The sequence below is a fragment of the Athene noctua genome, chromosome Z (genome assembly GCF_965140245.1).
Source record: "Athene noctua chromosome Z, bAthNoc1.hap1.1, whole genome shotgun sequence".
Classification (NCBI taxonomy): domain Eukaryota; kingdom Metazoa; phylum Chordata; class Aves; order Strigiformes; family Strigidae; genus Athene; species Athene noctua.
Window position 1 is genome coordinate 17,267,735 of NC_134077.1, and position 288,358 is coordinate 17,556,092.

General features: G+C 37.8%; 2 protein-coding genes and 1 pseudogene across 5 annotated transcripts; 2 read left to right on the forward strand and 1 right to left on the reverse strand.

Moving 5' to 3' along the window:
* Positions 1-22,638: 22,638 nt before the first annotated feature.
* LOC141973483 (mothers against decapentaplegic homolog 1-like) lies at positions 22,639-24,033 on the forward strand (annotated as a pseudogene).
* Positions 24,034-41,561: 17,528 nt separating this feature from the next.
* On the reverse strand, positions 41,562-132,530 carry FGF10 (fibroblast growth factor 10). 3 transcript variants are annotated; one of them, XM_074931778.1, is made up of 5 exons: positions 132,319-132,530; positions 105,479-105,553; positions 104,822-105,385; positions 48,306-48,409; positions 41,562-44,660 (listed from the first exon to the last, which is right to left on the reverse strand). In XM_074931778.1, the coding sequence occupies exons 3-5, from the start codon at positions 105,156-105,158 to the stop codon at positions 44,463-44,465; spliced, it is 639 nt and encodes a 212-aa protein (XP_074787879.1). In that variant the 5' UTR covers positions 105,159-105,385; positions 105,479-105,553; positions 132,319-132,530; the 3' UTR covers positions 41,562-44,462. The 3 variants fall into 3 exon arrangements, with proteins under 3 accessions (XP_074787879.1, XP_074787880.1, XP_074787881.1); XM_074931779.1 differs by lacking the exon at positions 132,319-132,530 and adding an exon at positions 105,985-106,005; XM_074931780.1 differs by lacking the exon at positions 132,319-132,530 and adding an exon at positions 105,643-105,760.
* A 101,126-nt stretch (positions 132,531-233,656) lies between these two features.
* MRPS30 (mitochondrial ribosomal protein S30) lies at positions 233,657-238,440 on the forward strand. Of its 2 annotated transcripts, XM_074931735.1 has the most exons (6): positions 233,657-234,024; positions 234,178-234,418; positions 234,670-234,815; positions 235,874-235,976; positions 236,461-236,637; positions 237,971-238,440. In XM_074931735.1, exons 1-6 carry the CDS (start codon positions 233,695-233,697, stop codon positions 238,237-238,239), a joined length of 1,266 nt encoding a protein of 421 aa, XP_074787836.1. In that variant the 5' UTR covers positions 233,657-233,694; the 3' UTR covers positions 238,240-238,440. The 2 variants fall into 2 exon arrangements, with proteins under 2 accessions (XP_074787836.1, XP_074787835.1); XM_074931734.1 differs by having other exon boundaries at positions 233,657-234,418.
* The last annotated feature ends 49,918 nt before the right edge of the window (positions 238,441-288,358 follow it).

The following is a 288,358-nucleotide window of genomic DNA, read 5'->3' on the forward strand; positions in this document are numbered from 1 at the left end:
CCTGCTTTCATATGCTGCCTGTTCTGCCTTCAGTAAACTGAAGAAATTCCTAATGGTAAAATTATTATTCTCCTCTGTGAAAGTAAGCAAAAGTAAGCAGTTATGTTGACTCACAGTTTCAGCAGTTGCCCATATAGATGGAATTATTGCCCAGAAATAGCTGTTGCATTAAGAAAAAAAAGTGAGATGCACATCTTTCTTTCTATGAACAAACATAGCCACTTAGTGCTACGACGTCAAGCAAAAAGTACATTAAATAACTCAAGCATTTCCTTCACTGACAATAGCTGAGATTCCTGTCTGAGTACTTTACATAGAAGGATGTGTCCTCTGTGTCCTCTACACCACGTCCCCCTCGCCCCCCCTCTCTGCACCACTCCCCCCATCTCCCCCCAAAAAAGGAATAATCAGGTCTTTCATAATCCATCCAACTCAGCAGTAGCAAGACAGCTGGCAAACAGCGAATAGTGGGAGTTTGCTTGCATGAGGCAACCTAAATCTACTTAGTTTGCAGAGCTGAACAGTAGATAGTCCTCTAATGTCTTCAGTTCATCCTCAAAGCACAAACAAGATTTCAGCTGATTTGTAAACATGAATGCAGAAGATCCAGCTGTGGGAGGAAATGACTAATAAGGAATGCATGACAACTTGACTTACTGTTGACTTCTCAAGTGACCAGTTCAAATAGCCAGAGGATGTGTTAACTAAACCAACAACCAGATTTCAGTGGGTGGAGGTTATGACAACATTTGTCTTTCCAATCCCATGCCTGCTGACACAGACACAGGGCAGATTTCTGCTGTTTCTGAAGACTCTCTGACACATGGAACAGCCTTGAAGTTTGCATAGTTCGTTTCATTTTTGGCTTGTAAGAAGATACAGAGTAAGAGCAAGGGAGAGAAAGTAACCTAAACCAGTAAATAGTGAATAGCTCTAAAACCATGGTGGTTTTACCTATTTGATTTTGAGTTAGAATAGGTTTTACAGTTTGGCACTCGTCTAGCATGCTAGAAAGATAAGGCTTTATTTGTACTAAGTCATTAAGTCAAGATATTCCAGACAAGTTGATGCAAAACATCAAAAGGAAATATTATGAACCTTCTCTGAGCTTTCCCAACAAGACCAGCTCCTTCTTATTGAAGTACTGTAAAGGGACCTAATTTGTAGGCCCAGAGAGGATTCTGGCTCTGAGAGACTTGTGCTGTTCTCTAACAAGATTATGCTGGTTATAGATTTATATTTTTTTACAGCAAGAGACACAGGAATCACTTTAGAGGCTCTTATTTTAGTCACTTCTCTCTTGTTTCAGAAGACTAAAAAGGCCTGCCATCATGACATGTCAGTGTGTTACTGATACATAGCCACTGTTTCAGCCCCTTGCAAAAAAATAACCTTTGCACCCTTTCACTGCAATGGCAAACAAGGTACTTAGTCCTCAGTTTTGTAATGTCAGAATATTTCATGTGAATGAATTGTATCCTCAGAAAGATTTCATGAAATTTAATACATAATACAAAAAAAATTCATATTTTTTGTGAAAATGCAGACAGAGTGTTGTGGGATAATTGCTTTTGGGTATGTAGAAAGTCTAAATTAGAAAGTGTGTCCAGGTCACCCAAGTGTCAGAACACAAGGGAATCATCCTTCCTATTGTGTTATTCTTTATCAGATTTGTCATTTCCACACATTATGCTCTGATTGTATGTGATCACAAAAATTAAGGACAAGTGCTTTTAAATTCCTTCTGAAACATGTTAATTTCTTTCTGTCTTCAATCACAAAACTTTGAAACCTAGCATTTCCCCTTTAAAATTATAAGGAAATTGCTTTTGGCTGGGAAATAGATCTTCATTTCCCTGCTTATTCTGTTTATAACTTTTCCTTTAAAAAAAGCATTTGGAATACAGAACATTTATATGGATGCCTGGAATTCTAGCTGATCCCTGACTCTGAAGGTTCATTTCAATATGGCACCTTGAGCTGTATTAACAAGCATTCAGGACACTTCAGAGAAGCAAAAATACAGCTGCTATTCCACTTGTATTTCTGTTTCATCACCCCAAACACAGTTCATGCAGCAATCAGATACAGACACTCAAAACTGTAATTCTGCCTCACCAAAATATAAGATTGTCTTGAAAATCGTAAGATGTAATAAAATGCTTTCTGGGATTATATGTCTTCTGCTGCTTGAGGCTTTTGACTTTGGGTGTTTACAATTTTTCTGTGAAGGTAAAAATGCTTAAATAGACCTGATTCTTAAAGAAAAACCAAGGTTTTCACCTATTCATTTTAATCACCTATCTGGCTCCATGCCTGAGGAAGTGACAAATTATACTGCAAACCCAACAATAAACTTGTAAATTGAACATAATCTGACAATTTCATAGTAAAAACATTTTTTATTGCAACTTTGAAGCTGTATTTGCATATGTAAATAAAAACTACACAGAACAGGTAGTGATGATCAAATCCTTGTTTGTTCTTTATTCCTTAGTTATAATAATATGGACTAAAAAGTTCCAGTGAATTTAATGCCAAGGTATCAGTACTTTTAAAAATGAATATTATCCTAGTGTTTTCCAGCACAAATCAACACAGCAGCATTTACTGTTTCTGTTATCCATGGATAAAAGTTACAGGTTTTTCTTTTGGTAGGTTTCACATAAACTTTACACATTGCCATAAAATTTGTGTGTCTTTTCCTGAAAAACTGTTTGTGTATCAGAGCTGCCCCTGTCTGCAAAGTTCATTGCTGTTAGTTGGTTAATGAGCTAATGATAGTCCATATTTTTTAGAAATCTAGAATGTGTACACTTAAATTTAATGCCTCTCTTTTAAATGCTTTTCCTCTTTAGTGTCATATCTTGCTTCTGAACTACAGTAGATGGAAAAACCGTGGAAATTTGTTCAACAATTATTTCTTTTTGCTACTTCATTGTCTAGTTTAAAATTAACATTTTTTATAAGCTTTTACATATAAAGTTATGTGTGTTTCTCTTAGCTTATTACATGCCCAGCAGTAGATACCCAGGCTGGTGTTTTTAACTGTCTCAGCAAAATGGACTTTTCCATACAAACTTGAGTATAGCACAGTTTCCTTCATAAAATGTCAAAATTTGACACAGTTATAGTTCATAATCAGTTCAGTGGTTTTCTGCTATTGGAAGTTCAGACAGTGGATGTATACCTGATCTGCTCTGGAGCAGTCCAAAGGGAAGCAGCTTCATCTTCCACTGTCTTTACACACAGTCACAGGGAGAAAATGTTAAGTAGTACTCCAAGGTGGCTATTGCCTCACTTCCAAAGGGGAAAAAGACAAAGGCTTGAGAATGTCCCGTAAATTGTCACTGTCACCGTTCTTTTCATCTTTTCTTTCTGTTACGTTGGCTTTTCTTAAGTGGATTAATACTGGTTCCTACTTGGGCCTCATAGGAAAACTCCCTTTTCAACTTCCGAGCTAAGAAAACTATCCTTCAATAGAGAGAACACAAGAAAGAAGTAATTAAAGCTAGAATATGACCTTTTATGTGAGTTACATGAGGCATGAATCTCTTAGACAGTATAAGGAGAGGTTTGCAAGCAGAGCAAAGCATCTAACTATAGGACTCTGATATATTTATTAAGAATCCACATGGTTTTATTAATGACTGTAATTGTGCTTAGGAGAATAGAAATTGCTTTAATTGAGGGAATATAACACTGATATAAAACAGGCTCTTTTGCATATACAGTGTCTTTTACGAGTAGACTTTGACCAGTGTAAATCAGTGAAATTCTGACTTAGAGATATACTGATTTATCCTAGTTGAGGACTATGGTCGTTAAAGTGCAAATCCCATAATTTGTTTCTGAACCGTTACATTTTTAGTATCTAATAAGTGAGCTACAAGTGGCATATCATTGGCTTTTGAGATGGATGTGTACGTTATATAACAGAGAGACATCACATATATACATACATACTCTGAGAGCAAGTTTTTACAAACATGATTATAGCACTGGGCTGGGTGTAAGTCAGGACATTCCAGAATATTGGCCACACTTATGACAGAATGACACCAAATTTAGAATACTGCAGGTAGTTATTGCAGGACTCTCTTGACAGAGAACGCAAGCACCATGTTCATGTGCATTATATCTTACCTGTTATGAAGTGTATTCACTTCTGTGAATCTCATGTTTAGAATACCTAGAGGGACATATTTAGTGTTAAAAGACCTGGGATACCATAGTGATTAGCAGAGAATTAATATCTAAAATAACAAAAGGGCTTGTGCGTTCTGAAATCTTTGTGTCTTCTGATTTAAGTTAGAGCCAAACTGGAAAATATTAAAATCAGATGTGCTAATAGATCACAAGAAAAGAAGTTATTTTTGTCTGTTTGTCTAGAATCAAAGACATGCAAAACCTTTGGAGAATGCCTGTCTTCATGTGATTTTTAGAATGAGACCTAAGAAGGAAATGAATTTTAGAAATATACAGCAATAAAAAACAGATTATCAAGCCTGTCATCCAAGCCTCTTAAGGTTTGAAAAAGTTCATATTTTAGGTGGCGGTTTGGATTTGCTGCTGCTTTATCTGATCTGAGTTGCTATTTCCAGAGGATTGACTGCATCTTTATGTATATATATATATATATATATATATATATATTTATACGTTTTTTGTTTCTGTAATATTTTGCAGAACTATGCAACAAGAATTAGAAAAGACAAGGTTTTTAGATGTTTAAAAAGGGCAACCCCCCCCCTCTGTTTTTTTGGATGGAAGTCCAAAGTCACATATCATCCATAGCAATGACTTTGTATCCTTTTCTTTCTATTTTATCTCTGCTCTCTGTTTTTCATATTTGATGACTTCTGCTTTAGTTTGCCTTGTGACCATCAAATAAAGGTGAACAGTCATCATCAATTCACATCTAATTCTGATGGAGTGCATATACCCAACTTTACACATAAGACACAAGAAAGTCTGCAAAAGTCAGTCAGTATTTTCTAATGTGTGGAATCAGGCATAGTAATAAATGACTGTAGAACTGATCTGGTTTTGGCAGAGGTATTGAGAAAAGGTGGAGTTCAAAGGACATTTGACCCTTCTGGATTTCCAAAGTCAGCTGCTGTATGTGGCAAGTTAAACACATCTCTATTTTTCAGTAGCAGAACTTCCTTTGCTTCATATACAGTTGAAAAAACGTGGTTTTTATGAGGAAAAAAAAAGGTATTTTCTTCTCAGATGATGAGTACACCAATGAGTGCTGTAATTCTTGAATTTGATATAGTAAGTTCTCTCAAATATCTTTTTTCCATTCACTGGTGAACTTAGAGTATTTTGCAGACTGGCATGACAGCCAAATGTCTGTGATACCACTTTATGATTGCCAGGTCGTGATATGTCTCCCCTCCATCCTCTGTCATTTAGTGAAATTGGGTTTAGGCACTAAGACTGTTCCCAACCAGTATGATGTGACCCCTTTCTATACTAGCAAACTGTCTTAACTCTAAAAACAGGAAGGTGATGTGCAACATGCCTTTGGGAAGTGGTCTTTGTGCTTCTCTAGATGTCAGATTATGTTTGTCTGGGCTAGTGTAGTTGATGACCTGTAAAAGCTCCAGGATGAGGATCCTGATTGTCATATGAAATTCCCTGTGCTAGTTCTCTTTTGCGCAGGTATTCACAACAGACCAAAAGCGTGGTGTGATCTAACAACCATCACAAAACTTACTGACTTCTAATTTAAATTCAAGACATCTTTCTTTGACCTTGGCTTTTATGGCAGTGATCAAGATGTATATGCATGTGCAAAATAGGATAACTCACAAACAATTCCAAACCCAAACAGTCCACTGTGTCTGCAGGTCAGCAAGGAGAAGACAGAACAGACATGAGACCATCAATCATGTTTCTTAATGCGTGGCTAAAAGATGCTCACACACAGCACTGATAGGTTTGAGCAGACCATCTTCTGGTATTTATCAGGTGTATTATACCTTAGGTTATGCTTGTTTTCTGCTTGTGAGATATGCAGTGTAGGTTTTCAGCAACAATTATTACTTTAAGACCATGGCAGTAAGACAGCTCATTTAAAATTGAATGATTTGATTTGGGAGTTTTGTGTATTATCATATGATTCATACCAGCACAAGCAATGTTGAATCATAATTTGTGACATATTTTGGAACCTCGTGTAGTTCTGCACTGTGACTCTGAAATCACACTTTCTCTTTTTATAAAACTCCAAACAGTATGAAGCAGATGGTTTACGCACAGTCTTACATCAGTCTCTGTAGCTTCAGCTTCATGATCACAGGCTAAAATAAAAAAAAGTTTTCCAAATCAACCTGCAAAGTCATTACAGTTGAACAGATCCACTCTTAAACGTACAAAGCTTTGGCAAATGAAGGGAAGAGCTACAGTTGTATTCTTTGTGTCTTAGAGCAGTTGAAATGGTAAGCACTGGAAACTTAGGCATTTTAGAAAGTGTATAATAATCTTATTGCTAAAAATATCAGAGGGATTTTAGTTAAAATAAAAAGAATTTTGGGCTTCTGAGGTGTGAGGGACATCCCAGGAATAGCAACAGCAGACACTTCCTCCTAGTTCTTCTACCTGTTTGTTTTCCATTTGAATTTTCTTTGCTCTGTCTTTTTATAGTTGTTTTCTTGTTCTGCCTTTTTTTCTGTGAGTAATTTTTAATTCACTTTTATAGCAGGATTGTCTCCCTCTCTCATTCTCCTAGAAAGAAAACAAACATGATAGCCACAATACTGGAGTGTGTTCACAATTAAATAAAGAGTCCTTACATCCTTTCACAAAACACAAAGTACTGGACTTGCTGATCTTGGTTATGCTGTCTGTAACATCAAGACTTGAGGGCGAGTGCTGAACTCTGACTGTCTGCAGATACAATAATGGTTACCAGTTTAAATTGTTTGCTTCTTAACCTTTTCCATTCCCATCCAGGCTCCATTATTTTGAGGTTTAAATCTCCCACAAGTTTTTTTTTTTTTTTTTTTTTTTTTTTTTTTTTTTTTTCCATTCTTAGTCTGTGTTTTTCTCCTTCTACAGTGGAGGTAGGATATAGAGTAATAGAAGTACTTAGTAAGAGATTAAAGCTAATGATGTTTTCTGTGCAAGAAAAAGACACATGAAAATAATGGGATCATCATTTCATATATTATTAAGTTAGTAGTTTCTTCTCAGCTAAAACCTTAAATATTGTGTGTTGATTCTTAGGAAACTGAAATAAATTTTTTGCTTTAATATTAAATTTCTGTGCAAGTAGGAGACCCATTAAAGACACTTTATGGTATGTAGCTTTTAACGTACACAAACCTGAGTGATTAAATTATTTCACATGGTGTAAACCCAGCAGTGAGTCATCCAGCAATTTAACTTAGGCAAAAATCTGCCTTGTCATTCCAAGATTCCAAGAACTTGCTTCAACAGTTTGTCTCAGGTAGACATTTTGCAGACCATTTGCTGTGCAGTTTTGGTGGACCTGCATCATACCATCCTGAAAGATTTTTCTCCATGCAATTTAGTATATAACCTCCCCCCTCCCTCCCCTTATGTTTCTAATAAAGGAAATAATTGTTATCAATATGAGATTTTAATCAGATTATTTTCAGGGACCTGTATGGAGTGTCTGTTGTACTTTAGCTGGAAAGTATAAGTTTGTCCAGTGTATAATTTTACTGTTTAACAATGATACAAGCAACTGAATTTGCAAAAGCAATTTTAAGAGACAAGGGAAAAGATCAAGATGGAAATAAGCAATAGATTTTAATGTAATGGGTTATAGTCCATATCACTATACATTCTGTTAAACGTGTTTTCACAGTGTCCTGTATTTTGAAAAATAAAAGTTATACAGATTTTATACTTTTATTCAAAATAATATGCTTTGGTTTTTAATTATCCTGTATAGAGTACCTCGGAAGCGTTTTAAATTTCCACAGGACTCCATGGAAGCTGTGTTAAGAACTGGAGAACTCAGTATGAAATTAATTTCTATTTGACACCATTCAGTTAGTTCTATGGTATGGTGTGTTAGCATTAGGTAATGGATCAAATTATTTCTGCTCACGCAAGCCTGAGAATACTCTATAAGAAAAGACTGAGTAGCTGTGATAAGATTTACCTAGAAGAGAAGGCAGAAATACATCATTATGTTCTTTAAAAATGTGAAATGTTATTAAAAGTAAAGAAATGAACTCTGTTCATAAGCTGATATATTTGTGCATATCAGCATACGAAATTTAAGGTGAGCAGGAAAAATAAATCCTGCAGTTTCTAAAATTAGCTAAATCCTAAAGCAGGTTTTTTTTGGGAATAATTCTGGGATCTCCATTACTGAATGCTTTGAAACTAAGGTCCAAAAGACATCATTCAGGACTGATAAAGAGAAGAACTGATTCTCATTTAGGCAGGGACGCAGACTAGAAGTCCACAACAGAGTTTTTGGACTGTACCTGTAAGTTTCTACAAGGGTAACAATTTTACTTTAAGGTGTGTATCTCAAATTATAAATACTGTATGTAAATACATTTGCATGTACAGATATGAACACTGTTCATGCCTTTCCATTCTCTGAATATTTTTCTTCTTGAAGCTGCTCAGTTTCAGAAAATAAATTGGGGTGTTCTGCAGTGTATGTGGAAAACTGATTTTGGGTTGCATTGTTTTTTGCTTGCACAATGTTCACAGAATGTTGTCTGCCTTTTAGCATTTACCCATTTTTTTAAGACAACAAGCATATTTTGTAGTTCTAATAGATCAGAATAAAGTGGAAGTATAATAGTGCTTTGTTTCAATTATTAAATAAAGAGTTTTTAATTCTACAAGTAAGAGTCTTTTCTATTCTATACTTCTTTGCTTATATTTTCAGACTACTTTAAATAAATTCTTTAGAAATTTAGTGTTGCACTGCTTGTTTATTGCACAAAAATCAACTATGTTGTATGAATTTCTTTTTCCATTCTTGTGTGGACTGGTCAAATCCTGCAGAAGTGTGAATCATCCAACATACACTGAACTGAGTGGTAGTCTTTTTAGTTTTTATGGACTCAGGAATGGACATAAATATATGGATTCCAATCTTCTTTCATCTATGTTTCTTGTGGGTCAGCTGCCACTTCTACATGGACATAGTATGAAGACCATACTTAGGTAAGTAGGAGGAAAAAGGATATTCCATATTTAAAGCAAAGAATAGCCTGTTTATGAGTTGTCTTTTGGTGAATGTGTTGATGGCAAACAATAGCTATGATCTGGCATAGTCTTGATCCACAACAGTTCAGCAGTGTTCTCATCAACTGGTAATACTGCAACTTCACTGCAGTGAGGTGTTTGGCTCACCTGGCTGTGAGGTATTTCGCATCTGACAGCATAGCTTCTGCTTTGCAAGCAACTCCATAAAGCAAAGTGGGTGAGGAAGTAAGAAGTCCTAACTTAATTTGGATGCAATAGGGACTAAAAAGTAAAATCAAAGGGGAGGAAAAGGGGGTCTTTGCATACAAATAAAAGAAGTTGAAAAGTGAGAATAAGAGTTGGATGTAATTAAATTGCCTGAGATAAAGTGGCAGTAAGGGAGAAGAAGGATAAGTATAGAAGTGAGAAATACACACAGAGATATTTTATAAGGATTATTATTGACTATCAATCAGTAATTCTTGATTTCTGACAGAAAGAGAGCCTTTAAATAAGAATGGCTTAATAGATGAAAAAAAAATAGTTGGAAAAGATAAGAAAAGAAGAAAAATATGAAGACAAACAAAATAATTGAATGTTCCATTCTAAAAGCCCTGAAGAATACTGCCTTAAAACATCACAGGAGTATAAAAGTAAATTGTCCCCAAATCAAAGACTTTTCCACTCAGATCACAGGAGTTCCATATGCTAATTTATTTGCCCTTTTGCACGCTCAGACAAGCTGAAGCTCTAGATGTGGATGCAACAGTGCAAAGAATACAACAGCTCTAAAACCTGAGTTATTTCCCACTCAGTAATAAGACATTTGATATCTTTCAGGGAATTATAATATGGTTGTAAAAATGTTTTCCCAGTCTGACACTTAGGTATTCAATCCAACAGCACACTTGTTTTCATAATATTTGAGAAACCATTTGGTTCTTTTTCAAATTACAGTAGTGCAAATGAAAAAAAACACAAATAAAACTAAAACAAAAAGTAGGAAGTTACTGCTTTCATATGTTCTTCCACACTTCTCTAACTCAAACAGTGCATTGTTTTTTGAAATGTAATTTTGCAAGCCCTCCAAATCCACCCTGTAGTCGTTGTGAACTGGTACTTTTGGCTACTCAGGAAATAAACACTTTAAAATAACTAAATGCATCATTTTGGAAAAACTGTTCCTGCACATGTTTAGACACAACACACTCAACCAAAAATGCCAGACAGTTTTAAAACTGGAACATGTGGAAGCTGCACTGAGACATATAATAAACCACAACAAGGGTGCACATTAGCAGTTTGCTGGTATAATTCTTGGATGTGATGTGAGTCTGGAGACCAAAGACTGAGAGACTTCAGTATCTTCAGAAATGGGTTAACAGCACACTGCTGTACATCTTGACATGATTAATTGGTCTTAAAACCAACTTGTTTTGCTAACATATTTCTTTGAGCTCTTTAGTGCTTCATATACTGTATCTTTTCACTATGAACAATAAAGACCAGTAGAAGAATAAGAGAAAAAATAACTGATTTTCAACATATTCTCTCATTTTTAAGTTTTTCTTCTCAGCCTTCTTGGTTCATTCCATGTCTTTTTGATTAGTTCTTTTTGCCTCATGAAGCTGGCCTGTTGTCTCAGTAGTAATTTAGGATTCAACAGCTATTATAAAAAAAATATCAACAGCCAATATGGAATATTGAAGAGATCTGCTTCAGCTTATGCTTGTGTAAATTTAACTGTCTATTAATGCTCACTCATATTATGAGCTTGATGTTTTATTGCAGTGTAATTTCCACAAAAGAGAGATTTAAAACTGTCTTACACTTAAGTCTCTGAAAATGCTTTAGGTAGATTTAACTTGCTGAAAATGTACAGTCTATTCAAATGCTGTGTGCCTTTTCATGAGTGGAACAGAACTCCTCTTGGCTCTCCAGTTCTTGAGACTGTATGTGAGAAGCAGCAGGAGCAAGATTTTATTTTTCAGAGTATATATATGCTTAGAATTGACTTCAACAGGTTCATTCAAATTGTAGTCTTACCAGAGGTATTTTGTAATCTCCCTTACTCGTTCTGTTTATGCTCTGTTAATGAACTGTAAATTTTGTGAAGTTGTGTATATTTCTGCAAAATACTTCACTCAAAAAAATGGAGTAGTGAAATTATGTATCACTTGATTTTAATTTTTTTTTATTATTATTTTTATTTTGTTAATGGCTACAGAAGTGACCTATGTCTAAAAAATGCCCACCAATATATCTGAAAGTACACATTTCGTTTTGTTGGAACACTAAAGGTGAGATTTTTCTCACTTATTCTCTGAGTGACTCCCTCTGATGGTCAATGGGAGGAGATTGTCACCTCTGGAGAGAGACTCACTCATACTACCCTAAAATGTAACTTTGTCACTGCATAAAGAGGGGTTCCAGTTGCCATTTAGATGGCTAAAGATAAATCAGATAAACCTGTATCTATAAACATATTTATATCATCTGAACTAGCAGGTTTGAAAATGTACTTCAGGGAAAAGTTTCCCATTTAACACAATTTTTATTTAATTAAAATGTAGGAAACCCAAAGATATGGTCTTTGAAAATGAAGTGGAAACTGCAAATGTATCTGTTTAATGAGATCGAAACACGTTAAAGGATCAAAATAAAGTTTAACTACTTACATCTTTGCGGTTTGACAGACTGTCCATTGTAATTAAAGTAAGATAAAACCACAGCATTCAGATATTATTCCAACAAAGGAGGACACCATTCTTCCAGATGTCGTAAGCAAATGCTAGACTGGCTAATATCAGTTTATAATTTATGGTAAGGATCAATATTTGCATCCTGTTTTTCCAGTAGTGTGAAATTACATTAACTGGTTATATTACCATGGTTCTCAAAAATGGCTGAAGAACAGTATGTCTGTGTTCTCAAATTGCAATTCATTTTTAGCAGAGTATAAACAAAATGAAGAAACAATTTAAATGTGCCATAATCCCCTAAATTAATACCTGGAAAATTCTGTACTGCCAGCCTAATTGCAAATTATTTGTAAAATACATGGCTCTGCATGTACTATTTACTTTGTGAAGCAGGGAATGCCCAGTGGCATTTTTTTTCCCTTATAATATGAAGGGGAATAAGAATGTAAGATTTGAAAGTGAGTTTTCCTTGAGCCATATACTTCTGTTAGTGCAGGTACATACCAGGAGGTTCCTAGCAGGCTGATACAGGGCAGTACTACTTTATTTTCCTCCAATTTTTTAGTCCAAGCTTGTCTCAAAGAACTTTCCATTACTTCCTTTTAGATGAAGAATCTAAATCTTTTAAAAGTTGTTTGGTTTATGTAACCTTAAATCTATGCTGTCTTTATTTTCTCTGAATTGCATTTTGACCTTTGAAAGCACCTTCTAGTGTGCAAAGACAACAGCCGTTTTTCTTTGAATGAGTCTAGAAGACAAAACACATACCAGTTTCTCACAGGGTGATGTCTTTTTTGTTAAGCTCATTTTGCAGCTTTCATTGTGCAGGAGAGCTTAACACAGATGCAGATTCTGCCTTGGAGTTAACCCAGACACACTGATCCTGAGCAGGTATAAATCACCACAGATGCCAGTAAAGCGAGTGGAACAGTATCTCATGTCAGAGAAGGGTCCGGTCAAAGGTTTCTCTGTTATTTCTTTTAGAACTGAAATCAAATGTAAATTTACTAAAAACCATCCAAGCACAAAACAAATCCCAACACTTTTTACTCTGCTAGTCAAGATGGATTCAGCAGGAGGGGTAACAGAAGTGTAGACCTATGAACATGGCCTTGTGTCATGCACACTGCACATCTCCAGATGGCAGGAGAAGATGTGTTTCTGAATTGCCAACAGCAATTTTGTGGCTATGTGCAGTCCCAACAGTAATAAGAAAATTAAAAAGAGAATGGCAGGAATGGAAGTTTTTGCAATGAGACACATGTCAGTACTTTTAAATCAAGCTGGCAAAGTTAAATGTTGTCAATAAAGTCAAAATATGGGGCTGGTAAAAAAAAATGTTGGCCTCTTCCTCCACGTGTGACTGAAAAGTTAGCAGTATTGTGTCAAATAATAACTCCATAACACACTTCTCCCAGCGTAGCAACAAAAATAGTTGTTTATTAAATGCAGTGTTTCAGCTGTAATGCTCTCTGTAGCACTCAGTGAAAGTAAAGGCACTGTTAAGGTGCATTCATACTATTGAAAGCACAGCATTATCAAGTTTTGTGGAATCCATGTGGGATTATCATATTACAGATTTACTTTCCTAATACAATTTAATCATAAAACTAAGAAAATTGTCACCCTACAGTCTACAGAAAAGTCAATTCCTCTTGATTTTTGTAGGTAGCAAACAGTTTTAATCAGTGAGAATAAGTTATTTTACAGCTATTTGGTTTTACCATTTTCACCTCCAGCTGAAGATTTCTGATCAAGTATTTTCCAGAGTTTCCTTTAGTATCTCCAGAGACCTTTGAATCAGATCCTGAACGAGTCCTTTTCAGACAGTGAGTGAGTACACTGTACACTGGCATGCTACAGTGTAGGTAGTAAAAATTTTTAGAAGGTGTTTACTGTCCCAAATATTTTTCTTTATGTTCATATATAAAATTATTCTTGCACAAGCTACTAAAGCAGCAGATTACTGTCAGCTGCTACGTTTTTGCTTTCATTGCATTAAGCTAGCTTCATTTCATGTTAGAACATTTTATCAGGATATGAAATAAATGGGATGTGATTTCTGCATGCAAATTTGGTCAATATTAGCGAGGTGGAGATAAATCATTGGAAACTGAGTGCATTGCTAAGTAGAAAATAGGAAAGTTTGACCATCAGATCATTTGGCCATTTATTTTTCTGAAGAACTTTCAGCCCAGCATTTCCAGCAGTTCTGTGTTAGGATGTTGTCTCAATGGGCCAGAAACTTAAATGTCCTACTGTTGGTTTCTCTGTACTGCGCCTTTCATTTTTCAGGGTTCTTTCCATCACTGATCCCATTTCCAGATCTAGACATTTTGCAGTAGAGCAGAAAATGCCTTTGGTGTTTGAAACTTACAGACCAAAAGTTTGGAATTAGATCTGTCTGGGGTTATTTCTCAGAGGTCTCAAATGAAACCACTTTCAATAAAATTATTAGCTGGAAATTATTTAAACAAAGAATGCAAACAAAAAAGAATCATTGTATTAGGGAAATTAGAACATCTTGAAATTGCATTCTAATATGCAAAGCCTGTACCTCTGAAAAGTTGTTCCTGAAAGTAAGCAAATAAGTGCCTTGTGCCTTTGTGTTCTTTGTGATACGTTGTAAGAATCCATAATTAAGTGCCACTTGCCAATATTTTCCAGCACTGTGTAAAGTTAACTGCACATATAAAACATATTGTGTCCTGCTGCTGACTTTTTATTGTCCTGTGTCTGTATTAAATGCTGGACTGGTATGCTTAAGGATATAATTTTGTGCAGGAAACCACAATAAGGTCTGGGAATAATTGCAACACAAAAATCAAGATTAAAAGATAGAATCTTGCAAAAGTAATTTGACATTTTTGTCAAAAGTTTTTCTCTAAAATAATTCTAATGATCAGTTCATGTGTAAAGATAAATGTTAGCAAAAGTAACTGACATTTAGTGTTGCCACACACCAGGACACTTATATAAGACTTGATCAAGCCGTGACATTACCTTGTCATCTGGTTCAACACTCAGCTTGAAAACGATTTTGTTATAATATTTTACAATCTTTCTAGCCACGAACAGTTTGGATTTAAAGAGTATGTGTTAGATGTGGAGTTTGGCTCAGTCTTCCACTGATGTTGGTAAAGCTGTTCTTGAGGACAATTGCCAGCCCTGGAGATCTGTATAAGACATGGTTGAATATAGTCTGCCTTTCATTATAGTTTGTTCCAACAGAGATTTTCTTTCTGATGTACAAAGTTAGGAGAAAAAAAAATGTTTTATTCAGGTGGCTTTCTCTTTGTTTTATTTCCTTGATACAAAGTAGAAGGTTACCTTATCCTCCTTGACCCTTGTCATTTTGCACAAAATTCCCTTTGAAAATTTTTCTTTTTTTTAAGAAGGAGAATTGATTTATGGTTCCAGTGTTTCACAGAGAATTCAAACCAAGACCACGGCAACAGAACAAGCAACACTGTAATCCATACAGCATGTGCCATCTGTAGAGGATGTAATTGCAATAGTGTTATAACCTCTTCTCTGTGGGCCAAACATGTGGAACACTCTCTAGACGTTATGTTTGGCTGAAAACGTTTAATGTCTTAATGTCGTGGTATTTTGAATTGGGATGAACATCCAGTAACAATGTACTGTTCCTAAGCATTGAACAACAGTATCAAACACAGTATTTGAAGAAGGGCTTGTAAAACACAAGAGCTTATAAACCTCATACAGACCTCCTTGGGGTCAGAATGGAGGACCTGAATTTTAGAGCTTTGGTATGGGATTCATAAATCATGCTTTAAATGTGTTTAGTTATGCTAATTTCATCTTGATCTGAGGCCGTAATTCATACCAGTGGGTACAGCTGGACAAAAAATACAAAAAATGAGCAGTTACTTTCCTTCAGTAGTAAGCAAAGAGTAGAAAATGTCCATTAGTGCTTTTTGACTTTAAAATGTATTACATAATGCATAAATTTAAGTAATAATTTTTAATTACACCTTAATTGCTATTTGCAGTCATAGAAGCTCCTGTCAAGATTACAGTCATTTTGTGAAAAGAAGTGGCATATAATAAAACCAGTAGTTTCCATGAAGATATTAAAGTCTTAAGGCAGTCTGGTCTGCCTTTAGTTTTATGAAAGTTAGTATCTAGTCCAATCTGGATATTTAGGCTTCTTTTGTAGCTAATAGGGAGACAACTGTCTTCTCAGAACACACATTTCAGGATGAGAAAATTTTCTGCAGTTTAGTGCTAATCTGTGTAGATTTTATTCTTGGGAGCCCTGAAAACATCCCTGCCACTCATGATTCTGCCTGTGGCAGGAGGAAAAGGCTGCAATATGGGAAGAAGGAGTTCAAAGGAAATACTTAAACTTAGACAGGCCTGTGCCCAAGGATGCATTTTCAATAAAAATCTTCACAATTCAGCATTTGATGCTATAAGAACTATCTTCTTTGTACGGAAATTTATAAAGAAAAATGGTCATGCAGTATTGCTAGAGAAGTTGGACAATCCTGACTGGCTTGCTGAACTGCAGCTGTCCTTGGAATCACCTTTGGAGCCATATAATGCAAAGCCCTGGAGTAAACAACAGGGTTAGGGACATGTAGAACGGGATGCTGCAGCCACAGAGGGGTGTGCCCTCAGGCAGGATTGGCTCGTGGGCCGCTTATGCTGCACCAGTGAAGAGTCAGCTGTGGTGCGTGAACTGACCTCAGGGACCAATCACGAGTTGTCATTGCACGCATGTGGTTGTCGCATACATTTAAGTTATATATACTGGCCAGTTGCCTAATAAAGTTGGAACAAGTTGGTAAATCATATTGGTGTGTATGTTCGTTACCCAGCTCTACCAGTAAGGCTCTACCCTTACCGCGACAAATGGCGCCCGAACAGGGACCCCCCCCTTTTTAACCCTGCACTGACCAGGGGATTGGCGGTGCCAGAAGGTGGACAGGGTAGAAGCAGCGCAGAGTAACCCAGAAGTGGGATGCAAAGACCTGCTTCTGGAGTAGGAGACAACAGTGGCCAGGTTGTCCTCTGTGAAGGTAAGCCGCGATGGCCTTAGAAACTGATGCGGCAATTCAACTCCTTGCTGTTATTCTCTCTAAGAGAGGGAGCAGTGTGAGTCACGTTAGTTTAACGGACTTGGTTCATGGGGCTCAGAAGTGGGGAATTTTGCCTCAGCCCCGACTTGCTGTTCAGACCTCAAGAATGGAGACAAGTGGGAGATGCGTTGTGGCGGGATGCCATAGAAGGTGGAAAAGCAGGCAAAAAGGCAAAAGAACTGGGACCCATGTGGCAGGAGGTGGTTAATGCATTAAACAAACGAAAGCGGGACACAACTTTGCCACAGCCGCCGTGGAGGCATTGCAACCAGAAACGCAGACTAACAATTTATCCAAAATGAAACCGGGGCGTGCTGTGAGGGTCTGTGGGATTACTTCATCAGCGTTTTCTGTTCTTGGGATGTCGGGTTCAGTGGCAGCGTCCGCGGCTGACATTGCTGCATGAGTAGAGGGTGGGTGTGAGCGCTGCGAGGTCCAGGAGCTGACTGAAGCGAGACTGGAAATATGGACAGTAGAAGCGGCTAGGAAGAGGCTTGTTTCTGACGGAAAGGAGGCGGTAGCTGGAGCTTCGAGTCGCCGCCCCAAGTTGTTATTGCCCCTTCCTGCCTCGGGTCAGCCTACTTCCTCTATGTCATCTAATCCCACGTCAGCGAGTAATATGTCCATGAAGGCGCCACCGAACAGTAATACCGAGACTGATAAAGCCATGCATCAGTTAATAAGAAGACTTGAAGAGTTGCTCAGACTGTCACATGCGGATACAAACCCTCTTGTTTCTACCACATGGTGGGGCCCTAGGGACACATGTGAAAATTCTTTGTCACACCCCTCCGTGCCTTCTCAGCCCCCACCAGCTGCAGCAGAACAGTGCCCCCTTCTGTGCGGTACACCAACCTCCTCTCAAGCCTCTGGAGCTGATCCTTTACAACACCGATGGTCTGGAGTGATGAAAGACGTGCCGTTAGAAGGGGACTGGCACATGGCTGGAACACTTGCCTGCCCGGTGATCATCCAGAATGGCATTGGAAAATGGGAGCTGCATGACTGGAAAATCTTGCAGCAAGCTAAACAAGTGGTTGTCACCTGTGGTTTAAGATCTGAAGCAGCTAGAAACATCATAAAATATATCTTTACTGTCGATTTAATGGCACCTGCTGACTGTCAAAATGTAGCTACTCTTTTGCTGAACACCATTGCAGTATTTACTATGGGAAAGAATGTGGAAGCAGCTCACCATTGCAGAACTGAATAAACATCAGCAGGATCCCAACCATCCCTTTTATGCAATTACTGTGGATATGTTAACAGGACAGGGTGCCTATGCAACCAAAACTGTACAAGTTACCTTTCCCTCGAGTTTTCATCAATTGTCACAGTAACTGGCCCATCAAGACTTCCAACACGTCCCAGAAGGAAAACGGCCATCACAGTTTGCGGCCATTAGACAAAGAGTTACTGAGCCATATAGCTCCTTTATTGGCCGGTTTTGCCAGGCAATTAAGGAGCAACCGGAGTTACCAGAGGAGATGAGGGACTATATGTTTCGCTTATTAGCTTTCAAGAATGCAAATGCTCGTACAAAAACGATCCTAGCTGGCCTACCAAATGGGGCTCTAGTTGATGAGATGCTTTTGCAAGTGTCTAGAACTGAACAAAGAGCGCATGCGGCGATGATCGTCTCTGCCATGAAAGGCGCTTTGCAAAAAGATAAACAAGTTGTTGCTGCTGCTGCCAAGGTAGCCACAAGGAGCAACAGCAATAAACCACAACCCAAGGATTTTGGCCCTTGCTACCGCTGTGGAGAGGACGGTAATCTCAAGCAAAACTGCCAGAAGGCAGTGTGGTGTCATAAATGCCATAGAGACTCGCTTGCCACAGCTGCACGTTTCAAGTCAGGAAATGGGAGGCAGAGCTCGAAGGGGCAGTGCATGCAGACACAAATGTCTGCCTCCGTTCTTCCACACTGGGACATGGGTACCTATCACAACACTCACCTGCCACCCATGGAAGCCTCAGAGTGGATGTGGCAACAGCAATAGACGTGACCCTACAAGATACAAAGGTCACTCTAATCCCAACCACCGCTAATGGACCATTATTTATGCCTGAATATGTAATGGGCTGGTTAGGTGGCCTTTTGACTGGACGGTCTTCTGCTGGAATAAAGGGACTGATAGTTATACCAGGAGTAATCAGTGCAGATTTTACTGGGACAATCCAAGTCACAGCATATACATTGCATCCACCCCTTTTCATTCCTGCTGGCAGCAAGATTGCCCAGATTGTCGCCCTATGGAATTCACAACACAATGCTGACAAATTGCTCTTTCAGCATGAGTTCCAAAAGCGTCGCGACAAAAGTTTCGGACCCACTGGACCAGCAATTTTGTTTACTCAGGAATTGTCCCATCACCCACTTTAGACGATAACAATAAAAAGGGGAGCAACCAGTATTCAAGTTCAGGTAATATTAGATATTGGAGCAGACGTCACCTTTATTAATAACCAACAATGACCTAAAGAATGGCCTGTTCACACATCTGTTACACGAGTATTGGGAGTAGGGGGTGTTGAGGCCTCAAAGTTAAGCGTTTATCCAGTATCCATAATATTTGCAGATCATCAGATGGTTACCTTGTGTCCTTATGTCTTTACCAAGGGGAATACAGGGACTCATTGGGAGAGATGTGCTTTCGCAGATTGGTGCTGTGTTAACAACAGATAAGCAGCCTTTTTAATTGTGGCCACTGATCAACAGCCACCAACGTTGCCATTAACCTGGCTAACAGATTCACCAGTCTGCATTGATCAATGGCCAATGACAAAAGATAGGCTGCAGACCGTACAACAACTAGTACATAAACAGTTGAAAGCAGGTCATATAAAGCCTTCTGTCAGTCCATGGAATACACCGATTTTTGTGATTCAGAAGAAGTCCAGAAAATGGCGGCTTCTTCATGACTTAGGAGTGGTGAACGAGCAAATGCAGGCAATGGGGGCCTTACAACCTGGACTACCAACACCTACTATGGTACCAATTGGCTGGTCTATTCTGATTATAGATTTGAAGGACTTTTTTTTACTATCCCACTGCATGTCACAGATACGCAATGTTTTGCCTTCACACTACCTGCAGTCAACCATGCCACACCAAGTCAGGGGTTTGAATGGATAGTTTTACCACAAGGGATGAAGAATTCTTCTACCCTGTGTCAGTTATATGTAGCATGGGCCTTAGAACCTGTACGTGTTCAATATCCAGATACGATCATTTATCATTATATGGACGATATCCTTTTCGCACAGCAAAAAGAAATTACTGATAAGCAATTACAGCAAATTACTCACCTGCTTCGCAGCAAAAATCTTGTTATAGCTCCTGAAAAAATACAGCTTTCAGTGCCATGGAAATACCTGGGCTGGATTATCACTAAAAGTCAAGTACGACCACAGAAGGTGCAACTTCATACCAACATTCGGACACTCAGCGATGCACAGAAACTCTTGGGAGATTTACAATGGGTTGGCAATATTGTTGGCATCACTAATTGCTCCACTTATTCCCTGGCTGTCAGGTGCTGATGCAAACGAATGCCGTACATGTACACCACAACAACGAGAAACCTTAACACGTATCTCAGAAAAAATTTCTTCTCAAAGGAGTTTGCGCTGCATACCGGACACCCCTCTTTCTATCCTAGTTGTCAATTTTTCCACCAGTCCTTTTGCCCTCCTCTGTCAGTGGGTAAGAAAGAAAAAAGGGGGAGAAAGGGCAGGACAATGTACAGAATAACAGCGGGCAGATTATGATTATAGAGTGGGTGTTTTTGCTTACACAGTCAAAAATTTCTGTGTTGATGCGCTCTGAAGTGGTTGGACTTATACTTCGTAAAAATAGAGATTGCATCAAAGAAATTTCAGGTAGTGAGCCCGAGGATATTAGCATTCTGGCTCGTTCAGAAGACTTGGAATGGCTGCTTAGCCATTCTGCCCCAATGCAGGAAGCCTTGTTTGGTTACCCAGGAATCGTTCATAACAAACAACTGAAAGGGCAGCTGTGGCAGGTATTACGTAACCAACAGTGGATTGATTGAGCTCTCACTTTTGTCAATGTCACTTGTCTCTGGTTGGACAGTGTTCACAGATGCCAGGAAGCGGATGCGGCGAGCTGTGTGCGTCTGGAAGGAAAAAACAAAATGGCAAAAACATGTGCTGCATGTGGATGGACAAGACAGCTTACAGACACTGGAGTTACAGGCAGTATATCGGGCTTTTCAGCACTGGCCAGGTGAACCTTTGAATGTAGTATCAGATTCGCTTTATGTCATAGGGATTGCACAACACATTGAAGACGCACTACTTAAAAGGACCAGGAATCCGAGATTGAACCAGTTGTTTCAACTCTTATGGTGCATGCTTGGTCAGTGAAAGCATCCCTACTGTATTCTTCATATCCAGAGTCATCTATGGGATAAAGGATTAGGGGAAGGAAACAATGAAGCCGACAAAGCAATTAGCCTAGTAACTTATATTCCACCCTTGAACTCATTTGAACAAGCCAGCAATAGCCATGAAACATTTCCTCAGAACGAGCATTCCTTGCAAAGGCAGTTTAAACTAACACATGTGGAGGCACAAGGAATAGTGCGAGCTTGCCCTCAATGTAGCCATTATGGCCCTGGTCTTGGTCTTGGAGTCAGTCCTAAGGGACTAAAGGCCTTGGAGCTATGGCAAATGGATGTGACCCATGTGTCTGAGTTTGGGAGACTAAAATATGTCCATGTGTCCGTAGATACCTTTTCTAAGTATTTTTGGGCCACCGCCCAACCTGGGGAAAAAGCATTGCATGTGAAGAAACATTCAACAGCATGTTTTGTGGTTATGGGCGTTCCAGAAAAAATAAAAACTGACAATGGCCTGGCATACACTAGCCAAAGTGTTAGAGCCTTCATGCGGACATGGAATATCAAACATAGCACAGGAATACCCGATTCCCCAAACGGGACAAGCCGTGGTGGAACAGGCTAACAGAATTGTCAAGGAATACCTAGAGAAACAAAAGAGTAATGCCAAGCATGACCCAACACAAAGACTAAACAAAGTGTTGTTTACCTTGAACTACCTCTGTATTACAGAAGGAAGAGAAGAGCCTCCTGTCGTTATTCACCATGTGACAGTAAAAGCTGGCCGACCCCACTCTTTACACAGTTTCTTTGTGCATTATAAGCACCCGTGCACCGGGAGATGGGAGGGACCAGCTCCAGTTCTGTTTAATGGTCGAAGGTACATGTGTGTCTCAACAGGTGAGGGGCCACTGTGAGTACCGAGTCGTTTTACCCGTGCTGCATGTCCACCAGAGAGGAGCGTATCCTCTGGAGATGACGAAGACACCTCAGAGACCTCATTCATTGAACTCAACTAGGACTCCAGCCTCGGCAGATGTCCTCAGAAGAGGTTCTCAGCTGGAAGAGTTTAAAGTGATGAGAGGGTCGTGTCTGTCAAGAGGGGATGTCAGTGCTGCCTTCCTGGGACAGGAGGACTGAAAAGGAGGAGCCTGAATCATTTGATACAGGTTGCTTTTAACTACTGACACAGTCTGCTGTACCTTGGTTGTAGCGGGAGAATGGAAGGGTCTCTCCTGCTTGGTTCTGGGATATCACCGCAATGGGGTCACCATGAGTGTGACCAGTTTATTCTCCTTTACCAGCCCAGCAGCGAAGAGACTGTTGGGATGGAGACAGTGCGACGAAGAAGAAAAATGGGCAGAGAAAGCTATTGAGGCGCTACTGAAACAACTGATGAAGAAAAAGGGTGCTATGGAGGAGCTGGAGAAAGCCTTAAGCTGCCCTGGTCAGCCCAGTAGCTGTGTCACAATCCCTCGTCCCTCAGATGGCAGGCTTCAGGTGTGCCACTGGAAAGGGCTCCCGCATGTCATCTACTGTAGAGTGTGGCGTTGGCCGGACCTGCAAAGCCATCATGAACTGAAATCACTGGAGTGCTGTGAATTCCCTGTTGGTTCGAATCAGAAGTTTGCATCAATCCCTGCCACTACAAGCGGGTTGAGAGTCCTGTCCTTCCTCCAGTACTGGTCCCGAGACACAGCAAGTACAACCCCCAGCACAGCCTCTTGACCCGATTCTGTAATCTGGGACAAAACGAGCCCCACGTGCTGCACAACGCTGCTTCCCCAGACTCCTCCCAGCAACCCAATAGTCACCCGTTCCCTCACTTGCCCAACGGCAGCTGTCCAAATTCGCCTGGAAGAAGCAGCAGCACCTACCCACGTTATCCAACCAGCTCAAACCCAGGAAATCCTTTCCAGATGCCAGCTGATGCTCCCCCTCCTTCTTACCTGCCTCCAGAACGTCAGACGGCACATGATACCTCCCAACTCATGGATATCAACATGATGGCACCCGCAATTCCCCCGATATACACAGAAAGGTTGTTCAGGCAGTTGCATATGAAGAACCAAAGCATTGGTGTGTTCCATTGTCTACTATGAGCTGAATAATCGCGTCAGGGAGGCATTTCATGCCTCTTCCACCAGCATTGTGGTGGACGGCTTCACTGACCCGTCAAACGGTAAGAACAGATTTTGCTTGGGACTGCTCTCAAACATTAACCGCAATGCCACCATTGAGAACACCAGATGGCATATTGGCAAAGGTGCTCATCTCTGTTACGTTGGTGGGGAAGTGTATGCTGAGTGCCTGAGCGACAGCAGTATTTTTGTACAAAGCCAGAACTGCAACTACCACCATGGGTTCCATCCCACCACAGTCTGCAAAATCCCCAGTGGCTGCAGTTTGAAGTTTTTCAATAATCAGGAGTTTGCCCAGCTGTTGGCTCAATCAGTTAATCATGGTTTTGAGACAGTGTATGAGCTTACTAAGATGTGTACTCTCCGTATAGGTTTTGTAAAGGGTTGGGGAGCTGAGTACCGTTGCCAAAGCGTAACAAGCACTCCATGCTGGATAGAGATACATCTGCATAGTCCCCTTCAATGGCTGGATAAAGCATTTACTCGGATGGGCTCTCCTCATAATACCATTTCCTCGATGTCTTAAAGGGTCTTGAGTTCCTGCACTTCGAGAGGGGTTGTTTGTACATTAAGCGGTGCATTCTTAAAATAACCAAGCAAGTCTGAATTGTCAAAAAAAAAAAGAAAAAGGGGGATATGTAGGGAAATTTATAAAGAGAAGTGGTCATACAGTATTGCTAGACAAGTTGGACAATCCTGACTGGCTTGCTGAACTGCAGCTGTCCTTGGAGTCATCTTTGGAGCCATATAATGCAAAGCCCTGGAGTAAACAACAGGGTTAGGGACATGTAGAATGGGATGCTGCAGCCACAGAGGGGAGTGCCCTCAGGCAGGTTTGGCTTGTGGACCACTTATGCTGCACCACTGAGGAGTCAGCTGTGGCGCGTGAACTGAGCTCAGGGACCAGTCACGAGTTATTATTGCATGCATGTTGTCTCATGCACTACGTTTAAGTTATATATACTGGCCAGTTGCCTAATAAAGTTGGAACAAGTTGGTAAATCATATTGGTGTGCACGCTTGTTACCCGGGTGATACTGCTACCGTGACATTCTTTTTTTTTTTTTTTTTTTTTTCACGTGCAGGAAAATAGAACAGATCTGAACATGGTTTTTCTACTTGTTTGGCAGATATCTAGCCTGTAGTTTAGTCTAAGTAGCAAGTTAATTGCCAAATGGACCATAGGTGGGTCAGGGGCACTGTAGAATTTTTGTACTAGCCAGGGGCAACTTGCTACTATGAAGTACTAGAAGCAAAAATTTAGAACTAGTTGCTACTCTGTTAATTTAACCAGTTAAATTAAAAGTATTTAGTTATTTCCTTACTACTTGAAGCTGTGATGTGATGAACAGAGAGAAGGGATTTGTCCCACAAGTGTGGATGAATCCCTGAAAAGGTCATGCTTACCAAAGCTGAGAGAACACTTCTGAGGGATAGATAAGAAAAACAACTCTGTCAGTCCCTGTGCTGTGGAAGACAGCAGCCATTTTTTTTATTGTTTTGGTTTTGCTGATGTAAGTTCAGTTGCCCAAATCCTCAGCTCCCATGAGGATCTCACACAGAAGAAAAATATTCTTAGGAGGGAGCTTAAAACTGAGATGATGGCTCACAATAGGAGTTACAACACATACAATGTAAGGTATCTTGACCAAAAAGAGAATAAGTGCCTAAGGCATTTAAGCAGCAACCAAATAAAGGTTGTCACGTTACAGATTTTGATGCGGTCACCTGTCACGTGCCACAGATAAACTTTTAAGCCTTTAGTTTAGGCATTTTTATTTCTATCTGGCTTTGCGTGTCTTGTCAAGGTCATATATAGCCACTCTGGTAGCTGACATTTGAGGTTAGAATTTCAGTCCAGTGCCTTACCCACAAGATTATCTTTATGCTTAGACACTAGAGACATCTTTTGAGAAGTTTGGTCTGTGGTTCAGATTGCAAACAGATTTCCTGTCTTCTACAGTAAACATTTCAAAGAGGGATAGCTTTTGGTTTGAGGTGACACGAGGATCTAGCACTCAACGGTTGCCCTTCAAAAGTGGAACGTAATGCTGTAATAATACATTTAATACGGGTCTTCTCCTGTTCTCCCCAGTTTAGGCTGGAAAGAGAATTTCATTCTGTCAAGGCCAAATAAAATTTTATATTTAATCTGCCTTCGTCATTTGAGGTTCCTTAACACTTCAGTGCTCATATGACTCTAAGAACATGCTGAAAACCAGTTGAAAAACATGCTTGTTTGAGGCCCTAAATTCAGCATTAAACAATTGCAAAACTAACTAGTCATTTTTCAGTTAAAGACACACATTTGAATTGTATCAGAGCACCAGCCTTGGCATCTTAGTTTCAACATCAAGTAGGTTTCAGTAAGGCAGTTTATATTCAACAACCTGCTATTAGCATGCACCATAATATCAAAGCCTCTGTAGATTTCTAGTCTCAAAGTTAATCTTCATACTGCTTTTTTATCACCCAAACACAGTCCAATGTGTTTTAAAGATCTGTCTCACTTCCAGTCACTCCTGACCCTATATATCATGAGTATCTTTTATTTTTCTGGAACAGTGGCATAAAAAACATCCCAGACTGTGTGTAGTGGAAATGTTAGCAGATATATTTACAATGTTTTCTAAAACATGTCTTGAAAAATTGGAGGCTGCCTTCTTTTTGTCTATAAATTTTACAAAAGATAAAGAGCTTTCAGTTGATGACTTGCCGCTTTTATTAATTATTTGAATCTCCCAAGTATCTTTTGAGAATAAAAAAGAATAGTCTCTCATTAAACAACAGAAAATGAAGAAAAAAAATTGTCAGAAATAGTATTTCTTTTGTTTGTTTCCATGAATAATGTGAACGGATAATGATGCTCAGACTCTGTGTATGGTGGACTGACACTTCAGGGTCTGAGCTTAAAGAAAAGAAAGCCAAGTAATACATGACTTTATCTACTAACTACATAGTGACCTGTTGTGGAGAATAGGTAAGCAAGGCAGTTTCTTGGTATTTGACCTTGCAGGTAGAGTTCAAAACCTGAATGAATGGTATGAATTGTCTAAAAATTAAGTGGAAGAATTTGGGGTGTACTGGGATTCTTGAAGTCCTGCATATCAGTATGGTGGATGCTAAACTGACTCAAGGAAGAGGTGTCCTGGATCTCTTGGTCTCCTGGCCATACAGACATCTTCTCTGCTTGCAATGTGTGTGAGTATAGGGTTCACAGGGTAGAACCAGTCCCTTATTGATAACGAATTTGGCTCAGGGCTTTATATCTCAAATGTCATTTACTTTGCATATACTTTTTCATTTAAAACACAACTAGAGAAGAAAATAACCCCACCAGTCACTTTCTGCGTAATAATCTGAGTGCATTTACAATTCTTTGTTTCCTGAGAAAATGATATAACCGTTAGTTTAGAAGGTGTGCAGGATGTGGCCATCTTCCCACTTCTCACCATGAGGATTGTTACTGTAGAGACAAGGGGCCAGATTAGTGTGGCTGAAGAGGAAGAGAGAGAGGGGAAACTTGCATCCATTTCAATGATAAGGATATACTCAGGAACAGAAAGAGTCCTAGGTTCTGCTTCTTGGTTCCAGGACGTTCTTTACAATGAAAACCAGCTTGATGTAGTCATAGTAGTCACTGTAAATTGGTTCAACATATCATCACAAAGAGAATGGCAGAACGATTTCAAACTTCTTGCCAAACTTCAAATCCCTTCTTCAAAGCATAGTGATGCTAGTGTTGCTCAGAGTAAGCTGCTGTAATGTCTTTTGAAAACAGGATGTTTTTAATGAAGAATGTTGTTTGAACAATGTTCTTTTTCACTTCTGACATTTGGCTTCTTATTTACTAAGTCTAATGAAAGGTAATTTGCATTTTGATTTAAAAAAAATAGCAGAGAAAGATGTTCTCAAACAAAACTTTTGGGTGGCATGTAATGATGAAAACTCTGTATTTGCCTCCTCTGTTGAGCTCAAGATAAGTATCCTGAAATGTGACATTAATTTTCTATAAAAAGTTTCCAGAATCATAGAACAATTTAGGAATTTAGGTTTTTGGAAAAGAACTTCAAGATTATTGAGTCCAACCATTAACCTAACACTCCCAAGTCCACCACTAAACCATATCCCTAAGTGCCACATCTACACATCTTTTAAATACCTTCAGGGATGGTGAAACAACCACTCCTCAGGGCAGCCTGTTTCAATGCTTGACAACCCTTTAGGTAAAGAAATTTTCCTACTATCCAGTCTAAACCTCCCCTGGTGCAATGTAAGGCCTTTTCTTCCTGTCCCATGTCTTGTTACTCGGGAGAAGAGACTGACACTCATCTCCATTACAACCTCCTTTCAGGTAGTTGTAGAGAGTAATAAGGTCTCCCCTCAGCCTCCTTCTCTGCAGGCTAAATAACCCCAGTTCCCTCAGCCAGTTCTCATAAGACTTGTCCTCTAGATGCTTCACCAGCTTTGCTGCTCTTTGGCTGCAGTCCAGCACCTCAATATCTTTCTTGTACTGAGGGACCCAAAACCAAACACAGTATTTGACATGCAGCATCACCAGTGCTGAGCACAAGGAGACAATCACTTCCCTGGTACTGCTGGCCACATTATTTCAGATATAAGCCAGGGTGCTGTTGATCTTGGTCACCTGGGCACACTGCCAGCTGATATTCAGTCAGCTGTCAACCAACACCTCCAGGTCCTTTTCCACCAGGAATCTTTCCACTCACTCTTCCCCAAGCCTGTAGCATTGCAGGGGGTTGTTGTGACCCAAATGCAGGATCCGACACTGAGCCTTGTTGAATCTCATGCAGTTGGCTTTGGCTCATTGATCCAGCCTGTCCAGATGCCTCTGTGGAGCCTTCCTACCCTCAAGCAGATCAACACTTCCCCCTAGACTAGGTGTCATCTGCAAACTTACTGAGGGTGCACTGGATCCCCTCATCTAGATCATTGATAAAGGTATTAAACAGAACTGGCCACAATACTGATCCCTGAGGAACACCACTTGTGACTGGCTGCCAACTGGATTTAACTCCATGGTCCCAGTCACCGAGCCAGTTTTTTATCCAAATTACACCTGTCCAAGCCATGAACACCCAGCTGCTTCATGGTGTCAAAGGCTTTACTACTTCCACAGTCTTTCCCTCAACCCCTGAGTGGGTCATCTTGTCACAGAAAGAAATGAGGTTAGTCAAGCAGGACCTGCTTTTCATAAACCTATACTGACCAGGCCTGATCACCCGGTTATCCTGTACATGACATGTGAAAGAAGAACCATACAAGGGAAATTTGGTACAACTACACCGGGAAGTAGGATTGGTAGCTACGATGAAAATACAGTAAAAGTGGAGACGAACAACATGGATACTGTAATGGAAAATCTGTGCCTTTATGGAAAACCTATGAATAATGTGTTTTATTTATGTTTAATTGATTCACAGTATCTGTGTGGTATGATGCACCTGTGTTTTCAAAAAGAAGGATGGTTTTGGTCTGATCATGTACAACTATTTCTTTGCTCTTGAGTTATTTTATTTCATCTTGAAATTTCTGTTTCTTTCATGAGATCAATATGGAATTATTACTGGAGTTTTGAGTCCTGTCATTTGTGTTTTCTTATTAAACATAAGAATAACCATGGGCAAGCTCACGACTTGTTTAGGGTTGATTTGCGGAAAAAAGACTCTACAACTCGAATAGAGTTATAAAGCAGATATGTTTACTTTGGCCGGGGTGCAAGGGGATTTCTCCATAAAACCTGCACACCCGCCACACATTTTACCAAAAACTTATAGAGTGTGGATATCTATATTCATTGGATTATGTAGCACAAACATACATATGCATGAGTAAGGCTGGGTTAGTTTGAAAGGCTGATGTCAGCAGTTTATGTCATCTTTGCATCTGCGCATTGCCTCCTGGTGGGCATCTTCGGGGGTCTTTGGGAAGAAGGCTCATAGTTTTTCTCACTTTGTTTTTTCCCTGGAGCATGTGCAGATTCTCTTGGCCAATTTCCTGAACAACAAGAGTATTTTTCAGACAGTTTACTTTCTATCTTATCTAAGAGAACCAATAGAACTTCTACCATTCGTATATGGCTATCTTTACTCATTAGCAAAATTCCAACTAGTTAGAGACACCTGCTACTCAAGTCCAAAAGTATAATATTTTGCTGAACATTGCAATCCTTGGTAGATTTTCACAGTGAAATGCTTTGTTTTGATGAACACAGTAGTCTTTGGTAAAATTCCACAGAACAGTCTGGGCAAGCAGGATTCTTAGCAATATTAGAAAAAGTACTATAACTTGCTGTAAATAAGTAAATAAGTTACTAAGCAGTTTTCTATAAGTAAATAAGTAAATAAATCTCAAAACAAGTAATAATTTCTCTGTATCAGGGTACATTTCATGGATGTACAGCATCCTGATCACTCCTGTCCTAAGGCAGAGGAAGCAGAAATGTAAGAGGCTTTCTAGTGCTGACCTCAACTAATTAGCTGCTCATAACCATGACAGATGTTCCTTTTTTTTCTGTATTATATAATATTGGTGGTAATGTTCAGAAAATGGCCTGTTGCAACAGAGAGGCTAACTACTTATTTCCAGATATTTAGAACATTATATCTGGGATGTGTAGGATTTCTTTAGATTATTATAGATGCAGTTAGCTGTCTATTAGACACTCAGGCTTGGTGAGTGTTAGAGTAAAGTAAATGTTACACATGTTACATCTTAGAGTAAACTAACTAAACTGGACACATTCTTATATGAGGTTTGTATGAAAACCCAGCCAATTTAGCTTGACTCTTACTTTCTGGATCTCAAACAGCAAACTTGTTAACTAAATTGTTAGAGCAGGAGTAGACAGGAGGTAGATTGGAGTCTGTAGAGGGTAAGGTTGGAGGGCAGAGAGAGGAGATTCTTAGTTTAAATTAATTTTGGCTCTGGATGGGTATTAGCAGAGTCTGGGTTAATATTTATCTGCACTGGTTGGATGATTTCCACACAGTCCTCGGTTCCATGAACAAGCAAGCTAGGGACATATGGTCTCTGTGAAACTAACATAAAGTGAGGTCACAGATGGTTGAAAACCATCTTACATATTGTTCACTGACTACATGGACAGGAAATTGGCAAGGACTGGCTTGGCAAATGCAGGAAACAAGTTGGGGACACAGATGCAAGTGAATGTTCATTTATAAAAGAGGCAAATGTCATTAGCGAAAGTTATTAAAAACATGTCTCTCGTTAGATTTAGGATGAGGTTTTTCATGCTACCAGGTACCGCTGAGCACTTTTTGGGGAGGGGACACTTTTCTGGAAGGAATGGAAATTGGAGATAACTTGTCAGAAATAATACAGATGATAAGCAGTTTAGAAAACATGACCTCCAAAACAAGTGTGAAATAATTCCATTTGTTTATTCTGGAAAAGAGAAGAATGAAGAAGGGATATGATAACAGGCTTCATATGCACAAAAGGTTATTGTAAAGAAGATGGTGATCGAGTATTTTCATCCCTGCAAAAGATAGAACATGAATTAGTTAGATTATTTTTTACAAACACAATTTCTATTAGATGTTAAGAAAAACTTTCACACCAAAAGGCCAGTTCAAGACCCAAGCAGTCTACCTGAAGAATCAGAATTTCCATAAATAGGTATGTTGAAACTGTTGGATGAACTTCTGACAGGGATGGTCTAGGTAATGGATTATACCCTAAACAAAAGGTTTGGAATAGAAAAATGATCCATTTTATATCTCCAGTTCACCGTAAAAGTAATAAGTACTAGGCAAATGTAAAATTATCTGGAAATTTTCAGACAGATTCAGTAATTAATTGTTTGGTTGTTTTACTGGATAAACTGCCTAATTTCATATGTGACATTATTAATGATTCATAATCAACAAAACCAGCATAGATTTTCTTATTTGTTATGTTCTAAAACAAGCCATAGTCTTAATGGTTAGATGAATAATTTTCAGCCCATTTGCAGATTCAATGGAAATGGAGATGTGAACCTATATTCAGCAAATTAGGTATAATTGATGATAGGTTTGTTTTTCATAAACCTTTGGATTCTTTTTGGAACTATCTGCACAGAATACATTCAGAATTATTGATTTAAATCAGATTCCTTATACATAGCATACAAAAATTTAATTATAATCAGAAAAGCATGTGGGATAGCCCAGGGTTATATAAGTCAGCTAGCACTATATAATTTCTGGTACAGGATTTGTGAACCAGAGAATGAAAGCATAGTAATAGCTAGTAGGCCTCAAAGGAAATTTTGACCTTATGAAGTAAATTAGATTTTCTTTAATATGATAACAAGTGTGATAGATAGAAGTATCTGTGTAGATATACTACATTTCAGAAATTTTCTATTTAGCATCATATCATATTGCAGTTACAAACTTTATGAAATAGCATAAAACATATGTTAAATGATATACCAATTGGAAAAAATAGCAATCACTCAGAGAAAAACAACAGAATAGAGGGTTTAGACAGGAGTTCCACAAGTGAGCATATGAGGCCTGATGCTCTTCAGGATTTTAATCAATGACCTGGACATAAACATAATCTTCTTACATACCTGTAAGTTAATAAAAAAACATTCCATGGCAAAAGGTGAACTAGTCTCATTCTGAGATTTATAAGTAGGGGTGATAAAACTAGAAAATTTTGCTTTGCTTCTGTGTGGTAGGATACTGTAGTCACTATAGACACTGACACACAAAACCCAGTCTTAAACTTTATCAGAGGTGGAGCAGCAATGTGCCTTATGCTGAGCAACTGAAAGAATTCTATCCAGAAATGTTGAGAGTGATTTGATTCTGGTCCTTCACAGAAAGTAAAACACTGGCTGTCACCGCCTTTTAGCTCCAGTGGGAAAAGGTAGCACTGAAACTAAGATTCGCATTAAAGACAGACAAACCCAAATTTTAAATAAAGTATGTAACGGAGACAAAATTGGGCTCACTCTCTCTTCAGATACTTCTGTCCAGATAAAATTATTTTCAAAAGAATATGCTTTAGTCAAACACAAATTAGACTGTACGCAGTTGCCTACTGATTGAGCTAAATGTAGCTACAATAGAGAAATTTGTGAATATGAAGTGATATTCTCTTCTGACTTAATGCTTTTTTGGTACATGAGAGAAAGACGACCAAGATAATTGTCTTTTTGCAAGAGCAGTTAGCGAAAAATGATATATCTGAGTATGTGTTTAAAAATATTGGTCAAATAATTACTCATGATCAAAGGCACGACAGTCATGGGACTATGGAAGCAGTAGTTCATTAATAAGTGTCAAGTGTTTGCAGTGAATGATTAGATCATTTCTTGTGCTGATGGAATTCTCTTGGTCACTGCAGACAATTAATTGCACCAAATGAGGTCCACCAGCCCACTGTGCAGCCAGCTCACAGCATTTTCTACTTCAGTCTTTTTCCTCTTGTGTCTTGACTTTAATTTTTTCTGGTCTTTTCTCTCCTCTTGCTTATATGGTCTTTATAAGAAGCAATCTTTAGAGCAGAGTGGAGTCCTTACTTGAACATGTCATATAAAACACTGACTACATCAGCTTTATTTGTCCTTTTTTCACCATGTAAACTATTTCCATTCTTCTTTTACATTGCTGTTCTTCCAAAGAGTGAAGTCTGTGGCAACTGAGAAGAGCTGCCAAACTGTTCTGAACTTCTTCCTTAATGGGTTTTCCAAAGCATGTTCAGGGATAGAGATCTGGTTTACCATGCATGCTAAACTGTCTCAATGTTCCTGTAGAAGCGCCTGGGTTGGTACGGGCCTCATAACACGCGCCTGGGTAAACACAGACTGTTGCACAGTCAGTACTGTGAGTCCATACAGTACCAGCTATATGCCTTTGCAGAGAAGAATAAGAGCAAGAGTGTGTCTTATTCAGTTCTACCTAGGTGGCAAGAAATTTGTGGTGGATTTCATGCTCAATGAAAGAAGGCAGGAAACAGCACGAGATTTCTATGTATTGCAATAGTATTGCCAGCTGTCCTTTGTTTAATGAGGGTCGTTCTTGTTTACATGGTGCTTGCTTTAAATGTGATCTGGCTGAAGTTAAGATAATTCTCCCTATTTACATAAAAACCAATAATGTTACCAGTAAATGTTTACAACACAGACAATCTGAGAGGGACTGAAGCAAACTAAAATCACATTTAATTTAATAATTAGAACCAAATAGCAACTTGTTTCTAGGACTGGATTTGAAGAAAATTTTAACATCTCCCTAATCAGGCACTGTCCAAATCTTAAATGGAATCTTTTCTGTGAGGTTTTGCAAAGCAAATATAACTAATTCTTCCCAATACACTTTATTTCCATGGTTGTGTTTCTTGGTCTAGCCAGGATTCTTCCTCTACTTTTGTGATGATGCCTGGTCCTTGCCCAGCAGTTTCTTGCAGAGATCCCCTGTGCATAAAACTCTACAAATCACCTTGCTACACTTAGGGCGTATCTTTTAAGTAAAGATTGAGGCTTTAATTTTGCTCTACAGTTCTGATATGATCCTTTTTATTCTTATGTAATATAGCTCTGAGCTAACCATTTGTTTAAAGAAGAAGTAATTACAGGGAAAACATTTTCAACAGAAATGTCATGTGTGGATTTAGATCTATCCAGTCTCTACTTCCTGCTGCTCTTGATCAACACTGCCTATGAAAAAAATCTTTCAGCAGTCCTGCCTATGCTGAAAAACACTGCCTATGAAACAACCTTTCAGCAATCCTGCCTATGCTGAAAAACACTGAGCCTTTATGTTGGTCATTACAGTGCATTGGCAAGGTTCATGTTGTGCTCCTCTGAAATACATGAAATATTTTCTTCCAAAGCACAACTGTATTTGCATGATGACTGTTTTTCTCAGTCACTTTGTTTCCTAAAATAATGAAGTCCTCTTTAGATACTATATTTTAAACTGGTAAATACTAATTTACTTTTAATTCCTTCCCGAACCTATTGAGACAGATGTTCCTCATTCTGAGAAGACCATCGTGATCACATAGTTTAAGGATTATGTCCTATTGCTGTTTGGTTTGGATGCCAGTCCTGAGTCTCCTCATTACAACTATTAAGGACACAGCTGCTAAAATAATTCTTCTGTAAGGGCTGGACACCCTTTCATTGTTCTTCTCTCTCTGCCACACTTAAAGAGTGCTCCATTCAGACTTTCCCTGACGTGTCTTAGATGCATTACTCATCTCATGGTTTGATTGTTGCCTCTGCCTTCAGTATGTCTGCAGGGGTTCTGTTCATGTTCCTTCTTTTAGACTGAGGAATAATAAATCCTCTAAATAAAAATCCATACGGTTTTTACTTTATCTGTCTCATGAATCACTCCTTGAATTCTACCTCTTCAGTAAGGACAATAACCCCATCCTCCCCAATATGGATTAGAGGTATGTGTACTGATACTTTAAACATTCTAAACTATTTATTGTTGTCTGTCATGTTTCATCATATCAGACAAGAGAGTTGTAATCATACTGGAGCATTAATATTTCCCCTCTTACCTTTTATTGTTTGTCACCTAAAGCAATGGAGTTTTGATGACAGAAGTAGCTGTGGCTAAAATTTGTACTTTTGCTATGAATAGTAAACTGATAGCTGCTAAATATACAGAGAAATTAGAACACCTGCCTTAGTGACTTTGAGGTACAAGGCTTTGTCATATGGATTTGTAAGAGCTGTGAACTTTAGAGATGGGCATTATCTTTAAAGGATGCTGATTAAGGTAAATTTCTACCTAAGTTATAGAAGCAAGAGTAGGGGATAATACTGGCACTCCTATGGAGTGAAAAAAATCAAAACATAATGAATTTGGCAAGAAACTACCAGTGGCATAAGTCTGTGTGCATGTGTGTGGTATTTATGACTATTGGGTATAAATATTGTTACTCTTTTATATACATTAACATAGAATTAATTTAAGAAAATGGAGTTTAGGATGTGTAGCATACTATATATTTTATAATAGATCCATATCTTGTTAGTGTTACAATTAACTAGAAGAATAATTTTACCCTCTTCCTGTATTTTAGTTATGTTGAATCCTTGCCATGCTTGCAGGATATGAGCAGTAACAGAATAGTCATGAATATTGTATTTTTTCCCGCTTCTTTATTCAGTGCTTACATAAAATGGTGATACAAAGTGTGAGAAGAAACTGTGAGTGGCTGAGCTGTCTTCAGTATAAATAGATGAAGTATAATATAATGTAGGGTCAGTCTGTCATTTGATCAACTACCGCACTTAAAAAAATTAACCAAAGAAAATAAACATAGAACAAGTACTACAAATTATTAAGCTGTCATCAGATCAAAAACTTGCATTAAACAGATCAAATTGATTTACTGATTAATTTATAGTGCTGTTAGTGACAGCTGAAATAAGTAAAGGTTCTTGGACAGTATCTATAAATCAACTGATACTAGGACACATCACATTTTGAGGAGGAGTAGGTTTATTCACTGTGGCATTATTCTTTCAAGAACCACTGAAAAAATATAGCAATTATCTATGAAAATTACCTGTTGCTTTTTGTGCAAATTACTAAATGTCGAGATGGATACTGACCTTTGTATATTGTAACTGACCGGGTCAGTCGTTTCCTGCAGTCAGTGTACAATGGAAGCTTGAGTCAGACCCAGATTGCATCTCTCTGTAATGCTTAGTAAAAAGGGACCAAATACCATCTTGTTGACATTTCCTGGAAGAGTTTACGCTCTGCTGAAAAAACTTACACTTGGACTGTTTTTGTCACTCTGATTTCTTTTAGTTAGAAAGATTTTAGCTACTTACGTTTCTTTCCCGTTCAGCACTACAACACACTTGTGTAAAGTAATTGGGGTGGCGGAAGAAACTGGATGGCTCTGGGTATTTTTTAATAGGATCTCTACATGTTACTGGCTTGAGTTTGAGCCTGTTGGTAATAATTGATTATTATTATTGTTACTGCCTAGTGTTTTAGTTGATGGTTCATAGAATAATGTAAAATATTGCTATAAGGGACCTTGGAAGAGAGCTAGTCCATCCTCCTGTCTGTGGCAGAATCAACAAAGTAAACCATTCCTGATAGCCCTTACATGCTTAAAACTCAGTAAATTGTACAAATATCCCAGTCAATTTACTGCTGAGCTCTTGGTGTTCAGCTGATTCTTCCAGATATTTAAACTTAAATTTCCCTTACTTCAGTTTGATAATTTTGTTCTTAAACTATTTGTGGTGAAAACAGGAATATTTTATTTACCACATAACAAAATAGCCCAACTGGACATGTGTTAAGAATCAACACAACCAGTTTTGACTGGTCTCAACATATTTGAAGAACTAATCTAATCTAATGGTTCTGGAAATAAAACAGTTTCCTGATTAGTAACAGTTCTATCTCAAAGGCAGATGAGGCTAGATGTAGAGGATGATATGCAAATGTTGTCGTATGATGGTCACAAGTATTGCAGCTTTTGAGAAGAGCTCAGTCTCTAGGATTATCAATACAGGATTATTCTGCAGAAGTTGTTACTAGATACCTCTTTCATTGCAGTTTGACTTTGTAATATAAATATTTTGGGCAGAAATGTTTAAGTATTTCTTATGTAGTGTCATAGTATCTTGATTTTCTTGGACACAGATATTACATGTAGAGTAGAAGCTAAGGTTCTGGCTTTCTCGGATATGTTGTATGTACCGTGACTTAGGGGCATGTGGTCAGACTGAGTGGACCTGGGCATGCCCAGTTACTGAGTACTGCTTTTGCGTTAATCTGCATAAGAGCAGTGGCTGGGTCAGTATTTTTTTTAAGTTTAGAAGCTAAAATGGAGTTACTGACATGCCAAATAAAGTATGAGAACAGCTATATTGTGCCAGACTAAAAACTATACTCTAAAATGTTGTGCCTCTAACAGTGAGCATAGAAGTGTGGCAAGAGGGATAAGCATAAGAATGAAGTAATTTTCTCTAAAGTACACTTCCAAAGTCCAGCACTGAGAGTCTAAAGTACTTCCTGGGCCAAAACCTGGTGTCTTGTCTTAATAGTCCTCAGTGGACAAGCTGAGACAACTGTCCAAAGTCCACTGAAGTCCTTTATGGCAAAATAAATGTCAAGTTTGGGGAAAATGTAATATATGTAAGGCTTCACCCCAAGCTGAATACCAGTCACATAAGCGCTGAGAAGTAGTCTGCTCTTCCATCCAGTCCTGTGTGTCACAGGCAGTTTTCAATAATGATTGTGCTTGCAAGGTGCCACCTGAGAGTTTTCACCTGATTTTTTTTTCACAAGTGAATTTTCAACCTTAGTACTTAGTGTATATAGGGCACGGTGTTAGAAGCATCATACTGTATGTCATTTACATGCAATGACGAAAAACTGTATTTGGTCAGGACTCAGACAAGAATTCCAGGGAAAATGTTACAAGAATAAAAGGGAAAAACCACAATTGTCTCAGGTGACATAAACTTGGTCATTGTCAATTTCTGACTGAATAGAATTTGCTTCACGTTTGACATCTGTACATGTAATCAGAATCAACTTTGCCGCGAGTTTCATGTGGAGAATGGTTAAGACACTAGAGAAATCAGGGGAGCAAAGGGTCTATCATTGCTTCTGGATAACTGACTGCCTCAAACTGGAGGCCCAGGCATTCATTTACAATTCAGTGGTGGCTTTCAGTATAAATATAGGTTGAACCTTGCTGCAGGATTTTGTGTTGAAGTACTTTAACTGTCCTGACACTGTACTTTCCCACTGAATCTCCCAATTACCACAGAAATGTAATAACATGGCTATCAACAAGACTTTTCTCTCACACTATATTGTTCACCTCAGAGCATTTAGGAAACAATCAGTTAAATAAATGAATGAATAAAATCTTATCAGTCTCTGTCAGGCAAAGGATACAATACTCACTTAATAGGATAAGCAGAGCCATATCTCTTCTTCTAAAGCTGGAATCTTTTAGCTTAATCTATATTTAAGTGGGCATAAACTCTTTGTGATATCAGTAGCACTCAGTAAGTCAAACTGGCTGACTGACCATAAGGAAGAGAGGAAGAGAAAGAGGGTGACCGTTCTTTTACGAGATTGCCAATATCTTTATTCCATTTCATCACTGAAATAAGATCCAGTCAAAGAACAGCATAGGTCATGTATTGGCTACCAATTAAGAAAAGCAGTGAAGACTGTAAATAACAACCATAATATCCTTTCTTTCCATTTCTCTTCCCTTGAGTGAACCAAGGAGAAAAATACATTTTCATTTGCAATGTATCTTGGGCATAGTGGTTGTTATAATAACCAAACTCTCCTTACAGCGCATATTTAACTTTTGAACCTAAGTTGCATGTTTACTAGTAAGTATGTGCGTAGTTTCAGGAAATCCAAGGGTTATCAAAACACTGCACTATCACTGAATTTCTGTGTCATCTTCTACATGGAACCAGAAGTCAGAATCTTATGTTTGTGGCATTAATGACAGTGTACTGCGGACATCAGTCATGCAGGTTTCCTCAGTGAATCATTTATAAATCTTGTTGTTTGGGGGCATCACCACATATATAAAAACCGGAAAAAATTACAGGAAATTGCAATAACTTGACAAGAAATATGCTGCACATAGTGAGTAGTATGAGAGTAAACTGAAAATTATATTTTTCAAAAAGATTGTAAAGAATGTGATTTTTGAGCTCACAATTTTAGTGCAAGTTTTAAAATTTAGAATAATACACATTATGGTTTGATTTTTATTTACACCCAGTACCCTCATTTTTTATTGTAATTTGTTAGAAATGTTACCTGAAAAGTCCCAGCCTATTGATCCTAACATATAGAGTTTATTGAGTTTTTTCCAAGATTCTGCTGTTCCTGACCTAGTCTTTCTACAACTGAGTGTAAATAAAATAGTTTTTTCAAGTAGTAATTGTATTTAAATCCTACTGATATGGATACTAGAAGACCAAGCTCAAATTTTGATTGTCCTGAATGGATTATTTCAGTTTGGAATAATGTTAAAGTGTATGTACAGGGTCCTGCCTTTTCTGAGTGTTGTCTCAAGTTGTTAAAAAAAAAAAGAAAAAAAGAAAAGGAGAAAGTTAAAAGTTCTCACACAGTTTTGTGATGTACATTTTGGAAGCGGGACAAGAGTGATTCTCATGCAAGAAAATATACAAATTAGCTGGGCATCATGAAATTATTGGGGCAGAGTGATTAATTTTTCATCCTGCTCAGACATATCTCACTGAATAAGGCAAGTTACTGCATGCACAATATTGAATGTAATCTGTTTTTTCAGCGATTTATAGCTAGGAAAATAGAGCAGGTTCAGGTGTAGACCAATGCTTGGCCTTTTCCCAGACTTCTGTGGAGACTATTAACAAATCAAAGGGTTAAAGGTTCATTAAAGCCATTAGTAAAAGTTTCAGAATCAAAAAATCATATAATGTAATTTAAACTAAGCCACAGAATAGTTTGTTGAAATAATACATCTGGAGCTTGAATGAATAGCTGCACCAAAGGTATGCACAGTCTACATCTCAGCAGTAATAAAGAACCTGTAATATCTTGATTTTTCATTTACTATTATCACAAGATAAATATAGTGTGAGCTTTCATGTAAATATAGACTCTGTTTTTTTCCACTGTGGTACATTATCTATATGCTATCAATGCCCTAAATGTTTTGCACAGAATTATCCAGTGGAGTACTTTGTGTGGGTTTTTTTTCAGATACTGTGATTTGGACACGGACAATGGTCTTATATAGGACATGTGTTTCTGATGTCACCACCACCATATATATCCATTTATTCAATTGCATGAATTAGTATTTTTGTGTTAATTTTGTATTTTGCATTAATTAACCAGTATATGATGGCATTGCTAAGGATCCTGGTGAGGAATTTCAGGATTGCAAATTCTCCTTGTTTATACTTTAGAGAGTAATTTAAGAGATCAGTGCTCCCATATCAATTACTTGAGGCTTAGTCATGGTTCCTTTATTTTGCCTTTCACATGAACATATTTTCTTTACATTGTTGACAAGGGGAAAGACCATACTATTTTTTTTTTTCTGGGTTTAGTGAGTGAAAAGACATCAGTCAGGAATCTGAGATTCACCAAACTTCATTAGAAAATCCCAAAACTTATTCCAAGAAAGCATCCATATAGTTAAATATGAGGTTCAAATTTCTGAGCAGGTATGCATAACTATAAATCATAGTCTGATAGGCTCAAAGCCAATTAGTTTCTCATATTCTATTTCTTGCTTATAATATGATGGGAAACAACATTTTTTTCCTGTGTCTGTTACTTGCAGTTGCACTGAAGTTGTTTCAGTCAATGATCTTTTTCTGAAAGATACTGTCAGTGACCACGCACTGACTAGCTGCAGCAGAAAATGTGTTTGTTATGTATTGTACTTTCTCCAATTTAATAGGAATTTAGGAGGGTAGATTCCGCCCCACAATTTAACTTAATAGAGTAAATAATGTTTCTTGATACTTCAAAAGAAGGGCTGCCTTCATGCACTAGTTTCAAGATCACTCTTTGAAGCAGTTACAACTGATTGTGTGAATAGACATTAGCTGGGGCGTGACTTATGATGTTGTGCTCATACACTGGTATTCTCATATTACTAAAGAGCTTACTAACCTTTAGTAAACTTTATAACCTGAAATGTCTTGCATGAAGTCTTATATAAGATGTAATTATTTTTCAATATCTAAAGGTTACTTAAAAAATGTGAGTGCATGTTCTTCTTCCTAAACCTGTTCATTCTGTCATCAAATGTGCTTGCTTTAAATTAATTGTTTTTTTCACTGTATAAACTAGGTGGATTTGAATACTTGCAGGAAGAATCTAAAGTATTTGGTTGCTATTAGTGTGCAGATTGTTGACTCACACATACCAAAAATTAAAGAAACTTACAAATGTTCAAGTGATTTTTTGTTTTGGGACTATACAGCATCAAATCACATCTCATAGTACAACAGATATTTCTTTTTATTTTTATTGTGCAATACAATTACAGGTTAATAAAACAAACACGGACAATACTCTTATTCTATTATCCCCACATTTTGTTATTTTTATTTAAATATAACATACTATACATTGTTGCTCAGTAATTTCTTTCCCCTTTTTTAAATCCCCTCCTCTGTTTCCCATTTGCTCAGGAGTCTGTATGCTGAGGATGACAGAAAACAGAGCTTATGGTTGAGTATCTGTGATACTCTAGATAGAGTTTCTGCAGTTTGCTCCCACTACAGTGGGTATTACAGTATACCAAACACACAGGAATCATTGATTCCTTCAAGGTCTACTTTGGTTAATTTTCTGAAACCACTATTCATGTCACAAGTGGCTCCTGAGTCACTTTGGAAAAGTGATATTTCCCGATTTTGGCCTCTGAGCAGCATGGTGTTTTGAGTACTATGATAATATTTATGCATAATCCCTCCTTTGACCAAGTCATACAGGTAATTCTGTTAAAGGAGAATTTCATTTGTACACTAAAGTAGTCATTCAATACTGTATTCTTCCAGGCTCACATTTAATGTTCACTGCGGGTGGCCCATTACGTTGTGTCAGTTTTAAGTATTGATTACAAATTTAAATAACAGAAACTTGCTTTTATCATTGTAGTTAAGATTTGCTGTGACCTGCAATTACATTTAAAATCTGAAATTCATATTTCCCTTTCTGGAAAAATTTCATTTCTGAAGAAGAAAGCTGGAGATAAAGTTCCATGAAATACAATGTCAGCTATCACCTAAAATGTTGTCTCTCAATGAACTGTTTTAAAACAGTTGATTTTATTTACGGACAGGAAATATAATCTGACCATTTTGTATTTTATGGGAAAGCTATTATTTTTTTGCTTTTTTAAAAAACAGCTAATATTTAAATAACAGATTAAGATTGAAGTGCTGGTTAAACATTGATTTAAATAAGTTATAGAAGATTCCAACACCACGAGCCTTTATGGAGGTTAAACATTCTCAGAAAGACATATTACGCAAGGCTCTCCTTTGTACCAAAATACAGTTTCCAAACAATAAAAATAAAACCAACTTTTTCACAACAAGAAATGTTGAAGATAAAACTGCAGCATCAATATAATCTCATAGTTATCACTTAAAGTATTTAGAACGAAATAATATTATACTACTTTTGTTTCTTACTAAAGACACTGCAAAGCCTTATTTATTTAGTGGAATACAATGTGAAGACAGTGGTACAAATTGCTTGATGTACTGTTTTCTATTTATCTGCTCTAACAAAATGAATCTCAATATGGTTACATTGGTGAGCTGTCCAGAGCTCGCTAAAATTACAGAATAAAGCAAAACATAAAACAAACCTTATGTACCTTTAATAGAACAGACTTCATATTATGCTTAACTTTATTATACTGCAGTTGCTGAAGTTAAGCCATGGGACTAGTAACACTTCATAAAAGTGTGCTGGATATTATGTATTTTGAGCCTTCAGTTACTATGATGAATATGAAAGGCATGCTAAAGCTGGATACCAGCACAGCTATTTGGTTGGCTCTCATATATAATATACGTGTGAGTAATAATCTCTGATAAATGCATGAGCATGATTTTGGATCTCCTGTCCCTCAGTCCTTACTTAGGTATCACTCTCACTACATGCCCATAATTCTACAAGCTGGTAACAAAGACAAACGTGCTGAATGGGCATATTAATTGAACAAGGAATGCAGGACTGTGTTGCCTTCTCACTTACTTTTCAGAGGCCAAATTTTACACTTGGGAATTATATGGTTTAATTTTAACATCTGCAATCTCAGTGACTTTAACAGGGCTGTCCACATCTAGCTTCCAGCCCTATGCTTGCTGCAGAATATTGCACCGATTGCAATGCATTAGATCTCAGTTCCAAATTGAAATCAAAGTCAGATGAATATATACACAGATGCACTGACACCCAAGTACAGATGTAGCCTCTTCTCTGAATTTTAAAATAGCAGAAAGACCCCTTGAACAAAGTATTTCTCGAAGTTTCTTCTTGAGTACTGATAAGTAAAAAAAATTCTCCAACATTAAGACACCCAATACCATAAATCCAAGCACTGCTTGTTTGGTCTTTTGCTTAAGTGCAAGACAGTTTAGGAAAAAAATGGATTATACACATTAAATTCTGCCTTTAAAGCCTTGTCTAATACCTATTCTCAGAATACTTCTGAGGTTTTGACATTTTAACCTATCAACCTCTGTGTGAAGTACTGAGAAAAAGGGAAAATAACAAAGAAGCAAATGAGGAAAACATTTCAAACCAAAAAGATATTTAACATCCTATTAAATAAATAACTTAGAGAGAAACAAAAAGAAATGAATTTAGAACATACAAGCAAACCATACTATTCGTTTTGTTAGAACAGTTTTACACTACTTTGCTTATATTCCTTAATTCTATCCCTTCTTCCACAAGGCTTCTCCAGAAATATCATTATTTGTGCATATGACCCAAGTGCTTCCAGTAAATGCTTGCGTGTCTAACTGTTCATTGGATCACTAGGCTTGAACGAGCAATTAAGCTCTTTGATATGAGTTAGTATTCCATAAATAACTTTCCCCATGAAGATCACTCAACAGCTTGTCTCATGTCCCTTATATTCTGTTGCAGAGACTAAAAAAAATTGTTCACACTGGCAATATCTTCCATCCCATTTGATCCAGCTTGTATCTTGATTATAAGATATGACTTCGAACTAAATAAAAGTATTTCACGTGCCAGCAAGAAGTACAAAACCTTCAAAAGCTTCCCCTGCTCTCTTTTCAAATAAGCAGATGTCTGCATTATTCTTTGCAGTTACTCTTCAAGAAGATTACCAAATATTCTTGACAGAAGAGCCTTTGGTTCAACTGCATCAATAAAATAGTTCCTTCATCTATGACATTACTACCATTGGAAGAAAGTGAGCTGAAGTGTTTTTCCTTCTTGTTTTCTGTCCTCTCTTTGTGGCTCCCCTTCCATTCAGGGCCACAAACATTTGCCTTCCATTGTGCTTCCAATTTAAGGATGCATATGTATTATATCCATTTTCTTCTATTCTTTCCTTCAATTTGCAATCGCTGTTAAACTCCTTCTGTTAAAAGAAGAAAACAAATACATAAATTCAGAATAAACACAAGCATTCAGAGTTGCAACATACTGAAGGTAAACAGTTTCTAAAAATGTTTTGGAAGATTTCAGTGCTGTATATGTGACAACCTTTTAGGATTCTACAGTGTATTTAAAGTTTCTCTCTGTCCATAGCATTTAAAGCAACATCAGTTAGAATGCAAAAAGTAAAACCAACCCAAGACAATTAATTATTCAGTGCATAATTCATTCACTCACAGATGAAATGAAACTTCTTTGTGTTGGATTATGGTAACAATATTAAGTCACATTCTCAGTCATAAACTCGAAGTATGAGATAGCAATCTTGGAATTATTCATCATATATTGATTCTAACAAATATAACCCTTAAATATCTTGGATCAGATTATTTACACCATATGTTAAACAGATATATATGGCATAGGCTTATTTAGTAAGATCCTTTACACCACAATGGCCATGAAAAGGGGCTTTTTTGGATGCGCAATTAAGTCACTGTCATGATGCTGTTATGGTGGCTGTGAGGCCTGTTTACTCTGCTGACCTGAATTGGGGCTTAGCCAGAAAAAGGAATCATGTATGATCCTGTACCTTATTGACTAAAAAGACTTGAAAGCAATTTTACGTGTGGTACTAGGGATTCAGGTTCTTTGTTTTTAAAGGAGACCCAGTTGTCAGTTTGTTAGAAAGAATTAAAATACAAGCATGTGGGGGGCAGGAGGAGACTATTTTTTTCTGTAATGTTAAATACACTTTTATATAGATCTTCTCTATAATGAAGCCAAGCATGTTTTGTTTTCACAAAAAAAGTAATTCCTACATATAAATCTCCCCAGTTCTGTCATGTTACTTATATTCTCTTTAGAAGGCTTTTGAAAATGGAACATTTATAACACACTTAAATTACAACCAAAAAATAGCATTTTGTTGTGTCTGCATTTCAGAAAATGGTATTTCACACCTCAGGCAGAAGCATGTCGGAATATCAGACCATGATGTACTAACTACATGTGGTATTTTCAACGTGTCTACAAACAAGACAAGAAATATTTCTGAATAATAATAAAATTATTTTCATGGTACAGATACAAACTGCAGGGATGTTTTATCTTTGATTATGATCAAAATCCTTAGATCTTCAGGTAATAAAGATACGGAAAGTATCCACTTTAATAAAAAAGGACATAAGAATATTAAAAATCCCCCACATTTTATATTCCTATTATTTTAAATTAGAATTTTAAACTAGTTAATATTCAATATTTTGATGCAGTAAGAAATTTTGGGTGAATAATTAATGTTTTACTTAGTTGCTGCTAAGACTGCAGACCACGTGCTTATGTTTTCTTAACAGAATTCCACATATTCAAATTCCGTTTGGCTACCAAAATGCTCTTTGACTTTTGGAATTAGTAGTTGAAAAATGCCTGGCACAGAAGATACTATCAAGAGAAGACTACAAAATGACTCTTTATATTGCCTGCATTCACAAAGCTACATACAGAATATTTAATATTTATTTACTGTAATACCCGCTCCTCTGGTGTCACCGTATTAAGAAGTCAGGTGGCCATCAATCACAGTTCTAAACCTAACTTCTATCTGCCAGCAACTTATTTTGTTAAAGAAACCAAAGAGTGAATCTTCTTTTTTTTCCCTCATTCTTATCAAAGTCAGTCAAATAGAAAAATATTTGATAAACATAGAAACAATCTTACTTTACTTGTTTTCCCAGATGCAGAATTGTACTCAGGTTCAAACTTCTATCTCTATTCTTAGATAATAAAGAGAGAACAGATGACATTGTGATGTGGTTAAGAAGTCTTATTGGCAGGGGTCTGAGTGTTACCCCAGGACTGATTCACTCACTTCAAACAAATTTTAGCATAACTCTGTACCAATGTCTATTGTGCACATGTTTAAGAGTGTTTTAAAAATTTTTATTGGTTCCTTTTTTCATATCCATCTGCAAGCTGCCACATTGTAGTAATATGAGTCTAACTGCAACTCTTGGGAGGATGGGAAAAATAATAACAGAAGCATTCTTGAAATCTCTGAAGTATTATGGAACAGGTTTTGATAAGTCATTATGCTGTGATTTTATGATGTGAATATTGAGAAATTATCTCAGCTGGAATTAAAAAAAAGGCTTTCCACATTTGAATCCTCCTGTCACCACTATTTCTAATACACTATCAATTACTGAATCTTATGGCAGCAGTTTCCATCTATGGTACATGAAAACTGCTTTGACTTTTTTTGTGTGTGTATAGGTTTGGTGCAGGACTGAGCACTGATCATCCTGTATTTCTGACCAGTGTAATTCTAGAAATTAAAATCCATATTTAGGAGTTTCAGGAATATTTCTCTGTTCTGGTCTTTCCTTAATGCGATTCTTTGACACTGTCCAGAAGTTTAGAAAGTCAGAAGTCATCTTTTGAACCAGAAGTGACTAGCCACAGTGCAGATGAAGGAGGACAGTTTATATGGTTTTTATGAACTAAACCCACCCTGTTGAAATGCCTCTTTAAAAAAAGCAGACCAAATGCCTTCAAGCTCCTTGAGTCTCAGTTGAGACAGACATTTTTATTTTCATCAGAGGTAGAAGGCTACCTACATTGCCCAAGCATAAACCCAGCCCCAGTACCTATCTGTGATCTGCTCTCTTTAAGCCTATAGATGTTCCCAGTACGGAGCAGTCTGAAGATTGCTTCAAAACCTTTGCAGATGACTTAAATAAGTTTATATTTATTTGGGATCAAACTCACTGGAACTGGCAAAATGTTGTAAAATTACAAATCAAGCCAGATGTAAAACTAGAATAACCTGGTGTTTGTGTAATCATGCGGATGTGTGAGGGTACACTTGAGTTTAGTAGTCAGATTTATAAATCGTATCTCTTCCTATTAGAATATTTGGATAGTTACTGGGTTTTGTTGGGTTAGTTGGGTTTTGTTTGGTTTTTTCGGATGGTTGGTTTGTTGTTTTTTATCCCTTCCCCCCCCCCCCCCCCGAAAGTATCAGTAACCTAAAACACAAATACAAATAGACCGTATATGGACACTTTTACACCGATACCCAAATTCTGCTCAGTCAAAGCTTATTTATCCTCCAATATATATGTCTGTGTCTCTCTGTACTGCCCATAAACATGTGTATTAATTAATACAGTCTAAGTTAAAGATGGCTAGTCTAGAAATCTTCAAAGTTGTAGTTTGAGAATTTTGTGTGTCTGCTCCACTAGCTGAGGTTTCCAAGATTTCAGGTACACTTTATTACCACCCCTCCCTCAATTACTGTTAAATGTCACTGTACTGCAGAAAAACAGGGAAAAAAAGCCTTAAAGATTCAATTTCATAGGACCCTCTCCATTGGCCACAACTTAATAAGAAAACTGAAACAGTAAGCGTGATAAATCCTAACAGCTGCTTTGGTATGATATGAGCTTAACAAATGACAGGGAGCCTGTAGAGGGTGGGGCTGCTGCTTTACCAAAGGATGAAATTTTGTTGAACAGCTCATTTCAGCTTTAATTAGTAATAATACACAGAGAAATGCGGTTTTCAGTAGATAAGAGAAGGAACTGTGCAGACTACTGCAATCCATTTGGAAGGTAAATATACTTACAGAGCCGTAGACTTTTCCTTTCTTGTTCATAGCTAAATAATAGTTGCTCTTAATGGACTTAACTGCCACAACTCCGATTTCTACAGATGTTATCTCCAATATGCCTAAAAAATAAAAATTGAGCTATTTAATCATGTCATTAGAAGAGTTTCTCACTATAGAAAAGTCAATAAATCTGAAAAATACTAAACTAATATTCAGAACAAACTGACCAACAAACTTCAGAAAATTCTTCTCTAAACCAATGCAAGAATATACACAAACATTGTTTCAGTTAACATGTTTCCTTTGCTAACCCTGCATTTTAAACCCCATAAATACTGAAATAGCTTGATTCTTCTCAGCATATATTTTACCAAAATTTATCAGAAGGAACATCTGAACCACAGCATTAAATTAAATCTATAGCATATGTCAATAGAATGTTAGATTTACCCCAATCTTCAAAACCAGTGGTAAAATATTCCTTGTAGGACATTTAGATAAACTAAATCTCGTGGCTGCACTGAGCTTACATTCACTTTTTGGCAAGTGTGTTGACAGTTTGGGATATAGTAGGACTAACCCTAATGACCACATTATCTTTGTCTTTCAGATATCCGAGACATTTTCCTCTGTTTGCAATAAGTAGGATTCTTTTTTCTTTAAAACAAGCTCTTTCTGGGATACTGGATGGCTCAAGGGGCTCTTTCTGGGATTCTGGATGGCTCAAGCTTTTCGTGTCTTATGTTTTCTGCCCAAGAGCATACTGATATGGGAGCAGTAGAAATTATTACAATTTACATAGTAACATTAGAGATCCCTTTTCAGCTATTCTAGTTACTACTAGAGTAACTGGATGGCTATGTTGTTTCAGCATTGAGTCTTAACACAGGATAAATATGTGTCCAACCAAAAAACTTCTAAATGGTTTATCCAGGTAGTATGTCAGTCTCCCAACATTTCTCCTGATAATATAAGGAGTAGTAGAAGTCAGAACAATAACCCATCTAACTTAGTGGTCACTAAGGGTCTACCACTGGGGAAATTACAGGAGGGGCAAAAGTGTTGAGAAATTTTAAAGAACATCCTACACTGATACAACAAATAATGTGATGAACAGATCAGCTCAAAAAACATTGATGAGTTGCTACCCGCTTAAAAAAAAAAAAAAAAAAAAATCTGCAATAATTTCCTCCTAAATATGTTCTATGCTTTTTGTCTGAGCAGGGTAGTACTGAAAAATCCATATGTTTTTTCACTTACTTAAGGATTCCTTTTGGTAACCATATCAGCTGAAGCCAACAGTGTAACTCGGTATTCAGTACTTTTAATGGAAATGCTGATTTTCTGTCCCTGAACACTGAATGCAGTCTTTTCAAACTGTCGGACCATGTGGACTTCAATGTGCAGAGGAGGAAGTTCTTTCACTGTAAGTTTTTTTGAAAACAGCTGCTTTATGTCCAATCCAAAAGCCGTTCTGTATGGCCTTTGAACCAGTCTGTGCAACTCAGGACTGAGGGTGTTACTTGTTCTGTTATTAGAAGTAGAGGCTTTGATGTTATCTGGACAGTGGCTGAGAATCAAACATGAAAAGTAATAACTAATTTTAATTGGGAATTAAACTGATGACATAGTTTATGTGTGTGAAGAAGAGACAGAACATCAAACTAAGCAGTTTAATGTGAAAGACTTCCTTTTTTTGTCAGGAAAGGAGGGGTGGCCTTTCCTGGATGCATTTTTAAATACATATAAAATTCTATACTTATATAAGTTACATAAATTTTGATATGAACATCTATAAATTTTCATTGCAATTATCAGAGGCTTTGTGTTTACTTAGCAAGAAGAATTAAGTTGGCCACAGCTACAGGGTCTGTAGTCCTTGCATATAAAAAAGACTGTGATAACAGAAAGATAAACAACATTAGGTCTAGGATCTATTGTAGTAAAGCCCTTCAGAAACTGGACCATATTAAACTAGAAGTAATATTAAAAAAAAAAAAAAAAAAAGTTTCTTGTCCAAACCTATAGAGAGATAAAAGTGGAGGAATATTTAAAATATTGACATCAAAACGCAAATATAAGTGTTGATAGCCACAAACGATCATGTATTATCTAAAAAAACCCCCACAGTAAAGCCTTCTGCTCTAAGATTTTTATGGTAAGATTCTTAATGAAAGCATGAAAAATCAGCTGCACTGACAGAATTGCACATATAATCTAAGAAAACTTCACCTATGCTGTGAAAGATCTGTATGTCCACCGAGCACCTTACAGCTGTGTGAGAACAATTCTGCACTAATTGTCTCCCAGGCAAGGTGCCTAGGGGGAAATAAGAAGAGCTATAATTTAGGGGAAGTCTGTAATCTAGAAAGACACAGAAAATACGAGGGAAGAGCCAGTTAAGACCCACAAGCTACTTTAAGACTAAATTGTCTACTGCTGAAAAGGAGCCATATATCATTTTCCATATGTAAAATGGGAATTATACTCTCTGATCTCAAGAGAAGTTGTGAGGGCTCCTTAATCAGGTCTTGATAGTCAGCTCATATATATTATTGTCATGCCATTTGTACAAGCAGTGAGTCCATACCAGCCAGGGCCCATTATGCTTCTATTGCCCTTAAAATATTGTTCATTTTCACAGCAAAGCCAAAGTTGCTTTCTTGATTTTCTGTGAGAGCACTAATACAAAGCAGTGATCTTTAATATTTCTCTCCTATGGCATGTCTCCTAAATTATCTGTGCTCAAAATCAAACAGACCTAAATGGAGTGCCTTGAGTTATGTGGGTGACAACCTATTAGAGGGTAAGAATGTGCTGTGAACACTGCCACAATGCCCACTTCTTTTTATATGAGTGACATTTTTTTTTGTATTTTCCGTGCCAAAAAGTGATGAGAAAAATTTAGTTAAATCTTTCTACAGAAATTAATTGCTGTAACCCAAACTGTGGCACCAATAAAACTAGGCTGGATCCATTCCTGACAACAGCAGAAAAAAAACCCCACAACAACAACAAACTGGCATAACATGTATGATTATTAATTTTTATTTTGAAATTTATTAAACTGAGTTATATTTTGTTATATTATCCTTATAACAATAACACCATATTAGACTATTTCAACTGACTATTACACTTGCAGCTGAAGGAGAATGGCACTTAAATAAGAAAGTTGCACTGAATTAACCCATATTAAGTGTCTTGCACTTGAATGATGGAGATACATTGCTCTTCAATACAATACCTAAATTAAAGAAACAGAAGTATTCATATAATTAAGAAAAATTTAGTAATTTTTTCTGGTAAATTTTGTTCACAATCTCACACTATTGTATCCCTAGTGGAGGAGGTGGAAGGAGGTCATGAGGAGGTGTTACTACATTTACATTATATCCACAGTAACTGGCTTGATTATTCCTAGTTACAGTATTTAACTGGACCCAAATGTAGATGATTCTTTGGAACTATTATCAATTTGATCTCATCACTAATGATCCTGGATTTATTCTTACTGAGTAAGTTTTGAGTGTTTGGAAGTTGAAAAAGATAAAATTTTCAGGGACAATTTTGCATATTCTGACCTCTGCAGTATTTTGCAGAGAGAATGGGAAATTTTAATTGCTGTTTCTCATTCAGATGAATTTATTACTCTTGATCTATTACCTCTTGGGTAACAGGGATATAAGTTGCTACTTAGCTCCCCTGTTATTCTCTGTACACCCCAGAGACTTCACTGGAGCTACGTGGTGGTTACAAGCACAGAACCAGCTTTTGTCTAGATTGCAAATTATTCAATATTATTTAAAGATTTTCTCAGATGGAGATTCTCTCATGAGTTTGATAGAAATCTACTGAAAGTAATAGGAATCTTTTCATAGATGTCAGTGATGTAGACACACATTTCAAAGGTCAGCATGACAGCATCAACTCACTTGACCTGGATCTACAAGCAGAAGTCATAAGGACTTTGCAGAACTTTGAAACAGACTGGATTTAAATCAAAAACCTTTGATGAAAGGGTGAAAATATGTATTTGATTATTCTTGAGTCATTATTAAATTCAGTAGGCATGTATAGAAAAAAGAAATTGAGACATACAGTATGAAGCTTAAAACTGTAGTGTAACCATCTATTGAAAATTACTTCTTCAAGGGCAGAAAAAATTTTTTATTTACTTCAAGGTTTATGTAGTAGAGTCACAGGCCATGACTGGACTTCTATACTACTTCAATAAAAGTGTAATTTCTATGGGCTCTCAAGATTAACTCTGTAAAATTTCATATTCTGTAATTATGCAGGTTTGGAGGTAAGTGCCTATGTGTAGTCATAGACAATATGGTCAAAAGGATGCCAGACCACTCTGGGTACTCCACTGATCATGCTATTCTTGGCAGATGATTGTTCTCAGACACCTTCAAAAAATGAGATTCTATGACCTCCTGGGTAACCTATTCTACTAGCTACCTTAGAAAATTTTTTAGCTTCCAATTTAAATGTCCTAGTAATACAAGCCAACTGATTCTTGATTAAACTGTAAACTAACATGAAAGAGAGATTCTTTTTTCTTTGCAGAAAACTTTTACTTATTCAGGAATTATTATCACACCTACCTATGTATCTACCAACCTCTGCTCTCTAACCAAGCACAGTTTTTCAATGCTTTTCTTAAAGCTTTCAGGTTTTCTAGACCTTTGAACACTCCTGTTGCTTGTGCCCACAGCAGGCCATAGTATGTTTACTGAAATCTTGCCAGTGTTGATACAGGAAGGAACATTTAATATTTTCTGCAAAGGATATATGCATACTTGTATATTTATGCATACTTCTTTTTTTTTTTTTTTTTTTTACAGTAATATGATAATACTGATACATGTTTGATTTGTAATCCACCACCCTCAGATACATGGAATAAATGTAAGCAAGCATTCCTCATTCTATAGCTGTGTATTTGATTGTTCCTAATTAAATGTCATACTTCACACACACCCCAGTTAATGTGCTCTTGTTTATTTTGTAATTTCTCTAATCTCTCAGTGTTGTCTTGAGTTCTTATTCAGTCCTCAAAAATACTTGCAACAATTCCAAGTCTCATACTGCTTGCAACTTCTATAACCACATTTTCAGTTCCTTCATTCAAGTTATTACTGAATTTTTCATTAGGAGATACCTTGAAGAGACTCTTGTTGAACTTGATGCATCTGTTTAGATGTCAGTGAGAAACTGCTAATTCCTGAGTATGGCTTTCCATACTGTAAGACTGTCACTAAGATTTTGCTTGGTTAAAAGAATATTGTTAGAGAAATTAATTTCAAAAATCTTTCCCAAAATTATCTATCTTCTGCTTCTCCCCTATATATTTGTATTTTAACACAGTTGAAATTTAGGTTGGTTTGGAATTCTCTTTGATTAATTCTTTGATCAACTCTTTTTGGTTAATAATTTCTTAGGTGCTTATAAACATATATTTAAAAATTACTTTTCCCATATTTTTTCTCAGGATATGCTGACTTGTCTCTAGGTCTTTGTGTTTTCCCTTTTTAAAGTCAGATATTTACTACTTCCTCAGTTATCTAGGGAGTCATTTTTCTCCTCAAGTTTTCAGAATGAATCTTCAGCACTTGGCCAATCTAGTAGAGTAAATTTATCAAATAAAAACCAGATAAATCATACAACTGGTTTTCACTTCGTTCTTTTTCTGTTCTAACCAATGTTAACTTCTCTTTGGAGGTTCAGTTTCTTTTCTGTGAAGACTGAAACAAAAAGGCATTTCAACATACTTTCTTGTATGTTTCTTGTATTTGATTTTATATCATTGTTTTGGCTCAGGCATTTCCATGACTTAAAACTTTTTTCTCAAGAAAATTCGTAAAGTAAGTAATTTCCAGGAAATAATGTGACTTCTAGTTAGGCTTGATAATAAGCACTACAAAAAAAAATTAATATTCCTGGGGGGAAAATTCTTGTTACTAGTTACTCATGTCTGGTTCCATGCTTTCTAGGAACTTGGAAAGGAAAATAAAATAATTAAAAGAAAATAAAATGCTGTGGCCTTCATTACGGTTTTAAAACAGATAGCACACTATTATTTTACAGCCATAACTCTATAAACTTCAACAATTAAAACTAATCCCCTTTGACCACATCCACTGTAAAAACATAGCTTTCAATACCCAAACCATTTCCAACTCATTATAATTAGAAACATTTCAAATATCAACTTGAGATGTGCCCTGTAGCTATGCATGTGCTCTCTTTACAGGTCCCAAAGGCTAGAAACGTATTCCCAATAGAAACCAAATATATTTAACTTAAATAAATTGTATTTTTATAGTTTATAAAAGTGATCATTATATAAATGACAAGGCAACAGAAAGCTGACTGGCTGTCTTGTTCTGCACAGAGGGGCTGTAAAAAATACAAGTGAAAAATTACACTTACATAATTCTGTATGCTAATGCCAAATGTCCTAGGTTTTTATAAAAATGTTGGTAATATGAAGCAAAAAATTAACAAAATATCCTAGAACTTGAGTGAAATTATGTCAAACAATTTGTTAGGAAAGACAGCTTGACAGAGCACCAGATGTATTACCAAAGCAGTACTTCAGTGGATCCAGACATACCCTACAATGAGAACCACTTGACTCTGGGACCAAATTCAGCTTTGCAGTGTAAGGCAGTGACCATTTTTCTGTGGCTGCGTCACTTGTGTAGTAAGATCTTAAAACGCACTTTAAATGTCTGCAATCTTATTTGCAGTCCTCTTAATGTAGAGGAACAGGACCACCTTGTATCTTCCTTCTCCTTTCAGACATTATTCCATATATGTGGCAATCCACAGTCAGTTCCTCCCTCCCTTGTCTTTTCTTCTGTCTGCAGAAATACCGCAGATGCAGAGTGAGTTCAGCTGGATGGAATGTGATGATGACTGAGAGCTTCTGAAACCTCTGTTTCCCAATGGTTACAAGAAGCTGCTGGGCCTGTGAAATCAGCTGTTGCTCTTGGTGGGTAACTGGAGAGAACGGAACTTGGTAACAATCCTCTAAACTGACTTTTCCAAAATTTGCTTTGTGCACGCTCCCGGGAGCTTCTCTGAAGAGATACCTTTGACTGGCACTGGCTTGGGTCAAACAAAGTTGGTGATAAAGCATAACATCAAAGATTTGATAGTTCAGAAAGCTACTCTTAGTAAAATGGTGGTTTAAAGAAATGAGAAGACTGGTTAGATGTGGTCATGAAAGAGTGAAATGCTAAGGAATATGAGGCCTCTGATTCTGATTCAACTGTTTCACCCTTTACACCTGTGCAAAGCAAGTTGAAAATGTCAACTTGCTATTCCTATCTTTTTTGTTTTGCATAAGAATTATTGACAATAGAGAGAAGAGTATGGAGGAGTAGAAAATAAATCTAGGAAACTGAAGATGGGCTAAGCAAGACATGCCATTGGAAGCTTTTTCAATGAAGCAAAGCAGCTCCACTAAACTGTAATCTTACGGTTTGCAGTCGTTTTTGAAAGACAGCTTAAGATACAAATTTCACAACCCACAATGCCACAGTTATGGACAGAAATCTTAAATATAATAGCAAACAACCTGAACCATAACCAGAGCTTTGACTTAAAGCTAAAACTTTATTTGAAGTTTAAATCAGTTTGGTGTTTTTTATTATTATTTAATATTTTCTGACACCTCCACCCGTCCTTCTCCAAATCAGAAGTGGAAGTTTGGAAAGGCCACAAAAAAAGCTCTAAATGTGTCATATTTAGATCAATTAAAACCAAAATGTGAATGTCCCATGAGCTTCCCAGTCAAAGTCCTACATCTGATGCATTTGGATAAGATGAGAGATGTATCCAAACTTCTGGAAGGCTGTGAGAACAGGACCTTGGAGCCTTCCTGATTAGTACAATATCAACATAAGATGTGAAATCTCCATAAAGACAATGTATAAGACTAATTATTAGAGCTCTTTCTCAAACACACAAGGGGATTGAAGGAAACTAAACCACCTCTTTCCTTGTCTACTGCTTTTATGGCTTTAATTTCAGAGCAGAGCAAGGACCTCTGTAGACCAAGGAAATGGAAAGGTGGCAGCAGTAGGGTACATAGGAAGAGAGAACCCCATTCACGATGCAATAGTGAGAGCTATTGGTTAGCAGATGAGGAGTTTAAGTTTAGCTAGAAGAATGGCAGGAATCAGTTTAGCTAGTATACACCCTGACACGCATCAGAAACTATTAATTCAGGAGCACAGTTAGTCTACATTTTTCTCTTTTGTCAGTGAAGGGACATAACTCCAAAGAACTGTTCCAAACACCACCACTCCCTCTGTTAAATGTCTAAAGTTAGACAGGTTAAACTTAAGCAAAGGATATGTAGGAAGTGACTCTGAGAACACATCTATGCTGTCAGCTGAGTTCAGATCTGCCTTTAAGGGCACCTTGTCCATCACTTCCATCACTAACTTGCAAGCATGTCATCAGATTTAGCCAAAGTGCTAAGACTACCTTGCAGGAGGGAAGATAAATATGTTTGCTTCCTTCACATGGATTTAATTTATGCTGTGGAGATGGGATGGCTGCAGGTAGGGTCAAATGTACCTAACTGTTAATCAGAGCTTGGATTTCTTGAGCTCCATGCTTTGGGCCAAGATGGGAAGACATATATGGATGATGATATCCTGATGGAAAATATAAGGGTCTGAACAACTCAGTGTGCTTGACTCCAACATTGAAAGATTTGATAACTTATAGATTACACACTGGCAGTGTCAGAATTCATTATCTATCTTATCTGTTTCTGGGATGGAGGAGGTATTACTGACCAAGGAATGGTAGCAATTCATATGCCAAGAGAAAAAAAAAGGAAAACAAAATGCCGCCATTGAGTATATATGCTTAGATGCAGGGTTGTAGTTATCTGATTTGTTAGATCTCTTGACAAACATGGCTTAAGGAGTTTCAGCCCTCCCTTCCCCCAGATACTTTTTCTTGTCTCTGTGTTGAAGTTCACCAACCCTTCAAATATAACTGTTTGTGGAGCAGCACTATAAACAAAATCATTGGAATGATCTGGCTTGGAAATAACTCTCAATAGGAAACAAATCAACCTAAAACCCCAAGGAATAAACAATCCAAGTTTTTGCAGTCTTTGCTGGTAGTACATGTTTTCTAGACCTCCTATTGCTCTCTTTCTGTTCTCTTTCCAATTGGCTGGTTTTTTTTTAAGTGAGGTGCCCAAGACGGGACTGATATTCTAAGGCCTGATGGGTACTGAATTGAGCAGAAAGATTGCTTCATGTGTTTATAAGGAAACTTGGATCCCAATCCAAATCCTAATCGAAATTTGGCAGTCCATATACGTTTCCATTTAGTAGACAGGTCAAGGCACTCAGGATTTCTGCCAAATCTTAAATTTCTAGGTCTCCACAGAAATACACAGGAGAATGGAAAGCTTATAAGAAACTAGTACAACTCAGTAACTTTTCTCAGGGATGTGTGGAGCTGCCTATTTCAACCTGTGTGAAATCCTGAGATCTTTTACATTTATGATCATTGTGTTCATATCCTGTATTTTACCATTTGTATAAGTTTCAATGTGAATAACTGCAAATTGGAAGAAACTGGATGGAATTAAGGCTGTTCCATTTAGTGCTCATCCTAACACACAATGAAGGGATAATACATAGTCGGTGACACTGAAGAAGAAGAAACAGTCAAAATGCACGGTGACTGCTGGGAGAAGTAGCTGTCCATCACCTGCAATCTCAGGAAAGGCAGGTCTTCACTGCTTAATCGGGGGCTTCTAGCAGATACAGTACATATATTGGCAAATGGTCCACAAATTATAATTAAATGGAACCAATCATTACTTAGGCACTGACAAGTATGAGCAGATGGAAGAGAGGCTGGGTGCTAAAGTGGTCAGAGTATATATAAAGAGATGAAAAAGGGTATCCATATAAGATGTTACATGTAAGTTGTGAGACTTACGAACGTCAATGTACTGCAGATGGCCTCTACTTCTTGTCTGTCCACAATCTTTATCCAAATGACAGGTTTGTTGCATCCTACTGAGACTATCCGACACATACTATAGCTGCTCTAGCTAAGGCTGCTCAGCTGCACATCAAAATGAGACAACAGTTTCTTTCAACAGTTATATTTAATTTGGTGTCTCATTTGTTCTTGTGATGGATTTCAATTTGAATCCCCACCACGCAAGACAACAGGACTGGAAAAATATTGTCTCATTTGTTAGTCTCAAATACTTATCTTTCTGTGTAATGTAGGAGACAGAAGGGAACTCACTGCATAACTGTAGCATAAAACTTGCTAATGTGCACTGCATTGCCTGTGACAGGTAGGATCCTCTCCTAAATCTGTATGGGCATGGTAACATAGTAATGGACTAAAATAGGAAAATAAAGTTCCACAGGGTTTTCTTCAAGAGACCATGACAAGGTATATTTCCTAGCAGTATTCTGCTACTGCTATGCTTCTCTGAAAATAGGGGATGTTTTAGTGCTTTCTCTGCGATTCAGAAGGTTGCCAAACACACTAATCTACCACATCAATTAGTTGTTGCTTCTAATGGTTTATATCTGTCTTTGCCTCACACAGGAAAAAGGAACCCATAGTATTTTAAAATATGGGATTCACATGATTATAATGCAAGACTACCCCTGAACAGCTATAACGATCGCTCTTTTTCACATAATTATCTTTGGTGGCAGTTACTCAGCAGCACTTTCAGCAGTTTTCTTCTACAGTGACACAAATCTCTCTAATATTGCTTGGTCACAATAATTACTTTTTTAAAGGAAACTTTATAATGCTGTGGGAACATAATAAACATCTGAGAAGTGTGGATTAAGGCAGCTGTATGTTATGGGTGATCAGTATTAAGAATATAACTGCAAACAGTATTTCAGTATATCTTAAATTCTTAACTGTGGTTTGTCCCTTGTAGCTTTCCTTTTTCCACAAATTCTTTTCTTAACTGACCTGGATGTAATCAAACAAAAAGCAGGTGTCTGAACCTAACACTCAGATTTGTGTAGTTTGGGTCAATGTTGTATATGAATTAAGATGACCAGTCATTAATTGTGAGTAGCTCATAACCTCATGGGTACTTTGCAAACAAACTGCTGTCTTAAGTTTTTTCAGACAAGATATTTATTGAAAGACACAATTGTTACACTTGTTATTGGACAATCTTGGAGTAAATAGAAATTCATTGCAAGTTGTTACTATATGAGAAGATGCTAAAGCCCACAGTTTAGCAGCTGAAAAGAACTCAGCGACCTCTGATCACCAGTAAAATGCTTCATAAATAACTCTGTATTCTTAATTAATCCTAAATAATAACCAATCAAAAAGACACCATTCAATAACTCTACTATTCTGGTTACAATGCTATGTGATCAGCTTCTCAATTTTTAATGCTAGATTTGTACTTTGTCTTACATATTCTATACACTTCTTTCATCATCAAAGTTATGCTGAAAAGCTAAAGCAAGCAACAAGGTCGGTACTCTTGCATGCAGATGTAAACTATTGCCCGCTATAGTGCAAGCACCTGATATATGTCTTTCACAGTGTTTTCATCTTTAATACTTGACTGACTCCTAACCTGGCTGGACCTGGTATCTTCAGTCTTCTAATACAAACAGTTTTTTTTAAACTTTGATGAGCAGTGATAAGTGCTGTCTTCTTAAACATTCATTCAACACCTCATCAGAAAGCAGGATGACAAAATCGTCAGTCTTGCACAGAAACTTAAAAGGCTGATCTGCAGAGCACAGTCGTTTCACACCCTTCTGCTTTCATTATCCTCCAGTCTCCTTCTATAGTGTTTCCCATCTTCCCTGATGATATCCTCAGATAGCAGCTAACAAGAATGTTTTGCACACAGGATTATGTAATCTAATTGAATATGCTTGCACCTCAGATCTTGTCCTTTTATACAAACTCTGAGTCCCTAGACTGGGTTGCTGAAATCTTTTCAATTTTCCCTTTCCTTGAGCTATGTAAGTTTCTTCCACAAATACTCACAAAGCTATGCTTGGGACAGTTAATGAATGATACGATTCAGCAGGTTTGATATATTCTTCCTAGCTTTTCTACTCAACCTTCTGTATTTAAACTGGGGTTTCTGCTTACTGGAGTCTAACATCAAAAATCCCTCTCAACCAACCCCAACCAACCATGCAGCTGACAGTGAGTGAGACTTCTGTTGTGATCCCCACAGAAACCTTGTTAGGGGATGTGTAGAGGGCAGTCAAAGAACCTCCCATCTTCTCTATGTACTTTTATGTCAGGCTCAGAGATACCTTTGCTTACACTGCTGTCTAACATTGTAAAAAGCACCTGGTCTCTAGGCTATTTGGTGAAAACTGGCTGACAATCATATTCGCACCTCCTAGAGTGGTCTGGTGCATCTCTGACAGTGCTTGGTTCAATTTTCCTCAGACTATTACCTCTAGAGATTTTAACCATAGCCCTCAGGCATGTCTGTGGTTTTTCTGTTCTGAGTGTCTGACATTGTGAAGACTCTGTGGCAGCCCACCAGTTCACTGTCTGTATAGTCTGATGCCAAGGTCATGTAGACATCCTCTTGCAGGGCCTGGCATGAAAGTGTATAAAACCAAAGGAGACAAGCCTGGCTTGGTCTTGTGCATATTCCCTCTTAGGAGTGGTCCCTGCAGTGAACTATCCTGAGACCTTTGTGGAGATTTATCCCAGGAGAATAGTTCATGACAGAAAAAAGCTAAGTGTGAACTAACGCGTATTGCAAAAGGTCAGGAGTGCTTGATCCAAAAGCCACTTGAGGAGCTAAGTTATTTGACAGTGTAGACCTAGCCTTAGACAGCTGTGGAGATGAGCAGCTGAAGAACAGAGGTACCATTTTTCTGTCTGGGATTTTGCATGTGGAGACAGACACCTCTGAGCAATGTCAGCGTGTGCTGCTTGTACAGCCTGGGCACAGAAAATGGATATAAAACTAGGTACAATTTCGTATTGCTTGTGCACGAACAGATTCCACAGTTGTATTCCACGGAGCATCAAGTTTTCTATACAGATGTTGTGTATCTGATGTATAGATTACAAATAAGCAATCGGTTAAAAACTGGGAGCAAAAGTAATCAGCTCTCTCAGGAAAGTAATCAGCAAAATCCTGGTGTTGTCTGTGCTCAACATATTCATTAATGATACACAGTTATTCAATGACAAACCCTGCTGATTATACTAAATTATTCAAGGTAGTAAATCTGAAGAAACTGAGAGTAACTGCAGAAGAATCTCATGATCCAAGCTGACAAGGCAATAAAATACCAGTTAAAATTCAATGTAGGTGAATGTTGCAAAAAGTGGTTCACACACGGGAAGTAATATTAGGCTTATAAACACAGAACGTGTTACAGAATGTCTTATGACCCAGCTATCACTTCTTAGACTTATGATAACACAACAAAAATTAGAAAAGTACAGGACAAGAGTAAAGAATGTTTAGGAAATGGAAAATATAGCAACAAAGTTCAAATCCATCTGTGCTTCAATTTGAAAATGCACTTTACCTGAGTCTCTCGTCTCATAAAAGATGGAGCAGAATGGGAAGAGCTACAGGAAAGGGCAACATGCATCATCAGAAATATGCATCAACTGTTGTTTCAGGAGTAACTAAAACCTAGGGCTTTGCGGGGTGGAACAGAAGTTGCTTGAAGAGGGGGAATCTGTAAAATTGTAGACAACTTTGAGAAAGTGAAGGAGGAACTATGCACTGACGAAATTATTGGCCAGATGTTTAAAACAAAAGAAGGTATTTTTTTTCTCCTGAACTGTAAAGCAAACAGAACAATTAATTCCGAAAATATATTCCTAGGACAAGGAAACAGATACTATCATTAGTTTCTGAATTCCATTGATGGACAATAGGAAAGTGTAAAAGGTAATTACCACTATATGCTTGTTCTTCTCTGCAGGCTGCTGCTACTGCTACTGTCAGGGACAGGAAACAGACTGACCTTTAGTCTGAAACAGTGGAGTTTGCCTTTAATTCTTACATATACATCCCCTCATATAGACAAATGGAAGAAAGCAGAGAAACAGCCAACAAAGGTTTGAAAAGAACAAATTCCATTAAATCTAATTTCCTTTTATGATAACATAAGAATTTAACATATTAACATAACCTATCATGAAAAGAGCTCTGTAGATAGGCTTTCGGCACTACCACATTACATTATCTTAAATACGCTAGTATCATATAAAACCATATTTTAAGCAGGATGAAAACCAGGCTAGAAACCCATATTAGAAAATCATTCTCAATGATCCACTGACAATATGGAATGAAGTATTGAGGAAATGCAAATACAGGATGAAGAAGAAAGAGATATCCATTTTGCAGAAAAGTGTCTGGGTGGTTAGTGGCTTAAAATTTGAGCTTGAGTGAACAACATGAAAAGCAAACATCTTCCTATTATGTCTAAACATGAAAATAGTGTGTGAAATGCAAAAGAAAATCTTTCCACATCATCCAGCACTTAGAAAGGTTCATCTGGGCTCTATGCTAATCTCAAGATATGTCTATGGAAAGCAATCCACATGGTCATGGGTCTAGAAAATATGATTTTCAGTAGATAACTAAGTAATTTATCCTGTTTATCTTAAGAAGAGGAGAATAGGGAAGAGAAAGCATGTCAGTAACTTTCAAATACTTAAAAAATATCTGGAAATTGTAAGACAATATTCCATGCAGGAAGAAACAGAAATAATGGGTTCAACAGCACAGAAGAGTAAGAGAGGATATTAAGAATAATAAGATTTTAATAAGTGTGGTAAAAACTCTCTGTATTAATTAAAGATGCTTTAGAGTGTGTGTAGTCTTTAAGAGCAGGTGATAAAAGCATCCAACAGAGTTGATGATAGCTATCTTCCAAATGTACATTGTGGAACAAGGGTATGCACCACATGATCTCTTGAGATTTCTTCCAAACAGCTGTGTTTTCACACACAAGTCAATCAAATGTTTCTGAAAATGTTAGATTTACTATGCTATGGAGTAGTATTCTGTACAGTATTTGTGTAGGAAGTCAAACACTTCCAGAAATGTACGAACTTACAGCGTGCATGGTGTGCAGTTAATGTCCTGAAATATTCAAAATTTTTGGTTACACAGAAACTGGTCAGAACAACGGTATGATATTTCTGATCAAGGCATTCAAATTCCAGAATAAATGCAAAGAATCATTAAAATGTCCAGGCAGCAGAATAGGTCAGTTCAGATACGTGGTAGCTCCAGGCAACACTAGGAGTGTGATTATTCAGATTTTGCTCACAATAACATAAAGACCGTAAAGTGTTTCACAGTGCATCACCTTCACAGATTATGTATAGACTTCGCAGATCTTGCCTGTAAATTATAAGTTTTACATTCTTTATCCTCATGTTCTTCATTTGCAGGTTTTTGTTTATTGATCCTAACTGATATCTGATCAAATGCAACACTAACCATAATTCCTTTTTGTTTTATCTGAAACCATTCAAATACTGTAGTCAGTGGTGTTTAGAAATGAGACATCTATTTATTTCTGTAATGAAAAGCATAATTATGACAACAGTACTAGACCTGTTCTACTGAAATTTGAAGGTACATCTACTAAAAAAAAAATAACAAGCTTGCATACTGGTACATCCTACAGAACTTCGGATTCAGTATCTGAAAGCTGGATTCCCAAATGTAGTTCCTACAAGGGTTACAAATTTTTGGGACCCTTTTCACAAATCAGGCTCACAGACAGCAAGTATTTTACAAAGCAGAGCATGAAGATAACAGAACTACTTCTGAAAATGTAATTCTTAATGTTCATGTTCCTCTGCCTACTTCTAGTGAATTATTTTCTTTCTATTCATAATTTTCCTGGTGCCTTTTTTTCCTCTCAACTCCACACTGTAATCTCCTCCTCTCTCCCTGTGGTAGACATGAACAAAAGAACTTGATAGAAAAAGAGTAAGTTGAAACATACGACTAAGAATCACAGTGGCTTCCTTTAAACTGACAGTCTATTTATTTACTTTATTTTTCTGTTTTGAAATCTGTGTGTGCCAAGACCACGCTCTGGGAGCTCCTTGCTGTGTATAAACTAACACAGTAATCAACAGTTACAAGACACTGCTAAATCTATTGTCATACATCTGCACAATCATAATTCACTTCCATGCAACTACAAAGCAATGGGACTGCCTGATCCCACTCAGTCCTGGCAGCTGCAGTGTCAGCTGCCTTTGGAAAAATGAAAGCCCTCAGAGAAAGCAGAAGCTAATAAACCAGTCTCTGGTAGGAAAGATGCAAGAAACATTTGTATCAGGATAGAAACTGTATTACAAAGATTTCCTTTGTTATGACAATAGAGTAACATCAATATATTACTGACACTATTTGAAGATGATTTTTAATTTCCAAGTTTCATGTACATACTGAGAAGCTAGTGTTCAGTAGAATCATTAATAAGACAGAGATGATGAAATCCCAGTTGGCAAACTACCTTCTCAGTTCTCTAGTATCAAAGTGAAACAGTTCTGGTGCAAGGAATTTTAGTACGTTGACTGAAGGATCTCAAAGCTGTCAGTGCCACTGCTACAAATGTCATCTGACAAGACCCAATGCCTACTGACCCCAGCAATCCCTTCTGATTGATCTTAACTCTTTGAATATCAGTCTCTGATTTCCAGTGTGCTGTGGGACGCCTAAAAGGGAGATCTGTGGCCACACCCCCAAATCGAGGCAGACTACTCACAGCCAGGAAGACTGGAAGTTTCCAAAGGCTGACCTAAGTTTATGTCAGATCTATCCTTCCTCCTTAAATTTCATTTCAACAGATGTCAAGATGTATCAATAAGTGACTAGTCTGGCATAGTTCTCAACTGTTTCATCATCATTTGCTCAAAAATACCTTAAGTCTAGTGCTCAGAAATAGAAAGATCTTAATGAGCAGTATGCTCTAATTTATGAAGCCTTATCTGTTCTTACTTAATGTGTAACAGGTAAAGTCAGTGATCAGTACTATCCCAAAATATACTGTAATAATCAGCTGATACTTCAGCAGTTCCTTATTTCTGTGCTGCTTCTGACCAAATACACATAGCTCTGAAAATTAACAAAAAGTGTTCTTGCAGATCTGTTGCCTGTGATTGATTAAATCTACCATTTCTCATATCATAGAACTAATAATTCATTACTTCTCTGCTTGCTTGCCTATTATCTCATGAGCTATATATTTAGTTACATGAAAACTCAAAGCTATTAATCAACAAACCTGAATAAAATTTCCAGCAGATGTAAAAGTTATTAGAAGACAACTAGCATGAATACTTAAATGTTATTTCTTCAAGAAACCTGGCTTACCTGTTAGTAACAAGTGGGTTAAAGCAAATCACTGATGGATTTGTTATAAGACCACTCTATAATACAGTCTTCCCAGTCTGTCCTCATAAAATGCTTTTTATCATGTTCATTAAAAACAGGCTATTACCTGTTTATCGTTAACAGACATGACATTTCCCCTTTATGTACATATTAGTATACATATTACAATACTTGGAAAGAGTGTGACCCTCATTCCAGGATCATTAGGAATCCAGGAAGAGCCAGGAAGATCAGTTTGAGAAGCCAGTAAACATCACTGATTCAGGTGACTGTTAGCTTTGCAGTAGTGACCTAGCAGAATAACAGCAAAGATTGAAATAGGACTCTCTTATTCTGTTTTTGTGTTTTATCCAGTGAGGCTACAATATTTAATAAGAACAAACTTTCCTAATTATCTTAAATGATTTGAATACCCATCTCTGATTCCCAGTTTAACAATACCAGTGTTGTGGGACATAGAAAAGATTTCTAGATGCTTTTTCAATTCAGACAATTATTTATGTTGGAAAAGGCCTTTGAAAGTTGTCTGGTCCAACCCCAAGGGGCCAAATTAAAAGAAGTTTTGTTAAATTGTTCTATTTCTTCTTTTTGGTATCTATATTATCTCTGATGTGGCTGTGCTGGAAAGAGTTAAGTGACTTCCATGACTGAGGATCCTTAGAATCCATGTCTCTTCCAAAACAGGATCTGCCATATACAAACTGAAACCTCACTTGAAGTCACTGTGGTAGAACTAGCATCTAATTCAGAATCTGGTCCTGATTCCACTGTAAATGAATTAGAAGCATTAAGCTCGGAGAAGATCACTGACTTTTGACAAGAAAGTGGCTAATGGGGCATAGTAAAACATATGCAAGAAGACAGTGACAGCTGATTCCGATTTCTCTTCCAACATGTGGATTATGTTACATCGATCCAAGAGCTAAGCTTTCATCTCAAAAAGTTGTTAAGGTGAAGGCTTCTGGGGGTCTCATACTCTAATTATGCCTGACTTAGAATTCACTTAACTTAGACTAACACAGATAGGAAGTCAAGTTCTGTTAGCTGTTCCACCTTTCACCTTATCTCACATCTGGGAAATATTCAGATCAAGATCATAACCTTGCATTTTGGCATTAGCTACCTAAAAAAACATTAAGATATCACCAACAATTTGACTTTGACTGGGAAAATTAGAAGCATATTTGAGATGTAAACACTGTTGTGGCACTAATATTGCTGGTACTGATTAAAGGCTGCTACTTTAACCATAATGGAATAAACCAAAACTGACAGACTTAGTCCATGCCCATTTTCAGTTTAAACAAGATAAGGAAATCCCAGTGGTATATCATATTCTGAATGAGGGGGAAAGCTGGGAATATTTAGAGATGAGTATTTTCAATGAAGTCTACAAATGGAAAGCAGTATGTGTAAAGTACTGTAACAAATTTGTGGTTACAAAGCAGAAGTAGGGATAGGACTCAGCTCTTTCTGCTGTAACAGGCTTCTCTACCACTTGAACTTAGGAAGAACTGTCTTTAATTGTAAACAGGCTATACCTATGCATATCCTAGAGTTGATGTAGTAGAGGGCAGCATTCATTAGTCAATTATTTCATATTAATTAGCAAATTTGATTATCATCACCATAATTATTTTACTTCAAGAAAATATCAGAAGCTGGTAATATAGGAGTTAGTGGGGAAGAGCAGCCGGGGCTATCCAGATGTAGGAATGGAGAGGTCCAAACTCCCTTTCCCCTACTATTGCCAACTCAAACTTCAGAACTCAGGTATAAAGTTGGGCCTATATGAGGAAGGATTTGCCGTTACAATCATACTGGCAAACCTTGCTCACTTCTAGGTTTATTCCTGTGTTGAGGTTTCTGCTCATTTTTTAAAAACACCCCAGTGACTGTTAAAAGGTAAAATACTCAAGAGACTCAGAAGAGATCAAATTGTAGAAGCTGAAGCCCAGAAAATTCATTAAGAATGAAAGCACTTTAATGAAAAATTTTGATGAGGCTTTGGCACCTGCCGTCAAAGAAAAATGAAGATTCTTTATTTAGTGATGTGTCTAAACCAAGACTAATGCCTGTCTTGGATATATGATTAGCCAAATATTAGTTATGCTCAAGTGGAAGTTAGTATTCTATTTGCAGTGTTAACTGTAGGAAATGCAGCAGGCTGTGATATATAAGCAGTCAGATGAGATGTTCTTGATCTTTCTACACAATTAAGAATTCTTTAAGAATTGCTGTATATTAGGAGTTGATTATCTATTTATTTTTTCTTTTTCTTCAGAGTTGTATCTTTAGGATAGACCTGTAAAGAATGAGATTTCCCTTCAGAAACAAGTGCTTCCTACTGTATCGGGTTTTCACATCAATAAGCAGGAAACTAGTAATTCTGTCAAATCATGAAGCTGTATATGCTGCTAAAGATGGTGAAATGAGATACAGAACACATTAACAAAAGCGTGTCTTGCATGTTTAGTTTCTTAAGGCTTTGATGTGTTCCTAGTGTCAGTAGAGCCTTCCCCATTGTAGTGCAAGTTCAAAGAAAACATATCACAAAAAAGCTGATTTGTAACAAAAGCTTCCTAAAAGCTTTGAACTGTCACACAGAATTTTAGCATTTATAAGACAATATACAATATCTGAGCTACGATCACTAAACATTTTTGTTAGTTGGTGACCATTTATCTATTACAGGAGAAATAAATGAACGTGGTGGAAACAAATAGAGAAGTCTGGCGACATCAGGAGTATGCAGGCTGTATAATGGCTATAGCATTTATTGTGAAAAATTCAGTTCTATAAAACTAATGTAACAAACAAGTTTAGCAAGAAGAAAGCAGAAAATCCTAAGCATTCAAAAATTTGGTTCAAGACAGAATAATTATTTTGCCTACATACCTAAATATTGCTCCTCATAAAAGCAGTTCACAGAGCTCATGTATGAAGGAAATACTAAACATAGACAACACTCTAGGAAAGGTAGAAATTGAAGACACTGTCACAAAAATAATTGGAGGGGCAGAAAGAAAATATAATTTGAAAAATCCAAGAGGCAAGGCATTTTCACAGTCTCCTTCCACAGGCATACATACTTTAAAGTTAATTAAATTAATAACTTTGGATTTATCTAGTCAGTATATGCTTTAATTATCATATCAAAATTTAATAAGTTCGCTCCTTTGAGATAAATAGAAAGTGTCCCTAATTCTGCCATCTTTACTCCTTAAGATTCTTCTCCATTCTCCTTCTGACGCTTTGCCTGAAACCACAGGATAAACGAGTATTGTAGACAAAGCAGCACATCTACAATTACTTCTAGGCATGCAAGGCTAACATAGTGAATACTGACTTACACTCAAACTAAAGTAACTTTGGCATTCATTTCCTTCAAATAACCATTGGTTTCAAATACAGTTTTTTTAACATCTGTGACAATAAAATTCTAAGTAATGCACATGTATAACATGCATTATCACATGTGTAGATGCTGAAGGTAAGAGTTTGCCTGCTAGAGAGAAATGAAAATACCAGTGTAAACTGGAAACAGCTCTTCTGAAATCCTTGGAATTTACTAGTGTTTGTGACTAAAGAAACTTGCGTAATGTCACTTATCAGAACAATTAAAACAAAATTAGAGATTTTGTAATGGTTGAGGCAATACAGAGAGTTTTTAAAAAAGAAACATGATTTTTTTGCTTAAGATACCTCAGCATCTGAGAGCAGCCCTGCCTGTGTGACGAATTCCTAAGCAGGCTGGGAGCCTGCACTGATTTATTTAAATTGTTTGATTTAAATATAATATCTGATAAAAGTTAATACATTTGGTACCATCACATTTTTCAGAGGAACTGTCTTCTATTTTATACATGTACTGTGTTTACCATAAAGGGATTAACACCACGGACTTCCAGGTGCTCAGCATGCAACGTGTTAGCTTTACAGACTGATCCAGCCCAGTGGCTTGATTGCTGCTGGTACTCAAGCTAGCTTGAACAACTTTGTAATACCATAATGAAAAAATCCTTTGTCTCTCCTCCAGAATAAGCCTCACGCTTTTTGTTTGACTTTGATTCTCTGTGCTCAGCCATTCTCCTGCATTAGATGATATCTTTTTGCAGGCCATTGGTCATAGACCAGTGATGTTTCCATTTTTGTTCCTATTTTATCAAGTCTTCAGATAGTATTTATAAACTTGCATCTGGTTGTAAAGGCTAAGTTGTACATCTCCCTTTACTTAAAAGACACCAGAAAAAGCAAGTGACAAGTTCAGCAACAAAACTGAACTGATAAAGGTCATATCTTCATCTATGCACCTGCAAGTATCTACATTCATCTTGTTCACAACATTAAATTGCATGTAGGAAGTTTTTTCCACACGTATATTTTTGCATTTGTACCAAACACATATAATTTTATTTATATATACCTCACTATGTGATGTAAGAATATAGATCCAACCATATGAATGTTAACTACTGAAACTTCTTATATGTATTGAGCACTTGACATATAATTTGGAAACGTACTCTGAAACTCTGAAGTACTTCTAACTGGATGTGAAATCCCTCGTATATTTCCCATCAGAAGTCAAATTACTGCACAGCAGGATTCTACATACAGGCAAAATGATAGTGACCTCTTGTAAATACTTCATGTCACCCAGGGGCACAGGGTGAATTTGCGTCTCTTAAAATTTGATATATTTCAGCACAGGCATGAGATACCATTCATCTTCCTTTCTCATATTTCTACCCACAAGACAGATGTCAATGTTGTCTAATGGATTGATCTCGTCTAAGCTATTTTCCATCTGGAGACTGGAAAAACAAAAGAAATAACAGCCAGAACCAGAGAAGGATACCTTTCAGAAAGTATTCTAAGCTTTTCACTAATTGTGGGTATCTTTTTAGCTCACCTGTATTTAGCCAGCTTTTAGTAAACATCTGTGGAAAACACAATTTGGTTTTGGGGACATCAGATAACATGTATGTTTACATCAATATAGCCCTAAAGATAATGATATCTAATAATATATTAGCTGATGAATATTAAGCTCATCAATGCAGGTGTTTGCATCTCTCTCCATACCACAGAAATTGTCAGCCAGATATCCCAATGCATGACTTTTTAGCATATTATAAGTAAGAAGAAACATAATCAAATGTCATCAAAGAGAATAAATAATGAAAACTGAATTTGATGGACTATATTGCAGTGTGTATTTCAGTCCAAGGCTGAAGTGTATATACACAACATGCTCACAGACTAACCACAAATACATCAGAAATGCATCATGAAAAAATCTGTCTGTACAGGGACACTTCATTAATAAAGAAGAGATTGCAAAGAAACATTTGGCTGGCTTTGCTGAAAAGGAATTGTGAAATGTAATTATGAAATGCAGTGTCTGAAAATGGATGCACAAAATGGCTGGAGTTTATAGTTTTTCTTCCTGTGAGCCATGAGTAGGGCTGGCAAATACAGTGGTGACAGCAGTTTTAGTAGAGATGTGTCAGCTATAGTTAAATCTCAAGTTTGCTCTCTGACTTTCCCATATAAAATATTCTCACTTGGAAGTCTTGCCAACACTGGAAACACTCTACTGCTTGAAAAAAGGCTCAGGTCCCTGAAAACATCATGAATAATACAAATCAATTTACTGAATATTGCGGAACTAGTAGATATTATAGTATACATGAACATTTACAGTTCATCATACAACTTCCAAGGCAAAATTATTTTGCATTGTTTATTGCAGTAATATTTTATTTGTGCCGGTAGAGTGGGCAAGTAAGATAAATGCATAGCGACATTTAAGATTGGCCTAAATCTAAACAGCTCATTCTTGTGTTAAATGTGCTTTCACTAAAATCAGCATTGAATTTCTTTCAACCCTACATCTCCCTATCACTTTATAACATTACACTCCCTCAGCATGTACTGACTGAGCATTTGCCTCTTAGAAATATAAACAGATATTACTTTGATTGTAGTGGGGTGTACAAAAGTCTGTATAAAATATTGGGTTTGTACTAGTTTTGGTTGGCACACAGTTAAATTTCTTCATAATACCTTGTAAGGTGCAGTGTTTTGGGTATGTGGTGAAAACACTGTTGATAACACAGGCTGTTTTAGTTACAGCTGAGCAGCACTTACAAAAAGTCAAGGCCTTTGCTGCTGCTCACAGTGCCCTGCCAGTGAGCAGGCAGGGGGTGCACAAGATGTTGGAAAGGGACACATCTGGGACAGCTGACCCCAACTGACCAAAGGGACCTTCCATACTCTATGGTGTCATGCTCAGCAATAAAACTCTGTTTGGCCAGAACATGAGTTGGTTGGTGGTGAGCAACTGTTTCTTTAGTTAGTTTGGTTGGTTGGTTTTTGTGTTTTTTTTTTTTTTTTAATTACTTGTTTTTCTTGGTTTTGTTTCTTTTCCTTTTTATTGTTTCTTTAAAAAAAATTATTAACCAGTGTTTATCGCAATCTTCAAGTCTTGTCACTTTTGCTCTTATGATTCTCTCCCCCATCCCACTGGGAGGGGGAGTGAGCAAGAGACTGTGGGTATCTTAGCTGCCTATCAGGGTTAAACCATGACAGCTTTGAATCACGGAAGTTGCTTAACTCATAATTATAGGCAATGCTACAGCACTCCCCATTATTAAACTGTCTACCATGTGTCTCTTTTATATAATTGCAAAACTACAAATCTGTAGTGTTAGATTTGTTTTAATTAAAAAAAACAAAACAAAACAGTGTTAACATGATATTTACTTCTAACATTATATTTACTTTTCTGGATTATTTTTCATTTAATAAATATTATTTAATGAAAAAGTTCGGTTGTATGACAACATATTAAGACTGACACTGAAATCATCATAATAAATTAAGTAGTACACTTGCTAATGAAGTAAGGTCTCAAACACTTGAGTAGTAAAGGACATTGATGAAACATTTTGAATGAGTTTTAGCAGAGAAAATAATTTTTCATGATGATTTATTCAATTTATTCATGTCAGTAAGTCATCCATTCAAAGTTAAGAAGTGATTGGTATTTTGAAAGATAGTGAAATTCATACCAAGAAATAAATCAATGGTTAAACCTAAAAATAAGGTGTCTGAAGTAGAGTTCTATGACTACTAAAAACCAAGGAAACAGTAACCAGAAACAGCCAGTTTAGCACACTAATTGCATATACTTCTTTTGCTTAATAAATTAGTTAATACTAAATGCAAATCATGTTTTGACAAATTACTCTTTGTGTTTCCAACATAGTAATTTAATGTAATTTAACTAACAAAACAATGCTAAATTATTGGTTTTGAATTTTTTGTTACATGTTAATTTCCAAATGTGGCTTGACAAAAGCCATATGTTAATTATTATCTTATAAATAGCTAACTTATCATCCACCATTTTCTAGCAAAACCAAAAAGAAAAAATTACAAATCAGAATAACTGTTCATTAAGCCATATAACTATGCATATACAAATCTGCAGCTACTTCGTCGTTAGCAAAGAGGAGTATTAAACTGTACCAAGCAGTGAAACCAACAAAAGTACTAAACTCAACAAAATACTAAATTCAACAAATGCAAAATGATTATTTTTAAATTAAATGTTCCTGTGGGATGCTCTAAATCATGGTAGTATGAAGTGGGGAAGTAAAGCTAAGTTAAGTTACTTGTTACATGAAGCAACCACATCACATAGTCATTTCATAAACTGATAAACCTTAATTCTTGCTCAGGTTTTTGTTGAAAGTGCATTTCAAAAATCTCCTGTATTGTACAGTTAAAAAATATAAATTCCAGCAAAAGTTATAAAGGGTCATTTTTTACCAATTTACTTTTGTATCATTAGTTTCTTTTAGTGTAAGCAGACAACTCGTCTCTTTCCATATCTGTAGAGTTACTGCTTTTTATCTTCTTAGTTAGATATATTGACACAGAAATATTGCATCCTTTTTCAGTCTTTCTTTTGTTTCATTAAACAAGCCTGGCAAGACTGTGTCTCTCCATTGCAGAGCTATCCATATCTTCATGTCCGCCTCATCTCCCATTTCCATTTTTTTCTTGACTAGAATCATGCATTTTATTTCAGATGAGCTCTTAACAGTGCCACAATGCAACCATAATTACTCTGCCTCTACAGGAACTCTCAAATGCAGAACACCAGAGGCTTGTGTTTATATTTTTCATGGCTACATCACTTTAGAAATTCTTATTCACTCTGTGATGAAGCTGTATGCTGAAATCCCACTTTCAGATTAATCAATAGTTGCCTATATTATATATTCTTGTTACTAGCCCATAATGGTATGCTTTGCTCTTTAAACTACCAAATTTCCTCTTACCCTTCACTCAATCTCATCAAATAATTCCTATATATTACTACTGCTTTGTATTTTCAACATTTCTTGGTGTCATTCTACCATATTTAATTTGCTCTGTTGACCAAGTTACTACTGAAAACGCTGGAAATGTACCAACTCACCTGAAGTCCAGACAGATAGATGAGATCTCATTTACTTCCTTGTCCAGAAAAAAAAAAAAAAATCAAAGAAAGATATCAGAATTTCCTGATATTATGCCCTTTTGAATAATCCATGTTAAAATTTATCCAGTTTTCTATTTATTTCCATGCATTTAAAGTGAATATTGAAGAAGAGAATAAGTATAACCTAGGATTTTTAGATTATCTGATTTTTAGTTGTGTAGATGAGTCAAAAAGGAAAATTTGAACAGATTGCACAGAAGAATCCAAGAGCAGTCAGAATCGCGAAGAGGAGTCTTCCTTCTCCTGAATCAGCAGTAGATCCTAACACAGCTGAATTTTTTGCCTGACAATAGCCAGTGGCAAAACATCCTATTTCTTATTTTGATGCCACTCAATAAAGAATATGTAATGGACAGGTGTGGCCAGCTACCACAGGACAGAAGTCTCAAGATACCACTTTTTTGCTAAAACCCGCCTTTAAGACCCTATGTTCTCTCAAAAACAGCTCACCAAGTGGTGTTTTAATGAAAAAACGCTCAAATACATCTTGTGGATAAAAAAAGTTTGTCCTACACAACCAGTAGGACACTAAAGAATCACAGTCTGTCCTTGTTTGCCAACAGATGGAAGTAAAATCACAACCATGCTGTCTTCATGAAATGGAAAGGGTGAATGCACATGCAAGTAGGGAATGAATACACTAACAGAAAAAGACAGACTGATTCCTCTTATAAAGATGCTTAAGGTTAACTTAATATACACAAGACTTTGCAGACAGGAGTGAATTACACCAGATCTTTGTCCATAACCATATCTCTGCATGGTACTGCACAAACCATCTAAAGCATGTGCCTTCCTTCTTTACAATGACAAAAAGCGTTTCCCTAACATGGGATGTTTGGGCTATGTATGTATGTGCATGCATAAAAAGTATGTCTGTTTAGCTGCAATGGTGCCTTGAGATTTCATGCAGGATCTACTGCCCTATTTTGCAGAATTCTGTATTGATGTTCATTCTTGAAATGACCATGGTCCCTAAAAAAATACTGACAATATGCCAAAAATAGCGTAAGTGACCACAAGTTAACAACTGTGACAGTGTGGCAAGGCCAATTAGCAACAGTTTTCTGGATGTGCTGTGATATATGAATTGGAAGCAGAGACTGGAAAGAATGGTATAATGGTTTTACAGACCTTTTAAGAGTCAGAGAAAGGTGAGAATGAACAGACAAGAAATAGCAATGACATTTGCAAAAGCTGGAGTAAATGGTCAATAAAGACTAACATGTCTAGTAGAAGCCACAGCTTTCTGAAGGTAATACAGGATGTATACATACAGGCTTTGTTCAGTGAGTCATTGCTTTGTACTGTTACCATTTCTTTCTGCAGACAGAAATATGCCAACGATGAATTCTGGGCATAATAATGCTTGTGTGACAAAAATTAGTTGGAAATTGTTTGAGGGAAGATTGTTGGGAGATGAAAGAGAGTGATCACAGTGAGATCATCTCCAGATGTGAGAGACCTGAATCTCTGAGGACAGCCATGTGTCCAGTAGAGCCCTTTGAGAGAAAACTGTGTTCAGAATAAGATTCAGTCAAGGATGAGTTCAAAGTCATGTTGAAATTGCTATCCAGGATCATTTTTCAGGAGGATGCATTCTTGTCTCTAAGGCAAAGTGAGAAATTTGATATTTTGTCATCCATCCCAGGCATACAATAATTTTTATGGATCATTAAAGCTTGGAAACATAGTATGAGAATCTTCTGGGGTACTCTGAGAAACAGGGATATAACAATATCTGGGGTTTTCAACCATTTTATCTAAGCTAAAACACATTTTAATTCTTAGCTCTACTTAAAACATTCTGCCAAAACAACCACGTTAGAAATTGTTTTATCTGAAACTGCATTTGAACCTGATTTAACAACTCCCATTTAAAATTTAAGGTAAGGAGTAGCTCTTGAAGAGGCTTAAAAATAAAACAAAAGTCAACTGTATGTTTGAAAGATTTTCCTTCTCACCTCACCTGCTTTTTAACACCACATTTTAACAATGTAGGGACAAATCTCTCTCATATATAATGATTTACATAGGAGAACTGAAATTCTTGTGTTGAAACTAATTGTTATGCCCCAGTTGTAAACCAGAAGTGCCAGGCAGTATGTCTGAGTAATCTAGGAAGAGGAGATATCTTTAATTTGACATTCTTTATGGACCAGATTTAAACTTCACTGGAGTCAGTGAAAACGCTTCCATGAACTTCATTGTGGAAACGCTTCCATGAACTTCATTCTGGACCCTTTAATGGCACATATCTCATTTAAGTCCATTTTCTCACAACTCAAACTCTCAATGAGAACAAATATTACTTTCTCATAATATGAAAATATACACACAACACCGAAGATGTCTGTAAAATAAAACGTACCAAAATTATGTATTAATCTGTGCTAATGATCAGCTATGTCTGTGCCAGATACAGTCAACAGTTCTTTTTTATCAATCTACAATGGACATATTTTCCTTCAAAAACCAATAATTATAATCACTCTATCAAGAACACTCAGCAAACGTAAGCAAGGATGTATTTCCTATTTTATCTCTTAAAGGGAAATATTTAAATACCAAAAACAAAATAGCAAAACCACTATCAAGTCTTTCCACGCACAAAGAAAAGCAAAAACTTGTGTAACTGAGTAAAATAAAAGGATAAAACCCTCATCTACTTGATATCAAAGTTGGTCCCCTGGAATCAATAGAGTATCCTATTTTATACCTCAGTGATGTCGTACTCCATTTATTAATATTATTTGGGTAGTATAAAAAACACTTTTAATTAGTTTAGTTTTAATTAGATATGAGATTGTTTGGACTTTAGAGTAGGATAATATGTAAAGGAACTGGTGGCATATAACAGCCTACTACTTTTGCCTTTTTGGTTTTGTTTTTTTTTTTTTTAAATTTTCAAATGGGGATGCCCAGGGATTTTGTTACCTGTTGAACATTGCCAATAGTCCACAAAGAACTAATGCCCAGAAAATGTTTTTCTTCTTTATTTCTACCTGTGACACCAAAATAAGAGGCTACTTAAAAAATACTTTTTTGTATTTTTATCAGCAATTTCAACAGAGATAAATAAACCTGGAGTTAAGGCACCCAAAAATCTGTCTCAAATTGTCCGTTTGCACACTGCTATGCTATTGCAGTAACTGCATAAAATAAAATGCCATTGTAAAACAAAGAAAGTGAAGGTTTTCCTTGCTGCTAATGAAGTAGTCTCTGCTAAGATCTGCTATGGGCCAAGACCAACCTTGGGAATGCCTCTGTCTGTGACTTCTATCTAGTATTTTTTCAATAGATTATTTCGTATGACATAAAAATTGCACGACACTTACCACTGTAAAACTGTGAAAGGTAGTTCAAGGCTTGCTTTAGAAGTGCCATTCTTCTCCAGAAATCAGTGGTTTACACTTTATTGAAATGTAAACTGGCCCTATTCCCAGTGAAGTCAATGGCAAATCTACTGCTGGTTTGAAGGAGAACAACATAAGGTCCTGCAATTCCAGCTGCTACTTTCCTACTATGGTGTAATACAACGAACAGATGCATAAAATCCACTGAGGACATGCTACTTACTTTGTCTCTGTCAGAAAACTAACTTTTGCCAATTTAGGAAAGAAAATGAAAGCAGTATATTTTGTTACTCTGTATCTATCACTGACAAGAGATTGCACCACAATATCATAGGAAGATAACTTTGATTTACATTATAAAGAAAATATTTGCCTTGGATTTAAGCAAGAGTCCTTTAGTGCTTTCCACCAAAAAAACAAGAGAGGAAATCAGAACTATGAAAATTGCTTGAAGTGGAAAAAAAAGAAAGGTTCACTTTTAAGTTTTAGTCTGAGAGTTTTCCTTATAAAGAAGGGGCACTAACATGCATTAACTGCTGAACTTTCTGTTTTGCTTGTAGTCAAAGTTGCAGTTTCTAATATACTGCCAGTAAATTTTTCAAACAATGGAGAGGCAAGGGCCCTTTCCAGTGCCTTTCAGTGATCAGTTCCCTTGGTTCAGTCTAATTCTCTGAGTTTGCACCAAGAACCAGTCTCTTTTTATCCCTTTCACCCAACTGGACAAATGTGCCTGGGGCACAGCTTACTCCAGAGCATATCTTCTCTTACACTAAACTTATAACTAGAGAAGAAAACCTTTTGTTGTTCCTAAACCAGGGGCAAATGCCTCATTTTGCAAGGTTAAGGTCCTATAGTTACTACAACAACTCCTGAAATCCCCAGTTTGGTAACAGTTCCTGACATGTTGTCTTCCTGCTCCTCTTTTCCTTGCTGCTTCCAAAGATGTAAGTGAAAGTCTTCACTTGTGCTGAAACTACGCTTTCCTAAGTGCTTGTACAGCACCTCACAAAGCAGCCTTTGTGGTCCCAGAATCCAAATTCTTCATAAAAAGACAATACCTTCCAAAGCACCAAAGCACTAGAAACAATGAAAGAATGGCCTGACAACTCTTAAATTTACTTTCAAAAATATTCAGTATTTTTTATGAGAAGACTAATCAGGCTAACATTTCTATAGAGGAGAACATATCTTACATCTTCAGCTTGCAAACAACATACACAACTTAGGGACAATCTTTCCATTGCAGCAGCAGAAAATCAAATTCTTTTACTAGCTGTTTTATTAGGAAAAAGGAAATTGCATTCACTAGGTGCTTACTTACATATATACTTACACTTAGTTTTAATTCACAACTTCTGTTTTCTAGTGGTTGGAAATATAGAGATAGCTTACTACCATGAACCAAAATGCAACAAATTATGAACTGACTGATTTGCTTTGGTGTTCTTCATTATTTGGTCCTATTTACTTTATTTTTTTTCTTAAAGAGTATCCACTAGACACAGCTGAGTGGCAAGATCTTAATGGCAGTGTTTAGTACTTCCATACAGAGTTTAGACTCAAAAAATCTCTCCTCCTGTTTTGTTTGTACTTTTATTATGCTAGGCAGTAGCACTCTAGGAAATAACAAAACATGGTGAGATCATGATGATCATGTAATTTTAAGCAGTTAAAAGAGAAGAATACTTCGAAAGCAATCTTAGAATTAAAGGTAGAAATTCAGACTTGAGCCTGATGATACACATCGGCATGACATTGTGAGGTTTCTGATGGACACCCAAACCTGTAATAGCTTACATTTTATATAAGATTATTATATAATATTGTTAAAAACTACTCTGAAAAACAATTTTGGCCTGTTGGTATGAAACCTCCAATGAGCTCCATGAACAAAGAAGACCTCTCAACACAGCTTGCTGTGCTTACAAGCTACTTAGGCCCCATGAGTATGATGGGAGTGGAATAGTGGCACTCTATGCACCTTACAAGAGAAGGAGAGGTGGTTGCCTGCTGAATCCAGACACAATGTTTGCGTTTGGACCAGGCTGTAATGGAAGCCTACCGTGTGCATTAAATGCTTCTTGCACCTTACATCTCAAGTGAGGACAGGATACATGAACCACGTCTTATTCTTTCCCTTTTCTCCCACAATAACAGTATTTCCTCAAAGTAGGAGAATAAGCAATATTTGCCAGAAAGGCATCTTCTAACTGAGCTAAGATCTGTATCTACTGGACTGGAACCGAAAGACTTCTCAGCCACTTCAAGCACATTAATAACAAAACACAGGTACACCTCTCAAATTCCTGGATTCAGCTCACAATTTAACAGAGGAAGGCATGTGACACTCAGTCTAGTTTTGGCCAATCTTTATATAATGGAAGATATTTAAAAAATGGTATTTATCAATTTCAGGGTCACCCTGTTGCTCTCATACTTTTGTGCCACGAATTTCTGAGGACTGCCGACTTCAGAGCTGACAAAGATGCCAAAAGTTGATTGCTGTCTGCCCCCTGCTATGTACACAGAGCACTGCAGTGCTCTCATCTGCAGGAGTCAGCCAGAGGACTCTGCTTTTGTTGGTTCTTTGCTTTCTGCATGGCTGAGGTTTTCAACCCTCAGAGAGTCACCAATTTGCCTCCAGGAAGGAGTTTGTAATGAAAGCCTTAGTGCCAGGATTTTGTACATTCTATTCTGCCTCTAGTCAGGATGAGGAAACTTTCAGAATAATTATCCAATTTTAAAGACAAAAGTAACAAATGGGTATCCAAGGAGCTGTAAGGTTCAATATAGGCCGTTTCCTCGTACAGCCAATATTGGTCTACAAACACCAGGCCTAAGTTTAGCAGTGATTAAGACTGAAAACTCTGCAGAGCAAAAGAGAAATAAATCTGTACTGAGGAAAACTGCTGTGGTGGGAAAGTTGCCCTCTACACATTACCACCCACAAAGCCATATGGGGATTCCATGGGTAAATATGTGACTGCTAGCAAGAGCTGGGTGGGAAACCATCTCTCTAGCCCAGGAAACTAGATCTAAAGTGTTCCCATTCTGCACCAAGGAGGCTGACCAAGCCACTGTTACCACTGGAATCAGATAAGTGAGTATTTGAGTCCAAAGTAAATCATGTTACATAGCAGAACAGGTAGTGGCAAGGTAGGTTTCATAATCTACAGACATGTAGAAAAAAAAAATTGATATCAGACTTTCCCACCACTAGAGTCTGAGAGCAAAATAGGAACTTCCTAGAACAGGAAACATGTAATTGGAGTCCTGGTAACCTGGTAAAAGTAATGTACAGTAGAATAGACAAAGCCCAGAAGGGCTACAGCACACTTCCCCCTTCTCTTTTCAAAGGTAAATTCTTTATTGTGATAGCATCTGGTCATTGGATAGTTAAAAACTGGGGTGAGTAAATCCTGAATATCATAGGGCAGATCCAGAGCACCATAATCAAGCTGGTGGTCTGTGCCCTGCTGCCTTCTTTCTTGATGGTCCCGTGAGAGAAGCCACAACAAATGTGACTGCTCCTGACATATGCTCTTGATAAAATCATAAATGCAATTCCATTACCAGGTCAAACGGATGGTGATCTGAAGTCCTTCAGTGCCTCTCTACTTTTCACCGACTCTAACCAAAAGTTTTCATCATGGATTGATAACTACATTAGCAGACTGTCCATGAAGTATTTGATACTACATCCTACAAATGTCCTTGACAGACAAATTCCATTTTATATCATTTATAAACAATTAAAATAGTTCTCTAACATGAAGACAACATTCAGACTGACATGAGAAATAAAGATTTTTCATAAGATCTTCACAATGTTACTAGGTGTGAGAGGCAAATTCCCTTGACATCTGCCATAATCCTATGATTTTTTTGTTGATATCACATAGTCAAGGAGCAGAACAGGACATAAACTGAGAATGATTCAAACAGCAGTAATGATAACGTGAATTTTCTGCATTTTAAACAGATAAAAGCCTGAAATCTGGAAGACTTCATAGAAAAAAATGATGGCTTCACTTACCACACTATTACTCCAGCTAATATTCAAGACTATTTTGCATGCAGACATGTAAGCTGATCATGTTATCTTGCTACATCACATTCAAAGCACCACAGAACTTTTATTGCTTCCTGTGCTTCCAGAACATTAATTAGCTTATGCTGCTATAGCTTTGAAAATTTGAAGTAAAAATGCTAAATATTCTGTTCAACAGGTTGATTAGTATTACACTCAATTTCAAAGCTCTGATACTTCAAATAATAAACATGTAATATTCAGGATGAAGAAGTTTTCTTGGCTGGTGAAGTGTGCTTGCTCTGTATTTCTTTGGCACACCTTGTACAGAAAAAAATACAATACTTTCTCCAAAGCTTCCTGATCTATAAAAAGGAAGAACAGGCTAAAGAACAGTCTTCTATATGGATAAAAGATTTCTTGGAATGCTGTGTTTGAAGGCAATGCTGCTACATCATCTCAACTAAATGTTCCTCCTGTATATATAGGAAAGAAGCCATCAAAGCACATTGATGAACTTGAACGTCTGATGTATACAATACAAATATTTTAGTAGCAGTGAAACATTGTCCAGCTGTCTCTTCTAAGCTTTCAATTCAGTTTAGCAGGAAGCCAAATGGTCCTAGGCTGTTACATAAATTTGGTGACATCTGAAAGAAGTGGTGTGCTCAGTTGGACAGACAGGTTTTGCATGGGAATATGTTGTATTAGGAAAGTTATAAAGCAGCTGGAGATTTAATACAAAATCTGTGATGGATAAAATCCAGGGCTACTGGCTGTGCTACTGCCTGCCCTTAGTCACACCATCTCTACTCGACCAACACATGCAACATATTAACAATGAAATAATTAGTACACATTCCTGTCTGCTTCTTAAAACTTCACTCCCAGATGCTGCTTTGGTCTGATCTCAATTTTATTACCTTTGATGATTCCCTGCACTTCATAATACCAGGCTCCATTGCTATTCATTAGATTCAACAGTGGTTAGGCTGAAGCCAGGTTTCTACCAAGAATACCCTTGCTTTCATTTCATGTGGCTAACTTCTGTAAACTACTGTAAATCCTTCCTTCAAATCCCCTGCAATATATGCACATGTATGTATGTATCTAGGCAAAGCAACAGCAGCCATAAAAACAAAACTAGGCAGCTAGATAACAAACCAAATGATTAATTAAAAAGAACCCAAACAAACAACAAAAAAAGCTATTTTGCAGTAAACCACCTTGAGTAAGATAACATCTGTTGTTTAATCTATTCTTTGTACATACACACCACACACCCCCCACACCCCTCTTTTCAGTTCTTATGGTTTCTCTACACCAACACTACATACACTACACCAACACCATAACACTACAAGACATCTAATTCCTACAGTTGGGCAGTCAGACCTGGTCATTTTATATAAATATTTCTGCAAGAAAATGTTCATGAGATGTATGTGAATGATGACATTTTTGTTTATAATTTTAAATAACCAGATCTCTTACCTTTTATCTTATTGTTCTAGGTCTTGTCTCACCTTTCTTATCAACTCCCAAGTATTTTGCTGCAATGTTTGTGAGCAGAGTGAAATTCTTTGGCATATTTCTCTGGACAGCAGCTATATTCCTGAATGTGCAAAAAAGTATGCACATTTGGACACTATAAGTGGATAGCCAAAGGCTTAACTTTCAGCATTGAAGATTTTAAAGTTTTTTTTAATTAAAATAAACATGAAGAGAAAAATTTTATACAAATACAAGATGTCAAAGTTTGACCTGAATTGATACAAAATAATACTTTAAAACATCTTTACCTGCCTTTTTGATTATTGCTACAGCAAAATATGCTAAATAAAAGGAAAAAAACCTCCAATTACTTAGTTTGCAACAACTGGAAATATTCACAGTAAAGCCAGAAAATGTGAAGCTTAGCAGATGTTGACTTTAATGAACTTGGAATTGAGTTTTTGCAAGTGTTTATACAAATCATTCAAAAAAGAACAGGGCTGGTATTTTTGCCTATGTGGAAATCTTTCTAGAACTTGAATTTACTTTTAACATTTTTATTCAACAAAACCCAAACTAGAAAGCTAATGTTCAGAAGAAAGAGTAGTATACATCTAGACTGTCAACACAAGCCCTTTACAACTGCTGTTGATTTTTGACAGCTTTACTTCAAACTGGCTTAAATACTTTTTTTTTTTTTCCAAATTTTGACTTATTTTATTTTTTCCTCGAAAAACATTTAATTTCACCTTCAAACTTCAGAGCTATTCCTAGCTACAATTTCAATTGTTCCCCTCTTTTTCTGCTATGTAATTTAGAGGAGTGTCCTCTCTCATTGCACAATCAACATGAATTTATGAGTGGTGCATTGGCTTAACTACTGTTACCCATAATGAGCAATTTTTCAACATGGACATTTCAGATCATGTTCTGTTTCAAGATATGTCTTACAGTACTTTACTTACTGATGGGATGGAATAAACAAACAAAACCAACAAGCTACTCAAATTCCTCAGACTGGACAATGACTAATTAAGTGTTAGCATCCAGGAAGGGTGACAAAACCAAACAAGGGACGAATGGAGCTTGTTTGTCACACTCTTAATCAAAAAACTTCTTATGACACATATAACTGGTCATCTTGATAATAGAAAAATAAACAGCAAATATAATTCGTAAAAGCTGGGGTGTGCAAATTTTGTTCAACTGAAAGTGCCTGGGCAACTTGCAAGGAAACCACAGCTGATCCTCCTCCATCTGTTATATTTAACCTCAAGAAAATTATCCAGTTACTACAATAGTGTTTTGATATAAAGAATGAGATCCTTTAATCCTTAAATGTACTCTAAATGTCTTTAAATGAACTCTAATTTCCAAAAAATGGAAAAGGTTGCACTCACTTAAGAACCAAGATCTCATTTGACAGAAGATAAAAATGTGTGCCAATTCCCATTGGCCAGCTTCTACCCCCAAATATTTAACTCTAATTTTTTGACTTGCGCTATGAGTTAAAAGACATTTTCACCAGTACATCACTCTAGACCAGCAACATCTCACCTGTCCAAAAGGGAAGCTGTTTACACAGACTCTTGTTTACTGGGACTTTAGATTATTCTGTTTTAAAGCAAACTCTCTCCAAGCTATCTTTGAAAAGCCTACTATCACATAGTAGTTAATTGCTATTTACAGGCATTATTATATCAACAGCTTAGTCTGTTTCAATTAATATGAATTAGAATTCAACTCTCCCTCCACTCTCTTCCCAAAACCAGTATTAAACATAAATACAGTTTAACACTACTCTGCCAAAATTTAATAGTTTCATTAACTGGCCTACCTAACACTATTATTACACAACATACTAAATTATATAAACATAATTTTTGGCATATGTATATTTTAATTCAAAACCCTAGTTGGACAGCACAATGTAACATTTGGCAAATCACAATCTTATCTTGGCTTTTGTAGTAATAATGTCTAAACAAAAGTAGACATTTACTGGCAACAGCAAACAGCAGAACTTGTGTCTTTTCCTTTTTACAATTCACAGTATCATGCTGGCATTTGTTATACATTTCTAAGCACATTTTGACAGCTAAAAATGTCCCACATCGTATCTCAATGTAATGGCTGTTTTACATTATATTTTTATATCTAATCCACTTAAAAAAATGATGATCCAATTATTTTTGGTACAAAAGAATTCCTTAGAAATTCTGGTAATTAAATCTAGCAACTTGGAGAATTCCTTGAGTGTCCTATGATTTTTTTTTTTTTTTCTGTGATCTCATATAGGCAAATTCAAGACAGCTCCTATTCAAGCAGTGTCCAAGTTGCTTCAAGCATGCAAGTCATATCAAACAGATTTAAAAGATTATTGTGCTGCTGCTCTGAAGAAGCAGGAATGAGGTGAGACAGAAGTGAATTGCCACACTTTGAGCTCACTGGCTGACCTTCCAACCCTTCCTCAACTTGTTGCTGCACACTCCAAAGCATAAAGCTGCCTCTTCTCTTCAAAAAGAGTAAAGAAAATGGTGTTGGAATGTAAGAAAGCATCATAACAAGAGACAGAGGGAAGCAGGTACTTGCACTTTAATTTCCTTGTTTTGCATAGGAGATAACTGATTTCACTGGAGTTTTTTGAAAAAAAAAAATATCTTGAGACATTATTGTCTTGAGGACTGCTTTTGTTTGAAAACCTCATGCTTGCTGTTTTAACCTAACACCTACAAGGACGCTATCAAAAGGAAAGCAATGATTAATCAGTATGCTTACGCTGCACTCTTGGCTATACTTCAGTTTAATGAGTTCTAATATTTTCCCCATGAAATTTAGCTTCTACTTAAATATGGAATTTTTCACTGGTCAACAGAGAAAAAATAATTTTTAAACTAGCAAAATGTGATCACAGAACCTCAAAAGTTCTTGACAGGTACAACATACACAGGTGCTCTACCAAAATTACTTAAAGTTTTGCTTAAAAAAAAAGAAATATCAGGTACATTAAACAAACAAACAAACAAACTTTTAGAAAGGACTATTTAGGTGTTAAATTTTTGGAGGACAGGTAAAAATCTTTTTCCTTATATATATGAAAAAAATACCACACACAGGATGTGCAGCTGACCAACAACTTATCTGAATTTGTATATGACGCATGCAAGATGTTCAACCATGTGTGAAGGCTTTGAAATGCAAGTAAACAGTGTAGGGGCTGGGGAAGAGCAGCTCTCCTGCTTTGCTAATGATAGCTTCTCCTAGATTGTTTATGTAGTGTGCTGAGAGTGTCAATGATGTGAATAGTACTGGAAACTTTCAGGCATAATTAACCTCTGTAGTCTCTTAATGAAGTTTCACCTATAATCCAGAGGTCCATATCAGAGAACAAAAGTTTGTTCAGGTCCAACAGCAACATTTCACAGAGAAATCTCTGATTAAAGCCAGACATACAGACAGTAAAAGAAAAGGAAAACAGGAAAAAAAAGCTGTCATGCAATGCCCATTATCTCCATACATGAGCTGCAACAGCCTACACTTCTGTATCTTGCTGCATCAGGAGACCACTAAGAATAGCTTTGGCTGATATATCTATCTTAGAATGGCAAGAACAAGTGAAATTATACCTAAAGGCTTCAGGAAATACTATATTGAAAAAATCTGTCACAATATGGAAAAAAAAAATTGTCAAGACATTCTTGTCATCCCTCCTCAGCACAGAAGTGAGAGACCTGTATGGATTGTATCAAATACAAATAAATACACAGCCCCAGAAGACACACAGCTTCCTAAAGAGCTTTTCTAAATGCAGATGTGTGTTTAGCATACAAAAGAGATAAATTCATGAAAAAGAGTCCTGGTCGCTCAGCTTGTAATGTATCCAGAATAAAGAGTAGTTGTCTTGCGACCGAAAAAAGTCAGGGGAAGCAATACTTTACTTGGGGCGAAGAAAGCAAATATATTTCCTCATGTTTACCGTAAACCCACTGATAACACTGGGGAACGAAGTCAAGGAAGTAAAGTTAGAGCTCTGCTTCCCTTCTACATGTGGGACAGGGAAATAATGACCTGCAGGCAGGTTTCTGCATGGAAAGCAACAGTTCAGTGCAGAGTGTTTAAGCCATTATGGGTATGTGCCCTAACTCTCTAGTATTTCTAATTCAATAATTCAATAACTCTTAGGGATTGAAGCTCTACCTAATGACTAACGGGAACTACCTATTTATTCCTTCAGTCATACACGTATCACTGACTTGAGCCTCAAGTATTAACTTAGACATTTTACAGATGGTCAAACTGCTTGCCTGGACCAAGAACTTGGACACAGGCCTGTGCGAAACACAACACAGTCATTCTCTGTGTTTAACATCATGTCAGTGAAGAGCCTGATTATTCTGACAAAGAATACTACAATTCTCTTCTGAGCATTTATTTGTTCACTCTCCAATTCTTTCCTTATTTTGAAATTAATGAACTGTATATGGAACTTTTAGGACCAAACATTATTTCATTTGAAAATATCACTAAATTAGTTTCATTTTCCCATAGAAATAATGGGCTTCAACGAAATTTTTAATTCAACATTCTAAAAATTATGATAAAATTCATTTTTTATGCATTAAAAGAAAAGAGAAACATTTTGTAACCTTACTATAGAAAAAAAGATTTAACTTTGGACATTTTTCATTATGTATTTCCAACCAGTTCACACAAAATGTCATGTTTCATCTAAACTGACATTATTTTGGACTTTGACTTTGTAGAAGAGTCTGTTTCAGTATTTCATATTCACTCTAATTGGAAAATGCTTTAGAATTTCAAGAACCTTAAGAAGATGAGGAGAATAAGTTCCTTCCCTAAAACATCCATAAACCAGTATTTTCTTCAAATTTTGAGAGAAAAATCCATGAGAGCAAAAATTACATGATAAATTATTTCAATTCACCTTTGTCTACATCAGCTGTATTCAACCATCTCTCCTGACAGAGCACTTCAACCTTTCTAACACTCTGCTCTGTCAAACACACTGTAAAACAGGCCCGTTTCTAAAGTCCACATTTCTTTCACTAATTGGACAGAGAGCAGCCATGGTCAAGTGGGAGATGTGAGGTCTGTTTGGCAGTCTTGGAATTCTTCTTTTAAGCCTGGGACAGTTCTGGTTTAAGACCAGGCACCTAGAAGCAGTTCTAGAAAAGCAGGAGTATGAAAGCATTATCTTACAAGAAGACATCATGTCCACACAGAAACAACCAGACGACTCACAAGAAATAATTCAAATTAAACTGCCTCAGAAAACCTACTCAACTTGGGTTTGTAGAGCAAGACAGCTACATTTTCAGGGTGCCACACAGAAATTAATATGCTCCACCAAGATGCATAGCTTATTAGCCTATGCGGATGTAGCTACATTGCTTCACATCCAGAGCAAGCAGGGAGATGGGGGACCTATGTCTCGGCACACTGTTTCTGTTTAGCAACAAACTTGGCATATTAAATTTAGCAGAGAAAAAAAAGAGGAGAGAATATAACTGTCTCCTGTGTGTATGTTATGGTGGTGAAGGACACTACTGGGGCAAAAAAGTGGGAAGAGTAATGCTGATTATGAAGGTATTTTGATTGAAAATAAGAATTATTTGTAGCCGTTAGAGGTCTGAGATGGAGGAACAGCCTCCAGCTAAATAGTATGGTGAACAAATCTACCTGATGTTAACTTGATGAGCTTCTGAACAAATTTACATGACAAGCACTGATGATAAGAGGGGTTATATTAGGGTTCCTAGGAAGTTTTCCTTGATCTTGCATTTCTGTGATTTGACACATTTTTAGTAAATTGACACACACCAACCAAGTGTAACAAATGCCCATGGGGAGGCTGTGCATGCAATGCTAAATGCTGCCTGATCCTGGGATGCAAGGCCTGTCTGACCACTAAGAAGTGATCCACCAGAAGTTGATATTAAAAGAAGAAGCCAGAGAAAGACGAGTAGAGATTTGTTTTGGTACCAGACATCCCACTAGTTAGATATTACATGGCTTTGCAGAAGTTCCCTGTTCTAGACAAAGAGCCACAAACCACTCCCCACCTACCTACAGTTCTCAAACTGCCACAGACAGGATGTCTGTAGGTGGGAGAGGCCATCTGGAAGTGCCTATTTTGTGGATAAGAGAGCATTCTGCAAGTGTAGTAAAGATGCCATTGATACCATGTGTAGACTGCTGTTCTGCAGAAACTGTCTGCTGAAGCTATCCAGTAGGAATGGTTACCTTTGAAATTTATGCCAGTAAGAAGACAAAGTTTCTCAAGTAGTTGCAGGGCACAAAAGATGAGAAGCTTATTGTGTGAATTCAGAATGCTCCTGCCTCCCCACTGGAGCATGCAGCACACATAAAACATTTTCAAAATTTCCTCTTCCTCTTTATCCCACAACTCTTTCCTTTGGCTACTTCAGCCTTCTGTAAAGCTGACATCTGCAACTTTTTGCAGGATTGGCACAACCCATAAAATCAGCTAGTATTTTCTCCTGGACTAGATACTAAGGTGGTATTACTACTTTTATAGCAAGCTGAAATGATACTTTTGATGAAAATTGAAATCACAGTGTGAATAAATTGGCTACTTTGTCAATTTCAGAGAAATACAAGGAATGCGTAATTGAGATCCTGGACTGCTACACTTAGGTACAGGGTCAAAACTCCATTCTCTCTGCTCAAAGTCTAACTTATTTTGGTGATTTCGTATCAAATGTCACTCCTTTTAACACACCCTTTTTTTCTTCTAAAACATTCTGCATCCCTGTTATGAATCATGACTAAAGGAAAAAAATAAATCTGTACCAGCCACTTGATGTTATTTCCCCAGATGGAGTTTAGCTGCTCTCCAAACACTCCAGTGTACACTTGCTTTAGATAATATCAGCCAGAATGGCTGAAATCTTTTATTTAAGCCAGTAAAATGAAGATGGTGTGATTTTGCATGGGGGAAATTATGGAATGCCAACATGAGCTGGTGAGATATAGTAACTTTCGGCAGAGTTAGAATAAGTTGTTGGAGGGCTTCTCCTCTACTCACTCATCTCTGGTAGAGGTTCCCTGTTTGCAATAGTCTCCATTTTTTCAATGTTAGACCTGTTTCTCCTGCATTTCTGTAGGCAATTTTCTTTTGTTCCTGGGAGAATACCTCTTCTTCAGTTAAATCTCTCCTAAACACTAGCTCATCTAAAAAGCTTAACAATATGAGAAGGAAGCAATTAAAATTATGAATTTAGAATCCATATGCAAACTCTGCTGGTTCTCAGATCATGCACTTCCGAAAGGACAGACTCTCTCTCCAGCTGGTATCCATAGTGAATACATTAATAGCACTTAAACCATTTATCTTTCATGATAAAACAAACTCAGTTTCCAAACTCTTCCAAAGGATAGCTTATAGGTTACCAGCAGCTCCTAGCTTTGCTCATTAAGAGCAATTCATTTTCAAACATTGCCAACTATCTCAACTCCACTAGCTGATGGACATTTTTACCAAGAGAAGGCACTTTCCCATACCTCTGTCTTTAGACAGAATCGCCTATTGTCTCTTTTCAATCACTTCTGTAGACTTTTCTTCTACTTTCTGTATGTTTAACTAAAGATGTCGTTTAATCTGTCATACACGTACATCTGCTGGAGACATACTCTGCTATACAAAATAAACAGTATTACACCTTACTCTTCAATTCCCATTTCTATTAAGAACACGAGTATCACCCTTTGTATTGTGAACACAAAATAAGGAACAAAGTGGAATCATCAGTCCAGGGACTGATGGTGGAATAATCTTCAATAAAAATAAATGAGAGAAAATCCTGGTCTTTAAACCCTCTGCCTCAATCCCTGTCTCTGAAGATGGGGAAAAATAACACAGCCAATATTTCAGGATTTGATTACCTAATGTCTGTAGAAGTGAAAAAGTCTAACACCAAATAGCAATCCTAAAATCTGTAGCATGATATTTGTAGGTTTTCTCTAATACTTGAGAATCTAAATTACTTGTTACTTTCATTTTTGCTGCAACTCAACAAAATTTCTGTCACTACTTACCAAAAGTAAACATGGAGTTACTGATCTGAGTATATATGTATCACTACAGTAAAACAGTCTGTTGGCCTAACACAGGAATCTGTAATGCTGCCTTTTTCTAAAGAGCTCTTATCCAGTTGAAAAGTTCACCTTACCATATCAGTTATTTTTGTTTAGAAATATTTTAACTTTTTGTTCCTAATGGAAGCCAATTAGAAAAATGAGGGCAAGAGGTTAAACATACATCTGGTCTCCCTATTTAACGTAGAGGTTTATCTTTTGCATGCTGCTTCTGATAATTTAGAAGGGAGAGCACAAAGGAAAAGAAAAGCTTCCCTGCCCTAACACGTGTATATTTTTCTGTTATGAAAATGGCAACATTAATTTCTCATTTGACATATGAAATAGCTCTACCACACAAACCTGTATTTTTCAGCTTTGTGCTTAATTGTTGGAGCCAAGAAAAGGAGGCGAAGAAATAAGACAGATCTTGCTCGGTCTTATACTGTTTAAAAAGTAGGCTATGGCAAGCATGGGTCTCATTATATTTAAGTGAATTAGTCTGTTTCCTTTAAAAAAAGAGGGGGGGGGGAGGAAGGGAGATTAACAAGCCACCAAGGGCCTGCTGTAAGATTTTGACACTTTTAGTGGCTCGTGACATATGACTTGTGAGTATCAGCTCTCCTTCAAAATCAGAAAACAAATCTACCACTTGGATAAGGAATGCACAAAAATCCCCCCCCCCCCCCCCCGGCAAAAACTCTGCTACAAGGTCATGTTAGCTAGGATTCATTAGCAAGGTATTTATTGGAACAAGAGAATGAGATAAATTCTTCAACTGACTGAAATTATTATTAGATATCTAGACGTCTCTAACATTTGTCACCCTTTGCTAGGTAAAGCATATGTTATGGTCCTCCTGAAGGCAACAATCTAATGTGTCCAATACTTTAATAATGACACAGATTTCTACTTATTCTCAAGATGTTTCACATCATGAGAACTTTCACATCATCAACTCGATAGAGCAAGCTCTCAGAGGTGCTCACAGCAATAGCTGCACAAGATTACACCTGAAAATGTGTGCTGTTCAGTTAGTGCCCTTATGTATTCTTTGGAAACTTCATCTTATACAGCACATTAGTTGCACTATCATGCAATCTACTCTTGTATTACCAGTATGTCTGAGAGTGGCTAACCGGAGTTTTGCACGTAGAACTTCTATAGTTTGACACACAAAACACATCTATAAATGAAAAGCTTATCTATATATTTATGACTGGCTACTGTGAAAAGCAGAAAGATTCTGAAACTACCATGAAAAAATACTTTGTTGAAAAAACAACAATATGAATATTAGAAAATGCCAGACTGAGGTTAACTCAAACACCAAAATTATGTGCCCGTCCCCACTATGAACTTAATGAGAAGTGTCTGGTAACCTCAGCTATAACTTCCTGTATTAAGCACAAAGTAGCTAGACATTTTTAAATACTGGTTTTCCTGCTCATCATTACAGATATTTCTTGAGTCTGCACTGGTGTGTGAGCGTGGAGACTCATACTCCTCACATTTGTGGCTCCCTTTTTAAAGATTTTAAACTGACTGTGATTAAGTTTTGGAGGTCCCAGGATAACAGAGCTGACTAACACTCTCCCTCCACACAATTTTTTGGTAATATTGAATTTAATAGTTCAGAAAGCACTAAAGATCTTTCTGAATATAAACACTATGGTTTTCTTTTTTAAAAATTTCATTTTGGACAGAGGAGTTACTTAATTCAGTCTATACTGAAAAGCTACATCAATCTTTGTTACGCCCTGAGTACAGCTGAAAACAAAAAAGTTACATCTTGCTGACCTTTATGGACTACTCTATACATTTATAAAATCAGCAAAAGCAAAAAGGGAAGAGCTCCACAGAAAAATTATTATAGGTATTTTACAATAGCGTTTGTCTCCAAATCCTCATCTTTGCAAAATGTTTCCTGTTTCATAAGCAGAATCAGCTGCAAGCAGAGTCCACAAATGCATGTGTGGCAGAACTGAAGGAATAAAGCAAGCATGGTGAATTTTGAGCAAATCTGGATAATGCTTTGAGGAATTATTTGGTGTGTGGTCTGAGGCAAGAAGCCACAGAGAGGCGGAAGTTAATCTTATGTACTCCCCAGCTGCAGATATGTCTTTCTGAGAGCAGACTGCAGCAGGAGACACAGAAGAAATGACCAAGAGACCAGATTAATACCACATGAGCCAAGTGTCAGCCTCATTATATGTGTTTTCACTAAAGTTGAAAAGACTTTAACTTGGATGGCTGTCATTTCAAAGAGAAGTTGTGACATGTAAAAGTAACTGTAATAAATTAAACTGAAAGAATATTGTCTGTGACACTAAAGGGGAAGTATCAATAATAAAAAAATGGTAGGAAAAGAAATAAAAGCTAAACAAATAATTCCAGTAGTTTAACTCCAACACATAGACAGAATTTCAGAGAAATCAAGGAATTCCCAAAAATGTATAATAGGGACAAATGCAATAAATATTAGATGGAGATCATGCTCAAATTTCTTTAACTAATAGGCCTGAGAATAAAGAGAGTGAAATTGCAATTATATCTTAATTGTTTAATCATGGAAATTATTTATATCCTTGAGCTGAAACATCCTAATGTTTATAACTTTGAAGCAAAATTAATTTTGATATCACTCATGACTATAACTTGCATACAGCACAACAAGATCCAGAGCTCAGCTTGACAGAAGGACAGATCCAATTTGCACCTACGCCCACGCTATTTGCTTAGGAGCTATTTTGACATTTGCTTTTGTATTATGCTATGCAATAAATTTGTGGAGTAATTTTGACAGAGTGCTTGCAAGAGACAATATAGAATATTTTTCTTCTGGGTAATCTTATTTTTTTCTAGTCAAAAGACAAACACCTAAGTCTGCTAGAGTTAAGAAGTAGCCTACTCTTTCCCGTTCTGTAAGAGCTATTCCTTATATCCAAATCTGTCTGTAAAAAGAGAACTATTACCCTCTGGGTGGCCTTTTTTTCCCCTGGCACTCATCACAGTGTTACTGGTGTGTTTCACAAATAATTTGTTTTCATAACACCCTTGCTTATGTAGGAAGTATTACTATCCTCATGAGCAGCAAAGATACAAAGAGACATTAGACTCAAATACATTTATAAATTTTGGGGTACAATGGATAACAAACATGTATAGGACCTGATATTTCATAATACTTAACACTTTACGGCACTCCCTATACTCAAAGTTTCTTTCCCACAGACTATCCTTGTACCATATTGTTCAGTCTTCTTTTCTCTCCCTTAAGCAATTCCTCCTCTGCGTTACTTAACCATCATCAGGAGAAGCAGAAGGAACTCGGAAAAGTGCCCCAGCTCCCTTTATGCCCAAGGTATCTACACAGCACATGGTGAAGGACATGAGCCTTTGGTTTACCACAATCGTACATCATTATTCCAGCCTTTATGTGTTTCAGTCTTGATTTAAAAAAAAAAAAAAAAAAAATCCATTGTGGTCATTAAGAATCTTTCTAAAGTTTAAAAAACACCCCACAAACCCTTTGAGAAATAAAACTGATGTTGGACCATTTATTTCCCAACCAACTTAGTTGCAACCTTGATGGAGTAGTTGCTCTGTGAGGTATACCATCCAGCTGAAATGCATTTCCTCATCCAAAGCCTTATAACAAGGTATTTTACACACTGCATTTACTAATAGTAACCTTTTTATGTCTTTCATACAATGATCCTAAAACATTTTTATCCATGTCTGTGGGTCCAGTCTTGTAGCTTCTTAACACACAATTACCAGTGGCTCTGAAAGAATCATCAGTCACAGTTCTTGGCTGGTTTATGCCATATGAGAAAAGGAAGTACCAAGGAATAACGAAGTAATATATAGCTGTTACATAGTCTAAATGCCATGGGATGTACAGACTGGGTTCCAACTAGGAGACAGGTTATTCAGGCACATGAATCTGTGAGAAAAATGGTCCATTTCTCTACATAGTACTTCAAGCAGAGATTTTTGTTAGTATTATTCCCCTTCCCCTGTCCTGCAGTATCTCCCACCATATATTGGCAATAAGAAACATCCTCATTGCCAGGATGAATTGCCAGTCTGCGTGATCTCAGCATCTCCCTCCATTTTCCTTGGTTTAGGACTAGGGCTGCCCACAAAGCAAAACCCAAGGGAAGCAGCAAAATTGCTTGAACTGAATCCACTTCTGGGCCTCAGAAAGAGCGTAATTTGCACCTCTCAGTGCTAACCTTTGTAAGTTTTGTATTAACCGCTTAGTAGTTTAAACTATGCATTGCCTGAAGAAATGAGTCATTGCTTGTGTGTGCTTATGGGTGTTTGGAAGCAGAGGAGATGCTGGTCTGTGAATAAAAGCTAATAGACATGACAGTAAACGTTCATAATAATTGGTGTACTTGCACAATATGTGCCTTCACCCAGCATCTTAACCTATAAGAAGCTGAAACAATCAGTTTCCTTCAATTTCTTACATGCCACTCACTTTCCAAGCTATTTCTGTCAGAACCAGGTAAAATGATAAAGATCTGGCAATGATTTGGGTGTCCAGCTGTACCTCAGAACACATGGTGAAACTTGGCTCATACTAACTCTCTGCTCCAGTTTACACAGAGTGGTGTCTTAGCCCAGCCCTTTGGCCAAATTACCTGCTGCTGACCCAGCTACACAGTAAGGGTAGCACCAAAACCAGACATGTATCTTTTATGGGAGGAGGTCATCTTTCTAGCATCTGAAGAGCTAGCTGAGCAACCAGGCCTAGACCTTGAAGCAGACTAACTAAAAGTGCCCACAGCTCAGCTCATGACATTTCTTTTCATGTTACCATTAGCTTTGCTGTTACAGATCCTCAGCACACAATTTCTGTATTGCAGTTATAAACACTAGTGTTTTGACAAAGGAAAGGTGTCCTGTCATCCAAACGTGGGCCACTGCGCTGCCAAGCTTCCCCCAAGACAGGGGAGAAGGGCACAGTAAAGCTAATGTTACAGTTCAGGGGAAGGTTTTCATTAGCCTCCTTGCCTCCAAGGGACAGGTGTCACAGGTACTAAGATCTTTCATGTTAGTGAGAGAGGTACCTACAGATCAACATGGCTTACACCTTTAATGTTTACCTCTAGAAAAACCATAGGGAAAAAATAAGTATCTAGGAAATACACAGAGAACAAACAGTATTCTGTTGAAAATTCTGTTGAAAAGTTGAAAATACTGTTTCAGTGAACATAGGGAGCTTTAGCACCTCCTAAAACATAAAAATGTACAAGAAGAAGGCACTAAAACTGCAGTCTTGTAAAATCCACTTCATATTAAATACAGTCATCCTGTATCTTGTCCTAGAGCATATATTCTCTTGCTCACTGAAGCAACAGTTACTGACTATATGAACTTGTAACTATGTAAATACTTCAAATCTTAAAGATAAGCTTCCAAGATATGACATACTTGATAACACTAAACACTCCAGTCACAGAAATACCCTGTTCTACCCTCAAAAGATTAAAACACCTAGAAGTTTAAGATATCTTGAAGTCTTTCAGGTGTATGATTCTCATAACAATTATAGTGGATAGTACTAGCATAGTGAAAAATTGAAGAACTAACTAAACAAAACCTCAACTTTTTTTATTCTTTAACAGGTTTGCTTGTGTCTTCTTTAAATAGCTTATTACTTCCAAAGGCAAGTTTGCCCACCTTTCTGCTTGTGAGTAGTCTATGCTGACTTTAACATTAGGAATGAAGCAGGTTATTAATCCTCTTGAAGAGGATAATGTGAAGAAAAGAATCCCAGAGCACCTACCAAATAGTATCTAGTATCTATAGAATAGAGTCAGAGAAGACACAATAAAATCTGGGTGTGAAGAGTTATATCCCAACCCCAATTACACACAAATTCAGCAGGCACCTTAATGGCTTCATAGGATAAAACTGTGAGCAAACTGATGATGCAGTAAGATGAGACAGGACAATTCAACATCACTGACAGTTCACAGCTACCCAAATGGGTAAGCAATGCTTTCCCTCTCCCCACTTCTCTCTCACTCATGACACATGCTGCCCTATTTCTTTCTTGCCATCTTTTCTAGTGCTGCTCTGGCACTCATCACACTTCCCGTCCCCTTCCTCTAATGTGGGCACAATATCATTGATTTATACCTAGACTTCACTTAGCACGATGCCTTAATTGCAATTAAACAACATCCTGAATGTTTTGGTGTTCCCTCCCCAACTCTCCTACACACTGACTACAGTTGCACAGATGTGCATCAAGAACCTGAAAGAAAACTTTTATTTCCTTTATATCTATGTAATCTTTGAAGCTCTAATATCAGTGGCAGAAGAAGGAAGAGCAACAAGACTTCTCAGGTCCCCCATTTTTCACTTTGGCTCCCCACGTAGGGAGAAGGGTTAGGAACTGTGAAAACCAAATAGGTTTATTGTTTTCCACATATGTTTTCCACCATGGAAGGTGTAGGCATTGTATTGCTTTACTAAATCAAGGTTTATGAAATATCTGATCTTTATATCATTTTTATATTATATTATTTTTATATAAAATTTATGAGCATTCATGTTTCTATTATCTGCAGCCTTTTCTTATCTTGCACAACACCAGAAATTATGGAAGGAGAGAGGGAGAAAAGGAATGAAACTTTTTGGTGTTGTTTCAACATTTCCTTTTTCTTGAAAGTCAGCTTCAATGTGTGTGAAAATTTCTCTTTAACTGTAGAAGTTATACACTACTGACAGATTACTTAGAGGTAAATGTGAAAGGGGACAGGCTAATAATTCTTTAGGCTAACTATAAAATAGGGGAATGCTTCACAGCTGACACTGTGAGTATATCAACCCAGTAATTGGATGCACATGTTAGTACCAGTAAAAAGGCACTGTCCAGTTGTCCACCTTACATGGGAATCTACTTTGAGTGTATTCTTTGATTTACTGTTGCAATTAGAACTGAATGTTCAAAGAAAGAACACAAGTAACCTAATTTAAAAGCAAAGAGTGCCTTTAAAGCCATTATTTAGCATGTGACCTGGCTCACTTGTAACTATTTTTTTTCCTTGAAATTTCCATTTGTTGCACTGTACTCATGAAGTGCATAATCAGTTTTAATAATCCACTCAGCTAATGAATTCAGTTTTAATATGCATTCAATGATTAAAGATTAAGCCACTTCCTCCTCACTCCTACCCTTGAAGATTTTAATTTTTGTCATAAACACAGAGAGCTTTCCCAGGCTGACTTTTCAAAACTGCATGTAACAGGGCTTCCTGTCTCCCTCTTGCTATGTTGCAACTACAGAGATGTTTTAAAGCACATTGGCACTAGAAACAGAAGCAACCATACAGCTACGAATGGCTTTTTCTAGTTAACAGAACCCATGGTTGCAAGGACCACTGGCTACTTTTCTGTGTTCAAAGCAATGAACAGCTGCAAGATATTAAAACAGTGCATCAAAATAGGTTGTCAAAGCAAAAGAAGAAGAATTTGTTTGATAAGGGCATACAGTTAGACTAGCTGTACTAGTTTACCTACTAACCAAGAAACATACATGTGCTAACCAATAACCATTTAGTCCTCTATTTCTGATCTGATAATTTGGTCATAACTCAAAGCAAACCAAGGTTACTTCTCCATGCAGTCTCATCAAGCTGACGTTGGTTGTTAAAGCTGCTAAACATTCAAACTGTTTGTGCTGTTCAAAGTGGCAAATAGGTCATTAGATGATAAACCCTAGAATATTAGGATAAGGTAGTTCAGTGCCTTATGGCAACTGGAAGCAGTGGTAGTAAGTGTTCAAGATGTGCAAACTGAAATTTCGACTCAGTGATGTTTTGGGGAAGAAGGGACTGTAAGAGCTTGATTCTGAAAGCTCTTCAGAAAACTGAGAAAACAAACAAAAACAAGCTATGGAGGGAGCAGTATAACAGATCCCAAGCTGACCAAATCATTTCTCTACTTTGCTGACACTTTTTCTATGATCCCACATATTAAGCTTAGGAATAGAAATACAGTATTCTTTACAAAGATTTTTTTTTTCTATTTAAAACCTTTCTTGTGCAATTATAGTACTTAGAGAAAAAAGTTGGGAATCCACCATGACAGGTGATATTTCCCTATGTTCATACAGATACCTGCTATTTTTAACCTAAGACACACAGGTTAACAAGATTTGCTCACAGAAGGGTTTTTCCTTTTCCAGAATGAAAGTCTCTGTGGAATAAATGAAAATTCCCCTATTGCAGGATCTGATCTGACTTCTATTTGAAGTGAAAAGGCCCCTATTCATACACACAGCTCAAAGACATCTGAAAGTCATCTTAAAATGCTTTATTTCAAAACAGAGGATCTCATCCTATGAGTGAATGCATCCAAGATGTTTCAGAAGTGTAAGCACATTCTATAGCACTCATTCAGCTAACGCCATCTTCAAGGGAAGCTTCGACAGAGCCACTACCTGAGAACCCTCCTATTAAAACCAAAGCACAGCATCTGTAAGCCTGCATGCTCCTTGGTTTCTTTATTCTGAGGTTTGAAGAGGAGCAAACTTCCAATTTCCCTAACCTTTTTTTTTTTTTTTTTTTTTTTTTGCAAGTGGCTATAAGTTAGATTTATGAAGACAAAAAGACTTCTTACAACTGTATATTTTGAACAGATTTATGACAGGGCTATCAGCATGGAGGGTCCACAAGGCAGGAATGCAGTAAGAGTAACAGGAGACTGTCATGTAGCCATTAAATAGTACAATTCTTTCCACATTCATAAATCCTAAATGCCTCAAGTTGTATACTGCTGGTCATATTATGTAACAGAAAGAAGTGGAAGAAAAAAAAAAAGACTTGAAGTGAGAAATCATCTCCATAAGAACTCATACATTTCATATTAAAGCACCTAAGTTTTAAATTACATCACTAAACCAGTATTATTTCCTATTTAAACTATTTTGATTGCTAAAAAATTAAACTAGATCTCCATGGCGAGTAAACCAACAAAACACATATGCCTATTGATCAGTATTTGGAAAAACAGAGAAAAGTTCTCACATTAATTTACAAACATCAGCTCATTAGGAGTTGATAGGCCCCAACAGTTACCTTAAAAAATGCCCGGTAGCAAAATAATGTATTTTACCAAGTATTTTAATCTGGTTTGAGCTTTACAGCTGAGGTTAAGGTACCTGTCAAGCTCTATGATTTCATTGCACTTCAGTTATAATAAAAAAAAATGAGTATACTTAATCAAAACACACTTAATGCTATTTTACGTATATAACCCGATATATAGCACAAATCTGTATTTATGTGTCATGTATATATGCACACACTTTAAACCCTCACTAGTACCGTTCAGCATTTCTAGTAATTAGAGTGGTTGTTTACAATCCTTTGGGCTACAGAATGAGGCTCAAAAGTTTCTTGCTATTAGCCTCTATGTTGCTAATCTGATCCCACACTAAGTAGCACAAACCCTGAAACTACCAGGGACTTCAGCAGATCCTAAAACTATGTATAAAAGATAATTGCATACCCAGGGGAAAAGCCTGGAATAGGTTAGCTCATGAGAAGTAGCTAATTATTTCATGCTAGCTCCTCCAGTAAACACTCTTACTCTTCAATTGCAGTACCTTCGCACTGTTTGGATCAATCCACTTTGAATGCTCAGAAGGCCAATTAATAGAATCTCAGCTGGTGTAAACCCTTTTAGCTTTGCTTGAGCTAAATTAGCGCATACAGCTGAGGATCCAGCCCCTTCTCGTCCACCTACCTCGAGCAGAGGTGAGACCAGACAGTGGCTGTGCCGCCACCTACCGTAGGTTTTGCATAGCACTGCTTGGTCCAAAGCACGCAGGAATCGCTTCGGCAATTCCCACTAGTATCCAAGCTCAATGACACAGACTCCACTCCCTAAACACGTACTTAAGTAATGGCCTGATCCTGTAATCCTTGCTCAGGCAGAACTACCTCCACAGACTGCAGGTTATCTGCTGCTAATTAGGCATTGCATATTGTGTTATCATTCTTCAGCTACAAAGATCTCTCCTGTAAATTTGAAGTCTGTGTTCTTCATAGCACTAATAACAGTTGCCTTAAAAGTCAATTGAAAATAGTATAACACTCAAAAATATGTGCAGGTGTTCCTGAACCAGCTTATCATACGTCATGTAGCCTGATGCATGCCATGCATTAAACCCAAGGAGTTTCACTATCTTCAAGAAAGCTTTCCAGGTGAAAATAAGGTCAGAAGCTGCACACATGCAGTTCTCTCCCAATTTTAATATATGGATTAAGCTTCTCTTGGTCATCTCAGATCAAGTTATAGTGAAAGCTTTTGAAATTGCTCTTTGGAGGTTTTTTGGCTTTGTTTTTCCCCCAACAAGTACTTAAGTCACCAGAGAGTTGTACAGCTCTCCTTATTCGTGCATGCAAATGGCTCTACCAAGAACAGAGGCAAGGGACTTTACAGCTGTGGTGCTGTGGTACAAGCTAGTAGTTGCATTTTGAGGACAAGCTTCCAGATGTAAAGAACAATAAATCAAAACCTAAAATGTGTCCTACTTCTATCTAGTGACAGACACCCTCCAGCTATGCCAAATGCTGCATGTTCTCCCAGTCTCCTGATGGAGCGGTGGGAAACCACCTCTGTTCCCAATACCCTATAGGTAGAGAAAGGCTGATGGAATAGTTTCAAGCAATCAAGTTGGAAAACAACTACCAGAGTAAACTAATTTAGCACAATCTGCACAATATTTATAGAGAAAAATCTATGAATGCTGCTTGAACCATTTAAAGGCTGGGGACTAAATTCTGTTTTCTGAATGTTTATTCTGACTTTCTCCAACTGCTGTTACTTGACAGCACTTAATTGGCTGTCAGTCATGAAAGCTGTTGTCTAATTACACAACATACCATGATATTATAACCCTATAGATAATGCTTTACTGCAGCAAAAATGGATTTCACAAATTAGCATACGAGAAAAAGACAATTAGACCTCAAATTAGGATATTTCAAAGTCTTGTGTGTCAGTAGTCACTATTATTTGTTTAGCAAAGCATGGTTTTGAAAGAGGAAATTGTATTAGAGATTAAACAGCCTTTAATGTTAAACAGGCTACAATTTAGTGGGCTAGCTGGCTAATCCTTTATGCAGAAATCTATTTACATGTAATTGCGTATTTTAGACTATCTTAAAGTTATACTTGCATGGAATCAGACCAGCTGGGTATTATGGCAGTATTACGATGGCACAGTGACACGTGAAGTTATGAAAAGCATAGATTTTGTGAATCACTTGCAACACTTTCTTACACAGACACCCTTGAAATAAAGGCACAGTAAATATATTCTTAAATGGTCTCAGACTATGTACTTTTACAGAAAACACAATTTCACCCTTCAAATTTTAATGACTATTAAAGAAGAACATACAACTGTTTGACTTATCTTCTGCTAATAAGACCCTAATTCTTCTGCATTTAAAGATGTACACTAGTTCTGACTTTGTGATGTAAGTGCAGTTAGCAAGTTGCAAGTTTTAAGATGATGGGAGTCTTCACTGCATGCAAACTTGAGGGACAGGATACAGCTATGTATAATAAAGGCATTGTTTTGCTTTTATAGGAAACAAATTACATTCCTTCAGCAGATACTCTGCAGGTGTGACAATAACCACAACATGACCGAGAATGCCAATTCTCTTTCTAATGCACTGACTGGAAAACTAGGAAAAAAATAGTCATACCCTATAGTTGCATACCATATAGTTGCATGGGGTTCCATGTAGACGAAAAGAGTAGAAAGGTGTCTATGTGCATTTCAGTGTATTCTACCTTTTGGCAAGATCTCACAGAAGTTCATGTGTGTAACTTTACTCACTGAATAGTTGTGTTGGCTAAGTGGGATGGCTCAGATGAGTAGTTACTTCTAGTACACTGTTGTCAGATTGGGCCCCTTCTAGCCTTTTCAGCAGCAATATTCTACACAGAATGGCTTTTTCTCAGAGAAACACACAAAGCTTTCAGAATCTCATTTTAGGGGAATGATGCTTGTCCTCCTTCACAAACAAAAGTAATCTAAGAAATACAGTGTCAGGGCTTCATTCCATACAGATTCAAAATGAAGCCTTCATCATAGCTCTGTTTTTCAAGAAATTGGCTTTCTATGAAATATATAAAGGAGGTGGTAAGATTAAGCTGCTTTGACATCTAAGGCTTTTACAAACATTAAGTGCATGATAAAGTATGAATTTGCAAGGTGGAGCAAGTGAAGTAGTGACATATGATATAGCAGCCCTCTCCTCCCTGTTTATAAGCCTGTATTATGAGTATTTAATAGAAATACAGCTGAATGAACATGTCTATCATACAGCATGGCAACCTGCTGAAGTACTCCATACTTTACACATCAGCTAAGAAGAGATCTACTTAAGTCACTTTAAGTTGTTTTAATTTAATAGAAGATTTATCCCCAGGTTTATCTGGATTATATGAAAGAACTCAAGAACCAAAACGTGGTTTTCCACCAGTGAAGCAAGTCAGTGAGTTTCCTCCAGCATAGCAGATTACTTTCTCAGCATGCTACTATAGTAAGTTGCAGTCACTTAAGAGTTACAAAGCAATATACTGTGATTTACTACAGTTACTTCAATTTGAGATTGCACAGGCAGGAAAATCGAATAAAGGTTACGTTTCTAGCACTGACAGCCAAAAATACATTACCAGAAGCATGCTATTACTAAAAGCCTAATTTGTACTACAGAAAAGCTCGAAGCTTCAGCCATGGAAACAGCCATATGACTTTTGCTTTGAAATAATTTCTTAAAGAAAAAAAAAAAAATGACAATGAAACGCGTGTGAGGTCTGTGCGAGCCCAGCCCCAGATGTTTACAATGGAGCGAATAGCGGTATAGCGGCGCTGCAGCCCGGGAGCGGCGCGGCGCGCCAGGGACGCGGCAGGCACCAGCACCACCGCACCGCGGGCGGCTGCGCGGCCGCGCACTGGCACACCCCCGCGGCGGAGAGCAAACCCAGGCAAAATCCCAGCCCGAAGGAGAAAGCCCCTGTTCCGAGCTCGGGGAGGAGGGAGCGCGGAGCCGACGGCTCTTGTGCAGCTCGGGGGGAAGAGCGTGTGTGTGCGCGCGGGGGAAATCGATGCATTGTTTCAATACAGCGTTCTCGTCAAGGCACTTTAATGACAAGGGATAATGATTTTCAGATTCGTGAGACAATGCCCCCCTCCCCCCGCTCCGCGCCACATCCTTACAAATCTTTCTAATTTGCTTTTCTGCCAGGCAAAGACACAAACTGTGCCCGGCGAAGCCATTTGCACAACAAATGCAAGCGGAGATATTCTCAGCTACGGGCCGGCGGGGAGCGGCGGCCCGGAGGAGCCCACCGCACCTCTGCCCCGCACGCTCCCCGCCGAGGCGTCACCTTCCCCTTCCTTCCCCTTCCCCGCCGGACCGCGGCTGCCGCTCCCGCCGCGGCTGGGCGGGCGCTGCCCGGCAGCGCGGCGGCGGACGGCGCGGTACTTACTGAAGGGGCAGTTCTCCTTCTTGGTGCCGCTGACCTTGCCGTTCTTCTCGATCTTGAGAAAGTACTTGTTGTAAGAGTAGAGCTTCCTCTTGCGCACGTCTCCTTGGAGGTGATTGTAGCTCCGCACGTGTCTCCCCGCACTGGAAGGAGAGGAGAAGGACGAGGGGAAGGAGGAGGATGATGAAGAAGAAGAGTTGGTGGCCTCCGGGGACAGCATGTCCTGGCCGAGGTCATGGCAGGTGACAGGCACAGAAGACACCAAGAAGAGCAGCAGCAAGCAGCAACAAGGCAGGTGGGAAAAGGCTGAGGCACCATTTGTCAGTATCCATTTGCACATTGTACTGAAACTCTGGGCGCTGGAAAATGTCTTATCAAATGAAACATACTGGAAGGGTAAAACCTGGTAAAAGGCAAGTGGAGAGCCGGTGGTTGCTGCTTCTGGTTAGATCCCTCTGAGCTCTGATCTGGCCTGAAGTAAGTGCACCAACATCCATAACTCAGGGGACAAATCGCCTCAGAAGTTGCTGCCTTTTAATCCTTCGAGTCCTCCCTCAGAAAAAAGAGCTGTTGGTTTTTTTGGGGGGGTTGCTGTGGTTAATCCTCTTTCCTTTTGCTTTTCCCCACCCCACCCCCCCACATACACACACACTCCCCAACCTGATTTGAGACTTCCCAGTAGTTATTTTGTTCTCTTCCTCACTCCTTTCTTCACCATCTTAGATGCAGAAAGGTCTGAAAAATAGATGACAGCAAAGTGAACAACAACAACAAAAATAAATAACCAGCGGAAAGGGGTGCTGGAAGGGATTTTTCACACATACCGCTTTACATAGACACACGCATTCACACTTTGTGGCTTTGCACCTTCTTCTGATCCCCACCCCCTTGCCTTTTTGCAAATCCCAAGCCAGTTGCACAACTCGTCCTTTCTCACTGACAACCCCAGAGGAGACAGTTTCTTTGTTTTGCTTTGAATTCTCCAGAACAGTATTAAAAAAAAAAAAAAAATCCACAGAGAGAGAGAGAGAGAGAGAGAGAGAAAGAAAGGGAGAGGGGGGGGGAAATCCCAACTTGTCGTCCCCGTCCCCCCTCCCTTCCTTTCCTTTCCCTCCCCCTTTGGTTGTAAACAGGTTGGAAGTTGTAGCCTAAATGTCAGCGATTACAAGTCAGAGGTGGGATGTGCCTCTGGTGGTCAACCCTTATTTGCAGGGGGTCAAGCAGCGGTGGGACATCTGAAACCCTTTTGCAGCTGGAGCGAGCGGTGCCTGCTGCGGAGGGAGCCCCGGGAGCTGCCCTCGTTTCCTCCCGGGCTGCAGCGGCGGCGGCAGGAGCCGCCGCCTTCGGCTCGCTGCTAATTGTTCCTAAAGCGTTCTCCTCCTCAGAGCGCCGGCCACCAGCACGGCTTGGAGACTCATGCTTTACTAATTTCCCTGTCTTCCAGGCTGAACCAATCGCCTCTAGGGAGGCTTCCCTTCCCCTTTACCACCACCCCTGCCACCCCCCTCACCCCAAGAAACTTGTTTTCTAGCAGAGGATATTTTAATTTTTTGGCAGTGAAGTCCTTGAGAAGCCACCTGGAGCTTGTTGCCTGCTAGATCTCCCCCTCCCCCCCCGCTGGAGGAGGGGTTGGGTGGAGAGGTTGGAAAGAAGTGTATACTACAGGCAGACCTTGGAAAAGCAGATTATATGCTGGTCAGAGGGAGTAAAAAGGGGAAAGAGACATAATTAGCTCCTTTTCCTTCTTCTTTGCCAGCTTCCATGGAGGTCCTTCTCCCTCTTTTAATGAATCAGTGATTTCTCGCTTCCGTTGCTGAAATAAAAAGTTCACACTTTAGCCTGCTCTTCCTTTTAAGCCTCTCAAGATTTATTGTGTTTCTTTCCCCACCCTCACCCTTCTTGTCTCAAAAGAAATCAGGGCCCTAAATGACCATTTTCTAATTGCTAACATGAGTCATTTACTGAATCATGCGTCTGACTTCAAAGCAAAAGGGGCTTTATTGGGATTGCAAAGGTTTCCCCATAAAATCTGTCTGAATGTTTTGCTGTCTTTTTTTTTTTTTTTTTAACTAATGCAGTTTCCTTTGCCAGAAAGAAACAAATTCTCCATTTTCAAGGCTCCTTTAAAGCGATTGTTCAAGCTATTATTTTCCTAGAGGGGTATATGTTGTTGGTTTTTCCTTTGATGCCACCTCCCCGAATGGATTTCTCACTCCACATACTGAATGTTATGACAGATTCATACTTCAAGCCCGTCACTGAACTGTCAACTTTCCCAGTAAATAACAGGCATCTTCCATATGATGTATTATCTTTTAACACCAGAATAAGGGATCAGGGACTGACAGGATATGAACATCATGCAAGACATTAAATTTTGGTTCAGTATTTAGTATTATAAAACAAATGTTTTATAATGCAAGATGGGGCACTTGCTAAGAGAATGGAATAGCAGAGAAATGAAGCAGTGCAGAAACACGAGTAGCTCCATAGGTAAACCCAGAACTTTATCGAAATAGAAGCAGTTTAATAATGCAGATCAGGGGAATGCAATGGAAAACTGACTATGAAATTGCATTTGTCATTTGGAGTAAAAATTTAAACAATGAAAATACAGAAAAGAACAAATAGTTCTAAAATTAGACTGATCCATTAGATTAGGATGTTAAATATATTGTTAACTTCACAACAGAAATTAGAAATTATTTTCTCCAATTATGGTGTTCATTCTGGAGGGAGTTGGGTCCTAAATTTATGTGTTCAGCTTCTGGGGGTGACATTTAAACAGCCTTAAAAATGAAACCATTTAATGTTAGAATCACTATGTTTTATGATGTTGTTTATGGTACTTCAGAGTATTTATTCTGCATGGATTTGCACTGAGTGCAAAGCATTTCAGAAAATTTTCTGTGAATCTGATTTAGGCTTTCCTTTTTTTGACAACTAATAAAGAGATAGAAATAAACAACCGGGAAAAGCAAAAGCCTACTTTTCAGTGAACGCCTGAGCTTACATGTAGTTCTACAAAGCTGATGTCAATGTTTGCTTGCTGTCTAGGTCATGAAGGGTACAACATCTTATTTCTAAAATTGAAGTTCTTTGATTCCAACAGCTTAAATCATAAATAATTATTTTAATGTATTAAAATTATACATTTGAAGAAACCCTTCATTTTCTTCTCTTTTTCCTGTCAAATGCTGGAAAATACAGTGAACCAGCATTTTAAGTGGCAGGAGAAAATAGTAGTTTGGGTGTCAAACATGTATTTAACACCTATTCATTAAAAAAATAGGTACTTTCTTGAGTTTACTCAAGAGTTCTGCTTGCTTAGATCCACTTCTAGCTTGTAATTGGCTGAATGTTGGTCGTAAGATCTTGTGTTTAAGAAAAAACCTCACATATTCAGAATTTCATATTACATTTTCTTCTGGCAGGTGCAATATTCAGTGCAGTATTTAAAACTACTACAACACATAGAGTCCTTTTCTATCCTGTGTGATGACAGGGAGGGCATTTACAAAACAGAGTCCAAATGAAAAGCTGACATAGCTTTTTAGATTATATCTCATTCTTTTTTCTACTTTCTGTATAGCCTTTCTTTTATAGCACAGTTGAATCCCTAAATACCCCACTACTTTGTATTGTCAGGTCACCTCTTAGGTTAGCCTGAGAAAGCCTGAGAAAAGTTCCACAGGAAAGATGCACTATTTAACGGAATTCAATCTGTCCCAATAGATTTGAATCACTAACATAAATGTATGAATGTAGATTATATCTCTGTAATGAGGCCTGAATCATTCTCAGTTACTTCAAAGGACTGAAATTCAACCTTCCTTTTTAGCAGCAACAATCAGACCTTAATGGGTTCCTTTATTAATTGTTCCATTGCTAAGCTTGAAAAGCATCTACCTTCAGTACAGGTCCTAGACTAGAAATGGTACCTGCTACTTCTAAAACAGTGTTTCTGTTTTGCTTTTTATTGCTACAAGATTCTGTGAAAATTTTCCTGTGCTGCAGTTTTATACGTGTTGAATTACACTGACCCATCCAGAATGAAATAAAAAGAACCCTTTCTAAGAAATGTGCAGAAAGTAGAATACATATTTTAAGAATTTTCTTTTCAGGCTGTTTTCTTTCTAAAGAGCGTTCAGGAAAATGAGTTTCACAGGTGAATTTTAAGGAAAAATAGTCTAAACAAATTTTTTTTTGGATACTTGTAGCAATAGCTTGTGTCACTTTTTTGTTTTGGGATCAGAAAAGAGGTATGTTTGGTGTTTGTTTCTGTTTGTGTGGGGGTTTTTTTCCTGTTAAGTAGATAACTTGAATCAGAGAAGGAATATTTTAAGGTAATTGGAATAGATTTTGCCTCGTATGATTTCCCCCAGGCAAGGCGTTATCTTTTTTGGTGTTGTAAATAAATTCTGTCTATGCCTTTGAGTGTTAATATAATCAGCTCACTCACAGATGTCACCAGCCCCTCAGTCTGGATGGCTAGATAGCAATCATGAACATTTGCTACTTACAGTAGAGATGCACATGCATCTTCTGGTCATGGGACCCAATTCTGATTGTATTCAAGGTGCTGGGAAATTTGCCAGTGATTTCATTGAGAGAGATCTGGGCCAGGAACGTCACTGCCAGAAAGGCAGCTTTGCCAGAAATGAGGTGATGAATGCCAAATACCAGTGATGGCTCAGATGCCTTCGTCTATATGTCAGTTCTGAACTGCAGAACTTGGTAGTGTTGTAAAACACTAATCTTGGTTATAAATAAAAGGCAGTGGCTCATAGTGCTCACAATCACCAGCCAGCTATGAGACAAACTCTTCGATTTGAGATACAGTGCTACTTGCTGAAATCTTTACATTGTGGAGTTCATGCTCACCAACAACAGGGACTGAAGGCCATTGCATTTTATCTGAATAACATGTCTTGCAGCATGAGAAAAAAAAAAATCATTACAGTTGTTTTCTTCTGAGAAATCTGCAAAATCACTATAATTGTATTTACCTCTATTTTTCACCATTTCATGTACATCCATGTAATTTAAAAAGTGTCAGAATATTAATATTGTTCTAATTTTATTTATAGAATGAGCCCTTGAGTTGTCAAAGATCAAGACTGAAGGCAGTGTAACTTATTGGTGTGTATGAAGTTGGAATAAGACATATAAAACCAGAACACTGTTTTAGCTGCCTGTAGTGGGATTTGGTAGTGTGTGGAGCATACTGCTTGGCTCATCTGTACACAATCCTTTCCAACTAAGTATCCAAAACTGGAGAATAACTCGAGCAGACTTTAGCAGAGGTTAATAAAATGCTTGTTTCAGCATTTCTTTTTTGTTTCAGAACCACTTGCACTTCTAGGTCAGACATAACAACAGACACATACAAAATAAATCTGAGATAACCAAAATGTAGTTCAGCCAGAGCTGGTTCCACCCAGTCTACAGAGTCACTAGCGAGAATGGCCAAGTGTCCTGCACAGGTTGAGGCTAGTCCTCAGGAGTAAGACGGTACGCATTCTGTGAGGTCTGGTGAAAGAATGAAGAGTTTGCTGGCCCACTGGTGGTTAAGTAATGATTAGCTGGAATATACCATGTTTCATGTTTCTTTTTAAGAAACAGAATCAAAATATGGCAACTCTTACGACTGCGCAAGTCACTTTCTTGTGAACAGACATAAATTGTGGGACAAGGCAGGATTTGCCCCATTACTTACATTAGTAGTATGTGTTTCTCTCTCATGGATGTATTGGCAAAACTGCCTGAATGTTGTGCTTCAAGCACACAATTAAGAAAATTGTTTATCTTCTCAAAATGCTAATTATGGCTATTAGAATATGTTTATAGTTATGCTATGTCTGACCAAGAAATTACAAAGAGATGTATAAAAATATCTGTATGATTTTTGTTTGATAAATATAGCTATTAAAAAAAAAAAAAAGTTAGAAAATACATTCTATGGAAGTCAGCTAGAGGAGACTACAGACAATCAGACATTGAGCTGCAGTGCCATAAATAGCGATGTGCATGTGTTGGACACTGACCGTGTTTAGTAATGGTCTGCCGACAGCCAGTTTTGCATACTCTGTGGCACAAACATAAATAAAAAGGCAACATTTTCAAGGATTTACTTTACTCTTAGAGGATTCGTTTTTCTTTCTCATTTCATGCAGAACTACCATGGATGCAGGCCATTTAAATAATCCTATAGATATGAGTGACTGAGAACAAAACTGTCAGAAACTGCCAGGAAGAGGCAAACGTCAGTCAGTCAGTCCTTTGCCAATTCTTTCTTTTTTTCCCCCACTCAATCTCATCTAAGCCTACACTTTCCATGGGGAAACCTACCAGGACTCTGAGGAAATGGTTTTCTGATACACTCTCCCTCCACATAAACCTATACACCTGTGAGTTTTCTTTGTAATGGATAATACTAACGGTAATGAATTACACACACACACACACACACCCGTGGTTATTCTGTTTATACATTTTCTTCTGAAGATGCAGTATAAACATTTTCACTAATCATTCCCAGGATCCAAACCTTCAGCTGAAACAAGGTGTTGGTTTATTTTTGACATTTGAAGCTCCCGTTCCCTGGAGGAAACTTTCCAGAAATAGACATAGTTTGGTACTTAAATGTCATCTTTGTATCTTTGAATTGTATCTATTAATTTACTGAAAAAGGTAAATGTGGGATGTAACTGAGACAAAACCAAGAAGTTATACAGGCTTTTTTATGGATGGCAGTGTGTACCCTGAAAGGTGTGAACGATCTGGTACTCTTCCTGGATCCAACCAAGATTCGTTTTACAAAAGGAACAAAGTCAAACCAAAACTCCACCTCTCTGCTAGGCTTTATCCTTCTTGAGTGCTACTGGACGGGAGCGAAGAAGTCTCTTCTAGGCATCGCTTGTGAAGCTATTTGAAACAGAGCTGACAGCTAGGAACATCAGCCCAACAGCTGAACACGCTTGCCTCACCACAGGCAACCAGGGTTGCCAGCTGAGCTCCCTCTGAGCTAGTTAATAGCTCACACATTGTGGGGGAGCTCACACATTGCCTCTTCTTTGTCAGTTAATTTGTAGCAGTCACTGGAATTACTTCTGTGAGTAAGCACCTCTCAGTGTGAGGAAGGGTGATGGAAGCAAGTCCTTTGCTAGCTGAGAAGTGTGGGGCAGGGCTGGGAAGCAAGGGACAGCTCCCCATGCCTCCCGCTGAGCGGGCAGTGCCCGAGCTCCTGCGAGACAGGCTGGGCACCCGACAGCCTTCCTCAGTATGGCATCATCTGGGAGACATGTAGCACAGTATCTCTTATAGAGTATATTCCACCTGTGTTTCCACAGAAGTGTTGTGCGGGAGTGGACCACCACCTTTCCTAAGACCATGCCTTTTCATATATGTGTGACAAACATATCTCGTTGAAGATACTGTGAAGACAAAATACAAATGTGCAGTCAGCTCAAATATACCGGATTTTTTCCTAAGCACTTCACAGTTTAGGATGTAACAGTACACTTAATATTATTAGTAAGAACACTATGACTCAGATATAATTGCCCAGATAGATACACCCTTCTTATTATTTAGTCCTGGATTTCAGAAGGAACAGTCAGGCTCTACTGCTGTTCTAGGCTTTGTATCAAAGGATGGGTCCCTCAAAGTCAGCTTATTGATGAGTTGTGATCTTTTTAGAGATTATTTTCTTGATATAGGGTACTGTACAGCTTCTGATTATGGCTTTGGAAATGCAGCTTAATTAGCAGATTGTTTAGTTTTTTATTAAGATCAAAACACAAAGACAAAGAATAACAATATGGTATCTTCTTTCTAGCATTATTTAAACTGTTTACAGCATGTTAAAGATTTAAGCAACTCTCTGAAGAGCAGTCATCCATTCTGTGAGGCTTAAAGAGATTACTTTTCTTTAAAGCATATGGATAACAACTGGCCACACAGATCCAAATTATTGCAGATTTTAACCATGTTGCCAGTTATTGGTGATAATGGTTAGCTCCTAACTGCCAGATTCAGTAAACGTGACATCACATTTCATGTATCTTACATGTAGTTAAAAGCAAGGAACTTTAAAAATGACACACATTGTTTTTTGTATGCCAATAATTGATAAAATACCTTCCTTGGATATTTCTAAATACTGAAAAAAAAACTGCTGCAGGTTTTTTCAGTGCATCTTAGCTTAAGCTTGAGCTTTAAAACCATAAACCAAGCTGGAATTTGCCAAACCAAGAGACATTACTGATCATAGCAAGCCGTAGAAGTCTATGTATAGGGTATAAGCTCATCCTGAGTGTTTTTCAAAAGCATAAAAGAGCTTCCTGCACCTGAAGAATGGAGGGAGGAAGCCAAAGAAGGAAGGACACCTTCATTTCTTTCTCTCTACTCTTCTTGTCATGCTGCCTTGCCTCTAGTATTCCTCCCAGCCCTGAATCACCAAGCTATCCTAGTCACATGATTACTGAGAAGAGAATGTAATCTTGGAGCCTTTTTTGTGTATCTGAATGATAGAAATATAAACAACAGAGCACCTGTTACTTAGTTGTGGCAAATGTTGACTGTTGTAGGTAGAAAAGAAAAGCACTACTTAATACAAAATGTTGTCTAAGCAGAGGAGAGCATATGGAAGCGCTGAATAGATCAACCTTCAATAGCTACAGATGATGCAGGAGTAAAAATAATTTATTGAGACATTCAGCACTACCACTTTTAATGTCTTCTGAACTTCTGTGAGTCTGTTGTACAGTTTAAGAAAATGGTGCTGACCCTTGCTTCAGCCTGTCCCAGGACACCTTTGCTTGTTGGTGCTTGTGTCAGGCATACACCAAAAGGCAGAAATGAACAATTTCCATTAATTAACAATTTTATTCTTTAGTTAGTTAGTTAGTATATTTTCAGGTAATGCTCCTTACAAAAAACTCTAGGCATGAGAGACAGCTAATTAGATTAATGGTTACTGAATGGCAACTAGTCATAAAAAATTTAAAAACATTTACTAATAATGTATTAACTCAGACTACACAATTTAATTACCAAACAGTCTTTCTGGTCCTGGTTCCTTGTGGACATGCATTCAAATTTGTCAACAAATCACATCATCAGTTAAGCCACCATAAATCAGCTCTCTGAGGAGAGGGGTATGAGGGAGATACAGCTCTTTTTTCTCTACAGTTTGCAGTAAAAGGTGTTCCTCCAGATGTCTAAGACTGGGAGCTTATGCACATTTCCAGTGGACAAGTTGCTCCCTGGTGACCTTCAGAAGAAATATGCTTCCATTCTCTTGTAATTGCTTAGTATCCTCACATGGGAGCTAGGGAGAAGCCATAGCATCCTCCAAAATGGAAACTTGTCCTTGAAGATCTCTTCAGAAATGCACAGTATTTTGGACCCTGAACACAGCCTATCCTATTCCCGACATGGAGCATCTGCAGAGAAGTGAAGGCTGGAATGTCATCTCCCCAGTTTTTTGATTGGTGGCTGACTCATGTAGCTCTCCTTTCTGAACACTGAATAGAATTGGGAGTAGGGAGCAGCCTGGCACCGAGAATGATTATGTCCAGCCTGGATTTCTGACAAAAGCAAACCAATAAACATCAGCTAATGTGTAAGAAGTATTGTCCTCTGCAACAGGAGCAAATGTGTAAGTCATATCTATGAAGATGTAATTATTGAGGTTTATGTCAGGGAAATAAACACACAAGTCAACTCACCAAATCATGACACAGAAAACACTATCCATAAATAAGACCCTTTAATCTACTGGTAATCTTCAAGCAAAACTGTTCTTGGTTGTACAGAACTTTGAGCCCTTTGCCAGCCATCTAGAAAATGTCTTATGCCTATGCCTAATCATCTACATATTCCAATGAATTTTAATATGACAGCACATATGTTCAAAGCTGTGTGTTTAAGTTCTCTTAGGGCTAGTTATTCAGCTTTCCCTACTCAGACTTTCAGCTGGCTTATAAGAAGTTCCTTAGGTGTGGAATTCTTCTTGTAGAAATCTGGGTATCAGGGGTGAAATTATCAAGATTTTTAAGGGAGTAAAAACTACCCAAAATGTAAGAATAAAAAATTATTTTTGCATAGCCCTTTTTCAAGTCTGAATGATACTAACATTTTTGTAACTGGAAAGAATGGTACCAAAGTAGCTGTTATGTGTTCTCTCAGGAGAAGGTCATTATGTTGGACACAATGTTCGGTGCTTTTGATGAGCGTTACAAGGAACCAGTACGTTGTATGATTTTTTGCATGAGAAGTTTCAAAAGTTAGTTAGAAAGAAATTTGTTTGTTTGTTCTAAGTGGCCCTGTTCTGATATAGGGATTGGTTTAGATGATTGCTGAATTCTTTTCCTATAGTTTTTGTGTTGTTGAAGAAAACACATAGATCTCAATTAAAAGCTTAATAAGATTATTTCATTACTAAATAACATCTCCTGCAGAACTACAGCATAAGCAAGAACAGAGTAAACTCTCTCATTCTTTCACAATAATTTATTTTCCATTTCTTTTTATGAGGATCTTCTCTCTCTAAAACTTTTAATTCTGTAAAACTTAGAGAATAAACAGGACTCAAATTTCAGTTGATTCTGGGCAGCTGACTTCAACAGATTCTATGTGGTTTTCCTGCACTGACCAAACTGCAGAAAATACATCAGGGTGTGGCAATTCTAGAAATTCCCTGGAAATTCCCAGTGTAGACTAAGGAAGACAGTCATTAATGCTTATTTAGTATATGCTGTTTTTTTTCATTCTTACTGTGGTTTTTTCCAGTGTAGTATATTTGTGTCATGTGTGCATGTTCACTAGGAATTTGATTTAGCAGTTTGTTTTACACAGTGCACTGAATACCTGTCAGAGAGTATGACTGTTAGATCACAACTGAGTGAAAAGAATCAATAGTATAGCAACAAAAGGTTTCTACTTTTATTGCTAATCTTTGGGGTTTTTTTTAGCTATGCTATGTATTCATATAGAGGGTTTACTGTCTGGCAAAAAAAAAAAAAAAAGAAAAAAAGAAGAAAGAAAAGAATGCTAACAATCCATTAAATTCTGGGATACAAATTTCCCCTTGATTAAAAATGACATTTGCTTTAAGTACTGTGGTTTTTTCCATAATAATTGCTGGGTGATTTTGATTTAGAAAGACAAGTGAACAACATTTAAAGTCTTCAAGACTCACTATTGCATTACTGTAACATATGAATAACTTTGCTTGTTAAGTGAACATTTGTAACCAATTAGTCTGAAGAATGCATCCTTACAGCTGAGAAAAAGAGGACCTCTTCAGCTACCCTTGTTCTGCTGTCTTGAACATTGGCCTGCTATGGCAGCAGTAAGTAGGAGCTGTGTATGCATGTGCTTGGCGCACCAAGGCATTTAGCTGGGGATGGTGGTAGCAGAGAACAGGTAGACTAAGTTCCCTTTACTCCTCTGGCTCCAATTTAGAGGAAGGAATCTTTTGCTGGTGATATTATTAACTACATGGAAAGGGGGAAAAACATGTCATGAAAGGCTATTGGACTCAAAAGGGCTTCTTCCATCATGATGTTGTTTATTTGTCACTCACTCAAGGCTATATTAACAGTCAAGGTCCTGTCAGTGGTTCTAGACCAATTCTGCAGCCTGTTTACTTGTAGAGCTCCTGCCTGTTTTAAATTGTGTTAAAAAATTAAACATGTTGTATCAAAAATTTAACTGTTTAAATGCTCCATTAGTTTGAAGTAGTCTTGTCTTTGTCTTTTATTGACCCAGATTTTGCAGTATTTTCTGTATAGACAAAAGACGTGAAAAATGAGGAACTATACCAAGAATCATATCCTCAGATGGTTGGCATTTAAACAAAGAATTCAATAATAAAACCAAAGAAGTTGTAATTTATACAGCTACAAATCCTGACTGTATCAACTTCTTCAGAAATCTGTGTGCATACACATACCCTCACTCCCCACCCCCTCCACTGACAGTTTTTCCCAACATTCTTGACATTAGTTGCAATAAATATGACAGTGGGTTAAGGTACTAACGACCTGAACTAGACATGGGAAATGTTTGACTCATGTCAGATTAGTTACTGATTATGCCTTTATGTCACTGTCAGAATGTCCTTTCTTACTGATAAGTGCAAGGTATCTAAAACATTCTTTCTTCATATTTTTATGAGAAAACGTATGATTTACAGAGTTTGAATCTGAACTGAAAAATTTGTAAGAAGTGCGAAAAATTGCTGAGTGTCTGGGACAACATCATGTCTACAAGTGTGCTCCTGTCTGTGCAATGTAACTACCATGAGAATCTGTTCATAATAAAGGATTTTGGCACTGTGATATTCATCATCACAGTCCCTAAGTATCAGATGTTTGGCTCCTCTAGAAGAAGCTACACCCTGTTACATCTAGACTGTTGTCTGTATACCTATGAAGAAACGTTCTGATCTGGTTAACATTCTGTTGGAGACCTAGGTGCTGTTTCCATACTAGAGGAAGATGACTTCTTTGGTTTTACAGACAATTCAGGTAAATCTTTGTTCAAATGAAGTAGGAAACAGTACTTTGAAAGAGATGAAAGAACAAATGATGAACACTTTTCATCCACAGGTTCTTATTCATATGATGGGACTATTTTGGTTCAGATCACTCTGCCTGAAGAGGATTAGGTCTGCATTTCCAGTCCAACAAAGTGATTGAGCCATGGTAGGTGAAATAATCTCCCTTCTTCTTCTTACTCAATTCTAATGTTGTTTTTCCACTTGGCATGCACTCGTGTCCAGAAAAACACCAAGTCTGGCCTAGAGTTAAATCTTTTCTCTTAAAATTAAGATATAGGTTCCAGTCATTGCATGGTATGTTTATTAATTTTATGTCTGCCTAATGCAAAATAAATAAGCAGCAGTTCAAGCAGGCACTGAAATTCAAGTCTCTCTTCTCATGATTGTTAACCCCCACTGGATTGAATCCCTCATGGAAATAAGCAGATTTAGTTTCAAAATTCCAGCAGAACTTGTGCTTACACCATGATATAAAGTATGCACTAGTGTGCAGAGCTGCTTGGTCCGATCCAGTTTTAGGTGCTTAGGTGCTTTTTTATACACTAGATCCATAGGTACCAATGTACCTTTGTTGAAGTCTGAGCCCCCTACAAAATTTAAACAATCTCTAAGCAAAGGTTTTCAAAACTTCAATTGTTTAGATGCATAAGTCTGCCATAAATACCATTTAGGATACTGCAAATAGCCCTGCCTTAACATTATTTCCCCAAGGGTAGTGCTATGAGGTAAAGTATGTCCCACATGCCAAAACTATATTTTGCCTTCAAAAAGGATAAGATCACAATAAAATATGAAAACAATACCACTTAACCAGAAGAGATTTACCAAGAGATCTCAAAACGCTTTTTGGAGGAAATCTACAGTACATACTATGAAAATGAGGTACAAGGTATGGATGTGACTCGCTGAAGGCAACCCAGAAGGCCAGTAGAAAAGGTCAGAGCCAGATCTCCAGAACCCAAGTCTGCTACTCTGTGCAGCAAATTAGTTCTTCCCGTGTAGTGTCCACTTTGTATTGTAAAAAAGCTGACAAAATAAGATTTTGCTCATCTGCTTATTTGTTCATTTGCTATTTTGCTCATCTGATATAGTTTAAAATTCTAATAAACCATTGAATTTCCTTCTCTATTTCTCAATTACATCTTGACTTTCTTTTTAAATTGCTACCAGCTTTTTAGTTCTGTTGCTTTGTACGTGGTAGGCTGTCTTTAAAATATGGAATAAAATGTACATCCATTATTAATGAAAATTCTATTTTTTTCATAAACACTAGCACCAGGAATAACTGTTATGGCTATCAGATCTATCATGGATTCTAATGTATGCTACAGGAAGCTCCTCTTTCCCATACTATCTTCCATAAAATTCTTGTGGCTAGTGCAATAACTTGTGGTTAAAAGTAACTTTCCAGAAGCCTCCAACAATGGATTCTAGTCAACACCGTGAGGAAGAATGAGCTCCAAGTATGACATTCACTTGCTTATGGACTAGAAATTCATGAATCTGTACAATAGCCTTATCCTCCCAATACAAAATTGAAACAATGAAAACGTGCTTCACTTCCATATAGAAGTGAAGCAACAGGTGTCTAAGTTCAGGGCATTTATTTTTGAATGAAATATTGGAACTTCTATATTTTATTTTCTGTTCTTACTGTATTTTTGAGTTCTTAAACTTTTCCATCCGTTAAAAAGAACAAAAACTCAGCTTAATTTGTGTTCATAACCAACAGATGCATTCACAAGCAGATTTTCTCTCTTTCCTGTTTGTGCTGTGGCAAATTAAATAAATATGAAATAAAAATGAGTTTTATGATTCTTATAGAATGCTGTTGTTTTTCTTCACTGAAGCTAAAGATAAGAGAACTGATTCTGTTGCAAATTTTGTCTTAGAGTATGAAACTGTGGAAAATATTAATGTCATATAAAAAGGGTTGACATTTCTACATCACTGGTCTTTGTGTTAGTCAGAAAGGAATGGAAGAAGACATTACAGTAAATCAGATCTTACCATGCCAAATTTTTCATATGCCATTTCCTTTAGAAAAACGTGCTTTACTTTTGTGGGGAACAAAAAAAAAGAAGGAAAAGAAATGGACATCTAGGCTTATGTGTTGCTCTGGAGTTTGAGATATTAGATGTGTTTTTTATTGTCTTTTCATGAAAACTTTAGAGCAGAAATTTCTAAATAGTGAAGACAACACCAAACAGCCAGTTTGTCTTTATTTAAATTTTCTCATGATGTGAGATTAAATGTCAGAAAACTTTGGAAGTAAACAGAATGTATCATGGGAAAAAAAGCACCCTTTATTAATTCATTTCTAATGCTTTGGCTGCCATATCCCAACCTGTCTGAGCTAGGTGCTGCTGTCATAACCTTAATGATTTAAGTTTACACACTGAAAGAAAACCTACTCACACAAACAAGGCTGTTGACAATTTCTGAGCAAAAGGTCTGTCACATCAGCTGGAAGAAGGTCTCTGTTCATATCACTGTTTTCTGGATCAGACTGTAAATTTGTTAATTTGAGGTTGTGTACAAGTCTTTGCAAGAGTAGCAACCAGCCTGCAGTATCCCACCCTGTTGCTAGTCACTGCAGTAACGTAATTCTGTTGGCGAGTTTTGACATCTTTCTGTGCCACTCTCAAGATTTCAGTTTCCACTGTATGGCTGGCCTGCCATCCTGTTGGCCAAGGTCCCCTGTAGCTGCAAGAACAGTAGCCACAGAAAAGGCATTGACAGGGAATCTGAAAGATTTGGAAAGGAATTTGTTTGTGAAGAATGGCTATTTTTACCCTCCATCTCTCTTGTGGGTAGTTGATGACAGATCAGCTACCAAGCACTTTAGTAGAGGGGAAGAATCACTTTCTTGCATGAAGATTGTCCAAGACATTACAGTATGCTAAAAGTTGCATATCTGTATAATGAATGGCAGGTCTTATCCCACAGAGGGACCCGTATTTCCTTGGTGGATGACACAATCATCCTTTAAGTACTATATTCCACCTCTATTAAAAAAAAACAGAAACAAACAAACAAAGAAACAAAAAAAACCAAAACCAACAAAACTTAAGCTATTACAGTTGGATTTGTCCTTAAACGCTTATAATGACCAAAGGATCTACTGTGCACATCTTCAATGCATGACTGTTGTAAAAAAGCCTGAGATCACTGTAATAGGCATTGCTTTTAGGACAGCACCTATAAATCTTTGGAGAGATTCAAGATACCAGCGGTTGGGAACACCATAGCATATTTCATTTCTCTCACTATTGGTTCTGTGCTAACATCCTGAGAAACATTTTTTTTTTGCTTCTTTGAAATACTTCTCAACTTTCTTTGCTGTGCTGGCACAATTTGTGTCAGAGGAGCCATGCAACCTTGACTCTTTCATTCTAGGAAAGTTGCAGAGGTAATTGTGCAACTTTGGTTATGACATTGGTGTTGCCTGGAGAGTCTCTTAAATTAACTGTTGTAACTGATGGTTATATGTTTTCTTTTGTACATCTTCATAGGTAACAAGCAGGATTGTTGTAGCCTCTGAAGCCTGTTACTGGTTTAAATATATTAAAACAATCTCCTTACTAAATTTATAACAACATACCTGAAGTCACAAAGTTTATAACAATATACCTTAAGTCACCATCCTAGAAAGGGTTGGTTGTATCATTTTTTAAGTATACGCTGCTGCTGCTGACTGTTCAAGCACAGATATCTTTTCAAGTTTCTCTTCCTTTAAAATTCAACTTTAACATGTAGGGGCAATTTGCCTTGTTGTAGCCCAAGTGAGATTTCCTACTTAAAGAGACTGTTTTTTCTTTCCAAACAAACAAATAACTAGACAATACCAACACAAAAACCAGTTGAAAAGCATCACACGCATGGAGCTTACTGAGCAACTATAAGTCTTTTTTGATCTTTCAGCATGGACCTCTGAACCCAACAAAATAAACAACCCAGATTATGTCCTAATTACTCCTAGTGAGCAGAGCTGCAACACCTGGGTGTGTGGTTTCCCTTTACAAATTAAAAGGTCAAGCTAGCCCTCCTCCCTTTAGGAAAACATCCTGTGCCTATGCTCTCAGTGGCTTTAGGTGGTTAATCAGTTTTGTGCCAATAGGTTAGGGGTGTGTGTGTGGGTATCTGCTTTGAATGTAGCTTTCTCCCCCTGAATTTTATTCTCTGCTGCTGGTTTCCTTTGGAAACATTCTTACTATTTAAACACTAAGGGAATGATGCATAACAAATGGGAGCAGTTACTGACCTCTGCAGGGATGAGTCTTCTGAATAAGCTGATGTGATCTGCAGAAAGAACTATACTAGTGTACATAAGGTATGTTGCCTCCCTAGGTCTATAAGCAGACACTAACCCAGTGGGAATGAATTCTCATTTACACTAACTTGCTGTAACAGAAATTAAGAACTGAAAAAAAAAAAAGTTTCTTAATTAGAACACAACAAAAAGGTAAGGTACTAATTTACCTTTAAGCAGAAATTTTTAAAAAGTATGAGAAGAAAACATTCTTGGGGTTACCAACTCGTAGTATTTCCCTTCTATCAAGCTTGAAATAAGCAACTGAGGGCAAAAGGGAGCTCTATAAAACATCTGCCATGTCTCCATTCCCACATTTCCTTTAGACTCTCTTTTAAAGTGCATGTTGTTTCTTTCTCTTGGTAGGCCTAAGGTTAGGGTGATTGTACTGGAAAACACATGGCATGCTGCCACCATTTGTATATTTTTTTACAAAGGTAAAAACATTTTATCAGACCGTAGTGTTGACAGTTTGGTTTCCCACTTCTCTGTGTAAAACCTGCTACTATGTTTGAAAGTACTGCAGATATATTTTAAAAACTATTCTTACAGTGTAGCATTTCTCTCTAGGAAAAAAAGTGTTTTGGAAAAACAGGCCAAGTGCTAACATGGAAAATGAGAATATCATGGTTATGTATTTAGTGTTTGTATCTAATTCAGCTGAATGCTGTGCCTTAGTTGAAGCTCACAAAACTTTATGTAATACCAGTTGTAATAAGTAGATATTATAGTGTGGCTTTTGACTGATAAAAGGTACTTGTTCTCTGAAAGAAAATCACCCAAATATGTACCTAGATAGAGCACTTTTCTGCTGGGGCTGCTAACAGAGTAATGATTTTGAGATAGTTACAGGTGATTTTACAGTGGCTGCCAAACAGTTACATTGACATAACTGTTTATTTTTAACGTATAAGACAGATGAAGAATGGTACATTAAACTGTCCCTTGATTGGTTTGTTTTGTACACGTTTCTGTGGAAGCAAAGCTTGTTGATGGTGTGTCATAGACTGGACGCATTGGTTATATGACCTGGAGCTGGGTAAGTCAGTATGTAGACTCAAGGGGATTAGTTTTGCTCCAGACATATTTGTTTAAATGTTTGCACTCTATTTTTGTTTCTATTCCAAGAAAACTTAACTGAGGTGGGGGAAGAATATTTCTTCATGAACAACATAATCTCAGGGTATTGCAGGCTGTACCTTACACTTACAGTTCTAGACCAACAAAACTTTTCTCAGGGACTGTCCACACAAAAATGCACAGGAACAGGGGAAAGCAGTAGCAGAATAAATTTGTTTGAAAGACACCAAGGCATTAATAATATTTCAGAATGTAATGGTTCTTCAGGGGCTTTCAACTGAAAGATTAATAATCTAATTATTATTCCAGTGATACAATTAGTTCCCCTGGTTTATGCAATATTGAAATGATTCTTTGTTACAGGGCAAAGGTGTGTGCCTACATCTGTGTATATATACTGTTGTGCCAAGGGGCTGCTGTGGCTGAGCTTGCAATAATAACTCATCTCACTTCTCTTTCTCTGAGCTCCTTATGCTACAGTGTCTTTCCATCCTTGTTTGCACTCAAGTTCTTTCCAAAGGCTTGCTCCTAACAATGACGATAATTAATGACTGTGTTTCAAGGATTCCCAGTACATCCTGTCATTTCAGAGCCTGTCTTCTATACTGTAGGCTCTGAGAGGCAGTATTTGTTTTCATGTTTTGTCTTACGCAATGCCAAGCAGTTCTTTCTGTTCAACAAACAATAAAAGTGGGTGAAATTTCACTCAGTTATACTTTTGCAAATCTTAAGCCTTTTAACTCTGTATAGAGAGGAGCAAATTAATATATTTCATATGCATTGTTACATGTCAATATATACCTGTGCAAAACAGAAATCTATTAGATTTCAGAATGGGTAATTAATTTATTAAGCCATGCAAAACAGATGTTTCTCTGTACTGGCATGAGCAAATATTTTGTTTGGTCATCTAAAGCATTCTATGTATTTTATACTGCTTAAGGAAGAAAACATCTTGCTGTTCCTTCTTCCCCATTTTATCACAGCTTTATGCTATCCATGTATTATAACCTAACATTGCATGAGTAAATGTAGCCCTCTTCTTCTTAGTCTCAGTTCACTTCTTTCAAGGGCTAGAGTTTTGTCTGACACTTTTATTGCCCAGATGGTTTGTGATGTGTACAGATTTTATATTTGGTAATACATCGATTATCAAAACATGTCCTGTTGCTCACTTGAGGGTATGACTTGATACATAGATCTATTACAAAGATTGATAGTCTTAATAAATGCTAACCTACTAATTCTCTAAGTACATAGAGATTTTGTTGTTGGGATTTTTTATAAAGATGCTAGATGGCACTGCTAGTCCAGGGTTTTTTTTGAACAGCTGGGTTTCATAAAGTTAATTCTGAAAGTTAAAAAAGGACATGTAAGGTATTACTTAAGCTTGACACCTAACACATTCTGATAAATATACATCATGATGCATATAATAATGTTTCCACTGTACTAGCATTCAGGTTTAGGTCTATAAACTATAGTTAACTTCAGTTAAAATCGTTGCACAAATATCCTTGTGTTTGCATTTTGTCCTTTGTGTTTCTTCAAACACCCGCTCATTTCATAGTTGTTATGATAGCATGAAGCTTGTTACTTATTTTAATGTTTTATTAAAAATATTTGTTGTGGTATGTTAAATGCCTTTTTTAATTTAAGAATTATCCAACAACGGAAAAAATATACATTTTTTAAAAAATGGAATAGTTTATTTCATAAACTTTATGCCACCCATGTTGAAAGTCATAATTATTTTGCAGTTCAGCAGAATATTTAAGTATCTCTGTAACCATAGTGCTCTCCGTTTTCTTCATTCACCTTAACTTCTATTTAGTCTATGGTTTATCTTTCTTTTATAGAAGTTAGGGATTCGATGTCATTGTCTGCCAACAAGTGAGGGTTTCAATTTAGAAAAATACATTTTACACCTAAAAAATTAGGGGAGAGAACAAAAAAAAGCAATCTTTCCAGTAAAAGACTCTAACAACATGCAAAGTTGTTCCTGCTGCATAAAGATTTGTTACTTGAAAAAGTTTATACAATGTTATTGACTATTCATTCTCTGTTTAGTTAGTATCAAATTCCCTTCTTTTGTTTATTGTGCAGTAAGCTTACAAAGAAACTGCAAATTCTCAGCCTTTTGGGCAGACAGTTGGATACCGTGTCTAAGCGTTCGGAGCAACCAAATGGAACCTGTACCGTTCTGACCACTGGCTGGGTCACTGGCTGGGGCTTAAAGACTCACCTGAGTAACTCGAGAAATCCCTTCAATCTCCCCTTTTGATTTGCCTTTCACAGGCCAGTACTTTTTATTTCTTCTCATCTGTCTGCTATCATGTTAACAAGCAAAGGAGAATCTCGGCAGATCATTGACAGCATAATAAAATGGGATTTAGATTTCAGTATTTGAAGAATGGCTTGCTTTTAGGGTTTTAAGCTTTCGTCTCATAGTTGTATTGCCCCAGTGATCAAAAAAGCCCCAAACCCCACAGTGTTTGTCATTGGCCCTATGGATTGTTCACCTAAGCTGTCCAGTCATAACTGGCAGAACATACAGTGTATAACAAACTTTATGCAAAATTTTGCGTATTTCTCTGTAATACTGTAATAGTAAACAATGAATATTCCATGGGTTTTTTCCCAGGTAATTGTTTCCATCTAAATAAAGCTGAAGATGCAAAGTCTAATTCAACACAGTTGAATAGAGAATGGCCCAAATTCATTCCAGACGTGAATTAAGTGAACTGATGAGGTGAATTTGGCCTTGTGTATCTGCATAGGAAAGCTCATACTTCCTCTTGGAAACCTAATGCAAATGTAACCTAAGATTATTGTTTTGAAAATCTATACTAGATGATGCTCTCAGGTGAATATTGTGCTAAATACTTCATGACTGTTGAGAGACGTTGCTTGACAATGTTGTGTTTAGTTCCTAGAAGATTATTTATTGTTGATGGAACAGCTACAGAGCAATGAAGTACTAAAACATTTGCACATTTATATAGCCTAAAATGCTGCAAAAGTTTTTATTATTTTAAGGCTGCTGTATTGCTTTCAAATTATGCAAATCTGTATATATTTAAATTAATTCTAATATATTTTATCTGAGCAATAGTGTAATGAGAGCGGTATCAATCTGAATGCCAAACATTGTGGCATCTATGGAAAAACTCCATCTATATATATAACTGCAGGTTTTACTTAAGATTGCAGTTTACCAAGTATGCTGGCAAAAAATACAGTAATATCCACTAGTATAAACAGTTATGTGTATTAGTTTGTCAGCTGTTCCTAATTCTACATAATTTAGATGCTGTGAACTGGAGAGGTGTACATTATTTATCAATAATTTATGTGTGGATTAGTTTCATGTGAGAGAAAGCTGAGTAAATGAAACCGCTCTAATGCACTCTATCTATTATTAATCAGTGCAACAGAATGACTCTTAAAATATCCCAGTATGAAATAGACATCAGTAACAATTTGAAAGACTTGTGACCTATTCTGTACTATGATTTTGAGATCCTTGGTCAATTTGTTGTGATGCTATGTCTAAAAATATTCTAATGTAGAATTCAGTGTGATTTTTTTAAATAGAAATATTTATTCATTTTGTCTATTCTAATTTTTTTTCATGTCAGCAAAGGAGAATTTCAGATTAGGGCCACCATTTTTCAGAAACTTCCATGACATATTAAGGCACTTGCTGAGAATTCCATAGGTTTCCCATATAGATACAGGGTCTAGACATGAAACTTTCAGTGCAGAGTCAGGACTGAAATTAGAAGAGGCTGAGCATTTCTTAAGGAAAATGCATTCTTCCTATCAAATTGGCATCTGGAAAATAACCCAGAATTAATATGAATTCCATACAGAGAAAAATCTCAAGATGGAAACCAAACCAGCTGATTAGAGTCACTCAAGCAGTCTGTGAACAAAGGTGGGTTTTGTTCTGCTCTCTATATTTTATTCAGGATTTCAGAGAGATCTCAATTTGGGAACCTCATGGAGTGCCAAGTGGGTGGGTGGGACACTCAAGGATGGCCATTTCATGAGAGGTGAAACTGTGGGCTTGCACTCAGAGGTAGGTTTCCTGCAGAAGAGAAAGGACACATTTGCTTGCTTCTTGAGTCTGTTCAGGAGACTGGGATTTTGCACGCCATGCTGCAAAAAAGCTTTCCTCCTTCTTGCCGTCGTCTTCCACCTCAATACATTTTTTTGTTTGGTTTTTTTTTTTAGGGGAACAACTCCATCCAGAGGGTCTGAAACCATTGATTCCTCATGTGACATGGTCATCAGACTAGCCAATACCTGGAGGGTTTGACACATCGGATACATGAATACAAATGTCCTCAGTGAGAAAATAATTCTTTCATAATCTGCATGTGGGCTCTGATCTCTTTGTGTCAAAATGAAGGTAGTTCTTCCAGATGTCTTCTAAATGAAAGGAATTGTGACTGCATTTTATGCAGATTCTGCTTCAGCTGGTGTTCAGTAGATGTGCTCAGAGAATGAGTGCTTGATAAGAGAAATAGGAAGAGTGACCCCAAGTGCAGAGCTCTTCTTACCTACCTCTAAGAATCAATGTCTGAGGTACTTGTCCTGTTGACAGTAGAGTGGGTGGAATCTATACCATATTTCTTCTGAGCAAATCTTGGGAAGAAGATGAGTTATGTTTCCATTAACTACAGTGACCTGATCTCCCTTGATCATAAAGATTCTTGCTGTCAATGTCAGAATGGGACACCTACATTGTAGATCCCTGCAGCTCAGTGGAAGGGTCTTGGTCCCAGAGCATTGGGTCTGTATCTGGTAAGTCAAGTAGGGAGCAGTATAACACTTGAGAAACAAGCTGTTTAGTCTGTGCCAAATTGGAAATAGATATTCACCGTAATAGAGGCACTGCAAAGTTTAGAAAACTGTTGAAGAAGGATTTTCAGGGCTATTATTTTGGAATTAAGTGCCAAAATTGCTCTTTAAACTAGCATCAGGCACCTAAAGCCTATTTTTTAAAAACCTGAACCACTGTAGAGCTATCCTATTTATTTCAAGGTTTAAGTCTAATGCTAAAGGCCTGATCTGCCTGCACTGGAGATGGACTTTTGCCATGACCTTCAACAGAAGCAAAATTGGCTTTCATTTGTGTGCACACATAGTAAATCTGAGGTATCAACAAGCCCTTCCTGACACTACAGTACTTTTTAAAAAACTGTTTCATTTTTAACCAAGTTAATTAGTTTCCAAGTGAGTAGGATACTTTTATACCCTCTTAATATTCTCTTTGCAGTGTGTTGGTTGCCTGGGGTTAAAGTGTTTTTGATTAACTATATGCGATAATGAAAACCATGAGAACGACCTTATGCAGAAGTTCTCCCTTCCTGATGTTACATATAAAACAGCGGAAGTCTTACAATATTTAACACACAGCTTTTTCTCTCCTCCTGCTCCTTTCCCAACACTCTCTAAGCCAGAGCTTAAGATGATTATGGAAGTGTTAGAAATGGTCGTATACTAAGAGTTTAACGTTTTGTAAGGTGTGCCCAATGAGAGAATTTGGCTATTTTTTTACTGGGGAAAAAGGACAGCACTGTCTGATAAGGACTCAAAGCAACTGTATTGAGAGCTGCTTTGGTTACTACGATGACCTACAGTATGATCGTGTGTAACACTCAGCTGAGCACATGTATGCTTGGGCCTTGTTAATAAAGCAAGCAGGACACCCTGCTCCACTTGCACATTTGTTATTTTTTTCAGCTAAATGTGGTTGACTGTTGAATCTTTCCTACATCCTGAAGCCTATGAAATAGATTATAACTAGCCTGTTGGGACTAAATAAGACGGCCAGATGCCAGGGGTTGAGAAAACAGTACTGACTTTCTACTTTGGATTCTGTGTTATGGGCTTTGTTTTTTCTGTTAAACCTCATTGCAATCATCCCATTTGGATATGGATGATTCTCACATATAAACATGCATAGCAGGGTGTAGTCCCTGGTAAAGATCTGAAAGGATCTGATTCTTCTCCCACTGAAATGAGCAGGAGTTTTGCAATTTCCTTTAATTACGGAAGGACTAAAATCCTTGAAAGAAGGATACAACCTTAATAGGCATATTTTCCTGTCTCACACAGATTTAAATTTGTATTAAATAGGTGAATTACAATAGCATTCAAATTCACCTTTGCAAATATTTTAAGGCTATTAAGTTTGTATCAGACTGAAAATCTCAGACTCTTTCTGCGTGTGACTAGTAGGAGGAACTTTGTAGACTGTCTGGGTTGATGGCAATCTCCCAGTCTGCTCTGTAGCGAATTCTGAGCTCTTGACAGATATTATTCCAGTTTATTTTGGGGAGGCGGGGCAGGGGGAAAATGTGATGGCCAAAGTTCCTTACAATAACACAGAAAGGCTTAGAGAATTAGAGGTTTAAAAATAATTGTGGCTTTGATGTTGAAATGTATTATGTAGAGTATTAAGCTTGCTGGATATTGTTATATATTGTGTCAAGAGGATACAATGCATTGTGGTTTTCAGCCCATGGGAATTTTACTGTAGACTATCACTGAAGCAGGGACTGGAGCCTATATACTAGAATTTGGCATATGCTACAGAAAAAGTTTTGGGCATATGTTGTATTTCCTTGTCATTTAATTTTTTCAGGAGCAGAGCTATGCCCAGAATGGAACAGAGGAATAAAGTACAATTGAGAATTCATTGATTCTGGTTTAAGCTAACAAAATGACCTTCAAAATGAAGCCAGTTAAATTAAAACAAAACTGTTGTAGATCATAGATATGAGCACTGCAGATTAAAACTGAATGTACTCTAGGCATAAACTGTTTTGAAGTGAAAATAATTCTACAGCAATTGGAACTGGTATGCGTAATCCTGCCAGGGCCACGCTATTAGGGCTTTGTAAAATGTTTCTGTATCAGGCTAAGAACTTCTTATAGACTGTTGACTTGTTACAGTTGGAGGAATTCTTTTGTTTGTATACATTTGCTAATTAATTTCACATCATTTGGCAAATGGGCAAACATTTCAGTGCAGCGCTGTATGTAACCACCCTTTTTGTAGCAAAAATCAAGAAGGTATTAAAGCTGAAACAGTGTTTGTCAACACCAGAAGAACAACAGTGGGTACTACAATGATTAAATACAACTGGTGCCATCCTTAAAAAAAAAAAAAAAAAAAGACATCTCCGTGTCTCATTAAAATCCTTCCTCTGAAACCACTTAGCTATCTGTTCCTTTACAAATGCTATACTACAGAGGTGTTAAATTGCAGGGATCAAATTAACTCTCCATACATTCAGATTAATGTTTCTCTGAAGTAAACACTTCCTAATGTTCAAAGTAAGAACAGGGGCTTTGAAAAGGTGTTTGGGATAACTATAGTACTAGTTTTTGCTACAGCAGTATCCTGATGGCAAACAGACACATCACAGCATGTCACCTTTTGGCAGATAGCTGCTGGGCTGTAGTTTGCATCCCTACTGGCTCTGATTGGGATTTCAGAGTGTAAATCTGGGTAGAATTTGTCTGGTTGCGTCCAAAGAACATTGCTGAGAAAGTTAATGAGAAATTCAACAATAATTTTTATCATTGGGATGAAAAGTAAGAGATCATGCCAAATATGACTCAAAGCCAATTCTCAGTTCCCATTTAAATATTAGTAGCCTGATACAGCTGAAAACTTTTATTCCTTTAAAAATCAAAAGTAGCACTTTGTTAGATGTGAGAAGCATGAGTCAGCTTTCTAATGGCTAACTGTAAACAGTACAAAACAATATTTAAAGAACATTTGTGACTAATTTAGTGTTACTTATTTGTTTAATTAGATGACCTTTAAATACAAGCCCAAATGATTTTATAAATATTTAGCTTTCCAATAAGGCTATATCCAGATATCAGTCTTTTTAAAGAAACCACCTGCAACATTTGAACTTTCTGTATGTTTAAATTCTTACTTATTCTTCTGCTTTCATTCTGAAAGCAGTACATTTTTTACCAGTATTAAAAATGCAGCACCTAAATGAGATCTCAACTCTGTGGCTTGATACAGACATACATACAACTCAGATGCTTAAAGTCAAGGCCAAGCATGGATAGCAACTTTGATCTAGACAATTGTTAAAATTCCTTGTAGGTCATGCACATTTTGGAAATGCGAGAAAATCACACAGTCATTATGCTGATTTAGAGATAATGGTTCCTTCTGAACTTAAGTTTTATATAGTAAAATCTGTTTATTCCATGAAAGTTATTTTGAAGCTAGATAATTAATCATTTTTATAAGGGCAGTAAAACAACTCATGACTAGAAATGTTCTAGTGATAATAGTTTTTCATCTGTCAATAACTAAAGAAACATTTTGCTGGAAGCTACTGGTCTAAAGCAGTAACAAATATATCTTTCACTCTCCTATGACTTTGTTAATTTTATCATTTGTGCCTTCTGTTGATATGCCCTTTAACTATACCAATGGCATCTGAATTTAAAATATAAACTATTTACTGAACTATTTCTCACTGTTCCATGTTAGATTTAATAAACCAAAATACTCCTTTACATGAGATGAAAGTTATATATTTCCTGACAATAGTAAATACAGTTCAAAAGGGGTCTTTTTTCTCTGATGTGATTTGTGTATGTCACCATGAAACTTTAGGATAAACATTTGTTGTCTGTGCGGATTTTCCTTGATGATTTGATGTCAAGTGCACAGATCTTAATCATTAATCCTGCTAATCTCTGCTCAGAGAAATATCACCAGTGATCAGTGGCTACCCACGAGCCATGATTTTCAGAATAGGGCCCTCTCTGTTTTCTGAATAGAAAATGTAAATTGTTTAGTCTGAATAGTTTGTGGCATGCAGTCACTTCATATATGACTCATATATAAATGACGACACTAAACAAACTGTTGCCCTTAATGTAATTGCTCACATTAGAAATGGAAGAATTTTTTGAAAAGACAAAGCTAAAAAAGCTAAAAAGGCACACTGCTTTTTCTTGTTCTGATACTTTTGTTATATTTTTCAGCTGTGATGCTGATACTGTGTAAAAATACAAAGGCATTTCATTAAACATTGTGGTAATATCTGTGTCTGCTCATGAAAAACACATTTGTAGTTTAATACACAATGTAGACATAGAAATCACTTTTATGAAGTGTGTTCAGAGGTTAATGCATCCTCATTTTTTTTTTTTCCTGTGGTTTGTATTTCCAGAATCTTGACTTTATGAAAGAAACCCCTGTGTCAGCCTCCTTATGTGTATGTTTATCTTTTCCTGATTTTGCTATTTGTAAAAAGCTTCTGTTTCTCTGGTCTTAATGAGTGTATCTGTTAAAAAAGTTGATGAAGCTGGAGTATCTTTACAGCAGTCTCTTCTAAGCTTTATATACTCAGTGGAGGTTTACAATTTCTTACTAATGCAAAATTAGAGCACTAATTTCTCCTGTTTTTCCCTCACCCTGAGGACTTGAGCAGGGAGACGGAACTTTATAAAGGAGATGAAAAGCTTTAGCATACTCACCCTGCAGGGCAGAGGATACAGAAGATCACAGCTGTGTCTACCTCTTGAATCTGGATCTTATTAATGTCATCAAGCAGGGAATCCTCTGTAGCTGTAGGCTGGACTTTTCCTGCTGTTAACAGGCCTCAGAATGAACTGAAGTTCACCAAACTTTCTGCAACTAAGTAAACTCAGCATTATTCAAAAGTTTTCTCTAGAGCCTAAGACGACAACAAATAGGATAGTGTTAGTACAACAACTCCATGGAGCCGTTTGATGTCTGCAAATTGGCTGGAGTGTGAAAGTGTATCTCCTGGGGCTGCCCCTCCTCCCAGCCATAACCTGCCCCTCTAACAGGGAGGTGAAGTTGTGCAGGCTGCAGCAGTATGGAGGGGAGGCATGGCTCTGCTCCCCCACTGCTCACTAATTCTTCTGCTGCCTTAACCATAGCAAGCTCTGCCTTTGCTACCTGGCCCTTCGAGATGGACAAATTGGAGACCAGGGAAGAGGAATGCAAAATGCCCTTCTGCAGGATAGAATATATGAGAAAACAGCAAAACTAGAAATAGAGAGGGGGGTGGGAAAAGGACAAAACAAAACTCACCCTGACCCATGGATTTTGAACTATTTATTTCTTTCTTTCATCTGGCTGTTAATAAAGAGTGAACTCCTTTCCATGAAATGTGTTAATGATAAATCTGATACCTTTCGACTGTAGTCTATTATACTATTTATAAAGACAATCTAAACCTGGGAGTGAAGCTTCAACAGATATCCTATTATAATAATCTGAACGTGAAATGCTTGGGAAAATAGAGCTTTAATGTCTACAGAGTTCTATGGCTTTCCTGTCATGAAAACTAGTTGTCTGCTATTAGAGGATATTTTCAATACCATGCAGTATTTAAGAACATCATTGTTAATTAGCTCAATCACATTGCTTGCCTAATGCTAAATGTTTTCAGAATGTCATCAAATTGCCAGTACGAATGGATGGCAAGAAATAAATGTAAAATAGCTTCTCTTTTATTAGAGTTCGCCAGCACTGCTATTTTTAAAAATCTTGGACTATAGTAAGAAGTTGAGCTAAATACCAGAGACTGGTAACCCCAAGGGTATTCTGGGGAGACATAGGAATTACAAGTGACTACAGATGGAAGTGTCATCTGAAAGTGATACTACACTAAGCAACTGCAATACCAAGACGCAAAAGAAATTTTGGAAGATCACATGATAAGGTGGTGGTATTTTTTTTTTTCCCAGTCATTGCTGCTTTGCATTTTTTGGAAAGCAGATCTTCTTGCATATGTACACTATGTTTATCTGTGAAATATGGAAGAGATAAGAGACACCTGGATGCCACAGTTTAGTTATGTCATGACATGTCATAAGCATGGAAAAATATTGCCATGTACTTTCTTCTAGGTGAAACTGAGGCACACAAATTATAACTGTCACAGAATGTTAACAGTACATTTAGTACTGCAGTCTAACTTTCTGCCTTTTAGTTCCCTAAATGAATAGGTGTCCTGTCTCAGTGAATTCTTATTGATGGATCCTCATGTAGCAGTGATGCCCACAAAGAAAGAGGAAGAAGGAAGGTGTGAAGGGTACACTGCAAAGAAAGAATCATCCATGTGTTCTTACAGCAATCATCAAATTAGGAAGTAGGGCAGCATGAGTCTGAATTACCTACAGCACAGGGCAAAGATTTTAAATTTTGTCCCATTAAATAATTCTTCATGCAGATCTAGAGCCTTTCTTCTCAAAGATGTCACAGAGCTTTTGCAAATGAATACTTTATTGAATGTTTTCAGACATTTCCTTAACTTTCATGGGACCCTACTTAGCAAAAACATCTTTAGAAAATACATGAAGACCTACACCCTCTCTAACAGCAACAGTACATGAAGTTTGATGTATGAAGTAAACCAAAATAGACTAGTTGAAATACGTGTTGGGCTAAGGTAGCTCATGTGCTGGATTTGCCAAAGAATGGATTAATGCCACATTTTTGTCAAACAGTACAGTGGTATTTAGTGATGAAGAGTTACATTTTATTTGAAAATTCTATTCACAGAATAGTGCCACCAAACACCAGTTTGTATGACTGGAGGAAAGAATGTAACCTATCCACCAGCCCTATGTGCTGCAGAATCCTGGGTTGGAAGTCTTCCACCTGAGAGTTGGCTAGACTTAACTTTAACGTCCTTATGAAATGTCAGTCTAAAAAGGGGATATTTTGTGAGTGTCTTTTAATTCCTCCCAGAAAACCTTTTTATTTGAAGTCTGTTTTAGCAAAAATATGATGAAGGGGAAAAAAATTTTGGCCTTTAGTAGGGCAAAAGCTGCTTCAGGGTTTCAGGGGTGGGTTTTGGGGGATGCAGTATTTGGTACAGACTTGTTTTTGAGACAGAATTTCTATGAGAAAGTTAAATAGGGTTTGAAAATCTAAGTTCTGATTTGATATCCCTCAAATCAACCTCAGATACTTTGGTACTTTTGTTATACTTGGTTAATTTATGATGTTGAGTTTTAAGTGCTCTTGGCCTATTCTGGATCATGAACTTGGAAGTCTTTTAGACAGAAAGTAAAAACTTTCTCCTGGAACTGAAAGCTGCTTTCCTAGGGGGGCTTACTGGAATTGGAAGTCAGTTTACTGCAGTTTTCCAGACATCCCATCTGTAAGAAAAAATGAGCTAGAGAAGAAAAAAAAAAAGTTGTAAAGTACATTTTTAAAAGAACTATGCCACACATCTTTTTATTTTAAGTCTCATGAAGAAATGCATTGCTTATTTTACATTAATGTTTGGGTTTTTTTTTTTTTTTTATTTATTTCCTGATACCTGTTGGAGTGAAAGGGAAAGAAAAAGTGTATCTGCCACCTACCAGAAGATAAATCTAAATTGTTTATTCAGCAGCATTTTAAAGTTTTTTGTGAAGAATCTAATTCTGATGTCATTACAACCAGATGAAGTAAGTTTATGTAAAGATAACAACATTGCATGCTGTTGGTTGAGTAGATTCTTTGGAAGATGTGTAAATTAATTGTAAGATCTGAACCTTTGTCTTCTAGAATATCTTGGAAAACACTGAATGGCATATACTGCTAATTAAATTTTGAAATCCAAATCGGAAGCCTGAAGAGCAGTATGTCAAGATGGTCAAAACTGCATTAATGAATTTAGACTTTTAATTTCACTTGCTTTTGGGAAAGTTCCTGCTAAATTGTCAGTTTCCATTTGTGTTTTTCACATTGCTCCTCAACAGTCTAGCTAGATGACCAAAGAGTTGCTTCTGCTCACTTCACATTGGTATTTCCTGCTTTGGGTTTACTTCAATTGTTTATCTTATTTTGTAGATTTAGTCTGCAGGTTGGGGTAGTATGGGATCCACACAGCTGCAAAACAAACACTGCTATAGTATCTTATTTGCACAGATCAGAGAATACTGGAAAGAAGAATTAAACTGGTGATAAAAACTGCTAAGAGAGTGGAGGAGAAGATTGTGAGGAACAAATTATCTTTCACATTTTCTGTGTGAGAAGAGAACAAGTACTACTGCAGATTATTTCCTCAGCTATTCTTTGGCCCTGGGGTGTTAGCCTTGTGATTTCTTTCAGGGAAGTTTCTTTGGTGACAGTACAGTTTGGAAGAGTACAAATAAGATGAACAAAGAGCAGAACAAAAGTTGTTCTTATGAAATACCAGCAAACACAGAAGGCTTGTGTCTTCTTCCTCTGTTGAATATTCAACTTGTTAGACACCAATCTCTCCCCATATTCAAAATGAGGAAATTTTCCCCAGACACAATATTTTTGTGCCTTTTATTTCTCTTTCTATGGAAAGCTTTCTGTTTTTTTCTTATTACCCTCCAGACAGAAACATAAATAGGGAAAGGAGTAGTCAGGGGACGTTGGTGCTAAATTTACTCAACACCATCATAAAACGTTGAGAAGGCACAGGTTTAGGTCAGAATTTTGAGCCCTTCTTGACTATATTCCTATTATATAGTTGCTGAATCTCATGATCCAGGCAGCCTTTTTTCAGGCTATATAGATTTGGGTTTTGGTTGGGGTTTTTTTGGCTGGTTGTTGTGTGGGTTTTGTTATGTTGTTGTTTTTTTTGTTTGTTTTGTTTTTTTTTTTTTTCCAATTGTTACCTGTCTTGTGCTTATTTGTGCTAATTAAAGATGTTGACACTGGCTTTAAGGAGAATGTAAAGGCTTGGATTTATACCATGAATGAGGCCCCTGGAGGCATAGGGTGAATATAAATCTCAAGGAAGTTAATAAAATTTCCTTATTCTTCCTAATCCTAGAAGCTAAAGTCTAAATATGAAAATATGAATGGCTGACAAGCATATGTGTTATAAATGGTGGTCTCATTTATCACTGCCTTCTATAACCTTACTCCAGAAAGACCCTTGACATCTTTGAAGGTAAAACATTACACAGGCCAAGTGATAAGAGCCACGCTAAGACAAATTCAACTTGTAGTTCTATTAGTATAAATTCAAAGTTATAGAGTTGCCTTTCAGAAGGCCCTGGGGAGGAACAATGCGCATCCACTGAGACTTCTAAAATAATTCAAATTGTTGTTGTTCTTGAAACATAAAAGTGAATGATGAAAATGAGGAAACAAGTGCTGGCAAGAGGTTAGCAAGAGGCAGTGTGCAGCCATGTCCATGCAGCTATTCTGCTTTGCCTCCTTCGCTATGACCTGCAACGCCCTGAACACTCTAGTCCTGGATCTTTGCGGAAAAGTGGTTACAAGCTGTGCCAAACTGTGTGATGCTTTTGTGCTCTGAATACATGTCCTCCAGGGGCTAGGATGAAACCACCACATTCATTTGCACTTGAGTAAAAACTACATTGTTTTTGCAGTCATTTGGCATCATGTTCAAAAAATATAAGGTCAAATTCAGCTCCAGTGTTGCAACTCAAATGATTTCAATGGCATTTTGCCCACCTACATCAGAGCTGGATTTGGCCCATCATCTGGATCTACTTAGTGAATACTGTGCTAAATGTTCAATGCCTTGCACAGGGTTTTAGTTATGTTCTTACCATTGAATTAAATAGGAATTGTATTCTTAGGATCTTATCCAAATTATGAGACCATAGGACTCTGAAGAGAACTGTATTTTTGTTAAAGTTTGTGCAGCACCAAGCACACTAGAACTTGAATTCCTTTTTAAAAGGAATACATTGTAAAATTTTGCCTAGATTTATTAGTTAATGGATATCTGCAAAGTTTCGATGATCAAGGGAGCAATACAGTAAGTCAGAAGCCTTCAGAAATAGATTCATTACATTTCACCATGTGTCCAGCCGAACATGATTAAGTGGTTTTGGTCATATTTGTTTTTCATAGAAAATCAAGTTTTCAAATACAGGATGTTTTGCAAAAGCATTTCATTTTCTAAGAAAAAAGTCTTGACTTTCTGCAAATCTATTAGGACTTTGGAAGCGCTTTTATTTCTGATGGTCATGTCTGCCTTTGACACAGAACACTCTTACTGGGTCTAGCTTATCTAAACCAGGTGGTTGACATGTACTCCTCCAAGATACTTTTGGAGCTGGTACACCAGTGAAGTCTCGGAAGGTTTTATTTCCATTTCTAAGAACCTGATTTCTCTAAGCATAAAAGATTTTTAGAAGAGAAATTAGCAAAAATTTTAGTTTTAAGAAAAGAATCTAAATTTCTTATTGTCCTCCTACACTTGGATGATATTGTTTCAGATTTGATTAAACCAAATAAAAACAATGATGTGAAATTGCCTAGTTAAGGCACTTAGCTTTAGATTTATCTAGTGGTTGCTTTCATGTAGTTGCAATTTGTCTGTCTTGTCTATTTTCAAATTAATCAATGGTGTCCATAAATCTTATCAATTGCGATACTGTTTCATGATGTTGTGTGCTTTTTGAAGTTCTAAGTATATGTGAAAAACTTGTGCTGACTCTTTTTTCGCCCTGGCTGGCAGTTCAGTAGCTTACAGGGTGAGGAATAAAGGAAAACATGGGGTGGGGAAGGATGTGATGAACAAGTCAGGGGTGAATTCTGCAGTAATTACACATACAGAATACTGCTTAACTGTGGCAAAATGATCCTCTAAGGTCAGTGGGACAACATATGGAGAAGGCCAATTCTACATAAGAAGGTTTCTCAACCCAAAGTAAATGAAGTAGAAATGCAAGTGCATAAAACTAGCATTGGGTTGTGTCAGTGAATGCACTGGCATTTGAAATGAGAATCTTTGCTCTGTAGAGGAGAGATGTACTCCTGAGGGACATATGGTTGAGAATACTGAGGCTGACTGAGAATCAGTTATTCAGAAACCAGACCGAGGATACTGGTTCATTGCAGCTTATGCTGCAAAGTTAATCACAGGAGACCAAGAACCGTAAAGCTACCGTGAGTCAGAAATCTACAGCATGCCTTAGAAGAGAGAAACAAAAAAGCAGAAATCTGCAATTCTAACCACAGTTCTCAACTATGCTATTATATTTCCCAAAATAACAGAAAGCTTGGGAGATTTGGTCTGGTGCATTACTACAACAAGCTTAAACCAGAGTGTGCTATTGAAAGAAAGTCGGTCTGTAGGATAGTAGAAACTAAACAATGAGCTGATTAGACATCCTTTAAAGTAATCATTTTTAAAGTGACAGACTCTGGAGAATATGTGCTGACCCTGATCCCTAATGAAAAGGTAGTTCAAGATAATTAACAACTCTCTGCTGTAGCAGACAATGTAAAACATTGGGAGTAAAATATATATTTTGTTTGTGGCTATAATTAAAGTGTTGAAATCTCACTGTGGAAGACCCTTTGGATTTGCTGATGAGCAATAAGTGATCTAACCCAAGTTTTTGGGAATGAAAGATATTCTCAAGTACTTAGATTATTTCGATTGTTTATATGGAATAGAGAGCTATTCGGTAGAAACTAGAAGGATCCTAAAGCTGTCTAAATGCATGTTGCAAATTTAGAGTTCACACCTTAACACACAGAAAGAGAAAGCAAGTTTAAAATAACATCATCTGTGCTCCTGCACCTCCAATTACGAAATTAGAAAGGGCTAGGAAATTTCTTCAAGACTGGAAGGAATTAATTGGTTTGAAAGTACAGAAGACTTGTATACAATTTGGATGAGTGGGTAATGCCACTGTAGTACCAACTAATTGAGTGACTTTTGACAGAAAACCAGCGAAAAAGGATTTGAATTGGTGAGGAAAGGATTTTTATGAACTAGATTGTATTTAAATTTCCAAACTGATCTTAGTCACTTGCAGCTTCTGTATGGGAAATAACTTTTATGCAATGCTGAAAGTTGCTGTGGGATTTGCACTTGAATAAATTGAGCTTGACTAGTGCAGAGTTTGGAGACTGCAAATTAAATGCTTAAATCTTGGTGAAGACTATAAATGCTAGAATATCAAAATAACATTTGTGTCTTTGCTAGTGTTGTATTATCCATTACTTTCCCTAAGTTTATTTTTGCACTTTTGCTTTTCTGTGCCTTACAAAACGTAACTGATAATTATCAGAGTGCTTTTTGGGTAGCTGTTGTTGTAGTGTTATATCTCTGCCTTCAGCACAGTATTCCTGAATATAAGGCTGCAAGTAAAGACAGTAGAAGCCCAAAAGAAATTAAAAGAATGATGTGCCGATCCAGGGAGCAGAAAATGCTTGGCTCTTGGTTAGAAAAAGTAGCCAGGAAAAGGATTCCAAATTTAGTCCTTTTTGGAGAAAGCCTAGGCTAGTAATTATGAAACTAAACATTTTATTCTTGTTGATTCCAAAAGTAAGAGCTCATTCTTTTGTTGAGGACCTGGTGCAGAGATTTAAGAAACATCCCAAAGGAATGAAGAGGGAATTTGGAACTATCCCAGCAAGTTTTATGCCTAATAGGAGATGGCTTGTGAAGGAGAAATTGCTCAGGACTTAAGAGATCTCATTGAAGCTGATAGATCTGGCTAAAAGTTGTTGATAATCTCAATTAAAGAGCAGGAAATGCTCTCTAGCAGAAATTTAGCAGATAACTAACAAAACCTAGTTAGGAGACATGCTATTTGGATTTCAGAAGTTTGGACAGAAATAAAACTTCTGTAGATACTTCTCTTTAAATGAAAGGGAAGTGTGGTAGAAAATGGACTGCAATCAGAAGTCTGGGTATCAAAATCTACCAGTTTTTACACTGCTATCTTCCATAGTGGCTTTCTTCTGTTCAGGTTGGGTAGAAGGAGATCAAATTCTGCTTGTGTTAGCGGGTTGCTTACTTGTTATGTTCTAATGAATAATTTAATTACAATATGCAAGCACTACAGTATGAGGCTGTAGTAGTAGAGCAGTTAGAGGTTTCAGGTGTGATTGTGTAGATGTGTTGATCATCAGGACTCAAAATGTTAGGAGATAACATCTAAGGTTATATACATGTACTGCTAGAGCAGTGTAACGCTCTAGCTCTATCATCCATGATTTGCATTCAACAGGTGCATAAATTGAACACCTGTACTATTTTGTGCACTGGGATAATGAAGGCCTTTCAGATATGTTCTTAATCTAAGAAGCATGACTGGCTGCTTTATATTGCCACAAAAAAAATGCATCTAAGAAGGATTGAAAGCAAAATGAACAATATCAGTGATAATTAGAAGGGAGTATAAACCCACAGGAACTTTCCCACTAAGTAAATGATGGAATCATACATACACATTAGGGCCCATAAGAGATTGCATTCTGAAAATTACATTTTCAGAAATCACTTTCAACTTCTGGGCAAAATTTCTTAGATATTTAATTCATTATACAAATACCTGCACTTACATATCCCGTAATGACAAGTGTAGAATAAAAATGGCTTTGTAAATTTTGTGGAAATAAGATTACAGGTTTTCTATGGCTCTTTTCTTTCAGCATTTTACCTCCTTGACCAGCACACTATAGGAATGGTTTACAAGTTGCTTTGAACAAATAACCTTTTACATAGATCCTTAAATTGGCCTTCTTTATTTCTTTTACCAGATTTTCTTTTACCAGCTTTTTAAAAATCTGATGTTTTATGCAGGTTGTGTGTGTGAAATTGAAGTCTAACATGTCTGTCCCCTTTTTGCCATCTTTGTCCTGCAAAGACCTAAAGCCTTCCTATTGTGTATTCCCAGTCAGACTTATCTGCATTGCCATGCCTATTGTACCCTTAAGCCTGTATAGAGTATCTCAATTCCCTTCTCCAGGCAAGCTGCCTTGCCTTGGCCCTGCTCTTGTGTGCTGAGCCTGAAGAGCAGGTTCCAGAGCTGGTTGTATTCTTGCAGCAAAAGCGACAAATCACACAGGCTGCCAAGAGGTGTTCTCTGTAGCACACGGCAGTGACATAGTAGGGATCAGCTGGAACTGCTTGTTTAGATGCGTTTCAACTCAGGTAACCCATCACCACTGTTTCAGGAATTCTTCAAGCTCAGATCAGCAAACCAGTTTGGAAATCTCTGCTCCAAAATCTTTGCTCATAATAAGGTTTTAATAGTTACCAGCTCATGTAGAACCATACCTTTCAGGTCTACCTAGAGTTAAAAGGTTAGATGGTTCAGTCTATGAAAGGCATATTAAAAGCAAGAATAGCTCCTACTGTTAACAGAACCATTCATATCAGTACTATATGTGCTTTCTTGAATAATTAATTAATTACTTAGTTTTATTAAGACAGTTCCAAAACCTCAGTGGTGTGTAACTAATAGTACAAGCTTGCCAGTGAATATTTTAGGTAAAGGAGTAGTTAAAGCATATATTCTAATAAGTACTACAGTGATTGATTCATAACTCTAAAAATTTGGAGTGTACTGCTCATACTTATGCTAACACCTAAGTTTTGTGGTCATAGGCACAATTCTTTTCCTAAGCATCTCTTCTACCTACTGGTATATGTTATAATGTAAGCACATAGTTATTTTCTTCTTTCCTGTCCTGAAATTGAATTAGCCTTTTTCCTTGCCACTGTGACAGGAACATAGGGAAAATCCTGTTCCTTCCTGTAGAGAGTGATTTCAAAGCTAGATAAATCACTTGACATTTCTTTAAATTGCTTTCTCTGTTCCAAACCAACTTAATTTACAGTTTTCTATATTTACAGTGTTTCATAAAAAGAAATTTTATTTGGCTTTGTTCAACAAAAGCTGAACAGCTTGAAATGAGCTATCTTCAAAGTAGCAAGAATATTGTGCAAATACTTCATAAAATCAAATAAAATAATTATAATCAAATGTTGCTCAACTCTGTTTGGATTCTAGAAGCTAAACTCTGATCAGACTGTACAAGTAAAAGCTAGCATGGTTTTACTGGTGTTCTCTGTTCTCAGCCAGAACCTTAGAGATCTGGATTCCAGTTAGAATCATTCCAAGAACTTTGTGAACAAATTTAATTTTTTATTTATTTTATTTTTTCTTTTTTAATAAGGCTTTCATATCTTAGCCTTGGAAAGGTTGAACTGTCTTGTGAGCATTTATTCCTATGATTTCTCAGCTTTGTGCTGCTACTTTATTTTAGCCAGACCTCCTTCAGTTAGTTATGTTTTTCATAATGCACTGCTCCTTATTGTTAAGAATCTCTTTCTCCTGAGAACAATACAGGGGAAAGAGAAGACAAACATGCCTCTTGAAAACTTACAGGTATCAGAATATTTTGGTATTGATATTTCTGATGCAAACTATATTGTCAGAAAAAGACTCACTTTTGATGCATATTTCTTTGGAAAAACTAAGTGTTTGCTACTTCTGTATTCCCTTTCTGTCCTGGGTGTATTATCTTCAAAGATCACATTTTTTCATCTTTGTTGTCTCATTGGACTATGACAGTTTTGTTGTGTGAAGGACACACAATACAGGGAGAAAAATTTTTTTCATATCAGTGTTCTTTTTCTTTCTATTTTTTTCTCCTTAGGCCATCACGAAGGTTTCTCTGTGCACCTGAAGCTTCACCCAAAGAGAAGAGGGTATGCCATTTTTGTCAGCATCCTGGACTAGAATAAGGGATAAACCAGCCCCATATCAGCTCTGCATTGCTACAGGTGATCTTACTAAAGAGGGGCTTTCAAGTATGAATGGGCTGCGGGAAGTGGTCAGAGACCTGCAGCCAAGGAACAAGTGCTGTAAGGGTGGCCTTGTCCCTTCCATTAATGCTTCAAAGTCTGTAGGACTGAGAGATGGACTCTGGTTCAAGAGAATAACAATTTTTGATCTACCCCACATCAGAGTGCCCCAGTGCTTCCTTCTCTCTGAAGAGTAGGTCAGGTTATATGAGTGAATGAAGAGAGGACAGCAGGTTATTTTGTTAAATCTTCTTCTAGTCTTTAGTATTCTGTAAAGCAGTTTCAACATGGAGAGTGTTATTTTGTTTTGGAGCCATTCTATATTTTTGGTGTTTACTGGCACTTGTGTCTTGTATATTTAATATGATAAATTTTAATAAGAATTTAATTTCAATAATTACTTTGACTATTTGATAAAGGATAAGGTAAAGAGGATAATTTATTTTAAATTATCTTTCTAGACTTAGAATTTATACTAATTTTTAATCTTACTAATTGTTCTTTGTGGCACTAGGTGGAAAAACCACAGAGGATGTATTTAAAATAGCATGATTTTTTCTGGTGTTATAGAGAAAGGGAAAACTTTCAAATGATACCATTTGAAAAAAATGTCCACAAGCTACTACTACTTAGAATTCTGTATAATGTGAAACCCCCTTTAAGTTATGGCAACAGAACACATAGTATCCTTAACTGCTAAATTTGTTTTTCTTTAAATTCCATAGTTTAAGATCAAAGTTGGGTGTCACATGTGAATCTCATGATGTGGTCCACACTAGCCATGGTAGACACCTCACATTTGTGAAGTTTAGACACAGTTTAACACCCACCCTGATCCTCTTCTGGTATAACAGTACCTGTAAGCCAGCAGTGTTGTATCTTTCTGTCTTGACTTTGCAGTAGTAGAGTACAAAGCTGCAGAAAACCAGAAGTATTTTATGACAATGTGGTGACATTGTCTTTGGGACTGGTCTTTGCACGAAGTTTTCTGCTTTGGAGGTGCTGTATCTGCTGTGATGAAGCTGCCTTAGTTTCCTAATCCTACAATTCTGCTTGGGGTGACTGATGGTCTGTTCCATTAAGTTTTCACCCTTCTTGACCCCTGCTACTACAAATCAGTCAGCTCAAAAAGGAGGTAGATTAAGATGGGTTTCTAAATAATTGCTGTTGGAAGGATGGCTTTCATGTCTGTCCTAAGAAGAAAGAGCATGGAATATGCAGACAGGAGATGTTTCTCTTCTCTGTAAACCCTGCATAAATGAATTTACTCCTCTCTTGGTTTGCTGACTCCTGTGGGACTACTCATTTGAGTTAGGAAAGTAGAGTTTTGCCCATATGAAATCTGAGTCTTAGTGATCTCTTTCTGATTCAAAATTATTACAGTCTATCTGAGTGTATTTACAGTTTCAACTAATTCTTTGCAGGTTCTTTAAACTACATTATGTAATGTGTGTTTTTACTTTTATTGCTTTTCCTGAATCTCTAATGTTCCTGTTAATGTTCTTTTGAAAATAAAACAACTATGTAACAAGACTATCATATTTTATATTTTTGGGACCATTTCAAATGTAAAAAGCATGTCAAGGTGAATTGCATAATGGAATGAGGAATGCAGACCTTCCTCTGCCCTCATGGGAAAATAATAATCATGATGCTCAATCCAAAGCCAACAGAAGTGCCCTTGGAAAGGGAAGGGGAAGCCTCTCCACTGGCTACAGATCCACTGTGTTCTATAATTGAACAGTTTGAAAGCTGATTGCTTCTATCAGCATCACTTTTCATTGCTTATTGAAATCTCAGGATCATCTATGTTATAAATTCACATGTGGTGATATAAAGTTTCTTTTGGTATGTCACTAAAGTAATTTCTGAGAAAACTAATACTGGTTTTGGAACAGTGCGGCCTAGAGAAAGAGATCTGGAATCCTTGGAGTTGCTTAGGGGGTTGGTTTGAGCTAGGACCCCAAGAAATGCATCAATAATGACATACAGTTAAACTCCAGGAACCAACTGAAATTTATGTAAGATTATTGTGAACTGCCAAAGTTAGTCACAGCAATGGCCATCCAGTCTTCTATATTTATCCTGTTATTGGCCATTTCTTCATACAAAAGAAAATGAAATTGGGTTTTTTGTGCTTGGTTTTCAGGGGTCAGTGATGAGGGTACCACAGAAAAAGAAAATGAAAAGTAACAGAATAAGCGAACAACAACTTGCAAGCATACACACAAGCTTTCTCCATGGTCAGGAGGACTTACGATTTCCTAGCTAATTTTTTGCCAGCTGCAGGAAGATGGAACATGTTTTGATATATGAAAAAATACACAACTTCTCTTAAAAGCATTACAATAATCAGAGAACACAAAAATGTCTAAGACTTTTTTTTTTTTTACAAAATGATCATTAGGTTATTTTACAGATTTTTTTGAATTCCTGTTGTTAATGATAAATCTGTTCAGGTATAACTAGGATAGAGCTATTTCAACTTTATTCAAAGCCTCCTGGTGAGTATTTTGTGTAGATTTGTTCTTCTGTCACAGAGGATGAGCTGTTGTAGACCCTGACCACAACATTTTGTCTCTCCACATCCAGCTGCTTGAGTCTGTCACCTGTTCAGGTTGGTTTTGTTTTGGTTGTTGTTTTTTTGTTTGTTTGTGTTTGTTTGTCGGTTGGTTTTTTGTTTGTTTGTTTGTTTTTGTTTGTTTTTTGTTTGTTTGGTTTGGTTTGAATTTTGTGGGTTTCTTTTTTTTTGTTATTGTTGTTTCTTCCTTATTTTTATTTAGAGTCTATAGCTGAACATAATAGAGAATTAAATACTCTAGCTTAACTATGTGTAGAACTAAAACTATTATGTGACAGTCTTTCAAGTGCAAAGAAAATCTGTTTGTCACCAAAATGTGACTCCTCAGGATTCACTGGATTGCTCCTCACAGTGTCAATCAAATCTGGAGTCCTCTGTAATCATTATGCAGTGCCTTTGAGCTTCGTTTATTAGCTAGGTTATACTGATTATTGAAGTGCTGGGAAGAAGATTCTCCATCCAAAGTAGAAGAACATGCATTCTTCTCTCAAAAATCATCTGTCTCTGCTAGGTCGTTTCAGTGTCCTCTTCCACCCTCTTCCCTCACAATTTGGAGTGATAGAGCCAAAGGAATGCCCATAGGAACCTAGAGCCTAGGAGTTAAATTCAAGATCCTTTTTAATTATATCTTTTTTTCAGGCACAGCAGAAAAAATGATCCTTCTGTTTTTCCAAAATATCTGTACCTGCACACAGTTCATTCTTTCTTTCTTTAGGTTTTTCCTTCCTGGACATTTAGTATTCTGTTTGTGTACATGGATGACCAAGTGAAGGTAAGGCAATAGCATACACTTGACTCTCTTCTTTAATTTTAATAATCCTAGCTGGGCCCAGTGACAATGAAGCTATGGACATGCAGAAACAGTTGAAGTATAGACTGTCAAGGGAATGTGAGCACATGCATTTGTTAGCTTATGCTGAAATTTACGTCATTATTTTTGCTGTCCGAATAGAGATAGAAGTTATATCCCAAAGTCTATTAAATTATTGAATCTATTTCATTCTATCAGCATGAACATTTGGATGGCCCTTTTTATTGCTTACAGCAAAAATATTAATTGACTTAAAGCCAATTAAAGTGTCTAGCAGTTATTTTTATTTTTTTTATAAGCAAAACCATACTGTGACAACATAGTGGCCAGTTCCTTCCTTCCTGCTCCAAGTAAAAGACATTAACTTTATTAGTGCTTTGTCTGAATAAGGGTTAAGTAAGGTTTGCTGAAAGCACTATCAAGTAGATTATGTACAATTTTTGTTTACTCCTGCATAGCACAGTTTGAGTATAGCTTTCTCCTTCATGCCTTTTTTTTTTTTTTTTAAAAAAAAAGAAAAAAGTTCTAAGAAGACATAAATCTCAGTCTCTGTCAAAAATAAATGACTATGATTAACTAATTTCTCAGGAACATCCTGGACTGTAAATGTTTAAATTATGTTAAAAACTTCAAATATGTTAGTCTTTATATAGTGAAGGAGTCACTGTAGTGACACTACAGAGGGAGTTCCTCGTTATGCTCTGAATGCAGAGGTATGTGTATGGTTACACCTGCTTGAGAAGCCTGCACAAGACGACCACAGACAAGTGAATAAATTTGAGATGCCTCATGCAATACATGCTTTTTGCTGTAAAGCTAATGGAAATATGAGTCATTGCAATCTTAAAATGTAATGCCAGACAAATGAGAACCAGACCACAAACAATGAAGCCAAGTACATCATTATAGGTTGAGTAATATGAAAGACTTATATAAACTATGGCTGAAACTCAGGATTTAGCAAAAGACCGTCACTCTTAATTGCATCAAGGACAATTAAAAGCTCATTAGTCTGCAAGCTGTCCATCAGGAACAAGAATCTCATCAATTTAAGTCATAAATATTTAAGGAGTCCAATTTTTAATTTTAATTTAACTACTTTCCTTTATCTTACCTTTTTTCCCTATGTTAAGAATTGTTTTTCATTTATCCACTCTCTTCCCCAAAATCGGGAAATAATTGCACTTTGTTTTCACCTAGTCTCCATTTCCAGCAAGATATTTCACCCCAGGATCTTTAATGAAATCCTCTGTCTCTCTGAAGACCTTTCTTGTTTTACTAACAATGCTCTTTCATGAGCTTAGTATTAGCTTCCTCCTTTTCTGATCCTTTAGTTCCACATAACAATAATCCAGATGATCCTAACAATCTCTTGAAAAAAAATGTGTTATTGGTATCTGTAAGGTCCATACGGCTTGTGACAACTTTGCTTCTACTCTTCATTTAAAACAGGTAAAAACCACTTATAAACCAGCTCCTGTTAATGCTAGCTAACATCACCATTAGGCGCTTGCTGTCTGCACTGGATGAAGTCATTCACTAAGAAGCACCATTTATAGGATGCATGCCCGCATGATGAAATAAACCACAGATTATCAAAGGCTTTAAGGGTTTTAGTAGGCTTTGGATGAGACTGTGAAGAGAGGAGGCATCAAACTGAGAACAAAACTTAAGTCCTTCAAGACAATGTTGTAACATCTCCAGCGTGTTGTCACACAACCATATTAAGAAACTCTCACTTCTTAAGTTGCCTCAAAGACCATGGAAATTCTCTGATGGCTGGAGGTAGCAGACACTAAGAACAAATGCATCAGGGATTTCTCTAATGCACATTTGAAGTGGTTGGCCATGTGATCTAAGTGTGTAGAGGCAGACTACCCCATAAGACATTCAAGTGTGGTAAACAATTTAGTGGGAGTCAGCTTAAGGGTTATAAAGATTTTCTAGAGATAGTCCTAAAAATGTGAAAAGTCCAATGATTTATTTGCTTATGATGCTCCTAAGAACAACAACCACAAAAACTGGCAGAAGATGATTTACAGGGGTGTAAATACATTTGAAACAACTAGTGTCTAGCTAGCTGAAGAAAAGAGAGTGCTTTTTGGTGTTGGGGTTTTTTTTGGGGTTTTTTTGGTTTTTTTTTAAGAAAGAGCCACACTAAATTAAGTCTGACAATTGTGTGACAAAAACATTCCTTGGATTTCATAATCATAAAAGAACTCATCATCAGAGTTAATGTAGAGAGGAATTTGTTTGCTGCCATCATAGATACAGAAGAACAGAACAGTCTCTAACCAGTAGCTAGTTCAACTTTTTACAGCTCAAGCTTTCCAGTTCCCATTTTAAATACCTTAAGAAGCAGCAACAAATCTAATCTCACTTCTGAATTATCTTATAACAGAGTACCTCATAACAGGAACCACAACATTCAAGTGGGAGACAAGAGAGAAGGATTTGTTGGCATTTGCTGAAGAGATATTTGGTGGAAGTGATGTGTTTACACACTCAGTGCAGCAGCTGTTTTTCTCTACTGCCTTTGACACCTACTTTATTGTAGTCTAAGTACTTATTTCAGGTATGAGAAGAGAGTTCAAAACTGGCTTATTCTTTGATGTAAAGCAGAAGCTCTTACCTAGTTCAGGGAGACTGAAGTCCAACTGGAAGAAAAGGCTGGAGGCTTAAAACCATTTTATTCTAATTGACAGACTGATAATGAGTTTAGAAACTAAAAGTGTATGATTTGTGAAGCCATCTTAACCAGTGGTAACAGTTCCTTCTCCACATTAAATCATCAGACGGATGTTAATACTAACTTGGCTGAAGAATACTAGAATGAACAGAACAACTTGTGCTACTTGTAAGTAACTCTTGCTGAAGCATGTCTTGATAAGTCCTAGATTAAATAAACTGCTGAAGGCTATTGCTCCAGTGAAATTTGACAAACTAGGCATTTGCTCTGCTTCTGCAGCTGGTTCATAATAACATCTGGTACATTATGTTCTCTTTGGGTTCCCACAGAGAGAAGATTTGATACTATTGATTCATCTCATTGGATTCCAGACATAACACAAACTGAAATATTAGAAAGTAGAAAACTAAACATATCCATTTTTTTAATTTGAGGTAGCAAAGCATTTCATTGTCTACAATGTGTTCCTTGAACCACTTGAGGAGCCAGATGTTCTTTTAAATCTGACAAAAATAATCTTTGAGTTCAAATTAAAATTCCAATAAAGATTTCATTATGTCAGTTTTGACTTCACTCATTTTCAAAAAATTATAGACCTATAAAATATTCTGTTTTAATTGCCAGTCACTGTTCCAGGGATGGATAACACTGAACTGCCTTTTCAGTTCAGTTGTAAAGCAATACTGGAAACTAATAACTATTGGCAACTTTGTTATCCAGTAGCATGAATTTTTCTGGATTTTCAATAGCCTGAATTTCTGTTTCTTTCAAATTCCTTGGCAGTGGAGTGCTGCAAAGAGCTAATGAGAATCAAAACACCTACCCAGGTACCTGTGTATCCTTAATAGACACCAAAGGTTTCTGTATTAGATAAAGTGAAAAAGTGAGGCTTGGCTGTATAATCTTAGAGTTGGCAATCATATATATCAAGATTTTTTCCCAGAGTTTTGGTTTGGTTTGTTCTTGGGGTTTTTTTACTTTTTATATTGGCTTACATTATACCTTGTTCTGATCATTGTGTATGTGTGCTTTTGGCATACTACAGGCCTTTACTATCCAATTCATAGAAATGTAGCTTAGCTCTAGATCAGGCATGGGCACAGAAGCCTGATGTCAAATCAGCCAAAACACAGAGCCAGAACGTATGCGGGCCTTGTGTTTTTATGCTACTTGTGGAAAGAGTATTTGGCATAAAACCTATGGGTAACAAGGTAATAAAGTAATATTTTTGGAATGCACCTGAAGTACTGGGTGATTTTATAATGCAACCACATTTTATGACTCATGACTTCAGGATCTTTGATCTAGAACTAGGAGCCTTCAAACTGAATTTCATTTTATCATTCAACAGCAATCAAAACTGTGCCTTCAAATGCCCATTGCTGTGTAAAAATTATGTATTTGTAGATTTACAAGTGAATTTTGTAAGCACATCTCATCTAACCTAAAGAATTCACATAAATTTCAAATATTAATCTCAACTTTATAAGTACAACATCAAATATAGTCACAACTACGTAGACAATGTCAAGTGACAGTGGAAAGCATTCAGGACTACGTTTTTTAACACTTACCACCACTTACTGTTCAAAATATTTGCCACTCAACAAATTCCACTGTGTCCCAAAATGGGACCAAATTATCTCAAATAAAATCACCAAGATCTTTGTTTATATCCAAATCTAATTTAAAGGATTCAGAGATTTCCAACTTTAATCGCAATAAATTAGGCACCATCAATCCTCATCAGAGACTGATTTTTTGACTTAACTAGATTTTTTATTAGTTCTTATTCACAGTGTCTGTCATCATTAATGTTCAGTTTTGCGCCTTCATCCTTATGTTTGTCTGTTCCTCTAAATCCTACACCTATGCTTTAGTTAGAGTATCTGTTTGTTACTTCTACTGTTACTGTGTTCATGTCCTGATCTAGCAGCTATTCATCCATTTTTCTCCCAGGTTCCTTGTGTTCATACAATAAAGGTTTCAGTTGTGTTTTATGCATTATGCCTAAAATTTCCTGAGAGCAAGTATTCCACACACATTTGTTGTACAGACACTTGGCTTCTAGTTGCATTTTAACAAAAATAATCTTTGTTCTTTTCTCCAAATACCAGTAAAGCATAAGTATATATATTTTTACTCAGCAAGCATAGCACTAAATTAAATAATGTTATAGGAGTATTGTCAGGCCTGTGATGATTGCAGTAGGAATAAAATCAAAGCATTAACATTTTAATTGAAATTAAACAGGATTATTCCTTTTAGTGCTAATTAAAATTAAAGATGGATTGAGAAACAGGCAGGTTTTTGTCCCATGTCACAAAAAACCCTCCAAAATTATTCTTCTCTCTGAAATGGAAATATTTTTCTTTCTATTATTTTTACAAAATTAATTATAAGTACTGGTCCATATTTTCTGTCTTACTGCCCTGCAGCAGAATCAGGAAACCTGGAAGTGTCAGGTCAGCGGCAGCAGGCAAGGCCAGGAAGCTGTGTCGTAGAGGGGCCGAATGTGGGATCTTGAGTACTTTACCTCACTCTGAGGCTGGCAGCCTCCGAGGCTCTCCAGACTCCCAGTGCTAGAAGTCTTTATTTCTGGCACTTTCCACATCCTCCTCAAAACAATTTGCAAAGTCAGAATTGACCATTTTCATCTTAAGAAATGTGATTTTTTAAAAAAGAAAATATAAATTTCTGCTTGAAAAAATAATAACTCTGAAATTTTAAAAGGCCCTAATACAAATGCCCTTCAGAAACATCCCTCTTCTACTGGAAGTTGTAAAGCTTCATTATGTTTAGAAGCAGTTCAAACTCATGCGTTTGAGCCACAGCTTGGGAAACAAGAACTATTTAACTTGCATCAGTTGAAGGTTTTAATTCTGAAAAGGGCTGAAAGAATTTCCCCTTCCTGGAACATCTCTCTCTGAGCCATTACCTTCTAGAGGCAAATGCTGGCTGCTGGTGAAAGTTCAGGTTGCTCAACAAATCTACCCTAAATATCATGGTACAAGTAGACTTTATTTCTTCTAATAATTTCCAAGGAGCGATATCTGAAGTAGAATTCTAGATCCATAGGAAAATGAATAGATCTGAATGTTCAACAGGGGTTTCATCACAGGAAAGTGTTAATTATAATTTTGTTGGTGGAATAACATATATAAAAGTCTGGCTCCTAACTGTGGTACAGTGCTCAAAAGCAATAATACTATGACCTGAATCAGCATTATCTATCTGTACAAGAAATTATTAAATTAACAAAGTGAAATCCTGACCGCTGACAAAATCTTTCAGGCATGAAAGATTTAAAGGCCACATAAATGGTTTAATAGCTGCAGTTTCAAAATTAAAATCATATCCATAATTAAAATATTCATTGTAATAAATACAATTACAATTGTTTAAGATATTACCATGATATTTACCTAGATACTGTTACCACTCACTCTTTAGTTACCAAAGAATAATGTGGTGAAAATCAATTCACAGAATATTTTCAATATTTTCAAAAAAGTTAGACAGATTTTTGGTTCTACCTAGTACAAACTTTTCCAGGAAGGATCATATTATAAATAGGAATTCCTAGTGGTGTTGGAAGGACATCCTGTAAATATCTACTTGTGAAATAGCACACATATGCTCACATCCTAAATAATTAATTACCAAATAAAAAATTTTATATTGTATATAATTTTAAAATTTCTTATATACTCTTGTAAAATTCATATTATGTTTTATAACGTAAATCAGTAAAATATTTATAAACATAACTATTTTTAAAAAAATATATTTTAAAAAAGTTATGGAACCATTATATTAAAATATATTAAGTTTTCATAATTCTGATAGTATGCAGTTCCTGTAGACACAAAATATATTGGACGATAGACCAGATGAAAAAGATTTGCCTATGCCATTACAGATTCATTTTCAATTCCACATAACCTTCTCATGGATAATCTAATATACGTAGAGCTTGCCACTCCTTGGAGACAGCAAATAAGAGCAGTCTTCTTATGAAAAACAGTATCACCACTTGTATCTACTTGAATTTGGCTTTGAGGCCAGGAAGATAACCTCAGCAGGTGCACTAACCACACCAAACACGTGGACTGCAGATTTGGTAAAACAGACTAGAAAAGAAGGGCTGCAATTGCTCACCTGATGCTTGCTCATGAACAAAACAGGTAGAGTGACTTCTCTTCAGCAGGGCCACTGAAGTTGATGACTGGTAACGGCCTGTAGCTCAGAAAGAAAGCTGAGATGGCATTGATGTCCTTCACCCCACTTTCTGAAGGGGATGGTGCGTGCCAAAATTTTTTTTGAGGAACAGTTTATGCTGCAAGTACAGCTCATGCATTCAGCCCCTGAGGAGCTGTAGCTCATAAATTACAGGAAAGAGCCTTTCCAGAAATGAAAGTGTGTTCCTGCAACCACATTTAAAATTAATTTGTTAAAATCTACTCTGAAAAAGCTAAATTATATCCTTCATGTTTGTTGTTGGTCCTGCTTCTGCTCGTTAGGGACTCCAGATCTAACTTCATATTGCTCATCTACCTAAGCCAGCCAACACAGCAATAAAATTCTTTGTCATTTAAGCCAAACATAATGTGAGAATATGAACTGAAAACTCTGACTTTATTAAGGGATTGGACAAATGAGTGATTATTTTGCTGACAGCCACTCTGGGTCACCGGCCAGGAATGATCAACCCTGTGGTGAATCTGATACTGGTTTCAGCAGATTTATTTGCCTTCACAGTCATAACAGGTTAGGACAATGTATTAAGCCGGAGTTAAAAGGATTAGTCTGTTCCTCGACAGGCATTCCTATGTGTTTAGTTAGATTCAGACTCAGGGCTTTGGCATAAACAAATGAAAATCAAGCACAGAAAAAATCAGATTAATGATCGAGTTCTCTTGGGTAAACATCCAGCAGTTAAAAGATATGTCAGGTTTAGCAATAGGCCATAATTCTGAAAACAAGATACTTTAATATAAGCTTTGCTATATCAGTTTGTCCTGTTTATTAAGGTTCTCGTCTTCAGAATTCAAATAATTGTACTTGAGACGATTGCTATGATGAGCCAACTCTTGAAATAAAGAGCTTTTGAAATTCCCTCTAGCTTTCGCTAGGGATTTCTGTTATAAAAATGGGTTATGATATGACTGTAAGAGAACCTGGTATAGGAGGAGCTTTAAAGGCAAAACATCTTTATTTTTGTCAAAGTAACAATTTGAGAAGGCATTCTGGCAGAGGCAGTTATGTTATGAATATTCACAGTATGTCCAGGATAACCAGTTGCATTATTTTACATTATACATTTTGCTCAGTGATAAAAGCTATGTTTCTTGGGATGCAAACTTGGAACTTCTCTAATTCTTTGTTTTCACATGTTTATCACTTAAAATGTGATGAAATATCCCATATTAGCATCTCAGCCAAAGGAAACCAAAAGGAGATTTATCACTCTTCAGATATAAAAGGGAAGGCACAAATCCTCCCATTAAAAAAAATTATTTTCAGTGGAGTTACCAACACTTTGCTAGATAAACCAAAATACTAAATGCCTAAAGATTATAAACCTGTGTGAATATCTGATCCCAGCTCCCTTGTGATTACAGGATGGAAAATTTCCACTTCATCTCACCCTGTCTGAGACTGCTTGGTGTCTCTAAATTTTCTGGGTTGCTGTAACTGAGTGATTGAAATAAAGCTGAGAAATCATCCTGAATATCATGGACATCCAAGACAGGCAAAATCTCACGATAAAAAAAACTTGTATCACCTAGCCACAGCAAAGGGCTCTTACTACCCTATCATTTTCTAACTGTGAAGTTTATCTATGACAGCGTCAATGAGGATTTGCTGACTGACCCTAGAAAAAGGACTTTGTGATGGTTTAGACTCTGCCCTCTTCCCTGAATCCTGAAATTCAGAGCCTTACTCTTAACACTGTGGCTGAAACAATTCTAACACTTTTCTCCTGTCCCCAGCTGTATGTTTCTCTCACTCTTTGTGCTAAGCCTTACATATGTGGACCAACTTCAAAACCATCTTATCTGCATCACAGATTAATCTACTACAGGGAGCATAATATTAATTTCCTGACTTAACATTGTCCTATATTTCATGTTTGCTATTCTAGTTATGCTATATATGTTATCTGTGTCCTATCTAGAGGCCCACCAAAACCAGTCATTCGAATTGACAGTTTCTGTGCAAGAACCCATTCCTGTAATGTTTTTCTGTTTCTATTGTTATTTTTATTCCTGGGGTAGATGCAAAAATCCACTGATGGAAACCTGATTGGAAAACTGGGGACTTAAGATCCCTTGTATCTGTGAGGAACAAAAAAACCCCACAAAAACCAAAAAACCACTTCTTTATTAACAAATGTTTAAACTTTTTAATACATAAAATGGTCTAACAAGGACACACTTTTCAAAAACAAAAGACTTAAGTTTTGGATTCTCACCAATAATTATTGGAGAGAGGGACACTAATGCAGAATACGTTTCCAAAACACTGGCACTGGGGAGCCCTGAAGTATTTAAAATACTTCCATTCCTTCCACCTTCCATTTGCTGTTTTGGTGAACAAGACAGTTTTCAAGACTTTCAGAAAACATTACAAAGAACACAGCCTCATTAGTATTGTACAGAAAGCCATGATAAATAGGCGTTAATGGTTCCTAACCAGTTTTAAAAAAGGAATAAAATACAGATTCTTCCTATATGTCTGTTCTGAATAGACAACCCACTGGAGGAGCAAGGTAAATCAGGCCATGTTTAGAAGCTAGATAATGACTCATAGCACTTGTAACTAGTTGAAAGAATGGAGTTGGGCACCTCTTTTACGCTGATTACTCCCTCTGCTGTGGTAATACTGCAGAGAACATTTAAGTATTTATTAACAATAACAGGAAAAGACCCCATAAAAATAGAATTTGTAATACAGTGGATAACCTGGCAAACAAGATTGGGTAACGATAGGTCTGCTGGGTGCTCTTTGTAGAGATTTCCTTTCTGCCAGAGCAAGCAGTGTTGATAGGAGTGGAGAGACCTCGGCTCACCACCCCAGGAAGGATGTGTGTCCTTCCTAGAGGTGTCTGTTCTCTCTGCTCTTGCAACCTGGTGCTGGAGGTTCCAGGGAATATGTTCTGCTACTGTCCATACTCTGAGAAAGCTCTTACTAACATATAATCCGAAATACCTTGATGTAGTTTTAATCCATTGCTCATTTTGGCTACCAGAAACTACTTTCTTTCTCCATCACATTTTATGTAAATATTATGTTACTACACACTACCATACTCATTTCTTCTTAATTGCAGCTAAAACTATTATTTACTGACAGCAAGTGAAACCTGTAATGCAGCTCAGAGGTTACTTGAATATTACCCAGTTAGCTAAATAATTGGTTTGAAATGGATCATAGTGAAGTTGGCTGTTATTTTTTTTTATTGAGGGGGGAAGCTGCAGTGAACTTTAGGGACTTCAGGCAGCTGTCCCATGTGCAACTGTGGATAAACATCTGGGCTTCCTGGTGCAATCTCACCCCCGGACTCCTCAGCTATCTCTTTCCAGCCCCATCTTCTGGGCACCACCCTGCAAGGCATGTGCCCAAAAGCTAAGCTCTCACAGTCTTGAGAACAAATAATTTTCATATGGGTAAGAGGAGGTGGAGCATATTTCCAGGTAGGATAGGAAAGTCACCCATCAAACCAACACCACATAAGACACACCATGCATCATTGGTTTCAGTGAGCTCTTGCAAAAATGTCTTCAAGGCGTAAAGGTCTGTAGAGTATGTATCTCTTCCCTGATGATTCTCTCCCTTCTTTGGATAAAAATCACACAGTATCAGCTATTAACAGCAGGAAACTCTAAATGGAAGTTACCCTATGTTTTCATTTCGAGTGTTGTGCTTCAAAAAAGAAGTTAAAAAGTAGTATTTACACATTTAGAAGTATTTTGGTTTTGTTTTGGTTTTTTTTTACATTTATTGAAAATTTTTGGAACCTTGCCAGAAATATAGGAAAATAAAAATATATGCAAGAAGCATATAGTGTAGTAAATCCACCAGATAAATAGTTTTTTCAGCAAAACATTATGAAATAGTGCTCACCAAGCCACTGTCCATGATTTATCTGAAATCATGCCTAACTGGGGAGGTCCCATTGGGCTGGAGGGTGGCAAATGTGACACCCATCTACAAGAGAAGCAGAAAGGACGATCCAGGAAACTACAGACCTGTCAGTCTGACCTTGGTGCGAGGGAAAAGCATAGAGCAGGTCATCTTGAGTGCCATTAAAAGTCACATGATGGACAGCCAGGGGATCAGGCCCAGTCAGCATGGGGTTATGAAAGGCAGGTCCTGCCTGACAAACCTGATCTCCTTCTATGACAAGATGACCAGACTATTGGATGAGGGAAAAGCTGTGGATATTATCTACCTGGATTTTCAAAAAGCATTTGACACAGTTCCCCATACAATTCTCATAGAAAAACTGGCTGCCCATGGCCTGGATGAGCAAACGGTCTGCAGGGTCAAGCACTGGCTGGCTGGACGTTCCCAGAGTGGTGGTCAGTGGTGTTAAATCCAGCTGGTGTCCGGTCACAAGTGGTGTGCCTCAGGGCTCGGTGTTGGGACCATTTCTGTTTAACATCTTTATTGATGATCTTGATAAGGACATAGAGTATCATCAGTAGATTCGCAGATGACACCAAGTTAAGTGGGAGTGTTGATCTGTGTGAAGAGAGGGAGGAACTACAGAGAGGCTTGGATAGATTGGATCGGTGGCCAACATTAACAGGATGAGCTTCCACAAGGCCAAGTGCCAGGTCCTGCACTTGGGCCACAACAACCCCCTGCATGGCTACAGGCTGGGGGAGGTGTGGCTGGAGAGCTGTGTGGGAGAGAAGGATCTGGGGGTTCTCATTGACAAGCAGCTGAACATGAGCCAGCAGTGTGCCCGGGTGGCCAAGAAAGCCAACGGCATCCTGGCTTGTATTGGAAATAGTGTGACCAGCAGAAGCAGGGAGGTGACAGTCCCCTTGTGCTCTGCACTGGAGTATTGTGTCCAGTTTTGGGCACCTCAATGCGAGAGATCTCGAGGTGCTGGAGCGAGTGCAGAGGAGGGCAACGGGGCTGGTGAAGGGCCTGGAGAGCAAATCCAGTGAGGAGTGATTGAAGGAGCTGGGACTGTTTAGTTTGAAGAAGAGAAGGCTGAGGGGAGACCTCATCACTCTCTACAACCTCCTGAAAGGACATTGTAGAGAGGCTGGTGCTGGTCTCTTCTCACAGGTGTTTAGCGATAGAACAAGAGGCTTTAAACTGCAACAGGGGAGGTTTAGACTGGACAAAGAAAAACATTTTCACAGAAAGAGTGGTCAGACAGTGGAATAGGCTGCCCAGGGAGGTGATGGAGTCACCATCTCTGGATGTGTTTAAGGGTCGTTTGGATGTGATGTTGGGAGATATGGTGTAGGGGAGAACTCTGTAGAGTAGGGCTGATGGTTGGACTCGATGATCCCAAGGGTCTTTTCCAACCTGAACGATTCTGTCATTCTGTTAAATCTTGTTTAAAATCTCAGCACTTCTGATCTGCCAAAGCTATGTTTAGGGAATTTTAGTTTGTGTAACCAGTGCTTATTCACGGAGTTACAAGGACTCTAGTGGGCATGACCACAGATATATTTTATACAGTTCAATAATTTAGGAATAGATCCACTCGAAAACATCTTCAGAGAAATTTACATGAAATGATAATGAAATTTTGATTCCTATCAAAATGATGTGCTGCTCTGAAAAATGTAAACGAGCAAGAAGCTGACATGTTGTCCAAAGGGCTTTCCATTTTTGTGGTGATTAGAAAAGGAAGAAATTACTGAGAATATATGGTTAGAATAGAAATTAGTAAGGAGAGAAAAAGAATACAAGGTGTTCCTTATTTTTACATAAAATATAGGAGTTCCCCAGAGGTCTTTATGGTCCTTTTCCTGCAGCAAGGCAAGATTTGTGTGTTTTGTGTGCCTGTGTACACAGCTGCATTGCTGTAGTCTTTTAGCAATCAGATTTTTGCAGGGATTTTTGCTCATGGCAGATGGATGAATGTGCACCAGTGCTGAGCACTCTGCTGTGCATGAGTCCTGTTTTTCAGTAGACCATGTCTTCTGAGCACATGTAGAGGTATCCAGGTTATGGAGACATGGTGGTATTTGGGAACTCATTTGCGGGCTTTTGGCCTGGATAGGCTGCGAGCACTCAGTGCCTCTTTCAGAAAAGCACCTCTGGGTGTGTCCCACCCTTGTTCTAGACATATCTCGAGGTGCTCTGAGCTCTGACAGAGTGAGAGGTGATAAAATGTGTCAAAGAAATAGCTGATTTTACTGGAACACTTGAAACTGTTTTTTTCCACAACCAGTTAAAGCTCCAAGTGAACTTTAGTGGTGAATATTTCATAGCTTTGTACAGTCCCTGATATTCACAGCTACCTCAAATGAATTCCTTTTAGTAAAAGTAAGTGGTCAGAACTTCAATTGAAGCATTTCAGAGGCAGAAGCATTAACATTCCAAACTCCCAGTTCACCTGACAACTGAAACTGCCTAGTGTTCTTCAGTTCTGTTTCAGTAGGAGTAAAGCCTTAGTTTTTAAATATGGGCTGTGTATATATGGAACGGCCCTTGGGCCTTCAGACAAAATGTCTCAGCAAATATTTGAGTGACTGAATGTTAGAGCAAATGTCTCAAATTAAAGACACATCCTCTGGAACTGGAGAGTCCTCAGGTTGTCATGAATCAAACCCCATGTTTTAATGGAGAAAACCTGCAGGTGCTGCAGAGGATATCTCTTATTCATCCAAAGCAAAAATAACTAACAACTCTGGCAGCTGGAATGGCTGAAGATAGATACTTGGTTTCCTATATGATGTACTGAACATTGTGGTATAAGTGAAGCTGGTGTAACTTTAAACACCAGCGAGGCCCCTGAAGGCCATCTGGAGTCCAGGTGGGAAATGACTGGGAAGTCGAAAGATACATTTCCTTCTAATCCTCTTCAGTCCCGCTCTCTGAAGAAAGTATGATGTGCCAAGGTGGGTGTGATAACATGTCTGGGGCCATCACTGTAACCATGCCTATTCTGAGTGTCATAGTTCAAAACTGAGTCTGACCCTGCAGCTGTTGAAGACTGTTACCTGCATAGGATACTCTACAGTGTACTTACAGTACACCAGATACATCTTGATTTTTCTTATGTTATCATGGGTCTCAAAAACACTCTCCAATTCCTCATCTGTACTTATGTTCGTGGGACCTATATTGCTCTTTCTTTAAATTTGACTGTAGATACTTTCAAAGCTAGAGCTTTAAACCAAGTGAGAGGTGCGCATTCCAGAGACTGCAGCTGAGCCCTAACATTTCTTGTCAAAAAGGTAGGTTCTCGGAAAGTATGATCTCATATTTTAAATATAACTCAAAGTCTTGTCTAATTGTACTCGTGCTTGTGTAAGTCTGGAATAATTCACTTGCAACTGAGGTAGTAGTTCTGGTGTAATTTCATGTGAGATAGATCATTATCAGCTGCAATTAACTGCACGCTCTTCTGTTAAATGTGGGTATTTCGAGAAGCACAATTTCTCCCAGTACAAGATGTTTTTTTCTTAAGCTTCTCACTGTTCCAGGGCATTACAACTTTTTCAAATTAATTACTTTGGTGGTAAAAATTATAACTGCTGCTTTAAAATCTAAATACACCATATTTCTCAAAATTTGGAAAAAAAAAAAGACCCCACAATGCATGACGCTGGGTTATACTAGTATAAGAATGTACCTTATGCTATAGTTTCATATCTGAGAATGACTAAAGTCAAATCATTTGATCCAGATGTGGGTCTAAAACATCCTCAATCCAGACTCAGGAAACACTAAAATTTAAGACTGTTTCCACAGTGTTTACTTGGCCAAATTGTACACGTGTTATTTTCTATTCCTGGTTTCATTATTAAATGGAAACCTTAATGTATCAGTTTGTTATTTATGGTCTACCATAAAAACTACAGGATATACAATGTGAAGAGTTAGACCTGAGGAAGTTAAAGCTTAGTATTTGGCTTTTCTGACTTTGAGTGCATGTTGCTTTATTCATGTTAACTCACATGTATTTTCTTACGTAAAATTCTTTGCTTTATGGAAATTGCAAGGTGACTTTTGGCTCTCTCAAAGCTTTTACTCTGTTACGTCCTTGTTCTTTAGAAGTGATTTCGTGTGTGTTTATGGCACATCCCAGATTTGAATTCTGACCAAATGGTTAAATAAGCAGTGAAAATTCTAATCGGTTAGTATGAAACATGCTATAAGGACAAGGGGAAAGGTGTTGTTCAGTTTAAACCACTGCTTGTTTTAAATATCAGACTTGACTCTGTAACAGATGGGAAAGAGCTTCTACATGCAATCCTGTTTTTGCTGCATCTATTACTCCATCACTGAACTCGGACGGGGAGGTTTTAGGGCGAGGGCCCGTCAAGCAGTGCTGTGCGCTCCCTCTGCCGGCAGCCACGCTCGGCGGGACGGGCCCCACCGCGGGGCGACGGGGACGGGATCCCCGTCCCCATCCCGCCTCCTGCCTCGCTCCCACTTTTCCTCTGGCACCGGCGCCGGCTCTCACCCCGGCCCCGCCGAGGCCCTCCGAGAAGAAGAAGGAAGAGGAGAGCAAAAGAGGAAGAGAGGAGGAAGCAAAGAAGGAGCAAGGGAAAGAAAGAAGAGAAAGGAAAAGGAAGAGGAAGAGGGACGAGTGGAATGGAAGCATGGAGGAAGAGAGAGAACAAAAGGGAGAACGGAAGAAAGAGAAAGAAAAAGAGAAAGACAGTAAAGGAAAAAAAAGAAAAGGAAGGAAATAAAATGGTTTTCTCGCTAGTGCAAAAGGGGGATAGAGGGGTGGGGAAATACAGTCTGTGTAGGAAGTAAGAAAAGCTTCTTCTGACAGCAGTTTACTGCTAGATCCCTTTAGTTGTAATGTCAAGCTGCACCCTTAGATAAAAACAGAACACTTTAAGTTTAGCTGAATGCAAAGCTTATAAAAAGGGTGGAAAGTTACTTATCAGAACGAAACTAACAATGTGTAGGGAAATACTAATTTACAGTTACTAAAAGCGTCACTAGCAGTAATTCATATATAGATATGAGGTACATTTTGGACAATGTTAGAAAAGAACTGCATCTTTAATGTCCATGATTGGAAGTAACTTTTGTGTGACTGAACTGCAAATGAAGTGTCTGCTTAACATATACAGGAATTTAATTAATTCATCCTTGTTTCTTCCTGCTCCATGTGCAACTCTAAAACAAAATGCCATCTTACTTATCAGAGAACATCTCCCATTTTGTGATTTTACTGCATTCCTCTCTCTGAGCACTAATACAAGGTGGATAGAAACAGAAAACCCAAAGGCAAAGGGAATAGAAACTGCAAGAAAAATTGTCCCTGAAAAAAATATTCCTGCTTTTAAACCAGATTGTTTTTTGATAGGATTTCTGTTTATGCTTCACTTTTTTGATAGATCCAATTTAACATTCTTGAACTATGGGTGTAGTTCTAACATGAAGACTTAACAAAATTAGTATGTTCTGCCCTCTCCATAACACTATTCCTGTTTCTTTCCTCATCACTCTCCTTGTTTTCTCTCCTTTGCTTGGGGAGAAACAAAAGAGATTGACCTTCTTATCTGTATCCGTCAGCATTTTTTCTCTTCTCCTTTGGCTCACCTTGTTGTTGCTATCCCTTAGCTCCTCTCTTATGCATCTAGCTGCCATTTCTCTCTCTGGGGTTAATTGCTAAACTGATACAAAAATTAGCAAGGAGTTTCCAAAGCAGAATGTGGACTGCAGTGAAAAGAAATGAAGGCTAGGAGGAAAAAAATCAGGCACTGTGAAAAACAGACATAAATTATAGCACCATTACAATGCTTCTTATGTTATACATGATTTATGTTGTTTTTCTGGTTTTATGTTCTGTCTAACGTAATGCAAAACATATTGCTGACAGATACCTACTTTGCTGTTACTTTAAGCAGGCCTAAGATTTGTATCCTCTTATAGTTCACATAGTTACATTTTATGCCAGTGATGCAGGAATGGAAAAGAGATTTTGTTTTGTGGAGGGCGGCTCTGTAGGGAGATTTCCTGGAAATTTCTCTTTTTTTTCTATGACTCTTGTAACCTACATACCTTACAGGTATGCTTGGAAATCAACATAATGATCAGGTACCTGAATCATGTACCTGATTATGGGGCCAAAAACTATGCTCAGGCTAGTCTATATGGGAAAAATAAAAGTTAGGAGGAATCAGTCAGAGCTAATGCACAAAATACAAATGGGTTTACCTGTTAGTTGTTACATCTTACAGAAGTAAAGAAGCTTTAATTATTTTTGGATAGGATTAATTTAAACGGAAATAAAACCTTTGGTGCCCCTGTATGTGACAGTCTAAGGGGAAGAAGTCCTTAATGCACTTGTGCATTAAATTAGTAACTTAAATTTATTAACCCTACATTTCTTAAGAGTTCTTGTTTAGACAAGACCTTTATGATGTTTAGTGCATATATTACTAATACAAGTTTTGTTTGGTTTCTGAATTATTAACTATACTATAACAAGTGTTACACTGGAATGTGATGTGGTTTCTTATTGTGCCAGCTTGTCAAACTATGTGGGAAAAAGACAAAAGCAGTCAAAGTTTTATACCCTAAGATTCTTCTGGCACTTGCCCAAGCTGACTCACATCAAGTTGACAAGTGTTTTTATTAGTATCTAACAGTTATCACTTAGCTAACAGTGTTAATCTTCCCAAATAAACTTGCCTACAGGCCCAGGTTAGCAAGGCTGCAAAAAGTGTTCTCTATTCCTATTTTGGAGATGCTGTCTTTACTCAGGTTTATGCGGTAGCCGTGGCAAGCGAAGAAATGTGTCCTACACTTCGAACAGACTCTTTCTAACATCTTAAATCTAGTATGTTTAGCGGGCTAAGTCCATGTCTGATCTAAAATATTTCTGTGGATATGCATCAGGATTGGATTATACCCAGCAACTAATAATGTCCCTTAAATCTGTATAAATATGTGTGCATGTGTATGTGTACACACATATGCATGTATAAAATGTACATTAAAAGTGATATGGTATGTTAGCTAAATATTTGTTGATTGCTTTTCCAAAGCTTTATGAATGACAATTGCCTTTGGCTTCATATTAAAAATACTTGTGGTGGAGAAAAAGTCTGTGAAGAGTCTCAGAAGAAACCATTCTGTCCCTCAGAGACCCTGCATTACTTATGGCAAAGTTAAAAGTCATGGGAAAACAGCAGAGAAGCTCCTCCTCTGCTACCTAGCTTTTGTTCAACCAGACTTCAACACTTGCCTAGTCGTTTGGGACACATTAAGAAGTTGCCTCCTCCCTGTAATCTAAACAATGAGCAGTAGTGTACCATATGCTCTAACCCAAACAAATCAAGGTTTCTTAGACATTACTTTCTAAGAAAATTTGTACTCGTTATCTCAGCACCAAATCTCTATAAATCCAATCCTTTGTGAATGGCTTGACTTAAAAATGGCTTACTGCAGGTGTTTTTTTGTTGTTTTCTTTGTTTGTTTGTTTTTTCCAAAACAGTTTGGATTAAACTAAAAGAAAAAAAAAATCCACACAGATTTTAGCAGCAACATCATAACACCATGTCTTCAGAAAGTTTAATGAGGATCTAAGTTGCATGACACGAGACTTTTCTGACTAGTACAAGATACAGAAATGATATAACCAAACACCTTGTGTATAAATTTAGTAATGAATGTACAGGCTTAAAACAATTTAGGCAGTGTCTCTGAAGTATTTTGTGCTTCACTGAAGAATCTACTTATAGTAACTGGACACTTCAAGCAAAAGCTTTCTGTAAGAAGGTGCACTCTACAATTTTGTTTGCAGTTATAGGTACATCTGTTTGTACCAGACATATACATTACTCAGGAAGCATATGGAGCTTTGAAGAAAGATAGGAGAGGAAAACAAGGTCCTAGGAACCTCTGTTTCACAAATGAAGCAATGAAAAATAAAATAAATCTAAACAGAAGGGTATTGAAATAATTTTAAAAGTGCATTCAACTACTCTTTTTAATACTTGTGTTAGATGAAAAGGAATTGGCCTTTCTCAGGAAATAATAGTTTGACTGTTGACATCCTCCACTTGATTCCATTTCACATTCTAGAAGGAAATGATAAATATAATTGGAAAATAATTAGAAATTCTAGATTAGCCTCATGGGATATCTGATCTGCTGCTTAATTTAACCTAAGTTACATTCAAGTGTTTAAAATCTGAGTATCTTTTACTTCTTCACATGCTAAGGAGCTGATACAGTATCTATAAAAGTGGTCATCTGTCTAGAGATGGCAAAGGTACAAGGGACAAGGAGGGGTCAGAATGATATTCCATGTAGGAGGGTTCTAATGAGTAGGGGATCAAGCTGCATGAATCTCCCTGCCATGACCCAACAAAATGCCAATATTTTACCTTTAACTAGACCCCAGCTATGGCTCAGAAACATGGAGTAAGCCTTTACAGAGCCAGGACCATGTTATGCCACAAACTCTATGAAACATAGATATAGCTATGCCCAAAACTCACTCCACTCTGAGTGGTGATTCCTTTCCTCAGCTAACTGTCCTAGTACTCTGCCTGATATTGTTCAGACACTAGTAATGAAGGTACTGCTAAATACCACTGATATGCATTCTAATATATATAAGATTTTTCTCCCAGCTTTTATTGCCTCAGATACGGCTCTGTTATACAATTCTTACTACCAAGTAGACAGAGCAAAGATTTATGCCAGCTTGGATAGAAGAATCTGTCTTAGAGTTGGACCAGTTTAATAAAAACTAGTTTTATCAATATGAGACAAAATACCTGTTGTGGGCTGAATAATAAAAAAAGATTTTATTTTTGTAGGAATCTATTTTTGGCCTGCAAAAAGACTTCAAATATGAGTAACTTCTGGAAACCATTTTAACCAGCAGTTCAACTAAATGCTATTGGGGTAGTCAGCAAACCACATAATTTCCCAGAATAATAGCAGTCTGTTTTCTGAACTGTAGATATTCACAGCATGTTCATGAATCCTCAAAAAATGGACCTTTGCAGTGGCAGATGAAGTTTTGTCAAAATAACCATAGCATATGGTAGAGTTTCAGCATTTCTAGATTAATTTCCTTTTTATATTTGGTTTATGAGAAGAAACTATAGCTTGAACAGCTGTGCTTAAATCCTGAGAAATGGTTTTTGAAGGAACATTGACAGCAACCTTGCAATGGTTACCAGTAGGGTCTAACATATGAATTAAATAAAAATAATAGTTGGACTGAAAATTACAGTGGATCACAGTTCAGTTTGTCTTTGAAGCAATCTTATGGTATTGCTTCTTTGAATTCTGAAAAATCTTATAAGTGATCTAGTTACAGAATATGATTTTTTTGTATGCTTCCAGCAACATATAAGCAACTAATTATGAGTCTTTTTAGCATTCACAGGGAAACTGTTCTTCAGACACAGTATCTTGAAAGTTCTTATTTCTTATCTTTGAAGATACAAGGTTTCTGCATGAAATGTTCCTATTTGCTTAATCTCCTTTCAGCAGAGTTAGCTGCTGAACACTGCCTGCAGTCAGTGTTGTTTTGGTTCTTGGGTCTTTTTTTGTTTTAATTCTGGGATGTTTGTTCTAAGGTCTATTGCCCTAAAGCTTCTTGACTTGCATCCCCAGAGCAAGCTAGAAGTAGCCTTCCTATTCTTAGTGTACTGGTATCCAGTCACCACTGACCTGATCAAATGTAGTAGCACCAGATGCTGAGGAAATCAACTGGTTGCCAACATGACATCAACAGGAGTTTCAGCAGTACCATAAACTTCTGCAGCCAGATTTCTTCTGTGAGGTTCTTAAAATCTTTCTGTTTACAATTGTACTGCGTCAATGGAGGCTTTTCTGTTTGATGAATAGGGTGTAAAAATGCTTTCCACATGAGGGTATGCACTGTTACAATAGGCAGTCAAAAGATGCCTTTCTTATGCCATTATTTCAACACTGAAATACTTAGCTAGACTCCACCCATGGGTACATAGTATGTGTCTTTATAGTCTCAAGTTTTGCAGTAATTAATTCTGTGCAGACAATGCACTCTTCTGGTCATGGAGAGGATTTTAAGCCAAGAACATTTCCTGTTAACAATATTTGAATAAGCCCATAAACTAAACCTGAGTAGCTTCTTGAGAAAGTAAATGTAACTGATTCAGCTGTGCAAGTGTTTGCTATAATGCTGAATGATTACCTAAACAAGCCGAACTGTATGGGTCTGTCTCTTGACTGTGTCTCAGAGGTCAATGTTGAGAGGCCTGGATCCGAGGAGATTCTTTTTTCTGCTATTCCTTGCCTTCAGTGTAAGATGTCCATGTAGTCTGGGATGAGATTATGCTTACCATAATGTATTCTGCTGTGACAGTTTTGTTGAGTGTGCAATGATCCAAAGGTGTCAAGGGAACAAGGTATGCAGCGGTAATACTAAGTGAACTCATTGCTATAAAATGAAGACAAGCAAGCTTTTAGACTCTCTGTTAATTCACACATACATAATCTAGTTGTAGGTCAAGTGTCTTACGAGTGTGAAGGTAATGTTTGCATCTTGTGTTGCAAGTCCTAATGTGTGGATGAATACTATGAGATAGATTACACAGAGGAAAGACAAAAAATAAGTGTTTTCCTTTCTGTGTGGTGGAAGAACAAAATGGAATCTGGTTTATGGCATTTTGTTTTGTTTGTCTTACTATAGTTGATAATTTCTTCAGTGGCATAGTTCTGCTTCAGCAAAGTACATAGCACTGGCTATGTACTGTGTGTCTGTGTCTTCAGCCCTGTGTCATTCCTATACTCTGAAAGCTATAAAAATCAACCTGAATGCAAGTTCTAAGCAAGGAAGTCTCACATAATAGTAACATGAAAAGCTCTACTGGTAGCCAATTTTATATTAAACAAACTTATAGCATGAGAATTTTTTGCCTTATCATCCCCATGAACTATTAAAAGGACCCAAACTTCCAACTTTGCTCTCAGAGAAAATGCTTACACCTTTAGTTCTGTTTTTCTCTAGCTTTACATCTTTTAATGATTATTTTCCCCTCATCTTCCTAGCAAAAGATGAACCTAAAGAATGCATAGTTTATATCTACTTCTAAAAACCTTCTCTTCATGAATCCACAATATAGCTTCTGTATTTTAATACATCTTAAGTAACATCTTACTACAGTAAGCATGGAAAATTTTATGCTGAGGCACCTGAGACTGTGAGACCTCCAGTCACCTCTGAGACTCTGGTTAAAAAATGTATGATGCAAGAACTAGGAGCAACAGAGTCATTTAATGAAAATTTAGTCAGAAAGCCTTCAGAAACAACACTTCTGAAAGCTATGGAATACTTTATTTATGGAAGATTTTTTTCCTGTTGCTTTATGGAGACAACATTGACTAATTAAGCATATAAACTGAAGTTATTAACAGCATTATAACTGTTATTAGTTGTGAATAGGCTTAGAGGATAATTGGCTACATGTTCAGAATGTAAATTAGAAGTTCTTGAAAACTGACTGTGAGCTCAAGAGCTGGATGTCAGGTTCATGTAGACAAAACCTAAATGATATGGATATGCAAAGATGTAAAGGATAAAGAAGCATAGATCAAACAATGGACTTGACATGAATGATGTTTGGTGTGCCCTTTTCCTCCATTCTGCAGCAGCTCTTACATCCTGCTTTGCTTCCTATTGTGAGTTGACAAGAAACAGACATTCTCTGTCTTCAAGTGGCAGATGTACCAAGGCACTAAATATCTGGTTGCCTTGACTTTCCTCTGTTTGTTTGAAATGGGCCATCTCTTTATTTTCACTGCATACTTCATAGTGTCCTGCGGAATGTGATTTTTTTCTACCAACAAAACGAAGGTTTACAGAAAATTACAAGGGTGTATAACTTCCAAGCTAAGAATATTAAAACTGTTAACTTCAAGTCCAATTATATACCGCTAACATTAAAAAAAAAAAAATCTAATTAATTGTGGTAAATAAAAAAACACATGCTGGAATTAAACACTCACAGCCAAAACCCAACTAGTATAAAACAGCATTATATCTCTCCAACAGAAACCATCTTTTCATTGTGTATGCATGTGTGTCCAGAGGAGTATACCTGTCTATGCTCAAATTTAAGACTCAAGGTCACACACAAGACAAAGCACTTTGAATATTGACACAATCTATATTTTATCTTGTGTTTTACCTCTTTTGGTAATTAAGCCCAACTAATTTTCCGTTCAGGGAAACTGTTATAAGAAGAGGAGAATGATTCTGAATTAATTTCAGATTATGTTCCTAAAGACAGGCTACGTCTTGATGGCTTTGAAAATTAGAGCACAGTACTACAGACTGTGTCAATAGAGTACTAGAGCCTGGTTTAGGTCAGAAACACTGAGTTTAAATGAACAACAAATGTTATAGTTGTCTATAGCATTGCACTTGCTTTCACAGGGGCTGAATTTTTCTTTAAAGCAAAGTTTTAAAAAACAGTCAGTGCTTTAAGTTGAATGAACATAGGTAAGGAAATCTAAAAGTTTGAATGTATATTCCATATTTATCTAAAAAAAGTGCAACTGAATAAAGAAACCAGACCAAAGGTCATACCTCTGCTCTGAGTTTTTATACTTCATTTGCAACTAAGATTATTAGATGAAGAATGTGAGCAAAAGTCACCTCCTTTTTCCTGTTTTTATTACTCTGTGTTGATGGCCTATAATTAACCGAAATAACTTTGATCCTGTTGTGAGCTCATAGGGGAGATCTGAGTCAGTGTCAGTATATTTTCCTCAGTTCATACACCTCAGTGTCAGTCACTTTCTCTTCTTTTTAAAAAAACTCTACTTTGAAACTCCAATAGAGAAGGAAGGAACTCTGATGCCGTATCAAAATAAATAAATATTCAGAACATACTATTAAATTATTATGTCACAAAATGTATTTTGTTTTAAATGCTCCAGTTTATGAAAATGACTATTGACTATGTGGCTCCACACTCAAGTGGAATGAAGGCTGAATTTCATTGATACATGTCACAAAGAGATCAGGAAGACTCCTCCACTTTATCTTGCTACAGAAGTAGAAGTGTGTTCAAATCCCAGTCAGTAGTCAGATCCTTGGACTGATGGTTGATCAGAAGGAGAACAAGTATTTAACGTACAATTTCAGCTGACTAAAAAGGACACAGTTACTGAAAAGTCAGAAAGCAAGTAGCATGTTAGAGTCAACAGCAGCAACTGAAGAATATATTCATCAGTTCCACAGCTGCTTCTTTCATTATTTTTCCCATTCACATAGATTTTGTTTATTTTTTGAAAACAAATTTATTTTCTATTTAGTGATCACATACATTTGTTATGAATAAAGAGCCAAAGAGAAACTGCTGAATTTAAAACCAGTCTCAAATTCCGGTTACTCCCAACTCATGCTTGTGATTCATTTGCAGATTCTTACACATGCATTTGTAACTGTTTGGTGGCTCATAAATCCCTTTTATTACCCTGCATGGTAGGGCTACCAGTGGGAAGATGGATATTGCCTTAAGTGGAATCTGACAAAAAGTGGAGTGACTTCTTATATTCATATCACTGCTTTTTGGTGTGAAAGTTACAGATGATCATGAACTCAAGAGGATGATAGGGGTAGCATAGGTCAAAATCAAAACAATAGCACATTTCTACATCTGCATAATAAAAGTCAACATTGACCCTGTTAGGCTATATATAGAAAAAGAAGTGTTTCTATTGAAACATGAACCAAATGTTTTTAGCCAACATTTCATTCAACCTAAAGTTGTGAATTAGCCAGAAAGAGCCACTTCACTGGGGACTGAATCATACAAGGTACTGAGGACTAAGCAGAAGAAGCTCATTTGGTAAAACAAGCAAGAAAATCTTTAAAATTCTATATTATTTAGTACAATTTATGCAATTTACTATCTTTATTCCCTATCAAAACAGTAACTATCTTGTCTGTGATGATTCTTGTATAGCTGTCTCTTTAATGAAGAGTAAGCCTGTGAAAACCTGAGTATTATCTCGTTTTTTTGCTGTTAATTTGATCTGTTGGAAGTACCTTAACCTGAAAATGAACACGTTTGAACACATACCAGGCATATGAATAAAATCTATAGGGACTGTAATGAAAGACAGGTCACAATGCAGCCAGATTTTCTTCCATCTGCTCAGGAATGGAATCACTGAGATTCATTATTTGTGAATATATGCTGTAATGATTAAATTAGGGATCTTCTGGCTCCATGTTTCCCATGGAGCCATCCCAAACAACTTTGAGGTTAATTTCTGCCAGTGGAAGCATTATGCATTTTGTTTTCAACAAGCAAATGAAGAGCAAGATCATGAAGGATTAGAGTCAGCTACTGCTTTTGTATAGTGTGCAGTTTTGCATAGCTCTAGTCCTCTTAGAAACCTCTGCATATTGCCATGTAAAGTTTTAAAAACAATGTGTATAATTTCATATTCTGCTTATCACCTTGTCTTCATATATGTCAGAATTTTTCTAGCTGAATGCTTAAAAAAGGTTTTTTAATCTTAAGTTTTCACTTATATCTGATATTATATTACAAACCACACAAATTATGAATTATGTGCAAGGATAAATTAAAAAAAGGATATATATTCAGCATTATCTTTAGCTTGTCCCAAGCATCAGAAACTAAGTGAAATTGAGGGGATGCCAACATAAGTCAAGCAGCCTTGTGTTGAAATATGTTGAGATGAGGAGTCTTTGGGGTCTCATGCACAAATATTAGCTTGTATCCAGCAGTGGTATAGCTATATTATGTAGTGCTCCAACTGAGCTAATCATCCCAGGAGGAATGCCATAATGATGTGACATAAGTATTTATGATTCTGGAGTGAGCTCAGGCATCTCTTCATCATGCTGTGTTTGTAAGATGTAGACATAACCTTTGTGGCTCATGATATGCAGGAAGCCAGATTAGATAGGTGACCTGGAGGTCAGTTTGGGCCCTAGGTTCTATTAATCTATCTATGTATCAGAATAAACCATAAACATATTAGAGGAAGCAGTAAAATAGCTCCATTAAACACCACATTAAGGGAACAAATTTCCACAAGAGCCTAGGAAAAAAAAAAAAAAAAAAAAAAAAGAAAAAAAGCAAGGCATTCAAAGTTTTGTGTTTAGCTAAGGTCAGAAAAAGAGGAAAAAGACCTCCTAATAACACATTCATTGCTTCTAAGGTTAACGGAGAGACAGGTCATTAACCTGGGGAAAATGCTGCTGTGAGGAAAAGGAAAAAACCTAGAAAGCCTGCAGCACAACTGCACTTCTCTAGATTTTGTTGCTGCATGTGTTCTGTTCTCTTCTACTGTATCGCATATGATATCACCCCAGTATTTGAACACCTTCCAATAATACATTAAGCAACATAAGTAAGATCTGCCACATGTTCATTCTCACATCTCCTCCCCAGTGGTAGATGCACAAGAAGTGTTGTTTTTTGGCTTCATTTCAGTGATAGATTAATGTTGCTGCATGTTTATGGCAGAGGCAAAAAATAAATGCTGAGGACACGACTTCAGAGCAGAAGGTAGCAAGTTAGTTCTTCATCCCTGGGGAATGCATTGCTTGCTGTTGAGTCATACCCTGAAGACACCTGTCCCTTGCAGAGACATTTGTCAGGGCTTTCCTCATGAGTGTCATTGCCTCAGGAGCAGGAATTTATTGAAGGAAGACTGGAGCTTTAGGCGACAGTGTTAATATACTGGGTTTGGGCTAGTGAGCTCTTCCAAATTTGATGGGTTGTTATCTTTACTGTAGAGAATGGGATGCAGGTTTGAGTTGTTTACAGTAGCCAGTATTACTAAAAGGACAGTCTGTAATATTTTATACCAGTTAGCGTTTCCTAGGCACTTAATGCTTCATGTTCAGCTGAAAGGTGATGAGAGTTGGAATATTTTAGGCTAAATCACCATCTGCTATGATATGACAGAATTATTTGGACAGTGACACTCCAGAAAGCACAGCCTGGGGATAATACATCATGTAAGAGTTTTGCGTCATTAAGGAATACAGGAATAGTCCCAAACCCTGGACTGAATTGATCACTCTGGGTACAAATACCTCAGCCAAATAACACTGTAAGTTTTATGACGGCTTTACTTTGCCAGAGCATTGCCCAAGACCCACAGACATTCATCTTGCAGCTGATCTAAGCTATTAGGGATCAGTCATTATTTGTATTTCTCTATCTCTTTTATGTCCTTTTCTAACATTGAATATCACTAATTTTACTTTTATTTTAGAATTATTTTCTAATAAGAATTATGCCTTACTTTCACTTAACACATTCCATTGGAGAATGGTGCTTCCTCTTGCTTCTTGTAAATCTTTAGCCCTGTCGTATAACAATCAGAAGATAAAGAATGATGAATGAAGCATAACATATTGCTTAAAACTTAAACAAAAAGAAGTTCCTCAAGCAAAATATATTTATATATTTTATTGTTTTCCTGATCGTATGTTATGTTAAAACATAAAAGTTCTACGATACATTAATTGTATACAAACTGTAGAAACAATTTATTTTTATAGAGGAATTCCCCAAAGAATTGAAGAAAAACCATATTCACGTGAAGAGTGACGTAGTGCAATGAGCTAAGTTCCTAAATAACACAAATTGAGCCCATTCTATCACTGTGCATGTAAACTCAGGAAATAAGTCAAGTAGGGACTACTTTTGCTGTCTTTGAACAGTATACTCTTAGCATCCAAGATGAAGAACACTTGTTAAAGCAGAAGACATTCCCATATGTTTACTGTTAACTAGCTATTCAAAAGAATCATTCTATCTGTAACACAAGCCAACACAGTAGAGAAGGCTGGATAATCAGTTTTATCAGTATTTCCACAGTCAGATGATGAACATGTAAATATCTTTTTATATTTAGATCTGATCCTACCTCCTAATATTCTGGAAAAAAACAGGCATATGAGAAGTAATAGCATTGTTTTCCTTGATAACCAAAAATACTGAGATAAAGGTTGGCATTGCAGGTTTGTTTGCTATTGCGTTTTTTGTTAATACTGTATTTGTATTTTCTCTTTATATATTTCCTTTCTTCATAATGTTTTACTATTTGCAGAGCATTTGTGTTACATTCCAAAGGACTAATGAACATGAGAATTCAGCATTACAAGCTGAAGCCCAAGTGAAAACACTTTAAGTAGGTTATCACACTTTCAAAAACATCAGCTTTAATATAAGATGCTGGGATCTCAGGCCTTTGGAAAATCGTGTCTAATATACAGCTGCTTTACTGTAGACTCAGAAGCCCAAATTTAGATACCCAGCTTTCAATAGCTTCACTAATTTTCCTTTCATGTTTTTGTTTTTATAAGTTTATTCTAGTATGCCTCTTGGTTTTCCAGTTCTTTTGAAAGTATTGGAAAAAATATGATACAAGTCCAATACTAATTGTTTTCATCTTGGAATATTACTCATCTTTTCAAAGAAAAGCATCATTTCTAGGCAACACTGTGTTCCTTATTTGCACAGTTGTTTGTTGGCTGCATCTTACTCCCATATGTATATGCCAAGGATGAGTAGCTGTATGCATCCAAATGTATTATTTGTTTATAGCATGTGTGCAAATTGTACAGAATTAATGTACTGAATGAGTGTATTTAAGTTCTTCTCATCCCATATTTTCCCTAAAACATGCACAATCCTTCCTCAGTGCTCTTCTAGCCAAGATTTTGAGAGTTCACAGCTAAGTAGATGGGTAGAAAAATGTTCTTAGGTACCTGATTTGCTGTCTATGAATTTCTGTGAGAAGTCTTTTTTTCTGTCTTCTCTCATATCCTCTTGGATAGGAGAGAGAATTTCAGATATTTCAAATAAAGTAAAATCTAAGTTTTATATGTCTCACATGAAAGCATAACTGCTTGATTTGGGATTTTGTCCTAGGTTTCCATGTGATTTTGTTAAATAGATAAAATTCACATTGTTGCTTTCTTCCATAAGGAGCTGAATTATTTGCTAGTCATTTATTTAGGTCAGCCTTTTTAAAAAGAGAAAGATATCCAAGATCAGAATCAGAATGTATTATGCCTGTGTATCCAATAAAAGCTGCTGATCTCCTTACTCCACTCTTCTGAGAAGAATCCGTAGCTGGAAATGAAAGAGCAGAAGGAAACCAGAGGCCAAGGATAGCAGACCTCCCACTGGGATCACAGTCTTTGTCTCGTTCTTTCCATTACAATGACTTGGAATGGCAACAGAGCCCATGATGTATCATTACATGTGACTGGAGAGTCCCTGGAAAGGCGCTCAAGGACACTTTTACTATTAGAACTAATAATTTAGATTGTAGATAAAGAATTTAATGATACTAAAATGTTCTCAAGCTTCTAATGGATATTTCTAACTGAAAGATTTCTTCTTTATATAAACACTACCGGTGAAAAATAGAAGTTCAATTTTAAGCTGATATTTTTAAAATGGGCTGTCCAGTGTACTATTTTTAAGGCACCTCTAGGGCCTTATAATGACTCTTAAGAACAACCTGCAACACATAAATTGGCAACAAGAGTAATTTTTCTTACATGAATTGTGATCTACTATCTAGTGGCAGCAACTAGAAGTGATGGTTCTGTAAATATTGAGTATTTCAAGTGTGTAACCTGCTCAAGTGTATACTAAAACACAGACCCTCTGTCTTTAATGAAAACCAATGACTTATTGAGATATCTTATATATAAATTTGAAAATTATTATTTTGTGTACACTAATAATAAAAAAGTACTTTTTATTTTCTAATAATATAGTAAAAATCCAGTACCTAAGAATGAAAAATAGCTTAGAAAGTCTTTTCCAGATTTACCATGTGAAAAGGTAACACCTGGAAGGTAGCAGGGCCTGTCAGGTTAACAGATGCTTTGGAGTCTACAAGAACATGCATTACATTCTCCCATTAGTGATACCAGCTGCCAAAAGAAACTATGGGTAAACTGAGGGAAGAAGAGATATTCTTTCCATTCCTACCATACTGGACAATTGAGCATCTGTGGAGTTCTCAGATTGGGGTGATTTGAAGTTTTATTGCTATTGCTCATCTGGATTCCTATGGGGTAGGAAGATTTTGCTTTACCTTACAGGTGACAGTGCTCACCTCGTGTTGTCTCTCCAATATAACTTCTTCCTAAAGCATACTGTTCAAATCTAATAACTCATATTTTCATCCACTGCAGTCTGCAGTGCAATCCAAACAGGCTTTTCTTTGCAAACAATCTTTAGGAAACAAATTTTATTGTTACACTGTAAAGTCTGCTTAATTATACTCCTTACCAAATGTTGATTTATAGATGATTTACATATTTTATGATCTGGGAAGTGATTTTTGAAAAATTAGTTTTAATCATATTTCTTGTCCATGCAGTACCTCCTCGTGTACTTCATACTAAGCAAGAGGTTACTCCATCAGAGAGTTTGATATTTCAGCTTTCTTTGTGTGCTCTAATTTTGGCCCATAACTACAAAGATGCATTATTATGTGCTTCTTTCTTCTGTGTCCTCTGACGTTTTGGATTTATATACATGGAGTCTGGACTTAAACCTGAATTATAAAAACATTCAGCAGAGTAGATCCATTCCATAGGAAAATGCTTCAATTAAGGGCAAGGTGTCCGTTTTAAGTGTTTTGTGCATGTGAGGCCTGTAGGTGACCAGGCTATTATTTCTAATGGAAAAAGGGACTGCCAGATGTAGATGTAGAAGGTAACACTGGATGTGGATGCAGTTTCTACATGGACTTAGCAAGAAATTAGTAAGACATTCCATATCAATGTTTCCAACTGTTTTTAGCCAGGTCCAACTGATGTTGCCTTTTCTTCATCTGTGCCACTGGGTAAATACCTCCTAATTTCTGCTACTGATTTCTTTCTTCAGCTGCAGCACAACTCATTAGTTTGGGCTTGGTTTTACACTGCCTCTCTACTTGAGTGTCAGTGCCATAGACTATAAATCATTCAAGGTCATGACTGGTACTTTTGTGTGTTTTCTACAAGTCAAACAAGCACAACCACCAAACACTGGTATTAGATAATATCAATTATTTTCATAAGCCTTTAAATTAATTATTCATTATGGTGTGAGTATTTAATCTTGGTATATATTAAAATGAAAGTTTGAGCAATTTTATCCTTTATTTATCTTCCAGGTGTAATAAAAATCTCTCTTTCTAAGCAAATCTAGCTTTAGTCTTAACTTCCTTTCATCTGTTTTGACTATTAAAACATCCTTTCCCTGTCTGCAAAATGTAAAGCAGCTTCAGATGCAATATACTCACAGCATCAGCAACAAAAGAAGACAGGTGAGATGTGTTCTTCACAACTGACCTTGTCCTGGGCGATTATATTTTAAAGATTAATTAATATGAATGCTAGGGTGAAATACAAAAAAATGCCTTTGACAGAGGATACTGGAACATTTCAAAACCAAAGGAAAATATGCCTTGACAGATTAAAGAGCAAAGTGCCATGCTTTACTTTCCTTAAACTGCCCTTTATCAGATGCATTGATGCATTACAACTATTTGAGAATAAGCCCAGTCCATGTGACAGAAACAAAATATTTGAGTGAATCTGGTTTGACTTTAACAGAGAAGGAAAGGGAAGTGTTTATTTCCCTTGTCAGTAGGCTGACAGAGTTAGACAACTATTGGCATGTGGCTTATCTTAAATGAGCTTCATTAACACAAAAATCAAGTGGGAAAATTACAAAACAGATACCATAGTAGAACAGAGTTCAAGAGGGTGGCATCTGTATCAGTTCAATCTCCTTCTCCCCTCAACCCCATCCCCTCAAGTAACTGTGATTTATACAACGATGTTCCTTTCCTAAGATGGTTAGAGTGAAGTTGGTCACTCTTTCCATTGGTCTTTTTCAGACTGCACTATAGTTGCTGTTGTGTGCATTGAAATGTTGATCAGATTAATAGTCACAAGGCTCAGCATGATCTGTCCAGAATACAGCTAAATATTGGTACTTTTAGCTTACAGCCCTACTGGTGCACACGGAGGTGGTTCATGGAAGAAAGATCTCATCTTAATAATGGGCCTATCTGTTTCAGCCAGGGTCTTCATTAGTAACAGAAATGTCAAAAGAAGGCTAGTGATAGATGACTTCTTAGTCTCTTCTTCTTTGCTGTCTAGCAAATGATATGCTCACATCATAAATAATAACCATTAAATAGTATTAAAGTCTAGTGTACAGACATCTCTGTATTTCCTACTAGTTAAATTCTATGTTTTTTTCTTTTAAAATAATTTATAGTAAAGGCTGTGCTTTAGAAAATCTATCTAAGTTTACTTTAAAAAATAACTCTCCCTACACATTGCTATAAATGTACAATGGAATGCCAATGTGATTGTCAGCATTGTGTAATAGATGAACAACTGCCATAGAAATCTTAGTTATGGAACATCAAATTCAGGACAGATGAAATTCTTGCAGTACAAAATCATTTAGAACTGATAATTTAACCCTGAAAACCCATATACAATCTATTTAACACCAGATTACTGTGCAATACTTTTCATCCATCTATTTGTTTTTTTCACAGATAACTCTGTCACATTTTGTGGAGTAAGACCAATATAATTTACTGGCTATTGCATGACTGACAAATTTGTGATTTGTTCTAAAGGTAGAAAATATAGTATTTAATTACTTACAGATAAGGAAAACATACTGCTTATATAACAAACAATGTTGGTGATACCAAGATAGTGACTTGACTTTGCAGTGAAATGAAAGTAATAAAAAGATGGAAAATTTTATAAAACAAAGGAAGATATTCCACTTTCTTCTTTCCAGACTAAATTCTTGATGACAATATATATTGTATTCACTGATATAGAAGTTTACATTGCTCTCCATCTATAAATAAGAAAGATGTATCTTCTCCTAGCAAAAGCATATGAAAGAGTTGCTGGTTTCTTTTCATTTGACCAGTGGACAGTGACTTGTGCAAGTGATGATGTCATAAACTCACACTGAAACATGCCAATTTGCCATGGGATATAGTTTATTCAAAGATAATTTTACTTAAGAAGCAATCAGGAAAGTTATTTTCCTAGATAAAAATGTGAGTTAAGGTCTAAATATCGTTTGTGCATTTGAAAATTGTGCTTAGCTGAAATGTTTCATTTACTTTTAACAGTTAAAGATATGTAGCAAATCCTGTTCTGTAGGGAAGAGCAGAAGGATGGATAACATACCAGAGATCTGAGTAAGCACAGTCTCCCTTTGCCCCCAGGATTGAAGAGTGAATTCCTACATAAAAATATTTCCATGAAGTCTTGAATTACCAATACCTATTAAAAAGTTCACACATAGACTTTCTATGTTGAAATCACTTCGTTGAAATCCCAGTACAGAGAAAAGTGAGCTCAGATTGTCTTTATGTCAATAATGTCATGGTTTGTTCCCTTTGCTTTTACCTGAATACAACCAAAGATGGTGGTGATGATATCAGGGAGGGAATAGAGATTGCTGCAAACAACCTGCCACATAAAGAAACAAGCTAGGTCATCTTCCCAAAGCTAACCTAACAAAAACTCAAAAAGGTCAGGAAGGTGAAAGGGAAACATAAACATTCTCTAACCCCCAAATTCTGACTCTCTGATTCTGTTCTATGTGACTTCAAATTGATACTTGATGTAATATGGTTTATTAGCAAATAAAGGTTAGGATCTCAGTTTTTCTAGCCATTTCACAAAGGTATGATAAAGGAAATCAGCATCATAGGAGTTGCTAGAAAGTTGGAAGAGGGAGGAAAGAGGTAGAGGGGAAGAAAAGACATACACAAGACTGCAGAAAAGATTTACCGAGGTTATACAGCTCTGGAGAGACAGGTAGACTGTCTTTACTGACAATCCACTGGTTTACTTGCTGATGGAGGCCAAAATTAATTTACAAAAACTTAGACTTCTTTTTAAAATCCCACAAGATGTGCAAAATTAAATTTCTACCTAAATGTTATTTGTGGAGGTTTCCATATTCAAGAAGTTTAATGCAAGAAGTGCTAATCTTTAAAAAAAAAAAAAAAAAAAAAAAAAAAAGGCACCTTAAAGAATGTCTGTGCGACAGAGAAATAGTGGTGAGATTATGAGTCAAATGCAGATTGCCATCTCCAGCACAACTGAGAAGCACTATGACAATAACTCTGACAGCTCTCCTCCATTAACAGGTTACAGAGAAAAAGACTGGCTAGAGCATAAAGAGCCAGTTTAGGGGATGGATTAAATGGAAAACTTCTGTGACCCTTGAGCTAATTAACTGCAAATTTTACTGTATAACTTTTTAGATGCTTACTTTCTGGTATCAGGGTTGTATTTAGAGGTTAGAGAATAATATCACTAGCTGTTATTAAAAGAGTTACAGAGAGATTCTGGTTCAGACACAGAATAATTCAGGAGTAATTTGCAATAGATTGACTGAAATAATCAGTAAACATTGTTCCGTCTAACTCTTCATACTACAACAGAAGAAGAGGCTTTCCCTATAGAAATGTCATTGTAGGTTTCCTTCTCTCATAAAATAGGATATTATTACTCATTTAATTTAAGTGACATTAAAAAATAAGCACAAATGTAATAATCTTCTTACATACTACGAGTATCACATAATTATGCACTGCTTCCATGATATTACATATGGACACTATCAATCCAAGAGAAAACTTTTAACCTGAAAAATTTAAATTCATTTTCCCAATGTTTTAATATTGCCTATATGTACATACTTCTAAACAAGATCTTTTATTTTCAAGATAAAACTCACCAGGTTATCTGAAGATATTTCACTCTGCCTTGTGAAGCAGATTGTTTTTCATAACTATCATACCATATCAGAGCTTGTGATATGACTTTTTATTGATTTTACTCTCTCCCTTATCTTTGATGCTACTGACCTCTGAATGTTGTTAAATGCACAAAATTTTTAACTGTCCCATTAAGTCATGGTGAGGTTTACAATAGCTGAGACATCCGGCATGGATGTGGTACATATGGTCACCTCACAAATCAACAGTCTGTGTAATCCTGAGAAAGATTACTCAGGAGGGTTACTTTAATGTCTTCTTCTGGGATAAAGACATCAGGCCCTCCTCCCAGATGCAAAATGGCTCTGTCTCTTCTGGAAAATATATTAAAAGGTGACTGTGAGGGAGGACTGGGTGTCCCAGGGGGTATGGTAGCAGACTGTGAAGGAATTCACCTTTAAAACATTTGTTGGAATCTACTAATGGCCTGTAAAATTTTATGCAAATCCAATGAAATAATTGTTAAATGCACATTTGAGTCCTATTGTATTTCTGGAGGCTTCACCATAGCTGTTAACCTTAGAAGTCAGGAGTAAGATACATTAGAAATGACAATGTGCAATGTACAGTGTCTGCTATAAACCTTCAGGGTCAGATGCTGTTGACAGTTTGTACCTCTGGTTTCTCTGACAATTTGTAATAAAATTGAGCATAATAAAAAGGGAGGAAACTTCCATGTATGGCATTTCCTACATCACTCCCTCACTTAGTAGAACAGAGCTTTGCTTTATGGAGTTAAGCAAACAACACAGTAGCAACAGACACTTGTTCAAAAATACAAGGAGGATCAGGACTCCAGCTCTATTTAGAGCATTTCTGCAGAAAGTGGGGAGATCCACCTCAGCTTGGAAGGGTCATATGGTTATGTTGTCAGAAGAGTGCAGCAGTCATGGAGGCACAAACTAGTTTAGCTGAGGACAGGCTACTAAAGCCATAGGAGTTACAAATGGAGAAGACTAGCTTCTCTGATTTGGTGCTTTTGTTCCTCTATATGAAGTGGGGGAGCTCTGCTGTATAGTTTATGGATTTTATGATAGACAGCCAAACTCAGGTTTAAATCAAAACCAAATTCCAGAACTAAGGAAGGACCAGAATCTAGAATGGACCACTCCTTCTTGCTCTCTTTTCTGTTCATGAAATGAACGTTGCATTTATGTATTTGTTTGTTGGTGCACAGCAGCTAGCCCACTTAAAGAGCTGGAGATAGGACTGTTCTCACGTTGCCTTTGTAGTACTACACTTAAGGCATTTTTTCTGGACGTGGGTTTGAATGCACACTGACAGCTATTGTCAGACAGACCCAAGCCTACTACCTTCTGGATTAGTGTGTTGAGTAGTATTTTAGATAATTATCTAAAGGTAATGGCTACCATAGCCCCTTTTAAAAATAATTAATCCTGCTGATACAGGATGAGATTGGGTAGTAACTTGACAGTAATGGATTCACTGAACATGTCACTACTTTTATAGTTTTGGGCTTAAGAGAGGTGTGAGAGTTGCTTTCTACAGACATACTCCTACACTCAGCATTTCTTAATGTCTGACTTTAAATGAGTTCCAACTCCGTGTGAGGTTTTCAAGGAACATTTTTCAGAGGCATCAATGTCTACATACTTTGTATATAGGGTGGCATCTATTTTCTTACCATCTGCAAAGTGGGCTGGAGTCATCTGAGAACATGCCTTTACTTTTTGGAACAGCAGAGAGCACTGTGGTGATGGACCATTTGCTAGGAGATATGGAATCTGTAGGGTCCTGTAAGGTAGAGAGGCATCATATTCTTAAAGAAGAATTAATAAATAACACACAATTTCAAGAATGCAGAACTGTTCCCACTGTTAAAACTATACTTGCACAATTCCCAAAGCAGGTGATATTTATAGAGCTTTGCTTTTATTGCGCCTGTGCTATGAATAGCCTTATAAAACCAGGCCAGTTGTTCCAGTGTGTTTTATGAACAATCTTTTGTATGCATCTTATTTATTAAGACTTTATTGCCAGACTTAATTCACTTTTAAAAGGAATATACGACAAATGTGTTAGATATTCAATCAGCTAGAAATAAGTATACTGCGGATAATGTAATAACTGTAAAACCGGGGAGGGGGAAGGGATTGAGTCAGAACAAATATACCTAAGTAATTTTTCTCTTGTTTTGATGAAACTGAAACTGATGCATTGGGCAAATGTCACTCCAGCCACCTCGGAGTTTTTTAGGTCTTCTCTGTCCCCATGAAACTGGAGCCAGAGGTCTTTAGGGTTTAGAATTATCACCACTTGGTAGTTTTGCCTCAATCTGCAAGTACTTTGGAAATGATCACATGTTTGTATCTCAGAAATTACTGAAGACCCTCTAGTAACACATCTTGGTATTTATTAATTGGCTATTTTCTCCAAAGGTCATTTATTTTCCAATTAAAATGAAATCAAATGAACTGTTGCTGTTGGCAGTTCAATGTGGAATAATGCAGTTCTAAAACAAATGAAAAGGCTTCTTCCATGGATGATAAATGAGGTTAGAAAAAGCAAAACAGAAGTCCGGAGACCCTTTCCATGGAAAAAGTGTCACAGTAGTTTAAGGTCGGTTTGGGTAGCTGTATAACAATATCATTTATTATGTTCCTTCTAATCCTACTAAGTTTTTGTAATGAGGCAATCTGAGTAATTTTAATTGACTCTACATTTCTACAAGTTGGGTGGTATGTTTATGTTTCATGAGCCATGGAACAAGGTTGTTTGAGATGGATGTGCTTAATGATATGCTGTTTAAGGGACTCAGTCTCTCAGCTGGCCTGGTTTGGTTTTGTTTCTGTCACATGATGACTGAGACTAGTAGCGGGTAGCTTGGGTCTACTGTGTGTGGGGGTTTTGTCTGCCGCATTGTATTTGAAGTTTGCCCCAAATGGATTCTGACTAATACCAAAAGAAAAAGTAATCATGGAGAATTTTATGTGAGGAAGCTAATTTTACTGATCCTAGTTCTGGAGGTTTTTACTTGACTTACTTGAACACAGTAATAGAGGATCTGCCAGGTCTTGGCTGTTCCTACTTCTTGATGATAATAAAGAGTGTAACCGAGTATGGCTTCTGACTCCACACCTCACTCACTGGAAAAAACAGATGAAAAAAATACAGGGAATTCAGGATAAAAAACATTATCACAGAAGATATAGAAAAATGGAGGGAATACTGAAATTTTTCAGAGACCAGAGAGCGGGACCTGAAATAAAAAAGACTGTCCAGATGTCTTTTAAGAAATCACCTTTCTCCTGTTTAATTCTTAGTTTCTTTGCAGTTATTTTGTGGCTTATGACTCCAAAATGTGTCTGGAATGATCCATTGCACTGTATGGTTCAGCTGTTTTTGGAAAAAATCAGATTTTTCTGCTAATAATGATGTCTTTTCTAGCTGGTCCATTATTACTGTAGTCTTCTGCCAGGCTGCATTCTTTCAGGCTGCAGACACCCAGCTTATACAAGTTAAGCTTATGCATGCAGTGACGATTAAAGATTTTCCTTGGTTTAAAGAGTTGCTTAAAGGGTATGGTTAAATATTTGACATTACAATAACCAGCCTGAGACCCTGCATACTAGTAATTTATGGGAAAACACCTGCATGAATAAGGTGAAAGAAACTGAGCATGGTGTTATTGCATGAGTTACTAAACTCAAGTAGCTTCACATGGCCACACAAGAAAGTTGAGAGGCTAAAAATACAATCATTTCCAGCCATCATGATTCACGGAAAATAGGTCCTACTGAAAAACCTGCTGGGTGGTTTTGTTTTTGTTTTAAACAGAATCACAAGTCTGCCTGATAAAGAATACTGTTTTGATATTCTATTCTTACATTTCTCCAAGTCAAATGACTATTTCACATGACATTTTGATTAAAATAGTTGTATCAGATAAACATAATGGGGCACACATTCATACCCTTCTCTAGGAATGGAGAACCATGTTATTGTTCCCCCTCCCTCACTGTCCCTTTCCACTGCCTTACGACCAGGAAGCCACATTCCAGGCAAAACTCACTGGGCAGAATTGTAACGTACTGATTAGCTGCTGCTAGGATCTCTGCTCTAGGCACTGGGAATAAAGACAGACATGTGATGTGGAAAGTAGAGAAATCTGCAATATTGTCAAAGAAATGCTAAACTGTGAACTCATAGTTCACATGTTGGGCATGCTCATTATGTTGAGTCTTCAGCCATTGGAACTGGGGTTTGGTTTTCTTTTCCTCTGTAAACAGAAATATGCAACCTTTAATTTGGCACATATTTTACAGGGGTTTAAGTAAAATAAGAGAGTCAGCTGTTTACAGCTTTCATAGATTACATAATCTATGAAAGCCTTAGGTTCAGTGACGATGTCATGTGTTCTTTTCACCTTTTTTGGTTACATTCTGTGTACAGTATCAAACCAGAAGAAAGAGAAGGATTAGCATAAGAAATGGAAAGCTTGCAATCCCCTGATACCTGAATCAGAAAAGTCTATTAATGTGACTCTGCACTGTAACAGTCCTTTGAAACCTGAAAGTCAGAGTGTGATGGAAATGGACAAACCTAGTTGAGTCATCTGCAAGATGTTGCTGAGCAGCAGAATTATGCAGTTCCCTGAGCAATGTGAAGGAAGGTGAGAAGCTGAGTAATTAATAGTCAGTTGAATGAATGACTCATACTTTTTACCATCATTTTGCTTCAAGTAGTCATTTTTGTAGAGCTTTCTGTATTAGTAATTTCTGTTTGCCATTATGAATTATATCTGCCTGTAGAAGTAAAATAAGCAATTCTCCTTGTCTGCTCTGGAACAACAGTGTGCCATTCTACAGATGTAAAACTTTCATTTTCATCATCACTCTCATTGTTCCAGCAAAACTGGATTAGCAGACTGGGGAAGCCTGGCAGTGCTCACTGAGATCCATGTGGCTGTTGGGCACATAAAATGATGTACTGAAAATGGATGATGGAAGAGAAGAAATCACTATGGCACCTAACACAGAGGGAGTTGCTGGGAGAAGGGAGTAGCTCTCCTCAACCTTTCTTTGGATCTGTGAACAAAAGTCAAGAGCGGGTTCCCAGAATACTCAACCACTTTGAATTACAGGAACTGGGTTCTTTCTATATCCTTCTCTTGCCTCTCAAAAAAAGGAAATTAAAAGAAAAAAAAAAGAAAAACAAATTTAAAAAGAAAAAAAAAAAAAGAAGGAAGTTGTACTGTCTGTTGGTACAAGAGATAATATTGTCACACAGAAGGACCTCAAATGAGAAGATCGGTGTTTGATAGATTGGCTCTAAAACACAAATAGTGTAGTTAAGTCTATATGTATACAAAGCATATAATACCTGCACACATAAGTATATTCACACAAACACATACTTCCACCTATGCTCCAAACAAAGTCTGAGCAATGTTTTATTGAAGACATCTCATATTTTGCTTATGTTGGTCGGTATTTGAAGTTCTATGTGTGTAAACAATGTACTGCATATTTTGTATGGCTGCATGGAGGTACTTGCATTTATATGGAAGTTTGGATGAATGGAGATTATAGGAACTACTTCTGAATTTCTGAATCTGAACATAGTAATTTGTTCTAATATCAGTGGAGCTGACCCAATAATACTGAAGGAAACCAGATCTGTAGATGATGCAATGAACTTCTGATCATTACATGGAAACATTCCTTCCTTTTCTGTTAAACAGTGAACTCAGCCTTGGGATGCAGAACAGCAATATATATTTCCTCTCTCCAGGAGCCATCAGATCCTTCTTTTTCCCACTCACCAATAGCACTGGTGCCTACTATCCTGCATTACAAGATGTGATTAAGCACAAGAATTATTTTCTTAAAGGGATGACATTGCTTTCTTATACTTATAACAATAGTGTTTCAGGGATCTGTCCCTAGAATTCATTCTGCTGCTCTTGACTTTGGAGTTTACTTTAGTTTTCCTTCCCTGTGCGTATTGTTCAGTCTTTTGCAGTTTCCCCCTGGAAGTCTAATTAATGAACTCTCAATTGATTCCATTGTTTTCTCAGTTTTAGACTACATATTGTTGTCCATTTGATTTCAAGATTTCTCTATTGCACCCAATAACTTTGTCTACATTGAAAGCCCTCAGTGACCAGGAGACTAAATTTTTTCATGTCAAGGGAGAGAAAGCAGACATTGTTCAAATTCCACCAGAGCCTGAGAACTAATTAGGTGAGAAACAGATAAACCAGCAAGCAATTCATAGTTAGTTGTGCAGGGTAAGGTAAGAAGTCTCCAGTGTCCTTGCCAATCTGACTTGGCAATGAGTTCTTTCCCAATTGCAAATCTGGCAATCTAATCTTGAATATATGAGCAAAAGATGTTGGCCCGGTGTCCCAGGGAAAGAATTCTTTGCATTAAATTAGACTAGTTGCCAACTAAGTGTTGAAGAAGATGGGAAAAAACCTTACCATCTGTTCATCATGGCATTTATGAAAAACACTTGGGAAAATATATCTTCTCTAACCTTACCAGCCAGTGAACTGAAACTTTAAAGGTTGAGACTTCATTAACTTATAGTGACCAGGAGGAATGGATCCTTCATAAGAAATTGCGGGATTTAGTGAATCCAAGCTCAAATATGACTGTGCAGACCAACTGCCTACACTCATGAGCTGAAAAACTTCCCAAAAAACATTGATAGAAGCACATTTAAGAAAGATTTATATAATAATAAATACCCTAAGAACTGGTGACTTCATCTGTCCTTCTTTTATTCCAATTTAAATTATGCTCACTGTCTTTTACATTCTGGTTAAATTAAAATCATACTTACATCCTACTATTAGATCTGACTGTGCTTCTTTTTAGCCATAATTAACACCCAACCTTCCCATAACAGATGTGCAAGGACCTACATGCAGGATTTGATTATCCCTTAACAATCTCTTTGATGATCTAGATATACTGAATATCATATTGTAATGACTGATTTCTAGCTCCTCTATCATTTTTATGCTGTTTGGTTTTTTGGGGGTTTTGGGGTGGTTTTTTTGGAGTTGTTTGTTTGGTTTTAGTTCTTTTTTTTTTTTTTTTTTTCCACCCAGCTGTTCATCATTTCCATATTCTACTTTAAGTTCAGGTAACAGAACTAGAAATGGCACAATATCCTAATTTTGCTTGTACCAATGCTTTGTCAAGAAATTTCTGTTTGTATTGCACATTTTTCTCTTTAAATAACCAAGGTGAATTAGTCCTTTACATCACCACATTGGGATGACATTCTCATTGATAACAGTACAAGGCCTTCTCTAAATCATTGGTTTCCAAATCAGATTATTCTCTCTAGATAGAAACTGTGGACTTCAAGTACATTGTCTTGAATTGGTACTGATCAAATAAATATATCTTGGTTACTTCCTTCTTTCTAGACCTATTCCATTTTTTGGAGGTGAGAAAGCCAGTTGTGAGATTAATTTTTTTTCTTCTTTTCATTAAAAGATTCATTTGGTTTAATACTCATATGGACAGGAATAGCCTGAAAATCTTGTTTCATTTGAGAACAGTTTCCCAATTAATTATAAATCACATTCATTCACTTCTTCCACCCAGAAAGCCACTAAGTATTTTTTGAAAAAGTTGGCCAATGAATATGCCTTTCATCTGAGGTCCAAAGTCACCAAAGGACTTAGGTGAGGTGAAAAAATAAATTATAAGTAAAACCTTGTAGAATATCTGAGGGAAGAACAGAAACTAGACCAAAAGTTCAGTGGGCCCATTTTTTCATTAGGCTCTTATGAGTCTCACTGCATTTTGAGTGGCAATCCCATCAGATGGGAGGCCGCATCTGCCAGCTGCTCATCTTTGAGTTCTCACCTTTCTTAACACCTGCTCATGGAAGAATGTTCTCAAGTTGGGATGGAGGGAAGGGAAGAACAAGGCTTAGGTTTGCTCCCTCTTAAATCTCAAGTTTAAATCATGATTGTATCTGTCCATTTCAAACTGCATTCTCCAGTCTTTGGAGAAGCAGTTGCTGCTTTTAATAACAGGGGAATTGGTGGTAATTAAACTTCATTTTTTTGTTTTACATCCTTCCTCTTTTGTTGCTAATACCTCTTTGGACCACCCAATATAATTCAGCTATTTTTCCTCAGTGTTTATGCACTAAGAATCCTTGCAAACACTGTCATTATTAGTCATTGCTTGGCCCAGCTACAACTGGCATATTGAGGTTTTTGGAGTATTTTTTGAACTTGCAGTCAGTTTCTTTAGACTTTTGGGCATGAGACCAAAGGCAGGATGATTTCAGACACCAAAGCAGGGTAATAATTACCCTGATATATGCTTCTTAATTAGGATAATTGTAATTGGCAAGTAAACTTAGGTTCTCATGACATAGGGGTTAATGATATATATAAATTATGGTGATATTTTCTCATTAGTTGGACTCCCAAAGCCATCACTGTGGAGGGCATATGTAGCAGAGCTATAATTCTTCCTATGGTCTAACTCTATGGAGGAGTTCTAGGATCTCACTAACCTGCAAGAGCCTGGGTGGCCAAAAATCACCATTTGGGTGGCCTGCTGAGTGGAATTTCTCTGTTCTGGGTAGTCATGGTGTTTTTAGACTGGCAATGTAAATGAACACAGAAGTCCATCACCCCCTAGGTAGGAGCAAGGCACAGAAGACTGGGGTAAGACGCAACTGAAGGCACATTACTCCTCCAGGATTTACAAACTTCCAATTTAGTACATTGTCTACTTCTAATCCTGAATGCAGATGGCGTCAGAAATAGTTGTGCTTAAATTAGAACTAAGACAAGATGTACAAGCTGAGTTATGGCTCCTGCAGTCATCCTCCATTCAGGGTTGCAGACAGACCGAACTAGATGCATGTGGTTCTACTTCTGCCTCTTCCTTTTGCTAACTGAAACCCACATTTGAATCACAGGGTGCTTGAGATGTTCTGCTAATAATATATCATGGTTCACAGTGCCATTTATGCACTTACTTCATTTAAGTCTCTGTGTTCCTTAATGGATTATGTTAACAATTGAGTTTTTTGATAGTTTGTTTAAAAATTGAGAGAAATAAGGTCTTCCTGAACGTAATCTGTTCATATATTTCCAGATGGGCTGGCAGATATGGTAAACACTTTGATGAGAACTGAAGTCTGTCATAAGGCTTCTGGAAGCCAAGTTGCTAATTTACAAGTTATCAGAGCAATTTGGATTAGACCTTTAACGAGAGAGGAATGTGCTGTGGTGGTTCCTAACAGTACAAAAGACGAAGACGTGCTCCTGGAAGGATCAAGCAATTCATCATTAGAGCTGGTGTTTTGAGCAGAATGGAATTAAGACAACAAGATATTATTCAGATAGAAAGAAGATATGTTTTTCCCAAATGAATGATATAAACTGAATATATATGAAATATCTAACTTAACCTAATCTTGAAAAGCACTGAGTTTTCTGATGTTGTAGAAGGGCAAAATACCTCTGGCTTTTTTTTTTTTTTTTTTTTAATAGTTCGTAATTGTTGTTGGAAGTAGGAGCACATTGCTAGAAATATGTTCAAGTCCTTCCTGCAACTCCTACATATTTTACATTCTTCAGGAAAACATGGCTTCCCTTACTTTATGAAAGTCAAATCTCCACAGACAATCTCTTTTCTTGGAGAGGACTGTTTGGCTCTCTTGGTATAAAACATACTTCCATAGGACAAAAATCAGTGAAAAATTTAAACTGACAAGCATCATTTTTCTCTTAAGAACAACTTTTCCTTTCAGCTTACTCCAGAACAAACCAAGCAGTATGCTAGATTTTTTTTTAATTGTTGTTATTGTACTGTTTTTCAAAAGCTGTGAATTTTCAGAATTGAATTGTATGTGGTGCAGTTCTTACTGCAGCAAACCAAAATATCTGTGGGAGAAAATAAAAATAAAAATTTTAAAAAAAGCAAGCTAACAAAATTAAGTTCCTATGACTGTGTGGGGTCTTTGAAGTGATTTTAAAATGGCAAAATGACTGTATTTCTATGACTGTATATAGACATTGGCTCCTATTCACACATCCTGAATTCCACCTAATTCTCTGTGCTGGGTGTTTTCTATTGGCAGGGCACCTCCTGTGGTACAGAGCTGTCCAGAAGAAATACTAGGGAGAAGGGCTTGGATGGATTTAAGATGCCTGAATCTGAAATCTACTTTTGTTGAAATTCTTGACCCAGATCACCTGTCTTTCAGTCTCAGGTCTTAAACAGAAAACTATTACATTCTGTCCCTCCCACTCCTGCCTCATATCACCTCTTCCTCTTTAAGCAGACAATTTTCTTACTTCAGTGAAAGGGCAGAAAGCTGGAGGGCACTGATTAATATAACAGCACATATAAATCGTGGTCAAGAGCATAACAATAGCTTTGCTGCTGCTATCATGAGACTGAGCCAATTAAAAGCTGTATTTTAGTATAAACTTTTGCCAGTATTATATTTGCTTTATTAAAGTTTCCAACAAGCCTTTAATGTTGTTATAACAGGATATTACTTTTTTTTTTTCAGATAAAATGTAAATGTTCTGCTAAAAAGGAGTAAAAACATGCTATAAGGTTATATGTTAAACAATTTCTGCATACTTCCAAGCACTATAAGTTAATCTTATCTTAGCATAGTAGGGGCACAGGTTTCTATGGAGCAGGATGTGAAATGTTTATATAAACCACAGTTAAAAGAATTTCTAGGCTCAGTTCAAGAGTTTACACTTTCAAAGTCATTCTACCAGTGCATTCATCATGATCCACACAACTGCTTTGTCTGAGTCCCTTAATTCTTCCACTCCTCTGAAACTGTGTATTTAAAAGCCTATCACAGGATTCCTAAAGATCAACTAGGTATTGTAATTGCATCTCTTCCCTTAGAAAGCAATCTGTAATCAGCTGAGCTTTAGCTCAAAAATGTAAACTACAGACTCATATGAGTATTAATGGGAAGAGAGCTAGTGAAGCTGTCTGTAATGTCTACTGTCAAAAATGGTGTTATCCCAGGAGTTACATCTCCATCCAAACACGAGTAATAAAGATGGCACCCCGATCCAAAGACATCTTTAAGCCTGTCTGGGTAATAACCTCACACAGACTGTGCTCTCCAAACATCTAGCATTATCATTTAAGCTAATAAATGCTCAAGCTTTTATTGTGCCTAAGTACATTTTTTGCTACTGCATTAGAATATAATTAGAAATTCCCATACTTCAAAAATTTTTAGACTTAATTTTAATGCTTTCTCATAAAAAATTCCATTGTCTTAAGTAGAGGTAGGATTGTGACCAATCAATGTCTACAGCTTGACTGGCATTCAAGAGCTGACAGATTTGGGGCTGAAAAGATGAACTCTTAGGGATACATCACACTAAAACCATACACATTTCTGTACTTGACAGAAACTAGAAGATGGAAGGATACTCTTCTTCTGTGCATTACTTTCCAATCTGTATTTAAAACAATTTTCTGCTTCTAAGTCCCCAAAACAAATGCAAATACAAACCCATTAAGACAGTTATCTTTTTGATATTCTTTAACTGAAATCAGCAGGTTCATCAAAGATTATTTTAGGAGAAGCAATGAAGGTTTCTCTCTTGGGCAAACATTCATGTGATCAGTCAAGTTTTCTTTACTATAGTTATGTAGCAGCACAACACAAAATGTATAAATCAGATTTTTGTCCTTATTAATTCAGTAATCAGAAGCTGAATGACCAGATAATTTCTTCATTTCCTGACAAAATAAGACAAATTCTTTAACTTTTCCTTCAGAAATATTTTTTTCCCAGCCTCTTCAGTTACCTCTGTCTGGTACCCCTGACAAACTGTGAAATAAATGGAATGTATTAGAAATGGTTCTAAAAAAGCTGCTATCACCTTCAGAATAGATGCTGGGCATTTTAAATTCTGCCCGATGACACTGAATTAATGCAAGGAGCAACCTCTGATTTTAAAGCACTCGCAATGCCTTTTGATGGCTCAGTTCCACAAATCACAATAAACTGGAACAAAAGCCTATTGTCAGATGAGAGTTAGTATCTGTAGTGGTAAAAACATGTCACACAGTGTATGCTATTCCCCAGAGAAACATAGACTTTTCCATTCGAATAAATACTCGTTTTATTAAGTGTCTGTACATATTTCTCTGTATCTCCTGAGGGATATACATAAACTGAATCAAAAATAGGTAATAAATTTACATTTAATTTTTTGATTCAATTTGCAAGCCATATCTTTTCATAACTGAAAGACAAAGGGCTGAGTATTGTTATGGGCACTGCGAACATATCTGCAGAGTTGCTCTATAATCCCCAGTTTGGGAATGTGATGTTGCTAGAGTTGGTTAGTCTCATCAGGAGTTCTCTCAGCTCTGTCGATGTCCTTCCAACCTATCTGTGTCCTGCTCTGTGCTTGGGCTGGGACCTCCACCTTCCTTCACCCTTGCATCCCCCATGGGGCAGGTGTTAGACGTACATCTCTACAGGCTGCTATCTTCCTTATTATTTATCTTGAAGGTAAATGTGGAAAGGAGTCAGAAGAAAGTCAAGTAGAAGCTCTGTTATGCTGAACGCTGTTAATGAATGTCATCCATCAGCTGTTTAGTCTCTCTATAAACAGTGGCAATACTATTTGGGTGGCCAAAACAGTCCTCTGTCCCTCATTTCCCAGATTTTCAGATGGCCAAAACAATCTCTGAAATCTGGGAACTGATTGGATGACACATTCAAAAGTGATTACACTCTTCACTCTGTGCAAGAATTTCATTACTTCAGCTGACAAACAGGGGACTCCACAACAGACTAAGGCATGAACTAATCTACAGTGTCTAATAGAGCTACAAGTAGTCACAGCCCTAACTAAAGATGAGAGCAAAGTATTAAAGACAGAGCGGCTGTGGGCAGGGGGAAAGAAAGCAGGGCTGGCTTCAAAAGATGTCACTGAATAAGAATCAAATAGAATCAAATCAAATCAAATCCAATAGTTCAGTTGGAAGAGACCTACAATGATCATCTAGTCCAACTGCCTGACCAACGCAGAGCCAAAGTTAAAGCATGTTGTTAAGGGCACTGTCCCAATGACTCTGAAACACTGACAGGCTTGGGACATTGACACCTCACTTGGAAGCCTGTTACAGTGTGTGACCACCCTCTCAGTAAAGAAATGCTTCCTGATGTCTAATCTAAATCTCCTCTGGTGCAGCTCTGAACCATTCCCATGCATCCTGGCACTGGATCCCAGGGAGAAGAGACCAGCATCTCCCTCTCCACTTGCTCATCTCAGGAAGCTGTAGAGAGAAATGAGGCCACCCTTCAGTTTCTTTTTATCCAAACTAGGCAAACCCAGAGTCCTTAGCTGTTCCTCACAGGATGTGCCTTCCAGCCCTTCAGTACTTTGGGATGAATCCCATCAGACTCCATGGACTTGTGAACATCCAGCTGATACAGTGGGCCCCTTACAATTTCAGTGTCCATAAATGGAAAGTCGCAGTTTCAACTGTTGTGGTCCTCCAACTCAAGAGGACTGGGCAGCCCAAGGTCTATCAGTATTATTAAAAAACAAACAAAACTAAACCAGTATTGAATGTCTCAATTTTTTCTCCATCCCAGTTTGCCAGGTGACCATCTTCAACAAGCGTCAGTCCAATCTTTTCCTTAGACATTCTTTACTATTAATGTACTTTTAAAAGCCTTTATTGTTGTCTGACACACCACTGACAAGTTTCAGCTCTCATTGAGCTTTGACCTTTCATGTCTTCTCCCTGCATATACAAACCACAAATCTGTAACCTTCCTGCAAAGTCTGACCTCGCTTCCAGAGACCATACAATTTTCTTTTCTTCTTGAGCTTCAAGAAGAGCTCCCTGTTCAGGCAAGCTGGTCTTCTGCCCTGCTTGCTTGATGTTCAACATAATGGAATTATCTGTTCCTGTGCTTTTAAAAGGTGGTTCTTAAAGACTGACCAGCATTCACGGACTCCTAAGCCATCAAAGGCAGATTCCCAGGGAATACTGCTAAGTAGCTCCCTGAGTAGCTTGAAGTTTGCTCATTTGAAATCCAGGGTGACAACTCTGCTGAACGTTTTTCTCACTACACCAAAATTTTAAATTCAACCATTTCACAATCACCATGGCCAAGACAGCCACCTACTATCACATCTCCCATAAGTCCTTCTCCATTCACAAATAAAGTCTAGGAGGGCATATTTCCTCACTGGCATGTTTCTAGGAGGGCATATTTCCTCATATTGGCTCACTGAGTGCTTGTGACACAAAATTCAGGAATTTCCCAGACTTTCTTGTCACAGCAGTATGGTATTTCCAGTAGATATCTGGGATGTTGAAATCTCCCATAAGAGTTACCCACACAGAGATTTCTCCTAACTGCCTATAGGAGAACTCATTGTAATGTCAGAGGAGGTATATTTCTTCGCAAATATGGAATCACAGAAACACAAAATGGTTAAGATCAGATGGGCTGGAAGTTTTGCATCCTGAGCCAGTGACTAGTAAGGAAGACATGCTTGGATAGTTTGTGGATCAGCACTGAAACTGCGGCAGGTATTTATGCTGGCGGCAACTCAGTAACTGCAGCTAAATGCAAATTCTGGTGAGGGAATGATTAGTCACAGCTATTGCCTGTGAATTTGCCACTGAATACACTTTGGAAACACGTTGTCCAGGCTTCTCCTTCAACACCAGCTCACAGGGGCTGCTCCTGAAAGCCAGTTCCTCCACAGCTTCAGCCTGTGGCACAAAGGTGCTTTGCTTACATGGCAGTCCAATTCTGGATTCCTGCCCAAATCCTGGGTGTGAAGCTTTGCTTCCCTGACAGGGATCAAGCCAGGGTACAGGGCTCAACAAAAGGGCCTCATTTGCCTGCAGTTGTTTTGTGGAACCAGCCGGCCTGTGCCCAGAAGACACCAGCAACCCCCACATGCATTCCAGCTATGGCCATGGGGTTTAGGGCTGCTTTTTTATAGAGGTGTCACAGAAAGGCTCAGACTGGATGATGATTAAGGGGCCACTGCATGCAGAGGCACCAGCAGGAAGACCTAGCAGGGACAGGGCTGTTGGCCGGACAGTGGTCATGGCACCTGAATTGACAGGTATTCAGGACCTGCAGTCTGGCTGCTACTCAAAGGGCTTGGACAGTCCAGACCTGGTGTTTGGAAGGGGAGGGTGGGAGAGTAGGAGTGATGCCTGCCCTTTTACAGCATTTGCATTAAATAATATAGCCATGTGCTCCAGGAAATTCTCCCTTCGGGATTTCCTGCATTGTTGAGACAATGTTGGAGAGTATTCCCTGCAATGGGTTGTTCTTTGGTTTTGAAAAAACACTCTGAAAGCAACTATATGTTTATTGAGCTCTCCAAAAGGAGAGTTGGATGTGCAAGGGTGGCAGTGCCAGCATGCCAATGTGGATGTAGGCTCCACCTCAGGGGCTGACCATGTGCTCCCCTGCGCTTAGTGGAGTTTGTGACCAGAAGTGCTGGGTACAAGAGACTGCTGGAAGGTGGTGGATGGGGTTACTGGAACTCTTATCTCTTGACATTCAGTTGCTCCCACAGACCTCCTCCTGTGAGCTGGGGGCTCATTGGTCATGGCAGATCTGGCCAGGATGTAGTGCTGCCACAGGGGTCTGCTCCGGGACCTCCCCCTGGCCATGCCTCTCTGGCAGCAGGCAGCAGAGCCATCTCTGTCCTCTTCCTCCTCTTCATCTGCTGACAGCATCCATAGTAGATGATTGAAAGGCCTGCTGCAGAGTAGGCACACAGCTCTCATCTCAGCCCACTGCTGGAATCAGCCAAAGCAGAAGCGATGGAAGCACAGGGCACCATGCAGGCTGTGTCATTGACTTCTCCCACACAGATGGGGCATGGGTCATCTTCTGATGCCTCTGACTGCCCTGTCTGCTGCAGCTGGCTTTCACCAGCCATCATGACAGAGTCACTCTCCTGCAGAGCTACCTCAGCATGAAACACCATGTCCTGCAAAGACAGACATGCAACATGTCTGAGCTTTCCTCACCCTAGGGGAAAAGAAAAGCAGAGAAACCCCAACCAAGCAGTGGGAAAACGGTGGTCAGGGACTCCCAAAGGGTTTCCTTGAGGGCTGAAAAGCAGCAGCTGCAGCAGCAGCCCCATGGGCTCCACACCTGCCCCCTCATGTCCCCCCAGGCACACTGCCCTCAGACCCAAACCCCCATCTCCCAGACAACCATTATGGCTTGAGGTAGTAGGGAGTACCTGAAGGTGGAGGTGCTCCAGGAAGACAGAGGAACTCACTGGGACTCTTCAGCAGGACCAGCAGCCCTGGGGTTGCCACTGTGTGGGACCCCCATCACTCCACAACTGAGCAGTGGGGAGAGCAGCACGAGGAGGGGTGGTCTCAGCAAACTGTCCAGAGCTGCTGTTCTCCTCAAAGCTGAGACTCAATTCCAAGCCTACAGTTCTGCTCGAGTGTGCATGACATTCGTGTGTGCCCACAGGAGCCCTGAGCACAATGTGATGGGGGCTGCTAAAGAACATTAAGGTCACAGGCAGTCACCAGTGCACTACAGGGGTCTATGCAGCTGTCCTGCAGCTGCCACCCAGTGAGGATAGCAAACATCTCAAGCAGGGAAAACTTCTGCTTCATGGGACATTGGCCATCTTCATGTGGCCTTGCCTTGTGGTGGGGCTGAGGTTTTACCTCAGGCTTGTTGGGGCCTATGATGAGAGGCTGGTGTCCCTGAGCACAAGGGCCCAGCAATGGGGAACACAACAATGCAGTTGGGTAACATTAGTGACCTCCCTGCAGCAGAGTGTTCTGACTCGGCTCCTCCGAGGGCTGTCAGGGGAGAGAGACTCACCCCATGTCACTGGTGAGAAAGTCCCAGAGATGACAGAATGGTTGAGGTTGTCAGGGACCTCTGGAGATCATCTGGTCCAAGCCTTTTGATCAAGTAGGGTCACCTAAAGCCACTTTCTCAGAACCAAGTCCAAACAGTTTTTGAAGATCTCCAAGGATGGTGACTCCACAACCTCTCCTGGCAACCTGTGCCAGTGCTCAGTCACCCCCACAATAAAAAAGTGTTCAGATGGAACCTCCTGTTTCAGTTTGTGCCCATTGTTTTTTACCCTTTGTCCCAGCTGTACACCAGTGGAAAGAGCCTGGGTACATCAGATGTTTGTACACCACCACGTGATCTGCCCTGAGACCTCCATTCCTGTAGACAGAACAGTCTCAGATCTCTGTCTTTTCTCCTATGGGAGATGCTCCAGTCCCTTAATCATCTTTGTGGCCCTTTGCTGGACTTGATCTCCAGTAAACCCATCTCTCTTTTACTGATGAGCCCAGGACTGGGACCAGCACTCTGGAGGTGACCACACCAGTGCTGAGTAGAGGGGAAGGATCACCTTTCTTGACCTGCTGGCAACACTCCTCCTTATGAAGCTAAGGATATCACTGGCCTTCTTTGCTACAAGGGTACAGTGCTGGCCCACAGTGCCCACTTTCGAACTGGGTACCCAAACGACAGAAGTTGTGGAAGACCTGAATCCACAAGTGTCAAACTGCTTTAACATATTTATTCTTCAGCTCATCCCACTGTAAGAAGATATACTGCTTTTAAAACTGACTGAAATATCCAGGGATTAGAGATTAACACACACACAGAGATGATTTCAGTGTGTGTGCACACTTTTTTCCTAGATGCTGTTTGATTTGCAATATCTCTAGTAGCAAGACATTTCCTCTAACAGATAAACCAGCAAGATGCAATTCCTAAAATAACTTTAAATCTTCTTAAATTAAATCAGAGCAGCAATATGTTTTGAATTTTTAGACTTCTTGTTTAGTCACAGTGTTCACAAATACAAACTCTCTTCCTGGCCAGTGAAAAATAAAAGCTTAGGGACCATAAATATCTGAAGTGGTGATTGACTGAAGGTTTGCTAAGGTTAAAAATATGTATAAACAATTTAGGAGTATAAAACAGTCACAGAAGGGCTTGACGTACCAAGGACTGGATTTCCAAAGCTAGTTCAAGTTGCGGCCTAGAAGTATTGAGAAGCTAATAGCAATCTTTGGCTACTAATTATAACTAAAATCCATGCCTGCTGTAACCCAAGTTTTCCTGGCCTTCACTATGCCTTTGGTCTGCTAGGTAAGCTCTAACAACCTCTACCAGGTGTGTGAAGGTGTAGCTCCATGCTCCTCTGCGAACTTGTCTCTTCTCGGTAGCTATAGGGGAAAGGGAGGTTTATAAAATTCATGTTCAATTAGTCTGACAGTTTAGGTTGGTTTTTACAACTACAAGAGTCTGTGAATTGTCGCAGTGGGACACAGGTAGACACTCCTTCTGAATCTGCTGCGGAGGGAATAATACACAGTATAGTAGTGTAGCAGAGAGGCTGGTGGTGGAGGTGTTCCTACCTCAAATCCCAGCTGGCCTTTGGTTTAGTGCTCTCCAGTTCCTGAAAGAGTTTAGGACATTTACATTCACTAGTCAGTAGATTTTTGTGGGAGTGAGGTGTGTACACAGGAGGTGGTGATTAACAACTCTGAAAAACTCACTTTGGTGTAATCTGGAAAATTTTACCCGTTAACTTTACTGCATCTCCTGGCATAGGCTCAGCAGCATCTCTGTCACCATTTTCCTCAGTGACAATCAACTCTCTGGGAAAAAAGTGAGTTAGTGATTTCAACAGGGTGGGTCCACCTGCACAAAGATGTTTGCAGGACTGGAGCCAAAATGTTAAAAGTGCAAAACTAAGTTTACTTTGCTTTTGAGTCTGCAATTGATTATAGAAACAAAAATGTTACCCAGAAAGCTGGAGGCAAATTTTAAGGGCCATAATCAAAACCAAAAGATGAACTGAGAAATATTTTAATCGGCCAAAATTTGTGTGCAGAGGTTCTGTGTTTCCTCTGCAAGATGTGATAATATTTTCCCATCTATCAGAGGATATTGCAAATATTGGTGTGAGTGCAATCAGAAGATTAAGCAAAAGACAGGCTTGAACACAAGAACCTGGTCAGTCAAGGAGTGAAGTAAGTGGTTTTAATATTTTATTTTTATAGTTAACCTCATAATTACAAACAGCTTCTCCTTAAAAGTTCCTAGTTTACATATGACCTACTGACTTGCACAGGTTGGTTTTTTGGTTTTTATTTTTTTTACTTTTCCTCCAAAATATAAACGAAATTTTCTCTTACCTGCATTTTATTAGAATCATGTAATTAAGCAAGGATGTGGTGACTTGCTATTAAAGTTATTTAAAGACTGGCAGAGACACAAAACTTTAAAAAAAAAAAAATCAGGTGAGCTTGCATTGGTTTAAAGGAGACAGAGTATCTAATTTTTAAAATGCTACCAATGCATATTTATATTTTTAGATAAAAGTTTTGACGTAATGACACTTAATTTGCAAATTTAGTTTTTGATCTCAGGTGAACAGAACCTGTCTAGTTCAACTTCTAATGATTTTTCTGTTAAGGAAAAGTCCTCCTAATAAAGTTTATTCTTTTTTATTATCTCTCTATGTTGAAACACCATATAAACAGATTGTGGAGTAACTGAAAATCATTGTTTAATGTATTTTAGAAATTCTAGATAAAATAAAATATTCTATATTCTCAGATTTAAAGATGGCTGAGAGACTATAATAATAAGTTACTTTTGTAAAAGTCACATTTGTTTTGAGCTGTCTGGCATTCCACAATTTACTTAGTCATCCTAAAGAATTTAATTTTTTCATTGCAATAGAAAGACACAGGACAGTAGGACTACCTTATGGCATTTCAATGTAAAGTAATGATAGGCACTAGAACAATGTAACCAGAAAAGGACTGAAAGCACCAGTTCTTAGTTATAATAACTTGTCAGATTTCTTTTTAGTGATTTTAGATATTCAGTGTATTAATTTAAAAGTATTTAATTTTAGTTAATAAAGTTTTACAGCAAAATGTTGCTCTTCTGAGTGTTCTTTAAGTAATGAAAAGGATTTTAGTATGAGGTTGGTATATTCATTAACCTTGCTTTTTTTCTTTCTAGTACAGGAAGGAATACACTAATTGTGTTGTGGTTTTTCCTTTCAATTATTTTCAAACTAAAGAGTTCAGTTCTGATCTCATTTTTGGATGCCCTGCTCTACCAAAGTTACTGAGTAAGTCTATGTAAATGAAAGTATTTCTTTGGGCTATGTGAATATCTTGAATTAAATACAGTAAGACAGGTTCTGTATTGGTTTATAGCCTGCATAATGAAGTCACCTTCCATGGGGATTTCTCCAGTTGTAAATCAGCATACAATCTGGCCTGATTTCTTTTAATAAGATGCATAGGATAAATGTTGCCTTATGACAGCCATAATTCAAAATTCTTAGTTAACCTAAAGAGGAAGATTTGCTCATATAAGCAATTTATTACCAAATATCTACAGTCTTAAAATATGCCTTTACTTCAATTAATATGCTGAAATATGAACATTTAATAGTTTCCCTGTGTTTACTGTGTAGAATAATTTTAAATGACTTGTTATTTTTTTCCTGATATAAAGGTTCTAATGAGCATTCTTGTTTACCCTAAGGAGATTGTGTGATCACATAAATATCCTATATATTTTTTTCCAAACATTTGGATGCAGTTTGTGCTATTTTCAAGATATTTTTTTTTTTTTTCACTCTATGTAAATTGAAAAATGTCTTAAATTTCGTATTTGATTTTCCAGGCTGGACATGAAAAGCACCCACACTGTAATGAATATACTGCATCTGTTAAGTCTGAAAATATTTTATTTTGCTATATTGTCCAGTTTTCAGATGATAATTTTATTACCAACTTCTACTTTTCTTCCAGATTTCCCCTGACTGAATAACCTGAGTCTTTTAGTTCGTAAATTTGCTGCTTCTTGGCAGCATATGAGTATCTTCATATTCCAAAAAATTTACAGTTTTTCTAGAATATTGGCTAGAGGTCAGCAAATGGATTTAGTATATATATCATCATAGTCCACATTAGGGTTGTTTTAAAAAAAATCCTCTTGTGTTATACTAAAGTGTGTGTTACCTCATCTAGCATTAAATTTTAATCTAGTAATGGCTTTGTACTCCGGTTTACTGCATTAGTGGAAATCAGTTAGTGTAAAGCAATGTCCAGTATCTTTTAGCACAGCTAAATTTGGTCATCTAGATATACTTTGCGTGTCATATTCAGTAATGCAGCTACCGCAAATTAGGTACTTTTATGGTATGCATCTCTTAAAAGAAAGCATTCTTATAATAGATCTTCCTGAAAACAATTTTCCAGTAATCATCTGGAGCTGCCAGAGTCTTCAACAACTGCAGATTTTCAGGGACATCACAGCAATAAGAATTTGAGTTAAACCAGGATACCTCATTCACTGACTGGGGAACATTTGTCTTGTTTCAGATAGAATGAAAATTTCCTTAGTTTGGTTTATCCTCTTTCGTTGTAGGAGCTAATTGGGAAGAAGAGAAGAACTAATCACTCTTCAGAGATTGGGAAAAAGAAGTGGTATATTAGTATTCCTGGTCTGCTTTTGGGAAGTGATTCCTTGGTCAGACTCTCTTGGGTGTCAAGACGGGCAGGCAGGGAGTTGTTCGTACAGAACGTTACATAGTTTTCAGTGCCTGTCAATCCTGTGACCAGCAGTTCCTGCCTCTATGCCTCTTTCAGGCTTTTCCTGCCCAAGAAGGAAGCCGCAGAGCCGTGTGTACCCCAGTGCCTATGTGTGGCGCACCCAAAGCACAGGATAGTTAGTGTCCAATCAGATATGTGGTTACAGCATCCATGAAACACTTTCTTCATGGCCCATGGTTACACTTGTCACAGATGACCATGGTGGATCCCTGAATCTTTTCCTATGTGCTGTATTCTTTCCAAGCACTTGACAAAGGGTACATTAGTTCTTCAGATTTCTGGTATTACTACACAACCAGTATTATCATAGAATCACAGAATGGTTTGTGTCAGAAGGAATCTTGAAGTATCATCTAGTCCAACCCCCCTGTCATGGTCAGGGACATCCTTCACTAGATCAGGTTGCTCAAAGCCCCATCCAACCTCACTTTGAACACTTCCATTGATGGAGCATCCACAACTTCACAGGCAACCAATTCACACAACCATTGACGTCTCCGAAGTCATGAACTCTTTTACACTGTTGGCTGAGGAGGGAGATGTATCTCACCTTTAAGAGCATGGCTGACTCATAGTCTTGGACTGATAGCAAGTCCAGTCTTCTGTGCTTGCTTTGCTGATTAGCCAACTGATCCTGTGTGGGACGTGCCCTCAGCGACAGTCACTTATACACTGAGGACATGATGGAATTTTAAAACCTGCATTTTTTGGGGTGATGTCCAGAGTTCTTCCTAACAAAAGCAATTTGTGAGGTCTGCTTTGGACTACGGAACACCTTAGCATTTGCTCTTGTTATCATGGTGCTGGTTATGCAGGAGTAGTGCTGCATCTTGCCTCTGCCATGGGCTCCATGCAGAAGGTTTTCAGGCTCATGCCTAACTGACCCTATGGGCAAGAGTGCTGTAGCAAACATCAATCATCTCCAAACCTCTTCTGTTACTAAGGAAGATGTTTCAAAATACTACTTTTTCTCTTCTACACCCTCATCTTGGTGCTGTAGAAATACAAGAACATTATTGCTTGCTACCCTGGTTCTTTTGACCAAGCAGGCTGCTAGGGACAATACATCCTCCCTTCAGATTATGCAGTTAACTTCTTTCCAACACACCCGAGCAGCATAATAGCCACAAATATTTTCAAAGAGCACATTTCAAAGATATAAGATATGACAGTCCTTTAGGAAAGAGAAATGCATATGTAAATATCAGGTTGCATTCAGATGTCAAATATGGAGACCTGTTGCTCAAAGAGTGGTGTGCAACTAATATCAATGCTTTCTAAATTTTACTTTCAGTTCAACAGAAAATTGTCAAGCAAATCTTATGAATACTGAAATGGTCAAATCTGTTTCTCATAAACAGTTGAAGTGACAGTTTTTATGCAGCAAGTACTGATAGGCACCAATGCATGAATAAGGACATAAATATTTGTTTAAATTATTGTAAAATATTATTCTAGAGTATTCATGAAACTGTTTATAGCAGGTTTGCATTTGACACAAAGCTAACAAAAATATGTTTTTCAATGCAGAAAAATGGAGCAATGAATGTGCATATATTTTCAGTCTAACTGAGCACTTGACTGTTTGTGCTTTTGAAAATCTGCACCTGGTTGGGGGTAACAGGAGAAAAGTAGAAGTAAATTCAGTTGGGCGTATCAGGGGAAAAGTAGAAGTAAATTCTATCTGTCAGTCTGTATAGCTGAATTCAAAGCTTTCTATGTTTCAGCCAAAGCAATCTGTGGATATATTTTTTCCTCATCCAAAAAACACTTGTGAAGATTGTAAGACTTCAGATTGAACTTTCAAACTTACCTTCCACTGTCCGATTACTTGAAACCATCTTATTCCATCACAGAGGAACTTCAGCATCACAAATTACTTTTCTTTCTGCAGGTCCACATCAGTTTACCTGTCAGGAAGTTGAGTACATAGTGTAATTTGTGACTGAAAGCAAAGTGTTAAAAAGAAATCTTTGCTACAAAGCAAATGAAATCCCACAGACACGACTCAGTTCCCCACATAAATGATGGAAAATTTAAGTAGCAAAGAGGGAAAAAGACAAGCCTAGTCTCTTCATTTGCTCCTCATGAACTGTTTGACAAGGCTGCCTACAATAAAGTGCTCATAAATTGGCTTTGGAACTTCTATTACTCACACAGATTATTCAGCCTTTAATTGATTTAATTGAATAAATGTGAGGATCTCCATACTCAGGGACAAACCCCAGATAAATGAAACAAGTTAATTTACAAAATGACTTAACTTCATTAGAGAGTTCAAGAGATTTATCTTTATTTGAGCTACTGTAACATTGTAACTGTTATTTTAAAATTAGCTTCAGGTGGGTGAAGGAGTGCAGCTGTCAGAGATGCCAGCCCCAGCACTTCCTCCATCTCCCCAAATGACTATCTACAAAAGTTAAAGAGCAACTGAATTGACTTCTATAGGAATATTACTAGGGATAACTTATGCAAATCTTGGCTAGAGTACAGACTCACACAGTTTTCAGCCATTCACTGAAGTATTCAATTATACACATGGAGTGTTTGTACTTTTACCTACCACTGCTACTTGACCAGAGCAAAATTTTTCTTGATTTGTCAGAATAGGCAAGACAGGACCAGAGCTGAGGCAAGAAGTATTGCTGGTAGAACTCCATTCAGCCTGAATGTGCTAAGACTTTTAGACAGAAAACAAAGCTCTGTGTTCAGGATTTCAGTCCCTGGTCAGAATAAATATGCATCTCAGATTTCTTCTGCAGCAGAAGCATAGCATAATTATGTTTTCTCTAATTGCATTAATGTCATTGTACTTAATTTAAACTGCTGTAACAAAGTGTATTCAAAGCCTCATTTGACGCTATGAGTCCATTAGGTTTTGTTACCTTGGCTTCATAGGTATAACTTGCTACTTACTCCACGTTCTGCAAAAGTGGAAAAATCACACAAAATATTCCAATATTTGTCAAACAGTTGATGAGTTTCATAAAATGACAGTCCATTTTAAACAATCCCCAAACAAAAGTATATTAACTTATTTGTAAACTTTGCTGTATGTGAAGTAAACATATTGATCCAAAGGTTGCTAGGAATATATTTTAGAGGTATTTAATTTCTAGCAATTATTAGACTGGTATAAAGCTTTTAAAAGTTGTATTCCATTCATAGCTGTCTCTTCTACTACTCAGTTGTAAGAGGAAGCATGGCTGTTGGCTATCTTCCTGTGGTAATCCATTTCAGCAGCATCTGGGAAAAGGGAAAGGGGTCCTATGAGTGAGTGGAGCCAGAAGTTTGGAGAAAGGCATTGGAAGCTCCGAAATCCATGGAGGAAGGAGGTGGTGAATGAAGCTGGAGTGGAGAGGCACAATGTGAGGGGAGCTAGTGAATGTGTATGCAGATTCACTTCTTTAATATGGTGTGCAGGTGAACACCCTCCTCACACTCCACCAGCAAGAGGGGGAGATGTATTTCCAGGCAGGGTTTTGGCTGAGGGCACTGAAGCCTCCCTGGTGACACAGAGGAAGGCCAGAGGGCCCATTTGGGTCACACAGGTGTCTCTGAGCCTACGGCTAGGGGAATGTCCAAATGTTCAGAAGTTTGTTTGCTGATCATAATAACTGCAAAATTCTCTGGGCCTGTGAAAATCATGGGTGTCACCTGATTACCCCAGCAAACCGCACTGGGCCTGAGTCACATGGGAAAATGGAATGGACATTAGACTCAAACCAGCAAGTCTGTTCCCCTGCAGCTACACTTGCACATCTACTAGACATTTAGTGAAGGGGAGCCCACTTCCACTCACATACTGTACTTTACCTCTTTTAAAATCTTGTACCATCTTGGAGACTTTATGTATTTACCAGAATTTATTCTTAGTTCTGTAGGCTCCTTCTGACTCCTCCCTCACCCAACCTTGCTCCTTCACCCAGCACTTTAGGGGCCTGCAGGGAAAGATGTATGCATGTGCAACCTACGTCATCCATCTGACCGCAGACTCCAGCTGGGGTCCGGTGATTGTCTGCTCAAACTGGGGATACTGTGGAGTGTTTGGAGTGAAGCTGGATATGATCCTTTCTGCTTGCTCTGAACTTTTGACATTCTTGAGGCTGTGGCTCTGTGGTGCACCTGTGTCAAAGAAAAACATTGTCACAGCATTTCTTTTGCAGTCGTTTAACTGTTAGTACTATTTCATGGACACATGGAGCACAAGTCATTTCCACTTTGTTTCTCAGGGTAGAAACATATGGTAGCTGAACCCTCTGACTCAAAAGTAAACAGGCAAGTAAATATATCTGTTCACTCTTTCATATGGTGAAAAGTATGTATTAAATGAAGGGAATGAAAAAACACATTTTAGAGAAGAAACTATTTCTGTTTGCAAAGCTGCTGTTTTGTGGTATAATATAGGTAAAAGAGCTGCTTAATTGCCACTGGGTCATACAGAAAGGTGGAGAGGTTCATTGGTATGCTCATAACATCCACCTCACCTTTGTCTATTTTTCTTTTCTCCCCAGAACTTTACCTAGAGGCAGATGGGATAGGCCTCAGGATTACTGCAGGTCACCTCTCTGTACTATGTGTACATATGGGCTGAGGCATGAGAGAATTTGAATTCCTCAGTGTTCATTGATTTCTTTGCTCCAGCAGAGCTGAGCAGAAGTACAGTACCTTAGCATGTTATGGTGCTCTATATGGAAGCTTGTAAAATAATAGATTTTCTAGTCTGAACAGTTACTGTCAACCCATCACAACACCAATATACCACCTCCCAGAATAAGCAGTATTACTCATGAGAGAATACATTAGGTACGACATTCACAAAACAGTATCAAGGTATTATATTTATGAAAAGCAATGCCAGATGTTGGCTCACCTGATACTAATGTATATAAATATACAAGATAAATTCCTCGTGTTTAATAAAAATAAAAGCTGAGACTATGTTTGTATTTGAAAACTTAATTCCACTTCTTTTATGAGTCAAGATGGTGTGGAAGGTTGTGGATAAAGGAGACTACCAACTTTTATTTCCACACTGATAAGCTTGAAGGGCTTTGTATGCCTCCCCTCATTGTCATCTTCCTGAAAAACTTGTTCTGTCGCAGCCATAAGCAAACTCAACTTGACAAAATGATTTCTTATAGGAGATGAGCCTATGGCTCTGTATCGGTTTATAGGTACTGTACTAGAGATGAAGTTCTGCCATATCTTTTTTCCCCTTTTTGCTTGTCAAAGCACTCTACACTGTGCTGAATAATGATGATATATAAAATTATTTATTAACAAACCCAGTTAGGTATTGCTCCAAAGTGGAATCTCTTTGATGCTGCATCAGGTTCTAGTGCACTGGCTGAGGAAAAAACATGTACAGTGTTTACGCCAACTAATGTGACTATGAACTTGCATATGCTAACCCAAATTACTATTAAAAATAGATAAATCAAAACATCTGCATAATTTATAACATTTTCTGCCTTTTTTTCCCCCAATTTTATAAGCTTAATAAAGATTGAGAAATGTTAGATGACAGTAAAATTTTACACAAGAAATTTCATATTTTATACCATTTGTACAATTTTAACCAAGCAAGACCAAATTAATTTTAATTAATTTTCAATTACTTAATCTTAACTATCCTTAAAAAGTATATAATTGTATTTTTCCAAGCTTTTCCCACAGACCAAAGTAGTTCCAACCAGCAAATTCACTCAAAATTAGTTATTTAGTCTAATGAAATGATGACTGTCCTGCAAGCTTGTCTCAGTGGGAGTTATCTTGGAAGATCAAAGTCGTACATCCAAAATAGGGAATAAGAACCAAACTGATTTCCAGTAAACTAGCAGTTGTGTGATACTTACATGTGTAGCTCACTGTTTTTAATATTCGTTCCACACTACCCAGTTAATTGCCCTCTAGATATTCCTCTTACAGCACCTAGACTAGAAAAGTCTACATGCCTTAAGGCTTAAACTTCATACTCAGTTTTTAGAGAACCAAAATTAGGTGAGAAGAATGTCCCCCTGAATGGGGAATGGGGAGAGCATAAAATACACAAATCAAGAGAAATAAAATGATATGCAAGAAGGAATCAAACATTTGTTCTATGACCCAAAAATCATAGCATTTTAAAAACACAGAAATAGGAGTGGTGTTTGTTTATCTGCCTATTTATCTAATTTATTCAGTGAATCTGAATATAAATTAGTACATAAAATATGAGAGAAGAAAGCCTGTGAACTATTTGAGAGGTGAGTGGTTTTACCAAGTTTTATTAAAAAAGCTAGCTCCCAAAAGGCAGGATTTTAGACTCCAGAAATATAAAGAACATTCAAAATTTTTGGAAGAACATTCAATTTTTTTTTCTGAGAGTCTGGATAAATAAGAAATGTCTGGTAGACAACTTTCCAGTCTTTGTAGAACAATGTACTGTCAGTTCAAGGTAAATGATTATAGCATTTTGTCCAGTTTTTAGTGGTGGGAAAACCAAAGTATGTCCCATAATGAGAAACAAACTTGCGTTGTTTATGGTATACATTTTTAGCTGTGATTTTTCTTTAGGACAGTCAGGGTTTGCTTTATTTAGTATTTAAGATTTATAAGCAGTTATTGAAATACGCTTACAAAATTATTATTGATGAAGTACTTCTATTGCACATTAATTTCAAAATTATACTTATTTGAAAAGATCTTGCTTTTTTTCACCCCACTGTGAAATGAAACTAAATGTCAGAACCTTAAAATATTTCACTATGTTAATTTTTCTTTATTATATCATTTCAAGTGTACTTCATGAAAAAACATGGGATTACACACATTACAGAACGCTTTAAAGGCTCAGACCCAGAAAGTCCCTCTGCTTTGCACGATTTAAGTATTATGACAGAGAGGTACTCTTTGACTGAGGAGGAGCCAGGGAACAGAATATGCTGTAATGGTTAATCTTAGCTATAACTCCTTCAGACTGAAATGTTTGCACTTTTTCATAATTATTTACTAATAGGGTACCTTTTTTTTTTTTTTTTTTTTTTTTTTAATGTAATGGACATCTACTTACAACATTATTTTTCAGTGATGAACTTTACTACTGTGGAAAATAAACATGGTCAGCTAGTTTCTCCCTTACTGCCCTGGTCATCCACAATAATAAATATTTCAATGCAGGTGGGGTTTTTTGGTGGTTTTGTTGTTGGATTTTTGTTTGTTTGGTTGGTTTTTTTTTTAATGTGGTTCCTCAGCACTGTGATCTTGTTTATAAGAGAAACTGCAGAAGTAAAGTCTGTTTTCTTTGGGGAAAGGTAACTATGAGTTGATTTGACTGTAGTATACAAAGTTTGGAAGGAATTAAGAGGGCAGATACTAAACCTTCCTTAATGATGTGTCAAGTGTGTAAGAACTCACAAGTGGGCAAGAACTCAGGGGCATGGTTTAAAGTAAAGAGTGGGTCAAGCCTGCAAGGAATTTCTTTGGTGATTACAGAAAACAGAGAGAACAGACACCAGAGTCATCAATAAAAGCAATTACAACAGGGTAAGCTCAAGTCATGTAAGATATAAAGAAAATGTTGGACAAAATTTGTGTGTTAAAACTCTGTGACTCTGCATGAGGGGCTGACCCATCTGCCTTCTGCATGCAGTGGACCTGAGAGGGAGCTGACCTCTGAACGTTCTTGGGCCTGTATGCAAACTTAAACCAAAACAAAACAAAAAATGGGTGATCTTTATGAATTAAGTCCTATTTAACCAATCATATTTAGAAACTCCACAATTAATTTAACAAATTAAAAACCCCAGTGGGTTTCATTCAAAGCCTTGCAAAGCCTCTATGAATTTTTCAATGGACCTTGATAAGGTAAGTGCATGTGACAGTAGCAAACAATATGCAGAAATGCCTGAAATGTCCTTTGTACCAAATCACAGGGTTTTTTCTCTCTCTCATTTCTAGGGTATGTGTTAAATATAAGCACATTTATTTATGTGGAATATTCGTATCTTTGTTTACAAAGATACTAATGAATATTCTATATAAATGTCAGCTTGCATGCAGTCCTAAATATTATTTTCTATTTCTAAATCATCTACAATGTGCAAAATGCTTTACAATATAAAAACTGTCCCATTTCAGGGAGACTGTACAAGGAGATTAATGTATGAAGACAACATGAATAAATGAGGGTAAAGACGCAGAGAGTCACATATCTTTATACAGGGGTGAAGCAGATTAACTTGCAAAAAGGTAACTTCTTTTGGGCACAGATTAATTTGCAGATTAACTTGCCTTGGTAACTTGTCTTGGGCACAAGCATTAGTCCATTTTTTAGAATACTTTATTTCAACTTTGAAAAAAGGGACTATTAAAACAGTCTCTCTGACCTGTAACTCATGACACAGTTCATGCATTATCAAAAAAGAGACTGTCCTTTCCATGAATCTTATAATAAAACCTAAACCTTATAAAACTTGGAAAAAATCAGGCATGGAAGTTAATTGGATAGAGAAGTTAGTGTGGGGGTAGAAGGAATGTTGTTGCTAAGTTCCTGAAATGGAAGTTAATAGTCCTAAAAAGAGCACTGCTTTGTGCTCATCACATGAGTATGTTCTGGCAGAGAAGAAAAAAATCTGGATTCAGACAATGGCAAGAGAAGTGAAGAGGAAAGGAATAGTGTGGGTCTAAATCAGCATGGGATGAATCAAAAATCAGTTCATTTGAGTGTCTGACTCTCCAAACTCTGCCAGTGACTTACAGAAAGGAACTGCCTTAACTTTATTTACAATGCCAAAAGGATCAATGCAAAAATTTATGGGAAAAAATGAATGGGTCCCTTCCTCCAGCTTCAGACCTTCTCAATTAGAAATCTGGAGGGATTCACACCATCCCACTTGAGACATGTAATTTAGCCAGCTACATCAAGCAGTCTCCCTGAGTGCCTTCACTAGTCATAGGAGACAGGTAGTTTTCTGTGAAGGCAAGGGAAGGTGTTTAAGTTCAGTGCCCAGTTAACAGAAGTCTCAGGAACCAGTTGTCTAACTTGGCCACAGCTGCTGGGGGTACTATTCTTCATCTGAATTGAAACGCAACAGATTCTATATTACCTGACATACTACAAGGCATTTTTGAAGTTGAAATTGCAGATCTTTGCCACTGAGGTTAAAGAGCCAAACTCGTGAGCTGAGTACTTTGGCAAACTCATCTACTACACAGCTGTGGTATCAAAAAGGGAATCTGTTAGGCATAATGACAAAACACATCCATACCTGAGAAGCTAACAAAAAGCAAAGGGTTTAGAGCTCTAAAGCACTCTAAAATATAGAAATTAATCATGCTAAAAATACATAGAAAGACTGAATTGTATGCACTGACTTGAGGCACAATCATACACTGAAAATGCATTAACACTGCTACAATTATGCCACTAGAGCTTTCCCTGAGGGAGGCAAACTTTAGAAATTACTCCAGGACCAGAAATCCAGGAGCCGTGTGATCTGACAAATCAAGGTCTAGTAGCAGCTTACCTGCAGAATTATCAAAATGCAGACTAGACTCCTAATGCATGAGGACCATGAATTCTGTTTTATAATAGATGCTTGTCTTTAGCTTGAGGGAGTTAAATGAGCTAAAGCCGTAACTTCCAACTTTAGCCCACTTCCCAGGGAACCGAATTAATCTCAGTTTGTAACTTTGTTTTCAAGGGATAGATTTGGCCTTCGATTCGTGCCATGCTTGCAAAATCCTTAACAGAATATAATAAAACAGGCCCAGAAGAAGCTCAGAAGAGATATATTAAAAAGTGTAGTGCTTGAATTCTAGTTTTGTTTTTTAATAGAGTTTTTGTGGAATGAGTCCTCTGCCAGCAAAATGAAATTATTCCAACACATGTGACATATCTCATAATTACTTATAATCAGCTTTGAAAGAAGAGTGGATGATACATTTTCATTCTGTTTTCAAGTGATCAAAACACTGTGGCTGTGTCTTTGATCCATTTTGAATCTGTACGTCCTGCAACTGCACAGGAGACAGCATGTATGTCCCTAGTAATAACATGATAATTAATATACTTCCAAGAAAAACACTGAGCTGCAAAGAAGTATGAAAAACCCCGTAACTTTATGCTTTCAGTCACAAAGAAATATTTAATAACCATGGACACACTTGTTTAATGTAAGGAGAAGATAATTTCTTGCACTGTGTGCCTGCAGATGGTGAAAGACGAAAACGAATTGTTGCCACCTCCCCTTTCATGGAGTAACCACAGTACTCACTGCTGTAAGCAAGACCACAGGCGACAGAGACTTAGTTTTCTTTCCTAGCATGGAACCCTGCATGCAGGGACGTGTCCCGGGGAGTACAGGATTCAATAATACCTGATCAGGTCTGCCCTAGGATAGGGCATATGCCCAGTGCATAAACTGGCAAAGACCAGCTAGAGCAACATGCATTATATGCTGGTATTTGAGCAATATATTCAATATCACAGTTAACTTTTTTTATTTTTTAATCTCAATGCTCATTTTTCCAGACACACTTGTGAACCATGAATGTGGTCTTTACAGCTGACTTTCCTTTGCACTCCTCAGAATGCTATACAGGTATGGGCATTTGTAACAGATGCTTATCTGCTGTGTTTTCAAGGACTGGTAGAAATTTCACAACCTCCCCAGGCAATCTATTTCTGCATTGCTCAAAAAGATATTAGTGCTTTGTAGTTAGAAACTGTTCACAGTACTGTAACCATGACAAATCCTGAAGGGATATGTGAGATGTCTTACATGTTATACTTCTATTTATTTAACAGTATGGTTTTTGCATTTCTCTTAACAGCCTGATACTGTTGACTGATCCTCTTAATCCCTCTCTCATTCAATCCTTTTTTGCAGAACAGCTTCCTAGTCTGTTGTTACCTATCCTCTATTCAGATAATGGATTATTCCAATTTACATGTAGAGCTTCAGAGCTGTCTCTATTGAATAGCATCCTTTTGCATGTATCATCATCTAAATCACTGGTGATTCTAAATACACTAAGGTCAAGTCCAGGTGTATGACATGTACTTTCTTTTGCATGACCCTCCAGGTTTTTTATTCATGATAAATTCATATAAATTGTCAGTCTGTTCTCTGTTTTCTTGTAGATGGCAATGAATAGCTTAGTTATTTGCTCCAATATTTTTCTGGGAATTTAATGTAAACAGAAAACCTGTAATTTCACACACTGTTTACCCATCTTTTGAAGACTACTAGCACTTCTTTTTCTCTCTATTCATCCACTCACTTTGAGTTGTTTACAGATAACTGCTAATGGTTTGTAAATTGTATTTGGTGGCTCTTCGAGGATGACAAATGAAATTTATTAGTTCCTGATAATTTACTATATATATAAGTTCCTGATATTTATATTTATATATATAAATATATAAATGATCTATTCCCATTTAAAGCTGAGAATTTTTCTCTGTTGATTGTCATTAATTGTGATAACATCATTTGTTAGTGAAAACTAGTGTAAAAGGTGTTAAGTGTTTTTTGTAATCTTTATCAAAGTCTTCCTGATAATTCCGACCCTCTGCAGAGCAGCAGAATAGGCCTTTGTCTCCCTGGTCTTCTTCCTAGTATGAATGTCCTTACTGTTTCTTGTTTTACTTGATGGACCTTGCTTACTGTGTATTATTTGTTCCTTGACTTTTCCCTGCTTGCTTGAATTACATATTTATTCTTGTCCTCATAATCTGCAGAGTCACAAGAGTGACTCAAGTCAATCACAACTTCTGTTTACTCCTGCAAGTGGCAGCCGTGAGTCTTAAAGCCCCTGAGCTGAGTTGATATTTTTGTGTCACTGAGGCTAGAGGTCACCATCGCAGAACATTAAGCTTGATCTTAACAGCTTTCTTCCTGATCCTAATTTTAATATATGCCTTTTTGTCAATCTCTAAACTTTGGTGGCTATTCTGTTGTTAACATGCTATGAAATGGAAACTCTTACTTCATTCTGGTTTTAGAGAGATTACCAATTTTATATTTTAGACCATTGGAAGTATAGGAAACACCAGTAGAATCTGCAGCATATCTAGGATAAGTTCTTAAATGCCTCTGTTACACTTCTTTAACGTGCTCCAAAACACAGACACCTCATTACAGTAAGATAGAAAGTGGCACTCTCTGAAAGTGGCAGTGACAGTGGCGTTTAGGCACCTAAATCATTCTGGGGATCTGGATGGACCCTGGATATATTTTGCAGGTCAGCAAACACAGAACGCTAAAATGTTGATACCATCTTCATTTACCTTTTGCAGTAGCACACACTCCTCAAACCTCACACTACCAGCAATGTTTTTGGCAAACTGTACTACTAATGCAAATTAAATTAGGCTGCATGACATTAAGCCACTTGGGATTTTTCCAGGGCATAAATTTAGCAACATGTGCTTTCAATCACTATATGTTCTGTTCCCTTGGAAACTAAAAAAAAAGACAATCAAACATAAGCTGCAGCTTTTTGTGTGTGTGCACAGAAGTCAGCGTTCATTTTCTTTTTGACAATCGAGGGCTTGCCTGTGATTTTGTGTATTTTTCTGAATGACAACAAGCAGCATTGGGAGTCTGCAGACAATTCCCTGTCTGTCATTGTGGCATTTCTTCACATATCGTCACTCTTTGCTTGTCTCTCCCTTATTCCTGATGTCCTGTATGGCCTTTTCTTACCCCTCCAAGCTGAAAAGTCTCTTGTCCACCTTTCTTTCCCCCAACACCTTATGGGTATTTCTGCACAGGAGAAAAATTCATTTAGACCTCAATCTCAAGGGAAACTAGGTGTTATCTAGCAGAGATTTGAGGTCTGTGGCCATACATCTTTGGCAAGTCCAGACTTCTGTGAAAATAGGCAGCTGGATCCAAATGGAGTCTAGCTATGTTAGGTGTGTTGAGGTATCCAAGGTAGTAAGCCCTTGGCCAAGTGCTTTAGTTCAGGTGCAGCTCTGGACTGATGCTGCCAGACTGTGTTTGGACACAGGCTGGCTTTTGTCAGTCTGTCTGGACATCTCCTGTACTTCCAGTTTTGGGGGTCAATGAAAGAAGGTTTGTCCACATTTGTCAGCCTAGTGGTACTCCTGCATGTGAATGAGGCAGAACTGGGTCATGCAAGTCCCAGACTGGATCCTTAACCCATCCATTCAGATAGTAATAAACTTTGTTGGTGTCTCAGTTTGTGAAGTTCTTCAGTCATCCTCTGATTGTGTCCATAGGTGTCCTGAACAGCCTTTTTATCACAGAGCAGCATGGCACATAACTCCAGCCATCCAGGAATCAAAAAACTAGGAAATACGACAGTTTCCCTAGGGGCTCAATTGATTAGTTGCTATCAGGATGCAGAAGGAAAATAAAAAATGAAACACTAAAAGGCTTTGTTCCACATAAAAGTTGAGAAGAACTGGAATAAAAAGGGGAAAGCTGAAAAGAGGCTGTTATCAGCAAACTGTAAAAGTTCATGTTTGGGGCTGGCAGCAGCAAAGAGACTTACGGCATGGCAACACTGATGTGTTTGTGTACACGTCTGAGGTAAATACAAGGGAAAACAAGCTAATCAAAAAAAGGAAAATATCCTGGAGCAAGGGAAGAGATTAAGGAGAAAGAATTGTGAAAGCCTGTGATTTTCTCATTATTCTTGTTATATTTATGTCTTTTATTATTGTCCTTCGGTTCTTCAAGCATTCTGCAAGTCTTCAGTGAAATGTAAGATTTAAATAGTTGCAAATGGAGCTCTGTTCCTGTTGACCATGCAAAACAACTCAAAATCTACAAGAACATATAAACACAATCCAAATTTAGAGTTTTTAAAGTGCCATGTTTTTTAAACTAATTTTATTACAGGGAGGGAGATGGTGGGCTGGTACATGAGCTCTGACTCTTTTATTCATAAAAAGTAGTGCCTCGCAAATAGCAGCTCTCATGATGATGAAAGCTCACACACAGACACGCACATGCACATCTGGAAGGTGCTGCAAATGTAAAGCAGGGACAAAAAAAGGGGCTGAGAGTAGAAGAAATGGACAATTTTCTTTTAATGGGCTTTTACAGAAAGTTTATTTAATCTCATACTTACTTCTAAATTAGGGGTGATTTGGCTGCCTCATGCAATACAACCTCCAAAAATGTTTCCAGAATGTAAATGGCAAAGGCAAAACACACTTACGGGTACCGCCCCTCAGCATCTTTCACTTTGTTTAGGGCCAGCTATTTTCTTTTGAGAAATCTGTCAGGTAATTTGTAACCTTAAGTGCGTGTTATCTTAGAAGGTGTCTTTGTTTCACATTTTGTTTTAGCAGTTAAGAACTCTGTAGCACTTTTAAAGAGTCTCTGTAACTTTACTCTTAGGAATATATTCTGATTAATCAAAATCATCTGCTGGGCTTACAGACTGTTTTCTTTGCAGAATTGTTTTTGGAAGCTTAACAGTGTAATTCCAGGGATGATTTTGGCTGCAATGCTTTAGAATCTGGGCCTGCAGAGGGACTTTATATAGCTCTTTGAGAGGAATAACTAATACCGTCAATACATAGTCCTCTACCAGAATTAGACCCTGATTCTGTAAACTACCTCTATTATTTATGCTTCTGCTTAACTTTAAGCATGTGCGCACTGACAGGAATATTAAATACTTGAATTCTTTATGCATTAAGGTCTCCAGAAGACCATTTTTACTCAGGACACAGAGGGTCAGAAAGACTGAATATATGCACCAAGTATGGCAGGTGATGACATGGGAGTAGATTGCTGCTCAGAAATCATACCCAGTGTGCCATGCAGCTCCACCTTCTACAGCTTCCTCCCTTCCCAGATGGAGAGGAGGCAATGAAAGGAAACAAAATCAGGGAGTTGGACAAGCAGAAGAATTAGGAAGTTGTGCTTGGCAAGGAATGGGCTAGTGGGTAATTTTCAGGGACGAGGGTTGTTTAGCCTGGAGAAAAGGAGGCTGAAGGAGACCTTATCACTCTCTATGAACATCTGAAAGAAGGTCGCAGTGGGGTGGGTGTTGGTCTCTTCTCCCTACTAACAAGTGATAGGCTGAGAGGAAATGGCCTCAAGTTGTGCCAGTAGAAATTTAGATTGGATATTAGGAAACATTTATTCACCAGAGGGTTGTTAAGCATTGGAACAGGCTGACCAGGGAAGTGGTGGAGTCACTGTTCCTGGACGTATTTAAAAGATGTGTAGATGTGGCACTTAGGGACATGATTTAGGGGTGGACTTGGCAGTGTTAGGTTAATGGTTGGGCCTGATTATCTTAAAGGTCTTTTCCAACCTAAATGACTTTGTGATTCTATGATTCTATGACATACAAACCCTTTGTGTATATGTTTTACTGTTCCTCTGCCTTCCCTGCTGTAAGAAGTTAATCCAGGTACTGATGACTGCTGGTGGTTTAACACTATCTATTGACTTTGTGCTGAACAGTATTTAATACTGGTAAGGTGTCTCTGTCCAAGGATAAGTCCAGACATGCTTACAGTAGTGAGGAAGAGCTGGCTCACAGTAAATACATCTATAAACCTACTGTCTTCCCTCTGCTTGGATGGGAAAATTATGAGCTTAGACACCTGGAAAGTAAAGTTAAGGGAAGTTGAGCTTTTCAAAATCATTTGTGGGATGGAATTTTTAAAGTTTTTCTGAAATCCCAGAAGCTACACCTTGAAGGACAGCATTTAGATTTTGTTAGGGAATAGAAAGAAAAACTAGAGTAGAACTAAAGTAATGACTCAAAATTATATTTTTTAATGTTAAAGCCCTAAACCAAACTGTTAATTTGAAATGGAGATATTGTTAATTTGAAATGGAGATATTATGGAAGAGCAATAAATGCTATAAATATTTTACACTGTACACCATGCTGTCAAATAAAAACAAAAAAAAAGAAGGACATTGTCGGGTTCCAACTGCTGACTTCACTTCTTTTGGATCAAATAAAAATATAATTTGTTGATATATAACAGGCCATGTGTGATAGCAGCAGGATTTTAAAAGCAAGGTTTTTTCTGAAAGAAATGTGGGAGTAAAAGAAGCAAATCGGGCTCAGTGTTTAATTTAACATCTGAGAAGAAGAAAATGAGAAAATTGAAGGACAGACAGTGCAAACTGCTGGACACAAAGAAAGGTACAGTGTAGGCATAAGGAAGTACATTAGAGATCACATTTCAGATATCATTCTAGTAAAGGCTCTAAAATGAAGGAAAAAAGGCATATTGTCCAACAGGAAATTCTGATATGTTGAAACTTATTCCCATTCTGGACTGGCATGAAAAGATGATTTTTTTAATTGTTTTTTTTGTGGAAAAAAAGTTTTTTTACAGGAAGTTTCTGTCCCATATAGTTATGGAGAACTATAAAAACAATGTGTTATGAGTGAGTCCAATGTCTCAAAATCCAGACAGAAAACAAAGCTGTTTTTTTAATTTTCTCTTCAGTTTTAGTAGCTGAAACCAGTTTTATCTAAATAGTTAATAACTGAATAATTAAAACAGTCTTTTCAGATACTTGAATTTTGCAGAGTCTTCTGAATGAAAATGCAGACTTTTCACCATTCCAGTAGATTTGGGCTGTTCCTCAGCACTATAAAGGCAACTGCCCAGAGCTGCAGACTTGTAGGAACTGCACAATGATCTGTCTTCTTGTTCTGTATAAATCACAACCCCAAAGCAAGCTAGCTGCTGCTGGGGTGACTGTGAGACGGGCAGGGACATGCAGAGGAGGTTACTGCAGAGCATTGCCTCCAGAAAGTAATAGCTGCCTCATTACCTTCCCAGGAAGAATAGCAGTGTCTCACTCATGTCACAGTAATGTTCAAGTTTGCCCACACTGTTAAAACACCTCTAGCTGGCTTTGTTCAACCCTAATGTGTTAGCTGAAGAAAAGGCACTATCTACATAAGTGATCAGGGATGGATTCATCTTGGTGTCTACCATGTGTGTGTCTGCTATGGTGGCGGCATGCATAATTTCCCATTACAGAGAATAGCCGGAGAACTTACTCAGATCACTAAATGTGTCTACTTGAAAGAGAGAGAAATTGCCTTCTAGATTCTACTGACTCCATATATCCCTTGAATATATAGGAAGCCTGAACATAATCTAAATGCCTCTCAGGTGTAGATACCAATAAATTGATGAGATTAATTTTAACCAAGATGTCCTATAAATGGCTACATAAAACACATCATATGTAAACTTTAAAACTGCATGAAGTAAAAATAGTAAATGTTTCACTGGTTAGTCCTAGGGCTGCACATCTTAGACCATGGTTTTAAAAATTCATTTAAAAACTTATGATTTCTTGAAAAAAAATAATGAGAAGACAATTTGTATTCTTCATCCTCATCTAAAACCTCATACATGTATGCTCATTAACTGATCTTCATGAACCTGGAGACTTAAGAGTGGACTGAATCTGAGCAGAATATAATGACAGTTTGTTTATATTGTATATATCCTTGAATGTTGTCCTAGTTGCCACCTTTTTGTTTTTCCTTACATAATTCTGAATATAGTTATCTGTTCACAACGCGTCTTTGTGCAAAAAGGCTTATTTAGGAAAGGATGTTCCTCTATGTTCTAATCTACAACATATATAAATATATTATGATTTATTTTTCTTCTGATTTCTTTTGTATGTATTTTGGAGAAACAAGACTTTTGCTTCTTTAGCAGTGAATTTTCTATCTATGCTATAACACACTCCCTGCATAGCTGTCATGTTAAAATAATGTTAAGAGTGGAAGAGCTGCCATATCTACAGAGCTTTTGGTGGAAGTGCAATTGTAATATTCAATTGTCTCATTTAATGAACAAGTAGCAACATCTTGTCGCCCAGATTCAGATCTACTCTGAGCAACATCTGGTCTTCTTTAGCAGTCTATTGTAAAGGCCATTATTCAATCTTTTATATGTTAATGACTTTGAATGCCTTTATTTTTCTGAAACCACAAAGCTATACATTTTTGCCTGATGACACTGCCATTTATAGTATTGCTACTAATCCTGCCATGGCTACTAGTGCAATATGATATAACAGTGTTGAAATGAATTATCAGAAACCAAATGCATGTAAAACCAAGTGTACAGAATTTGCCTTCTTCCCAATCCAACTTCATCATAGCTGCTTTCTCTGAGGGAAGCTCCAGACTATTTGCTTTTTAACAAATGGCTCTGAAATAGGAGCTGAAAGCCATTTAAATCTGTGTTGTGCACTACACATGACAATGTTGTATAAAGAATAAAAGATTACTGTTATGATCATTAAAAATGGTCGGGTTGGGGTACTGAGTATCTGACAGCTTTCACTGGACAGAACGGGTCAGATTCATTCAAAGAGTAATCCTGTGGTTGACCAACATCTGTCAAATACTTTGTCACAGAAGACTGGAGTTCCTGTATTTTGAAAGTACCCCTGGTGTTATTGTTTTATGAATACATTTCAAATCTCATATTGTAATAGAAGAAATTTTTTCTTTGGTCATTTCAGAATGTGTAACACTAAAACAGAGTGTTTGTGGGAAAATTATGAATGATGGGCTGGGAATTTATTTACATAGCATCAAATTTTATCTAGTCTGTGAGATCTTATGCAGGTTTATTGCTGTTTATTCTGCAGTCTGTCCATTGTCTACCACCCTGCGCATCATTCCAAAATGAGCAGCCTCCAGGGAACAGTGTGGACTACTACTTTGTGTTGTCACCTAATGTGCTGACAGGATGAAGAAAAATGTTTGGCATAGCCTTTCATTGGTAACAAATACTGATAGACATGAGCATGTCCAGTGAAGCTGTTCAACATTTAAATGTGTAATTAAATGTAATCATTATGATATTAGGGCTGACAGCCTATGTTCTTCTCATAGGAAGTATTTAATAACCTTTGTACTTTTCCTCATCAGTCACTTTTTGCTTCTCTAGCAATTCATACTGCAGTGGTAATAAGACATGCTGGCTCAAAAAATCCTTTTCTTCTTCAAATCCAAAACCCAGTACTCTCATCAGTACATGAAAGGAACCTTTCATGTTTGGGGTCTTACCCACTCATACCTGGTAATATGGGAGTTCCACTCAAGGAGATCACTGTAGGAGTGAGAGGGGACTGCCAGTGCGAAAATGAGTGCTTATTAAATCCTTGTTGAGTAAATTTGGTTTGATCTGTGAAGCATACATAGTTGATTTGACTTTAGCTATGGTATTTTCTGTTGTGCATATTATGCAATTATTTTTGTATTTCTCTCTTTGAAGAACAAAAACACTTAATGAAATAAGATAGGAGAAAATTCAAATGCAGAGAAGGTCGTATTTTCTCCATCATCTTATTAAACATGGAATTATTTCCCCTTAAATTCCAAATGATTAGATATAAACATGAGAAAAGAAAGATCCTATCAATAAGATATTTTTATAATGTTCCACTTAATCATATTTCTGTGAAAGACAGTGATGAAAAAAATGAGTAGAAAACCTCATCCTGGATCAGAGCAGATAAAAGATGAATGGCTTATCCAGGAGATGTAATATCCAGATAGGATATTACAAACTTAAACCTGAATGCAAGGTGACACCACTCAGTGGAACAAGATGAGAGAGAGCAAGAACTCATGACTTCAGATGTCTAGTACTAAGTGGAACCACTAAGTCCTCTAACCCCAGTCCTAGCTCTAGGGAAGTTTCAGTGATTACTGAGTAAGGGGCTAATGAGTAAGGCTAGAATAGGGGACAGATATCTCCCTCCAGCATTTTTCTTCGCTGGAGAAAATATAGCTGTTTTTTTCCAGATCCTTTGCAGAATACCTGTTACTGAATTAGGATAAAGATAATCCAATGAACCACATAACTGAGCACAGTTCCTGTACTGAGGAAGCTATGGTTAATAGTAAACAGAAAACAGAAAAGCTAAGGTGAAATGGCTTGCCAAAGTCATAAAATACATCAGTAAAAAAGATGGGTATAGGATTTTGTCTTCATACTCTCCACCAGTCCACTGTCTGTTGGACTAAGCTGCATCAGCAGATGAACTCAATTGACAATGTTTCTTCTTAGATTCATGAATCGGGGCTAGCATCAAACCCCAAATAGTGTTCTCAGCTGAGAATTAGTGTTTTAAAACTATCTAAACACAGTGACACCAGAAAGAAATTATACTACATAGCTTTTGGTTGGATTACAAAGCAACAGAGCTGGCAAGACATGACCTAAGGATTCACTTCAGTGTGGTGTTGGTGGAATCAGTGGTACCTGTAAATCATACTCAGGAAAAGCCAGCTGGTTGCTGATGGATTTTTAGTGGAAGGCTGGTGACATCTAGTGGTGTTGCTCTCAGTGCAGCCCTTCACATTACGTCTCAAAGCATGTTGTCAGTAGTACCGTCACATATTATTTTACATACTTAATTCATTCGATTTTGAAACTTTTAATACTTTATGCTGTATCAGCTTTGCACCAAACATGGTGGCCTCTGAATTTATCAAATATAATTGCCCCATTTGTTGTTATACTGAAAAAAAAAAAGTTGTCATAAAGAAGTGATTCAGTAGTCTGCAAATAAAGCTGTATCATAAACCACTTTGCAAATATTGTGGTGACAACTTAGATTTTTCTCTGAAATAATGACTTAAGTTTTTGCATCAGAATTACATGATGAACTCTGTTTCTGTAAGGACTTAGCTCCAGAGTGTGATTTATTCCTCCTAAAAATAAATTATTAAGAAAGGATGGAAGAAATCACTGTAGGTGCTTTTCTCTCTCTGATTTGGTAATTAGTATAGTCTAGATTCCTAACTGTGACATTTGAAATTAAGTAAGAAAGGCTGAGGTGCTTAATGCCTTCTTGCCTCAGTCTTTAAAAGGAAGACCAGTTGTACTGAGGGAATTCAACCTCCACAGCCAGAAGACAGAGACTGGGAGAACAACTGCCCCGCAATCCAAGAGGAGACAGTCAGTGACCTGCTGCATCACACAGACAGACACAAGTCTATGGGACCAGACGGGATACACCCGAGGGTGCTGAAGGAGCTGGCTGGGGTGCTCGCCAAGCCACTTTCCATCATTTACCAGCAGTTCTGGCTGACCAGGGAGGTCCTGACAGATTAGAAGTTGGCCAGTGTGATACCCATATATAAAAAGGCTCAGAAGGATGATCTGGGAAATTACAGGGCTGTCAGCTTTACTTTGGTGCCCAGGAAGCTGATGGAGCAGCTCATCCTGAGCAGCATCACACAACACATGCGGGACAACCAGATGCTCAGGCCCAGTCAGCGGGTTTATGAAAGGCAAGTCCTGCTTGACAAACCTGATCTTCTTCTACAACAGGGCAACCTGCTTATTGGATGAGGGAAAGGCTGTGGATGTTGCCTACCCTGACTTTAGCAAGGCCTTCGACACCGTTTCCCACAGCATTCTTCTGGCAAAAATGGCTGCTCGTGGCTTGGATGGGCACAGGCTTTGCTGGGTAAAACACTGTCTGGGTGGCCGGGCCCAAAGAGTTGTGGTGAACAGAGTTAAATCCAGTTGGCAGCCGGTCACGAGTGGTGTCCCCCAGGGCTTGGTTTAGGGGCCACTCCTGTTTAACATCTTTATTGATGATCTAGACGAGGGGATCGAGTGCACCCTCAGTCAGTTTGCAGATGACCCCAAGTTGGGTGGGAGTGTTGATGTGCTCGAGGGTAGGGAGGCTCTGCAGAGAGACCTGGACAGGCTGGAGCCATGGGCTGAGGCCAACTGGAGGAGTTTCACTGAGGCCAAATGCCGGGGGCTGCCCTTGGGCCACAACAACCCCCAGCAGCACTACAGGCTTGGGGAGGAGTGGCTGGAGAGCTGCCAGTCAGAGAGGGACCTGGGGGTGTTGATTGACAGCCGGCTGAACAGGAGCCAGCAGTGTGCCCAGGGGGCCAAGAAGGCCAATGGCATCCTGGCTTGTGTCAGCAATAGCGTGGCCAGCAGGGACAGGGAAGGGATCTGACCCCTGTACTCGGCACTGGGGAGGCCGCCCCTCGATTCCTGTGTTCAGTTTTGGGCCCCTCACTACAAAAAGGACATTGAATGACTCGAGCGTGTCCAGAGAAGGGCAACGGAGCTGGTGCAGGGTCTGGAGCACAGGTCGTACAGGGAGCGGCTGAGGGAACTGGGGGTGTTTAGTCTGGAGAAGAGGAGGCTGAGGGGAGACCTCATCGCCCTCTACAGCTCCCTGAAAGGAGGGTGCAGAGAGCTGGGGATGAGTCTCTTGAACCAAGTAACAAGTGATAGGACAAGAGGGAATGGCCTCAAGTTGCACCAGGGAAGGTTTAGACTGGATATTAGGAAGCATTTCTTTCCATAAGGGGTTGTTAGGGGTTGGAATGGGCTGCCCAGGGAGGTCGTGGAGTCCCCATCCCTGGAGGTGTTTAAGAGTAGGTTGACTTAGCATTGAGGGATATGGTGTAGTTGGGTTGATGGTTGGACTGGATGATCTTCAAGGTCTTTTCCAACCTAGACAATTCTGTGATTCTGTGACCTTGGTGCTTCTCTCTCATTCAGAGTCAATAAAGTCTAGTTTATTAAATCATTGAAAGAACTGCTGGAAATGTGTCTGTTTGGATAATGAAAGATAAAAGATAGGAGTGTGTAGAGAAACCAAAGTAATATCTATAACAGAAAATCAGCCAGCACTAGGGCTTTTTTTTAGTGCTAGAGCTCAAATATATGAAATATTTACCTGCTGGAGCAGGCCACAATCTGGATCAGCTGGATCCTCCCCGGTAGTTGCTGGTCATGGGCAGGGGACATTCCCAATGACCTGTGTGTATGGGCCCCTTGGTTTGGGAACAAAGACAAGTTCATAGTATGGAGGTAGGCTGTTCCGTGCCGGCTGCTTTACTAGTAGAGATGTAGTCAGTTGCTCTAATGTGAGATGTATCAGTGAGATGCTCTCCAAACACAACAGTGGTAAGTGCTTATTATGTTTGTGATGCAGCTTGAAAATGCAACAAAGAGAATTTCTAAAAATTTTCAGCATTCACTGACTCCCTCATCCTTTGTCTTCACCTTTAGCTGGCCCAGTGCCAGGTTCCCAAGTAGATTCGGTATTATATGGGATATGTAGTATAGCACGTTTTGTTATCTGTGCAATTTTATGGCTATGACTGTACTGAGGCAATTGCAATCTAGAGAGGCTGGAGACACGGGCTGACAGGAACCTCCTGAAGCCAAACAAAGACAAATGTAAAGACTTTGGACAGAATAACCCCCATATATCTGTATAGGCAGCGGACCAATGAGTTGTAGAACAGCTCTGCAGAAAATGTGCTGAGGGTCTTGATGTACAACAAATTCAGCATGAGCCACAGAGTGCCCTAACCCCCAGTAAAAGTCACCAGTACCCCAGGCTGTACAAACAGGAGGGCAGCCCCCAAGCTGAGAGAGGTAATTCTTTCCTTTTATTTGGCACTTGTGAGACAGAATCTGGAGTACTATGTCCAGTTTTGGAGTCCTTAGAAAAAGAAGGATATTGACAAACTGAAGTGAATTTAGTGGAGGGTGATTGTGGAGGGATGTTCAGTGGCTGGACCACTTGCCCTGTGAGGAGAGGCTGAGGGACCAGGACTTCTTCAGCTTGAAGAAGTGAAAGCTCGGGCAAGATCTGATTGTTGTCTTCCAGTACTTAATGGGAGAGCTTAGAGAAGACAGAGACAGACATTTTAAGGAGGAGCATTTAAAGGCTGAGAGGCAACTGGCCCAAGATGGAACTTGGGAAATTTTGACATGATATACAAAAATATGTTTTTACTATGAGGATGGTCAAGCACTGGAACAGGGACCCACAGGAGCACTGGAATCTACATCCCTGGAGGTATTTAAACCTTGGCTGGACACAGTGCTGAGCAACCTGATCTAACAGGCCCTGACTTGAGTAGGAGGTTAGACTGGTGTCCTCTGGAGGTCTCCTTCAGTCTGTCTGCTTCTATGATGCTAAAAGGATGTCATTCCAGAAATCAGTAAATCAGCATTCTAAGGATATGTAGAAAGAAAAAAATAATCTGTAACTACATGTACTTATTTTTCTTTTTAGAAATACAATCTCAGCAATCACTTGACTGTGAGTCAGTTGTGAGTCATTAGTCAGGTCATGTATTTATCTTACAGTCATCCTCTAGACTTAATCACCAAGGATAAATATCAGCTGACTTTTATATATACCAAAAGTTTTGCAGTTAGGGAAGACAGTCTAAGTACTTTTCATGGTTAGCACTTGAGAATCTAAGCAATGAAGGCTCTTCTACTGTTTAGAAGAAGATGCAATTTTTTTATATTACCAACTATACTGCTCTCAAGCCTCAAGCTATTCAGACTAATGAATGATCATACTCTGTCCAGAAATTGTCTCTTTGCACAATCTTGGGCTTGAACTAGTAAGTTCAGGGTGTGAATTTACCATGTCAAATGCAGCAGCACACTTCTCGATGCCACACCAGCTAAATGTCTGCAAAGAGCAGCCCCATGCCTTCAACGCTGTGTTATCTTCTGTAAGTGCTTCTCAGGATGGCAGAAATGGTACACAATGCAGATGGCAGGATACTCTTCATTTAGCACACTGTATCCTTCAGTTCCACAACTTCCTTAGGCTTGTAATAGCCTGGAATGAAGTTTCAGGATACACTACAAGGCCTACATTTTTGCCTGTTGGTGAGAAGCACCTCACTTCTGAAGCTGGAGAAATATAGAGGGTATACTAGAGTCTGTGGAGGTAGTTTTCTTTAGGTTTTGATGGGTATCAGAATGTCTGCTTTTTTCCTACTCACACTTTTCACTTTTTGAGAGTGAGAAATATATTTTGGCTGACTAAAATAAGCATCTAACTTGGTAAATCAGAGCTCATGCTACTCAGATTTAGTAAATGAGTGGTCCGGGTGTTTTTAAAGTAGCAGAGAAATACTTGTTTACCAGCCCTCATTTGCCAAAAGAAGCCTATGGGTTAATTATCAGACTTGAAGTTAGGTTTCCAATTTTCCATTTAAACCACATGAAAAAGTTTGGTGTCCTCAATGCCAGAAGAAAAGAGAAAGTAAGTGGAATGCCTATTGTTCCTCAAATTCCACCTTCATAACACCTTTTAAGAGCAAACATAAACACTTGGCATCTCAATAATACCATATTATAATAGTATTTCTATACATTAGCTTTATTCTGCAACACTTGTGTTCTTCATCCAGCCCTTCATCTTCATACTGAGCCAAGTCTACTCAGCAGTCTTCCCTTTGAGTGATCTTTGGAACGCTATCTCTGACTCCACAAATTTTCTCATAAAAGTGTACTCTTTCATCAGCTGAACATTGCAATTGTGAGAATGACAAAGTTTCTTTCTTACTGCAAATTTTGAATCATCACTTAGCGATCACATCAGAATCCAAATAGCTCTATCTGCCTTTCAAAATGATGGTATATTATTTCCTTCTTATTTCAACTTCTGTTGAAATAGCTCTATCTGCCTTTCAAAATGAGGGTATATTATTTCCTTCTTATTTCAACTTCTGTTTCTTTCAGTTTACTCACTGATTTCCCAATACAGAGTTTTTATTAAGCACTCAGTTATCCCAAGGACTAGGGGTCAAAATTAGCTGGATTTTCTGCACATACAAAACAGACCTTAGGAAAATTGAATGCAATGGCCTGAAATGGCACATATAGGATATCCACTAGTTAGATGTTACCCAAAATGCACGGGGGTTATGAGAGGTATTCTTTCATAGTTGCTACACTAGCACTGAAATACTATATAAAAACTAAGACATCTAGTTTTCCCAAAGGATTTCTGACTTTCTTACCTAATGAGCATGATGCAGTGACACTAAGCTTTGTCAAAACATGTCTTCAAGACAAGCTTTTATCTTTACAGAAGTATCAAGCCAGAGTGGTCTTAAATGTCATCACCATTCTCAGCTGCCCTGCTATAATGGTATCTAAAGCCACAGAAGGAAGAATGTGGCTGTGCCTCTTTTGAATTTCCTGTTGGAAGGCTCCTTTTTTTAAAACGATGTGAGAGGTTTTCATTAAATTAATCTGCACTCCCAGCTCTCACATAAGAACTACAAAGTGGTCCAACTTTGAAGGTAATTCTTTTAACATTTTTTCCTAATTAAAGGGAATCTTTGGTCCGAAACACAATTTTCCCCCATTCCCATAGTCCTGTAACAGAGGTGCTTTGATTTTTCTTTAAATGGGGCAGGGGGGTGTGGGGGGGAGGGTGTGATCTTTGGTCTATAGACAAACACAGGCAATTTTAGCCAAAAAGGAATTTGTCTGAGAAACTGCATTAAAATAGCAGTTGAAAATAATTCAAACTTAATTCTAACTGGTGCTGTTTGGAGTGCTATGTAGCTCTAGAAACACTTTAATTTTGAAGGATGCATAATCCAGCCTGTCATAAGCATTTTACATTACTATAAAGATATCTGGAAATCCTATAAGAAACATGTTTTTGTCCACAGATCTCAATTAGTAAAGATGATAATGGATTTTCCCTACTGCATGTATCTATGCTATGAGTTGCTTTAAATTATCATCTGACAACTGTTGTTGCAACATAGAATGACTTAAAATAAGCTAAAGACATAAATCATAAAATAATGAACATCTTTTCAACAGTTAAAGTTGTGTTTATTGCAGTATGCAGAAATTTACATGGAGCATACAGTCCTGCTGATGCTACCTAAGCTGACAAATGCTGTAGATTGTATACAAATCAAAAAATCTCTAAACATAAAAATCTCATCTGAATCAGGTGGGAAGAAGCTGACACTCTCTCTAGTCATTGAGTCAGTCTGAGAGAGACATTGTAAGTATGAATACGACACTGTCTTTTTCTCCAAAGAATATTCAATACCACGCTTGATCTGAAAAATATTGAACTTTTAAATTTTTAAAATGTCTTCTGAAGAGAACTGGTCTAATAAGAGGGTGAAAAGATTTGGGGAGATCTATTCCTTCCAGTTTTGAAATACATCATACATTTTGGGTTAGTCTATTAACTTTGGCAATAAAAAGGTGGGTTCCACTATTAGTAAGACTTTAGGTAGTCATGAGAGCACGAAGCAGAGTCCTCACTAAAGCTCTTTTGTGGACCTAGCCCTAAGTCACAAACAAAACAGGTAGCTAGGCAGGAAATTAAACCTTAACTGGTTAAAACTGGACATATTCCTGTTCGGTTGGTTCTCATCCTCCAAGATGAGCACTAAGAAGGGATATGCCCTATTCAAAATCTGTACCCAGATTAAGAGAGACATTGGCTGACTCTGCAGCTTCTGAAGAAATTTTAAAATAAATCTGAACTGGTTAGAATAATTTGAAAGGCACGTTATCTGTCTTGTGCCATTAACCTAAGAGTAGAGTGTTGGTCCTCTCTACAACTTTACAAACTGAGAAGTACATGACAAAAAGAAGAACCACTTTATTTATTATGCAGGTGTAGGACATGATGTTTCGTACAATGGAGCTTAAGTTTTCCTCCAAGATCTTGAGATACTATTACAAGATGAATACCTGATATTGATTAGTAACTTTGTTTTTCAACAGCTCTAGAGACTCTTTTCACTATGAACTTTCCAGAACTGACTTCTAAGCTGTTTTCTGGTATACCTTTGGACTAACTTTCTAAGAGAACTGGAACAGGACATCATCAATCCTCAGCATGTCCTCATATGTGCCAGGGGTCTGCCATCACTACTATAGAATCAAACTTCTGTATCTTTTGTTACTAAGCCTACAATAAAACCCATCTCTAGTTTGTGGCTCCTAGAGGTTTCTAATTTGAAGGGCTTTAATCTCACTGTTATGTCCTTTTTCTGTCTTCTAAAATAAGATGCAGATCACTGAGAAGATGTACAGTGCCAGCACCATGGCACAGGTATGGAAGAGATGGTTCAGCAGCTCTGAGGGCTGAAACCTTTTGCGGTGGCTGGAGATCTTGCAGTGACTCCCATGGGACATACAGCAACCTCTCCCTGGCCAGGGGAAGCAGACTCACACCTCACACCCCCAGCTGGGCCTTGGATAAGATATGCCTCCATTATGCAATACCTATGATCCTATTTGGGCTTCTGCACTTCCGGTGAAGGCTACTGAAGAAGTGTGTGCACTTAAGCAGCTTCTGCACTTGCATATAGGGGATACTGAGCCTGCATGGTAATTAATGTCTGTGCAATCTCATCTCTGAGTACATTTAATGTATTTTGTCTTATTTCTGAGTTTCAGAAACATAATAACTTCTATGTCATTCCTCCCCACAGAGTAGGTTCAATAAGATGAACTGCACTAGTTTCTGAACTACTTTTGGGCTTCAAACTAACTCTCCTCAATGACATTCACACTGGAACCGAGATGCAAGGGTTTTTTTCTAGTTCAATTCTAGAGATTTAGTTTGAGGCTATGGCATTTGCTTTAGCATTTGAATTGAACATGTTAGGCACAGTATGAGTTTTCTAATCCAGGCTCTTTTTAAGCATTCATTTAACCAATGTAAAGATGCTCTGGCTTTATAGACTTAGGATAATTGGGATATTGTGGATTATCTCAGTAAAGAAGGAAAACAGATCTTTTTAGAACTGTTGGTTTGCTTTTTTGAACTGTGAGAACTATGGCTGGATAATATATTTTTATTATAAGCTAATGACATAGCTGTCAGAAAAGCATGCCAGTACTTTTAACCAGGCTGTCCATTGGGCCCTTTTATCCAAGACCTTGTGGTTCCTGCATCAAGATGAATGATACTACAATGCACACCAAGCAAATAAAATTGACCTGTGACCAGAACATCAATAGGTAGTTCAAGAATTTTAAGTGTAGGTTAAAGCATAGCAATGGTTCCTGACATCTCTTATTTAATATAGTCAATACCAGAGTGTAGGAAACATATAAGCCTTTGCATAATATAGGGAAAATAAAATGGTCCTTTAAACTTACTTCATCACTTATATTCAGTTTCTGTATTGAGTTTCTTGAGGGTTTAAAATACTCTATGCAAAAGTTGTTCACTATGTTGTATGGCTGCAAAGCAGGCAATTCTGATTTGACGACATAATAAAAAAGTTTTTAAGAGTGTTAAAATGTCAGTAATCCTGGTGTAGGTAATACAGTCCTTTGTATGAAACAATGCGTACAATCTGGTCACATATCCCTGAGAAAAATGCAAAACTGGAGGAAATGCAAGAAAGGGCTGTTAAGATGATCAGGGAAATGGAGACCTATCTGTGTGAGAAGAACTTGTTTAGTCTCTGTCAATGAGGATTGAGAGGTGATATGACTGTTGTCCATCAATATTTTAGAAGGCAAAGGCTGGAGAGGGAAAAAAGCTAATTAAACTAAAGAAAAATTTTGGCACAATGACAAGAAGGTATAAATTGATCATGAGTACATTTAAGCACAAAATGAGAATATTTCAAACTACCAAAGAGAACAAGTTTTAAAACAGGAGATGCAGCAGCAAAATGCCCAAGAACAGTAAAGGTGATTTTTTGTAACAGTTTGTGTAAGTTTGTGACATGTCTGGCTGTGATCACAAGGGAAGAGATTCAGTATCTTTATCTGGGACATATCTGGCCAGCGTCTGTTATCAGTCAAGGGAAAAACAGGCTTACTTGTATTTTAGCAGAGCTGAATTCCTTTATGAAAGCCAGCTTCATAGGCTTTGCAGTTTCTGACAAGCTGCTGTCATCTTACACTCAGCGCTACGGGTACCCACTATCCTGTAAATACAAGTCTTTCCTACAAGAGATCAGAGCAGCCAGGATTTATATTGGGATGCAGTCAGGCTGCATTCCTCATGCCCCAGGCTGAGCCATGCATGCTCCAATTTCCATGTTTTGTCAATAAATTGTCTTGTATTTCTGCTACAGTTCGTGGTTTGTACAAAATCCTTTGCCTTTAATAGGGGTTCTGTACAGAAAAGTGTGGGGTTTTTGTTGTTTTTTTTTGTTTTGTTTTGTTTTGTTTTTTGTTTATTTAATTTTAGAGATAATTTATCCCTGCCATTTAGACTGAGCAGTCAGTCTTTCACACTACCGGGGCGGTAATTGCCCCCTGAAGATAAGCACACAGAAAACTCCTGCAGAAGTGTTGCCTTCTCTTATGAAAGCAGGTAAAGGCTCCGTGTCTGTGAAACACAACCATTCTGTCTGAGATGCGGCCCTCCCTCTGACGGGTGGACTCGTACCGAGAAAGGGGCGGCAGCCGCAGAGCCCCCCGGCAGCGCTATTCCGGGCAGCGCTCGGCGAGCGGCGCCCGCCCACGGCTCGTCACTCCTGGGCCGCCTCGCGCTGAGCATCCTGGGAGCTGTAGTTCCTGCCCCGCAGACGCCGTAGGCCGCCTAGGCGCATGCGCAGAAGCTGCGAGGGGGCGAGGGGCCATTCAGCGACGCGACCCCCCCGAAGGCCCCGCCCCTTCCTGCCCCTGCAGCGGGTGCCCTCCAGGGGCAGCTCGCCGACCGGAAGAGGATCTCGTTCACGTGGTCCCCAGCGGCCAATCAGGTTTTGCAGCCGCCGAGCGCTGCCCTTCCGCTGCCTCGCAGCTCGGCGAAATGGCGGCGTCCCGCGGGCGGCGGCTGCTCTGGCACGGCCGATGCTGGTTCTCGCAGACGGAGTCTGCTGTCCCCCCGCAGACCCCGGACTCGCTGTACCCGCCCATAGTGGCTTCCGCCACGGCGAAGAGCAAAGCGGCCAAGCGGCGGCGCCTGGAGCATTTCAAACAGCGGGTGCACGCGGCGGCCTCCATCGAGGAGAAGCTGCGGCTCTACGGGCAGCTCCAGCGGCCCAAGTACATGGTTTACCCGCAGACCTTCGCCCTCAACGCCGACCGCTGGTACCGGAGCTTCACCAAGACCGTCTTCGTGCCGGGGTTGCCCCCGAGAGCGGCGCCGGCAGCCGCGAAAGCCCCGGGAACGGTGGCGCCGGAGGCCGCGAAAACGCCGGAGGCCGCGAAAACGCCGGAGGCCGCGAAAACGCCGGAGGCCGCGGCGGGAGTAGCGCCCGAGGCCACCAAAGCCCCAGAGCCAGGAACGGAGGCACCAGGAGCTTCGAAAACCCCGGAGCCTGCGGCGGGAGCGGCGCCGTACCTGGATGTGGGCGAGCTGCGCTCCCTCGCCTGCGACGCCCTCCTGCAGGAGAGCTTCTACCAGAATAAGAAGCGGCCGTTCCTCTACCGCGATCAGGATCATACGCCCGGCCCGTTCCTTACACAGCTCGTCTCCACCCTCGCCGCTCTCCTGTCCGGTCGCAACCCGCTGCTGGCAGCCTCCTCCCTTGGTACGGGGAGGGGGTGGGAGGGAGAGGGGAGTGGGAGCCCTTGGGCGGTGGGGCAGGTCAGTGCAGCCGACAGGAGTGTCGCTGGTGTAGCTGAGTTATTCAGACCACCACTGGTAGTTCATCTTGTCTCCAATGTCCCACATGTTGCGAGTGGATTTTGAATTTTCTGTTTTACAGCAGCTGCAGAACAAGAATTGTGAGGGTTTTAAATGCAAATCTCTGTTTCTCTCAATTTCTCTGTTTTGTTTCAGATCTGAAACCTGAAGTTAACTATTACTGGCACCATGGTGAGGAAATTGTTGTTCATGGGCATCGAAAGGGTAGAGTCGATCCTGTGCGATTTCAGATAGATGATAATCCGCACCTCCAGATCCGTGTACCAAAGCAACTTCCAGAGGTGTGGATATGTTCATCAGCAAGTTAATTGCATGCGTTTTCACTTAACGTTTCTGACAGCCACTGAAACCATGCCATAGGTAGTATGTGGAGGACCTGGTTAATCAGTCATGTAGCATACTTACGCATTTTTCAAGTCTTCATGCCTTTACTACCTTGTTGTGGTAACTGCTTTGTAGATATTGAGACAGTCTTCTGAATTTCACCTTTGTCATCTTTGTGTTTAGAGAAACTGTATGTTGTTACATTTAATTAAATGAAGGTTTTAACTTATACTTGTAAGTGGAGGCAACTATAAGAAATACGGTGTGGAACATTTTTCAGTGGAGGAGAATAAAATGGGAGAAATGGAGAAAAAAAGAGTGGAGTAAGAGAGAGCACGTATAATCTGAATGTGAGCACTGTTACCTATTAGTATTGCCTAACAGTTGTTTCCTTTGAATTCTGGCTTTTCTGGAAGCTGATTCAGTATTCTAATCTTTTATGCTTATACACTGGTAATTGTATAGCGTGTGAAGGTCTCTGTTGCCCAGTTTCCGCCACAAACAGAAGACTACTTCAGTTTCTGTAAATGCTGAACTTTTCTGGCTAATTAATTGTACAATTTGCTTAGGTTAGTACTGTCAGATGTTACAATCCTTTGCATTTTGGAAGAACTGTTTTGACAATTTAAAATGTTATTTAGTGCAAAACACTGAATACTTGTAAACTCACTGTTCATTCAAGTTACTTTATTCACTGCTGCTAGAACTGGTTTTGCTCCTCTTCTACAGAAGTGGATTCTGGTTTTGAAGGTAGTACCAACTGGCAGCTTTGTTAGTACTATTTCACACAATGTTTTTTGTATATTACAGAACATTAAGACATCAGTATGTGTGTACTAGCTAGCACTCATCACAAGACAAGAAGTTATGCTGTAAAAGATGAATTTAAGTTATATAATGGCGTATGTAAGCAAGACTTAAACCTTCTGCTACCTGACAGAAGGTGGCATATTATGTGAGGCCTGATGTCAGAAACATGACTTATGTCATGTCTTTTCCTTCTTTTTCTTTCAAGATTGTCCCGCTGGAGTCAGATCTTGGAGATGTTCCCATTATTAATCACAAACCATCCAAACTGCCGTTGTTCAAAAAGCAGTATGAAAACAAGGTATTTATAGGTAAGAGTTTCTAGTCATGGAATGTTAACTAGGTTTTTTGTGGAAAAAACCCAAACCAAACACTACCTCCCATCAAAAGAAAAACAAATTGTATATTTTTATATATAACTATATTATGTAAATATGGTATTTAAATCTCTTGAGATTTCATGTCAGTTAGGCAGTGGGGACAAGCATCCTCCTGTGCATATGGTAGTCTCTGTCCAGATTTGCTTGAAGGAGTTGGGTTGAATTGAAAATCGGCAGAAAACTGGCTTTAAATTTTGTTACATCTCCTCAGAGACATTTTAGTATGTGAACTCTTGCTTTTTGGAGCTGGGCAAGCCCTCTAAGTCTCATCCAGAAATGGAAGTGTCTCCACATTTATATAGATCTGCAGCAGAGGTTCTAAACTTCTGTTGTTTGGAGTCTGATAGAATGTATTTGTATGCATAATAAAGAGCATTTTCTGACTCTTTAATTTTTTTCATTTTGGGGAACACAGGATCAAAGGTAGCAGATCCATGCTGTTATGGACACACTCAGTTTCATCTTATTCCTGATAAACTAAAACGGGAGAGGTTTGTAAAAGCACATCTTGAGGATCAGATTGAAGTTCTTTATCGAGCTAATGGTATTGCAAGTCTGTTTGCCTGGACAGCAGCACAAGCAATGTATCAAGGTGAGAAAGTCAGCTTGATGCATGCCTACTGTGAAGTTCTCTAATCTTTTCTCCCCCAAAACCTTTTTCTCATATGAAGACCATCCTTTAAATAGATCTTTGAAAATTTAATTCAACCAATGAATGAAGCAGACCTTATACCAGGGGGTTAGTTAAGACTTTTTTTGAGTACTTCTACTCCGAGAGAATTAATTACACAGAAAAATATTTTTGTCACATGTAACACTAAACCTGTGCAGACCCCTCAGTCCTGCATTCACTTGCTCACCCCACACTGGTTGCGGGGAATGGTGGTAGATATCAAGCAGTTTGTTTGTTTATTTACAAAACAACTATGTTGCTTAGCCCCTTGTTTCAGACATGTCAATTCTAGGAAACTACAGTCAGTGAAAGAAAAATGTCAGTAGCCTTATGTTAGGATTTTATGTCTATGTTTGATTAAGACTGACCAGGTCAGTCTTTTGCTTATTCATGTAAATATAATTGTTATCTAGTGTTACTGGAAGATATCTGCTGGTTTGTAGTTTTCACTTGTGAAAAAACACATGGAAGAGAATCCTTTGACTGTGATGTATGTAGCTGGCTCTGCATCAATTTTTTTATGTAATGGCATATTAGAAAGCGTTAATTTTTTTGTGGACATGAAACACTGAAGTCAAGTAAGTCTTGGCTTCAAATCTTGTTACAGTTGTAAGCATATTATGAGTTATAAAGACAGCATGATTCAAAAGCTTTTTCTTTGTTCTGTAACAGTTTTTAGGGGTGTTTGTTGCACATAATACCAAATATCCTCTAAGAATATAAGTGTATGCTGTGTACACACATAACTATGTAAAGAAAATATTTTAAAAGGACAATGTGCAGTGGGGGTTTGAAGCATTAATACTTATTGACATAGTGTTCTTGGTATTGTCTGGCTGGTTACTATAGTCATGCTCATAACATAGATATGCATGCTTCTGTCATGAAACAAATGTTCACTATCCTGCGAGAAGCGTGGAATAGTTGAAAGGCATTTCCCTTCAGATCACTTGTAGGACTGAGTTGCACTAATAATTTAGTCAGCTGGCTGATTAGCATGGGGTTTTTATAAGTCAGCAATAGGGAACTGTGTACAAAATACAAAAAGACCACTGTGTCCCCTGACCTTGTCCTTAATTGATGGTTGTGTTTTAGTTAGTCTGGGTGAAGAATGCTTCTGTTGCTAAAGGGGATGGGACTTTTTCCCTACTAGGTGACTGCTGCAACTCCCAGTGTTTTTCTGTATTTCAGACGTGTGCGCTGATAGGAGTTTCGAATTCTGTATAACTAGTGTTGTTTCTTTATTTTGTAGGATTCTGGAATGAAGCAGATGTGACCCGTCCTTTTGTATCGCAGGCAGTAGTGACTGATGGAAAATACTTTGCTTTCTTTTGTTACCAGCTAAACACTTTAGCATTAACTGCAGAAACTATTCAAAATAACCCTCGGAAGAATATCTGTTGGGGTACAGACAGTAAGCCATTGTATGATGTTGTGGAAGATGGTAGTGTGAAAGGCTTTAATGATGAAGTTCTGCTTCAGTTGGTTCGTTTTCTATTAAACAGGCCAAAAGAGGTATAAATCATTAAACAATAAAGTATTCCCGTTTACATGCCTGAACTTCAGTGTAACTCCATGAAGTATGGGCTAGAATATGCCTTGTTCTTAGTCAAGTATGTGTCTAGCAAACACTATATATATCTTTTATGATACTTGGGCCTTATTTCTTTATTTTAAATGTATGATACTGTACACTGAAAAATAAATGTTTAAATACCTTAATGTCTTTTGTGTTTTACTGTTAGAAGTGTATTGTATGGATTCAAAGTCATGTGAATACTTTCTTTTAGCAGATCTGCAGCTCTGTGTTGAACTATCACAGCAAAGAATGAATTCACATGACCATCTGATTATGTTGCTAGGTAACTGCTGTCTTGATATTTGGGACCAGTGAAAAGTTTCTGATTTTGTGCCTGAAAGTAAATTAGTTGTCTTAAATGCTTACTCTTCCTAAAGAGAAAATGAGCTCAGAATACAAAGTGAAAAGTGAAAGGTGTAAAAGTGAATGGTTGGAAGTTTAGTTGCATAGCATGGCAAATTCTTAGACACCTATCAAGCAGTAGTATAAACACAATTAAACTTGCTTCCAAAGAGTCTTTTGTGAACATGCATACCCATTTTTAAGCTCTTACCTCAGGAACCACAAAGATAACTCTAAAATGCATTTTGAGTCTACAGTTTTCCCTTTAGCTTGGGACATTGATTTCAGTTGTAGACAACTTGATGTTTTCATTGCTAATACTTGGATGTCTTATGGCTGCTTTTAGTAGATCACAGCTGAGCCCAGACCATGACTAGGATCTCTGATTCATAAGGTACAAGATGTAAGGACTGTTTAGGAATATTTACTTAATCAACAAAGTGTATCTGGTTTTGAGGTAATGAAACATGCCTAGAATTTTTACATAGTTCTGTACACTGACTGAACTTTTTAGAATGTTCTAGGGTTCTTATTAAGGGTCAAGTAGTTTGTTTTTAAAGAGAGTACTGAATCATACGTGGCTTGTTGAAATACTTGTATGCACATTCTTCAGCCTGTGCGACGGGAGATCCTGCTTTCAGTTGTAAACTGGTTTACAGAGAATTTTGCTAATGAAAGATGAAGTAGTTGTAGAGTCCTACTTGACAGGTACTGTGCTATGTTGGAATGAACTATAGTTGCCACTTTTTCTACCAGCAGACAATCTAGATTAATAAAATGTGCATATGAGTACCAGTTTCTTTTTAACAAGTAAAAAGTCCTTAAGTGATCTTTCTGTCTTGACAATGCTTGAGTATTACTCTGCTGATCCTTGGATTAAACAAATTTTCCATGTAGGAACAGAAGATAAACTGCTGGGCAGGCATGTTGATTTTAGAGAATGACCTGTGACCTAAGTGAAAAGTGATACTTGCTTTCTGGTGTGTTAAAGGGATGATGCAAAATAAATAGAAGGATATGAAAAAAAATGGTATTCTGACCCTCAAGATAAGTTGATGCAATATAATATTACCATCAGCTTGAAACTATGAATTGCTTAATAGTGGCTGTGGAAAGCTGAAATGCAAAGTCAAAAAAACTCCTCCCAGGGTAAAAAACTACTCATTTTTATGTGATTCAGCTTTTGTCTTATCTTCAGCCTTCAGCTGTAGTAGAGCAAGTTCAAAGCACTTTTTTTTTTTCCGTTATGCAGCTTTACTAGTGACTGAAGTATCACTGTAAATGTGTTACCTGGTAGAAGAACCCAGTGTTGGAGTGAGGGGAAAAAGGCTCAGCATGAGTTGGCTATTTTGTAATTGCAAAGTGCCAACTTCAGCTTTGTGCAGCTGTCTCAAAAGGCAAGGGGGTACTCTGGAAAAGCAGTGGGTGGCACTGTTTTACCTTCTACTAGGGAAAAAGTGTAATGGGCATTGTTTAGCTTTTTTTTGTCACTGGCAAAGCTGAGACAGCATTTTGTGTGCAGTAATCTTTCATCTTGTATTCATCTGCTCAGGATATTTAATACTGCCTTACAACGATAAAGTCAAAACTTTATTTAAAGACTGTATACCTACTAAATGTTTAAAAGTAGAAAGCTTAAAAGCTGTAGCATTTCTATTGAGCTTTATTTGGCAGAAACTTCTCATGATTCTACTTTAAGTCTCATGGGAGCATCATTCCTCAGCATCCTATTTTGTTGAGTCTGCTGTTTAAACAAATTAAAGGTGATTCAAAGAACACAGGATGGAAATCTCCAAGTTTGGATCCTTTTTCCTATAATTTCTGTTTAGGCCTATTGGAACATATCACAAGGGAACATAAGGCAGAACCTAAATATAAGATTTGTTTTTACATAATGAAGCAAGTATTTTCTCTAGTACTGAACTATTTTGCTTAAAACTTGTATCACCTTCAAGTGGGTGACTGATTTATGAAATTCTAACTGTACTGTTGATTCAGATTATGAGACTGCAAGTGGTGACTTGGAATGGAACTGCTAAGCAGTCTTTCCTAAAATTAAAGCGGAAAGGAGGAGATGGGAATACTATGAAAGTTTCTTATATCTATAAAGGGTTGTGTTGCACCAAGTTGTTGGGGTAGATCTGTTTCAGACAGGAGGAGTAGCTTTAATATTTATAAGTCTGCTTGGTTCTGCAGAAGTCTCTTGTGGTATCTGTTCTGTACTCAGGTTTTATGTAATTGGAGAAGGCACCTGCTCCTTTTATTTGAGAAGCAGATGGTTTCCTTGTTCTGGAGCTCCACTGGGGGGGGGGGGGCGGTCCTGAGTCAAGACCAACTCTTGGAATTGGCTGTTGGTGAGAGTCTGCTGACAACTTGGCCTACTGGTTTTGTAGAGACCACGTACTGGTGGTGTATCTCTGATGGAAGCAATGCAAGTGGCTTTCTAGTGCATCCCGTGCTAAAATGTGCCATCCACAACCAGCAGTGTAACCAAAATGCACCGGAGTAGGAGACTAGTGAAGTTTGCATTGAGTTAGCACAAAATCTGGTCTAGTACAAAAGAATGATGTCCTGTGGATCAAAACGGTCTAATAAACAGCCCCATGAAAGCTTGCAGAAGATTGCACAAGAACTGCTTTTTCATGGAGGAAGAAACTTAGTGTGTAGAAGTGTCAAAGTAAATGGGACAGCAACAAGCTGACAGTGAAGACCATGAAGTAAGTTAGCAATGACAAAACTTGAGGCAGCATCAAAACCAGAATGATTGAAAACAGTTTATGACTGCATATGTTATATTCTAGTAGTGTACCAGAACCCACCTGAGACAAGACCTTCAAGAAATAAAAGTTGAGCATCCTAAAAAAACATGGATTAGAAAGTACATAACAGCTAATATGAAGTCCTCTGTGTCTGGGACCAGGGCACATCAGATGTGAGACAGGGTTTTGATTTTTTTTTTTTCTTCACATTACCTGTCTTTTAACAGAGTGTCATTCCCAGCAAAAGCAGTAAAACAAGTCACCATAAAGCAAAACATAAATCCCTGACAAAGAAAGGGCAGGTAATTGCTAATCAATGAGTGTTCCTGTTACTCCATTACTGAAACTTATTCTGATGTTCCTGGATAATACTGGGTAGTGGCAGACTGAAATCCTACAATGGTCTGAGATTGGTAGGGGAGAACAGGTATCTGCTCCCCCTCCTTTGTTATTATGAAAGGATGGCAAGTGCAGGTAACACTGCATTTGACTATAATGCAGACTGAAGTTGTATCAAGAACATGACAGAAATGAGAAGTTACTCAGCCAGGTCTACATGGATTTGGTCTGAGACGTTTGTCAGGAGGATGGTCAGGGACAGTTTCTGGCAGGGCTGATAATCTTGTCACTAGTTAGACACAGCATAGTATTAAAGAAGCCCATTCTGTTCTGATTCTGGAAATCCTAGACCATGAACTGTTGGAAGTATGTTAATAAATGAAGGCTGGTAATGGTTACGGGGATTTTTCTGCAGCCTTTCTCTAGTATACTGACAAATGATGTAAAATTTACTTGGTAAATACACAGAAAAATAATTTTAAGAACTAAGTTTCTTGGAAGACTTGGCTGTTCTAGAAATAGACTAGTATTTCAAGCTATGAGGAATTAGCATATGGACACTACTAATACATTCATTAATGCACGTTGTGATGCTAAGAGAGGAAGTTGTGAACCTCACTGCATCCTACAGGAGCAGGAGTTTAGAATTCAAAGAATCATTTGTATCTAATTCAGACTGAAGGAAGGCAGTCTAAAGTCTGCCATGCTATTCAGACTGCTAAGTAACCCTTTGGTCTTGAAGCTGGAGTTCAAAGATCAGAGGTAAACAATTGTTTCCTCAGCTTTGAAGGTGGCACGGGTGGGCCACTTACCACCACTAACAGATGACCTATGATTAATTTATTTACAACATTTTCAAAAAATCTGTGAAGAAGGCAAAGAGGTAAAAGGAATCTTGGCATGCTTTTTTATGTCTCTGCAGTACTAAGTGCTATCTAGCTTATGCTATTAGAAAGATAAATAATTCTTCCAGACAGGACAGGCAGCTTTATGGTGTCTGCTCAGCTGTATTGACCTGTAACTATCTGCAATAGTTTTTAATCTGTCCTTTTTTATTTTTTTTATTTATTTTTTTTTTTAAATTGTGCATGGTTTCTGCGTAATTGGAAGGTTCTGTCTTCAGCTGAAATATTCTTTGAGTGAACATTCAGTATTTCTTCTTGGTCTTTTAATAACTGCTTGAAGTTCAATTTATTGAACTGCATCTCCTGCTACAGCGTCTTCTCTGTATTCCTTCCTCATTCTTACTAAGTCATGCTTGATTTCTTTTGTTTCTTTCCTTGTATAGCAAGAATAATTGGCAATGTGTCTCCTTTAAAGGAAATCTTCCTTCCATTTTTTTCTTTTTTTTTGCTCTCAGTATTCCTTTAAATTGTAATCAACTCGGTACACTTTATCAGTGCTCTCAGGGGACACAATATAGGATTGTTTTCACTGTTGAAAGATGTAGCTTCTAACACAAGGGTGTCTGCACTGCAAATGTGCACGTTTTTGTCAGATATCCCAGAGCAGGTTTAAATTTCAAGCTTGAATTTCAGCCTGGAAAGGCTTTTTATTTCTTTGTTTGTTTCAGTTTCTGCACCAGCACATTTCTTTAGGTAACTAAAGGTGATCAGGAGTTGGAATTTTAAAACTCAAGTTCAGGAATTGTTTAGACTGAAGAGAAGGTTCAGGAGGCATCTTATCAATGTGTATAAATACCTGATGGGAAAGAGTGAAGAAGATTTGGCTATTTCAGTGATGTCCTGTGAAAGGGCAAAGGGCAAGAGGAAATACTCAGAAAGCGAAAAATTGGAAATTGTACTTAAGCTTTTTTTTTTTACTATAATTGCAACTGATCAATGGGACAGGTTGCTCAGAGAAGGATGTGGACTTTCCATCCCTGGAGATACTAAAAGTCAGGCTAGTCAGACCTGGGCAACCTGCTGTAGGTGACCAGGTGTAGGTTAAGTGTTGACTTCAAGTGACTTAATCACTCTATGTTTCTGTGAAAATAAATTAGTGGTCAGTGTGTGGATGAGACACTGTGAATCTGTAGGAAGAAACCATGTGTGGATATTTGGGTAGATAGTGGACATTGGGCCTGGACCTACTCTCTTTTCGTCTTAGTGTGGCCATCCGTATTTGTGCATTAATTCAGCATAGACAAATTTTACTTCATACGCAGCTGCAAATGACTTCAGTAGAAGACCCTTATATTACATCTTCCTTTGTTGGCAGAGTACTGACACTTTGAATGCAGTTAAGGCTATCCATTGAATTATTGTATCTCCAAGTTTATCTCAAAGCAGATTTGCCTCTTATGTTTCCTATGACCTCTGACATGCCCAAGTGTCTCCTCCCTTCCAGAAGCCAAGAGCAGGCAGTGATGACTGTCTGTGTTGTCTGGAGAATGAATGTAGGTGCTTCATTCTGTATTGAAGTACAGATATGAAATTCAAATGTCTCCTGAACCTCCCAGTGACAACTGCTAGGGTACGACACCATTCTTTCTGAAGGTATGTAGTGTTTTACCTGTGTGAATAATGACCCACTCTAATCTAGTTACTGTTAAGAAGCTGATGTCAAGTATTTTATTGTTAATAGGGCAGATATGCCCACATAAACATTCTGGGAAATCATGTAGGAACACATAGACAGACCTTGCCCTGAAAAGCTTCCCAAGTTGATAAGGAAAGCAAAGAAGGATAGGGGAAAAGCATGGGAGCAGTACTGCCTGCTGCTTAGAGAAATCATACAAAAGATTAATGATAAATTTGAGATGGAGTTAAGAGCCAGACTCTTTGTTAGGATAGTAAGATTTATGGTTATAACTGTGTTTACACAAGGGATTTGCATTTTTAGATGACTTTATTTTATAGTATTGAAAGTAATAACAAGCTGTAATTTTGATTTTTCTTAACAGCATGTTATTCTTGATGAACATAATTAGAGACTGGATATTGAAAAAAAATAGTTATATGCTTAATGTTGCAATTACGTAGGTTCCCATTAGGATTTTTTTGAAGTATCTAAACAGGCTAGATTCCTAAATCCTAATATAAATGGAATTTTAATTTAGGTTTCTACGGTACATAGATATTTTACTTATTTTTAAATGTACTTCTAAAGTCACTAACATGCCTTTTGAAAATGTTCAGCAAGATTTCATTACAATACACATCTAATAAATAAAGTATTCAACTTTGCTAAGACTGGATATTACAGAACTTCCGAGGTGTGCTGCTTTTCACTCTTGTAAGCATAGTGTTATGCCTACCATGAGCGGAATTAGCACATGGCCAGACTGTCATTGAAGAGATGTTAAACAAAATCAACATAATGACTGTGTGTCTGGACATTTGCTCTCTCTGGAGACATATCTACTTTTCTGAAAATGTCATATGTGCGCAAAGAATTACGGCTTAAATAAATCAACTGTATTTTTAGTTTCAAGCCACTGGATCACACTATGGCATTACCCTGAATCTGTGGATGGCTAGAAGCAATTGGGACTGAAGTTTAAATGTCAGGTGTGATGTTGTCATTTTACCTTCTGTGTTAAAAGATGTCTAGGAAGGGGCAGGGTGAACTGAAACACCTCACTGACTACCACTTGAGCCAAATAATGTAAGGGAGCAACTGGGAAGACACAAATTAATTCTGTCTCCTAAAGGCAGACTCTGAGCTAAGTGGATTAAAAGTGAATTGTGCATCCTGAAACTGTAAACAGAAATGTCTTTACAGGAGAGGATAGATTATTTATATTATCTAAAAATCATGACTTTGAAAAACAGTAGCTAATGGAATTAAAATAATGCAAACTGTGTGTCTCTATTGGTTAGGTATTAATGTATTTAATTGATATTGACAATAAGTAACCAAGACAAGGGACGTCTGAGCTAGGCATGTCCTTTCTAAGAGTCTCGTGTCCAAAATCCTAGAGACACACACTAGGGAGAAGATTGCCTAAAAGGGAGATCTGCTAGCAGGTATGTGTATATGTACAGAGATATGGCAAGTGTCACAGCATATGGGTGCTATGAGCGGAGGGAAAGGTACGGGTGGGGAGCCTCTGTAGTAATCAGCTGAAGGACTGTGAGGAAGAAAGAAGGTTCCCCCCCTCCCTCACTTTTCTGGAGCTTTCCACAATGAGATCACACACCCTTCTCTCCCAAACTCCTTCTGGGCAGACCCTGGCTCTGAACTGTGCACCCTGGATTTCAGATCAGATATGATAACCAGGGAAGCAGCGTGAATCCCACCAGAAGTTGGGTCAGTGCTGAAAGCTTAGCTTCACAGATCCTGGAGGGGGTTTTTGCTTCTCCCTCTTGTGCTTTTAAGGTACTTTAAAATTGAGGTGTCTATATATGGTTGCCAAATAAGATTTTAGAAATATTTAATAGAGAATGGAGATTTAGCTTGCATAATGGAAGCACTTTGTCTAAAACATAGCTATTGTATGTAGTAACTTCATCTCTTTTGGAGTCAGTGTCAGGTAAGAACCCTCTGAAGAACAGTTCAGTCCCTCTGAGAATTAATGTAACAGTCTCTGCAGCTGCCAGTTCAAAGATAGTAGCAACATTTTCAGTCTCACTCTTTCTTCCAGTGACTGTATCTTTGATTCTTTCTCTCCTATAGGTCTTATTTAGAAGTGTTCTGTGATGCTTGAAATATGATAGCATGGTCCTTCTGAGCTGGGTATCCCAGTCACCGCTGTTCAAAAGGAGACTGGACTGGGTAGTCAAGGTGACTTCCCCCAGACATTCATGCAGAAATCTCTGTATCCTTCAGAACATCAAGCACTGTTGTACGCAGAAGTTGTAACAATTATTTTTAAAAAACATTAATAGCATTTAATTTTCTTGTCTTGGTCTCGGCCAGTAGGAGAGATAGCTGGATGGACTTCTAAAGGGCTTTTGTTTTTCTTGTTTCAGCTTTGTGTCTCTGTGTTCTTTCTTTGGCATTCCTTTTTTTTTTTTTTTTTTTTTTTCTGGCAGTCCTCAGCAATATTTGGAGGAGTGGGAATGTGGCATCATATCATACTGAAAGCTTTCTATCACGTTTGTGAAGGAGGTTACTGAATTTTGTTATGGAAAGTCAAGGGAATTTTTAGTTACATTCAGTACTTTAAAATAAATGTGCTCAGCTCTTGTCTAAAGAAATATGATATTTAGTTTCAAACCAGTTTTGAGATAAGCAGTTTTAAAATCCTTTAATGTTGCAGTTATTTTTTCCTATGCATCATGGAATAGTTGTTACAGTATATAATCTGTTCTGAAGGAAACAGAAGGCCCAGTATGCAGACCAGACCCACTTCTTAAGGAAGCCTGTTGTCTTCTTGGAGCCCAGGTTAAAATGTGAAAAGAAAGCTTCCTACCCTGGAACAAGTCTCAAAATATTATCCATTACTGATTTTTCAGGTAGGCAGTTGCAACAAGAAGTCTGGGGGCAACGAATGGAGACTTCAGGGCCTTGGGACAACTGGTTAAGAGGCCTTGGGACAACTGGTTAAGGGGTCAGGAGCACCAGTAGTGTTCTCTTCTATCCTTCCAGTTTCAGTGACTGATGAGGGAAAAAACAAGGAGACAGCTGATCAATACATGGCTCTGAGCCTGATGTCACTGGCAGAATTTTGAGGGTTTTGGTCATGGGTTGGTTTTTGTGACACCAGGCCTGTTGACAACATGGGCTATACCTCTCTCAAAGAATGAAAAGGATCTTTGCACAGGAGTTAGTAGGGCTCATTGAAAGAGCTTTAAACTAGATTTGAATGAGGAAAGCGATAAAACCAGTCTTGCTAGAGATAAGCCATGGGGCAACATGCCTGTATTTGAGGGACCATGTACTAGTGAAGTCCTTCCATCTGTTGTCTTAGTGGAGGTGGGGGTTGGAGATCTATGTGGCAGCAAAGATGCAAGAGTTATTGATGTGTTAGAAACCACGGAAGCACCTGAGTACAGTCATATAGGATTTAGGGCTTCTACCCCCCAAAAGACATTGCAATCAATAGCCCAACTGAAGTGCATCAATGCACAGAGCATGGGCAACAAACAGGAGGAGTTGGAAGCCATTGTGCAGCTTGAAAAGTATGACATAGTTGCCATCACAGAGACATGGTGGGATGACTCACACAATTGGAGTGCTGCAATGGATGGCTAGAAACTTAGAAGGGATAGGCAAGGAAGGAGAGGGGGTGGGAGAGCCCTGTGTTTTAGGGAGTATCTAGAACTTAATAATGATGATGATGATAGGGTTGAGTGTGGGCAAGAATCAAGGAAAAGGCCAATAGGGCAGCTATCATGGTGAATGTCTGTGATAGACCACCCAACCAGGATGAAGAAGCAGAAAAAATATCCTATAAACGGCTGGGAGAAGTCTCAAAATCATTAGCCCCCTCCCCCCCCCCCTTTTTTTTTTTGGGGGGGGGGGGGGAGGGACTTCAGTTTAATGGATGTCTGCTGGAAATACAATACAGTGGAGAAGAAACAGTCTTGGAGGTTCCTGGAGTGTGTGGAAGACAACACAGTTGGTGAGGGAGCCAGTGAGGGAAGGTGCACAGCTGGACCTGATTTTTGTGAACAGAAGAGGACTTGTGGATGATGCGATGGTTGGAGGCTGCCTTGGGTGCAGTGATCAGAAAATGATAACATTTATGATTCTTGGAGAAGTAAAGATGGAGGTTAGTACAACTGCTATGTTGGACTTCTGGAGGGCAGACTTTGTCCTGTTTAGGGGCCTGGTTGACAGAGTCCTTTGGAAAGCAGTTCTGAAGAGAAAAGGAGTCCAGGAAGGCTGGACATTTTTCAGGCTCAGAAACTGTCTGTTCCCATAGGCCGGAAGATGAGCCAGCAGGGAAAGCTGGCCTTGCTGAACAGAAAGCTTTGTCTTGAACTCAGGAAAACAAAGAAAGGGTTTATGACCTTTGGAAGAAGGGACAGGCAACTCAGGTCTACAAGGATGTTGAAAGGTTATGCAGGGAGAAAATGAGAAGGGGCAAGTCCCAGCTAGAATTTAATCTGGTTACTGCCATAAAGGTCACTTAAAATTTTTTCTGTAAATACATTATCAACAAAAGAGAGGCTGAGGAGAATCTCCATACTTTATTGGATGTGGGGGGAAACAGTGACAAAGAATGAGGAAAAGCTGAGGTATTCAATGCCTTCTTTGCCTTGGTCTTTAAGACCAATTTTTCTCTGTTCTCAGCATGCTGAGCTGGAAGACAGGGACGGGCAGCAGAATGAAGCCCCCATAATCCAAGGGGAAAGTATTAGTGACCTGCTACACCACTTAGACACACACAAGTCTATGGGTCTGTGTGGGATCTACACAAGGGTACTGAGGGAGCTGTTGGAGGTGCTCGCCAAGCCACTTTCAATCATTCATCAGCAGTCCTGGCTAGCAGGGGAGGTCCCAATTGACTGGAAGTTAGCAAATCTGACGTGCATCTACAGGAAAGACCAGAAGGGAGATCTAGGGAACTACAGGCAGTTCCAGCCTGACTTCAGTGCTGGGGAAGGTTATGGAGCAGATCATCTTGAGTGCCATCATGTGGCACATACAGGACAACCAGGTGATCAGGCCCAGTCAGCATAGGTTTATTAAAGGCAGGTCCTGCTTGAATAACCTTATTCCCTTCTATGACAAGATGACTTACTTAGTGGATGAGGAACAGGCTCTGGATGTTGTTTGCCTGGACTTTAGTCAAGCCTCTGACACTGTTTCCCACAGCATTCTCCTGGAGAAATGGGCTGCTCACAACTTCAACATGCATGCTCTTTGCTGGGTAAAAAACTGTCTTTGTGGCTGAGCCCAAAGAGTTGTGATGAATGGAGATAAATTCAGCTGGAGGCCAGTCACAAGTGGTGTTCCCCAGGACTCAGTATTGGAGCCAGTTCTGCTTAAGATCTTTATCAGTGATCTGAACGAGGGGATCGAGTGCACCCTCAGTCAGTTTGCAGATGACACCAAGTTGGGTGGGAGTGTTGATCAGCTTGAGGGTAGGGAGGCTCTGCAGAGAGACCTGGACAGGCTGGCCAGCTGTGTGAGGTTCAACAAGGCTGAGTACCAGGTCTTGCAGTTGGGGCACAACTTCCGCATGCAGTGCTACAGGCTTGGGGAAGAGTGGCTGGAAAGTTGCCTCATAGTAAAAGACGTGGAAGTGTTGGTCAGCAGCCAGCTGAATATCAGCCAGCAGTGTGCCCAGGTGGCCAAGAAGGCCACCAGCATCCTGGCTTGTATCAGAAACAGTGTGGCAAGCAGGACTAAGGAAGGGATCGTCCCCCTGTACTCGGCACTGGTGAGGCCGCACCTTGAACACTGAGTACAGTTTTGTGCCCATCACTACAAGAAAGACATTGAGGTGCTGGAGTGTGTCCAGAGAAGGGCAACGAAGCTGGTGAAGGGTCTGGAGCACAAGTGTTACCAGGAGCAGCTGAGGGAACTGGGCTTGTTTAGCCTGGAGAAAAGGGTGCTGAGCGGAGACCTTCTCTACAACTGCCTGACAAGAGGTTGCAGCAAGGTGGGTGTCAGTCTCTTCTCCCAACTAACAAGTGATAGGGTGAGAGGAAACGGCATCAGGTTGCACCAGAGGAGGTTTAGTTTGGATATCAGGAAAAATTTCTTCACTGAAAAGGTTGTCAAACATTGGAACAGGCTGCCCAGGGAAGTGATTGAGTCACCATTCATGAAGGTATTTAAAAGATGTGTAGATGTGGCACTTAGGGTCATGGTTTAGTGGTGGACTTGGCAGTGTTAGGCTAATGGTTGGACTTGATGATCTTAAAGGTCTTTTCCAACCTAAACGATTCTATGATTCTGTGATTCTATAATGTGGTTGGCAGAAGGGGAGGAGTTATCACAAGAGAGAGTGAATAAATGTAGTACAGTGCTGGAGCTGAAGTCTAGAGGGAAGCAGTGTTGAAATCAGTGACAGAAAATTTAAAAGAGCCTAACGATATTTCCATGGAGCTTTTACTGCTAAATTTTAATAATTTGCTACCACTTCATAATCACTTTTCCTTGTGTCACTTAGAGTTAACTTCAGAGCTTATTTCCTGTTGTTTAAATCAGATGTAGATTTCCTCATTAAGTGTTGCATGGAGAAAAGGTGAGGCCTTATAAATTCAGATACTGTTCTTTATGCCATGTAAAGATTAGAATGGACTAAATGTTTGTGGCATGACTTTCAGATGTGTACCTAATGGAAGTAAAGTCCTTCCCTGAATGAGAGGAGTGATTTTTCCTTCAAATAAACACCCACTTATTTCACTGTCTTCTGGGGGAAAAGAAAATCAAACATAAAGTGGAATAGGAAAGTACTTATTTTGAGTACTGTAAAGAGAACCAAGGAGCTCATCTGCAGATAGAGTTTAACCTTAAATTCCTTACTTCACTGTGACTCAGTTTTTACTGGGAAGCTGTTCTGAAAAGCATCTACTGCAGTTAATAGAATGCAAATTGTAGTCTCAGTTACATTGGTATAAATTTGGAGTTACTTTATTCAAGCTTTTGCTAGAGTAGCAATTGTAATACTGGCTGCTTTGTTACTATATATGAGTATGTGAAGCCTAACTTACTAAATTTTTTGAGGTGAAAAAATTCTGAGAGTGAGGAAACATACTGCCTTCTGTGTCCAGAAATGGCAATGAAGGCGAGGGTACTTTTGTACATACTGGAAGAGTCAGGGTGTGTATTAGAACTGAGAACCGTTAAACAAACTAGGAAGAAGTAGCAAAATAAACAGTGTACAATAAAATTTTGAGGAGAGTGCAAAACCATGTAATTCCATATTTAGCCATACTTAGAACTAGCAACTCATATATCAATTATTTTTTATTTTAGTGTTATGAGAAAATGCTTGCTAAACAGTGTCTCATCTCAAGGAAGTGCTTCAGAACTTTCATGCAGTTCACTGTTTTGTGTGTTTCCAAATGGGAGTGCTCTGGAGACTAGTAGCTGACCTATATTTATGAGTTGAGATGTCTGGTGGTTACAGTTTTACAGGGAAAAAAGTATTAAATTAATATTCACATTATGTTTGTTTCTTCTAAAAAACAGAGAACCTCAGTGCTTCGTGTTTACAAAAAATCCCAAACCAAAACACATGAAACTAAACCCACCCCAAGAAGAGAAACCTAAGGAAAAGGATAATAAATTAGATAGAGCCCACATCAGCTTGAAATTTGCCATTTCCCTTTGTCTTTAACATATTCTCTTATGAGGTGCTTATAAGAAAATGTTAGAATGAAAATGGTGGGATAAAACTTTGAATTTAGCCCTGCTTTGAGTAAGAGTTTGAACTAGATCACCTCCAGTGCTCCCTTCCACTCTAAATCCTTCTGTACTTCTACAAAGGGAAGGAGAGAAAAAGTGTTGCTAAACTACTGCTCTCATGAGACCTCTCTCATTGTTACTTGTCAGAGAATATAGTTTAAAAGAATGTACATAATTTTCACTTCTTAGTTTATGTTGTAAGCTTGCATTGTATCATAGAAACATAGAATACCAGGTTGGAAGCGACCTCAAGGTCCAAACTTTCTTGACAAAACATGGTCTAGACAAGATGGCCCAGCACCTTGTCCAGCTGAATCTTAAAATTGTCTAGTGTTGGGGAACCCACCACTTCCCTGGGGAGTTTATTCCAGTGGCTGATCTAATTGTGAAAAATTTTCCTCTTGTGTCCAATCAGAATCTCCCCAGGAATAACTTGTACCCATTACCTCTCATCTTTTCCATATGACTCCTTGTAAAAAGGGGAGTTTCCAACTTCTGTGTAGCCACCCTTTTAATACTGGGAGTGGTGATAAGGTCTTCCCTAAGCCTTCTTTTCTCAAGGCTGAACAAACCCAGTTCTCTCAGCCTTTCCTGATATGACAGGCTTCCCAGTCCCTTGATCATCTTTGTGGCCCTCCTATGGACCCTCTTCAGCCTGTCCACATCTTTTTTGTACTATGGGGACCAAAACTGAACACAGTATTCCAGATGTGGCCTGACAAGTACTGAGCAGAGTGAGGTAATGACTTCTTTATCTCTGCTGGTTATGCCCTTGTTGATGCAGCACAGCATCCTATTGGCTTGCTTTGCTCCTGCAGTACACTGTTCACTCATATTGAACGTGTCCACCACAACCCCCAGGTACCTTTCCACAGAGCTGTTACCCAGCCAGGTAGATCCCAGCCTGTGCTGCACTCCTGGATTATGTTTACCCAAGTGCAAGACTTTACGCTTGTTCTTGTTGAACTTTATAATGTTCTTGTTAGCCCACTTTTCTAGCCTATTTAGGTTTTCCTGCAGGATGGGTCTCCCTTATGAAATGTCCACTTTCCCTCTCAGTTTGGTATCATTAGAAAACTTCATCAGGGTACACTTAATCCCATCATCCAGATGGCCTATGAATATATTAAACAGCGTTGGGCCCAGTATCTATGCCTGGGGTACCTTACTTGTTGCCAGTTTGAAAAGGAGCTATTTCCCACCACTCTCTGGATGCGGATTGTCAGGCAGTTCCCCACCCACCACACAAACCAGTTGTCTAGACCATAACGCATCAGTTTCTGTAGGAGGAGACTGTGGGGAACTGCATCAAAAGACTTGGAGAAATTCAGGTACACAATGTCCACTGCTTGCCCTACATCAACCAATCAGGTTACTTTGTTGTAGTAGGTGATCAAGTTTGTCAAGCATGATTTGCCCTTCATGAATCTGTACTGGCTTTTCCCAATCATGTGCTTTATTTGACTCGTGAAAGCCCCCAGGTGGATTCGTTCCAAGAATTTACCAGGGATTGAAGTAAGACTGGTGGGCCTGTAATTTCCTGGATCCTCCTTGAAGTCCTTCTTGTAGATGAGGGTGATATTAGCTTTCTTTCCGTCTTCTGGGATGTCCCCCAATCTCCATGACTGCTCAGAGATTACAGAGAGCAGTCTCACAATGATGTCAGCTAGCTCTCTTAACAACCTTGGGTGGATATTGTCAGGGCTCATTGATTTGTAAGGGTCAGGCTCCTGTAATAGTTCACATACCACCTCTTCCTTCACTGACAGTGGGTCTGTGTTTGCACTGACCTGGGTTTTTGTTCCCAAGGCCTGGGGGCCAACAGTGCTGGTAAAGACAGGGGTGAAGAAAGTGTTAAGGAGCTCTGCCTTTTCAGCATTGGTGACTAATCCACCTCTCTTGTTTAACAGTGGGCTGATACTTTCCTTCTGTTTCTGCTTGCTGTTTATGTACCTGAAGAACCCTTGTAGATATGTTATGGTTTCCTAGAGGATTTATCTGAAGGCATTTCAGCCATAGGACGATAATGTTATGTAAGTTATGTAGAGCTATGAGGTGACAATAATAAGGGGAAGATGTTTTATTAATAATTGGGACTGAATATTTAGATAATTGTTAATTTACTCACTGAAGTTTTGGAAATTTGTCACAAAAGATGACCAGTTCAGATCATTCAGATGACCTACTGAGGTAAGCAGTTGTTCCACTTTAAAAGAAGTTTTAGTCATCCTCTCAGGAAGGAGAACTAGTCTAGTCTGCTTTAGATAGCCAGTCACACCAGGGTCACAACAGACAACAACACAGTCCAAAATGTACTTTCTGAAAAAAACTCCACACACTGAAATAATTTGAGATTAACTTTCAGATGTTTCATAAGAAAAACTAAGGTTTAACTTCACCAAATAAATGCTTCATAATGGATAATGCATGCAGCTGTAGCTGTAAATGCCATTTCCTCAACTGCTTAACTATTAATCCTTTTGAGCAAAGTTTATGGTGTTGTGAAATGAAGCTTAATATTGCAAATATGGAATGTATAGTAAAATTATCCCATTTTGTGAAGTTAGAAGAAATAAGCTTCTGAGGGGTGTTTATGTACTGTGCTAATAGATTATAAAAGATTAAAATGAAATTTTAATGAAGTGAAAAGCAGTCCTTGCAGCTTCTAACCCTCATGATTAGAGGAGCAGAAGCTAGTGGATTTAGGAGGATTTAGCAAGATCAGGTTGATGGGCTAGGGAGATTATGACCTGTGATTGGAAGCAGTTGCTTGTTTAACTCCTTAGATAATACATCTAGGGCTCCAGTTCTTTCAAGAACAATGAGGGTGATATGGGCAGAAGAAATGTAGTCTTGAAAAGTTTGAGGCCTGTTTTTATTAATCAAATAACAAAACACAGGACTCAAACAGAGTCAAAACACAGTGTCAAACCACAAACAGAAGAATACAGCATTTACATATATGTAAAGGGACATTGCAAGTCATAGGCTAATGCAATTTTTTTCTATACTTCAACAAAAATCACGGAAAAGAGGCTTAATACAGTGCTTGAGACTTGAACTCTTTGTCATGTTTTCAGTGTGTTACTGTGATAGAAACTTGGTCTTTAATACAAGTGTAAGTTGTATAAATTATTCAAAAGGAAATACTTGTTTCAGACCACAAATTATGTAGAATATGTATTAGAGAATACTGAAACCATCAGAAGAATCCAAAAGGATATTGATGAGCAGCATTCATAATTACTAATGACGGAAAGTCACAAAGCTTAAAGTGTTACTGCCATGATGCAATTTTTATAAAACTGGTGAAGGACCACAAAGAATGATTACAGAGCAGAACTATTTTGCTCTCCTTTGTTTTACGGACTATGCCACTCATCATCCATTTAAAGTAAATTCAAGTTCTGGGCAAATGTTAGTTTTGCAGATGGGCTTGTTTTCTATCCTTGCAAAATGCTTCATGCAGCAGCACCTCAAAATAACTGGACTTCCTCTAGCATCAGTGGAGCTTCCCATTTTCATGCAGTCTCAAGTGGTCCTGGGCTAAGAGCTCTGTGGAGAAATTTTTCACATGGTACTTTCTATTTTCTATTTTAAATATCCATATTTTCCTGGTGTCAGGATGGACAAAATTATTTTTATAATATCATGTGCTCAATCTCATACAATCTCAGACCAGGTATTTGAACTTCCTTTTTTGAATGATTGCAGCTGTTGGTTTATGAACTTTCTCATTTCATGCTCGTCTCAGCACAATCTATTCTTCAAATTCTAAACAAGAAAAAGCATTTATCAAACAGAATTTAGAGATCCTCTTAGGTGTTTACATTTGAAGAAACATTATACACTCTCACAAAAAGCAAAGCATTAGACTTGGAGCAGATTAACTCTTTTACTCTGGCACATGGAATGTCTGGACATCTTTATAAGATCTTCTAGTCCCTCAAAGTAGCTAGGTAAGTATGGTTTTAACCATCTTTAGATACCTATGTCATTAGGTATATGCCACTAGAATTCTTAATTCTGAGCTCAACTGATAATATTATATCATTTGAGTATGTGCTATTCGAGAAGTACAAAGGTATCTAAGGACTGATGTTGTCTATGCAGACCACTTGAAACTATATCTAAAAACAGAGTCTCAGTGGCCACCTGCAGCAATTCTCAGATGAGGCATTCCCTGGTCTATCATACATGTGAAGACAATCCTGGAGAGACGCAATAAAGCAGGAGTGGTCAAAACCAAGATAGACACTTGATGTTTTGGATTTCATTGTGACCCTTCCACTGAACCAGATGTGTTCCCAGCCTTCTTTGGGTTTGCTGTGAACTTTTATACAATTCCTGAGATAAAGAGGAGCTGTTCTTCCCTCCTGCTAATCTCCGAAGTATGAAAGCAACTTTTTATTAACACTGCACATCTCAGATCTTTATGGCCACCTTTTTTCCAGTCAAAGCAGCAGTTGTTTGCCAGCCTGATGTCTTTTGCCCACCCCCAATGAAGAATACTAAAATATGGACCAACTGGTAGACCCTAAAGGTATCCGTAATGCTCTGTCGGGGTGGATGGCTTTGATGATTGTTTCACTCATAACCGTATGGATGGTGTTCTGATATTCTGAAACAAGTTCAGGTCTTGCTGCTGCTCTCCCCTGCATATTTTGCATATAGTTCATTATCCATCTCACTTGTTCATTTTCCTGTAGTTTTGCCCCCAACATACCTTATTAGCACAGGAATTACAAAATATTTTAGTCACCCGTGAAATATATCATGCTTTGAGGTTCAAACTGTGACTTCTACTATGAACAGCTTATAGAATGGTTTCAAAGTAAATCATAGGCTGATTTTTAAACCAGTAAAACTGTTGCGTTTGGACACATTGCCAGATTTCTTGTCTAGGTTTTTCACCATGGTTGAAAGATCAGTTGCAAAATCTGCAGTGGAACTGACATTTTTCATCTCCATTCCCACAGTAATTTAATCAAGGAATAACTGGGATGGTGTAGCTTTGAAAAACAAATGAGGACATCCCCTCTAAGCATGTTTTATTTAAAAATATGTAAAAATATCACTGCAAATTAGCTATGTCATAATCATTTCTCATTTATAATAAGAGGAATGAGATTGTTTGACTGTCATGAGCAGTTTGGACTGACCTGATATTCAAGGTCAGATGTGTGTTAAGACATTGGTGGAGCTAGACTCCATCAGACCACTATGGTTTAATCTTAGAGTTTGGTGGAGCTCTAACAGCACTTCAAATAAAGAAAAAGATAGCTTGTGAAGCTGGAGTACTCAGCATTTTAGGGTAATGTGTGAGCTGTGGCTTGCAGTGACTGAGTCCCCAGAGATTTTAGGCTCTTCAAACACTAAAACAGTGCAGCTGATTGTCTTGCCTTCAAGCGCAGTGGCACTTTTTGCTGATGTTACTGAAGAAGAGAAGGCATCTCTTTGGACATTTGACATGTGTAGGAAATCTGTTGGTGAAAGTGTGCATTTCTGCTTTTTTGAAAAATAGAGGATGCTAATTTCAGCCTTTCTTGTGAAATCCAGCTTCAAATTGAGAAAATCTTGCCTTTTACTCCTGTCCCATTTTTCTTGATGATATGGGTTGTTCCTGTCTGGGAAAAATGGATATACTAAAACTTCTAAAGTGGCTAAAAATACTAGGATGCCAGTTTAACCTTTCATGATGTTTATATTGTAGTTTTGTAGATCCTGATTTAGGAAAGGAACAAGAAGTAGAGCTCTTTAGATAGGTTGATAACAATTTAATTCATAAAACAAAAACTCTTAGGTAGTATTGTGTCATTGGAAGAGATGGTTTTACATCTTGGAAAGCAGGGTTTTATTATTAGCTAGCATATAGTGTCTAAAAGGATCTATAGCCAGATGTTGAGCTTTATAGAGTGGCTTGGATCGTTTTGACTACTTGAACTAATATAAGCAAAAGAAAAACGAAACAAAAGGAAAATGAAATGCTATTTTTTTTCCTTGAAGTGAAAGAGAGGTGGGAATATGTCATGATCATTCATTTTTTCCTGCCTTAACCCTGTAGGTTAGAAGGGAGGGAGGCAAAAGAAAGAAGCAGAAATAATGGTTAGTAATTTGAATAAGCTTGATTTATTTTCTTTTATCTAACATTATGTTGCAATTTTTAGGTAACTCCATGAATCATAAAAAGAAGCTAAATTAATTATTTGCTCGGCTCTAGTTATGCAATTGTTCATGATGCTGGATATTATGAGGTCAGTGATATATTAGTTTCAGGAGTTGTGAGCTACAGCAAAACTGCAGTCAGCCATTGTACAAGTTGTTCAAAGGTGCACAGGTTTGCTATTAAAAATCACTGCATGACCCTTGCCAGTGGAGATTTCGTCTGTATTCAAAAATTAATGGTCAGTGCTTAGTGTTTGCCACCAGAGGACTTCCAAGAACATATTACAGATGTTTTTCCAGCGGCTGAAAATGAGAGATACATTTTACAGTCACCATTGACAGAACTACTTGGAAGTAATTTACTTAAGTGCTTCAAGTCACTATTTGTGTGAGACACAGAATTTGTGCCTGACAAAACATGCAGCTTTGCATGTCTGTCTGCATGGGTCGTTTTCTATTCCCCTGCTTGATGAGGCAGAGATTTTGATACTGATGAGTTAACAAGAATTCTGATTATTTTTTGAACATATGTAAACAGAAGGAAGATTTTAGCAAACAAAGTTTTGTATTCCCTCAGGGGCCAGCTGAGGGATGCTGTAGGCAGCAGTGAGTGGAGAGGACAGAGGTGCCAAGGGTGACTTGGCCCTACTGGCACCCTCACTTGTGGAGGAGGTTCTCCCAAGCCAGGCCCTCCTGCATTTACAGGACTCACAGCCCTCCCAGTGCAGAGCCTGGCTGACCCTTCTCGACAGTCAAATTTTTCCTAGCCTTGAGCTGGAGCCCTCTCTGTGGGTTAGGATGCATAGGTTGGTATTTTGGATCTGCCTTCCTAAATATCATAGGACAAACATATTTCATAGGCTCCCTTTATATCTCTCTCCCATGATTAAGGAAGGGAAAAAATATCTGGCAAAGTAATTAATTTTCAAAAACTAATTTTTTCCCTTTTTATTTGCTTTATATCATATATTTATATATATATTTATATTATTTATATATATATATTATTTATATGTATATGTGATGACCTTTTACAGCATAATAACGCATGGGAGAGACAATTGTGTTTATTACGAAATAAAGTCCCAGTGAGATTGTAGGTCTTTTAAACTCACCTGAATAAAGTCAATACATGAATTGAAAGAAGGTGTTACAACACGTAAAGACTTACTGCTTATAATGTATTCATAAAATATGTCATATTTTCATAAATGGAGACTGATGGACTTATTTATGGGGTTTTTTTCATTATTAAGGAATGAAAAAGCAACAGGGAATGCACAAGAATGTGTGGGGTTCCTGTTCTCCATTTGCCATCTTTGTAGATGGAAAAGGTCTTTATTTTGGCGGTGAATATATGGCTGTTTATTAGAGAAGGGAGAAAAAAAGGATGGAGCCTAGATACTGTTGTGCTTGGTGATATGGACATCCTAAAGAAGAGGAGAGATGAAATGTTAGGCTCCAGTTCTGTTACAGATGAGAACAACCTCCTTCTTACCTCTCCCACCTCCTGTTAAAGCCCAAGTCCTGTTAAAGCCAAAGAAATGTAACATGTGGCAGTGGATCCACAACAAGGAGGAATTTTTATCAATATGGAATGAAATAAAAAAAAAAAAAAGAAAGATGGACAAAAACTTCCACTTTCATTCAAACCCTCTGTCACCTTGGGACTGTTGAGCATGTCTGGACATAGGTCATGGCTGTCTCTATTGTAAGGGTCTTCTGTTCTGATTTTGTTAGAGAAATGCTCTTCTAACCCAGACCTTCCCAAATATGTGTTATTGGTTTCATATAAGGCTTTGATGCCATCACAGGTTACCAATTTTACTGGCCATATTTTGGAATTTGGGAACTTTTATGTGTCACTTACATGGATTGCTGCTAGTATAATGAAAGCCTTAGAGGAAACATCAGCCTTTAGCTATAGAACTGACAGATTCTGGAGTTGGATGGAGTCCCTGATAAAGAGTAAAGCCAAGCGAGCTGTCATACTGTGGCTGAAATTTTTTGGGAACAGTTTTGATGAAAGTTTGGGGACAGTTCCTCACAGACCAGGAAGTTCCTGAAAATATTGTCAGTGTATTTCATCTCATCTGTGATTGAATACCTGGAGGGAGTAATACATTAGAAAATCAAACTACTTCCCATTTAGTGCTGTATACTGAGAGGCTTGATAAATGTGGTAGTAATTGATTTTTGCTCTTTCAAAAAAGTCAAGAAGCATGGTTTGTCTAGTGGGCAGCAAGGAAACATGAATAGTTAATAAGGACCTGGTATATTTGGTATGCTTGGTTTTTATTTTGAGAACAGAATTTGTTATTATTCAGGAGCAAATGTGAGACTTCTGTATTGTTTAAAATTTCATGTTTCACTGGTGAAGTCCTTTCTTCTTGTAGAACACACTTTGAGTTAGCTTGGTATGACCATTCTTTAGCTTGCTCTGCCAAGTCAAACCCAGGTCTACCTCTGATATGGTAAATGAAATCTCAGATCCACTAATACAAGAGCCATATTGTATAAATATGTCTTCTGAGGAAATCTACAGAGTCTGTCCATATAGGACTTACCAGTAACAAAACCCAACATTTTCCCTGTGGTGGATATTTTCAGACAGCTGTGACTGCTAACAGTTCTCTGAAATCCTCAGAATTTACAATAGTTTTAATTACATCTGACTGGCATGTTATAAGAAAATATTGGTTTAACTTGCCTGTACTGATACTGCTGGAAGCAGCCTGGGTCCTGGTGTTTTTTTTTGGTGACGATTTCTGTTAAATACATTAGTAAAACCATTAAGTAAACGATATACTAAAATAGGGATCAGAAAATTGTAAAAAAATATTCACATCTGTATAGAAAAAAATATATTAAATGGAAATGCTGCAGAACATCAGGTTTTAGATGTATCTGACTTGATAGAAACTCTTAATACAGCTTTGTAATCATGTAGTTAGAAATAAGACACTAAAAACCAGTGGATATTTTAAAAAGCTTAGATTGAAGCAAGTCCCATCTTCCTTTCTTTCTGTTCTAGGCTCTAATAGAGTTAGCTGCTGAGTTTAAGGAAGGAAGGAGGACACTGAAATATGTTCTTTTTCCTTTATTTTAACCTCTAGAAACCAGGCTTGCGTGAATGTAGTCAGTACATGTGTCCAGATAACACAGATATGAAAGGGTTGAAATAAGGAAGACGATTAAGTTAGTTCAAGTTCTGTAAAAACAAGTCCAGTAGAAGACAGAGACACTAGAAGTGGAAGAACTGAATACAAATTTTCAGAATTAGTTTACTGTTAGAAAAGACCAGACTTAGGAATGCCCAAAATCTTTAATGGGAATGTCTTAGACACCCAAATGAATCATCAAATGCAAAGCATAATCTGTATTTAATTAAGCATTGATAGTTCAGATTCTCAAGGAATTCTTCAGTTTTATCCAAATAACAGATAATAATAATTTTATCTTTCTTTATGGAAAGAGATACAAATTCAAGAAACTACTGTTATCTGATATGATGTGAAGGTATGCAAATCCTGTGCCATGTTTTGAACACCAGTATGTAGCCATGGCAGTCCAATGAAGCTCGACATCCTGGAGACTGTCGTCCTCTCTCTGAGGATTGATGTGCAGGTTAAATGCATATTCTCTAATTATAAGAAATGCTGATAAGTAACTGCATACAGCTTCATATGTCAGTTTGTTTAAAACCTGACATTTTTGTTTTCAACAGGGAAGAACATTCTGAATAGAAGGAAGGTTATTGATAATACACATTTCTTCCATAGAGTGAGGAAATCTTATTCCTAAAATGAGTTCAGGGGTTTTGCCCTCCTTCTGTCAGGAAAAGGTTTCAGAACATATTTCTTTGATAGATCAAAAACCTTGTTTTCATTTTAAGACTTAATTTATTCACAGTTAGTTTATGCAGATTTATTCCATTACAGGATGTGATCTTGTAAAGTGCTGAGTGCTGTATATGAGAAGCCAGGCACATCCAATTTCCTTAACTGAATTATGTCCAAAGAAGAGCCAAATACGGAAATGGATAGAGAATCTGATTGGCAAAGAAAGGTATATCTTGGAAGTCAGAAAGGGTAGGAATAAAATCAGACTTGTGAGAACTTAAGCTAAGTTTAGCCTTACAAAGGAAACTAAAGCAGATATTGTAGTAATTTTTTTTTTCTTTTCTTATAGCTACATGAAAAGAGAACAAGGAAAGAGCAAGTGAGGGTACTGGAAAGCAAGGATGGGCCAAGACTAAAGACACTCTGGTCAGGAAAAATTACTTGAATATCTTTCTTTGCAAAAAGAAATCTGTCCTAATATTAAGATTAAGATGGACTAGTAAGGGACATGGAGGAGGGCATACATTTTATCAGTATGTGAAGAGGGATTCAACTATTATACCTGAGGAGAAGAAGGGAACCTGATTAGCTCTGTCCCACAAAAGTGAGGGATATTGGTTTTGTTTATGCAACATTATTGTGGTCTAGCATGCCAGGACTAAAAAAATGGATTATCCAGATAAAAGTGAAGGGTGGAGAAGTGTTCCAGGTTTTTACAGGAATTTAATTTGTTATATTATTTCAATATTACTTTTAAAGAAAAATTTTGAAGGGGATTATGATTGAAGACAAGCAAATCAATATTCACCCCATTTTCTGTTTACCAAAATGCTCACATTTTATTAGCTTAGTGCTTTTCATGTTGAAATGATTCATTGAAAACAAGAAGCCTGCCTACTTTTCACTGAAGTGTTTGATATAGCAACAGCTATGATGTTATTAATTAAGCTAGAGGAGAAGGAGGTTAGTGTAGGAATTTTAAGACTTAAGTTGGCATTGTTAGAAATGAGCCTAATATCTTGATAGGATCTCTGAAATGAATATTTGGTCTGAAGGACTTTCCCGAAATTTGAATCTTACTGTCAGTGTCATTTAATATTTTCATTAATGATTAGAAATGAAGGGCAGAAGAATTATGATAATTTTTGGAGACAAAATTGGCAGGAATTATCAATATAAGAACCAGTACAAGACACAGGAATGCTTACTGTATTTGAGTAGTCGAGTTACAGAAATAAGATACATTTTTATTAATATGGTTTGCAAGGTTGCACATGTAGGTGATACCATAAACTGGGGTTTCATGAACTAGAGAGAAAAAAAAATCTGATATATTGGTAATCACATAATGACTGTAAGACAGCAGTTGGCTATTGCTTTTGAGGAGAGAAAACAAAAGAAAAAGGGGAATGTGAGTCTAAAATATAAACCAAGGTGTCTTTATATATACTCAAGATGAAAGTGATTATTAACAGAAATGCCCAAACCACTAATAGTCTTTTGGATAAATGTGCTTACTGTCTAGTCAGCTGTGTTTGGAAAGCACAGTCTCAACTCAGAGAAAGCGTGTCAAATGTCCTCCATGGTAATAGGGGAACAGAGAAGAAACTGAGATTTTGCTTAAATTGTCAAAATAAAGGCAAAGAGATACAACACACTGCAGAAATGACAGAAAGGGTTAAAAGATTTTTCACTTGGAAAAGCATTCTGGAACAGGAAGTAATATTTACATGCATGCCCTGAAGTAGTCAAGAATTAAAAAAATGTTTCCAAATTTCTTACAGATGATACTGCTGTTTTGTCTGTGTTTTACTGGCCTTGCCTTTCTTACCAGTATAGCAGTACTTCAAGTGGTTTTCCAGCTGAAGTAGCAAAAGCAAGAAACATAAATGGTTTTCAAACAGAGAATTAGGTTGTTACAGAATACGGTAGCTGTCTCTAAGCGCAGGAATTTAGGTGGTACGTAAGCTGACTGGAAATGATACTAAATGTACAAGTAAAAGTTGTACCTTAATGTCTGAATCTTGTCTGAATTTTGACAAGTTAACTTCACTATATTATGTGGCTGGAATAGGCTATATCATGTCTTCCTCATCAATTTATTAGATGATACAATTTGTCTATGTGCATTTCACCCTGAAATGAGTCCATGTTGTTGCTCAGTGACTATTCGACATTTTCTAAGGTCAAAGTGTTGTGGTGCAGTACTGTTAAGTCTACAGGGCAGAAGAAGTGAATTTTCCCCAAGCCACATGCATTGGCCAGAAAGACAAAAACCAGGAAATGGAATTGGCAGCATAGTAATTGAATGAGGGAACAGCCTGGATTTCTCAGTGACTAATAGTGGCATAACAGCTGCTAATTTGTTAAAGTTGTACCTGAAATGACCTTACTTATATAAGCATGGTTTTTTAGGAAAGTTTTATGGAGGGGAAATCTGAAAATCAGAAATGTGTGGTTAAATAACATGCAAAACTCTGCATAGTCAGGGTATTATTCTTTGAGAAGTAATATGGTATATTGTGATCCTGTAATTAAATTACAAAAATGAGTATATATGGACATGGACCACAGAGGTTTCTGAAACACACCAAAATAAATCCAATAAAGTACAAATCAACTCCCAGAGTGACTTTTCTAGGGCTTCCTATAACTGTTATATTTATCTTTCTAATATTCAATTTCACTGCCATGGGCAAAAAATTGTTCAGAAATATATCTGAAAGTAAAAATTAAATGGAATAATTTAATTCTTATCTTGTTTAGTCAGCCAACTTATTTCGACACAGATAATCCTGTCATTTTTGTATACTCTTCCAGTTTTTAATTTTTGACAAATCTGTATTCTCTTTGTTCTGATGCTTTCCTCTTATTCCTCTGGCTGGTGCTTAAGAATCAATTTCCTTTAACATAATCTCTTTTTCCTTATTTGAACTCTTTCACATTTCCCTCTCTTTCCCTCCCTATTCTTAGTGATTGAATGATATAAAGCATTGTGAGAGCTTTTGCTAGCTTCTCTTTGCAGGCAACTCCCAAGCTTACCTCTTCACCCCATTCTGTCTCTCTCCATTTATTTTCACATTTTGGCCTGTCTTTCTGAATGTCCTGATCTCAGTTCAAACCCAATATTCTGAAAGCGACCTATCTTTGGTTTTTTTTTAGATTATCAGTGTTGCTCAGCTCTTCATCCTAGCTGGTAGTTTCCTTACTTCTTTGGTGATTTAGCCTGTGGCATGTGTCCTTTTCCAGCTGCATTTGTTCTGACTTGAAGAACTCAGTGTTACCTGTCCCCAACTTTCTTTTCTGAAAGTTTCTATCTTCCCCACATTAAATGTCTGAAGACTTTTTGAATATATTACTTAGTCTCAGTCAGAATAAACCAGGTTATTTTAAAAAGTGAATTTCAAGTTCATTTTGATGGAACTGTGTTGAGGAAAAATCACATGAACATTTCATGTGGATGCCAGACTGGTTCATAACCTCTTTCAGAGGTCAATGCTGAGCAAGAAGGAGTTGTCTGTGAGCAGTACTAGTAGCTAGTACCAGTGTGTATTCAAAACTATTGAAATGGGATCTTCAGATCAAGATATCACTATGTTGGAACAAGGGTTTTCTTGTACTTATTTCTTCACTATTATGATCAGAAATGTGCGACAGCTTTACTTTAGTTTATTAATCTCCTGTTGTGTAAATTTAAAAAAAAAAAGAAAAAAAAAAAAGAAAACCAGAGGGACAAGTAGCATCCACAGCCTGGAGTAAGGAACTGAAGGAGACAGTTCAAAGCCTTCAGCATTTTGACCAGTGTCAGGCTTGACTCTAAACTAGGCACCAGGGAATCCTCCAGAAATGGAGAGTCCTAAAGGTGTCACAAAGCTCTTTGTTTTACTTCCAGGATCACACTATGTGTTGGGTTTGCAATGCAGGATCTTCTTTTGGAGCTAGATATGTAAGGTTTATCTGTATAGAAAGATAAAAAGGAGTTGATCTTCTCTTTCAAACTGGTGAGAGGAGTGATAGCACTGTTTCTGTGTGCTTCACACCGCAGTAGCTGAGGAGCTCACCCAATGTCTGTGGCCTATGCTCAATTCTCCTCTGACTAAGCATTCACACCCCCATTTCTCACTTTGCCCTGATCAGCAGAAGGTACATATTTCATTCTCAAGCTATTCCATGGAAAGAAAAATACGTTTTCTTTGCTTGGGGTAAGGACAAACTGATTGAACACTTGGGCAAGGAGTGCATTTCATGCTCCATCTAGTGGTTACGTTTTAACCTTCACTTGAGAAGGCCAAGAAGGATTGTATCCAATCTTCTCTGTTACATGACTGCTCTTGCCACTGGACTAATTAACAGCTAAAAAGGCATGTGAGATGATGAAGAAGGGATGGGACAACATCAGCTGCAAGTAGCTGCTGTCTCTAGGGTGTACTCAGAGAACACCAGCTGATGAAGGAGAGAGGGAGAGAGAGTGATGTTGTCAAGATAGGTATGCATCTGTGCATATTCAGAAAAAGACATTTAGATATGCAGAGAATCCACAAAGATGATAGTTTGCTTTAAGTACCAGAAGGATTAAACAGAGTTTGAGAAAGGGGAAAACCCCTCTGCTCTCTGGGTTTGGAAAACACGATACTGTACCAGATCAAGGCAAAGGCCAGTCTAAACAATATTCTGCATCTCCATCTCCAGGGTCCTTTCCAACCTAGATGATTCTCTGTGTGTGTGATTATTTTTAACAGCAGAAATGCAACTGGTTTTCATATCTCATTTCACCTTCTACTTTTCCAGACAGTGGACAGCTTTTATTGCTTCCAGGTCTGAAAGAGATTCACGGAAATAGAGCTGGTAGTCCATTAATATTGCTTCACTAAAAGAAGTTCATTACTAAAACCCTCAAGCCATTATGTGTTTCCCTTCACTTGAACCTATCTGTTTTTCCACTCTGCTGCACAACTGGGTAGTATACTGCTTGGTCTCGATTTCAATGGCCAAATGTAGCCTGTACCATCTGTTACTCATTTAGCTCTCTCAACCTTGGTATTTGAGCAGCTGGCTTTTCTTTTTTGTCTCATTTTGTCAATGATTTTTATTTTTTTGAAGACTGTATTAGGACCATCAAGAGTTCTTCAAGCAAACAGCTCTACTTTATTAAAACTAACCAGTAACATATACAAGGAAAGGAATAGGAATTCAAATATTTTAATTCTGAGGGAACAAAGGTCCTGTACATGTGCTTTAAGGTCAGAAAAATCCTTGCTTAATCGTTGACTCAGGCAAGATATTTGTAATAATTACTAATAAGTAAGAATTCATTAATATGAGTGTTCACATTAACAAAGAATCAGGCGTTATCAAAAGGATGCAGTCTAACGCTGCAGATTTTCTTTATCCAAATGGTATCTGATGTTGGTAGGATTTTTGCCTGTGTTATATTGACCTTATTATACCAAGGAAACTAAAGAGATGGTAGGACACACCACTGGCATCCAGAACTCATGTTGTGCTGCACAGAGTGGAGCTCTTAAATATCTCACTATTGAGGCATTAGAATTTGGTTCATCAGTAACAAAATCAAAAACTTAAGGGCTCTACTCCTTCCCTCCCAAATCAATAAACCCCAGAACTAACTAAAAAATACCACCAAAATAACCAGAAACCAGAGTGAGGACAAGTCAGTGTTGTGAGCATTTCTTATTATTTGGTGTTCAGGAATTTTCTTTCACTATCCCAGTCTTGGCTGTGATTCCTGTTCTGATAAGCCTGACTTTGCCCTGGTGCTAGACAGGGAGTCTTGGTGCCCAGTATAATGATCTACATTATCGTAGGTGATAATTTTCTATAAAAATGTGTTGCAACCTTCAACTTTGTGTGCCTGAGTTTTGTTCTGGATCTAGCATTTTCAGTCGTCTCTGACTGAAACTCTCCAGCAGAGGGTGATGGTACATTTATTCTCAGGCAGCTGATTACAGTGGAACAGAGCTATTATTTACTAAAGAGCGTAAGAACATACATGCATTTCTGTTAAGCCCATTCCTGTATGCAGGTCTGAATGGTTCTAATGTAAAACACTGTCTAGTATCATGGGAATTTATTACTGATCCAAATAATAAACAGGTAGATCTGCGAACACCAGAAGTAAAGAAACCTGATTTCATGTGGTGTCTTTTCATTGATTACTTAACTGAATTATAGTACGATTTTGTGTTGTACTTATACTTACCTATTACTTTACCTTTGAAAGCATTCCCCACTCAGCTACATACGTGTTGCTGGTTTTGACTGTAGCAGTAGACCTATAAAATCAGAAGTTATTAATTTTGAATGTATATCCACATGTCTATTTTTACCTTATAGGGATCTCATTGCCTCTAGCAATTTCAGGCCAAGGGTTTCAGATCTCATGTGGGGAGGAAGGGAACTGGAATAACATGCAGGACATCTGTGTATCCTGTCTTGTTTCCATAGAAACTAAACTATCGAAAGATAAACATACCTAGAAATTACGGGTGTTGTAGCATCGTTAGCACCAGCCTCAGTACATTATTTAGTATGTACTCTGAGAATTCTGAATAAAAGGTCTATACAGAAATACTACAAAGCTTGACTAAATCAGGATCTGGCATGGATTCAAAAAGAAAAATCACAAAATATCCACCCATCAACACAAACAAAGCAAAAGAGTTACAAATGTGAAAAAGTGTGTATCTGCTTTTCATCATACTGAGGGTATTGATTTCATTGACATTTATTGTCATTTATTAATTCTGGTGATTTCATCATTAAAGACTATGTCTATCACTGAATGGCCCCAAATATATTGTCCATAAATACTCATGTTTCAGATTTGTAATTGATCTAGACTGTTTTGTGTGTAACACAGCCAGTAACTTTAATAAATATTAGCTGCTTAAATCTCCATTACCTCTGTGTGCTAACAGAAAAGCAGATTTTACATAATATACCTTTAACCAGAAAAAGATGAATGTCATGCTAATCCTCCAAACAATGTATTTCTGTGTGTCTTTTCAGACCTGAAAACTTACTCAAACTTTAAACTGTACTAAATTTTTCTCACTTGCATTGAGCTAATTCCTTTATTTTCTGGCAATTTTGTGCACTGTATTTAGGTAAAGAACACTGAGTTCTGAAACAGTAACTCCTTGCAGAAAAGTACTTACTTTCTACTGCCTAAAAGGAAATTGAATACTAAGTCCAGCATAGATTGCACCTGGGGAGAAACCTCTAATTGGGGTATGACGTTAATTTAGCTGCACAATGAAATATTCATGGCTTTCTGTAACATATACACAACAGCAGCAAAAATGACTAGTATTTTTACACACACAATTACACAAAAAGAGATGAAAAGAGGCATGGCTAAATCTAACTTTTACAACAGTGATTGGCTGAATGATTCTGTCCTTCAGCAAGCTGCACTTGCAAATGAGTAGCTGGAAGGAATTATAGTAGCAGATGCTGCTGTTTGTTTGCACTCTTTTGGGCTACTAACAAGCACATGGCAGATGTTGTAACCTTGATACTTCTAATGAAATTATTTTGGATAAATTATTATTTTATACTATTATATCTGTTTAAACACTTCCCGAATTTTTAGTAGGGGAGTTCCTGGAGCTTTGTAGGATCTTCTTGGAAATGTTGTCTTGCCTGATCTTTCAGTTATAGAGCAAAGAAATGTCACTTATTTATGGCCCAGGTCAGAAAGTAGTTAACCCTGTGTTTACATTTAAACCATGTGGCTAAAGGGCCAATACACACATATATATATGTATTTATTTGTTTAGTATAATCATATTAACTCTCATTTTTACAAAATTAATATTAGCCTTTGCAGAGGCTAAATCTGTTATAAAACTGCTGAGATTCTGTGTCTCCATTACATTACAGAACCAGAATTCCCCTTTGAATCCCACTTTCCCAGCTAGGCCACACAGAAACCACACACTGACTGGAATAAGCTCAGGGATGGCACTCCCCCTTAGGATCCAAAGTGCATTTTTCTCTAGGAAGGAATACTTGATCTGAATACTTAGGCATGCTTTGAGAAAGAGCAGTGGGACTCTGAATACATCCGTTATTTGGTAAAGGAACGTATGTTAACCATGGTGAGAAGAACAAATTTTAGTCCTGGTAGTAGGTTATTCTGCCAGATGAGTTCTTTCATCAGTTTCAGTTTTTCTGTCTCACAGACCTGCATTTGCAAGTTGTTCCATGAGGTCTTTTATACTTCAAAGGGACATTTCAGAGTTTAATACCTATAATTCTTTTATTACTCTTCGAGATTCATACAAAAAATTCATTGATTTACAAGCCTTCTATCAGGGAAATTTAGTGCAATTTTTTTTTTTTTTTTCTTGACTGAATTCAATTTAATTGGTGTCCATTTTCACAGTGTCTGAATATGTTGCAAAGTTGGTGAGGTGAGAAAGTTGGTACTTATTCAGGTGCATGTTGACCAAGAAATGTAAGTGTTCATCATAAAGGTAAGCATCCATTTTGTCACTAATATTGACTGAGGACTTGAGCCAAGGTCATAAAAAGGATTGACAGGACATAGCCCCCAGACTTACCCAGTGACAAGCTGTCCATGTCCTACTTCTTGCCTTGTATGGCTGACATGACAAGTGCACCAACCTGCTATTGTGGTGTTGCTTATGAGCTTAATGAGTTCCCACTCTCCAGCCATGATGACTGTTCTCTACATACTGCCCTTCCAATCAGCCAGAACCCTAACTCATCCAGTTATTTTTAAGAACAAACTGAGTGCAAGACCAGCTTTTCCATGGAAATGGTTTTATTTAGGTAATAGAGTCAGTCACAAGCACAGTTCTGTGTGTTGTTTGAATAAATAACATACAGCAAAGACAAAATCCAAGGAAGGCCATCCCTAGCTCTAATGGACCACCTTTAAACAGTATCTTGGAGGTGTTCTCAGGCATTTTCTTACTGCTTATCTATGGTCTAATAAGTGTATATGATGCATTTGCTCCTTTTTTTTTTTTTTTTTTTTTTTTTTAATTTTAGCTATGTGCACTGTATGCAATAAAGCTTTTCAGTGCATCTTTTCATAAGGTGACATATCCTGTTAGCTGTTCTGTAACTATTTTTCTACTCTCTCCTTTATTTTAGCTGCAAAACCCTAATAGTTACTTTCAGGCCCTCATGGCTTTGCTTTAAGCTGGTGCTGTCAAGTGTTGAAACCACTGGACCACCCTTCCTACCCTCGAAATACCTTTGGTATGCAGACAATCACAACAAATTGTTCTGTTTATTTTTCTGTGTAAAAGCAAGACATTCTGGGCTGATATTCTTGGTAATTTTTGTATATGAGTGCTGTGCTAAGAAATACTTCAAATTTTGTAAAATTTGTGGAAATTATTAGAAGCCTATTCAAAGTTCAAATGTGAACACATGAATAAAATAAATGACTGATCTGAAACTGGTTTTAGCAAGCAGAGTACATAGCATGACTGGTGTTCACTAAACTTCACAGAATAAACAAACCAATTACAAGAAAATTATAATCTGCGAATAAAATGTTCTAGAACTGATTCAAATCTGTAGGACTAATGCAGAGGTGTTATATAGAATGTATTCATGCATTTGAATTTTTTCTTCTGTTTTAGTTCTGTAACTTCAAAGCTATTATTGGCAGGTTGTGAGCAACTTCTGAGAGTCTCTCATTTAAACTCAGTTGCTTCAGTTAAATCTATCCATATATCCAAATCAGTATTTACTTGGATAACTGTTGCTTTTCACTCTCAGAAATGTCTTTCTGCATCCTTTGTCTATGATAGCTAACACAGCAGTCATCATCTCCAATTGATGTAAAGGTATAAAGCTGGCTTCAAACTGCTCAGCCATGGTACATCAACAATGTGAATAAGGACAGCATGGAGTTTAGCAGGGCTGCAGAGTTCAGCTGAGAAGACAAACACCCATGCCGTTAGTTTGCATTGAGCTGCAGCCTGTCATTGGAAGTTCTATCGGTATTTGAACTAGTAATTTAAAGCAAACAGATACGTCCATAGTGGGCTGCACTATAACCTCTTTGATGCTGAAAGCTGACTAAAGCAACTTTATATTTTGCAGATGTAATGAGTCAGCAGTACCAGTGTGCTGTTAATTCCCTTTGGAATTCATGTTGTGTTATAAGGTGCATTTTTGGGAACAGGCCTTTTCCATTTGAATAGGCTTTTTCTAATTTGACTGAACTGTGAAATTGTATTTTTTAATATGAAAACTTGGAGGCTGGGGGTAGGGCAGGGTGTTAAACATCCTGGGGTCCTGTGTGACAATCTGTTGAAAGCTGCTTGTCTAAGCAGTTTTTATACATGGAGTTTATTCACACCTGTTTACTCAAACTATGTAAGAGCCCATGTTCTTAATCTTTGATTCTGTTTGCACAGTCAGTTCCACATATTTTGCGTTGAAATGCAATATAGTGGAGAAGGATCACAGACCCAGCAAACACCTTTAGAGAATGTTGCCTGCCTGACAGCCAATCCTCTGGTGTCTGAGTTTGATCCTGCTTTTACTTTAGGAACCTTACTCCAGCATTCACAGCAACTAGGTTACAATTATACAAAAGCAAGAACACTTGGTAAACAAGGAGATAGAAAAGAAGACAGAAAATGAAACTGGGCAGTTAATTAAATTAAATATACCTTGGGAGAGGCTCATTTTAAAGTTTGGGAAGAAGGGGAAAGAAGATTGGAATTGCAACAGCAATGTAGAAATGCTCTTTCTCTCAGATACAGCAGGAGCTGTAGATCCCCCTGTCTGATTTATAGACCTCTGTTGCTATAATTCAGGAATGGTGTAATGAAGGTTATGGCTGTACAAAAAAGGGACATGGTAATGACCTCCAAAATATGTTTTAAAATTATACGTATCCTATATTTAAAGGTCTTAAACACATTTAAAACTCAAATACAGTTCTTAAGCGCCAATATTCTGGCAATATTAAGGCAGTGCATGAGTGCAAGTTCAGAGTCTTGGATCTCTGTGTAGGCCTGCAAGGATGTAGATATTATCCAGGTCTCAGTTCTGGTAAGCAGTGTCCTGTTGGGATGGGCTCATTTGAAAATCAGGCAGGTCCTGTTTCATTTCTCATGCTCTTCTTGCTTAGAGGCAAGAGCAGTGCCTCTGAACAACAAAACTCACTCTTTTTCCCATGGCAAAGGGCTGCCTAACAGAATGGGAAATTATAAGCAGTTGTGAAAAGGGACAAAAAAATATTTTCATTACATATGCTCAGAGAATCAATTGATTTCAAATTCAGAAAAGTATGTCTTGTTTTGATTGTTTTTACTTTCTCTTAGTCAGTACATTTCTAAACTTTAACATGTGTTTCCTATGGTGTCTGCCATGGCAACCAAGCAAGCTCAATTATCTGCACACAGAAACTTGAGTCTTGTTTACCTCTTTTTAAGTCTTCAACACTTTTTTAGCAGGGTTATTTTAACAGAATTCATTCTTTACAACTCTGCGGCCATCAGATTTGTCATAAAACATCTATCAAGAAACATGGGACTGAAGGGGATTTTCTAGGTCACTGAGATTGTTCCCTCCTATTTCAGGTAGCCACGATCCCTTTCAGAAACCAACTAAATATTATCCCAGCATCTGAATTATTGACCTCATGATTGCCTTTCTCCTAGGACACTAATTCAATTTAAGGTAAAATATTAATTTCTGTATTGGATGATAGCTAGAATATCTTTATTTTGCACTGCTTGGCATCAGAGAAAGGTCTGTTTTTTTTCTGGTGATTGTGGTTGATGTACTTCCTGTTTGTTTTATTTTTCTCTGTGAGATTTTACTCAGGTTGACTGTAGCAGTTTCTTTCCCTCAAATCTGCTTGTCTCTGCAAATCAGTCCCTATTCTCATTTCTTTTTTCCTCTTCGTTAACTTTTTACATTAATCTGGATGTGAATATCCATCTAGCTTGGTCTAGAATACTTTCCCTGCAAAACCTTCCCCACTTGTTTTTTTTCAGTTAAAACTGTAAGTACTGATAAGACTTAAACATAATGTTATATGTTGCATCATTTAGAAAATATGGAATGTGGCCTTTTTAAATACATTATGAGCATCTAAGAGCAGATAGTGCTCTAATGTACATACACACACATATGTTGTCTTATTATTTTATAAGTGTAGGCCCATGCTTCTATGAACTCCACAACAGAGATCCAATAGCCACTAAGGTTGATTCAGACTCAAGAAATCAAGTCAGATTATTGCTGAAGTCTTCATTTTGAAAATACCAAAACTCACAGTAGAAAACACATTGTTCTGGCTCTGGCAACTATTTCTTAATGAAAAACCATTGCCTCGTTATCCAAGAAAATAAAGCAGTGTAAGGTTTGCGTCTGCAGCCACCCTCTGTTTTGAAACAAGGTGTGATAAAGAAAACGTCTTCTCCAAAAATGCTACTTCTTACTTCAAAAAGGCAGTCAGGAGTGCTTCCTGTGTCCTTCTGAGTGCAAGAAAAGAAAGGGATTTGGTTCTGCTTCCAAAACGTTGCAGATGAGCTTGTATGAAGCTGAAAGCAGTGCTATACAAAGAAACAATGTGTGAGGCAGAACATTTCACTGGGAGTGCTACCATCCTGTGGTTATTGATATGACTATGTTGTTGAAAAACCTATATTTTTAGTGCTATGAGTTTTTTCCTTGGTACTGCTCTGAACTAGGAAGTGTAGTGCTCTGGGGCACGAGGTGTAAGATGACTGCAGTGAAAGGGTATTTCTTCCACTGAAAGAGGTCACAACAAATTTCTTCAAAGACATTGCTCATATTTGAGCAGGGCTGTCAATATAAACAAATGTGTTAGGAAGGTCTGGGGGTGGTGGTGGTGGTGGTGGTGGTTAATGGGTATTTCAATCCAGCCTAGGTTCAGTGGGAGAAGTTTGACAAGAGTCCTTGAAGAACCTTTCCACACCCTGCACGTTTCCACCAAGATCCTCAAAAGCAATTCAGGTTGCCAAGCAGAGCTGACTCTAAGAGAATACAATAAATTTACAACTCTGTAGTAATTTCACTTCCCTTTTTCCTTCTTTTTTGTGACATTTAAAATTGAAATTGGACATCTTTTTTCCATATATGACTAGTAGATTCAAGAAATGAGAATATGGCTGTTGTCCCTCCATCTTAGCTTTCCTGTTTCAAGTGTTTGGCTTGAGAATGGGTATGAGAGTCAAACCACAATGTTTTTATTCAGAAAAAAGTGTTCATTAACTTCCATAGTGTCTCACACAACGTTGTGTGTACAGTTATATAATTCTGTATTATAAGTACCACATGTACACTGCATAGGGGGACTCGATGACTACTGAAGGATAAAGCAGCTCTCACAAGGAGGTCTTGTTGCCTGAGTTGCTGCAACTGAGTGAATTCCTGTAAATATCTGTAAATAGACTTCTCTCCTAGGCTGAGGGTTTTTTTTCACTGAAATCCACAGCAAGTTTTACATACTTCAGTGTGATAATAAATATATTCCCTAGCTGTCTGCTGTCACTGCCAAAAGTTTAATGTATTTCAGAGGAATTTTCTCTATTAGATTCTACTTTTTTTTTTTTTTTTTTTTTTTTTTAATGGTCCTTATGGTGCAGTTAGTTTTGACAAATTTCTCTGTATTCACGTTGAAGAATCTGTGAAACTTGTGTACTAAGGTGCAGTCATTTACAAAGGAAAAAGCAGCAATATCCTCAGCATGTCAGTATTGAAAATGATGTTTGGTTTCCTATTACTGGGCAGTGAATCATGTGTAATCTTTCAGATTTTAATTCTCTCTGATAGGAGTAGGATGAGAGTAGGTGGGCAGTTTTGAAAAGATGTGTAAGTGCCTCATCTGATGCAATTTAAGGTCTGTGTTTTGAAGTGCTTTGGGAAGAAGAATTTTAAATTATTATGAGTCCATGCTTTGCTCCTGTGTTCTATAACAATTTTGACACAAAAAGGGATTAGATTGTCTCAGCCACTGTGAAATATTCTAAATGAAGCCACACCAGCTGCATTCTCTAAGGGCTGATTATTTTCTTTGGATAAAGGGCATGTCATGAAGTTGCTTGAATATGACTTGTCATTCATGTATGCCACATGCCCCTCACAAACAGTTATGATGAATTGTATCTTCTGTAGAACTGTAATACAGCAGGCCCTAGGGAAATAAGAGATTTCATTTCTTGAAGTTCATGATAAATATGTGAGAGCTGTGAAGAGTACCTTATTGCTTCAGGCAGGTAACTTAAATATCAGATGATAGAAAGTTAGAGGAAATCAGACTATTTTATGTTCTATCTCTTCCTGCTCTGGAACAGCATTAGGACAAAGAGAACATAAAATGGGGATTATTTTAGACAAATAATATTATTCTAAATTTACTCCAAGACCTGAATAATGCTATGTTCCATTCCAAACCAAATGTCCTCAAAATGGAATCTTAAATAGTCTGTTGATTGGTGTCAGTACCTTCAATATACATAGATCTACCTTGTTCTAACAAGGCATATGCAGTGGTGAGGAATCTTGTGTTGCTGTTTTCTTCCTTTAGCTGCTGCTGGTCACCATATGTGGGCATCCATCCTCATGTTCTCTACAGTAACCCTGGGGAAACACTGAGTGTGCATGCATTGTGTTTTCAAGATTAGCTATTGTCTGCAAACTCTTTGCATCCTTTCAAAGAGGATTAAAAGATATTTCAATTGATCTAGCATAAATGTTGTATCAGCTCCTTTGCAGCTACAAAAAGATATTACACTGACTTCCACACACTAACATTATTCACAGCATTTGTCCATTTAAATACCTACCATGAACTGACACTACCATGAACTGACATTCATACCATACCACTGAGTTGCAACCACACACTTCTCACATCATTAACCTGCCTGTATACATTTCTCCCACATTCCTGAATTTATTGTAACCCATTGTTGTGGTTTAACCCCAGATGGCAACGAAACTCCACCCAGCTGCTCACTCCCTCCCTCCCAGTGGGATGGGGGAATCAGAAGGGTCAAAGTGAAAAAATTAGTGGGTCGATATAAAAAAAGTTTAATAATTGAAATGAAATAAAACAATATAACAACAACAGAACAACAACAATAATAATGGTAATAATGATAGTAATAAAAAGGAAAATAACAGAGAAAAAAATAAAATCCAAGAAAAATAAGTGATGCAAATGAAAACAATTGCTCGCCACCAATGCCCAGACAGTCCCTGAGCAGTGCCTCCGCGGTCCCAACCTCCCCCTAGTTTTATTGCGGAGCATGATGTCATATGGTATGGAATATCTTTTCTGTCATTTGGGGTCAGCTGTCCCAGCTGTGTCCCCTCCCAACTTCTTGTGTAGCCCCACCCTGCTCGCTGGCAGGTGGTATGAGAACCAGGAAAGGCCTGGACTCTGTGTCAGCACTGCCCAGCAATAACTAACACACACATCCCTGTATTATCAGCACTGTTTCCAGCACAAATCCAAAACATAGCCCCGTATCAGATACTATGAAGAAAATTAATTCTACCCCAGCCAAAACTCAGGTATTGTAATGTTTATTTTTCATCTGAAAGTATCAGAATTTCTCGGGATTCAGTAGATTTGCCTGCTGTTATCAACCTTGCCGCTGGCCAGCTGTATGTCTGTTGCCCAACTTACTCTGTGACAAATTCCCCATATTCCCCATTCCAACAGAGGAAACGTCTACAAATCACTTGTAATGGTGCTCGGATTCACTGACTCAAAGTGCTACAAGGTGAAGTGACTGTTGTTATTTAATCCTTCAGTGACTTCAGAGATTAATGAATTTCAAAATTTAGAATAATGTAGATTTCAAGTAATATAGGAAGGTCATGTGGATGAATAGATGTGCAAAGGTAAATGGAGATGAATTGTATCTGTGAGGTTATACTAGAAAAGTATAAGTAGTTTGACTTAGGATGATAGAAAATTGGTTGGCTTCTGTGATTGAATAAGAAGTTTCAGTATATAAAGTTTGGCAGATGCTAAAAGTGATATTGACAATTTTGAGACTTTCCTATGACCAAAAGTACTATACCCCACAACAACATGGGAAGCAAGCATGGATTAGATTCTTTACTAAGTCTGAGACGAAAACATGCCATGACCTACCTCTGCTAATTTGTTTTAAGAATGAACATATATGAGCTGGGGTTAGGAAGGCTCTTTATTAAGATACTGTGTTACTGAATTAAAATCAACTTTCTGGTCCTACATCTAGGGTTAGTATTTAATTGAGGATAAAAATCTATTCCTTAAGAATTTCAGTACACAAAATGATTGAGAAGTCATTGGTGCTGACATGTTTAGATGAGAAGAATACTTAATTTAGTGGCAGTTATACCTTCCAAGGGAACGGAATATGTGCTTCCAGTCAACTTCAAAAAAAAAGCTGTTCTTAGAATGACAGCTGTATGACACTGCTATGCTTATTTAGTCATATCTTCAAATAATCTTGACCTAAATAAGTTCCACAGCCATTTTATCACTCAGTTACAGGCAGTATTTTAAAGGAAATTATGTTTAACAGTGAGAGTTGTAACTTATAAGTTGTATATTTCAAAACAATTTAAAATGATGACATCATATCTTTTCTTTGTTTTTCAAATCAAAGACAGGAAATAACATCTAGAAGCTGAGATGAATATGCAGAATCTTGCTGTAATTCTGGGTAACTGAAAGCACCGGAACTTCCCAAGGTGACACTGTGTGGTGTAAAACATATTTAGTTTAGTAACTACTTGAGTTACTTTTCTAATACATCTGTTCATTCTTTGTTAAAGGTTATATCTATGCCCTGGATAATGTTTGTGGGTAGAAATAGTATCTTTTAGCACATGAAAATGATAAAGTTGAGGGAGGTGGGAGGAGGACTCATCTTTCAGTCATATAAACCTTTCTTCTGACCTGAAACAGAAATGATATGTTAATGCTATGATAGGTCCAAGTTTACTTTGAGGTTACTCAGGTCATTTCAGAAGAAAGTGTTTTGGACACTAATAGAATAAATACTCCCTGGGTTTGTATGCAAGGACAGTTCAGTTTGTCTTTGAATGTAAATATTAATAACTACAGAAAATCAGTAGCTGGCAGTTTTCCTTGGATGTTGTAGCAGCATGATTTTGAAAAATGCCATATATCAATTATTGTTTGGCCCGGGCTGATGTTACTCCATTCATCAGCAGTCCATGTGAAGATATGGTCTGACTCACAACTCACAGCCAAAGGAACAGAGAATTAAACAATTTTTTTTTTTTTTTTTAATGTATATCCATAGATTATGATCATCTCCTATTCGGTGAAAATAAGATGACTGTTAGGTAGGATTATTAGGTAAAAAAATTAATTTGTTGGTTTTAAAAAGATACTTTTAATTTTCCTCCAAGAAGTTCAGAATAGGATTCCCATGTTGCAGGTTGTTCTATCAGTCATGGAAGGTGTTTCCCAGTAGACATCCTGACTGGCTGGAAATATTTTAATATTAGTCTTTTGGCTTTGATCCAACCAAGACAAAATAAAAGCAGACAGAAGAGAGATGCAAAGAGAAAAGGAAATAATCTGTCTTCATTTCAGCCTATTAAATATTTGGCTTCATGCCAAGTAGCTTCTTAATTTCAGATGGGTTAATATACTTCATCTCTACTAAAAGAGTGAAAGGGAAAAAGGGAAAATGAGGGTAAGATTATCTATTTTTGCTTTCTTTTTCAACAGAACTATTTTTAGCCAATTTGCTGTTAAAAATAACAGAAGTGGGTTTTTTTCCCCTTCTCTAATAAAAGGACATTGGCTGGCGAGTTGCCAGAGAGGTCTCGGGTACTCTGATTCTCCAGCTAACACAGCTTGGCAAGCAATGAACTCTGTGATGTTCAGACCCAAATGCCTCCATGGTTTGTATTTCTGCTTCCTACTTTTTGCTGTGCAGAACAGAAAGTGCACAATGCATGTCACACTATAGCAGTCTTAAACAGATACTTTTGCTTTGGGGGGTCTCATGAAAATTCTTTCATTATGTTTGTGAGGGAGAGTGAGTTTGCATCGCAGAACTACAAATTTGAGATGTAAGTTTGGTACTTGAATAAATTCAGATTTTTAAGCACAACTTGTTCATAACTGTGAAGTTTCACTTTGCATCCAAACCACGTAGAACTGTGAGTTGTGCATGATTAGGATGCAGCAATAGGAACTATGAATCATTTGCTCCAGTTTTATGAGTCTTTGAAGATTATAGATGTGAGGCTTTTGTTGGCTATGATGTACTTCATATAGTTTCCGGGTCTGCTGCAAACTGTCTATGTGATTGAAGTACACATGAAAAGGCATGCTTTGAGATCAATCTAACTTTTCTTAAAGACAAAGATCTGCATTAATTCTAGCTACCTTTAAACATGCGATGTGATACCTACAGAAGGAATCTAGTCAGATCTATGATGGAGATGACATCCAAGGGGATAGATTATCCTTGGAAGCAGTTACCTCTTTCCATTGGCCAGAACCAGGTGCCATAAGAGTCATTGGATAGCTGGGATGCTGCACACAGTTGCAAGTTATTTTCAGTTAAACTCATGAGCAGGAAGTGTCAATTGTCAATAACTGCTAAATGCAAACAATTGCTGCTGAATTTATAGAGGATCTCATGCTATGGTCCAGGTACTTGTGCACTATGCTGTGACCTGCCTTTGTCATAGGAAGACTCTGGTTTGTTTATCATGATTTATGAATCTTTGCTGTAGATTTTCCTATTGTTTAACATTACTACTGACCCCTAAAAGCTAAATAGAAACCAGTGTTATTTCTGTTTGCACAGTAGCTACTCATTTCTAAGAATAAAACAAAGCATTTTGTGGTAAATAGGGGAAAACTTCTGGTAGATGTCAGTGATTAGGAGAAAAACTATATGAAAATAATATTAATTGGGGAGGTTTTAAATGAAAATTTATCTCTGTTTGATATTTGAACAGAAAACACAGCAAAAGTGGGATCCTACCCAGCGTTTTCTTCCATAATTAATTATGTGGACACAAACAATTTTTCAGTTCCCAAATTATATGATCTCATAGGTTTTGACAACTCTACCACAGTTTAGTAAATGTCTCTTGCTGCTGAAAATATATTGAATATCAGGAATGCCAAGGGAAGAGTTCACTGCAGAGATTAATTCCAGAAAGAGGCTATGAAGTTGATGTTATTAAATATTTTAATGATTGCCAGAAATATACCTTGAAAAACTTACCAGCTTTAACTATTTGATTTTGACTGTATCTGCAAAACCAGATGGCCTATTTGGGCAGTCAGATAGAGCAATTGTTTGAGAACTGTCATTTTGCAAACTTGTTAAACATGAGCATATTTTTTTTCAGGACTGGCTGCAGCTTTAGGATTGCAGGATTATATGTCAGTCCTTTACAGGGTGCTGATGGGAAGCTGCAGCTTCCCGGTCTCCATTCAGAGCAATATGGAGTATTTCCTCACCTTTCATTTAAAATACTGCCATTACCATGTGGTTTGAAACTGAAGATCTGGTTTAGGGTTCACTGCTATCAGGGGAGAAACATTACTTTGGTGTGGGGAGCTTTAGGTCATGTCACTGGGGACCATCCTGTTCTGTGTTAAATCAGCAGAATTTGTTCCATATAGCTCTAATGGAGGAGGGTCATACTCCAGGAATGAAATGGTGTGTGGCGAACCAGCACAACGTATGTGCGTGATAATGGTGTACAGTGAAGCACTGACCTTGGTTATGAACTCATAAGAACTCATGGTTATGAACTCAGTATAAGAACTCCTATAGACTAGGATATAAAAATATAAGGATTGACAGATGTGCTGTATACAGTTTGCATAGCAATTGCAACTTAATAGAACTAAGAAAGAAAATTCATTCAGCATATAGTTATGGGGATACAATTTGGGACAGTTTTTCATTTGTATACTGCCTATTAGTGCATTTATTTCTAGATGTATTTTAGCTTACTTCTAAAACCCTGTATAACATGTATCATATTAGAGAGGAAGGGTTTTTAGGAACAGGATAAAGCTAGTTACATATTTTCAGTGCTTCCGAGTACTCTGTTCACTGTAGAGTCGGAGGACATAGAAAGTGTCCATTCTGCTGTGATCGAGGATGTCATGTTGTCTCACTTGTATTTTCCTATTTAGTTACCTCAAGGGTAGTAAAGACAGTAGTAGACAGTTGGCAACCATCAAAGGGATAATGAACCATTTCATTTAGAGGCTGTAGAGCTGTTCAGAATATCACTTCAAGACTAAGAATAACACAGCGAATTTAATTGACAGTGCAATGTTGAATTTTTGTGCTAATTCTACAGTGTGAAACCTTTTTCTCCCTGGCTTAGGAAGATCCCATGATTATTTTGAATCTATAGGCAGTTGGCAAGCAGTTCTGTATGAACTCAAGAAGATGTTATTTGGGGACAAGGAAGAATAAAGACCTCAGGAATCAGAAAAACAGTGTTTCTCTGTCATTATTTTGGGTCACAAAGGATAATCTCAGATAGGTATTTCTAGGATCACCTATTCAGAAATAGGACAAGAGATTATTTAACAGGTCTACACAAAATTTATTGGTCAGGGTCACTGGTGTCAAATACTCAGTTTACTTGGCAGTAAAGTGCTTTTTTGTCTAGCTTGATCTCTTTGCTAAAAACTGTAGTAACTAATCCATTCTCAAAAAATAAATTTAAAAAAGCCCTTTTTTTTAGATTGAGACATGAAAACTGATTAAAAAGAGCATCTCTCCAGAGACTGTGGAGTCCAGGGAGCAGGTAACCAAAGGAAAGTGGTACCTGCCAAAAGTCAGTGCTTTTTCCAACGTCAGAAAGTTCCCTAGGACCTTGTAAGGCACTGCTGTTTTAGTAAAATGGAGATTCAGGTAGCTAACATGCCATTTGTTCATCAACAGTGCCATTCCTGTAGGCAAAACAGCAGTGTTAAAAAAGGTACATTTGGGCAGAAACAGATTCTTAAATTTAAAAATTAATATGCCATTGGCTCTGAAAGACATCTTAAGTAATTTCCAAATAGCATTGATATTGCCTCTGGAAGTGTTTTGCAATGGTCTTGTAGTTAGAGTAATTTCTAGGTTTGTGCCAACACATCGTAAAAGACAACAGCCTCAGAAATCTGCCTTTGAAATTTAGCGTAATAGGCTCATATGGTTTTAATACGTTTTATGTTCAGAATTCCTGTAGAGTTACTCAAAATACTGTAGAACTCAGTGACTGTATAACACAAATTATATTTTCATTTACATTTTGATGTGTACATAGGTAGTTAAAAGATGTGATGCTATGAAAACCAAACTAATATGAAATAAAGAAATATTAAACAAATTTAACAAATAATGTTCTATAGGTTCTGTAGGTATTCTGTTTTACTTAATATGATCTGTTCAAGATTTTTCTTGGCAACAACCATCAGATCTGTCCCAAATGTGCCTGAAATCAAAGTGTAAGTTCTCTCTCACTGTGAGCGAGAAATCTTAACTTTTGCCACACAGTCTTCCTGAAATGGTGGAAATTGGTGTGCAATAAAAAGCCAAAACTTTAAATGAAGTGAGCTCAGTAGGCTTATGAACATCCCCACTTCCATAAGCTGGTATATTCTTAACAGAAAAGAATTGCAGTGGGATATTTCTGTCATTAGTGCTTTTGTCCTGGCAAACAAAAAAATAAATTGCTTAGTGATTCACTGTGTAGTTTGATAACACCTAAATGAGGTGTGAGGTCATGTTCTGCCACCCCTAAAGTCAGTACCTGACCTCACAGGTGTTTATTTACTCTCTGAAGGTGATTAGGGCTCACACTACAGTACCAACACTGCTGATTAAGACAGGAAATTAAATTATTATTTCATCTGTATGTGTAAATAATCACTCACTACTCAGACTGTCCAAGAAGGCAGCACTTCAGGATCTCAGATGTTTCAAATAAAGATAATTAACATGTGAAAGTTCCTACATCTGCAGTTTAGAACGGCAGGTTTTGAAGCAGTTTATAATAGAGTCATAGCTGTATTGAAGATTTGGAAAAAAGTTTTATAAATTGCAAGTCTTAAATGCCTGACATATATGTCTTGAGTTTACAGCATCTCCATGATGAATACTCAAGCTGAAAGGAGATTTTCATCTCCCTGTGGCACACAGAGATAGAACTGAGATTCTCACTGAATATTTGTTGTGATGCTTTCATTTTGTTCGAAAGGGTGTGGATGGGTAGCAACACAATGTCTTAAAATTAAAAGCTTAGAAGTCCTTAAACTGACCTCTTAAATCCACATAATAACAAAGCACCATTGAAGATCTGCCTTCACAAACTCAGAAAATGCAGTGCCAAATAATCTTGTACAGTACAGTGAAGCCAAAATATTGAACCTTATTTTAGCTCTGCTTTGACAGATGCACTGAAGCCTTAGGCTCAGGAGCTGCATGTGCTTTTCTGCTTATGAACAACATTCAGCTCAAGCTTGTAAAAAAAGTCCTGCATGTCCACAAGTGGAGCTCCCCTTGCTGCAGGGTTGATGGATGCTGAGGACAAGGGGAGTGCAGATTCTTGTACAGCTGGGGCAGGAGGTGCACAATATATTGCCCTTCAGGGTTTCTCTTCCCTCTCTTGGGAAAGGATGGTAGGAATTAGATACAGTGTAGTAGTGACGGAGTAGAAATGGCAGTCCAAGGAAGACCTGTGCGTTGCTGGTGAAGGATGACAAGAGATCTGTGCCCCTCTTCCTGCATTTGTTGTTTACAGCAAGCCTGTGTGGTGTCCTATCACTTAAAAGTGGCTGGATCTACACCAGCTGTGAATGTTGATGCAAGATTATATGCAGTGAAGTAGAAAACAGGAGCCTACATTAGACCTAGGAACAAAGATCTCTAAGGATTTACTTCCAGTTCTTTTAAACTAAAAGTCCTTCTTAACCCAGCCCTGGGACTGAGTATCATGGTACAGAGCTATGAGGTTTAAGGCTACTATCAGCACACCCATAACACCTAGAAATTCCTCTTTTGGATAGAGAGATACTTTGGTGGCTGGCTGTGGCCATTTCCTGAAGTGTGGGATATGTCCCAAAGAATGACTGTGATTACCTAAATCCACTCTCCTCTCACAGAAGGAGAGATGACTGAAAAGCTGCTGTACCACATTTATCTGCAGAGAACTCCATCTGAGTGCCATGTCTTCATCATTTTCCTCTGAGCATAGCTGACTTGCAGTAAGTCCTGACAGGAAAGCGTTAACTGCAAAAGTGTGTTTATACTGACATAAATGTATCTGGTTAGGTTGCAATGACGGAAATAGTCCTACTCAAAACAGCTCTTATATTAGGAAGTTTGTATTCTGACAAAGTGCTGCTTGTATGACGATAAAAGTCCAGTGGAAGCGCTTGACTAGTTCTCTGTAATTCATGTGGCATGCATAATGCTTTTATTGTAAAATACTACTTTTCTTCTTATAATAAAATGGCTAAGAAAAGTTTAAGTCTGCAGATAAAATAGAAATGCTGCAAATGAACTGTTTAGTCTTGCCTTGTCAGTCCAAGTAGAATTTTCTGCTCTTACTCTTTGTAATTGGGTTGCTGTTTATTTAGTAGCAGTTTCTTTCAGTTTGGAGTGAAGAATGATAATGTTTTGATCTTAGTTTGAAGAAAAGAATATAAATACTCTGAACTTTCTAAGTAATGAAATGGGGATTCTTAAAAAAATGCATAGTTTAGAAATCAACTGTCAGAAATTAGTTTAGGGTTTCATGCTGCAATTAAAAATTGTCACAATGACAGATGACAAATATAGTATGGACCATCTATGCAATTAAATTGAAATGCTGCAATTATTATACTTCAGGATACTCTGGTACTGGAAATTTTTCAATAAACTTGTGGGACAGAGAAAGAGGAAGGACAGCATTCCTTTCAGAGAGAAGACGGATGCTAATGTCTAGTGGGATTTTTATCCAGAGATGCTTGCAGTCATCAGCCTTGTCAGGATTTTTTTTTTTAATCTAACTATCAGGAGCTGTGACTAACAGTGTGTACAGTTACTAACAACACTGTGATGGCAGAACTAGGTGCTGTCAGTATTATCTTCTATAATACAGATATTTCTTAAGCTGATGGTGCAGTGGGTGGTGTGTGATCTGTGAAAGATGAGAAGAACTGAAAGGAATGTGGATTTTTTTTTTTTCCAACTCAGGCAGGGAGACATCTCTCAGACCTTCCACGCTGTCTTTGTGACTGTTTCCCCTAACTTTTTGGCACAGTCTTGTCCAGGCAGCAGAGCCATTTGCACCATGAAGAACTGAAAGGTCTTAGCATTATCATAGTGTTTTATGGATGCAGAAATCACTGCCACTTTGTCTGGGTGCAGCACAGAGCCTGTCAAAGGTGGAGCCAGATAAGGTGAACAGATGAGAAGCTGAGAGCTCAGCTGTTTCCATCCACATCTGAAATTCCAGGAATGTTATATCAGGATTACAAGCTTCAGATTCTGCTGCACCTTGCTTGAGAGAGCAGCAACTATAAGGGAACATTGCAAAGTCTGATAAGTATATAAAAGAATACACTGAGTACAGATGGTGTATGGCTTTATCTTTTCATGTTCTTGTGAAAGGATAACTTGCAATGCTGGGTGATTTCAGGCCTAGGGAATTACATAAAATAGTTGACAACAAATGGTAATACTTGTCTTTTCTGCCCTGGTCAGTTGTCCTTAAAGTAACTCCTGCAGACTCCATCTGGCCATTCTTATGTGACATTGAAAAAGGCAGAACTATAAACTTCATCTGACTGTTAATTTATTATGTGTTGATTTTTTTTTTAATTTTTTTTTTTTTTCCTGTCCAGGCAGATGGAATAGTAAGAAACTCCTGTCCTGGCAAGAAACAAGAGAAATGATGATATCAAGTTCAGGTGCTTTCCTCTACTCCATTTATTCTTCATTGCAGTGGTGTTATGGAGGGAAAAGTAAACATGTACTTTGTCTGCTGAAGTTTCCCTACATGTGGAAGAATGAGTGGGGTTTTTTTCATCAGGAGGCATGTATTAACAGGGCTTTCTGTGTAAGATGTTAAGGTATTTGTTCTCATCTTCATGTTGCTTGTGACTCTTCAGATGGACAAATATATTAGAAATAGATCTCAACATGCTTATTCTTTCCTTCTTGTAGGAATTTTGTTTAAGTGATCAGCTTGACATTCTCTCCAATTGTGCCCTTTCTATGATTTTTAGCTTGCATTTATGTATCTTCATGTAGTCTGTTTAAGTGAGAGGGCACTTTGTTTATGGAAGGATAATCCTTGGTTGCTTATGATTTTTTGAGGCAGCAATGCAGCTATCTGTCATAATGCCTATCTTCAAATGCAGCCATCATGCTTCCATTTACAAGCTCAAGAGCTGACTGTTAGTCACAAAGACAAAAGCCATGCACTGAAGAACCATATAGTACCCTGAAGGTACCCACTGACCTTTGGTTTGATTTTTAGTAGTCATTCCTATATTGGAATTGATATCTCTATTTATTAGAAGATTGACAGGACTATAAGAAATGCAGGTAAATATGTATGAGTAAAATGTAAAATCTCCTGAAACCCAACATACATTCAGATGTATATAAATAGATTTGGAAAAGCCCAGAATTCTCTGATGTTCTTAAGCATTCCTATAGCAGTTCATTGAGGCTTTTGAAAAACGTTCCCAAAGCCTTCCAGTGATAGAAATCCCATGGCATTATATTCCATACTTATATTAGAAAGTTTGTGTAATACCTGACTTTGTCGTCTTTGAATCCTGTCCTTAGTAAACTTGGAGACCAACACATCTGCATTTTTGCAATTCTTCTTTCAAATATCTTATCTCTTATTGCTGAAAACAATTATTCTAGTATTTTCTTATATGTTTCTTGACACCATCAGAATTTTCTCGTATCATTCTTGAAATATGTGGCCTAGGGCTGGACACTAAACTCATGCCTTATCACTGTTGGAAAGATTCCTTTATCCATCCTGCACATAACACTCCTGTTTATACACTTCAGTATGTTAGTATGTTTTTTGTTTATTTGTTTGTTTGTTTTTCAGAAGGATGACAACACTGATTCATGTTTAGCTTTGATCTATTAAAGGTTTTTTTTTCTTTTCTCCCCCCCGCCCCCCCCCAGCTCTGAACCACTGTCTCTTTATTCACTTTCAGTCTTCTGTTGGTGATGGCTGCTTCTGCTGAAATACCATATCTGGCATTTGACCTAACCAAATCGCATCCTTTTTCTTTGCCTGCCTATTTCCACAGTTTGTCAGGATCATTTACAATT

Coding starts and splice junctions, on each gene's coding strand:
- FGF10 (XM_074931778.1), bottom strand. CDS start 105,158: ATGTGCAAATGGATACTGACAAATGGTGCCTCAGCCTTTTCCCACCTG. Junction 48,410..104,821: donor GAAGGAGAACTGCCCCTTCA/GTAAGTACCGCG, acceptor TTTATTTTTTAG/GCATATTGGAGATAACATCT. Junction 44,661..48,305: donor AAGGAAAAGTCTACGGCTCT/GTAAGTATATTT, acceptor TTCTTTTAACAG/AAGGAGTTTAACAGCGATTG.
- MRPS30 (XM_074931734.1), top strand. CDS start 233,695: ATGGCGGCGTCCCGCGGGCGGCGGCTGCTCTGGCACGGCCGATGCTGG. Junction 234,419..234,669: donor GCTGGCAGCCTCCTCCCTTG/GTACGGGGAGGG, acceptor GTTTTGTTTCAG/ATCTGAAACCTGAAGTTAAC. Junction 234,816..235,873: donor TACCAAAGCAACTTCCAGAG/GTGTGGATATGT, acceptor TTTTCTTTCAAG/ATTGTCCCGCTGGAGTCAGA.